At 37.3% G+C, this 233,324-nt stretch overlaps 16 protein-coding genes and 5 long non-coding RNA genes across 23 annotated transcripts; 11 read left to right on the plus strand and 10 right to left on the minus strand.

Annotated features, from left to right (window-relative positions):
- Positions 1-22,644: 22,644 nt before the first annotated feature.
- On the minus strand, positions 22,645-23,412 carry LOC113773694 (uncharacterized mitochondrial protein AtMg00310-like). The gene has a single exon (XM_027318318.1). It carries the CDS (start codon positions 23,410-23,412, stop codon positions 22,645-22,647), a length of 768 nt encoding a protein of 255 aa, XP_027174119.1.
- A 2,435-nt stretch (positions 23,413-25,847) lies between these two features.
- LOC113773071 lies at positions 25,848-32,446 on the plus strand. The gene is made up of 9 exons (XM_027317599.1): positions 25,848-26,027; positions 26,108-26,158; positions 27,125-27,146; positions 27,274-27,388; positions 28,731-28,763; positions 29,988-30,113; positions 31,375-31,481; positions 31,558-31,629; positions 31,816-32,446. Exons 1-9 carry the CDS (start codon positions 25,887-25,889, stop codon positions 32,220-32,222), a joined length of 1,074 nt encoding a protein of 357 aa, XP_027173400.1. The 5' UTR covers positions 25,848-25,886; the 3' UTR covers positions 32,223-32,446.
- Positions 32,447-37,197: 4,751 nt separating this feature from the next.
- On the plus strand, positions 37,198-44,349 carry LOC113775634 (alpha/beta hydrolase domain-containing protein 17C-like). Of its 2 annotated transcripts, XR_003468910.1 has the most exons (6): positions 37,198-37,730; positions 38,496-38,532; positions 38,621-38,857; positions 38,989-39,036; positions 43,639-43,974; positions 44,056-44,349. XR_003468910.1 is itself a non-coding variant. In XM_027320586.1 (5 exons), the coding sequence occupies exons 1-5, from the start codon at positions 37,432-37,434 to the stop codon at positions 43,894-43,896; spliced, it is 879 nt and encodes a 292-aa protein (XP_027176387.1). In that variant the 5' UTR covers positions 37,198-37,431; the 3' UTR covers positions 43,897-44,349. The 2 variants fall into 2 exon arrangements, 1 of the variants encoding a protein (XP_027176387.1); XM_027320586.1 differs by having other exon boundaries at positions 43,639-44,349.
- An 11,676-nt stretch (positions 44,350-56,025) lies between these two features.
- LOC113773207 (two-component response regulator ARR12) lies at positions 56,026-60,966 on the plus strand. Its single transcript, XM_027317792.1, has 6 exons — positions 56,026-56,574; positions 57,501-57,653; positions 57,910-58,302; positions 58,391-58,467; positions 58,960-60,204; positions 60,783-60,966. The coding sequence occupies exons 1-6, from the start codon at positions 56,427-56,429 to the stop codon at positions 60,849-60,851; spliced, it is 2,085 nt and encodes a 694-aa protein (XP_027173593.1). The 5' UTR covers positions 56,026-56,426; the 3' UTR covers positions 60,852-60,966.
- Positions 60,967-61,546: 580 nt separating this feature from the next.
- On the minus strand, positions 61,547-67,093 carry LOC113774771. Of its 2 annotated transcripts, XM_027319387.1 has the most exons (4): positions 66,738-67,093; positions 62,986-63,009; positions 62,103-62,409; positions 61,547-61,900 (listed from the first exon to the last, which is right to left on the minus strand). In XM_027319387.1, the coding sequence occupies exons 1-3, from the start codon at positions 66,931-66,933 to the stop codon at positions 62,108-62,110; spliced, it is 522 nt and encodes a 173-aa protein (XP_027175188.1). In that variant the 5' UTR covers positions 66,934-67,093; the 3' UTR covers positions 61,547-61,900; positions 62,103-62,107. The 2 variants fall into 2 exon arrangements, with proteins under 2 accessions (XP_027175188.1, XP_027175187.1); XM_027319386.1 differs by having other exon boundaries at positions 61,547-62,409; positions 66,738-67,087.
- A 2,056-nt stretch (positions 67,094-69,149) lies between these two features.
- LOC113773695 lies at positions 69,150-70,586 on the plus strand. Its single transcript, XM_027318319.1, has one exon. The coding sequence runs from the start codon at positions 69,150-69,152 to the stop codon at positions 70,584-70,586; it is 1,437 nt and encodes a 478-aa protein (XP_027174120.1).
- Positions 70,587-70,724: 138 nt separating this feature from the next.
- Positions 70,725-73,887, plus strand: LOC113773696. The gene is made up of 3 exons (XM_027318320.1): positions 70,725-72,887; positions 73,014-73,151; positions 73,270-73,887. The coding sequence occupies exons 1-3, from the start codon at positions 70,725-70,727 to the stop codon at positions 73,885-73,887; spliced, it is 2,919 nt and encodes a 972-aa protein (XP_027174121.1).
- A 17,380-nt stretch (positions 73,888-91,267) lies between these two features.
- LOC113773239 (actin-related protein 4-like) lies at positions 91,268-101,748 on the plus strand. The gene is made up of 20 exons (XM_027317839.1): positions 91,268-91,334; positions 91,475-91,566; positions 92,455-92,601; positions 92,690-92,763; positions 93,367-93,447; positions 94,046-94,106; positions 94,337-94,386; positions 95,114-95,168; positions 96,332-96,409; positions 96,520-96,573; positions 97,340-97,393; positions 97,477-97,537; positions 98,034-98,085; positions 98,336-98,402; positions 99,561-99,623; positions 99,722-99,784; positions 100,375-100,437; positions 100,741-100,805; positions 101,254-101,322; positions 101,412-101,748. Exons 1-20 carry the CDS (start codon positions 91,322-91,324, stop codon positions 101,455-101,457), a joined length of 1,308 nt encoding a protein of 435 aa, XP_027173640.1. The 5' UTR covers positions 91,268-91,321; the 3' UTR covers positions 101,458-101,748.
- Positions 101,749-103,397: 1,649 nt separating this feature from the next.
- Positions 103,398-105,811, minus strand: LOC113773241. The gene is made up of 2 exons (XR_003468782.1): positions 105,256-105,811; positions 103,398-103,568 (listed from the first exon to the last, which is right to left on the minus strand). It is a non-coding gene; the product is annotated as an uncharacterized LOC113773241 (long non-coding RNA).
- A 1,623-nt stretch (positions 105,812-107,434) lies between these two features.
- LOC113773238 (lysosomal Pro-X carboxypeptidase) lies at positions 107,435-111,881 on the minus strand. The gene is made up of 10 exons (XM_027317838.1): positions 111,302-111,881; positions 110,799-110,979; positions 110,210-110,343; positions 109,973-110,085; positions 109,297-109,420; positions 109,048-109,203; positions 108,537-108,689; positions 108,158-108,237; positions 107,876-107,925; positions 107,435-107,790 (listed from the first exon to the last, which is right to left on the minus strand). Exons 1-10 carry the CDS (start codon positions 111,668-111,670, stop codon positions 107,660-107,662), a joined length of 1,491 nt encoding a protein of 496 aa, XP_027173639.1. The 5' UTR covers positions 111,671-111,881; the 3' UTR covers positions 107,435-107,659.
- A 6,292-nt stretch (positions 111,882-118,173) lies between these two features.
- LOC113775601 (VAMP-like protein YKT61) lies at positions 118,174-122,879 on the plus strand. Its single transcript, XM_027320554.1, has 6 exons — positions 118,174-118,585; positions 119,632-119,729; positions 119,818-119,922; positions 120,099-120,164; positions 121,661-121,747; positions 122,533-122,879. Exons 1-6 carry the CDS (start codon positions 118,390-118,392, stop codon positions 122,581-122,583), a joined length of 603 nt encoding a protein of 200 aa, XP_027176355.1. The 5' UTR covers positions 118,174-118,389; the 3' UTR covers positions 122,584-122,879.
- A 1,343-nt stretch (positions 122,880-124,222) lies between these two features.
- Positions 124,223-125,734, minus strand: LOC113773223 (temperature-induced lipocalin-1-like). The gene is made up of 2 exons (XM_027317824.1): positions 125,222-125,734; positions 124,223-124,601 (listed from the first exon to the last, which is right to left on the minus strand). Exons 1-2 carry the CDS (start codon positions 125,594-125,596, stop codon positions 124,416-124,418), a joined length of 561 nt encoding a protein of 186 aa, XP_027173625.1. The 5' UTR covers positions 125,597-125,734; the 3' UTR covers positions 124,223-124,415.
- Positions 125,735-126,814: 1,080 nt separating this feature from the next.
- Positions 126,815-127,355, minus strand: LOC113773698 (temperature-induced lipocalin-1-like). Its single transcript, XM_027318321.1, has 2 exons — positions 126,987-127,355; positions 126,815-126,853 (listed from the first exon to the last, which is right to left on the minus strand). Exons 1-2 carry the CDS (start codon positions 127,353-127,355, stop codon positions 126,815-126,817), a joined length of 408 nt encoding a protein of 135 aa, XP_027174122.1.
- A 1,185-nt stretch (positions 127,356-128,540) lies between these two features.
- LOC113773699 (glycerophosphodiester phosphodiesterase GDPDL7-like) lies at positions 128,541-134,737 on the plus strand. Its single transcript, XM_027318322.1, has 10 exons — positions 128,541-128,720; positions 128,899-128,995; positions 131,319-131,459; positions 131,576-131,875; positions 132,259-132,374; positions 132,555-133,050; positions 133,232-133,273; positions 133,389-133,664; positions 133,749-133,885; positions 134,051-134,737. Exons 1-10 carry the CDS (start codon positions 128,541-128,543, stop codon positions 134,735-134,737), a joined length of 2,472 nt encoding a protein of 823 aa, XP_027174123.1.
- An 11,816-nt stretch (positions 134,738-146,553) lies between these two features.
- LOC113775780 lies at positions 146,554-147,737 on the plus strand. Its single transcript, XR_003468934.1, has 2 exons — positions 146,554-146,645; positions 146,758-147,737. It is a non-coding gene; the product is annotated as an uncharacterized LOC113775780 (long non-coding RNA).
- A 20,035-nt stretch (positions 147,738-167,772) lies between these two features.
- LOC113773262 lies at positions 167,773-171,486 on the minus strand. Its single transcript, XR_003468794.1, has 2 exons — positions 168,392-171,486; positions 167,773-168,116 (listed from the first exon to the last, which is right to left on the minus strand). It is a non-coding gene; the product is annotated as an uncharacterized LOC113773262 (long non-coding RNA).
- A 12,470-nt stretch (positions 171,487-183,956) lies between these two features.
- LOC113773700 (protein FAR1-RELATED SEQUENCE 5-like) lies at positions 183,957-185,016 on the minus strand. The gene is made up of 3 exons (XM_027318323.1): positions 184,718-185,016; positions 184,441-184,632; positions 183,957-184,356 (listed from the first exon to the last, which is right to left on the minus strand). The coding sequence occupies exons 1-3, from the start codon at positions 185,014-185,016 to the stop codon at positions 183,957-183,959; spliced, it is 891 nt and encodes a 296-aa protein (XP_027174124.1).
- A 2,520-nt stretch (positions 185,017-187,536) lies between these two features.
- LOC113775637 (11-beta-hydroxysteroid dehydrogenase 1B-like) lies at positions 187,537-189,438 on the plus strand. The gene is made up of 6 exons (XM_027320590.1): positions 187,537-187,859; positions 187,981-188,173; positions 188,256-188,341; positions 188,425-188,556; positions 188,656-188,820; positions 188,962-189,438. Exons 1-6 carry the CDS (start codon positions 187,689-187,691, stop codon positions 189,205-189,207), a joined length of 993 nt encoding a protein of 330 aa, XP_027176391.1. The 5' UTR covers positions 187,537-187,688; the 3' UTR covers positions 189,208-189,438.
- A 9,187-nt stretch (positions 189,439-198,625) lies between these two features.
- Positions 198,626-199,207, plus strand: LOC113775536 (11-beta-hydroxysteroid dehydrogenase-like 6). Its single transcript, XM_027320465.1, has 2 exons — positions 198,626-198,832; positions 198,915-199,207. Exons 1-2 carry the CDS (start codon positions 198,692-198,694, stop codon positions 199,122-199,124), a joined length of 351 nt encoding a protein of 116 aa, XP_027176266.1. The 5' UTR covers positions 198,626-198,691; the 3' UTR covers positions 199,125-199,207.
- A 7,663-nt stretch (positions 199,208-206,870) lies between these two features.
- On the minus strand, positions 206,871-211,035 carry LOC113773232. The gene is made up of 2 exons (XR_003468780.1): positions 207,603-211,035; positions 206,871-207,463 (listed from the first exon to the last, which is right to left on the minus strand). It is a non-coding gene; the product is annotated as an uncharacterized LOC113773232 (long non-coding RNA).
- A 6,353-nt stretch (positions 211,036-217,388) lies between these two features.
- On the minus strand, positions 217,389-222,948 carry LOC113775396. Its single transcript, XR_003468875.1, has 2 exons — positions 222,665-222,948; positions 217,389-220,126 (listed from the first exon to the last, which is right to left on the minus strand). It is a non-coding gene; the product is annotated as an uncharacterized LOC113775396 (long non-coding RNA).
- Between the last annotated feature and the right edge of the window lie 10,376 nt (positions 222,949-233,324).

A 233,324-nucleotide genomic window follows, 5' to 3' on the forward strand; every position in this document is an offset into this window, starting at 1 on the left:
AAAACCCCTTATATAACCTTAATTACAACATATATGAATCATACATCAAGTTTGGCAGCAAGCCCTCAAACCCTAGTTCATATAATAAAAAGGGGAAAAACCCTCAAAACATGATAGCATCCATGATTCACCATAAATTTGAGTTACCAAGCTAATTTACACAAGATTGAAAGTAAAAATTAGGAAACTCATCATCCTTACCTTGATTAGTGTCCATCAAGTGTAGCCTTAGCTTTCCCCTTCACAATCTCACCAACACTTCACTAACTAAACACTCAAAGAGGAGTTTAATCGGTTTATTTCCTTTGATTTCTCACTTGTGGTTGGATTCAAGAAGAAATGGAGAAATCTTCCCTTGGTGTTTTTCCCTTCTTTCTCTCGGCCAAGGAGTGCAGAAATGAAGAGGAAAGTGCTAAATTTTGGAGATAAATAGAAAGACTAACTCTTGGTCAAGAAACTACCACCTTTCATTTTTCTCTTTCTTTTCCTTGCTATTCTAGCCTTAGAATTCGGTCAAAGCAGCTGCCAATTAAGAAGATATTTTGCTCAAAAGTCAATAAGCTTGTATGGTAAAAAAAAAATGGTGGTCCAGTGGTGCGTTCAATCGGTAGTGCGCGGGACCCGCCGGTTCGCGCCGTTTTTCTTAAAAACACACTCATTAGGGTTTTTACTTCCCATTCACTAACCTTATATCATTGCTACTAATCACATATTATTTCTCACTTAAAAGTCACTTTTAATCTCCAAATTTAATCCTTACTCTGTACCGAAAATTCATCCGGCGAAAAATCGTGAAAACCCTAATTTTGCTCCGATCTTGAAACCCAAAAGTAAAACCCTACTTTCTAGGTTTATTTGCAATTATTGTGGAAAGATTGGGTGGTAGGGCTTTAATAAATAATAATTTCCAAATAAAAGGGTGTTTTTGAGAAAAATACAAGAAATTTGCGAGTCCTCACACTCTCTCCCCCTTAAAAGAATTTCGACCTCGAAATTCATACCTTTTGTCGTGAACAGGTCGGGATATTTCTCTTGCATGTCCTTTTCTAGCTCCCAAGTTGCTTCTTCCACTTCATGATGCTTCCATAGAACCTTTACTAAAGGAATCTGCTTGGTTCTCAGGTCCTTCACCTTTCGATCCAGTATTTGAATAGGTCGTTCTTCATAAGTTAAGGACTCGTCAAGTTCAACATCTTCAGGTGGCAAAATGTGAGTTGGATCCGGATGGTATTTCTTAAGCAAAGAAACATGGAAAACGTCATGGATCCTAGACAAACTAGCTGGTAGCTCAAGTCGATAAGCCACCTTTCTTATTCGCTGAAGTATATTGAAAGGTCCTATATATCGTGGTTGCAACTTTTTCCCTTTTCCTGCTCTGATCTTTCCTTTTAATAGTGTAATCCGAAGAAACACCTTATCCCCTATTTCAAACTCCAAGTCCTTTCTCCTATGATCGGCATAGCTTTTCTGACGGCTTTGGGCTGTTTGAAGCCTCTGGCTGGCGGATTATTTTTACTTTCTCATACGCTTCCTCAACCCATGGTATTGTGGTCGGATCTATAATTTTTCTCTCTCCTACTTCCTCCCAATGGATTGGAGATCGACATCTTCGTCCATACAATGCTTCATATGGAGCCATTTGAATAGAGGAATGATAACTATTGTTATACGCGAACTCAACCAAGGTTAAATATTGGCTCCAACTTCCTCTAAAATCCACAATACAGGCTCTCAGCATATCCTCAAGAGTTTGGATGGTTCTCTCAGATTGTCCATCAGTTTGCGGATGATACGCTGTACTATAGCTCAACTTAGTCCCTAGAGCCTCTTGTAATTTCTGCCAAAATCGGGATACAAACCTGGGGTCTCTATCCGATACAATACTCACTGGTACTCCATGTAGTCTTACTACCTCATCCATATAGAGTTTAGCAAGTTTCTCCAAAGGATATTTCATGTTCACTGGCAGAAAATGTGCAGTCTTAGTTAATCTATCCACTATCACCCAAATTGCATCATGCCCCTTTTGTGTTCGTGGCAACCCTGACACAAAATCTATCGTTATGTGCTCCCATTTCCATTCAGGGATCTCTAAAGACTGTAACAAACCTGATGGCTTTTGATGCTCAGCTTTTACTTGTTGGCACGTAAAACATTTTTGCACAAATTGGGCAATCTCCGCCTTCATATTTTCCCACCAATACAGACGTCTAAGATCTCGGTACATCTTATTATTCCCTGGGTGCACCGTATACCTAGAGCAATGTGATTCCTCCAAAATCTCCTTCTTCAATTCCTCATCCCTAGGTACCACGACACGATTTCGAAATTTCAGGATTCCATCAGGACTTAGATTGAAATTAGATAACTCCCCTTTTTCCACCTTTTCTACCCACTTTTGTACTATTGGGTCCTTTACTTGGCCCTCTTTGATTCGCTCCATCAGTGCCGACTTCACCTCAATATTTCCAAAAATCACCCTCTTCGGTTCCAAACGAGGTTTCCACTCACAGACATCCTCCAACAGGCTCCACTCTCTCACTAAGGAACTTGCTAATTGAGTTTTCCGGCTTAAAGCATCTGCTACAACGTTGGCCTTTCCAGGATGGTAGTTAATTGTACAGTCATAATCCTCTAAGAACTCTACCCACCGACGTTGTCTTAGATTTAACTCTTTCTGAGAAAACAAATACTTAAGGCTCTTATGATCCGTATAAACCTCAAAAGTTACACCATAAAGATAATGCCGCCATTTCTTCAAAGCGAATACTACAGCTGCAAGCTCCAAATCATGGGTCGGATAATTCTGTTCATGAGGTTTTAATTTCCGAGACGCATAGGCAATCACATTCCTATTCTGCATCAACACACACCCTAGCCCTTCTTTTGAAGCATCGGTATAAACCGTATAACTATCACTCCCACTGGGCAAAGCTAAAACTGGAGCCTTAGTTAATTGTTTCTTAAGCTCTTGGAAACTACTTTCACACTTAACATCCCAAATATACTTTCCCTGTTTCTTAGTCAAGTTAGTCAAGGGTCCTGCAATTCTCGAGAAATTCTTTATAAATCTGCGGTAGTACCCTGCTAAGCCTAGAAAACTTCGCACCTCTGTAGGATTTTCTGGCTGCTTCCACTTAGCCACAGCTTCCACTTTCGCCGGGTCTACAGCAAGGCCATCTTTTGAAATTATGTGACCTAGAAACGCCACACTTTCCAACCAAAATTCACACTTACTGAACTTAGCGAACAGTTGGTGCTCTCTTAGGGTTTGTAGCACTATCCGCAAATGTTGTTCATGCTCCTCCCTTGACCTCGAATACACTAAGATATCATCAATGAACACCACTACAAACCTATCCAAATAAGGTTTGAACACTCGATGCATCAGATCCATGAATGCCGCTGGGGCATTGGTTAAACCAAAAGGCATCACTGCGAACTCAAAATGCCCATATCGAGTGTTGAATGCCGTTTTTGGCACATCCTCCTTTCTAATTCTCAACTGATAGTACCCTTGTCGCAGATCCAACTTAGAAAACACTACAGCCCCTTGTAACTGATCAAACAACTCATCGATGTGGGGCAAAGGATATTTATTCTTAATGGTTACTGCATTCAATCCTCGATAGTCAATGCACAACCTTAAACTCCCGTCCTTCTTCTTAACAAATAGCACTGGAGCTCCCCACGGAGACTCGCTCTCATGAATAAACCCTCGTTCTAGCAAGTCCTGTAATTGCACCTTCAACTCCTTAAGCTCAGCAGGTGCCATACGATAAGGTTTTTCGAAATAGGAGTGGTTCCGGGCACTAAGTCAATCTAAATTCAATCTCCCTTTCGGGCGGCAGAGACTCCAACTCCTCCGGAAATACGTCCGGGAATTCACTGATTACTGGCATGTTTTCCAACTTAATCTTTTCTCCCGGAGTGTTAATTAGAAAAGCTAGGTAACCACGTGCCCCACGACTAAGCATTTTCCTAGCCCTTATACCTGAAATAAGCGCAGAAGAGGCTATCATACCTCTCACATCAAGCTTTAGTGTTGCCTCCCCCGATATACAAAATTCAACCACTTTCATCCTACACTCTACCCGAGCATGATAATGTGCTAGCCAATCCATACCTAGGATAACATCGTACCCCTTAATGGCTAAACCAATAAGGTCCACTACCAATTTGGCCTTCCCTCTGGGCACCTCCTCTCTGAGTACCTCCTCTCGAGCACCTCCCCTAGACGCACTCGAAAACCGTCCACCCCAGCCCCACGACTGGACTTGGCAGGTGGTGCGTTTTGATCACTCCGCACAGACCCTTGGGCTCCACTAAATCCCCCTTTTCGTTTGGCGTGAAAATTCCTCACGTGTGTCCTAGCAGTTTCTATCCTTTGGGCCTTCTCCAGGACCTCCGTAAATGTATTAATCTGAGCTGCCGCTAAGGCTTCTTGTAATTCCACATTTAGCCCTTGCACAAACCTCCGTACTTTCCTTGGTTCCGTAGCAATCAGCTCAGGGGCAAATTTTGACAATTTCGTAAACTGGGTCTCATACTCAGTTACACTCATCATTCCCTGACGGAGTTTAATGAAATCGTCCTCTCGCTTTTCCTGGACAATAGGAGGAAGATATTTCTCGTTAAAATCTCGTACAAAGTTTAGCCAAGTCCATGCAGTTCCCCCTCTCTCCTATTTGGCCCTCACTACGTTCCACCAGGCCCTAGCTGGCCCCTCGAACTGGAACACAGCAAATTGAACCTGCCTCTCCTCTGTATAGTTCAGGGCAGCAAAAATATTTATCATGGCCTCCAGCCATTTCTCAGCCCCATCCGGGTCTGGCCCTCCTAAGAATTTGGGTGGAGAGAACTTCTGGAATCTCTTCAAGGCTCTATCCTGCCCCAAATCGGGGTCCCTAGGTTGATTTACAGGGCCTTGACCCTGTTGTTCCACCAACCGGGCTAAAATATTAGTCATCTGTTGGATGGCAGTGGCCACCTGATCTCCCCCGGCAGTCTGGGGTTCAGGTTGCTGCTCAACCGCTGCGTCCCTCTCCTCTCTCGGTTCTGGCACCGGTTCCTGTACTTGTTCACCCTCACGGCCTCGCCTAGAACCGCGTTCTCGGTTAGCTTTCTTGGTCCGACTTCTCTTATCTTCCATGTTGAGAGTTAACCAACTAGAAACATATAAACAGGGTAAGGTACGACTCATATATCGCGTTGCCACAAGATAATTAGAGGCAAACAAACACGTAAGAAACAAGCACTTTATTTACATAACAAACAAGTCGTATATACAGGCCAACAAGTCACATAGTCAGAGGCTATCACAGCCAAGGAACATAGAACAAAAGGTATTTACATCCACCAAGACACGTCTAAATCAAAAACAAAAGGAGACATGTCGTCCCACTATGTTCCTACTATCCCACAAAAACTCCTCAAACCCTGATCCTAACAAGTGGTCTGGCTAGACGCCGACCCAACTGACTCCGAGGATGCACTCAGCTCCTCCTCAGGATCCTCCTCTGGATCCTCCTCAGGAGCACCGGGAACGCCAGGAGCTACAGGCACTTGGCCCTCTCCGGCCAAGTCCTGGAGCACATCGTCCACTAACGCCTCGCACTCGGTCAGAATATAGCCAGTCCGATCTCGTATATCTCCAACTACTCGCACAAGACGTCCAGAAATCGCCTGGGCCTGCTCGCGAAAAGCATCGGTCCGCTGCTGCTCCTCCAGAATCGAGGCCTCCAACTCTCGGATCCGGGCTCCCTGGTCTCGGAGTGTAGCTCGAAGACGCTCTATCTCCGTATAGCACCTACGATTGGTGCTACCCAATCGTCTCCGCTCGTCATCCACTGCGAGCACCACTCGGTCAGGATAGGAGTAGGTCTTCCAGCAATCGCATTATCGGATCTTGCGCGCTGGGGACCACCGCTGCACCGGCCCACCGGGAATATCCTGGTATGTAATCACGCGAGAGACGGGCCCCTCCAGATAGGGCTCGCCAGCAGGAGCTTCAGAAGGTATATCAGTAGGTACGGGCTGAGACGGCCCCGCACCCCCAGAAGCGTCAGCGTCTGCCATCACCTAAGTTTGCAAATAACATTGCAAAAGTAAGTACGCAACACGTAGAAAACAAGGCTAAAGGCTAAGCTCAAGGATAAAACCCTAGCCTATCGTATCAAGCACTCATTCTACCTAGATCAATTCATAACCTAGGCTCTGATACCACCTGTGACGACCCCACCTCTCTCTAAGGCGTACCAAAGGGTTTGGCGGACCGCCTGCCCAGCTCTCGCCAGGACTCACTCACTAACTCACGCGAATCACGAACATACACATCCACCATGAACCATAAATAACATTCCCAATTCAAGCTTATAATACACATGGATAGGAATCTGGGTACAAAGTCTCGATATACTTAAACTAGTTCAAAACGTATACAGTCCAAGTACAAAACAATCTATTCGAGGAATAGCGCGAGTACAAGTCAAAATTCAAAAACAAAGTCTAAAGTAACTAGTCTACGCTAGCCTTTACACTTCTCACGCTTCGCTCAAACCCCTGTAAGGAAAACAAACTAATAGGGTGAGCCAAAGTTCAGTGAAGTTCCAAATATCAAATTGGCCAACAAAGCAAGGAATAACATAGTAATAGTGAAATAGCGAGCAAACAAGTCAAATCAGAGAAATAGTACTTCAACTAGCCAAGTAATATCAGGTTTGCAGTCATATATAAGGATACGGTAATCATATGTCGGCACCATTCCAGCATGATCAATGGGTAGTTGACACTCCGTCAACTTTCAAGTAATAACAAGTCCAAAATAAAACTCCACTACATGCCAATCCCCATCCACCGATCAACCCCCTTTTCCGGGCCCGTACGCCACACGAAACACGGGTGGTAATACTCGAGTATACTGGATTGCCGAGGAGATAACACTCCACTCGACCTTACTAATGACCCAGGGTTTGTTATCTAATCGACCAGGCCCTTGCCGGCTCGACTCGATTAACTAGCCACAGGGTTTCTGGAATTCCAGGCAAGACATATCTCAAGTACATGTAGAGCAAGTCAAGTATAATTACTAGCAAGAACAAGTCATATTAGGGCAAGTGCGGTAAAGTACACCCTTGCCCTATCATTCATTTTCATGTAATCATACAAGTCAAGTAAGGAACACATGTATCAAGTACAATCGGATATTTGGAAGCACTCACCAAAATATAGTGCTTCAAGTATTCACGTTCAATTATACTCCAGGCTTGGAGTCCAGATCTGCGATAAAAATTCAGTTTAAGAACTTTGAAACACGAGTAGGATTCGAAACTTAAACGTTCCGTTCATTAAGAATCGACCAATTGAAATTCATTTGAAAGACACTCGTGAAACACTTGCTCGCTTTTCAAATCGTAAGGTTTTTGTAGCATAGATACTTGGAAATAACACTTGAGTTGAAAGTACAAGGAAATACAAGTTTACATTGGCCATTATGTCTTTTCCTCAAGGTACAAGTTCGGCCAAGTCCTAACGTATAACCCTCGATAAACATAGTAGCAAAGGTTCTCGCTAGTTCAAGTGATAATCACTTAACCTTTACTCAAGTTGCAAATATAGTTTTCTAATCCTCGAGCGTAAATTCGGGCAGCATGCCCTTTGTGTTTACCTAATTTTCCAGCCATTTAGGCTTCATTATTTTTCCTCAGCCAAATCCCATAGTCACACATATCAGAAATTCAAGTCAAAAGCCGTTCCATAGGCTCATAATATCATAAGAATAAGAATCAAAGTAATAACAAGTGCGGAAATACAATCTAGCAAAAGACAGATTTGACGTGTGGTTGCGGAAATAACACATCCGAGGCTACGCTTATCGGATTGAGGCACAACTTATGCCTTTTCGAAGCTAAGACACAGGGCTACAATGTTCATGAAGATCACTTAGTCCAGTTTCCAATACAACCTAGTCAAATCCTCAATTTACAGAATCAAAATCTAACTAGTCGGCTACTTAAGCGCTCTGCACTGGAATGGTCATATCTCAGATTACAAAGGTCCAATTAAGGTGTTCTTAGAGGCGTTTAAAAGCTAAGTCAGAATACTAAAACTTTCATGTTTTGGAAAAAAGCTAAATCATTACGGATCCTAGTGAATAAACGTGATAAACTGGATAAACTGACCAAACGGACTACTGGGAAAAATCTTAAAACAGTAAGGGTATTTTGGTCTTTTCACGACCTACGTTGCTCCGATTGAGCTGAAATTTTGTAGGAACCTATAAAATACCATTATATACAACTTTTATGTTTTACCCTAAGGCCAATTCGGCCTCTAACATGCAGTAACAAAACCGGGCAGAAAGGAAGAACAATTTTCCAGAAATCTGGAATTTTCAGTTTTCAATGCAACCTTCCTTGATTTCTTACTTCCAACACTACCAAAACCCCTTATATAACCTTAATTACAACATATATGAATCATACATCAAGTTTGGCAGCAAGCCCTCAAACCCTAGTTCATATAATCAAAAGGGGAAAAACCCTCAAAACATGATAGCATCCATGATTCACCATAAATTTGAGTTACCAAGCTAATTTACACAAGATTGAAAGTAAAAATTAGGAAACTCATCATCCTTACCTTGATTAGTGTCCACCAAGTGTAGCCTTAGCTTTCCCCTTCACAATCTCACCAACACTTCACTAACTAAACACTCAAAGATGAGTTTAATCGGTTTATTTCCTTTGATTTCTCACTTTGTGGTTGGATTCAAGAAGAAATGGAGAAATCTTCCCTTGGTGTTTTTCCCTTCTTTCTCTCAGCCAAGGAGTGCAGAAATGAAGAGGAAAGTGCTAAATTTTGGAGATAAATAGAAAGACTAACTCTTGGTCAAGAAACTCTAGGTTGTTGCCACCACCACCTTTCATTTTTCTCTTTCTTTTCCTTGCTATTCTAGCCTTAGAATTCGGTCAAAGCAGCTGCCAATTAAGAAGATATTTTGCTCAAAAGTCAATAAGCTTGTATGGTAAAAAAAATGGTGGTCCAGTGGTGCGTTCAATCGGTAGTGCGCGGGACCCGCCGGTTCGCGCCGTTTTTCTTAAAAACACACGTATTAGGGTTTTTACTTCCCATTCACTAACCTTATATCATTGCTACTAATCACATATTATTTCTCACTTAAAAGTCACTTTTAATCTCCAAATTTAATCCTTACTCTGTACCGAAAATTCATCCGGCGAAAAATCGCGAAAACCCTAATTTTGCTCCGATCTTGAAACCCAAAAGTAAAACCCTACTTTCTAGGTTTATTTGCACTTATTGTGGAAAGATTGGGTGGTAGGGCTTTAATAAAAAAAAATTTCCAAATAAAAGGGTATTTTTGAGAAAAATACAAGAAATTTGCGAGTCCTCACATCTATAATGCACTTCAAATTTAACGTACACTAACTTATACTAGGAAAATGATTTAAAATTGTACTTACTTATAAAAATGCATAGAAACTTTAATATTTTAAAGGACAGTGTAAAAATGTAGGCAAGAAAATAAAATAATATTTAGAAAATGTGAAAATTTTTGGATTCTCACAACACCAAAATTTAAGACAACATTTATAAAGTATGAAATATTTGAGATATATTAATAATTTTTAACAACCTATGGATCAAAATATAATATTAAAAATATTTTGACCTTTCAAAAAAAAGTTTAAAAAAAAAAGTCTGACAAACCATACTGCCCAGCTCCAATAATTTTTTCTGTAGTCAACAGTCAAACTGATGGGCTTAGTCAACGGAATCTTTGGTTGCGGTCAATCAATCTATTGTCAGGCTTGGGCGTTTGGTTAGTTGGCTGGTTGCACTTATAAATCCGGTTCTTATTTTTCCGGTCAAATCGGGTCAAACCGGTTGTTGACCTAGTTTGACCGAGTTTTTGATATTCCGATTTTTAGGGTTAACTCGGACCGGACAATTAGCCGGTTCCCCGGTTCGACTGGTCGGACCAGCCGGTCCGGTCCAAGTTTAAAAACAGAGGTTTCAACTTTCCTTTCATCACCAGCTGCCAAACGAAAGAACAGCCCTATCTCTAGTGGTGACCATAGTTGATCTGGTCAAAATTTTTTTTTTTTAAAGAAAAAGGGGTAAAATACAAGAAACCCCCTTGTGGTTTCGTGAAAAGACACCTTACCCCCTATTATTTAAAAACCACCACATAAACACCCTAACTTTCATAACTAAAGTGAAAATTACCTTTTGAATCGGCTGAGTTACCGGCAGCAGGTCAAATACTCTCGTCTAACTCGTGGCCTGCTAAATTAGTAGGAATTGACAATCCAATGTATATCCAGAAACGTAAGCTTGAAAGCTTTGCCTTGGAACTTTGAATCAGATGCCAATGCAAGTATTAAACACACACACACTCACGGTGGCAATTGTTTTGCTCTTCTCAGTTCTCCCCTGCCCCCAACCCCACCCCTAACCCAGAAATGATAAAAGGAAACCCATTTTTTCCAGCTTCCCACCTCAAACATAACTCCACTGGATTACAAGTGGTATAATTCCCTTTCCCCCACTGCCGTTACTCGTCATCAGATTACTGACAGCCCTGACTAGAGCATTCATTCTAAATCTATGGAGCCATCTCAAGTTGTTGGCCATGGGAGCACTCGCCCATCTGGGAGTCGACAATCCACCCCTTGACCACCAACATTATTCTGCCAACGATTCCAACAATTACATCTTCATTTTCGATGAGGGCACCTGTCCATCCCTCATCCCTATTCCCGTTCATGTCGTCCTCGTTGCCATCAAGACTAAAGTCCCTGTACTCCAATTTCAAGATTTTCTGCTTTTACAAGAAGGGCAAGAGCCAGAAGCAGAGGAAGAAGCGGAATCGTCAACCTCATCATCATCATCATCACTCTCACCCTCACCCTTACACGACTGGGACAGAAAAGGTGATGATGATATTTTTCCGCAGAAGATGTGCACCATCTGCTTTTCTTACCATCATTTCTTCGTGGAAACGAATAAGTTCCTGGGCAATCTCCTCAGCTGTAGCTTTAATCTCGAGGCAGAAGGCTATATTCTTCTCCTCATCTGTAGCGGCATGACCACTCCCCTTATGAGTGGATTCCCAATTTTTTTCCAAAAATCCCCAATCAATAATTGAGTGGGCACTCAATTCTGTTTTTACTACTACTACTACTGAAGAAAATTGCTGAAGAAAATTGATCCCTTGTTCTCTGAGATCCGATTCAGCAAATTGCTGAAGAAAATTGATCCATTGTTCTCTGAGATCCGATTTTAGAGTATTAAAATTGCCATTTTAGAGTTTGTCTACCATTTTGCCATCTCTGAGGAAGAAAATCGTGGGAGTGGCTTTGATTTCCCACAAATTACTGAGCCCCTGTTCCAAACTAATCTCGCATACCCATCGTCACTAGGTCGCACACCCGGTTACAGGTCAATTTCCGCTTTAGTTATGAAGTTTAGGGTGTTTATGTGGAGGTTTCTAAATGATAGGGGGTAAGATGTCTTTTCGCGAAACCACAAGAGAGTTTCGTGTATTTTACCCAAGAAAAAAAGGTTAAATTTGATGCAAACACAAGTTGGTTGCATAGACCATAATCTTACAAAAAGTCTTGTGCACGAATCTTATTGTCGATCCAAAAAATGTATTAGTAGACAATTTGTAAGAATCTTCTTAAGTGATTTAGGATTTCAGAGACATGTCCTGACCCACAACATACTTGTATAAGGCTCAAGTAGGACAAACCTATTCCAAGTCCTCAACTTACTATACCACCAAGTTTGATTACAATTCTACTTCCAAACTAATCTCTGAACTGATTAAGTGTCTAACTCGGGGGGGGGGGGGGGAATAAATCCCTCAAACAGATAACTACTAATCCAAATATAAAACACTCTAATACCAATTTAATTAAAATGTATTCCCAATAAAATCCTAATTAGCTTGATTTAATGATTCCAACAGTAATTTAGCAACAAGCAAGATGATACATCATTCAAGAACTGTAATTTAGCAATAAGCGAGATGATAAATCATTCAAGAGAAGGGAAAGGAGAAACGGAGAAAAATAAGCTAGGAATCATCTTTTCACTATCAAAAGCTCCAACAGCTGCACCCTGGCTATCTTCTCTCTGGAAATGTAAGAACAACACTGTATGTCTGTATTTATATAATCAATCTCTCTTTTTCTCTCTTCATTTTTTTAATTTTTGAAGGGATGGAATTAAAGAGGCTTGGAGAGATTAAACATTTTATCAAAAAAATGTTACAGTGATTAAGAAATGTAATGTACATTAAGGAAATCATCAATGATGGTTCCAAATTATACATACTTAAGACGTGCAAAAACTGTTACACTGAGTATTGCACATGACATACAAATATGTCCGAATTGAGCACACAGAAATACTATAATTCTGCTTGATTAAGAAAAATAATGTACACTAAGGAATGGCTCATAATTGCGTGCAATCAAAAGAATCAGATTGAAAGTATAAGATGACAACATAAAACTAGTTAGGCAATCACGAAAAATGCACGTAGATGTTAACCCGTCATCCTCCTATATACATAATCAACTTCATCTTTAGATATCAACGAAATTGGATAATGATTTTGGTTCTATTTGTTTTTTTTGTCGAAACATCATAAATTCATTTCATTTTGTAAACTTGATATTACAAGACTTAGGTACATCAGATTCGCTTTCTCTGAAGTCATTTTGGGCTTCCTCTTGGAGTCACATGGGAAAACATACATCCCATTCAACATTTGTTGTTAGCTTTACAGCAAACTTTGCTACACTATGTGCACATCTATTCCCATCTCTATGCACAAAAGAGAAAGTACATTGTTCAAACAAACATCTCATATTTGTTGTTCAATGATTTTGGTTCTATTGGAGGAGTAATGATCATGATCTTTGTCATCATTAGTCTTGTTGATTATTTCCGACAATAAGATCATGATCATTATTACCGTTTTTAATCTAGTATGGTTCCAAGTATGATTGATCACCTCATGATCACTCTGAAGATTTATTGAAGAAGTCTTCAAAATAATGGAAGAAAAAGACTAAAAAAAATAGATTTTTTCAAGAAGGGTTATTATATCTTTAACTTACTGTGATGTGAATGTCGCCATAATTGTTGAACATACCAAAGGAAAATGATTAAACACTGTGCCCGTTGTGAATATTATTAGTTCCTGGACTAAAAGGGTGGAACAATTTTGCAATATGGAATTGTGGATTGTGACTTAAAAAAAATAAGTAAAGCTTACCAAAAGAACTACTAAAATTTTGCTACACCGACTTATTTTATTTCCAAATTTGGCTCAAATTTTGAAGTAACACAGCCTCACAAGTCACAAAGTATACATCCTGCTGATTCAACCCAGGTGCATTTGATAAAATTAAAGTTTGAAAACTAAATTTTAAAATTTAAAATTAGAAAAAATTTAAATAGGATCCTAAAGAAACATTAAAATACCTAATTTTTTTGAAGGGCTCAAACTTAGTAAAGGTAAGGTTAATTAGATTTGCCAACGGTTCATGAGAGAGAAGCAATCACAAGAATGAAGGGGAAACGGGACGTAATGAACCATAAGAAGAAAATGAAAAAAGAGCAGTTACTAAGAAATCAAATTTCATACTTTATCAAGAAAACATAGAAGAAAAATAACCTAATTTCATTCCAATACAAAAGTGAGAATCTAAAACTACAGATTAATATTTTTGACTCTGTTCATGTGTCTATATATATACATACACACACATTGAGCTAGTGAGACTGAATGCAATAATGTGACCACGTGCGAGGTGAGTGTCGCACAATTTTGGGGATCTTAATCTTTCTCTTGTCTAGTCTGGAAATGAGATGTTATGTCCACAATTTATTTCTATAGTTAAAAAATAAAAATAAATAAGCAAGTAAACTAATTATTGGTCACAAAAAATTGAGAGACGGTTTGCCACGATCATGAAACAAAGCTATCTTTTCTTTTGTTTTTGTTCTAATGCAATGGAGTGGGATGATTTAATTTTTGTGGTAAATAAATCGCCTTCCAAGTTGAATCTCCCTAGCCTAATCCAGATTATGCTCACTAATGTCCTCTGAATTTTGCGACACAAACAAGAGGACAAGTCAGTATTAATTTCTAAAGAGAATCTAAATTTAATTGTTTAAGAAAGAATAAAACCAAAAAAAAAAGGGTGAAAAATTAATTAACTAGGTGCTTAGTTTAACACGATCTATTCTGTTAGTCTGCTGTTAATTATTTCATGTCTCTTTTCTTCTATTTCATTTTCTTTTGTTTTTCCTTCAGAAAAAGCCACCTTATGTATAAGAGTGGGGATTCGTTTGCTCTTATATAAGCTCACAGGCAAAAATAATATCCTCGGAATTCATCTCGTAAAATTTTAGTGAAATAATTTTGCAATTTCTACAATTGAACAAACGATTCAAATTATGTACTAATTAACTGCAAAAAGATATTAGAAAAAAGAAGGAACCAATTAAATCATATCAACTGAAATGTTAGCGTGCAAGTGATCACTTGTTTTTTTTTTTTTTTTGTAAGTAAGAATAAAAAAGTGATCACTCGTTAAGGACAGGTTTGCTATACAAAGTCAGAACCTCGTTAGCTTTCTCAAGTTTTTCCATCTTAGTAATAATTAAACTTCTTAAGAGAGTTTACCCACTAAAAATTGATGTTCGTATTTTTTAACTTTTGGATGATTCATATGAAATTGCATGCATCAAGAAATTAGCAGTAAAGCGAATTTGGCAAGCATACGACATTGACAACATACATCACGTAGTTGTAGACTCGATCGTGCGGCCTCAGTGCTGGGCGACATTTAACTGGCTAAAGCCTGAGTAATATCGCCTCATATATGCCCTTGAATGTTGTCGATCGTCCCAAACTGGTTAGGTTTGGGAGAAAGGACGGAAAAAGGAGCTGTACTATAGACAATGATGGTGATGGCCAGATAAGACTATAAGACTGAATGGTTTTAATTTACAGAAAGGAAAAAAAATGACTGAATGGTTTCAACTCTCCTTCCATCACCAGTTTCAAAACAACAATTTTGGCAAGTGATTTAAGGTTCCAGAAGTATGTCTACACCCGTCACAGTAATCGAGTTCCGGAAGTATGTCTACACCTTACCAAGAAACTAGGCCGCTGCAACCTTCTGTACTTGAAGTAGAATAAAACATGCAGATTTAGTTTTTTTCCAAATTCGTCTATTTGTTGTTTTCTTTGCTGCCTTGTTCTCCGCAAAGTCCCAATCTTTTTATTTTCTTTTTTTCTTAAAAAAAAATCTTTTTATTGCCATGGGAAGCCTTTGGCTTTGTCAGTAAGTGATAATGAAGAAAAAACTACAAGCAAAATGACAATAAATCTGCAAAATGCATACCTGTGCGGTCTCCGTGGTTGGCAGCAGCTAAGACTTTAAAAATATAATATAATATATCAGTATACAAAGTCCTGAAATCTTGTAGATTTTGCAAGATATAAAATGTAGGAAAGTGAGCGAAAGTGCAAGAAATGTTTTTTATTTTCCTAGTAAACAAGCGTATATGAAAGAAAAAATAACTAATTTTTCTTTACTTTCTCACACTTTTCCCTGCAACAAACACTACTCCAGCGATCAAGATAGGCACTATGGCGAAAATTTTTTCCTGTGTGTCTAACCTACTCAATCGGAGAGTAGGAAAACTTTAAAAGCGTGAATAGAAGTCCTCCGAAAAGGTACCCAAAAAAATAAACGTTGGAAGGTAATCTTAGGCTGGGAAGTTTAATAATCAAGAATGAAGTTGGATCCAATTTGTCAATGGTTCAGAAAGAGATAGGGAAAAGAAAAAAAATCACAAGTACGAAGGTGAAATGGGAAGTAATGAAGAAAAACATCTGCCAAGAAATCAATTTCCAGAATTCTATATTGTTAATGTAAAAAATGGGGTTTTCCCAGCTCAATTGGTTTTTTTTTTCAGAATATTTAACTAAGGCAAATTGTTCGGTTGTCCATATAAATTCGAAATTTGATTTGAGGTGCTTTTAGGGAACAAAACTTTCTTCATCCTAACATATCTTGGTTGAACTTCAGGGCTTTTATAAATCTTTTTGAGTTTTTTTACCCTTCATTTTTTCTGTCCGAACAAGTAGCATGCAGATTGAGGAAGTGATCGAACTAGGAAATCTAAATGTGCTTCCAAGAACCAGTACTCTAATCGACTAAAAGACCTTCATTTAACAGCTATCCGTTCCTCGGGTTGCTGTCAGGGTCTTCTATAAGCGAAGTAAATCAAAATCAATAGCCTAAAATGCTCCTCTTTTGGTGCTTCTCTTCATTTTTCTAATTTTTGAAGGAATGGAATTAAAGGGGCTTGCTGAGTTTGAACATTTTATCAAAAAAAAAAAAATGTTAGAATGATTAAGACAAATAATGTATACTAAGGAAATCATCAATGATGGTTTAAACGTGTAAAAACTGTTACACTGAGTACCGCAAATGACATACAGATATGTCCGAATTGAACACACAGAAATACTATAATTTTACCTTTGGAATTCTGGCACCCTGTTTAATTTAGAAGTTAGTAATGAAGCATTTGGGGGACAATATTGACGACAAGAAATAAATCGACGTATATTTCATTTACGTGCAATATGTGCACGCACGCCATGATTATGTACACCATAATTTTTAATAAAGTGTTAGTTGTGCACCAAATTTTTAATAATATTGGGAAGTGAATAGCAATGGGAACTGAGGGATCAAAGAGTAAGGTTGAAAGTAACATACCCATGCATGCATGCGATGTTAATTTCATATCTTACCTTTTATTTTTTTTTTCTTTTTCCTGAAGAAAAGTTTGCTCTTATTCCCCAGTGTATGTTGTTTGAAAATTAACCATATATAGTAATGCTTTGAGATTTTCTTAGGGATAATTTCATAAACTCCCTTAAGGTTTTTGACAATTTCACTAAATTTTCTCGAGATTCAAAAAATGATACCTACCTTCCCTGATTCGACAATTTTAGTAACCAATCCTTATAATAGGGTCAAATTTTAAATAAATAACCTAAAATGCCCTCATTTTTATAAAGTTAATTTACTTTTCCAAACAATTATATATTAATCTAGAATAAATATAAGGAACAAGTGTCAAGCTTTTCATACGCATATTTATTATTTGAAAACCAATTATGGTAATAAACCTACCACCAATGATAAGTTAATTTTGATGGTGCATTTCTGGGGACATGGATTATTTCTAAAATGGAGAAGAATGTGTCCTTGTAATTTTTTAGCATGGATTTTTTAGAGTTGGTGCATTTTTTTTTAAAGAGTTTGTGGATTTTTGGAGTGGTAGAAATACCACAACTTGGTAGTGGTCTAAAGCCATTTTTATTTTGAGTTATAGTAGATTTTGACACCAAAATAAAAATAAACAAACAAAAAAGGCTTGCGAAAAAATTGGATCACATTCATTACCGAAAAAAAAAAATGTTTCTAGTTTGACATCTAGTCATAATAGAAGTTAGGGACAAGATTGATAATTCTATGATTTTGCTAACAAAATATAAAATAGAGAAAAAGAGGAGATAGGAAACAAATAATTATAAAACCCATTCTCTATATAAGCATGTTAGCATCTTCTTTTTAAATGGGCAAGGGAGGTAGGTGAAATTTTTAAAACTGCAATGATACTCAATGTAACCAAGTTTCTGAAATTATCCCATTTTCTCAGTCACATATATATTTGACGATTTCATGGTCAACTCCGCTTCATAGCGATATATGCTTGAGGGCAGTTGGATGTGTGTTACAGAGTTGTGACTGGAGGATTTTTTTTTTTTCTTTTTAAATTGTGTAGGTATGCTTTTCAATTATGGGTTCTGTTTCTCTCTACCAATGTATATATATGCATACATAGGTCTAGTCTGTCAACCACCTCACAAGATCTGCGCATCTGGCTTATCAAATTGAATGTAATCGGCCGAATTTCTTCTTGGTATTCTAGTTGCTGTGTAATTTTTTGCAATTTGGTTCTCTTGGTTCTTGATACTCTTGCTATGTAAGTTAATCTTTGGCAGTTTGGTTCTCTTTCCTTTTAAGGTTAGAAACTGATCTCGTAGGGTTGTAATTTGCTCATTTTAGATAGAATATAGCCTTTTCAACCTGTTGTGCATGGGAGAGAAAAAGAGAGATTTTTACACTTTACCTGCCATATTGCAACTCTTTTTCAAACATTTAGCAGTAATCAGTGAAAGATTATCTTATCTTTAGCAATGATCTTTATCAAGCCAAGATAGCACAAAAAATGTAATTAGAAATCTCACTTTATCTTATCAAACTAAACGTCCAATGTTCTTATCTTTTGTTCTCAAGTTACCAAGAAATTATACAAGGAAAATAGCCTAAACATCCCCACACAAAAGTGAATAGATTAAAACTACATATTACTACCTCCTACAAAGTATTGGTTTCAATATTTTTTTATACTAGTGAATTTGAACATATGAAATATAAGATTCATTTAAATATCTTCTTTCAATTTTCGCACGTTATGATGTATCCAATATGTTGCTATAAAGACAAATTTTACACCGATGATGTATTGACCAAATGATTTTTCAAGGCATGATCGTGCGGAATATGTGGTTGGCAACTAGAAAGGCACTTCCATTCTTTAAAGTGTTTCAAAAATTTCTGCCATGGAGAGCGTTAAGATGAAAGAAAAAAGCCAAATGGCCTCATCAACCTTAATGTTACTAGCTCTTTGCAGGATGTGTCTGCCAAAATACTGTCATTTTCTCAGCATGGCCCTAGAGCCATCTGTATTTTGTCTGCAAATGTGACACTTCGTCAAGCAGCAAGATCCTGTGCAACTGCAACTTACGCGGTTTTCAGTGCTTAAATGTTTTATTCATATTGCCAAATCGATGGTATCAATGGTGGAAAAGTTTTGATTCTGAGGATGATAATGCTGGTCAATTTAAACTAAATTCAATATCACCTCATCTCTTAACTAGTATACGAACTTAATTTCCAGGTCAAGACGGAGGCGGAGCTTAGAACTGTAGCAGTATGGTCAAAGGCTCCAAGTGAGCTAACTTCTTGAACCTAAATGCCTCCTGACTGAGTAATCGTGCGGAGTACGTGCGTGGGATTACAGGGTTTGTAAGATGGTCAATTCTTATTGAATTGATTTCGCCTTTAGTTTATTGAGATTTAGAAATTCAAGACTTTTTTATGATCAATTTGAAATTGCAATCCTATGTCACAACTCAGAAGAATGGACTATACAAATTTAAGACTTTTTAGGACAGCAAGAAATCACAGTATCCATGTGATTTTTTTTTCCTGAGAATCAGGTTTAATGGGCTGTCTTTGGCAGCCATTAGCACGATCAAACGTCTAGGAACTTCACCTCTCTTTGGATCACTGGCAATTCCAAAATCAGTTCTTGCCATGGAATTGAATCACATCACATGCTGAGGTATCTCGCCTTAAGAAGTTGATTGATGTACAATCGTGCGTGCAGGAAATGATTATGTTGGTGAGATTCCTGCCCCCATCAAAGCCATGTGCTGAAAACATCAAGAAACTGATCAAAGAGTACGATTATCATTGAGAATTTGGAGAATTCTGAGCCTGGAGCAGGGCACCCATCTTTTCCTTTGCCCACTCTATCTAGAATGGTCAGTACTTTCTTTACCAAAAGGTATCGACTACTTTCAATATTCCTTAATCATGCAACAAGGGAAAGAAGAAGAAAGTCAGGATGATGAGCTGTCTCTATATGGAACGTGTCATAATTGCGTGCAATCAAAGGAATCAGATTGCAAGCATAAGAAGACTTGTAATTCAGTTCTATAACAGTTCAAAGGGATGCTGAAATGGTTCCATCTGCCCTTACCAGCATCATATGGCTGGACTGTGGAGGTCTGACATTGTGTTGGAGGCGCCTTTAGGTAATAGAATATGGGGCTGGTCTTCGATGAATCATGAAAGGGTTTACCGATTTGAGAGAGGAGAGGAGAGGAAGGAGAAACCTAGCGGCGGGGGAGAGATCAAATAATCATACTTAGAAATTTCATTCTTCTTATTGTTTTTTTCTAAAGTAAATGGGATATGATGCTTAGACCATCAACCTTTTTTCGTTCTCTGATTTGAACCATTGATCTACCTTCAGTCTGTTGGTCATCTAATTTGCTGATTGAAAAAATGCCAAAACAAAACCAACAAAGCACATTTTGAAAAAAATTAAAGAAAAAAATAAACCAACAAAGCACATTCACATAAACTGCTGAAGCAATCACGAGAACTGCACGTAGAGATTAACCCCACTGTTCTGCTATAAACTGAACCAATTTCATCCTCAGATTTCAAGTTAGACAATTTTTTTCATTATTGAGAGTTTTCCCTGCCGTTAATCTCATTGCTCATTTTCCATGAAAAGATCGCCACCAGTACTAGCAACTATTTTCAATCTATCATTGGTTGATGTATTAGTTATTGTCTCATAATTTTTTTTTGAAGAAGTCTTCTTAATAATCAAATAGTAGTTAAGAGCTAAAATGACAAAGCTTGTTCAGGAAATGTTAACCTTCTGTGATGTGAATGTGTGGCTCTAATCAGCGGCGGAGTCAAATAGGAGTGAGGGTAGACAATTGTCCCTCGATCAAATTTGATGAAATTGAATGATGTTGAAACTTTTCAAAAAGTTTTTAAGCTTGTACTATACTTGCATCCCCCGATTGTATAATGGCATCAATATGTAATGGTGAAAACCTAGGTGTATAATGGCAGGCATTGCCAATTATAATGTCAACAGCATCCAGCAGTAGCAGCGGGATTTGGTGCTTTGAACTCCCTGCGCTGTTTGTCCCCATCATGTATATAGTCCAAGATACCTGCCAATAACAAACCTGTCAAACATGGCTTTCTCAGGATCATAAGCATAAGCTAAGATTGGTGCCAATAACCCAGAACCTTTGCTCCTAATCTGGTGTTGACAAATATTAACTGGCCAATAGGGAGGTTCCCAACATGAATGGTATTATTACTTGCAAAAAAACCTCCATACCTTGGGGGACAGGGAACACATGCCTGCTCCAGGAATAACCTTCATTGTCCACTTTAACACCTGCAAGACAAAGTGATAAGATCGAACACAAGGAGCCAAAATAGCCACGCGTCCCCTGAATTCAAAGAGTTTAAGGTCAGGTGACTCGAGCAAATTAACCCAATACAGAGCGCCATCCAAAGATAAGAATTCCCCGCCAAACTTTGAAGGGATGCTGCCAATATCCACAGGCACCTTTCTCCAGGAAGAATCAAGGCCACCGCCTGAAGTGAGAATCTCACATTCAATTTGACTATCGTCTTGATAATCCAGTGCAACATGAAGATCATAACAAGCTGATTTCCAACAATTCTCACTGCATTTGATTGCTTCCTGATAAGCTTCTTCTTTTCTTGCTGACTTGTCTCGTTGCTGATAATTATAATACATTCCAATATGCTGCCGACAATGTTGCGCGGATTTGCTTCTTGGTAAGAGTAATCTACATTCTTCTTTTTTTTTTCTCGGAAACGATAGAAATTTTATTATAATAAGGAAGTAAAATTACATAGATTGAGCAAGGGCTCAAATTGATCTTTACAAAAGTGGACTAGGCCACTGATGAACTGAAATTTCATCATCAAAGTATAATCATAGCTAATCTACTCAGTTTAGTACTGAGTCTATCCATAGCAACAGGCAAACTATCAAATGAGCATTTCCTAAACATTGAGCAAAGATCTTTTATGTCGTTCAAGTGAGTTGCCAGCCTTAAGTTACCAGAAACTTGATAGCGTATCATATTAAGAACCTGACTGCATGGAGTTCGAATATTGACATGCTGGCAACCTTTGTCCTTGAGCTTCTGAAGTGTCAGTTTTATGGCCAAGAGATTGTCCAAAACTGTTGAACCAGTGTTTCTCTCGCTCAGTATCCAAGCTTCACGTCTTTGGCTCAGATTGTTTTCTGCTGTCACTCCAATTCCCATATTTTGGCCCTCGACATGTTGACCCACCTCAACACTAATGTTCAGCAAGCACTCCTCATCCCCCATCCGTTCCTCCTCATCTTATGCTGTTTCTGTTTCGAGGATGCTCAACTGATGTTGTTTCTGTTGTGATTGTTGATACTCCTCCCAATCCTTCATGGCTTTCCTAATGACTTGCATAGAATGTCTATCCTTCCCTTCAAATTCAGCTTCATTTCTAGCTTTCCAGATCTGCCAAAGTATTTTCACTGTTAAGTTTATGTGCTCCCTTCCCTCCTTTCGCACCTGCACTTCCATTAACATACTCCACCATCTGCTGAAGTCGGTTGTGTGCTCTTTAAGTCCATCCCACTGGAGGGGCGCCATCCGCCATATCATTTGTGCTTGTTTGCACTGAAAGAAAATATGTTCCACAGTTTCAGTATTTTCCCCACACAGCTTGCAGATTAAATCATCTTTGCCCGTTCGTTTATGTACTACCTCCCTACATGGCAAGGCTCGGTTCAGAATTTTCCATACAAACAGCTTTTGTTTGTGTTTGATCTTCATCTTCCAGAGCTGTTTCCAAGCTTTCCCACTCCCTCCTTCCCAACTTGTCTCTCCCTTATCTCTGCCGTTGCCTTCCAACCAATTTTCCTTCTTGTTATTGCGTCATAAGCTAAACTCACTGTGTACTGTCCATTCTCACTATGGCTCCAAAAGTAGGAGTCTGGTCTGCTAGTTAGACTAATAGGAATTTTGAGAATCTGTCTGGCTTCTCTCGGATTGAAAGTTCTAAACACAAGAGGTGCATTCCATCTGAAGTTACAAATCAGGTCACTCACTTTACTAATCGTACAAGTTGGGGGCTTTGTGGACACCATTTTACCTTCTTTGCCATCCTGGATCCAAGCATCCTCCCAAATTCTAGTGCCTTTGCCATTACCTATCTTCCTCCTTGCTCCTCTTCTTACCTCCTCTCTTGCGCTCATCATGCTTTTCCATATCCAAGAGGAGTTGGCTTTGGCTTCGCAGCTTAGGGGTGACTCATGTTGGTAATACTTGGCTTTCATCACCTTACTCATCAGCAGGTTTGGGCAGGTGAGAAGCCTCCAGATTTGTTTACCCAACAATGCTTTATTAAAGCCTTGTAAGTCTTTAAAGCCTAAGCCACCATTATGCTTTCCCCTTGCCAGCTTTTGCCATGAACACCAATGCACTTTCCTTTTGTCATTTTCCTCTCCCCACCAGAACCTTGCCATAAGAGCTTGAATGTGTTTACATAGTTTGACTGGAAGCTTAAAACATGACATGGCATAGGTTGGCATTGCCATGGTTATAGCTTTCATTAAAACCTAAAACCTCTTTGCCTGCTTGGGAGAGCTGCTTATTGCACCAACTAGCAACCGTTTTCTGACATTTATCTCTGATAAAACCAAAGATCTGGTCCTTTGTTTTGGTAATGACCATAGGCAGCCCCAAATACTTCCCTTGATGTACCACCTGGATATGTCCTAGTCTACTGCATATTTCCTTTTGTTCCTTAGGTTCCACATTCTTGCTAAAAAAGACCGATGATTTTTCCATATTTATCAATTGTCCTGAGCCTTGTTCATACATTGCCAATATCTTCATCACTTCTTCAGCTTGATCCTTGTCAGCTTTGCAAAAAATGAGAGAATCGTCTGCGAAAAAAAGGTGACTGATTGATGGTTCAGCTCTACTTATCTTCAATCATGATAGCTTGTGATTGCTCTCTGCTTGAGTCAACAAATTGGAGAAGCCTTCGGATACTAATAAGAAAAGGTAAGGTGACAGCGGATCACCTTGCCTAATTCCCCTTGAAGGTGTTAAGTAACCTTTAGACTCCCCATTTATATTGAAAGAAAAAGTAGTTGTAGTAATGCACTCCATTATCCAACTAATCCAAATCTCACTGAAACCCATTTTGTTCATCACAGCCTTCAAATAGCTCCACTCCACCCTGTCATAGGCCTTAGACATGTCTAACTTTAAAGCCATAAATCCTTGAGACCCTTGCCTTTTGTTTTTAAGGTAGTGCAAGTACTCGTGAGAAACAATAATGTTGTCCAAAATTTGTCTTCCAGACACAAAGGCTGCCTGGTTTTTACTGATGCATTTGTCCAGTACTTTTTTCAATCTATTAGCAAGAATTTTGGAAATGATTTTGTACAAAACATTGCAAAGACTTATAGGCCTGAAATGCTTGATCTCAATGGGATTTTCTACCTTAGGAATCAGGGAAATGAGTGTATGATTGACTGCCTTTAGCATATGGCTAGAATGAAAGAAGCTTTTGATAGCTTGAATGATGTCTGTTTTGAGGAAATGCCAAAATTTCTGAAAGAAAATTGGTGTCATGCCATCCGGACCAGGGGATTTTGTTGGGTTTATAGAGAATAAGGCTTGTTTAATTTCTCTCTCCCTAACAGGTGCAATAAGTCCTACGTTCATTTGGTCAGTGATGGTCAATGATATTCCTTCTAGGACCTTATCTATTTGCCCAGCCCCCTTACTGCCGAAGAGATCTTGATAATGCTTCAAAACTTCCTTTCCTATCTCCTCTTCAGTTTTTGCCCAAGATTTATCCTCTCTTTGTAATCTTGTTATCCTATTTCTCTTGCGTCTTCCTTTTACACTTGAGTGAAAGAAATGTGTATTTCTATCTCCCTCCTTGAGCCATTGAACTCTAGCCTTCTGGCTCCAGAAAGTCTCTTCCTCATCATAAGCCTCCTTCAATTTCATTTTCAGCATCTGTTTTCTCCCTTTTTTGTCTTGGCAGTCACTATTTCTGAGATCCTCCAGCTGTTTCTTACATGTTTCAATGCTCTTCCTAGCATTTCCTTGGAAGTTATTTCTCCACTTGAGTAATCTACATTCAGCCTCAGCAATTTGTAGACCCTGTTAACTTAAAAGGGTCATAGCCAAAGTAACATGAACAATTTGTAGTAGTGGATGATGGATCAGGAAGCCCAGAATCTCTCAATTTATAATGTATCTGTTTAAAGAAATGCAGTCAATAAGGTATTTGATTTCAATTTTCAACCCCACTGGTTCTGGTCCTAGTGTTGCATAAATACTGAAGAAGATGCATTAGAAAGTTGTATTAAAAGTACATAAAAAGGTTATGAAAAAATTTGTGGAAATGTATAACTATCTACCGAACAGTTGGATGATGCATTACTTTGTTACATTAAAGGTCAAGAAAAAAATTTAGAAAGAAATGTACAAATGTACAAGTATCTACCCAAACATTTTGATGGATTACTTTGTACCAAAAAAAAAAAAATTAACATCTAATGTATATCTTTAATGGATCAAGAGCAGGTATGGTTGGAATTTTCGTACAATCATTCGACAGTTATACATAATATGATGTAAATTTGCTATATTCATAAATTTTACGAGTACACACTAATTTACTGCATAGATTCAACTGCTACGAGTTGGTCAAAAAAAAATACAACTGGAGCAATATTTGGAATGTCATTTTTCCTCAATAAATTTCTACGTTTCTTTTGAACTTTTTATCTTACATATATCAAATCGCTACGGTATATTTTTTTTTTTTACAAAAGCTTCAATAAATAGCAATCCAAACGTGACTGAAGTACAATAATCGTACCGAAGTGTACCCGATCCAACCATACTGCCCCGCTTTACAATTTTTTTCAATGGTCCCTTTTTTTTTTTGGATAGAAAGTAAAAAGAACAAAATTTATATTTGGAGGCAAATACGTGACTTGGAACTCGAAACAGTTGAAGCTCTATCGAAAGAGATACTTTTATGCTCAGCTGCACTACGTGGCTACACGCGCCGGCTCTGCGTCTTGGCATTCCCACTCCTTCAGCGGCGTCAAAGCCGGGCAGCTGGTCCTCCACCATGGCCACGCCGTCCTCTGCTCGAATCGCCATCGTCGGCGACGTCGTGAGCTTTCTATCTCTCAGCCCCGCAATTCACGATGTCATTTTCTATGGTTTTAATTCCATTTTATTGAAATTTTGAAGCATGATGATTGGAGTCTGGAAGAAGATACAAAAGCACTTCAATTCCTCGAGGTCTTTCTTGTTAACCTTGCAAAGCTGTAATTATTACTCAATTTTGCCTGTGGACCTCCTAATTTCTTTATTTTAATATTCGCCGCAGCAGTGAACAGTCTAATTTTGACTAACAGGTGTAGATGCATGATACATTGATAAAAAGAGAATTTCAATCTTGAATAAAGGTTATGTGCTCGTTAGCAATATGTTTATACAGTCAATATAGAAAAAATGATTAATCCAAAATTTTTTTAGCTACTAAGTTTTAGTTTTATTTCGTTGGATAAAGTTGTTTTTGGAGGAAAATGCTTGCATAAGGGGTTTTTTTTTTGATACGTTGAGGCCTGGAATTGAACCGTGGTTGCTGGAACTAAGAGTCGAGTTACTCTAACACAGGATGAAGTGGCTGATAGCAAATGTTTGCATTAGTGTTTGGTTTATGCTTTTTGAAGTTATATCATGTGAAGTAAATAGTACGTCAAACCAGTGGACACTTGATTGAATGGATTAGCTATTTGTATGGACTCTTTTTGAGGCATTTAACTTAAGTGAGTTGAATGGAAAGATAATTAAAGATGAAAGATTTGCTAATTATTTTCAAGGAAAGAGACATTTTTTACAACTGAAACTGTTTGATGGCCAGAACCTAATACTCAAAAGGTGAAATAATTTTAGCAAATGTTTGATTCCATGACAAAGGTTTAGTGGAACTGTTTATTGTGCGCTTACATGAATAGGAGAATTGATTTGTCAGGGTGATAAGTTATCACACAGTCAGAAGGAAAAAAAGTTAGCACGGAGCTAAGGGAGGAATAACACGTAGATGATGAATCAATTTTTTCTTTTTTGGTTTTCGCACAAGTTAGATAAAGAATAAAGCTCACTTGAAAGTTTTATATCAAATTCAGCTGTACGTTGAGCATAATATCCTTTCTATTCCTTGGAATTCTTCTCTAATCTGATGTCCTTTTTTCTGAAATGCAGCCGGATTTGGTGCTTTTCACAGGCACGATCTCTTGCTTTGAACTCACTATTTGGGATATCCACAAATAACAACAGCTATTTCCAGCTGTAACCCAAATCCTGAAATTTTACAAGCGTCACACAATGCATATTCTGCTGATTTACTCCAGGTGATTTTGGCAATGAGAATGTTGATCTTGTAAGAAGTATTGCAGAGGTTGACATTGCGAAAGCAGTTATTTTGGGGAATCACGACGCATGGGGTACTCAAAAGTTTTCTGCAAGGTAGGATACTTTGTACCTATGTCTAACTATATGCCCAGAAGTTTGACAAACTTGTTGCTGTACTATTGCTTGTCTAGATATGTTAGGTTGGGTTCCTGATTGGCCCAATCCTTTACTTATCTTTGTCCAGATTTCTGTTTGATGTTTCATTATACATAGTAGAATTTGTTAAGATATACAAACAATATTCTCTTTGCTTCGGATATCCACCCTCACCGTAGTACTATAGTGGTATTGTAAGTGTTATAGTTTATGTTTTTTCAATTTTTTGTTGTCTTCCAATTAGATTTCTTGCTAAATCTTCTGACACATTTCTTTATTTTCTTGTTTCGAGTAATTCTTTTCCTAGATGTGATATCATACAAGGACATAAATTCTGCATTGTTAGAAATTGCTGGTTTAGGGGAAGGCTCCTTCAGGCTGTAATTGCTCAAATGTAGCTTTTGGTCTTTCATGAACAAAACAATGGATCTGTCACAAATCCAATGTACTTTCTGTGGATTGTTTTAATTCCAAGTTTCTGCCAACTGGACAAAATTATCAGTTGGATTACATGCTTTTTTAATACTTTTTCTAGCTTCCAAAGATGACTGTTAAACCCGTAGGAGATTTGAATTGAACTAAAATGATGTCTTCATTCAGTCGTGTTCCAGAATCCTGTTCAGGTTTTTGCTGGAGAAAACGGATTCTTGGTTTGCAAACCAAGTTTGCTGTAATTAGGTAACCAAGTTAGAGTTGCATGATAACTCTGGATAATAGGGAGAAAAATTAGGTAGAATGCTGTGAGAAAAGCCTTTGATAGTAACCAGTAATGAGCTTACAAGCATATGGAACTACTTTTAATTCCCTCCCATAACGTTCCATTAGGTCTGCATCCCAGTTATCTCCTTTAGAAAGCATTAATAAGACTTCAGAACAAGTTAGAGGCAACATCGACACCAACGGATTTACATCTAACTTGTTCCATCCAATGAGGCTGAGAATGCTCTTTTACTTGGCTTTGATTTATGTGTTGTCTTGTTACATTTTATAGCCCTTGTTTTCAAGTTTTGACATAAGTATTTCAGTTATTATAGGAAGAATGGTTTCTTGCTTTATTTCTGTCGAGATCTAAAATTTTACCTGTGAGTTATTAAGCCATGGGTTGAATGTTAATGTTTCTCCTACTTCTTAATTTATCACATTATGTACATCTATAAACTTTTTTCGGCTTCTATTTAGCTTCCCAAGACCACGTGGATAGTTTTTTGACTGCTGAATATTAAATTTTGTGATTAATATCTCATAGGCTTCATACCTTTTTCCCTTTACATTCTGATTTTTGCATCAATTTACTTTTCAGGGAGAAGGATCCTGTCCAACTTCAACTAGAATGGTAAGTTATTGAGTTGCTCTATTTAAATTTTAGGAAGTTTGAGAATTGAAGCAGATGAGAGTCGGGTACCACTCACTCAATATATTCTGTAACAAGAGCTTCCAGTTTATACTTCAGCATATTCAGTGTCTGCTTTTTAAGTTCAGATCAGTAGGATAGGAGCTGGTATTCTTTTCTTAGTGGTCTTACTAGTTCAGTCGTCATTTAATGAGCTTAGATATGAATTAAAGCTAGAGGTTTGATGTCAAAGCATTTCATTATGTTCTTCTGATTCTCTTGGATCATTAGAAGAAAAATATGAGGAGGCTGCTGTTCAGGTCAAAGTGGAAATCCCTCAAAATTGGTTCGAGAACCTTATGGCGTATCCATCTTTAGTGATCATTAGAATTAGAGACATGAAACCCAATTTTATTTTAAAAAAAAACATGTTAATGCGCAAAGAACATTTCTTCGTTTGAGTTGCTAAGATGCCTTTTCCGTGTCCATATGTCGAATTCACTTAATTAGATAATGAGCAAAAGTCTTTCTTACTGATATCATATGGTTGTGTAATCTCTAAAATGGGTTATTGCTTCCATCTTGTTTCTTTATTCTCCTTTCCATGCTCGGATACTGTCTTTGCTTGCAATTGGGACAATTTTATATGATCAAAATGCTTGATTGCTATTGGAACTATTCAATATATGATCAAAATGAACTATGGGTTATTGACTTCATAACTGTCTATAGTCAATGGGTTCAAAAAGTTTTTTCCATGAAGAGTAGTATGATACCTTGAGTCACTTTGGACTGGTAGATGATTTTCATCACATCTCTATGGAGTGTTAAAGCTTTGTACACATGAAACCCACTATGGCAAGAGCTTTTTGACTTGTTGAGCCCTATTTCATAGCATGTGTAAGTTGGTCTTTTGAAATTCCTGCTCTACACCACTTATAAAAGACTGAATGGAAGTCCTTTGGCCTGTATGTATAAGGTCTTGAAATTTGAATAGAGTTCTAGGGAAGGCTTAAATTCCGTCATAACTGGGGAAAAAAAATGTTGGGCCTTGTTGTTTTGTGGTGCTATAGCTGCTGTTGCATTAACATCTGTAATTTCATTACTGCATTGTCAACTAATGAACCAAACTTGAACATTAAAAGAGAACAACATAGAACATTTATTCGTTTTTCAATATTTATAAATGGACTGCAATTTCAAACTTTTGCCATTTATAATGGTTAGTCTAGGTGATGAGCATGTTGGCTACAGACGCATTGATTTTCCATCAGTGAAACTGAGTATTGTCGGTGGACGACCATTCTCTTGTGGTGGTAGCTCTCTCTTCAGGAAAAAGCTACTGGTTGCTAGGTATGATTTAGTCAAGTTCTTCACTCGTTCTGTCCTATTTTTTGTTTGTTCCTGTTTCTGGAATGAAATCTACATGACGGAGGAGAATTGCAAAGACTTCTTCATTGGCTGGGCAATAATGAACATGAGACTGCATTCTTCCAATCTTTTTTTTTTTAAATTTGACAGTATTCAGATGTTGACTCTAAAATTCCTCAACAATCTCCAAATTTTGTTGACTGATTATCTTATAGTAGACTGAATGGGCATCCTTCATCTTTCCTGTTGCTCAGCATTGTGGTTGCTGTTGAAAAGTCCTTGCACTACTGCATTAACACTTTTTCTCCCCTTTGCAGTTCCACCTTCATTCCTCTGAGACTTGTAGTTGCTGTAGTTTTTGGGTTTTCTGGAATTATGTGTTTTCTGAATTAAATATAAGTTGATCTTTATATGGAAAGTATGCATAAGGCTTGGCATCGAAATTGCATATGGAACCTTAGGTGCAATCCATTAAAGGCATACGCAAATCGAACAATAAAGAATTGGGTTAAGGGCTTTTATGGTTCTTCTAATAGAGACATGGGAGGAATGGAAAATGTGTTGACCTTCTACCACAACACTTCTTGGCAGTTAAGTAAAATCTTTAGCTCCTTTTACCACAGTCTGAGTCACCCTAACTCCAAAAACAATTGAGTGGAGATTTGGAGAGCTGTCCTGTAGTAGTCCTATGGCATATGTATGTGATATATATCATGTATAGAGAATGTCTTTTCAAGAAGAATAAGGGAAATATGACAGAACAATCTTTCCTCATGTGCTCCTGTTCTGTTATGAACCCCAATTTGAGAAAGTAAGTTCCCTTTCTGAAGAATCCAAATATTGTTGTCCAGTTTCTGTTCTTCCTTTATAAGACCTCCTTCCACAATACCTATTAATTTCAAGCAATTGCTAATGGAAACCCTTCTTCTTTGCTTGAATTTGGTGCCCTGCATCTTATTACTCTTATTTCTTTATGCCTTTTGTATGCTTCTATGTATGTATTATGGCCTCATAAGTTTTATCATAACATAGCTTTGAGATTGTTCATCGTTTTGAACAAAGAAGTTGAGATTTTAGTGATTGTAATCTCACATTCATCTATTCGTCTTCAATTTTGATTCAAGAACTAGGTAAATATGTTCTTCATATGCAAGTTTGATCTGCTTTGCCACAAATGCTTTTTCCATGCCTTCTACTGCCGTCTAGGTTGCACCTCATATCCCATTGCGATTTTTGTGCTCAGATATGCGGTTCACGACATGGGTGAAAGTGCCAAGAGGATCTATCAATCTGCTTTAGGGACTCCTGAAGATCATTCAATCATCTTACTGGCTCATAATGGACCTACTGGTATATCACCTTTGCTATTTGGCCATGTTTTCAAGTGCTAGCTGCAGGATAAACTTCAGTGGTCAACATCATGCAGGCCTTGGGTCTAACATGAATGATATCTGTGGAAGAGATTGGTTCTTTGGAGGTGGTGACCATGGTGATCCAGGTAATTTTTGTCAGGTTTCCTTGTTTGATATGTAGCCAGCCTGTGAACTGGAGTACTTACTAATATGCTGTAGCTCATGGCTCCAACGATTACAACAGGAATATACAAGTTTATGCAGTAAGAGTAATCCTTTTTCATCTCACTAAAATGGCATTTGATAACTAGATGACAAATGTTATTCTACAGATTTAGCAGAAGCAATATCCCATTTAAAAGAGACCACCAAATTATCTATCCCTTTGGTGGTATTTGGTCACATGCATAAACAGCTGGCACATGGAGCTGGTCTTCGGAAAATGATTGTTTTTGGAGAGGATAACACTGTATATTTGAATGGGGCCATTGTCCCTAGGGTAAAAAGATTGGGAAATGAACAGGAAAGCCATAAGAGGAGCTCCACGTTTAATGAGACACCAGGTACAGCGTCAGAATCAGGAGGCACAGCGCGGGCCTTCACTATAGCAGAGATCTTGGACGGACGAGTGGAGAAAGTTACGGAAACTTGGGTTTCAGTGGTGGGAGAAAATATATCCTTAGAAGAAGAACACATAATGTTCCGTAGGACAACTGCAGGTAACAGGCGGGCATTGTAAGTAATGCGGTCTGTCATGACAACAAATATCACATTCCTGTGAGGACAAACTTGTGGTCATGTACATAAAGGACATAAGCTTGGTCAGTCCGTAATTTCATATTCCCTTTCTTTCTTTGGTTAAAAATTGTGTACTTCTCCTTGAATTTCAGATTCACATGAGCTGTGACTGTGTTCATACATTTGACTTGAATCATGTTGCCTACCAGCCTCCTTTGCTCCTTCTGTGACGTGTGTTTTTAGAAAGAGGCCACCATGGTGCATCAGTAGTTTTTATGCAATTTTAGACTTGTAGGGTATTTTCTTTCCTTAAATGTGGTTTTTAATGTTAGATATGAGCTTTGTTATTATCCGTGTGCCAACAGGTTTCTATGTGATTGCCAAGGTTTTAGTGTACTAAATTCCATGTCCAATCTGGCTTTCTGGGACGTACTACAATCTACCTCTCAAGAGTTAATGGTCTTTTCCCTCTAAACTGCAAATATTACCCAGTGGCAGGCTGGAGCCTGGAGGCCGAGATTCGAACCCTTTTGCCAAGTGAGCATAGAGTAATTTATTTATTGAATAAAAGGAAAGGGGTACTTCATATGGTAGTGATGATCCATCACCTAGATTTCTTCAAAAGTATGCAAAACTAAAGTAGATAGTCAGCAATGAAGTGAAGTTAACAACGTGTTGGTTTTGACCCAATTCCTTTTCAATCAAATCATGGTTGAAACCCCTTTTAAGAGCTCCATTTTTTCACCTTTAGTTCTCTTTAGGACCAAACTTTTGCAAATGCACCAACTTCCAAGCATTCAATGGCTTTGTTGACCCATTCTCCACCTTTAAATCGAAGCTTTCTTTCTAATGGTTTGCCTTTTTCTTTGGGTGGAAAGTTTATACACCCGGCTCTCTTATAAAAGTTTACAAAAGAAAGAAGTATGGAAAAGAACGTTGGTTGCAAGATCTCTTACGTTGTTGCTAGGTGATGTTAGGACGTTTATCAAAGAAAAATCCTACTCTAAGCAATACACGATCATAGAAAAAAAAAATTAAAAGATGGCTCGACTCTGAATTTTAGAATTTTCATATTTATCTATCGTTTACATATCGTATTTCTAAAATCACTTGTTGCTGGTGAATCCTTCCTAAAAAAACTAAAAAAGCATATATAATGAAAGTTTTGGTGGGCTGGCAACATTTATACACGAGAAATTCTAGCCAGTTAACTCTTAGCCTCAAAACAGATGTTGGATTCTTTTGGGATTTTTTTTTTTTTAAGGTTGTGAAAAGCCGGGAGGTGGCGTGGTTGGATCTTACTCTAGAACTGAGCTGGTTATCCAATATTGGTTCCCTTGCTTCTCTTTCTCTATGTTTCAATTCTTTTGAAGAGCACGCAATTGAATTGTCATCATCAATTCCTCAAAGGAAAAAAATAGTCATTATCAATATGTCATGACTTCTTTCTCATAAAACATTAACTTGCTTCTTTACTTTCTTGCATTTTGCTTTGCAACCTTAAAAATTAGGATTACCAAGAAATTTGCGTGGCTTATTGGGAGATTCAGGAGCCAGGAATTGGAACAAGTGAAACGCTGCTCTTTTTTTTTTTTTTTTTTTATTCTTCCCTTCTTACCATCTAATCCAATCCTCCCCAAATGAAATGCTGTGTTAGATAACTTTGAATAAAAAAAATATTTGTTAAATCGCCAAGTATGAATCATGATCTGGTTTTCAATGTTATTCATTCTTTGAGTGACTCAAATTTTGCTTGAATTGCCTGCATGTTTCATTACTTTTGAAAATACAAAGTATGGATCAGAGGAATGATCTCTCCAATACGAAAGCAAAAAAGCATCGCGAAAATATGCGATGGTATCATTGTATGTATGACTTTTTGCTTCTTCTTCAATTCTAAAAAACGTGAATGACCTTTGATTTATGTCCTTTTTGTAGAAATCATTTCGATTAACTCTCGATCCTAAGAAAAAGCTTCACTTGTTCGTATCTATATCCTCATAATATATAGTCCACCAAGCAAAGTTGTTCCCTTTTTGACAAAAAAAAAAAAAGCAAAGTTGTTCCCTAGTTTTATATCTCTTTTCTACTAATGCACATTGATCACATGGGCAGCCTTGTGCTGTCTACGTCTGTTGCCATGACCTCTTGGTCATAGCCACCATGCTATTCTTTTTGTTCATAGATTATTCGTAGAGGATGCCTTCTTGCGTGGTTACTTTTGTGGTCCCTAATAAAACTCGAGGCTCTTTAATAGGGCTGTAATTACGAGCAGCTCAGCTCGATCAAAAACTTAACTCAGACTCAGGCTGATCGAGTTCGAATCAAATTCGAATAGCTCGATAAGACTAATAAATCGAGTTCGAGTATCTAAAAATAATGCTCGAAAACTCATCGAGTCTTATCGAGTTTTTTAATTTTAATTCTTTAATATATTATTATTATTATGCCTAAAAGAGTGATTGAATTTATAAAATGTTTCAAGTCGTAGGAAATTTTTTAAAGGGTGATACTGTTTTTTTGTTCAAAAATTGTCAAGAAAATGAAATTTTCTAACTCGAACTCGATAAGGCTAGCATTGACTCGATCACATGCGAGTCAAACTCAAGTTCTGTGAGCGATGCATCGAACTCGAGTTCGAGTTCCAATAATACTACTCGCTCGAGCTCGAGCGTCCTTTCTGCAGTATCGCCATACTCGAACTCGACTCGACTCAATAACAACCCTACTCTTTAGTTTCTACAAAAATTAATATTTGCAATTAATCTATTATTTTTCTTCCAATATCACACGAAAGTTTGCAATTAAGCTCCAAATTTTGGTTAAAAAAAATGTTCCTAAAGAAGTGAGTTAAAACAATGTAAACTGTTAATTCCTATTTAGGTAGTTGGTTTGGGACTGCAAGTTCATTAAAATGATGAAAATGCAAAATGCTGTCTCGATGAATCTTAAAGAAGAGCATTCTGATGAAGCGTCAACCTTTTGTAATCTGCAAAGCAACACAAAAAAAAAAAACAATGAGGGAATGTCTGATTCTGACATTGTCTGCCTGACAGACAGACTTATTCATTTCACCCCAAATCTGCACTTCACTTTCCTTCCTTCTTTCCCTCTTTCTCCTGTATAGATCAACAGCAGCCTTTGACCGAATCTTGGCCGTCCGCCATTCTCCTAAATACAACCTTTTTGGCCTTTCTTTATTTACACATTTGGCATCCCACAGATTTCTTAGATCCATCTTACTAGCAATTGGAAGTATAGTTTATCTCATCTCAAATGTCTATGTTTTGTTGTCAGTGGCCATTTGGTCCAATGGTCATCCCCTTTTTGGTGATGCTGGAGGTCGAACCCCTGACCTCCCACAAACTTGTCACTTTACGTGGCTGGTCTTCTGCCTCCACGAGATAGCTCGAGCGGTCCGCTCCCCCTCCTTAAGGTATGGTGAACTTCCTGGCTTGTCCAAGGTTCGAGTCCCGCTGTTAACGTGCTTAGTGTGAAGTGAGGCCTCCTTTTCCGGGCCGCAGGGGATTAGTCGGACTCCGTAAAAAAAAAAAAAAAAACAATGTCTATGTTTTGTTATCTGTGATTTCTCCTTGTTCTAGATTAAGGCTATCATCATTATGGGGGCACCACCGACCTTTGATTCTTTCTACTCATGGGAAGAGTCAAAACTACCCCTTCTTATGGCAAAATTTTGCTGTAAATTGATCACTGTTCATACCATCTCACTTAAAATTCTTATAGTCTGTTAAACCTGTAAATGCACATAATACAATCACGTGAAACTCTAGCTTGTGTAAGCAAGCCCTTCTTATAGTCAATAAACTTGATCATTAGCATGATTATTCTTTAACCGTTGCCTGCAATCATGAGTCTACAAAATCTTAGGGGGCTGGCTATGTACCAAAATCCAGTGTACAAGATTTGAAAACAACGGAAAAGAGAAACCTTGATGAGAGACTTCTGTCCTATATTCTGCCATCATTCTTGATACACTCTTAAGTTCATGACTAGGCATACAGGATAGCTAATTTCCATGGTTTCTTGTTGAAACTTGTTCAAAATTGGCTAGCATAAGCATGTATTCAAAATTTGGTCCTGAAATGCTTGAGCTGTACAAATTGTTACTAATCTGCCATTTTGCATAATTTTATTACTTATAGAACGGTATAAGGAATAAAAGAAACTGTCAAACAAAGTTGGTATGGCTTCCATCACCAAAGTTATTTATTTTTTGAGAAGACTTCATTTTTTTTTTGTTTGAGAAAGTGTTTATGTGCATCTTTTTGTATTCAATTTTGACAAAAGCATGAAAATCAATCCTAGTTGGATAAGTTAGATTGGTCTTTTATTACCTAAATTATGTTGGTAGATTTTCCAAAAATATAAACATATAATAAAAAAGTTACATGTGATGCATTAACTAGCATGATACGAATTTCAGCTATAAACGTACGACGAAAATGATAACACAAAATGATATAAAAAACGTACTAGATTAGATAATTAATCGAAATAAAAAAACTCTATCATGTTAATTCCTATATGGTAATTGCTTATAATTTTAAAATATCAAAGATTGCTGCATAATGTCATATCAAAACAAACATGAGAAAAGTTTTCCCAGAAGATCATCATTGATTTGGAGATTTATGGGTCTTTTGGTCTATGACAAACACATACTACTAGACTAGTGGATAAGCTTCGCATTCCCACAGCCCAATTAATCAAGTGTAGCTACCAATCAGTGCCAAAAGTTAATATATACTGTCACCTTTTCTGTATGGTCCTAACTCCTAATCAACTACGACAATAATTAAGGCCAAACTTGACTTTTCTACTTTTTCTTCTTGATAATGGCTGTCCATTCTTCCCAAAAACAGCCAAAAGAAAATAAAAAGCAGTTGGTGTAGACAGTTCATCCCAACCAACATGCAACAGTTGATTTTATACTTGCTTTAATTCTTCTGGGGCTTTGGTCTTTTTTTTTTTTTAGCTCATCCCGCTTAGATCGGATCTTTCTTCGTTTTCCTACCAACAAACCACCAAAAACAAAAGGAACAAATAAAAAATAGAGAAAAGAGAATGACAATTGTCCAGGCAGAATAACAAGAAAAGTCAGGGATTGTCTTCATTATTGACTCATTTTCATGGCCTGAAGCAATACTGGCTGTTTTTGAAGGTGATTTTTCTTTAAAGGGTTGGTTTTAATGGGCAATGTAACATCAAACGTGGCTGCAAAGTTTGCATTTTTCCCTCCAGACCCTCCAACATATGATGTTTACAAAGATGAAGATGGCAAGTATATTTGCAGCGGATTAACAGCTGATAAGAATGTAGATGTTCACGTATTGGAAACAAAAGTTGGTAATAAAATTGTGGCTACCTTCTGGAAACATCCTTTTGGGAGGTTTACGCTTTTGTATTCCCATGGTAATGCTGCTGATTTGGGCCAAATGCAAGAACTTTTCATTGAGCTCAGAGCTCACCTTCGTGTTAATATCATGGGGTCCGTCTTTTCCTCTTGATCATTGTATTTGCCTTATCCAACATGCCTTCTTGTCTATGAGTTGTTTAGAGTAATTGCTTTTGTGGGTATGATTCCTTTCTTTTCTGATGTCAGCTTTGGGTGCTATAAAGTTTTGATTTTGATGCATTTTCTTGGTTGTGTAAACTTTCTTCCTGATACATGTACACAGGTCCTCTCGAACGTGTTCATTTTACTGGGGAAATTACATTGGGACATTTCATTTTTCTACCTTGATTTCTGCTGAACTGAACTTCTACAAGTAGTTTGCTATATTTTGCTATTTTGGGTTCAAATCTTTTCAATTAGTGGGCCTGTGAGTTTTATATATTAGGTGACATTTGTGTTGGTGATTATAATCATCAGACAAGCCTAGCTTATATACTTGCAAGAATTTAGTTTCAAGACATTATTTGCACTGCTGTTTCTGCATTTAGTATGACAGTTTTATTTGTCTATTTCCGCAGTTCATTGAGGTTGTGGATTTTTTTTTTTTGGGTTTAGCAATTGAAATTCTACTTGTTTTCCTCCATTTACTGCCAAAAGCTTTTTGAAAGTTATTTTGGTCTGATGCTCGGTTAAACATAGCTAAGTTAAATTTTTTGAATATCTTGTATCATTTTTTTTTTTTTTGGAAACTATCCTATAGATTTTCAATCTAGCATCATTTCCTTTTACTAAGATGAAAGTTTTATACTAGTCCTCTTCCTCAAGTTACTGAATTTTCATTTCTTTCTATTATGGCAGCTATGATTATTCAGGATATGGAGCTTCCTCTGGTAAGGTGAGAAAACATGAGACTGTTTGTATTGAATTCCTGCCGTACAGAAACTATGTATTTTATTCCTAATAGTTGACCTTTGCTTGGGCAGCCATCTGAGTTCAACACATACTATGACATAGAGGCTGTATTCGATTGTTTGAAGAATGAATATGGAATAAAGCAGGAGGATATCATCTTATATGGCCAATCTGTTGGGAGTGGTCCAACACTACATTTGGCTTCTCGTCAGCATAGGTTGCGAGCGGTTGTTCTGCATAGTGCTATCCTTTCAGGAATTCGAGTATTGTACAACGTAAAGATGACATTTTGGTTTGACATATTCAAAGTAAGTATTCTCCTCTTGCAGTTATCATGTTTCTCCTCTTTTCCCAAATTTACATTACTCTGTCTTTTAGTCAGTTTGATGCTGATGGTATTCACCCTTTGTTCTTTTGCTTTTCATTTGTTTTCTCGCAGAATATAGACAAGATAAGGAATGTCAGCTGCCCAGTCTTAGTTATACATGTAAGAAGTGCCTCCTCTTTTGTCTCTTCATTCCTTCTCTTAGATATAATTTGAGTGCATCAATTATTATGGATTGTTTGTTGCTCCCTTGCTGGTAAGTTGTAGCAAAATCTTCAGGAAATGTTGTGCAGAAATCAAATTGCCAAACCATATGTAATCTTACCTTTTTTTTAACAAACTAACAGAGTTTCTATAGTAAATAATATGTTATGTCAATCAAGATTTGCATTCTCAAACTATTCTATTGCTGTCATCGTTGTATAATCTTTTAGAGGAAAAGAGCTCATTGACAACATGGACTAAATTAGGATATGTGACAGATAGTACGTAATTAGTTTGGCTGATAAACATCTCTGCCTTGTGCAAAGTTAGCATGCAATAATCTTCTGGTAGATACAAAGCATTGCAATTACTTAGAAGATCTGAAACAGAGGTAGACTCCACTCCACTGGTATTTCTGTCTGTTTTACTTTGTACTTATTCAAAGTCAAGGAGCTCAAGAATTGTTCTTGGAACTTATATAGATATAATGTTGGATGAAGACCATTTGCATTTAGTGATTTGATTAGTAGTTGCCTGTGATTGTGGTTGGTTTCGATATAATCACATCACATGAAACTTATATTACTTTCTTGAGACATCTTTGAAGCATTGCTAATGTATTGGGCAAGAATACCAATATTTTGCACATTGTAACTGCAAATAGTGCTAACCTTGCTTTTTCTTATTAAAATTATTATCTTTATTAGATCACAAATACATTGATGCCCTGACAAAAGAAAAGGCTGTTTGTTAGGCTCTCAGCTTATAAATGCTTTTATGTTTTCTCTAGCTTAATATTGTATTTTGCATTGTTACAACACAATGATATATCCACTCATATGCTGCAGTACATACAAATGGAGAATCCATGTTGATAGAATCTTCAAAGTGGTTTATCGTGTTAATTGAATTCTACATGCAAAAACAATAAATGAAATGCTTGAGGTGGATGATTTAAATCTTTCACTTGCATTCTGCTCTAGTGGCTTTGCTTGCATGTTGTTAATGTGCTTCTTACGTGAAAAAAGCATCATACCATTTTTCAATTACTATTCCTTCCTACTTGCACTTCTGAGAAATGATCATAAATCTCTTTGACTGCGTGCTTGTTTGCCTGAGATTACAGTTGGAAATTATGCTAAGACCGTCATAGAGAATCCTTTAACAGAATGAATTTAGAAACTAGCTTTATGTTTTGTGTCAATGGTTGAATCTTTTCTTTCATTTACTTTGTTTGGTGTTTACTTATGGAAACCGTATACAAAAGCACAGTATAGGAAAAGGTTCAATGGAGTTGCTTACTACAGTATTGTGTTTCTGTGAGTTCGAAAAGTGCGGCGGGGGGGGGGAGGTCTTTGGAGCATTCTGTACTTCAATTTCTGTTTCTTCCTTTTGAACGAGGAAGGGGTAGATTTAAAAATCTATCTTCTGTTCCTGTTGAAATTGAAGAAGAGTAATTGATTACAGATTCCCAAATTTTGGATAAAGAGCAGTAAACATAGGCTACATCTTCCTTTCTTGTACAGACCGTGCGGTTAGATTATATCCAAGCTGCAATAGTTGGTCCTAAGAATGTCGAGTGAGATTGCATCTCATCCCTAAATACTGGAGCTCAGGCAACTAAAGTTAACAGCTGGCTGTGGCTAAGATGATCTTAGATTTCACAGGTAGAGAGATGCTATATGAGCCTAAGGTGCATATCTTGCAGAATTTTTTTCTTTCTATCCTTTATGATACTCTATAATAGTTCCCTCTATATGTCCCCTGGTGCTTCAATCAAAATGGTTTTCCTGGTGAATGAGATGGTTTACTTTTTTTCCTTGTATTTGAAATCCTGGTCTCCTGTAGATTAGGGCGTTCAGCTTTTGCTCATAGTTCTGGGTAATTTGGGTTTGAGTGAAAGAACACAAATTAATTTGGGTTTGAGTCCATCCCTCAAAGTAAGCATCCTGAAAACAGGAAAAAAGCCTTGATAGAGTTTTCTGGTATTCCATTGCCTACAAATTGGGAAATATAGTTCCCTTCTTTTAGGAGAATACTGATGTGAATTATACATAGGCGTTTTGTTAAGCTGGATTGCCTTTAGTTTTCAGAAAACTAATTCAAGGCACCTCAATACCTACTTATCATTTACTGTGAGTTTAAAGTACTTGTGTAATCTGGGAAAGGAAACTATTTGAAAAAAGAGGACAGGGAACAACTGTTTTTAAAGCAGGTAAAAACTGGAAACAAAGAGCAAGGATCTCTTTGTTCCTTTTAACATGTAATGCCAATAGTACGACATTGTGAAAGAGCATTTCAAGGTATGCTTGCAGCAAAAGAAAGCATATGGAGAGCAAAGTCTTCTAGTCTGGTAAGAAAAATCAGTGCTATGAAGTTAACAGAACCTCTTGGGATATTTACTCAAACAAACATTTACATTTTATTTAAAAATGTCATTAGCCATAATAGGTTTCCGAAAGTATAGAAGTAAACTACTTAGAAGTCTGACATCAGCTATCAGGAACCCAAACATATGTTTGTTCTTGCCTTCACAAAAATTCATCTAACTCTCAGTCTACTCAACCTTGGGATGATGCTCCTGAGTCCTGACAGTCAGAGCACTAGCAGCATAACTTGTAGGCACCTCCGGCTTTGATAGAGTCTTTGCATGTCCAAATTCCAGAGTCTTTGCCAGAGTCTTTGCTGAGTCTTTGCATGTCCAAATTCCAGCAGCCTTCCATTTTACACATACCTGCCACAGAAAATTTGAATAGATATTTTCTATGCAGACTGATCTCCAACTTCTTAATCCGCTTTCACCGACTTGCACCATTATGGGCATTAGATTTCCCATCAATGGTCACCTTCCTAATTCTCTTAATCATGTTGAATAGCCGGAAAATTCATTGCAGGCATGAGGGGTTGAAGGATGGAGCTGTAAAAATCCCAGACTTCCTTTGTAGACATAGGGAAATTGTTGTGTAAAGAGAGGCAACATGCAGTATGTGTTCTTTGTTTTTGGGAAAATAAGAGAAGTAAAGGGAAGGAGAAAAATATTTAGAGATAGGAAGTCGACTTCTGTGTTTCTGAAGTACATTAATATTAACAACATTTTCTTAAGTTCCAAATAAACAAATGAAATATTTGAGTATCCCAGAACCTAAGTCTAGAAAGAGCTGCATGACTAATAAAGAGAGACACTACTTTAACCCAAAGCCAGATGTCAGCAAAGGAATACAATGCATGGGATAGAAGGTCCTTCTTAGGCCATGATTAGTTTGTTTAACATTTCCAATCAAGAACTTTAACCAAAAGGATCAGATTGTCACAATGCCATCATGTTTCCTTGACTGCAGAATCGCTAACAAGTTGCCATATCTAGCTTCTGATTAAATCCTTATTTCATGTTTGACATGGATCATTCAACAGTTCTCCAAGGAAATATTCTGGGATGAAAAGGCTGTTTTTTTATCCCAATAGAGAATGACGCAAAAGGCACGTTGTGATTCTGAAAGTTTATTCATCAGAACTCCAGAACAAAGATTTATCCTTTTTGCTATTTTTTTCCTTTGTCAGTGTCTTAGAAGGAAATTAATGCCGTTACCAACTCCTTAAGGATTTCAACATCATGAATCTATCTTTCTGAGCTTTGTCAAACAGTTTATTTTGCAATTTGATGTAAACTTAAGAGGTCTTTTTTCTTAAATTGCCTACCTACCACTGACTTTCTTTATTAGCTATTAGAATTTATATCCCTTGCTTCTTCACTAGTAAATGCTATTTGTTCTCTATTAAGGACATCCTGTGCCTTCTTGAAATAAGCCTGGTAGCTTCTCTATTTATTCTTCTGAATTTGTGTAAATTGTCAGTCATTGGCATCACTAACTGCCATTTACCTGGCATGCACATATGGTCATTCTTAGCTGAATAGGCAAAAATGAGGGTTAAATTTGGCTGCAAGTATCATTCCAGTTTTTTTCATATCATTTGTTTCGAAAGATGACTGATATCCAGATATATTAGCACATTATTTCTGGACAAGGAAAAAGTTAAGCTTGTCATTATATTTTCTGGATTGTTTGGTTTGCGAAATTTCTCTGTTCTTATATTTCTTTGATAAGCAAGTGATCTCAATCAGTAGGTATCCTTCTTAAACCTAGTGTAGGGCATGCCCTCCAGAGAAGTTTTATTTGAACAATGGCTTGCTATACAAGTTAAGCGTTGTGCAGAAACTCTGAAATAGAAAGTAAAACTTTTATTTGGACAGTGATGCGTTTTACATTCTTTGATTAGACTGTAGTTCTGCTGATTTTCAACGAGATACCTATTACTAAGTGGAATATTGCTGCAATTTCTCAAATGTTGATCTTTGATCTTGTTGCCATCAAGCGTCTTGGATAACATTACTTCCTCTAACCATTTTACTAGCACTAGAATTATTTCATGTATCAATATGATAGCAAACTCCTATTTCTTAATCAGATTTAGCTTCTTTGGTACGAGTGTTTTCCATGATTTCGATTTACAGTTCTGCTTCTTTGACTACCTTCTTTGTGTTTGTTGGTCAAATATTTTCAGGGCACAAGCGATGACATTGTTGACTGGTCCCATGGCAAGAGATTGTGGGAACTATCCAGAGAAAAATATGATCCATTATGGGTCCAAGGAGGAGGTCATTGTAACCTTGAGACTTTCCCTGAATACATAAAGCACCTGCGCAAGTTCATGAAAGCGATGGAAAAACACTCATTTTCAAAACGAAGCAAGGCTAACCTGTCTCCAACTTCAAGTATAACTGAAGGAAAATATAAATGCTTGAGACTTGCTAGAAAATAAATGAAGCACTTTCAACATGTGAAAAGTACTGCTCAGACATAGCTCTTTGTTGCCTCATGAGCCACCATGGGAAAAAAGGTGGGATTACTTGCTTCTGTTTAGTCGAGTAGCAGTTTATTCAGCAATATTAAGCAGTGTGTTGTGATCCGTGTGGGGCAGCTGAGCGTCCAGACTGTTGCATCCAGATCTTGCTCGCTTAAAAGATTGTTATGGAGGAGAGAGCTGCAGGTGACCTTTATTTGATGTGGCAATGTTTCCAATTGACAAAGTTTGAGTTGTTCTGATCTCATGTACACGAGGAATGTCTAGGCTAGACAAAGACTGCTCTTGCTAATAGAAAAGGGAATGCAAATATCGCTCATTTTTTTGTCTCAAAAGTATCTGTTTAGTTTGTTGATTCTGTATTTTTCTTCTTTTCTTGATGTGCTAGATTCAGAGTACCATATCCCTTCCCATTTGATTCCTCAACACATATGATCATGCAATATTCCTTCTGCTTTCTGGTTGCAGAAATATAGAAAGCATAATAAATGAGATGCAAACTCATGAGTAAACATGCCTAATTAAGATTATTTTCTCATCAAGACTGCAACCATTCTCCTTTCTTGACCCTCTTACCAGGAAAAATAGAACAGAGCACAACTTGGGGAGATGCCCATTATACATACGTCTGCATTTCTTTTCTGATCCTCCTTTATTTCTTTGTCCATAAAATCTTAAACCCTCTTTGATTATCGTACAGGGCTAAAAGTGCAAAGCTTTCATGTTTAGTTGTAATTCTAATCCAGTATACATACAAGGTTTGATCATAGTTAACTATGACAAAAACTCAATCAAGTTAAGGGAGAAAGCCAACCTACACAACTAAAAAATTCCAGTTTTCCGGATTCTAAGGGATTGATCCTCTTTTTTATTCTACAGGTTATTAAATAGGACCCTGTTATGTCATGACTTAGAATATGCTACTGCATGTGCTTAAGATTTAGATGATGTCTCTTTGTGTATCATTAATTAATTTCCTATGCTTAATTAGAGATTTTTATGTAAATTCTGAGTAAAGTATCATTTAGCTTAGTTTGACTGCCCCCTTTTCCGATTGATGACTCCGGATGGAACAAATACAACAGACTCCAAAGTCAGTTTCGTCAATCCAAAGAATATATTTAAGCCTTTTATTGTCAAGTTCGAGGCCTCATGATTTAAAGGTTTTGGGTTCAATTTCTTTCCCGTTTTCTACTTATTAAATCCTATCCCTCGCCTATCATAGTAATAATAATAATGTCCTCAGGAATTAAAGTAATATAGTGATACTAAAATCATCTATGTAGTTCTAGGATCAACTATAAATTCGGGCAGCAGTAAAATTTTTTTTAAAAAAATTAATGGAAGAAAAGCCGTTATCAGATATAAGCAGGTTAATATGCTTTAGATTGTCAATACTTCGTCTCATTTTCAAGTCACAAGACTGGATTGCCTAACAGGTCAAATACTTCCTCCTCCACTTTTTTGTTTTGGCTGTTTCTTGTAAAGCTTAATCTCCAGATTTACGGGATTAGTCTCCCAAAGCAGGGAAAGGCTCTTGAAGTCCACAATCACATGTTAACATTTGCATTAAAATAGAAGCTATAAGTTAAAAGTTGACTATTTTAAGACACTTGTAGGATATCAAAGAAAATTGTGCTTTCTGATTTCGAAGTTCGAAATGTGCATAATCCCTTTTCATAACAGTATGTTTATCCAATTAACAATCACTGCTAAAGAAAAAAAATTTGAAAAATACTATGTTAGTCACAGCTTCATCTGTCATGATTAATGGGAAAGAGCCTGTAGTATGAGAAGGTTCACTGCACTGAGAACCAACAATTCCTTCATTTGATTCGTCCAATGATCCCTAGAGATGAGAAGGTGGGATTAGCATAAAAAGTTAAATATTTGGTCTTCTCCAATGCAAAATTTCTTCTTCTATTTAATGAGTTTGACATGGTCAGCTCCATTGGAAGGAACTAAAAGCCAATGATTAAATTACACCCGTTACTTCCAATGAGGTATAATCTTTGGATTCTTCAACCTTGGATGTCTTGCATCCTCTTCCATTTAATTTAACATGGGATAAAACCTTGTATTCAGCATCATTGAATCCTTCCCCCTCTTTCATGTAGAAACTACAAGTTGCCACCTAACCAAGGCCTTGAACTTAATAAAAAACCAAGAAACATATATATATATACCTTGACTGAACAGGTAGAAGATTCCAAGAATTCTACTGCATGCTAGAAGGAATCTCGCGCGATGCTAGTATGGGAGGAGAATTGTAGTAGACCTGATGACGTAAAAGCCATGATGCCTCTTTTTGTCCTCTGCTGCTTGAAAGCTTGTGCTTGAGTTTGTCTGAATCTACTGCAACTAAAGTTTAGGGTGTTAATTTGTCACATTTCCTCTTGGCTTTTATCCAACAAAATCCCTGTCTCTGTTAACATTTCATTTTCAAACGAACATGTCAAAGACTCAAGGGCCTCGGATAGTGGATATGGACATTAGGTTAAGTCAAAATATCCCATAACTTATCATTACACCATCTTTCCTTTTTCATTTTTCAAATTTTTGATGTATCCTATGTGCGAAAATGTGACTTGTCAATTGCTCGCATAGAGAATTTCTCTAGAATCCAAATTTTGCTAAGTGCCACAGGATGACATATTGAAGAGCAATTTCCCACTTCAACTCATAAGGTTAGTGGTATAATACTCAATATGGTTTCCCCTCAAACCATTAAATGAGACACCCACCAGAATGGGTGAAAAATATCCTCTAAATAGAGTTGAAACAGAAAGAAGTTATGAGGAACTCAAGCTCAAGATCCATTTTCTTCTAAACAAGCAAAACCTTCAAGTTACTTGAAAGACGAACTGTATTAGAGTTCTGCTTGGTTAGTAAACAGCACAAGTACGCTAACTGAAACTGATGAAAACCACACCAAGTCGCTCAATCCACTTGTGTTCATCAGACCTAAATAACTAAGTCTTTTCATTTTTTTTGTCTTTCCATTTTTTTCTTCTTCTTCTTCTTTTTTTTTTTTTTGGTGTCATTTTTAACATTATCCTAAAATGGTTAGTATCTTGAAAGAGACAATGATACTAGACAATAAAATCATGTGGTAACTTCAGGAACAGGTACTATTTCTGCAGGGTCTGAAGTAGACAACAAAACGAGTAATGGATTCCAAATTAGCACATACATACATACATACATACGTACATATATATTTATGGCTGGAGGGTTTATGGTAGCTGTGCTTAATATACTCAGCGCTATACCCTCCTTTCACTAGTCTCATAAAATTAAGGTTCTAAAAGACAAAATCAACATGAAGCATCATTTACTCCGCCCCAACCACAAAAACCAAAAGAGAAGGAGCAAGTTTAATAACTAAAGAAACAACAGAAAAGGAGAGCAAAGAAGAAGAGGACAAGGTATTGCATTGGCAGAGAATATAATCTGATCTTTAAGATCTTGAATGAGATTCATGCTCTGAACTAAATACAAGTCAGAATGTTACATCCTGGTCATGTGAAGAGTGTCAATTAAATCGCCAGCTTATTTTTCAGAGAGCCAGTAAGGCTTCTTGGGACAGTGGATATTATAAGAAACTTCTAATATAAGTGGCAGTTGAATATAAATTGGTTGCCTTCGTATATCACGCACTAGAAATTTGTAATCAATTGATGTATAGCTACAAATGAGCTCTCAATTTGGAGCAGCCATTTATGCAATCAAATTATTGTATGCTATTTTAGGAAGATCGATTTATCTTACACACGGGATGAGTATAGAATTAGTTACACAACTGTAACATTTTCTATATATAAGTGGAAAGTTTTAAATCCGGAACTTTCTGTTTATAATTTCTCCCACCTTACTATCCCACTCAGCCCTTGTCGACTGTATGATAAAATCAATGTTACATAGTCATTGAATGCATCTTAGGAGTATAAGACATATAATAAACATAAGGACTCGTCGGTGCAAAGAAAATTTTGGATTGAAAGTACGTGTATAAAGAATTGAAATAAAAAAAACTTGTAAGTGGTTAGTGAAATCAATCTAGACATACACATAAAAGTAAGAAAACACATTTTGGTGTTAAACAATTAGTCTTATATGAACCTCAGGCACTCTTTTTTATGCTATCCAGATCAGCCACCCAAATTTGTCATTGACGATGTACAACTTTAGCCGACTAAGATTTAGATCTTGTTATAAAGATGGATGGATGGATGGGTAACAGAATAATGCTGATTAGTAAACGCCAATGGAGAAAACAATGTTGTAAAACTTCTCCCGTCAAGCTGAGTGGGATGCAAATTGACCCTTTGCTGTCAATTAAACAAGATTAAAAAAAAAAGGATTATTAATTAGGTCCCTTAAGATTAATTAATTAGGTTTTGCTTAATTCATGATCCCCACGTATTGTCCAACAAGTAGCTTTCATTGCATCATTATGCGTAGCTTCTTGACGCACATACTGGTCCGTTTGGCATTGAGCATATTTTGTAGACAAGCTGTAGGACCCTGCAGTGTTATACCCTGGCTTGTTTTCACAGTTTCCAAACAAAGACAATGGGATCATGTGGTTGGATAAGTGAAATCATTGGTGGAGGTAAAGCACATTTCTTTTGAGCTAGGGATATATATCAGATTCGCTCCCTTCCTCTATAGTGGGAATTTAATCTTATTTAAGATAGTCTTTGACTAATGGTTGTGCTTAAAACTCAAATGGGGTAGCAGATTTTGGGTTCTGTGGAAGAATAAGTGATAATTTGTGGGGCAAATGGTGATTAATGAATCCTTGAAGAATATCTGCTAAAGGGGAAGAGATGGTATATATGTGGTGATCTTTAATTCTACCAAAGTCATAGTGGATTGGAAAGAAGCACACTTTTAGCTTTCAAGGGATGAACATGCACAGAAGTTGATTGGATTGCTTTGCCTCTATAATATGTTTGATCAGTTGAAGCATTAAAGTTTCAGATAATTCATTGAATTGAGGGATCTATTGCTAATGGATTAAATAATTCTCCACATAAAACAAGCTTTGATCATTATTCTAATCATGCAGGGATGAACCAATTAAGGTTTTCTTTTTCTCACTTGAAGTAAAAAGGGGGTTGACATGATGTCACTTTTGAAAACATGATGATTGTTCTTCCACTATGGATTAGCTCCAAAGTGATCCAATTCAGTTATTAGCTTCACTAAGATGATCGAGTGGGACTCCATTAGAATTAACTGCATGCATGTTTCTACCCTCCCAAAAAAAAAAAAAAAAAGAATTTTTTCTACATTTTATTTGTTATTTACTTCTAACTTTTACCTCTATCCCAAAGCATAAGACTGCTGCCCTTTTCTTTTCTACTTCTCCAGTTCTCATTATTGGCTTTTACCAGCTGATCAGGAAATTTGTTCTGGGAAGTGTGAACTTTATTCTTTCACAGATTGGGGAATACGACAATTAATAGCCAACTGCTACAAGAATCTTGCCTGCTTCATCTGAACGGATGCATTTATCATTTTTCTTTTTTTTTTTTCCTTTTTTTTTTTTTTTTTTTTTTGAGAATGAAGGAAGGTGAAATATAATTGTATCCGCATTTTGACTTTTGAAGTCATTTGTGTAATCTATATATTATACTTCAAAAGTGCTACTTAACCAAAAAAGAAGTTACGTAAATGTCAAGTAAATACATGCTAAGGGATAATTATATCATTTTTTTTTTTGGTTTACAAAAAAGGAAGAGAAAACAAGGAAAGAAAAAATAGAAATGGTTGCGACGGTGTTGTGCTCAATGAAAAAGATTTTTTTTTTTTTTTTCCAAAACAACTTGGATAGGTAAGTGAGTATGAACACTAAAAATCATGAGTTATTAAATTTTTGCCACATCTTTAATACTCCAAGGAAAACCTCTTGACCTAATAAAAGATTGAAAACACAGATAAAGGCAAAATATAAGGTAGGAACTCAAAATGATTTTGAGCAATACCACTTTGATAGTAGCTTAATCGATTACTTTAACTTAAGATCTGAATTCTTTTTTGTATTTTATTGTGAGATTTGAAAATTAAGTTGTTCGCCCACTGTATATGTTAAAGAGTGTTTTTTTTTTTTTACCCCAAAGAATCGCCAATATTAGGTTGAACTACTTACACATTAGAGTAATCTTTCTTTTCACCTTAATTATCTTATGAAGTTAATTTACCTCGCTCTTTTTGTTTTCTTTGATGTTTGAGAAAAGTCTGCAAAAGTTTCATTAGCTTTGGTGTTTTTTTTTTTTTTTTTGTCTTTTAAGTCTCTTACAAAAAATTTTCAGGACTTGCACCAAATAAGAAAGAAGCAATTTTAAAATCCAAAGCATTAATTATCTTCCATTGTTGTTTCCTATAATTTCAATTAAAAAATATTATAATTTATTAAATTTTAAAAGTTTAGATAAGTTCAACTCCGATCACCGCCACGAATCAGAACGTATCCTCGAAATCATACTTGTTACAAATTGCCTACTTACGGACAGAGGTCTTAATTTTTTTTTTTTATTGCGAGGAAGTGAGCCATCCTTATTTACATGATCAACTTGTGTTGGGAGTTATGATTGATCCTCTACGAGGATGCACACGCTGCAAGATGTACACGCCCCACAATACCCTCATTGCAGTTCGATTTTGAGAGAGTTCTCCCACCACAATGCGGATCCCACGTGGCCCCACACTGGCCAATGTCATTTTGTCCTGATTCCCAAGATGGGACCCACATCATCTGACTACCTGCGACTAATGTGTCTTTATCGAACAAAAGGCTGCGTTTTCCCTAAGAATCTCGAAGTGGGACCCGTTACGGGTTCAGTTCAGCCTATGATTCACTGAAACGTGGCAATCTCAAATTTCCTTTGCAGGATGGGGCCTTACAGTTTGTACTTTTGGTACTTGCGTTTGTACCCAACCACTGAACTGAAATGAAACAAAACAACGGCGAGTTGGTGACCGTGAAATTTCTGCTGCCAGGCTTGTACAAAGCAAAGTTGACACCCTCCATCAGAACCAGATTAAACCTGATTTTCTCCTTGAACTAGTGGAAATTTATATCCCATTGGATTGCCTTTTTTTTTTTTTAAGAAATTTTTGTTAAAAATAATGTATTACAGTAAACTTGATACGTATAAAGTAAAAAGTTGATTGAAAAAATGTATTAACAAAAACGTAAAAATTTTTCTATAAAAAATCAATGCAATGATGATGTTTGCATGGAACTTTAATGCATTCTTACTGGTAATCAATCTTTTGATGAATTTATAATTATAATCTTGAATTGGGATTGTGTCCAAAATTTTAAATTTCTTCGGTGGAGCTCGACGGGAAGAAAGTTTGCAGGTGCATATATGTTCTAACATCTTCTCTTGGCCCCTAGGTTGATGCAAAAAGCAGTACTCGTGCCTTTCAAATTTTGCAATTGTAGCCAAAAGGGCCAAAACTCTAAACTACGAGGAAAATAGCTAGCCATGATTGGCTTGGCTCAGTTTGCTTCATAAATTGACATAAAAAAACTACAAACACATAGATGAAATCAAAGCGTGTTATTTTCAAGACCAAAACTAAAATACAAGCCTTGTTCGAGGACACGGGGCAAACGGTTGTTAGGAAAACTGTTCCGGTCAGTTTTGTTCAAATGCATAAGATATAATTCATTTTGCATACGGTGTAACTCACTTTCAACAACATGTAATTTTAAAATAAAATTTTGTGAACTCGCACATGATATGAAAAATGATGTATATAATCAATTTGGGTCTTAATTTTTTTTGGCCAAATCTCCTCTGTGAACTTTCAGGAACGGTTGCTTCCTGCAACCCTTCCTGCCTCTCTGCTCTTGTTCAAGAGAATGTATAGGATACTATGTAGTAGTTTTTTGAATCTCCAAGATTTGATGAGTAGAAAGTCGATAAAGCTTTGAACCAAGTTAATTTGCATTGTTTGATAGTCTAAGTATTCTTCCATATTCAACTTGCATTGTTATTGACTAGTGTAAGAAGGATAAAGAAAATGCATTGGTAGCCAGCCAATACTTGGAGCTTGAATCAATATTTTGCTAGAGAAGAATATAGACTATTCCAACAAAACTTTTGTCTTATTTATGGAGTAATTTTTTGTGAAAAGAATTGTTTGCAATCCAACACAATTTGCCTTTAGCCATCAATTTAGCTTTTTTAGTTGCCTAATTTTCATATGCAAATACAAGAAATTTCTGATTTTCGGCTTTGATTCTAGTATGAAAGACAATGTAGAAAAAATTCTCTGCTTCTGTTTTTCCTTCACACATTCCAGATCCAAACAGGACTCTAGAAAGAAGAAACCATGTGAATGCGTAACATATTTTTGGATATGACCTCACCTAAACACTTCCATGTAAGGAAAGCAACAAATAATTGATGGAGTAATTCAGAATGGACGGAGCAAAAATTTGACGAGGGAATTGTGTGGATAAATGTAGTAATGACTAACAAGTAACAACTAATGGCACCCGTTCTTGTCCATGGCTCCTTGCTAGATCCACGAGGAAAGATCATCCTCCCATGAGGAAAGTCATTTTCAAAGGCCAAACAAGGATAGGCAAATGGAAGAGCGTGGAGGGCTCAACTCTTATAGCTAGTTTGGGGATTTAGATTCCCACGGAATCGAAAAGAAAGGTGGATTTTCCTACGTTTGGGATTTTCAAGTGAGATGGAAAAGAAAAGAAATGAACGGATTTTGAAGGATGCCAAGCGCTACTACAATGCAAAATTTTTTCTAACCAAAACAGTCGGAAAGCGAAGGAAAACTGATGGAAGCTTACAAAACTTTTTCAAATTGCCCATTTTATCCTCACAAAATTATTGAATGAAATTTTATTGATATACATATCCAAAATCATTCAATTTCTTTCCAAAACTCCCAACAATATTAGAATTACTTCTCTTCTTTTCTCTCATAATTTAAGTTTCTCATCCTTTCCTTTTCTGTCCTAAACTCACAAACTAGCTATTAGAGTTCTTCCGCATTGTCAGATTCAATATTTGAACTTTAAGTCTAGCAATTGAGGGAGAGAACGGCGTAGGGAGAAAATTGAGAGGGTAAAAATAAAAATAAAAATAAAGAAGAATAGACGAGTGGAAGAGGTATGATGTAAACAAGTATATGTCTAGTGAATGTAATTATGTTTTGGTAAAGATGTTAATCATTTCAACACAAAATTAATTAGCAATGAGTGAAATGATCTAATTGATTTATATAGGAGAGATTGTTTAAGAAACAAATGAACATAATAAATACTTGTATGAATAGATTCAATGTATTGTATATAAATTCATGTACTTTAATTCATGCATCATATGAGTCTATGATAAAAAAAAATATATGAGTCTATCTTTACATTCAAGAATCCCCATATACATGAATAAATATACATTTATCACAATGTATGTACGTCTTAAAATCATTTGATTCACAATACAACACATGTATGTACATCTTAGAATCACTAAATACAATTTTTGAAAATTTCCAACAACAAATGTCATCCTAGCTAATACCTCCTCACATTTGGCTGTGAATTAATTAGAAACGAGTTGAGTGGCCCAAGCATATATTTTAAACTTGTTTATGAACTTTTCAACTACTCCTTTGTCATTAGTTAAATTTCCTACAAGATGGCAACCACGAGCTCAAATTGAAGATGCTAGACTTGTTTCTGTTTTCAAAACTAGGAAAGGAAGCAAGATCAAACCCTCATTTTGGAAAAAAACGAATGGAACCCAAATGTGCCTAGTTTGATAGTCCAAAATTTCCATATTTAACTTGCATTGTTAAAGTCCTTGAAAGAAAGAACCCTTATGCACAAAGATTTGTTTGACCTGTGTTTGTTTATTTAAAAGGTGTAAGTGAAATCAGGAACAAGAAAAAAGTGTTGAAATGCCAGGAGGAAAATAAATATGACTATATGAGTGTGTAGGTTTAGATAGTAAATTGGATGTTTATTAGACATGCAAACCAAAATATATTGGCTACCTTAATTCTAACCTTGAAGAATTTCAGTCAACAATTTCTTTAGATCCCGAGGAAAAGAACTAGATTGATTCAAAATATATGAAGTACATTCTATAGTTGGATTAGGAAAGTACCATTAGAGTGGAAATAATATAACTACACAGTTACACAGATTTTTACTTAGTTGGATTGATCCAAAGGTTTGATACCATTGCCACAAAAAAGGTCTAGTAACGATTAAGAAACGATTTTTTTTCCAAATTGATTTTCTCTTCTTTAACTTCCTTTGAGATTAAATGCGACAATGAATACTAGAAACTAGAATCTCGTGTTTCCTAAATCAAGCATGACTAACATATTGGTGGTTTTAATAGGAAAAGATTTTTTGCACATAGTTACTTAATTAGATTTAACTATATATTCTCTAATTTTTCACTTCTTTGTAGCAAAAATTAAGGTCTAATTCACGAAGGGAAAAGGAAAATTGAAGAAGAAAGGCTGGTTAAAAGAATCTTCTTTTAGGTATTGCCATTGTTAATTTCCATAGAGAAATGCAAAGTACAATTTTGCATTTGCTGGCCATTGACCTATAGACAGTGCTCCTATACATGTTCTCTCTCTCTTTTTTTTTTTTAAAAAAATAATAATTGATCTTACACACATTTCTCTTACACTTTTTCTTCCTCTTCTTTAGTTTCCATATAATTTGTTTCATTTCTTTGAGTTACATGCCCAATTTTTATCAGAAGCAGGAGTGATCATCAGTTTTAAGAGACAAAAAGTAAACCCTCTTTTTCTTTCACCATCCTATTGCCCAAAAGGACACAAATGTGGTGCCACACCAAGATATGATGCACTATAGAACGTAATATGTCATCTTGAATTTTTGCTAAATTGGAATGTCACTTTCTCGACAATGAGCCTAACAGAATTATGGATTAAATTGATGCACCATTTTTCGAATTTGAATAACATAATTTCATGAAAAAAATTACACCAGTTTGAGAAAAAGTTGGAATAATCAAATTATGAAATCAATAAGCTATTTTAAAGAAGCATTCCAAACTTGAACCAACCAACCTTTGTATCTAAACTTCTCTGTCAATCAACACTGAAAAAAAAGGGATTATTTTGCTGGAGTTGAGGGCTTTGAATGACTTGCATAAAAGGGAAAATCTTAAGAGTATCATTAGCATTTAATTCCTAAATAATTACCTGGATTCCCAAACAGATTTCCATTGCAATCCAACCACTAAGTTGCCTCAGTTGACCATAAATCAAAACCCCAAAAGATTCACATCTTTTTAGCTCTTTCCACTTACCAAATTTAACTGCAAATGACTAGTAGTATAATGTAGTGAACCCTATGTCCATGTACATCATTCTTGAATAATAATATCAACAGCATTTTTCACACCAAAAGCAAAAAAGAAAAAAAAAAAAAAGCCACATACTTCTTCTGCTTATCATTCAACTATATATGCCAAAATGATTAATGCAAATGGTGGGCCAGCACTGATCCACACCTTGATCTTTCAAGTTAAAAGAAGGTCAACTACGCAAGCATCATCCTTCACTAAATCCCAACCGTCCGATTACTCTACAATCACCACTTGTGTACCAGATGGAAGTACCAAAGGCAAAAAGTTGAATAAAATTCCTGTCCGGGATCTAGTACATTATTCGAGATCAAGGGGGCGTATTTCTGCTAGTAGAATCTTCACAAATGGAGGGTCCAGATTAAACAAGGGACTAGTGCAGCACTGAAGTACTGGTGGACATCAGCAGCAGCTTATCATTTCTAAAGTCCTCCCCACTTGAATTTGCAGAATGTGCATGCCTCTGGCTTCATATGAGTTAAGAGAGAGAGTGTGAAAAAGCTCTTGGAAGCAGACTCTCTATTATTCAGACTAGACTGTACAGATATGTTATATAGTTAATTGTTAAATACCATTTTTGTATTTTTGATTGCATTATATTCCACTATTTTATTGATAAAGTTCTTGAGAACAAGGAAAAGGCAAAAGAGAAAAACAGAGGAGTGAGAGAAAGGGAAGGGAGGGTGGGGGGAAAGAGGAAGAGTTTGTGATGACTTAAAAACTCCCTATGATTTGTTGTATTGTTGGGTTGAAACCATTCAGTCTCTTCTGGCTATCACCATCATTGTCTGTAGTACAGATTTTTTCCCCTCCTTTCTCCAGACAACCAAAGTTTCCTTCTACGTTTATACACCAAAACCAGAGGAAGACGCGAACAAAAGCAGGCTAAAGCCTCAACTTTTACTGCTTCTTTGGAGCTTTTTTTTCTCAATAGTTGGTGGTTTTCGAGCAATTTGGTTCGTGGGTTCTTGAGGAACACTCAAGAAAGTGAGGTTTCAGTGTTAAAGATTCAAACTTTATCTCTGTGATCTCTGATTTGTTGCCCTGTTTCCTCATCTTGGATTTTGATGCTTTTTGGATTTAAAGATGACTGTTGAGGAAGTCAGAGGAAATTCAGAAGGTGGAGATAGGAATTATGACAATTTCCCCGTTGGTATGCGAGTTCTTGCTGTAGATGATGACCCAATTTGTCTTAAGTTATTAGACGGTCTGCTCAGGAAATGTCAGTATCATGGTACGTTATGCCTTGGCCTTGTCTGAATTTGAGTTTGAATTCTATAATTTAGATGTTTACTGGGTGGTTTCATGTTTATTATCTGACTTGTGTGCTTTTCGTGTTATGCTATGCCTTAGATTGGTCAAATTTCCATTTTCCATTGGATTCATGGCAATTGTTTCAGTTATGGCTTCTTGAAACTTCGTTAACACCTGCATCCCTCTAATTATTTTGTCGCTTGTGGGGCACGATTAGATTTTGAAGTAAGATTGTTGAATCTGCATTTGATATGATTCTAGGATGTATCATACTATCTGTTGTTTTAAAGACTCTGGACTTTGTTGTGTTTTAAGTGTAGCTTGGATGTGTAATGGCTGTTGTTCATAATGATTTGGTTGTTAGTTTTAAATTATTAGTTTTTCGAAACTTGAAACATTTAAGAGTTTATGATTTTCAAATCTTTTTCTTTCATAGTGCTGCCTTTGTCGTTTTACCTTTTTCTTCTTTCTTTTTTTGTTTATATTTAATGAAAGACAAGCAATTTTTGGTTCTGAATCTCTTTGTGAGTTCAAAGTTGTTGTGATTGTAGAGCAGCCCCTTAAACTCACTTCGCTGTGGTTGAGGTTCATTTTGCTGATGCACATATACTAACTTATTCTATCGTTCATGGATCACTAACTTATTACTTTGGCTCATTCTCTGAAAGTGATCAATTGGAATGCTAGAGCAAGATAAGTTGTATCAGAGATTTCTTTTTGTTTCTGGCTTGACAAATACTGTTTTATATCCTGTAAATGCTGTTCTTCTGTATTTGGTTCTTTCTGCAAGATGTTACTTTTGCTTGGGTGCATTGTGTACGAAGGCATCTTCATAAGTTGTGTGAGTGCTGTTTTGAATGATTGCACTTATTCTTCTTACTGACCATGGGGTGATGACTCTTATAGTTACAACAAGTAGTCAAGCAAGAGCCGCATTGAAGATGCTGAGGGAAAATAAGGACCGATTTGACTTAGTAATTAGTGATGTTCATATGCCTGACATGGATGGCTTTAAGCTTTTGGAGCTTGTTGGACTTGAAATGGACCTTCCTGTCATCAGTAAGCAAACAAACTTTCTCTTCTATGTCATTCGGGAATGTTATGACTACTCCTTTCTGGAGTGCGTTTGGGAACAGGAAGCATGTCATTTGACTTATCTGCATTGTTTTGGCATTATTTGCTCTGATGAGTAAAGTAAAAACGTTTTACTATTTTGTCTCTCAAAATATATGCATATTGAGCGTTTAGGCATTATGTTATAGAAAGCCTTAGATCATTCTATATGAATTTCTAATAATACCTTGAATTCTGCCAGTGTTGTCAGCAAATAGTGATCCCAAGCTTGTAATGAAGGGGGTCACGCATGGTGCATGTGACTATTTGGTGAAACCTGTCCGAATTGAGGAGCTGAGGAACATTTGGCAACATGTTATCAGGAGAAAGAAGTTTGATACCAACAAGCAAGGCAAGTCTACTTATGAAGACAAGGCTCTTCAGGGACATGGGGATGTCTGTCAAGGGCATCAGAACACAGGTACCACAGATCAGAATGGAAAACTTAATAAAAAGAGGAAGGATGAAGAAGACGAGAGTGAAGATACCGGAAATGACCATGAAGATCCATCAACACAGAAGAAGCCTCGAGTTGTTTGGTCCATTGAGCTACACAGGAAGTTTGTTGCCGCTGTTAATCAGCTTGGAATAGAAAGTGAGTACTCCAGCACCAATAATTCTGGCCTTTCTTCATGTTTCATTTATATCTTTAACTACATTTTCCACTTTTTTTTCCTATGCAGAAGCTGTTCCTAAAAGAATTCTTGACTTGATGAATGTTGAAGGGCTCACTAGGGAAAATGTAGCCAGCCATCTCCAGGTATGAATTTATCCTCATGGGATTGTAAATTCTTTCCTCAATACCGAACAACCGTTTGCTTGTGATTGCTAGACATTTAGACATTTTTGGGATATGTATAGCACGAACAAGTAAAATGGCATACGATCATTACAGAATTGATGGTTTTTAAAAGAGTAGAAAAATGTAATATAAGTACTGTTTACCTGTGGCCTGAATGTCCCATAGCGTAATCCTTCTTAAGCAGAAAGCAGATTCCATGTGCTAAATGACAGGAATGACCATTATAACATCAATGGACGCCAGTAATGGTTGCCATTTCAATCTCAATTAGGAAATTTGCAAAGAAAAGGAGTGAAGGAAGGTGGTATGCTCCACATTAGTTGCAGTTAACTGTTTTCTTTATGAAGAACTTGATGCCTAAAATTTTAGAACTCTAAAATTTGCATACTTTCATAGTCCACTTTTTGGCTTTTTGGATTCTAATAGTGCAAAAGTCCAATTGTAATGCAGAAGTATAGACTTTACCTGAAAAGGATAAGTTCAGTTGCAACCCAGCAAGCCAACATGGTTGCTGCATTAGGTGGTAAGGATGCTGCTTATATGAGGATGAGTACATTAGATGGATTTGGAGATTTTCGGACCTTGACTGGGTCAGGAAGGCTCTCAAATCCTGCATTTGCTTCATACACACAAGGTGGCATGCTTGGTAGACTGAATAGTCCAGCAGGCATCAACCTCCGTAACCTTGCTTCACCTACAGTAGTGCATCCAAGTCATGCTCAAACTTTAAACAACTCCACTGGTACTCTTGGGAAATTGCATCCAGCTGTTTCTCCAGCAAGTCATACTGCAACTGTGTTTCAAGGAGTTCCATCATCATTGGAGCTTGATCAGTTGCAACAGAATAAGTCAGCCATGCATATTGGTGACTTTAATCCCATGGACGACTCAAGGATTTTTGGTGCTCCTAGTGCTTTTACAGACGCTAGAGCTCTAGCAATCAACTCAAATAGCAATTTAACTGGTGTTCCAAATAACAGTTTGATGCTACAGGGGAATTCCCAGCAAATACTAGCTGGGGGAGGTTTTGTAGATCAATCTTCTTTTCCCTCTGAATCATTCAACAGGGATGTTGGTGTTTCTTCCAAGTTTGTGGATCATGGTAGAACTAATGAGAACTGGCAGAGTGCAGTTCAGTTATCAAAATTCCCTTCGAATGCTTTGGCACCAAATGACTCTTTCAGCCAAGGACAATTGCTTCTCTCCAATGTGAGAGACAATAATTCTTCAGCTGGACCTCATCAACAGAACAGCCCTCTTGGATTTTCTTCTACTGCGACCACTGCAGCTCCTCTTGAAGATTCAAGAGGAGAAATACAGTGTCAAGAAGGCTTGGTTAGTGGTAGTGTTCAAAATTTGAGCCAAGCATCAGCCCAGCGGTGGGGGGTTTCTAAGCAGAGTTATTCACTCAACTCGAATAATAGTTTCAGCACCTTAAATCCTCAGGCTTCTCCTCCTTTAAGTCAGAGCATGGGACAAACTGGAATCACGGACAGAAGGATGGATATATGTTTAACTGGCCAATCAGGTGTGGGCATTTCATCTTTCTTGCAGCACAGTCAAGTTGAGAACCCAACAACGGGGTCAAGAACAAGGTCCAGTGAAGACTACATGCTGGAACAAATAAGACCACAAGGAGGTTTTGTTCCTAATAGCTATGACTCCTTGGATGATTTAATGTCTGCAATCAAACGGGTAAGGGTGCTCTCCAGTTATCCTGCCTTGCTCATCTAGTTTCTGGATGCAGTATGCAATTATTGTTATTAATTTTACCTACATGAAGTGATTAAAAGGATGTTCAAATTAATTCGCCACAGATGAAATCTTTTATTCCATCTGCTCCGGGATTACTTATTTATTAATTATTTAACTTCTGATTTCACTAGCAAATATATGTCTATGTTTTGGGAGATTACTAACAGAATTCATAATCATTGTCTGCCCTTTTTCCCTGAAAGACTCGTATTGCTTTTATATTTGCGGTACATTCTCAAAGACATGCTAAAGATTATATTAGGACCAGCAGTGTAGAGCACTCTAAACTCAAAATCATCTAACTTTAATTCGTTTACCTTTTTTGGCTGGTGGAGGTGTTGGAGTAGATTATATGCATGATGTCCAATTTTGTGTCCCCCAAAAGTCATTGCCTTTCAAATTTGTAGGGAGAAGATGCATTTAAAATCAGTAACATCATATTCATCAATAGCCTTACTTTTCCAACATCGCCATCTTTGTATTAGGATATCATTCTGATATTTTGATGTTTGATGCAGGAACCAAATGGAAGCATGTTTGACGGTGACATGGGTTTTGATGCTTACCAATTTGGGTCATGCATATGAGGATTGTGGGTAGTGGCTCGTCCAGAAAGACCAGTGGAACCAACTTCTTAGAACTCACTCTTTAGGAGCTGTATCATTATGTAATCTCCTCTCTCTCTCTCTCTCTCTCTCTCTCTCTCTCTCCCTCCAAACAACCCCTCTTTTTCCCCCCTTTACACCCTTTTTCTCTTTATTCTTAAACTTCTAGTATGACATTGGCCAATCATAAGAGTTAGTATTATATGATCTACTATAATTCCTCGTATAACAAGCTAGTTTTAATGGTTTCCTTTTCGCTGTTCTGTGACTTGTCAGCACATTCAACAACATAAAAGCATTCTACATATCAAAATGCATTAAACTAATCATTCTTGAATACTTAAGTATTCCTGAGAATCACTATTAGGACTTGATAAGTAAATATGAATGGCTACTGAATTGTCAGAAATGCAACATACAACGGACTCTCTACGCTTTAAGTATTTCCCGTGATGCCGTTTGATCTAGCCCGAGTTTTAGTTATTTAAAAAAGAAAAAAAAAAGTTCTGACCTGAGTTTTATGTTCAAGTTCACAAGGAATTACAGAAAGTCTTTGTACCTTCTAATACCACAGAGCTTCCAAATCTCAGAAGTTAAAAGTGCACAGCAAGCAATGAGAACTCTTTTGTAGACTCTGCCTAGAAGAGATTTTGTTATCACACTAATGAGCATTCTCATCACAGGAAGTTTTTAAGTATTAGAAGCACATTCTGACACTGAAAGAAATTTCAGGAAAAGATGTTAAATCATGTAAAAATAGTTCCCAACTGCCAATGCTGCAATTTGACTCAAAAGGATGAAGTAGAATGAAAGCAAGCTGCCCCTCAAAAGAAATGGCACAGAAAATAGCACTAAATCATTAGCCCATCTTGAATGTCCAGTCAAATGTTGAGAATACGGTAAAACCATCTTATGCTGCCCTTCCTGCTTCCATTAAAAGCGACCATTAAGACAATGCAATAAACAAGCTGGCTGGTGCTGGCTTAAAATGGACTGCCGAGCTCTATCACACTTGGGTGATCACGAAGGACCTGTAAAAATTCTATCCCTGATGAATGCAGAAGAGTTTTCAGCAACATAGCAGCATGTACATTTGTTTTTAATGTGAGCCATCTTAATTACTGGTGGATACAGAGGTCAAAGGTAAGATTGAAAGCGGCAGAGAGCAAAATTCTTTCGCAATCTTGTATCAACCGAGCCAGCGAATCTTTTCGCCATCATACAAAAGCTCACCTCTTCTATTCCCCTTCCCAACCTAGTTGACGGGCTCTATGTTCCCACATGGAAGTTATTTTCTTTTCCTTAGTAAGTAGTGCCTGAGCTCGTTCTCTAGCTTCCTCACAAGTTTCTGTGGCAGCATTGCATTTTTCAGCTTCCCTTTGATATTGAGAAGCCAACCTTTTTGCTTCTCCTAAGGTGATATTCATATGATGCATGTGCTCCTCACCAACAGTCTCTTGCAGCTTTAGCTCCTCTGTCAGTAAATCCACGAATTGTTTCTCCATCTCTTCCTTCAGATCAGGGTCATCCTTTCCACAATCTGTCATTGCAAAGGAAGTATTCAGAATTGGGTCTTTTAATGCACACATAAATTGTGTGATGCACAAACAACATTCACAAGGGCCTATAAGATTATCCGCAATTCTCATCTTTATGGTGTCAAGTTTCTCACTAAAAGAAAGCTACTTAAGAATATTACTAATCAGCCTTGAAATATTCTATCAACCAAAATTATACAGAAATACTTCCACAGCTTCTCATTTCGGCTGCATTCATAGCTGAGGCTCCTAGATATGTACAAAAAGCTGGATTTAAAATGAATGACTACTCATTTAATGAAAAAAAAAACAAATGGTATCCTCTTCATTTCATTTATTTTGAGTAAAGGAGTGCTGCATTTTCTTGAGTTGTAGGTTAAGGGAAAAAAAATGAATAACCACTCAAAACCATTATACTTTTCCTGCCATCATTTTTCTTTTTCAACTTCTGGCAAACGGAAGACATGACAATTCTCTAATCCAAGAATCGGAGAGTAGAATAAGAAATCTGAAGCATAAAAAAAAGGCCCTGAAATTCTGATTTGCAAAAAAGAACATAGTTCAAGGAAGAAGCTCACCTGTAACAGAAAGATTTGCCAAGCCTGCCAAAAGATAACATACAAGTGTTTAGTTCAGGTAAATTCAAGATTTTTAAAAAAAAAAAGTACTACATGCAAGCTCCTATGCAGTTTGTAAACAAAGCCTGGGAAACACAAGATTAGGAATGACACTCCACTTGCTCCTGGTAGGATGGGAATTGGGAGTAGAATAACATAATGGAACTGTTCAGACCTACAAATCATATCTTTCAATAAAGAGCACAACAAACTTGTATAAGAAAAATGGAAAAGAGCATCCTTTCTTCCATATATTAGACGTGACTTTTGAGCTGCATCGATAAGGTTGGATATAGACCCTCCATGACTACCTGACTTATCATACCATGCAGTTCACTATCCAAGTCAACCACAAGTTTTTCTTGAATACAATGGTTTTCAGTAAAAGCAGATGGAATGAACACAAACTATCTGATGTAGAATGCATTAATAAGTGTGAAGAAACTATCTGGAATGAACACTTCTAGTGATCATTGAGGCCCCTCTTCCAGAAAGTTTCGCCAATGAAAAAGGGCCCTGGAAGAGCACATTTCATTTCACAAATCAAGTAAATACTCAATTGTTTCTTGGTCAATGTAAATGGTAAGTGTGTCCAATTCTACTCCAAGAAAGGGGCTACAAATATTAGCAACTTCAAAATGCTAAAGCAACAAATCTACCAAGATATAAGGACTTATCCGGAGTTAATCACATGTTCTCTAAAGCATGCATCCAAATAATGTCATCTTCATGGCAAGTAGAAGAGAAGCAATCTGCTTCAGACATAATAGGCATGATTATGGAATGTCTTGAGCCAGAAATTAAAAATTACCAATAACGAAACAAAAACTTCCATGAACTTAAATGCGACTCCAATTTTAGTATCTCTGATGAATACAGATATACTGGTCCAAAGTATGCCCTTGTACCTGTAAAATTATCACACTAGTTCTGACATGCTGTTTGACTCTTACATTGACATGCAGACAATCAACCACAATAAGTTGGCCATGGGTTTGAAATTATCTTAATTCCATACATGGATAAACAGTGGACAAGTGAAAAGAGCCCACAGCCAAAGAATGGACTGTCACAGAATATCATAAGAGATACCACCGCTGGGTGTTTTCGTCTCTATCACAGTTCCTCCATTCAATTAAGCCTCATTGTTCCATCAATAACAGCATGTATTGTTTCCCATCTCCATTGAGTTGTTTACCAGTCGACAGTAAGCTTTTCATAAGGAGTTACTTCAAACTACAAGAACGCTCCAGTAGGTTAGCATTGTATTTTGTCTATTGCCTTAATTTGTAACAAACCCTCGACCTTTACTCACACGCCCACCTCTACCCTGGCGTGAACTGGTCAAAGAGATGGCAGCAACAAAAATATGCTGCAAAAGGTTAAATTTTTGGATTGATGAGCATCTGACCGGAATTGTACTGTGAGCAGAAATTTTGATCAAGAGTTTCAGCAGGTAAGCTCCCTTCCCCACACAAATACAAATATACCACTGCAAATTAAAGAAGGCTGAGACAGTTGAAGGCAAAGGGCAAGGTGAAAGTCAGCAGAGGAAGTTTAGGTTAATGGAGGATAATGCCAACGAAATACAAATGCTCATTTAACTCAGGATCTACTGAGTCACATTTTCTTGGCCCTTTCCATTTAGATACTTTATACTCGAGATTAGTATATGGAGATAAGTTGGAAAGCAAAGAGCTGGAGGAAACACCAATATAGTGAGAGGAGTCATATTTGGTTTTGATCACTTATTGTGTTGCTTAGACACCAGTGACAACTCTCGTCCACTAAAAATGCATGGAAAACTACCTCTGATAGCCATATAAGCATGTAATAGACAAATCCCTTAATTTCTTATAATTCAAAGTAGTCAAGTTGTTCAACGAAATCAAGCGAGAGCGACAGACAAGAATAAGGAGAAGCTTATAAAAGGTTTGACTAACCTGCAAGTACACCATGAAGGAAACATAAATGGAAGCTTCTCGTTGCAACCACTTTCAAGAATTGAGGTAGGCTTTACCTTTGGATAATCAAATTTATGATACAAACAATCATGGCATCATAACTCAGAAGTTTTCTTGTGTTTTATTTGGTTTACCACACTGGACCAATTTACTTTCTGGTAGATTAAACTCTAACCCACAAGGGGAATGGATAATCAATTGCAACAGGTGAATCACTTTCCTGTAATTGACTGAATGTGCTCAATATCTATTGCATCACAACCTAAGGTCCCAATATCATCTTGAGATTTAGTGAGGCTTCCAATCTTTTCCTTCATGGTATTAGAGCTGGTCAATCAAGCATCAAACTAACTTTTGTAAACCAGACTTCCTCTGACTTCTTTTTCCTCAATTTCATATATTATATAACTGCCCCATTAATGAAGTACCTCAACAAAGAAACTTAGATACATCTTCACTATTATACAGCTTTCAACAGCTAATAACATACTTTCAATTCTCCATCAAGCTTAAACATGAAGATGTTATCCTGAATAAAAAAGAGACAAACAGAAAGAACTCTAGTATGTCGCGGCATTCTTTTCAAAAGAGAAGCAGCATAATTATATCTATTTCCCTAATCACTCGAGCCATGTAGAAAATCTATTTCTCATGCAGAAAAATAGGATCTTTACCTGCAACTAATGCTGAACAAAATACTAAACCCCACAAACCCAAACTGATCTTATACTCTGGAATAAAAAGGGTAAAGCAAGACACAAAAGGGTGCATTCCATTCAAAGTATGACCTTAGCAACTGGATTTGCATGTGATGGATAATAGTTTTGAGCTCCAGAGTCACGATACATAAATATGCCATTTTACAAACATGTTTGCTTCCTGCATAAAGCATGCAACTACATACAGCAAGTAAAGGTCCTGCATAGGGACTCCTCAAGATAGTTGCATGTGTACCAAAAGCATGGGACTATGCCGCTATGGTACCAAAAGTAAGGAGTCCCCACCTTTTTGGTGCAAATGGCAGCCATCTAGGTGGGACTCCTAAGTAAGAATCTCCCCCATTGCATAAGGCAAGATATGGTCAGGCTGCTCAATTCCAGAATGAGTGTGGATTTTTGGCTAACGCAAGCAGAGAAGGGATGCATCTGCATTCTGCCAATGTAGATGGATACTGCTTGGAAGCAGCCAGAAAGCATCATATAGGGCAATATAAAAACCATGCACCAAACTCCTAGATTCCCACGGAAAAGCCTAATACACCCTCCCCCTCCCCCCTCCCCAAAACAAAAATACAAAAACAAAACAAAAAAAGTGGTTTTTTTTGTTTTATTGTTGGGGGTTGGGGGGCATGAACTGCACCGACATTACATTATGAACCCAAACTACCCCTGCAAATATCGATCTCAACCCGCAAAAAATATGCAGGCATTAAGAAACCTAGAACAAATTTTAAAGCCCTCTAATTTTCAGCACGAATAAACATGCAAGATTTGCATTCAATTCGAATAAACATGCAAGATTTGCATTCAATTCGAATAAACACAAGATTATCCCGAATAAAGACAAAAAGAAAATCAAAAGCGATCTAAGGTGTCCCAATTCCACAGTTCTTCAGATATTTAAAAAAATGTTACAAATGCTAGCTCAAATCCACAAAATATCAAATTTGGTCATGAAATCACACAGGCGTGACGAACAAAAAGGAACAATTATTCCAAAGCTTGAAACTTTGACCAATAAATAGCATACCAGGAGCAATCTTGAGAAGGGAAAGAGGAGGGGCGCAATCACAAACACAAGGACTGCAAGAATTAAACGATGTAGCTTTCAAGCTGAGACTTTTCTTGAATTTCCAGTAAATTGCAGGCCCAGATACACAGAGAGCTGAAACCACTGCAAATACAACCAAACAGCACCTTACACAGTTCCCAGATCGCCTTGACATCTTCCTAATTGCCAATAGCAAAGGAGCAGTAGTAACTAATTTGAGTGGGAAGGATTATGAATATTGGATCTACTGCTTTGTTTTGATTCGAGGTTTTGAGGTGGAAATGGGAAATGGGGCTGCTGCCTGTCTGGCACACCTCCATTTAATAGCTGTAAGTAGTGGTTAGTTACGCTAGTGTACTTTCCATTAACTTCAGTCAAAGGTGGTTTTCTCTGGTTATGATGATTGCTTTTACTTATGCAAATTGCAGTTTTGGTCCCCTCACCTATCAATTCTGTGAATTGATTCGCTCCCACATTTTGAAGGAATGGAGAAATACAAACGATGAAGGGATAAAAACACCAGAGACTCGTATGTTAGGTGTGGTTAACTGTTTTGTTCAATGGACTATACAATTGCAGACCAATTGCTCGGTGCATCCATGGAAAAGATGTGTGTAAGTTGATTTTTTTTTGTCAACCCACAACATCTACAATATTTTTATTTTAATTTATATTACAAGAGAGTTTTAGTGTCTAACTGAATCAATAGAAATTAGAAGTAAAGCAACCTATTTTCAAACTAAAAGGGTACACTACTATTCACCCTCTACCTCCAGATTTTACTGCAGATGCAAAAAATTAAACGTCAACAGTTTTTAATGAGTACCAAACTTTGTCATGTTCTTACATGGTAGTGTTTTAATATCTGCATTTGTTAAATTAATGCATACATGAGATGGTATTACGGTATTGTCAAAATGGGTAACTGTTTTGGATCCCCCTCCCTCCCTAAAATAATTAGCGACCATATTAGCTTGAGCGACATCCTTTCTTTTCGTATGATAAGCTGCAAGATTAGCTTGAGTAATAGCAAGGGGACTGAGGAGGGTATTTCCAGCTCGGCTAGAGCTGGGGTCCCGCCCTGTGTCTTCTCGGTTACGACCGCCTCGGCCTCTCACCATCGGAAATTGACTTCGGCTTAGTTACCGCTTCGGCCAAGGCTTTCCCTCATTAGCCGAAGTGAGGTATAATGACCTGGCAACCGGAGTTGTGGAGCGTGATCCCTGACATCTCTGACACTTCTGATAAAGCTGCTCTGACATGCGCCGCCTGACACCTGACTGTTCCGGCGCACCTTTCTGCAGGGCCCATCAAGTCATCTTGATACGCTGACCCTGCCAGATCTCTAGGGACCTGTGCAAGCAGTCCTTTTCTCCTGTCCATCCTCTATAAATACTCAAGACTTCTACTGAGAAGGACACGGCTAAATTTCTGGTAAAAGCATACTAGACTTCTCTATACTTATTACTCTTTCACTCCCGAACTGACTTAAGTTTCGGAGTTACACCGGGGACTTTAGTCCCTCCTACAACCTAAGCAGGTGACCTCGTCTGAGATAACCACCCAGGATCAGAGGTCTTCCCCAGCTCGGGTGACCCACTCCAGCCGGACAAAAATGACCTCTTCAATTGGCGCCGTCTGTGGGAACGCAAAGACATCAGAGAATGAAGCCTACGCATTCTAGGAGCAGGAAAGCTCTCACTATTGGGGATGAGCAGAGTAATGTAGCTCAGCAAGAAGGTATCTCTGAAGGGCAGGAATCCCCAAGGACCCAGCCCGCAAACGAAGAAGTCATAACCCGTATGGCCGAGTTTGTAACCGAGAACCCTAACATTTTCGAGGAGTTAGGGAGGTATCTCAAGAGACAAGGCAAGCAAAAGGCCGAGTCCTCTAAAAGGAAGTCGGATGGATCCCCTGAAGGTTCGTCCGAAGAAGAGTCCGATGGGAGACGCTTGAGCCGAAGTGCTTCGAAGAAAGCATTCTCCAAGGCCACCTCTAAGGTAGCCTCCCTGACCAGGTCTTTATCAAGAGGGCTTTTGGGCCGACGACCTGAGGAACCTCGGCCCATGGAGAGAGCCGGGGTGGATTACCAGAGGGCTCCACCCTTCACCGATGACATCAACGAGGAGAGACTTCCTCCCAACTTCAAGCTTCCCTCGATACCGTCTTACGACGGCCGAGGTGATTCGGAAGACCACATTCATGCCTTCATCTCTCCCTGACCCCGTCATATGCCAGACTTTTCCAGTATTCCTCCAGGGGACAGCTCGAAAATGGTTCTGGGGTCTAGAACCTAGGAGCATTCCAACCCTGGGGGAATTAGTGGAGAAATTTCTTCACCGTTTTGTTTCCTCCCGACCGACGACCCGGACCTCGGCTTATCTGTTGAATATGCAGCAGAACCCGGGGGAATCACTTCGGTCGTATGTCCAGAGGTTCCACGAAGAAAGCGTGCAGATACCTAACCCTAATGAGCAGGTCACCATCGCCGCTTTAACCCATGGGCTCGTTGCCGGGGTATTCAACACGGGGATCCACAAGAAATATCCCCGTTCACTCCACGAATTATGGTTGAAGGTCGAGAAGGGCATACAGGCCGATGACCTCAACCGCATGAAAAAAGAAGTCCAAGCTGCTCGCCCGAGGGCTGACCCCCGAAAGGGCAAAGAACTTGGCCGAACTGAAACGGGGACAGGAAGCGGCTTCCAAAGTCCCGGCCGGGATCGGCGCAGTGTGTTCGATAGGATCTCCAAGGGGAAGTCACCCATCCCAGAGTCCGAACTGACTCCCCTTAACACCACCCGATCTCGGGTGTTATCCGTAATGGAACAAAACAACCTTGGAAAAGCTCCTCCCAAGATGTTCGGCAGCAGAGACAAGAGAAACTCAAACCTCTACTGTCTGTATCACCGGGATATAAGGCATGAAACCGAGGATTGTAACGATCTCAAGAAGGAGATCGAGAACCTCATCCGACAAGGACACTTGAAGCAGTTCATCCGCCGAGGTGGAGGTCATCAGCGTGACGAAAACCGACTTGATAGACGGGGTGATCAACGCCGAGACGAGAGGCGGACGTCGAGAAGCAGCTGCAGGCCTCCTGAGGATCCTAGGGAGACAAAAAGGCCTCCCCGAGACGAATCATCGGGCCATGGGTTGGGGTACGGGCCAAATATCGCCGGAGTCATTAACACTATTGCCGGAGGTCCGACGGGAGGAGATAGCCAGAACTCCCAGAAGAGGACCTACAGGCAAGCCAATCCGGATCAGGCAGAGTCACGTTCTCGCCTATCCGAAGTCATTTCCTATGGCCCTGTCGATCCTGTCCCAGCTGCCTCGAGTAGCCACGAAGCTTTGGTGATTGAAGTCCTCACCAATAACTATATCGTGAAAAAGGTTTACATTGACCCGGGGAGCTCAGTTGACGTCATGTACCTCCGTAACTTTGAGAGTCTTAAACTGGCCAAGGAGAGCATGACCCCGGTAAGAACCCCTCTTGTCGGGTTCGGGGGACACATTGTGCACCCCGAAGGGATGGTGACTTTGACAGTGACTGTAGGGCGTCACCCCCGCTGCAGAACCATCCCCGTCAACTTCGCAGTAGTCAAGGCTGACTCCCCATACAACTTACTACTCGGCCGACCTACGCTCAATGCTTTGCGGGCAGTGTACTCCACCTACCACTTAAGCTTCAAGTTTCCTACTCCTGCGGGAGTGGCCGAGGTCAGCAGCGACGTCTGCGCTGCCCGAGAATGCTACCTCCCTCTACAAGCAAGCTCCCATCAACCTCCGGAGCGGCTCGAGAAGAGGTCAATATCCTCACCATAGATAGCATAGATCTCAGCGAGCTGAGAAGATCCGAGGCTGGAGACTGGGGATGAGGTGGAAGAATTCCCTCTGGACCCCACGAAGCCTGATCAGACAGTTCGCGTTGGTACCCGACTGCCCGGTCCTGTTAAAAGAGGTATGGTAGACCTCCTCAGAGAATACCGGGACGTCTTCGCTTGGGCCGCGGAAGAGGTTCAAGGAATTCCGCATCACCTCATGATACATGAGTTGAACGTCGATCCCCAAGTCCGCCGGGTCAAACAAAAACGAAGGCACCTCGGCCCCGAACGTAGCCGAGCTGTGGGCGAAGAGGTAGATAAGCTCCTCCCTGCAAAGATCATCCGGGAGGTCCAGTATCCGACCTGGTTATCTAACCCGGTCATGGTAAAGAAGGACACCGGGGCCTGGCGAATGTGTGTCGACTTCACCGACCTCAACAAGGCTTGTCCCAAGGATTGCTACCCATTGTCCAAGGTCGATACCTTGGTAGACTCGGCAATGGGTTATGAAGTCCTCTGCTTTTTTGATGCCTTCAAAGGGTACCACCAGATCGGGATGAGCCCGGAGGATCAGGAGAAGACCGCCTTCTACACCGACAGAGGCACGTACTGTTACACCACCATGCCTTTTAGACTGAAGAATGCCGGGGCCACGTATCAGCGCTTGATTAACCAAGCTTTTAAATCTCAAATCGGCCGGACTGTCGAGGCTTACGTAGATGATGTCCTCTTGAAGAGCCAGACAACATCCACATTCCTTGCCGACCTGAAAGAAGTCCTGGAAGTCCTTCGGGGGACACGAATGATGCTGAACCCCAAGAAATGTGTTCTCGGGGTCACTTCGGGAAAGTTCCTGGGCTACCTCGTCTCTAGGCGGGGTATTGAAGCTAATCCGGACAAGGTGAGGGCCATCCAAGAAATGTCCTCACCACGGTGTGTCCGCGACGTCCAGAGACTGACGGGGCGGTTGGCCGCCCTTAATCGGTTCTTATCGCAGTCAGCCTCCAAGGCACTGCCATTTTTCAAAGTCCTCAAGAAAGCTGACAAATTTTCCTGGACGGAAGAGTGTCAACAGGCGTTTGAGCAGTTAAAGGATTACCTCAACCACCTCCCGACACTCACCTCACCTCGCCCAGGGGACAAGTTATTCTTGTACCTGTCTGCTGCAGCAGACGCCGTAAGTGCCGTACTGACAAGGGAGGAAGGTGTCCAAACACCTGTTTATTATGTCAGCCGAGTCCTCCGAGGCCCGGAGACCAGGTACACTCAGGCGGAGAAACTTGTGCTGGCCTTAATCCATGCAGCCCGAAGACTTAAGCCCTACTTCTTGGCCCATCACGTCTGCCTAAGGACAGACCAACCACTTCGGCAGGTCCTATCGAGGCCGGAGGCCTCTGGACGCCTCACCAAGTGGATCGAGCTGGGAGAGTATGACTTATCCTATGAGCCTCGCACGGCCATTAAAGCCCAGGCTCTCTCGGATTTCCTTGCCGAGCTCACTTTTGAAGAAGTAAATGAGACCATCCCGGCTACTACCCAGACTGTCACCTCGGCCACCGCCGAATCTCAACGATGGACCTTGCACGTGGATGGCTCATCCAATAGTGAGGGTAGTGGAGCCGGATTGCTCCTTGAAGACCCCCAAGGAGAAATATGCTCCTACGCATTGAGGTTCGATTTTGCCGCATCAAATAATGAAGCTGAATACGAGGCTGTTATTGCCGGCTTGCAGCTAGCTCAAAAGCTGGGGGCCGCACACATTTTGGTCTATAGTGACTCCCAACTCGTTGTGTGCCAAATACTAGGCGAATACGAGGCCAGGGAAGAGGTGATGCATCGTTACCTCTCCAAGGTTCTCCAGTTGACCACACACTTCGAGTCTTTTGAAATCCAAAGAATACCGCGGTCACAAAACAGAAGGGCTGACGCCCTCTCCCGGCTTGCTTCTACCTCTTTCTCCGATCTGAACAAGACGGTTCTCGTAGAAGTTCTAGCTGAGCCGGGATATTTAGCTGAGGTCGTGTACCCTATCTACCCTGGGGACACCTGGATGGGGCCCCTGACTCGATATCTCAGCCGGGGTGAGCTCCAAGAAGACCGAACTGAATCACGGAAGCTTCAACGGAAGGCAGCTCGATACACCCTCCGGCAAGGCCTCTTGTACAAGAGGTCATACCTCGGCCCCTGGTTACGGTGTATCACCCCGGAAGAAGGTGAGAGAATCCTCGAGGACATTCATGAGGGACTCTGTGGTGCCCACGTCGGCTTCAAGGATGCTCGTGAAGAAAGCTTTGCTTCTCGGGTACTTTTGGCCCACCATGAGGGTAGATGCCCAGGTCATGGTTCTTTGTTGCCCTTCTTTCACACACCATGCCCCTGAGACACCACTAACCAACCCAATCTTATGATTCCCATCACTTCGCCATAGGCCGTTCGAGCAGTGGGGGACAGACATAATCGGTCCATTCCCCAGAGCCCCAGGCAAACTATGCTACGTGGTGGTGGACAGTGGACTATTTCACTAAATGGGTCGAAGCAGAGCCCTGAGAAGCATCACGGAATGGCTGTTCAAAAAATTTTTCTGAAAAAAACGTGGTCTGTCGCTTCGGACTACCTCGAGTTGTCATGTCGGATAACGGAAGGCAGTTTCGCTGATAACCCTTTCAAGGCATAACCCTTTCAAGGCATGGTGCGAGAACTTGGGGATCAAGCAACACTTCACCTCGGTGGGGCACCCTCAGGCGAATGGACAAGTCGAAAACTTCAACCGAACTCTCCTCCATGGCCTCAAGACCAGGCTTCACCAGGCTGGATCATCGTGGATGGAAGAGCTCCCCAGCGTGCTGTGGTCCTACCGGACTACGCCGAGGTCATCGACTCAGGAAACGCCGTTTTCCCTAACTTATGGGTCTGAGGCCGTCGTTCCAGCCGAGTTCATCACACCCAACCCGCGAATGGCTGCGTACGCTGCCGAAATCAATGAAGAGGAGCGGCGAGTTGACCTCGACCTCGCCGAAGAGAAGCGTGATATGGCCGCGGCCAAAGTTGCGATCTACAAAAATATCCTAGCTAGCTATTTCAATGCTCGGGTCAAACACTTAAGGTTCAGTCCGGGAGACCTTGTGCTCCGGAAGAACTCTGTCAGCCGAGCTGAGCCTCAGGGAAAACTTAACCCCAAATGGGAGGGACCCTACCGTGTTATTGAGTCCAGCCAAAATGGATATTGTAAACTAGCTTACCGAGATGGTTCGCGGGTGCCCCGAACCTGGCATGCTGAGAACCTTAAGTTGTATTACCCTTGAGAGGTACGTGTTTTTATCTCACTTCTTTAAGTTATTTCTCACTTATTCTCATTCTATCCTAAGTGAAAATAAGGGGACAGAACGTGTATATTAGCTGAGATTGAGCAAAAGGAAAGTGAAAATTTAAAGTCATTGTATTAATAAAGCAAGTTACATAGTACCGAGGTCAGGTACGAACCCGTTACCTCGGTGACTTAGCAAAGATAAGCCTAAGCCTACGCCTCGCCGCCTCCGCCATCAGCGCCGTCGTCATCTCCGCCATCACTGCCAACGTCGTCGCCTTGGAGTTATGCCCCGTCCAGATCAAACTCGGCCAGCCATTTGTTGAACTCCTCTTTCACCTCGGCCAGATCTCTTCCAGTCCGGATGCCTTCGGCCATGCGGTCGAATAGTTCCTTGGCATCCTCGTTAAAATTGTCCTTGTCGTGAAGGGACTCTAGCTGTTCCGAACTGAGGAAGGGAGCCGCATCATGAACGGCCGAGGTGTATCCGAACATGAAGCTCGGCAGGGTTAGCTCTCCAAGATCCTTGAGGAAACCCTCCGATTTCCGGAAGGCCTCCAGAGCCGAGGTCCCCGCCTCTTCAATGGCCGCCTTGGTTGATTCTTCCTCCTGAGCCCGTCTATCTTTTTCTTCGGCAAGGGCAGTCATTAAGGAGTTCTTGGTAGCCTCGGCCTGTTCTCGGGCTGCCTCGGCCTTATCACGTTCCTACTCGGTCGCTTTCAGTTTCTCCTCCAGTTCGGCCACCTTCTTCTCCAGCTCAGACGAAGGCTGATGGTTCTCGATCAGCCTAGTGTAGCGCTGAGTCAGTTCGGCGAGGAAAGCCGTGGTGGATGCCCAGGAGACGGAAGCACTCTGCATCAGTTCGCCCGGAGTGAGCTTCCTGGCATAGGTGTTATCCCTGGGCAGAACTGAATGGACCAGAAGCTCCTGAGCGACCAAGGGATTCTTGCAGCGTTCGTTCACATTGAGCTCCCACTCCGGACACCATTGAGCGCCGGAGTGCCTCTTGTCCTCCCCGGCCTCTTGTGAAGGCACGTTGTGAAGATTGAAAAGAGAGGACCCCGTCACTGGAACTAAGGGAAATACAGTTGTCCCTCTGCCCCGAGGTGGAGAGGCTATGGTTACCCCTCTGATAGGCACTCCAACTGGAATGACCGAAACACGGCCCACTCCGGCCGGAGTTGCAGAGGTGCGAGAGCCCTCCCCGGTGATTATCACGGGAGACCTTTGGCTCGTCGTGCCCGTATTGGTTTGGGCCGGGGTCGACTTCTTTTTCGGCCAAGTTGACGGTTCGGCCGTGTCCTTGCGCTTGGACGGCCTCTTGTTTACCCCGGAAGGCCCCGCATTGATCAGATCTGAAACCTTCATCACTGCGAAGTATATAGAGGGAGAGTTAGTTAGAATCAAGGAAAAATAAACGAAGTAAGGAGTAAGGAAGTACAATATTTTTCAAGCCTATTAGAATAGAAAGGCGGACGATCCGGACTGATGAGAGCTCGGCTGATACCGCCGTCAACAAGAACTGCCTCGGGAAAATCCCAACAGTTGATCCAAAGGCCCGACCCCGTCAGCTTTCTGAAGTTGCCCTCTTCCAATTTACCCGGAGAGGTCTCTTTGACCGGGGTAGGGGGCCTCCACCAGAAACCTCTGGGGAAGTCACCAGCCGGGACAAAAATGAAGTTCCTCTTCCACTCCTTGATGGAAGAGGGTGCGCCAACTACTAACTTCGGGACCTTGTTCCCGAAGTAGTACCATCCCTTTTCAGTCCCACTATTCTTGAGTGAGTAGCAGCGACGGAAGAGGTTGACTGTGGGAGTTATCTCCTGATGTCGGCACAACACCTGGAAGTCGACCAGGACCCGGATCGCATTAGGGGTGAGCTGAGTGATTCTCACTCCCCAATATCTCAGACAGCCCCGGAGAAACCTTGTGGTCGGTATTCTTAGCCCGGCCTCCAACTGGTCGAGGTATATGGCCACTCTACCTCGGGGAGGGAGCTCGGCTGACTGGTTCGGCTGAGGGGTGTAAATGCTGTAGTCCCTCCTCCAGGGATACTGGCGAACCACCTCGGCGATCATAGCTTGAGTCATCACACTGCCGAACTGAGGAACAATGCCGTAGTCAATTGCCGACAAGTTCGGAGGGGAGGTAGGTTCTTGCACTCCCACGTCCCTAGGAACTTCGTCGCCGAGGTTATCGTTGAAGAGGACCTCCGCTTCGACTTCGGTTCCCTCGCTTTCTTCCTGGGGTGTCCCGACCTGATGAGACTCTTCGGCCCCCCCTTCCCCGGCCTCAGAAACCATTCTCTCTTCGGAAGGCTCAGGCCTCTCTGCTTCGGTGAAGTCGGGCCTCACCGTCTCTCTATGAGTACGGGCTGTCCTAGCCATTGCTATAAAGGGAGAAATGAAGAGGAAGAAGTGAACTTACTCAGATGATGTGGTTTAGGATATTGCCGAAGTGAAAAGACGAAGAAACAGAGCTCTGGCGTGATTTTTGATTTCTGGTAAAGAGTGAAACGGTAAAAGGGGACCCCTATTTATAAGCTAACAGGGAGAAGATGAAAGGACAGAACCTTTGGGATTCTCGAGGGCATACCCTCTCTCCTCATTTAATGAGAACACTGTTCATCTGACCGTTGATTTCGCGTCCACCCATGGAGTCATCATTAAAGCTGACAGCCGTCCCTTCACCCCTCATCCAGTTTCATCCGCGCGTCGTGACGTGTCCCAACACTCCGTGTCTTACACCCTTATCAGCCCCGGGAAGTAGCCAACTCGGGATACCCCGACCTCGCCCTTCCAAGACTTGGGGGGCTTAGTGAGGAGGGTATTTCCAACTCGGCTAGAGCTGGGGTCCCGCCCTGTGTCTCCTCGGTTACGACCGCCTCGGCCTCTCACCATCGGAAATTGACTTCGGCCTAGTTACCGCTTCGGCCAAGGCTTTCCCTCATTAGCCGAAGTGAGGTATAATGACCTGGCAACCGGAGTTGTGGAGCGTGATCCCTGACATCTCTGACACTTCTGATAAAGCTGCTCTGACATGCGCCGCCTGACACCTGACTGTTCCGGCGCACCTTTCTGCAGGGCCCATCAAGTCATCTTGATACGCTGACCCTGCCAGATCTCTAGGGACCTGTGCAAGCAGTCCTTTTCTCCTGTCCATCCTCTATAAATACTCAAGACTTCTACTGAGAAGGACACGGCTAAATTTCTGGTAAAAGCATACTAGACTTCTCTATACTTATTACTCTTTCACTCCCGAACTGACTTAAGTTTCGGAGTTACACCGGGGACTTTAGTCCCTCCTACAACCTAAGCAGGTGACCTCGTCTGAAATAACCACCCAGGATCAGAGGTCTTCCCCAGCTCGGGTGACCCACTCCAGCCGGACAAAAACGACCTCTTCAGGGACCAAAATAAGACCAGCTAAATGTGAAAATTACAGAATTGGGGCTTTTCCCTTTATGTGTCATGATTCGTTGGAACTTCGCATGATCCCTTCTGTCTCATCGGCCCTAATGAACACAGAAGTCAAGAATTCCCACTTAGCAGCCTAGGTGACAGAAGGAGGGAGTGAAGTGGATTAGCCTCATACCTCAATTCAAAACAAGTGAGAGACATTTATTTACCAAATTTTAGGCTAGCAGCATAATTTTTTCCTTAAAATACAATGACATGGTTAAATTAACTTTAGAATAGAAATGTGTGCAATCCTAAATTTGGAAAAATGGTTACCCCTAACAATTGTTCTTGCCTTGTACCATGAGAGTAAATGAAGATATTAAGTGGTAAATTCAAATTTCTCTTCTTGCATGTGGTGGTAGGGGCAGAAAAAGAGAAGGATTGCAAGAATGCATGAGACCTTGATTCTAAGGCCTACCAGTGCATGTATTGGTAGGTCGTGTCATGGTTACAAGCATGGTTTGCCGTACTATTCTCACAAGGATCCACAACTTGAAAAAGTCACAAAGGGGATTAAAAGGTTGATTTTTCCTAGGATGACAATCGATACATTCCCAAACAACAAAAGACATTCTTAATTTCCTTTTAAAGCTAAGATCATTAACTACTAGCAAGTGGGTTGTGTCTCTTTGTGCTTTTCTTCTTCTTCTTTTTTTAATACAAAAAATGTTTGAATAAGTTTGGTTTGATTATCACCACGAATCAGGCATGTACCAGATCATAGATCGCTTATAGGGGTGCTTATAAATTATCCATCAACATAGTTTTCGCATCGATAGCAGAATTCAAATATCAACAGTGAGATTCAAATACATAATCTTTTATGAGGGAGTAAGGGGACTCTACAATTGCCATTGTGGAGTCTGGTTTGTTACCTAGATATGGTCATGCTCAATTAGTTCAACCTCAACTATTCGTATAAATATTTAAAAGAAAATTTTCTTTTCAAAATTCATAGCTTGGATTTAAGCCACGTTTAAATCACCTTTATTTGGGCATGAATTGTTCTCTATTATTGGCAAATCACCAGCAATTAATGATACTGGATTGGAGTTGCTGCCCTCAAAATAAGTCAACAAAATTCCAAGATCCAACATGTATTGCATATGTACTTTAATCCCTTGATACTTTCAATTTCCCGCAGACAATACTTCAGATATACATAATATTTCCTACACGTCCGACAGCTTAAATTTAGAATGTACCACCAAAATCATATCCAATAAAAGGATATCATGAACACCTATAGTACCATTTCCAACTTAAATCACACATGCAACTTTTTCAAGCTGATTTATTCAGTCACAATTGATCATTTCCTAGTGTGTATTTCTTCTACAGAGTAAATCGTACCCCAGGCTCATAACTAGAACTCTGATAACATTAAAAATCATGAAAATATCTTATTTCCTTTAATCCTGTATTTTTTTTATCTCATTTCAATACTTAAAATCCCTAATATCTCCAACACTATTTCACATATTTTTAGATCATATAACCTGAGCTCTGGTACTGCTAAAAAGTCAAAGCAATCTCTTATTTCTTTTGATCTGTTTTTCCATCTCCTTTCAATTTTTAAAATCATTAATATCCAAACATCATTTCTCACACTTCCAGATCATAAAACCTAAGCTCTGATACCACTAAAAATGTCACGCCCCGAGCCCGCACGCGCCCATCACGTGGCATCCGCCGTATCCTCAAGTATCGCTCAAGAATACAAGGCAACATCATACTATACTAAACTTTAAAAGTACTAAATAATATAACTAGGTAAAGTGCGGTACAAATGTCTAAAAAGGTAATCTACGAATATCCAATAAGTTCGTACAATTATCCTCGGATCGAAACAACAGAAAACAGATGTAAATAAACTAACAACTAGAAGTAGCTAGCCTGCCAACTTCTATTCATTTAAAGCTAATAAAAGTCGTCCTCAGGGTCTTCTACGTAAACCAACTCATATTCTTCAATATCTGCAAGGATGGTAAAAAGTGGGTTGAGCGACACTCGCTCAACCCATGCACTCATAACTTTATAGATACATATATATAGATATAAATCAAATCATTGGCACATCGTTCACATCCGTAAACATGAAAGCAACGTTGTTTGTAAAACAATCAGGAGTAACGAGTGACAAGCAATTTAAAAGCATCTTATTAATAACTATATATGAAAAATCATAAAATCATAAAACATTTCGTAACAATTCATAAGTCTCTTCATATCAGTTTGTAAATCATTTCATATCATCTCATAACTCATTTCATATTAGCTCATAACAAGTAGATGTAATGATCGGTTACTGAGTACTCAGCCTAGAGATTAAACCCCTTCTAGGTGGGCGACCAATAGATTTCATGACAACCAATTGGTCTCATTTCATATATGGATCAATCGGCCGGATTTTATACCAGGCTACCATGACCTTGTCAATCGGCTGAACTTTATACCAGGCTACCATGACTTTGTCAATCGGCCGGACTCTATACCAGGTTACCATGACCTTGTCAATCGGCCGAACTTTATACCAGACTACCATGACGATTAGATAGGACTATAGCCCCTACTGTCTATTCCATGACCATTTTGAGTTTTACTTGTAAAAAATTCATTTCATATGTCACATATATAGATCTTTGATTTCATAAAAGATTCAGCTCCTTTGGTATACAATAACGTATCAAAACATTTCAAATAAGTCACATGGTCCATTTTTGTATAGGAAAATATAACTTTCATAAATATTCAAACAAAGCATTTAATCAAATACATTCCTTGTCCACACAACAAAATAGTATTGAAAACAAAAAAAAATTCATTTTGCACATTTGAAATCTTAAAAGGGTAAATACCACCTACCTCAAACTCCTCTCTTGAAGAGATTCTTAATGCGCCCTTAAACTTGTTTCAAACCTATAGTCAATAACATATATACCTTAATTAGTTCTCATGTCTTACTCTCAAAGCACTTATTTCTTTTTTAAGCAACCCTATAAAATATGTTTCGACTTTCTATAAAATATTCTTGAATAGCTTCCTAAAAAAAAGAATGTTTGCCCCTTCTAGAAAATTTTCTGATTTATAAGGTTTTCCTTTATAGAAAATTTTCTGTTTAGCCCTGAGTTAAGTCCATCCATGAAAGAGTCTTGTTTATTGGGTTTACAATTTGATTAGGCTCTTAAAAGCATCATTGGTTCATTTAGTCAAACCTGATTCTTGTAAAATAAATTCTTAGGGATGTCTAGTTAAAATTGGGTCATTGTTATAAATTTGGACTTGTCTTTACATTATTGTTTTCGATTAAACTTTGCACCTTTTGTAAAGACTTGGAGATGCTCAACAGTTCCTCTCTCTAGTAGAGGCTGTTTCTCTCTCTAAAACAGAGAGCTCTTCTTCCCGGTGTGGGAGCCTCAGACAAATCCAAAAGTTGCCTTTTCCTTTTGATTCCTCAATCTCACCTGTTAACCATTGTTCATTGGAGCATTTATTTCCAGGACCACTTTGACTTTATGTGTAGAATTTATTATCCAGTAAGCACAACATTGTCGGAAAAACACCAACATTTGGGTGCGTTTGCACCCTAGGTTAACTCAGTACTTTTCAAAAAAGACGGAGAGAGAGAGGGATATCTGTCAAAAGCTTCTTCAAACTAGTAACCAGCTGCGTAAGTTTATAGCTCAGGAGGTTGGAAAGTGCTGCTCCAGATGTTGTTCTGATCTCTAGACAAAAAGCTCTAGTCATCTCTTTCAAGCTAAGGCAGGTAAGGTCACGGTCATTTCTTTTTGCACTAGCCTTGTGTTTTGTTTTGTTTGCATTAGTCTTCTTCATATAGGTGTTTCTGGTTGATAGTGTAGATCTGGTCTCTCTTGGGTTGAGTAGTGAGTTTTCGAGTCTTTAAGGTTAGTGTGTGGTATACCAACAGTCACTGGTGTTACAATGGCGGATGAACTTGCTGAGATCATGCAGAGTTTTGATCTTACCAGCACAGAACTTCAAGCAACTAGCTTGGATACAGAGGAGATAGGGGGAGGAGTCCAAGAGTGTAAAATCAGCTTGATTGGAAAGGTGCTGGGTGAGAAAGTCTCAAACTATACGGGTGTGAAGAATTTTGTGACCACTGCATGGGGGTACCCAAAACATTTGAGAGTGGTGGAATTAGGACTGAACATGTTCCAGTTTGTTGTGCCTTCTGAAAGTGACAGAGAGAGGATCCTGCAGGGAGGACCTTGGATAATGGATAATCAATTGCTTGTTCTGAATAGTTGGTATGAAGGGATAGAGGATGATGAAAAGGCTTTTTGTTTGGCACCACTTTGGATCCAAGTTTGGAATTTACCGGTTCACTGGATGTCCAAAGAGGCAGGTAAGAAAATTGGCTCAGTCTTTCATCAGGTTAGAGAAGTTATAATTCCCCAGACTGGGGGGAAGGAAGGTCGACATTTGAAGCTTTTAGCTATGGTGAACACACATCTCCCTCTGTTGAGAGGAACAATTATAAAGGCGGGGGAGGTTACTAAGTGGGCTAGTTTCAAGTATGAGCGATGCCCAGACTTTTGCTATAACTGTGGAATCATAGGCCATAGTGAAAGGACCTGCTCGAAGTCAGGCTCGTTGAGTGGAGGAAAAAAGGACAACCAGTACGGTCCATGGCTGCGAAGTGGAAATTCGAGGGTATCTTCACAAGAGAAACAAACAAATATAGTGTTTAACCCACAGAAACAGCAATGGAGGCTCCAAGATGGACTGTGGAAGGAGAAAGAAAGTAATGAGGGTCAACAGGGTGAAAAGAAGGACCACTCACAGGGGACTAGTAATTGCTCCAGACAGCAAGGAGAATCTAGTAACATTAACGACCAAGAAGGTCAATGTCAGGGAGAACAGATGAGAGGTTTAACTGAGCATCTTAGTAATCTAGTTTGTAAGCCAACTGTTAACGCTGAGAATGCTAGAAGTGATGGGATGGATGGCCAGATCCAGAGGGAACACTTAAGTGAACATACTAGTTTCCCTGCTATTCAAAAGACTGCTCTGGAACCGAGTGGTAGTGGTGAAGGTTTAGGAAGTCAGATTCAGCATAATCTCAGTGAAAGATGTAGGTTATCAAATGCACAAGATGGGAGGCTAGGGGATAAGAAGCAGCCCGGGAATGAAGATAAGGAAGTGGAGAGTTCAGATGTCTTGATGATGGCAGTAGGATGTGGTACTATGACAGTTCAGCTTCCCAAACTTGGGCATGCAGAAGGTAGCAACCAAGGTTTGGAGACAGTGAGTTTATCACCTCTGCTGGAACAAAAGAGGTCCGAGGCTATAGGTAAACAAAACAGAAGGATTCTAAGAGCCTTGAAATCCCCCAAGAAACCAAAACAGTCTTTTCAAGAGCCCACATCAGCTTATCTTAGGGGGAGAAAAACAGGAAAAAGAAAAGGTGGAGTGGATGAGATGGAGATAGAAACTGATGAAGTTAGTATTCAATGTGGCAAGAGGAACAAAACTGAGTTAAGTGGACTAGCAATAAGATCGGATACTGAGGGGGAGGGTTCCAACCCATTTGGGACCCCAAAGTTTAGATGAGAGTGCTGGTGTGGAATTGTCAAGGAGTGGGGAGCCCCTTGACAATTCCCCAGTTGAGAGAGGTGAACAACCTCTCCTCTCCAAGTATGGTGTTTTTGTCTGAAACTAAGAATAGGAGTAATTATATGGGAAAAGTTAAAAACATTTTGAAGTTTGATGAGATGCAAGTTGTCGAGTCTATGAATAAGGCTGGAGGTATGGCACTAATGTGGAAGGCGGAGGTAAGGATCAAGCAAGTTTTGTGTTCAGCTTTTACCATTGAAGCTCACATTGCGGATGATGAGAATAGGAGTGAATGGTGGTTTATAGGGATATACGCAAGCTGTGATGATCAAATTCGGAAACAACAATGGAAATTAATCCAATCCAGGAAGCATCTTTGGGGTGATAAATGGCTAATAGCAGGGGACTTTAATGATATTGTTTCAAATGCTGAAAAGTGGGGAGGCAACAGGAGGGAAGAAGGTAGTTTCAAGCCCTTTAAGGACTTCATCAACGATAATCAGCTCCTGGAGATTGGATTCGAGGGACACCCATGGACTTGGTGCAACAATTGGGAAGGGGAAGGTGAGATCAAACAGCGGCTGGATAGAGGTTTGTGTAGCTTTCCGTGGTATCAACTCTTTCAGCAAGCTAGCTGCCAACATTGTGATTCCTATGCTTCAGATCACAGCATACTGCTATTTGATACTAAACCTATCCAAGCTAGGAGGAAGAAAAGATTCTACTTTGATAAAAGATGGTTGCAACACCAAGAGATTTATGAGGTTGTGGAACAGGCTTGGAGGCAAGGAAATGATGGTTCCAGGATGTATAAAGTAACACAGAAAATTAAATCGTGTAGATCAGCTTTATTAAAGTGGAGAAGTAAGGTTCAAGGAAATTCAAAGCTTAAGATTGATAGGATCAAGGGTCAGTTGCAGGAGCTCAAAGAATGTGATATAAGTGACAAGAAGGATCGGGGGAAAATTCTCAAAAGCAGATTAAGTGAGGCTTACAGACAGGAAGAATTATATTGGAGCCAAAAAGCTAGGCTGCAATGGCTGAAGGAAGGGGATAAAAATACCAAGTTTTTCCATGCGTGTGTCAAAGATAGAAGGAGGTTGAACAAGATGAAACATATCCAGAGGGAGAATGGGAGCTGGATTACAAATGAAGAGGACCTAAGCACGGAAATTGCAGCTTATTACACTAAGCTTTTTGAAGCTTCAGAAGAAGGTGATATGCAGGAAATGTTAAATGGTATACCACACACTATCACAGGGACTATGAATGACAAACTTACGGAACCTGTAGGTGAGGTAGAAATCAAAGCTGCACTTTTCTCCATGTGTCCTGATAAAGCTCCTGGAATAGACGGGATGCCTCCTATTTTTTTTCAAAAGTTTTGGAAAATTATTAAAGAGGATCTGGTCAAGGCTATTCAAACTTTTTTTCATACAGGGCATCTCATTAAGTCAATCAATCACACAATCATATCCCTCATTCCCAAAGTCAAAAATCCTACATCTCTTAAGCAGTACAGACCAATCAGCCTCTGCTCTACGGTGTATAAAATCATAGCCAAAATTCTTGCTAATAGACTCAAGCAGGTTCTCCACCACTGCATTAGTAAAAATCAGTCAGCTTTCATTCCTCGAAGACAAATTCTTGATAATATCATGCTCTCTCATGAATTCATTCATTATCTTAATAACAAAAGGCTAGGCAAAGATGGGTTTATGGCTGTGAAATTAGATATGTCTAAGGCTTATGACAGAGTTGAATGGAGGTTTTTGGATGCTGTGATGAACAAAATGGGTTTCAATGACCGTTGGAGGTGGTGGATCATGGAGTGCATGTCAACAGTCAATTACTCTTTCACGATCAATGGTCAAATCAGAGAATATGTGACTCCCCAGAGAGGAATTAGGCAAGGAGATCCGTTGTCACCATACCTGTTTCTCTTATGTTCAGAAGGACTTTCTAGCTTACTCCACACAGCTACGGAGGAAAAAAGGATAATGGGTTTAAAAATCAGTAGACTTGGTCCTACTGTGTCCCATTTATTTTTTGCTGATGACTCGTTGATATTTTGCAAAGCCGACCCAAAGAATGCAGCTGAATTGAGAAGGATTCTCCAGGTGTATGAGAAGGGCACTGGACAGATGGTTAATTTGGAGAAGTCTTCAGTTTTATTTAGCAAAAATGTGGATCAGCAACTACAACTGGCTACTTCTCAAGCTCTAGGGGACATTCAGATTGTTAATAAAGGGAGATATCTGGGGCTTCCAATGGTAGTTACTCGATCTAAACATCAGTTATTTGGGTACATTAAGGATAATATCCAACACAGGCTACAAAGGTGGAAAAATAAGTTGTTGAGTGCGGCTGGGAAAGAGGTAATGCTTAAGGCAGTTGTTTATGCACTACCAACTTACACTATGTCATGCTTCAAGATTCCAAAAAGGATGTGTAAGGATATCAACTCCATCGTGGCAAATTATTGGTGGGGAGAGGCTAATGGAAGAAACAAAATGCATTGGAGCTCTTGGGGTAACATCTCGCGAGATAGGAAATCTGGAGGACTAGGATTCAAAGATTTAGAGGCCTTTAACATAGCTTTACTAGGGAAGCAAGTATGGAGATTACTCACTCAACCAAACTTGCTTGTTAGTAAAGTTCTTAAGGCTCGATATTTTTCTAAGGAGTCCATTTTCAACTGCAAGGTTCCTGCTAATGCTTCGTGGATCTGGAAAGGATTGATGGGGGCAAGGAAGTTTATGGAGGGAGGAATTCGGAGGAGGATTGGGAATGGGAAAAGTACCAATATATGGGATGATTCCTGGATTCCAGATGTTCATTTGGGCAAGGTGTCTTCACCTAAACCAGAGGAAACCGTGCTTCACAAGGTTCATGACTTGATACATCAGCGAAAATGGATCCGGCCCCTAATATTTGCGACTTTCAGCAAGCAGGATGCAGAAAACATTTTGAATATCCCCATCAGTTTAGGGGACAGAGAGGATTGTTACTACTGGATCCACGGAACTAATGGCATCTATACTGTGGGGTCTGCATATAGGAAGCTAACTCAGGAAAAAATGCACCACAATAACCAAGGGGGAAGGGAGGAAGCTAGTACAAGCTGGAGCAACCAGAGCCAAGGAATCTGGAAGTATCTGTGGAAGCTCAAAGTTAAACATAAAGTCAAGATCTTCCTATGGAAATGCCTTAGCCAAGCCCTGCCAGTGAGACAATTAATAGCGAGCAGGACAAAGCAGGGGGATCCAATCTGCAGAGGGTGTGGTGAACATAGTGAAACAATTGAACATGTTTTATTCCATTGCAGCTATGCCACACAGGTCTGGAAGTTAGCTCCCATCCAATGGGATGTAACTCTGGACCATCAAAGTTGCTTCAAGAAGTGGTGGACCACTGTGACAGAAGCCAAAGCTAGAGCAGAAGGAAATGATCACCTATCTTTAACAGCCAACATCCTCTGGCACATATGGAAAAGCAGAAATGCAAGAGAGTTTGATGGTAAGCAAAGGCAGCCATGGAAAACGGTTCAGAAAGCTCAGGAAGAGTGGTTTGAATTTAAGGAAGCTAATGAAATACCATCAACACGGAGTACAGAAGAAACAACAACTCGGCAGTCACAAGTGCAGCTACAAGAGCAAGGCCATAATTCAGTGACACTGAGATTAGCAATACAGGAGCGAAAGGTCACTTCTCAACTCGGAATTGGGATCATATGCATTGGGAATCTTCAACACCAGGCTCAAGGGTGGGCGCTACATGAGAGAAGTTCCGGGAATCATCTCATTGATGAATTACAAGCAGTCAAATTACTGCTTAGTAAAGCTGCTGTATACCAGTTCGAGAATATTCAGGTGCAGTTGGACAACAAGCGAGTCTTTCATCTAATTCAGAATGCCAAAACGCTGGACATGCGCGTCACAACACTGCTAGAGGATATTCTCACTTTGAAGGCCTTGTTTCGAATGTGCTCTTTTTGTCTAGTTGATGGAGATAATAATCATTTAACTAATAGGATTAGCGCTTATGCGTTGAATATCATTCAAGATGAGGAATTTGTGATTCCTTAGTGCCATTGTGCACTAGTTGTATTTAGTTATCAAGCCTTTGCTTGAATTGTATAGTTTATTTCATGATATAAAATCACTTATCGTTTCGACAAAAAAAAAAGTAAAGACTTGGAATTATTCAAAGAAAAGAAATGATTTAGTTAATATTCATTCCTATTATCAAACCTCAGGCCATACTTAATTGTACTAAACTTTAGAAGCTATTCTGTAATTTACCCAAAGAAAAAAGTAAACTTTGAAAACTAAAACCAATTCTACAATGTTCTCCTTCCTCCCATCAACTTCTATGATTAATGACCCGCCACCGAGCTGTGATTCAATCATGAGCAGGCCAAAGAAATTTAGTCATGTTTTAGGCGGTTTATCAAAGATGGTTTCTTCTTCTTCTTCTTCCATTTTTTTTTCCCTTATCTATGCTTCTATTCTTCGTCAATCCTCCAGCTCTTTTTTTTTCCCCTCAGAGTTACAATTCCAATAGTCATCATCATGAACAGTCAAATTAAAAGTCGTTAACCATGCATAGCCAAATTTACAAGATTTTGTAGTCCGTGTGGTCTTATCTATGCTTTGAACTTGCTGATCGAATATGTTAGTAGTTCCCCTACTTCGGTCAAACATCCTAGCCTCTCTCTTTTTTTCTTTTCTTTTTAGACAGAAAAAGCAAAGTAAAATCCAGTGGTTATACTTAACTTGTCCAAACCCGAGGCCTGACTTGAGTAAATGTTAAGCCTTAAAATTTCTTATTTTTCCAGCAAGCAACACAAGATAAATATTGATACCCAACACTAATTAAAACATGATGGACGGTGAACTAAAATGCCTTAGTGGCAGACACAATTCTAGGTAATAATGTACAATATATTATTTTAGTATTTGTTAATTGTTATATGACTATAATAATACAAATATATAGTAATACATAACAATATAAGATAACTATAATACTTATTATTTTATACATGAGTAACATAACTAGAATTAGATAATAATTAATACATATATGTATAATACTAAATATTAAACAATAAACATAATTAGTAATTAGAATTTAGATGTTGGTAATTTGATACATCATTCATGTTTGAATTATTGAATATTTGAATGCGTAATCTGTAATTTGCAAGCATTAGTGTGCTCTAAATTTACATTACATATTTAACATAAAAATTCATATTATCTATTCACTAATCTTAAGGTTTTAAGTATAGATGAGACAACTAAGCAGTGTAAGTGAATGCATATGAATTGCAAATCAATGTATTAGTGTATTGACTTTCACAATAACATATGTAAGTAAATAAGTTTTCTTTTGATTTGAAATAAATTATAAGTTCGTAACTAATATAACTTATCACTAATCATTGTAATTTGTAAGTTTGTAACTAATATTACTTATTATTAATCATTGTAAATTATAAATTCATAAATTATCACTAATCATTGTACAGTCTAAGATTTATTCTAATTTAAATTAATCACTTTTTATGTGTTCCTTAAATCATAGACTAAGGATTCTAGGTATAAGTGATCAAATAAGTTAAAATTCATATTATCTATTTACTAATCTTAAGACTTTAAATATAGACAAGACAATTAAGCATTATAAGTGAATGCATGTGAATTGCAAATTAATGTATTAGTGTATTGACTTTCACAATAACATATGTAAGTAAATAAGTTTTATTTTGATTTGAAATAAATTATAAGTTTGTAACTAATATAACTTATCACTAATCATTGTAATTTGTAAGTTTGTAATTAATATTATTTATTATTAATCATTGTAAATTATAAATTCATTGTAACTACTAACTAATATTACTTATTATTAATTATTGTAAGTTATAAATTTATTAATTACTAAATCATTGTACAGTCTAAGGTTTATTCAAGTTTAAATTAATCACTTTTTTTGTGTTTCTTAAAAAAATAATAATAAATAAAAGATATTAGGGATACAATTGATATTATATATGCATCAGGGGAGGAAAATGAAATTATCCATTTTCAGAAACAGGCGCCTTAGGTAAAGCCCTTCGCTATCACTGAACCCACCTGGTCGTCACTTTTGTCTAAGCTTTCACCACCGTTACTCCCAGCACCTCCCTCCCGACAGCTCCACCGCAAGAAAACGTAATCGGCCTCTCTGAAATCATCAATAGGACTCCACTTGAGGTAAAGCTTAAATTTTTTCCGTTTTCTTTAATATGCCTGTATATATATGTCACCGGTGCTTCGAAATATTAATTCTTTTTGCAAGCTTTAAGTCGATATACTTGTTATTGAGCTCTGCAATCGGAAAATCATTACGTTGAATTATAATTTTGTCTACTACTAGGTTATCTTGTTGCATTTTCACTGGATTTTGAAAATATACTGCTTGATTTCGTCGGCATTATGAACAATATACTGGAAATCTTGACCTTGACACAATTGAGATGCATATCATCCTTATGTGGTAGAGATTTTACTTCACTTTTGTGTGGTTCATATGGAGCAGACTCGGAAGGTGTTCTATCAAATGTTTCATTAATCTTTTCTTTTCTAAGAAGAATTCGGTTAGACCGAATTCATTACCGTTTTCGAATTTGAAATCGAATAACCGAATTCACCGAATTCATTGCACCGAATTACCGATTTTGCACCGAATGCACACCCCTATTGAGGATAAGAAGAGCAATTCTTGCATAACAGATTTACAAAGTTCTTTTATTTTCCACTAAATTGCTAATTTCCAAATGTGTAGAAGTTAAATTTGGGGATTTTAACTTTTTATACCCTGGATGCAGAATTTCTTTCGAAATGAGAATTTGTTGCCTGAGAGCGAGCTAGAATATTCCGCTGAGGGAGCTAGAATGAAGTTGCTAAACCTTATAGAGGGATACCTGTTGGAAAATTCTGTTACTCTCTGCAACTCTGCTCATTTAGTTTTCCTTTATTGTGCAGAGAATAGGACTATATGCTGCACTTCACTGTATAAGGTCTTGTGTCTGGTGAGATAAGAGCCCTAATAAGACTAGATCTAATGACAAAAGTGAAATCTCGCACCATTTGGAGGATTTTTCTTAACAGGCTGTTGATGAGACCGGGGCTTTTGAATCATGACATCACTGAAATATATTTTATTTTCCTAAATGAAAGAATGTCTAAATTAGGCTCACAATTCTTACTGAATAAACATATTGTTGGTTTTTCCAAGCTGATATATCCACGCAACGCCCTATTTTGGAATTCCTAAAATGATACATTCTGATGTGTTGTGCTGATTCTTGATGAATAAAGTATCAAGTGGTTATTTTGCCTGTCATATGTTTAACTCCGCTTGACCTGATTGGAATTATGACTTGTCTGGAAATTTAGGATTATAAATGAATTCAAGTACCATTTTGCTACTGAACTACTATGAGCCATCTGAACTTCAACTTCTATTTGTTTTTTGGTGGTGCAAACAAGTGTAGAGTTCCCTTTTCTCCTTCTAATATTAGATCAATAGCTGTCCTGCCTTCATTAACATGACAGATGAAATCCATACAAAAATCTACAGTAACATGACAGATGAAAGTTTTCAAAATTTTAACCTTGTCAAGTTGATCAACTTCTGTTTTCCCATTGAATAGAGGCTGCTTCGCTGAGCCAGATAAAAGATTTTAATTATCTCAACTAAAAAATACAATAGTGCATAAAACTACGCTCACCTGTACCACAAAGTAACCACCAAGTTAGTATATGGTTTCAAAGGGCTTCCATATTGACGTGCTAATCCAAAGTCACAGATCTTCAACTCACCACAATTATTTAAAAGTATATTTGATGTCTTTAAATCTCTGTGCAAAACCCAGTTATCGTGAAGATACTTAACACCCTCAAGAAATGTACAAGGCTTAGGGAATTAACTTCACTCTAGCTAAACGGTTGTTTCATTGTCTCCATTAACCCCTTTAGATCTTTTGGTGACAGTTTCAGTTCCCAAATACGAATAGTTTAGACAATTGGACATGTAAGTTTGATAACTATGTTAACTGTGTGTGTGTTAATTGTTGGATATTGCTCTTATGTTAATTGTGGTTTAGCATTTATATCTTATTCTGTGCATAGGTGCGTGTGTCTTCTATATATACATACATGTATATATATATATTTATTTATTGAATCGGGGTTGAACCAGTCCGACCGGTTGAACCTCGACCCTTTCACTTCACCGGTTCAATTGACGGTCCGGGTTTTAAAACATTGACGAAGCTCCGAAAGCAAAGACCAAACTCCCCAATCAAATCGGAACTCCGCCCAATTTAGCCCTGCAACCATGTACGGCGGAGGTAGTATCGTTCTATCTTTCTCTCTCACGTAGAACACACACTTACAGGCTCAGGCACGCGCTAGCACTGACTTCACTATGTACCAGTTTAAATTTGTTTAATTTATGTGCGTTTTTCTGTGCTATGTATAAAAAAAATAGATGAGGTATCAGCTATAGTGGTGGACTTAGGCTCACACACTTGCAAAGCTGGTTATGCTGGCGAAGATGCTCCCAAAGCCGTCTTTCCTTCGGTAAGCCATTGCTAGTAGTCTATTTCAGCTCAATATATTCGCGAATTTACTGCATTTATTATCATGATTTTGCAATGTGGCTAGAATTTTACTGTTCTGGAGCTGAATTTTTCACCAAGTTTGAATTTTTTGTTTTACCTTCTTTTGCACCTGATTTATGTTAATCTCATTCGAGTTTCTTCTCAATTTAATTATTAAAGTTTGATTTTGATAGTCGTCGTTCTTCTTTTTCTTTTGGTCCTCGTTTGTTGGATGTGAACTTCTTACACTGGGAGATTTTAAAGGTTGGAACGTGGAATCATGGTTACAAGGAACTGAACCTACAGTTTAAGAAAAAAGAACTAACTATAGGACAGACCAACCTAAGAAGTTGATTGTGAACATATACAGGGGGATTAAGTTGTTGTGTTGTTTTACTTTTGCCATTGTGGATAGTGCTAATTTTTCTTCAATTTACTTTCTTTTGCCTCTTTAAGGAGAATTTTTTTTGACAAGGCAGTCGAATAAAATGGATTTTATGCATGGAAGGAAAATTGAAGTGCCAACTTGCTATAGATTGCAAGGGGATCTATGCTAAAGATTGAAGCTTTAAATGCCGCCCATATGGCAGAATTATGGACTTCACTTTTCTGATATTCACCATATTGCTACACGAGGGGTCTTTGAAGGATAAGGGTCTTGTTTTGGTAAAATGATGCATCAACTATTTGATCATTTATCAGGTTGTTACATTGGTTCTAGAATCTTAATGAAGACTTCTCTTTATCGTGAATGTGAAGCTTGATGTAGATTAAATACAGGATAACTGATGCTTCTAAAACATACTGGTGAATGTGGCGTCTAATGGATGCACAGTAAACAGCTGACATAAGATTTGTATTGTTTAAGGTTGTTGGATCAATTGATCAAATGGAAGTTGATGAGCCGGATAATCCAGACAAGAATTCTGGATCTGTTCCAGATTCTAAATCCAAGGCTAAGCGAAAGTTATACGTAGGATCCCAAGCCTTGGGATTCCGCCGGGATCACATGGAGGTCAGTCAGAAGAACATCTTTTAGATAGGTTTTGGCTTGCACATTCAACCTCTTTTCTTATTGAGCTTGTGATATTCTATTTTCTCAGGTCCTATCTCCAATTAAGGATGGGATAGTTGCTGATTGGGAAATTGTTGAAAGCATATGGGATCATGCCTTCAAGTAATCAAATTTGCATATTCATTTTGGTTCAAATTGTATACTAAGCATATGGAATCTCTGTGCTGCATCACCTGCTTAGTAGTTACAAGGGATGCAACAATGGTTTGCTTACTAAATGGATCAGACCTTAGCAATAGGGAAAATTCATGAATATCATGTTGGCAGGGAGTAATAGCCAATTCAACTTAAATAATTTCAACGCATCCAGCTCTGTTCAAATCTTTAATAGTTTGGTTCTCATCTTGCAGGTCATAGATAACATATGTAACTAATCTTGTACTTCTTCTCATCGTCAGAGTGTCAGACTGATACCACTTTAGTGCAATAATTGTGCAATAATTGTTTTCCGATTCTAGAATTCTTTTAGATTTACTAGAAGACAGGAGAAAAGGGGAGCTTTTATGTGCTGGTGTATTGTCTTCAGCTATGGATAAATACATCCCATCCTTTCCATTGTCATGCACTGTTTGTGGAAAAATGTGTTTTTCCTTTTTTCCCTTAATTGTGCATCTCCGCATTGTTTTTGAATGGTACAGCCATCTCTACCATTCAATGAATATTATAATTCATAATTCATACTATTACTTGCTTCGTCATTTGTAGGGAATGCCTCTTGATTGATCCTAAGGAGCATCCCATGCTGCTTGCTGAGCCATGTGCTAATTCTCAACAACAGAGAGAAAAGTGAGATGATAATCAGAAATTCAGAATCCCTTTATGGATCCTTCTTTAGTCCTTTATATGCCTATATGTTTTATTACTTGCATGACATCTCTCATACATATGACCTGGAAGGTCCTTTTGCTTCTTGCTCCAAAAGATTAGTGTTACTAATTTTCTAATATAGGGGTGATGCTTGATTTATAAGTTAAAATTTTCTCATATAATTTTGGGGGTTATGGGTGGATAAGTCTGTCTTTGCAAGGTAAGCTCCGGTTATTTTTGTCTCTCTTCTTTTGAGATTTCAGTTATTTGAGATGTAAGTACTTTTCTTCCATTTCCCATAATTTTGAAAGACATAAGAAAGGAGGTGGTGGTATTCCATGTGGCTGTCTAAACAAGAATGCTCTTCTTCTTGGGTTTGTAGCACCTATGTAGAATGCTCTTCTAAACAAGAATGCTCTCCTTTTTCCATGTTCTTGTATGCAATACTATGTTTTGTGTTTTTTTTTTAAAAGTGATTTTAGATTATTTGGTGTCCCTGTGTTACTTCTATGAGTTAGCTTTTGGAAAAGTTATGTCTAATCTCCGGCACTAAAGAAACTGACTAGGCATCTGATAGGTCAGCAGAGATTATGTTTGAAAAGTACCAGGTTCCGGCATTGTTCTTGGCTAAAAATGCAGTGAGTTCCTCTATTCAGTTTTCAACTAGTGCTTGTAGCTATTTATGTCAATCTGTGATGAAGTATGCTACAGCCAGTGTTTCCCTTCATATACTTCCAAGAAATAAATTTGTCTATGTTTTGCTAATTATTGGCTGCTATTTTCAAATGCCTGGTTTCCCTTCATATGCTTTTAAAAAATCATTTTGTCTGTGTTTTGCTAGTTATTCACTGCAATTTTCAAATGCCAGGTTCTTACGTCCTTTGCATCTGGACGTGCAACCTCTTTAGTTGTTGATAGGTAAGAGTTTTCTTATGCATGCCAACTACTATTACTGTCCGTTCAATGCAGTATTTTAAATTCTAGTTTGTGTTATAACCGCACTATCCTACTATGTTCCAAGTTAAATTTGTTTACCCATTTCCAAGACGTTGCTTCTATATTTTGGCATGCATACTTCTTTCACCTTATTCTCGTCCTTTTCTATGGCTCCTGGAGTTCGTAAAAAGATGCAGACATCAGATATTGGTGTGACAAGTAGTGGTATCTCAGGTGGTTTTGTTAGAAATTGTCTTCGACAAGCACAACGTCTTGATCTATAAATCATTCTTGTCTAGTATTTAGGATCATTTTGAGAAGCGTCATGCAGAGTTTGCTTGAAAAGAATAAGATGTGAACCTTCACTTTCTCTGTCAAATGTTTGCCGGGGAAGCACAAATACCAGAAAAACAGTCCCATGGTAATTTCAGCATGCAATTCAATCCTAGCTCTGTAAAACTCCTGAGGAATAATTTCTTACTTTAATTTTTTCATGCGTTTGTAGTCCTTAGAGTGTTTTGCGGAAAACAAAAGAACAATCCCTCGATCTTGTGGTTTCTTTTCTCTTTACTACTGTGCTGGATCATATTTTGTTTTCTACCATAATGAAGTTGCTTTTTGTCTTATTTTTTCTTGTCGATCAATTAAATTTTATGCTTATTTGACCTTGATTAAAATGGGCACTTATTGGTTGTGCTAATTGATTCAGTGGCGGAGGATCAACTACAGTTGCTCCCGTACATGATGGATATGTACTTCAAAAGGTACTGCTGTTGATCTATGTAGAAACTGCAGATGGATACTAGCACTGACTTTGACCTTACTATGTTGGAGGTTTTTGGTAGTGAGATCATTGTATATCCAACTCCAGTGATACTCTTTTAATTTTGTTAATGTGTTAATCCATGTCTTTTGTAGCTTTTTTTTGAGCTACTTCTTGTGGAATAACTTGGATTTTTAATTGACTAATACCTTTTTGTCCTGAGTTTCATATTCTGTTGTCCAGTTGTTGTCTAGAAAATTCCCAAAAGGTGTGATGTTTTAAAATTAATTCCCAAAAGGTGGTGTTTTTCAAACCTCTTCCCAAAGGGTGAAAAACATACTTAGTGAATGTGTTGTTTCCTTAAAAGATGCATTCGCATAATACACTCTTTTATTTGTTTATGCATTTTTTCCCTGGAAGAATACATTTATTGAATGCATTGTTCAAAAGACGCATTCAGTGAATGCGTTGCTTCAGAACTCTCACTATTTGAGAAATCTTCTTCAAAACTACCACAATTTGGAAATTTACTTGGTCGTTGTCTAGTTGTACTGTTGATTGATATGCACATAGTGACCATTGCAAATGTGAAGGATCCCGCTGGTATTGCAACAAATTTAGTTTTTTTGATGCTTGAAGCATTATTGCAGTACATGGTTTGATTTCTGAGTTCCAAAGGTGAAATAGCATTAATACAGGTGGAGCTCTGAGATGAGATATATTGTAGTCAAAGAACTACTGGTCAGTAAAAAGTGGAGAATTGAAGTTCATTTTTGGGGGGTTGTTTGTAGGCAAAGTCTGAAGAATTGAAATTTTGTGATTCACGTAGCAATAGGGGCATATCTTGCATGCTAGTGGGCATAAGACGTACACATTAATATGTTTCTGCTGTTTGAATAAACCTGTAAAGCCTTCCCTACACTGTTTGCTCAAGGCTTGTCTGCTTTCAATTTGTTTCTAGTGGATGTTCAATGGTTGTACTGAATGAAGTACACATCTGGATATCTAAATTCATTAGACTATTGCAAACAATTAATATGAGCATTTATTTGGATGGAGTATTCCTTTCTAATTTACACCTTCCCAATTCTTGTGAAGATAGCCCAGTTTATAGTTTTCTTCGTCTTTTAGAGATATTTTCTAAGTTTCTATTTTTTTGCATAGGCCGTGGCAACATCTCCTATTGGCGGAGAATTCCTTACTGATTGCTTGATGAAAAGTTTGGAAAGCAAAGGCATTACTGTGAGTTCTTTCACTGAATGAATAATACTTTACGCTCTTAAATATCTGATCATGATTATCTGACTATTCTTTCCTTGTACAATCTCTTGGTTCTCCTATTTTCATTTCAGATAAAACCTCGCTACGCATTCAAAAGAAAGGACATTCGGCCTGGAGAATTTCAGGTGATTTTTCCTGTTATATTATGAATGTTTTTTAATATTTTACCTCCCTATTTTAAGAATTCATTCTTTTTTGTATATCACTACCACAATTGTAGTCATTATTCTGGTCCTGGAGAAATTGTTTGGAAATTTCTCTTTCTAACCATCTCTTCAAGCCCCTTCCACCTTCTGCAGTAGGTAACTAAATAAGTTGATAGTCTGTACCTAAAATTAACAATAATGTTGCTTTACGTGCTCTCTCTTCCCCTTTCTTTGAAGTGATCATCACAATGAACTCCACCTCAAGCCATACTAAATGTTGTCTTATAGTGTCTTTATTTCATTGTACAGCCTTGCAAAATGCTAATCTGGTCTCCAGTGAACGATCTGCTTTATTTTTATCTTTAAAAAGCTCCACAAATGTGGCCTTTATTTTAGTTTTAACAGGTGTATGAAGTGCAAGCATGCGGTGGCTGTACCTTTAACCTACGCTTATGATGTTAAATAGCAAGTCTTCTTAAAAGCTTAAACAATGGAAAAGCTTACTGGTTATATTTTTGACATTTCCAGTGTGGAATCAAGTGATTACAGATATTTACTATTTTACAAGCTCATGTATTTCATAGGCAATGCTGTTAAAGTAAATACTAAACAAGGTTGTAAACTGAAGCTAATGTAATTACTTTCTACTTTCTTTTCTCTGAAGGCTTAATATTGTACTGATTTTACTGATTACTATGCTTGTGGTTCTTATTACATTGTATGGATTGTTCATTGAGTCATACAGACAGTAGATCTTGATTTTCCAAATACAACTGAGAGTTACAAACTCTATTGCCAGGTTACTGACTGACCAAAATCTACATTTATTCTGTACTTGTACCCTTTTTTCTTCTGCTACTAATTGTGACTTTCTTTTAACAGAGAGTAATTGCTAGTGATATCAAAGAATGTGTATGTCGAGCTCCTGATACTCCATATGATGGTTAGTACTGCTTTGGTGCATTGTTTGAACTTCATTTGATCTTGCATTTATTGACTCATTATTGGGAATATATATAACCTAGGATAGAAGAGTATAGAAAGTGTACATACTATTTTTCAGGGGAGAGCCTGGACACAGTAAGAGCCAAGTCTGAGCACTTAGAAAGTCTACATGAACAAGGGCAGCTACCAATAATATCACTTGTGAAAATTTGGCAGGGATAGAGCAAACTTAAACATTCCTGTATTACAAGTCGTCATGATCCAACAAAAAGCCTAATGCTTCTCTTTAGCACATGCCATAATCTTTTGCTTTATTATTTAATCCGGCAGACCCACTGCCGACTTCCTTCCTATCTTTGTTCAGGAATCTTGCTAATGCATTATAATTAGTTGATCATGTAAGATGTGCTCCTATTTATAGTGGTTTCATCATGTTAATTGTAGTGCAATAACAAAAACACTTACAAATAATCTTGGTCTTTTATTCTTTTCAGATAGTTCATACTCGAACATACCAATGACATCTTATGAGCTTCCTGATGGACAGTAAGTTTTGTAATTAAAGCCTTGTTTCTATCTTGAAAGTTTTTTACAGGATACAGACATTTTTAGAATCTGTAAGTGACACATCTTAATGAGTTGTTCTTGTTCCATTAACTTTTTCATGATTTACCTGGGGTGATATATAACAAGGCCATTGATAATCTAGGTCTTACCGCATCTCATAGCTTTCTCTGTACTTCTATTTTCTTACTGGCACTTCCTTTTCATCTAAGTTCATTGTTTATTAATCCAGGACAATAGAAATTGGAGCCGACAGATTCAAGGCACCTGATATTCTTTTCAACCCATCCTTGGCTCAGGTGGTTTTGAAACTTTTTCCTATGCCGCTTTTCCATTTATAATCATGAGTGCAAATTTGACTCTTCAGGTTTACATAATCTGCAAGCCTTTTGGAGTATTTTTTTTTTTACGTGCTATTATTTTGAGCTTAGTATTAAGAGATTTTTGTGCTTTTGCTCAAGGGGGAAGTATAGCGTACATGTATCCCAGATTGAAAGAAAAAAATGTATTTTTCTTTGCATTATGCTTCACCTCTCGACTCTCCCTTCTCCCCTATGATTTTCATCATGTTTGTCTTTCACTGACTTGACAAATAGTTTAAGTATCTACATCACATAAAATTAGTAGAGTATCCTGAACTTATATATATTGCACAGCACGAGCTTACTAAGATAATCTAATCCTTGAATGATATGCATGTTAAAAATTATAAATTTGTTTGACCAATTCTCCGCCCTAAGAGTTGAAGCTTATAGTTAGATTTGTAATTTTATATTTTTCAGCCTTAAAAGTTCTTCCAATTGGATTTAGTTATTTTCATGTTCTCAGAACATGTGGAGCTTGTCGTAACGTATGCAGGTTAAACTTTTACCTTTCTTCTCTGCTTTGAAATTTAAGCGTCATTAGAATATTCTTAAGTATGCAGATCTCGTAAACCATGCACGGTTGGAGAATCATAGCTCAAATTGTTTGGCTCAACATGGATATCCTTTTCTTGGCTAGGCTTTTAGGACTTTATTAATTGCCATTGGAAAATGAAGATGGTCTGAAAATGCACATCTAGCAAAGAATTAAGTAAGGGCTTGTGGCAGTTTCCTGCTCTGGCCTTTAGGAGGTCTTTCTCATCATTTGTTGGGACATTCATTGTCCAATAAATCTTGCTTATAAAGACAAGAGGCGATGAGGTTTGCTGCTATATTAGACTTGTTTAGCACTGGCCGGAATTGCCTAAACATATGCCTCATTGCATGGGCTACTTTTAGAGACCTTTATACTGATGAGTTTAGATTAACTAATCTACTGTCTTGGTTCAAATTATCAAATAACTAGAGAAACAAATGATGGATTTTGACAAATGATGCTGATGAGTTTTTTTGACATATGATGCATTTTGAATTCTCTTGATTGCTTTTGGTTTGATTTGAAATTCCATTTACTGACATGATCTAATCTGTCAGACTATTCCTGGTATGGAGAATTTTGCCGAGACTGCTTCTTCTGTTCGTGGCCTGCCACAAATGGTAATTCCTGTCATTTTGCACTTTTATCCATGAGCTGGGGATCTAGCTACCATTATTCTCTTTTTACTTTTACAATATATCCTTCTAAAATTCTTCAGGTCTTGGAGAGCATAAATAAGTGTGATGTGGATATTAGGAGAGAACTCTTCAGCAGTATACTGGTAAATTTTCAACCCTTCAATGTGAATAAGTACCTTAATTACACCAAAATGTATAAGGCTGTTATCTAGACTTTTTTTTTTCTGTCGACAGTAAATTATTTTTTCCCCTGTTGATTAGCTAAAATCTCTGCAATTTTAGTGAGGTAAACCTTGTATGTAGTGCTTCATGTTGCAGCTGTTCCCCTTTTTCCTTGGATTTCCAGCTTCCCATATATTCTCTTCATAGTATTTATGCATAAATTGGCTGTGTCCCAATAAATTTGCCCCTCTCCACAAACTCAGACATCTCACTTAATTTCTACTTTTTCACTCTGATGATATTCCTATAGTAGCAGGATATTATTTTTTGTCCTTTTTCCAGTGCAGATGCACATCAAGGATTCCTGCTGTTATATTTAGCTTTTGCTAACTTCTTTTTAAGCTTGTTTAGCTCAATGACTCTTAAAGATGATGCCTTCCACTCAAGTTTCTGTTCTGTCCCCCAGATCATCGTATTTGCATAGTTTCCTTTTGTGTTGTCTTTAGGAAACATATCTTGTACTTAGAAGAGTGGATCATATAGTATCTGATTTGATTTCAACCTTACACAGCTTGCTGGTGGCACTGCATCCATGCAACAGTTAAAGGAACGTCTGGAGAAAGATTTGCTAGAGGTAGGTTTTTTTCAGTCAGATTTCTGTATTTAAAAGAAAAAGAAGTCCTTGTTCTGGTACTCTCCCTAAAAGAGGAGAGGGAAAATAAAAAGGAAACTCAGAAGCCCAAAGTTGTGTGATGAAGGAAAAGATGAAAGAAAGGGAAGGAAGAAAGATCAGACATGCGGCTATTTGGTTATTTCTGATATCAAATGCTTAATGTTGAGAGAATACACAGCTTATTGCAACGTGAAAATTCAAGTTTGTCCAGTGGTTTTAGTTAATGCTTGAGATTTTTCTTATGTCTGGGTCTACCGTTTGCAGGAATCTCCTCAAGCAGCTAGAGTGAAAGTTTTGGCAAGTGGAAATGCAACGGAAAGGAGATTCAGGTAGACTAACTTGCTTGATGGGAAAAAAATTAAAAAAAATGAAAAAAGGAAATCAATGTGTTCTATCTTCTGCTTGTGTTGATGGGTGGATGTAGATTGCTGTTGTCCTTTCCTTCCCATGTTATTTTCATTTCTTCAAGCACCAAATTTTCTGGTTGAACATTGTGAATTCTTACATAAATCGGCATCTCTTTGGGAGGTGGCTCAATAGAAAAGCCATTAGGTTACAGCATTGATGTTACGTGTCACTTAGGAATTCGCCATATGGAGAGGGTAAATCATGGTGGTAACTGGCAGATATGCTTTTGTTTCATTCCTGCATTCCTTGCCTCAGTGCTTCCTCCGAAGTTGCATGTTTGGACCAAATTGCTTCTGCTTTATGATTGAAGAGGATATTTCTTTGCATTCATGTTAGCATACCAAGCGTTGACTAACTTGTCGCATTCAGTGTTTGGATAGGTGGGAGTATATTGGCGTCACTTGGTTCCTTTCAGCAAATGTGGTTTTCAAAATCTGAGTAAGCTTTTGCATCCACTCTACCTCTCAATACTCAAACTTTTCTCCTTTTTTCTCCCCATATTAAGTCTTTTGTCTCTTGATTAACAGGTTCGAGGAACATGGAGCTTCTTATGTTCAAAGAAAATGCCCGTAAGGAACTTTACTGGTGCGGTCAATTATCACATTAGATAGACAGAAATTCATGGAGCTGACTTCACTTCGATTAGTTTGCTGACGGTATGGGTTGTTCGGTTTTAATATCCTGCTCTATAGGAGTCCAAACAACAATGTACTATATATGTATTGTACCTATCGTTGCTAATGTTGTACAATTACGTTACGTACTGGGGATTGTAATATACTCCGTACTAGGCTCGTGTAGCAACATTATTGACTTGCTATCTAAGTCACCGTGAAGAATTTTACGGTCGCTGACATTTTAAAACTTGGGTGATTTGTTGCTGTCTTCCAGGAGTACTTAGTGAAAGAGGGATTAAATTTCTGCGTGTTAAATTTAATAAAAGTCTGAAATGATTTGGTGCAAGTGCAGCCTTGGAAAAAAGCTAAAGCCTATTTCTCCCAACAACTAAAAATGTACTAATGGTCATGCTCTGGTTCCAACGTCTAAGCAACTGCCATTTTATTTCCAATGCAAGCCAATGTTCTTAAAAGTTAAAGCCCCTTCCGTCGGACAAGGGTGCAACCGTTTGTGCCGGTTGTATTCATTTTTTACTGCGCGTAACTTTCATTGCACACGATGTAACTTTTTGCACACGATGTAATTTTACAACACTTTTTTGTGGGTCCCACACATGGCGTGAAAATCGAGTTACATGCTGTAATCTGAGCCGTACAAATTTTTGAGGCCACACCGTAGCCGTGAACCTTCAGGAACGGTTGCCCCATTTCCCCTTCCGTCTTCTTCTGCTTGCTTTTTGGCTCTGGTCGAAGACAAACAAGAACACGTGGCTCTTTCTTAGATTGGCAAGTGTGGTAAAGAGGAACAGAAAAATGCAACATATATATATATATATCTATATATACAAGGCAAGGACATGGTTGGATAATAAAAGGAAAAAAGAACTAACTTTTTTTTTTTGTTTTTTGGATTATATTAATGTATGGATAATCCCTTTCTTGGCTATGGCCGAAGCTGGACAAATAAGAACACGTGGCTCTTCCTTTAGATAGGTAAGTGTTGTAAGAGAAACATAAAAAAAAAACATCTTCCCAAAAAAATATATACACACGCACACAAGGACATGGCTTTGATAATAATATGTTAGGTTAATATTTTTTTGGAGAAAAATATAAAAAGAATTAACTCTTTTTCATTTTTTTCAGATTCTATTGTTGATATGAACAATCACTTTTTTTACTATGGCGAAGCAGGACATATAAGAATGCGTGACTCTTCCTTAGATAGACAAGTATTGCAAGAGAAATCTTCCCCAAAATATGCATATATATATATATATATATGATGACTTGACAATAATCTCTTAGGTTAATATCTTTTCTGGAGAAAAAATAAAATGGATTAACTCTTTTTTGCTTTTTCTTTTTTGGATTATATTGTTCATACGGATAATGACTTTCTTGCCTGCGTATAAGGTTTTCCCTTCGTTTCAATTTACTTCGCAGCAATGCTCTGAACATGTCAGCCAACTGCCCTGCCATACTGCATTATTTGCCGATTGCCAATGATAGTCCATCCTTCAGGCAACTTGAGATCTCACTAAACTTAGTACTTATTGGTCTCCGCAAATGCAAGGTTAACCTTACCCCGACGTAATTTTTTTCAGGAATAAATTCAGAAACTTCCCTTGAGTTTGTGATAATTTCACTTAGCACCTTTAAACTTTAAAAATCACTTGCCTTCACTTGCATAACACTCAATTGTAGATAGAGAATATAATTTCATTTCAGTGTTTTGCCCTTCTCTTGTGAACCATTTTGTTGACATAACAAAACTAGTTAATCTCTTAACTTTTGAACACTTGGCCAATGTGATTTTTTAATTAGGAATTGCAAAGTGTTAACAAGGTTGAAAGACCTATTAATAATTTTTGCGTCATTAGTTTGCACAAGAAATTTACTAAAAATTTGAAAATCTAAGTAATTTGGAAAATTCACAAAAGTTGCCTAAGAATTGTACAATGAAAATAATAGCATTTTTCACCTTCAAAACACCTCAAATAAGGATAAATTAAAGATAGACAGAGGCAAGAGAGATCACTTGCACCAACCATCTTTGCACTCAACCTGCAAGAAAAAAGATAAAAGCATGAAGTAGAAAGATTGTGAATAAAACAACAGTTTCGACTCTGGAGTTTCTCTGCAATACAAATAAAAAAACCAGGCAAACAAAGAGAAGGGCTTGACAAGAAATCACGAAAGAACAAGAAGACAAGTTTTGCACGATGCTTCATTAACAAATCACAGTTAGATCTCGGATCTGTTACTGTTCGTACTAGCCACACATTAAAATCAACAAGGATATTTCCTAATCAACCATCCAAACTCAGAAAGCTAAAATACCTCCGTCCCATTTTGATAGTTCTGTTTTCTTTTTTCGTTTGTTCTAAATTATAATCCACTTTCTAATTGAAAGATATAATTATCTTTTAATTTCTCTAAAATATCCTTATTCAATATAGGTTGTTATTAGTATAAATTACCTAATTTAATATAGATTGTTATTAGATATAACCTACTCCATTTAATGTAAAATGAGAATTGATTCTTTTTTGATCATTAATTCAAGGGAAAATGACATGTTTCATCCCTCACATTTTACAAAAATATTCTTTTCGTCCCTTACTTTTAAAATGAAGCAATTTCGCTCCTGGCATTTAAAAATTAAACCTATTACATCCCTGAACCTAATTTTCAATCTGAATCAAACCATCCAATAACCCAGTAATAAATTTCGGAGATAGAATTGATAGGTCACTCGATCAATTTCATCATATTCACATGACATTTATCAAACCAAAAATATAAAAATTATAACATAAAGACCATTATTTGTCTTGGAATAATAGGATTTTTTTTGGATAAATCTTTTCATGCACCATTAATATATTCGCTTGCGAGTCTAGATGTGTATCATAAATACAAAATTTGGTGTTTAAATTTAAATTGAAATGATATGGTAGGTACATAAAACCATCAGTGTAACCAAGTGATAATTTTTCTTTTATATGTTATAATTTTTTCTTTTTTTTTTTTAGGTTCATTAAATTTTACATGAATATCACTTTGAGTTAACCAAGTGATCTACCAATTACACCTCCAAAATTTGTAATCAGGTTAGATAGGTGGTTTGATTCATATTGAAAATTAGGTTCAGGTTATATGAAACCCGCCTCAACCGGAGCTCTGGTACTCTCAATCGGAGCTTCGTTCTCAACCAAGTGATACTAACCCGCCTCTGCTCCATGGATCTTGCATCCCATTGGAAAATATGATATTACTGCCAAATCTTTTCAGCACCAGGTTAATCCTCTGTACCAAGAACATGTGGGGTGGTGGGGGGGGGGGGTTGGGGTTGGGGTTGGAATGGGCATGAACTGCACCGACATTACATTATGAACGCTCAACGAGGGTAAACTGTTCTTGCAAATATCGATCTCAACCCACAAAAAATATTGCGGGCATTAAGAAATCTAGAACAAATTTTAAAGCCCTCTAATTTTCAGCCCAGATAAACATGCAAGATTTCCATTCAATTCGAATAAACTCAAGACTATCCCGAATAAAGACAAAAAGAAAATCAGAAGCGATCTAAGGTATCCCATTCCACAGTTCTTCAGATATTAAAAAAAATGTGACAAATGCTAGCTCAAATCCACAAAATATCAAATTTGGTCATGAAATCACACAGGCGTGACGAACAAAAAGGAAAAATTATTCCAAAGCTTGAAACTTTGACCAATAAATAGCATACCAGGAGCAATCTTGAGAAGGGAAAGAGGAGGGGCGCAATCACAAACACAAGGACTGCAAGAATTAAACGATGTAGCTTTCAAGCTGAGACTTTTCTTGAATTTCCAGTAAATTGCAGGCCCAGATACACAGAGAGCTGAAACCACTGCAAATACAACCAAACAGCACCTTACACGGTTCCCAGATCGCCTTGACATCTTCCTAATTGCCAATAGCAAAGGAGCAGTAGTAACTAATTTGAGTGGGAAGGATTATGAATATTGGATCTACTGCTTTGTTTTGATTTGAGGTTTTGAGGTGGAAATGGGAAGTGGGGCTGCTGCCTTTCTGGTAGCTGTGAGCAGTAGTTGGTTACGCTAGTGTACTTTCCATTAACTTCAGTCAAAGGTGGTTTTCTCCAGTTATGATGATTGCTTTTACTTATGGTGCAAATTGCAGTTTCGGTCCCCTCACCTATCAATTCTGTAAATTGATTCGCTCACACATTTTGAAGGAATAGAGAAATACAAACGATAAAGGGATACAAACACGAGAGACTCGTATGTTAGATGTGGCTAACTGTTTTGTTGAATGGACTATACAATTGCAGACCAATTGCTCGGTGCATCCATGGTGAAGATGTGTGTAAGTTGATTTTTTTTTTGTCAACCGACAATATCTACAATATTTTTATTTTAATTTATATTATAAGAGAGTTTTAGTGTCTAACTGAATCAATAGAAATTAGATGCAGAGAAACCTACTTTTAGACTAAAAAGGTACACTACTATTCACCCTCTACCTCTAGATTTTACTGTAAATGCAAAAAATTAAACCTCGACAGTTTTTTAATGAGTACCAAATTTTATCATGTTTTTACATGGTAGTGTTTTAATATCTGCATTTGTTAAATTAATGCATACATGAGATGGTATTACGGACCGGCATTGTCAAAATTGGTAACTGCATTGGATCCCCCCTCCCCCCTAAAATAATTAGCTACCATATTAGCTTGAGTGACATCCTTTCTTTTCGTTTGATAAGCTGCAAGATTAGCTTGATTAATAGCAAGGGGACCAAAATAAGACCAGCTAAATGTAGAATTGGGGTTTTTCCCTTTATGTGTCATGATTCGTTGGAACTTCGCATGATCCCTTCTGTCTCGTCGGCCCTAATGAACTTAGAAGTCAAGAATTCCCACTTAGCAGTCTAGGTGACAGAAGGAGGGAGTGAAGTGGATTAGCCTCATACCTCAATTCAAAACAAGTGAAAGACATTTATTTACCAAATTTTAGGCTAGCAGCATAACTTTTCCCTTAAAATACAATAACATGGTTAAATTAACTTTAGAATAGAAATGTGTGCAATCCTAAATTTGGAAAAATGGTTACCCCTAACAATTGTTCTTGCCTTGTACCATGAGAGTAAATAAAGATATTAGGTGGTAAATGCAAATTTCTCTTCTTACATGGGGTGGTACTGGTAGGGGCAGAAAAAGGGAAGGATTGCAAGAATGCATGAGATCTTGATTTTAAGGCCTACCAGTGCATGTGTAGCACTATTACTCTCATTAATTGGTAGGTCGTGTCATGGTTACAAGAATAGTTTACCGTACTACTCTCACAAGGATCCAAAACTTGAAAAGGTCAAAAGGAAGGGGATTAAAAAGGTTGATTTTTCCTAGGATGACAATTGATACATTCCCAAACAACTAAAGACATTCTTAATTTCTTTTTAAAGCTAAGATCATTAACTACTAGCAAGTAGGCTGTGTCTCTTTGTGCTTTTCTTTTTTTTTTTTTTTGAAACAAAAGAGGTTTGAATAATTTTGGATTCGATTATCACCACGAATCAAGCGTGTACCAAGATCATAGGTCGCTTATAGCAGTGCTTACAAATTACTCACCAATACAATTTTCAACATCGGCAACGAAATTCAAATATTGACAGTGAGATTCGAGAAAATAAGGGGCTTCTACAATTGCCATTGTGGAGTCTAGTTTGTGACCTAGATATGGCCATGCTAAATTAGTTCGACCTCAACTATTCTCATAAACATTTAAACTAAAACTTTCTTTTCAAAATTTACAGCTCAGATTTGAGGCACGTTTAAATCACCTTTATTTGGGCATGAATTGTTCTCTACTATTGGCAAATCACCAGCAATTAATGATACTGGATAGGAGTTACTACCCTCACAATTATAAAAACAAGTTCAATTCATTCCAAAAAAAAAAGGTTCAATTCATTCTGGTGCCTCATTCTCATTCAAGAACATCCAATTAACGTTGTATGGTCCTTCTGCCGAACAAATCACTCCTTTGGAGTATTTCTTTTGAGCCAAACATCTTTAGGATGAAGTGCATCTTTCCAATAACCAAAATTTAGACATGACAATATGTTGCTTTATCCCCAGAACTCTATATCTAGTCTTGCTTGCTGTCTGCATAATACTCCTGTAACCACTTTTGGATAATCTCCACTTCTTGCCTCCTTTGGTCGATGAGCCACTCTGGATCTTTGTTTGTTGCAGACCTAAAATCAACATGGTGTGCTCCTGATTTCAAGATACAATGGCAACAGTCAAGCGATCAGTCATGGCTAGAAGTTAGAACCCTTTAAGTAACAGGTTCTTGATTTACCTTTCTCAGTTACTAATGCCACAATGCTGGATGATATGTTCTTCAGCACGCTGAAAAAGTAATCGCAATCAAATTGCATTCAGCAGATGTCCTCAGGTACTAATATTAACAACAAGATGGCAAAGGAGTCGTCGAACAGTTTGTCTTACACATTTGAGAGTTTAAAATATCATTTTACCAGGAACAAAAAAAACAGTAAGGTGCTTTGTCTATTTGATTATTCTCAGGATGTAGAATTCATAAAATTTCCAGATACTGGGCAGTAAACCAAGTGATACTAACCCGCCTCTGCTCCATGGATCTTGCATCCCATTGGAAAATATGATATTACTGCCAAATCTTTTCAGCACCAGGTTAATCCTCTGTACCAAGAACATGATGAGTGAGAAAATGCTCGAATTTTTTTTTTTTGTAAAAAAAAAAAAAAACTTGAAGATTTCTTAGTTCTTACCGGCAGCAAGAATTTTTTAACAGAACATCAATCATTCACTTGCTTAAGTAATGGGACAAAGTTATTATCTAGTGATGACTCACCATGGTAAAAAAAAAAAAAAACTTGAAGATTTCTTAGTTCTTACCGGCAGCAAGAATTTTTTAACAGAACATCAATCATTCACTTGCTTAAGTAATGGGACAAAGTTATTATCTAGTGATGACTCACCATGCCACCGAATTCAGTAGTGATCCAATGTTCCCGAGGCCATACTCCAAATTGTCTGCTGCAATCATCAGCAAACTCCTTGTAGCTGTAGGGAGATGGGGGAAACATGCTTCCATTGGAGCATGTCATTGGCATAACCATTTCTGTACATGCCTGAAGATAATTTTTGTCAGTTCAAATCAATAACTAGCATTCACTTAGCAGAATCCAGAAGTGTGTAATTCACTGATTCAATTTTTACACTGTTGCTGCACAGTTGCAATTTTAAGATTGTAATGCATGTCTTTGCAAAACCAGTTTTTAAAGTCCTGTGTTAGTACTCCATTAAGCATTTTCCAACCCAAAACATGTAACAGCTGGTCCAACCTTCACATGCACAGCTTTTGTCTGGCGAGTTTAGCTTCTTTGAAACAGAACAATAGAAAACCATGCTAACTAAAGCTGACAAATTTGGTCTGGCATGCATGAGGACTAATATTACTTCTTCTGTGCGATGAGTCGAGCTTGTTACCTGCCAATTCCAGCCTTGCAGGCCATGATCATTATCCTCGTCTTCCAACTTGAAGCATTTTTCTGTCTTGGAGTAGTTGTAATACAAACTTGCTGCTGCAACAGCCCTGCTAAGCTTTGTTGCTCTAGGGGAATGTCCATCAATAATCTTGCACATCTTCAACAACCAAACCAAGATACGTATTGTTAGAAACTGGAAAAACCCTTTACGATCAAATTTCAATTAGCGCGTTTTCTATGTAAACTGCACCTCCTCCACAGGATAGGCAGGCAAGTGCTTCATGAAATTGGCTTCCATCGGATAATTCACCATTGCTGTGTACGTAAAAGCTGACCATAACCAGTTCCGAGCATAATCTACTGAACTCAACTTCCTGAGGTTTAATCAGAAAATTGAACTAGATTAGCAAAGTTGGCTGCAAAAATATTAGAGTCATGATCAAGGGGCAATTTAAGGGAATAGTGTACTTTATGGTCGTGTGTTTTAAGCAATTCTTTGGGAATTTTGGCTAGGCTACCATGATTACTATTGGACTTCCTTGCATGATTGTCATCAATGCTCCTCCATAGGATTAAGAGAGCTTTTTCAATGGCTGCCTGTAACCTTGTTTGGGGAGAAATTACTTGCTGGCTAGATATGGAGGGGGGGAAGAGCAGTGGAGAACTTTGGCGAGGAAAATGGAGGAGGAGCAGGGGAAGTTGAGAAAAGAAGAGAGGAGGAAACCAAGAAGAAGTCCCTATATTTGGCGTCCAAATTAAAACATCAATGCAATGCTTATTGTTTTTAAAAACAATAAGTAAAATTTATGTTACATAACCCCATGATCAAGACTGAAAATATCAGACAATTTCACTAACTATTGCCTATAGGTCATGATTATGATCCAATCCAAACTGTGATCCCTTCCTAATTTCTTACAACTTACTTGCAAGCTCTGAACATCTTGCTGAGCTTTTCCAGTCCGTCTTTTCTTTTACCAAAAGCATCCAATTCTGTCCAAGCACCTTTTATAACCTCATAGCAGTTTAAGCTAGCCTCCTGTATGCTTATGATCAGATGATTAAAAGTTGCATATATGCTGGAAGATTATGGATGAAAAGGAGAGAAAATTTTAGCTTTTCCTAATCAGGTTGAGGTCTGATTTCTACTATGAACCACAGACCTTGAAATCCTGGGAAACAGCATCATAGAAGCTAGACCAAGGAGTTATGTCATCAAACTGCAATATAGGGGCTGAAGATGCCAAAGCTCCAATAGCAACGTGTGGGTATTTAAGTCTAAACCAAGCAGCCAGCACTGTAATCAAGTGTTAAGAATCACGTTAAAATTTTGAAAATAACTTGATAATCATCTATTATTAGGAGTAGTTATTCATTAGTCTGATACTATCAGCCCCCTTCTTTTTCTTTTTCTGGCAATGTGGAATACCAGAGATTTAGAAATCTGCTACTGCAGACAGAAAACTGAGGGAAAAATCCAGTTTCTACGGGTCACAATCCTCAAGAATTTCAATAATTGCCACGAAATTTCTGCGTAAAGAATGCCCAATGGTCACTAAATTATTGCCACAAAGACTGCTGGCAAAAGGTCCAGTCAACTGGCAAGTGGCAATACTGATATTTTCAAGTCCAAACAATTGATTCACGTGCAGGCGTAGACAAAAATGATCCATTCTCATGCCTGTCTCATTCAGTTACACAGCATCAATAATGTATATTCAAAGGGAATAGGAAGGAAAATCTTGAACTTACTTCCTCCATAGGATCCGCCAAAGACCACAACAGGAGATGCCTCTGAAGACAGATTCCTCTTCAAACTCCTTATCAGAACTGCATAATCGGCCAGTGCTTGCTGTGAACTCAAGTACCCTAATGTCTTTGCAGAGTTGAGATCTTTCTTGTGAAAGGGCAAAGATTCCCCATAAAACCTATGCTGAAAATGGTAACAAACAAATCCCATTGTTCACATCCTTCAATAAGCATTTCCTTATCAGAATTTTTTTTCTTAAGCCTCTTCTCTATGAAGGCAATCCAAATAGAGAACAGTAAAGCAGATACTGTTACACAGATTAGGATATAATGACTTAACTAAATTTGGAAGAACAAAATTCATGAAAATGCAGTATTATCTATAGAGGTTCCTTCTTGATTGTTTATCATGCATCACAAATTTGAGTAAATTTAAAGCGGAAGAAAAAGAGAGCTTTCAGGATCATTAACGTAAAAAATTTGAGAATTTAGCAGGCAGATTATACTTCAATAAAGACGAGGAGAGCTCGAAACTTTGGAGCAATATCCAGCATGAAACCAGTATTTGCTGCAAACCATTCAATATCTCCTTCATTTCCCGTATAAACAAAGATGGGCGCTCCTTCGTGCCAGTACTGGCTGTTCATAAGATACTTCTGGTAGAAGATTTTGTAGCTCCTGGGTCGGAAAGTGAAGTGGTCAAGAACCTGAGGGAAATAGTGGGCTTCGTATGGTATCTCTGGTTTTGCACTCTTGACTTGTTTCTTCAGAAGAGAAGATTTGTATGCCCCAGGTACAAAAACAGGGATTGACTCTACTGCGGCTAATGCAACAGCAAATAAAAGTAGCCACAAAAAGAATGAAGATGAAGCCATACAGATATGTCCTTTTCAGTTCTCGAGGGTGAGAATTGAGCCGAAAAGAGTACTTGATAGTCAAGAGATTGCTATACTTTAGTTTTAGATAGTAGTGGTGGCCAATTTCTTGTCAGCTGGACTGAGGTTTGTTCTTACAAAAGCTGCAGAGGATTTTTGGAGGATACAGAGGATTGGAGGTCTAGCTTCAAATAGTGAAGCATCAACACTATACCTGTCTTGAGCTATAGTGGCATCAAATGCCAGCTCATTTGTATGTAGTAGGCTGTGAAGTCATTTTCATTTATGAAAATGAGCTGTTTAATCTTTCAGTATACATTACAGACGGTAACCAAAGCCAAATCCATATCGTTTTCTTGGCAGAAAGAAAATTTACATCCATCATTAATATATCAAAGGACGTTGGTGGAATCATTTCATCTCTTAAAAGTATCGGCCAGCCAATTTCCTTCTCCCTCTTGTTTTTACAGTAAATATTTGGTAGGATGAAGAATAGAACTTTCTACTGCATAAACAGAGTGTACATGTATGATATACACTGGGGATCTGATGCCACTCAAGCTGATCTTTTGTTTATGTAATTTTCAAAATGTTTGGTGTAAATTTAAAGTTGTTGAACTCGTATAATTAAATTGATGTAAAAATCATGATTATACTAAAATAAATTATATATGCACCAAAAGTTGTAAAAATTATACCAACCGGATTGAATTGGACAAAATTCAATGCAAGGACCCATAATCTACATGGTCTTGTCAATCCTTCGTAGAACTGTCTACTTGCAACCCGCGTTACTTCTTTTACCGTTCTTGACCAAAGCAGAAAGAGTTGCGTGCCAATAAGGATTGTTAAATCTCAGGCTAATAATAGATGAGAGAATCATCATATTTACATGCAAATGCGATTGGAAATCCAGCTACCTCTGTACCTTTGTTTATTTATTTCTTTGGTAAGTAAGAGATGTTGAAACTCAGAATATACTATTTACAATTACTCTCATTGTACCATCCAATCCAACCTTCCTCTCGCATCGCACAACCCAACCTTCCCTCGCAGCGACCTCTGTGTCTTCACCGATCCTATAGTGGATGAGTGACTGTCTTGTTTTCTTTAATAAGGCTAAACACAAGCCCTTTCTTCTCTTCATTTACCATATTGACGGGATTCATTTTGGTACATTAAGCTAACATTATTGTCCAGTCTTAGAATACATGCTCCGAAGTAGAGTTGCAAACGAATCGAATCAAGTCAAAATTTTGACCTAATCGAATTGAGTCTCGATTTAACTATATCAAACTCAAATTCGACGAGGTCTCAATGTAAAGCTTGGAGTCGAGCTTGAGCTCGAATTTGAACTTGACAAAATAAAAAATAACTATTTTATTTTTTTAAAAAAGAATAAAATAATAATTTTTCTTAATAAATAATAAAATATTAGATATATATATATATATATGTAATTTCATTTCTAAAATAATATATATAAAATCGAGTCGGTTCGTGAATTAATAAGTTGAGTATTTTTTTAACTCAAGTTTGAATTCGAACTCGATTCGATCAGCTTGAACTCGACTCGAGTTTGGTGTTCATCAAATTCAAGTCGAGTTTTGAGTCGAACTACTCACGAGCAGTTCGAATCGTATGCAGCCATACTCCGAAGCATCATGCATGAATTGTTTCGTCAAAATATAGAACTTTGAGTGGTATTAAAACATGCTAATCTTAGGGTCCGTTTGGTTGGACTGAAAATATTTTCCCTAGGAAAATATTTTCCATCGAAATCATTTTCTTAGAAAATCACTTCCTTCCCCATAATTTTCCAGTGTTTGGTTATTAAGTGAAAATATTTTCCGAATTCCTTTTTTCATAATTTTCAGGTGTTTGGTTTGTCAATGAAAATATTTTCTGATATGTTTGTTGATAGATTGCAAATATTTTTCTACTCTCAAAACATTCATTTCATTACAAGTTAATTTTAGTTTTTATCAATTATAATCATATTATCATTTTTATAAAATATTTATTCATATTACACCATGAATTCTTAAATTTCCCAACTCGAATACAGGGTGGAATTAGGATAGATCTCGATCAAACTAACAATATTGGATATTTTGATATTTGAAAAAAAAATGAATTCTTTCGTCTCAAAATTTAATTAATATTCATTACTTAAATTAAAGTAGTTCTTTCGATCATTCATAGAAAAAAGACATTTGTAATCCTAAAAGAACTAAATTGTCAAATCCCACCACCACCACCTGACACAAATGCAATCTTTCACATTAGACTTGATTATCACATAAAACATATTAGCAATTGAATTAGAATAGTGTAGGACAGTTTGATACTCTTGCAGCGTTGTTTACTTGCCTTAAGTTACTTCTAATTAGTAGAAAGGAGAAAGGAAAATGTCTGGAATATTTTTGAGATGAATGCAAATCCGACTAGAGCTGTTGATTTTATTCTTGTTGTCTGATCTTTCATGGGTTCAAGGGAGAAGAGCAGATAGGTCGCTATGTGTTATAGCACGAGGTTTGATGTCATAATTCAGTACTTCTACAGCAATACTTTAGTTTGCAGGTTGAGTGCAGATACTTGTTATTTATCAATTCAAATTGCTTGGCAAATTATGTGCAACCAAAGTTTTTAAGAATTCCAGTGGAATACCCACTGATATTGTGACTAATATGATTCTGCTGTTGGTGATTCTCTAGCACTGGGAGCGGGTTATCTGGTTATCGGAAATTAACTTCAGGAAAGTTGTTGTGGAAGTTATTTTCCACTCGGTGGCATGAAAACATTTTCCAGCTGAAATCATTTTCCAACCTCTTTTGCTTCCAAACACCAGAAATTCTGGAAAACTTTTTCGGGAAAATATTTTCAGTCTAAACAAACATACCCTTAATGTAACTAAACTCCTGACTCTGTAATCTCAAGTTTGCCATATGTACCAGTGCATCTTGGGATGGGATGATATACAACTTTGTAGCCTTGCTAGCTTTTATTCACGAAATAAAAAATAAAAAATAAAAAGGGAAAAGGTTCTTACTAGCTCAAAGTGACAGAACAGTGGAGTTTGCTGTCGAAAGTGAAACATCTGAATTTGTAATAAGACCTATTCTCTAGGATTAACTAAACCATGAAGAGTTGTCAGAGAACCGCTCAGTGGCCACCGCCTCTCCCGGTGGGTGGGAGGTGAGGGTTCAACCCTTGCCTCCCACCAAATTGTCTGCCCCTCATGGGCAACCCGGTTGGTCTCAACAAGCTTCCTTAGGAGTTGATGTCCAGTGTCCGCAATGGTCCGAGTCCCGTGGTTATCGTGTTCGGGGGGATGGGGCCTCTCCTCCCGGGCTGGAGTGGGATTAGTCAGGCCCCGCAAGAATTGATCCGGACACCCACTCCGTCAACAAAAAAAAAAAATGAAGAGTTGTCAGAGACAACATTGTCAACTTATAGAGACAGTCTTACAAGATCAAAGGAAAACTCGAGATTTTTCAAACTTCATTTTTTAAATTACGGATAAATGATAAATGCAAATATCCCAGAATATTACCTTATTCATCTCATCTCTCTCATTTAAAAAAGAATGCGTTTAGCTATATTAATAATTACTAAGTGATATGACTACAATGTGATAGTAAAATCTGAAATAGTTCCTTCAAAAAAACAAAATCTCAAATAGTTAAAAAAAAAAAAAAAACAAAGAACAAGTACGTACTCTGACTTGGCTAATATCAACAATATAAAATCTCCATCGGTTTGTTAAAAAAATTGGTAAACTCTTGTTGATTATATATATACTTTAACTGCTTTAAGAATTTCCCCAATTATGCATGAATTCTCCGAGAGACTTTCTTAGAAAGACAACCAAGATTGAGGATATTCACCACAAAATTATGGTATTACTCGGTAAAACTTAAAACATCCGCTCCATAAGGCTTTTAACAACTTAAAATAGACATGGAGGTATAGTTTAGTGGGAGGGGAACGAAAAAGGGTTGCCTGTTCAAATAGTTTAACCTTTTTAATTCATTACAAATTAATTATACAATCTTATATTACATGTAATATTAAGCTACTGTTCACATACATGTCAGATTTTATGGGAATCATGTGATAATTTCTCAACTTTGAAACTTTTTTGGTGGCTTCTATTTTCAAAAGTTTTTATCGAAAAATATACTGTAACGATTTTGTGTATCTAAAATAAAAAAAATAATTAACAAATGTATTCACAAAAAGTAAAATGCATAACTTTTTTTTTTTTTTACAAAAAATAACAATTCAAATCCTAAACAATCACCCTTACCGGTCATAGCGAGCGACCGGCTTTTGGTATTACTGTGGGTTTAGGTTAGAAATTACTCTTTAGCTTCTGGCAAAAAGGAAAAAAAGATCAGTGGTAGGGTTAAAACTCGATTGGCATAGTCCCCTGTTCCCTTCCCTGTATCCCACATCGTTTGAGTTGGGTGTGTGAGTGTAGTTTATAATCTCCTCAGTGGTACCAGAAGTTACCGGCTTTTGGTATTACTGTGGGTTTAGGTTAGAAATTACTCTTTAGCTTCTGGCAAAAAGGAAAAAAAGATCAGTGGTAGGGTTAAAACTCGATTGGCATAGTCCCCTGTTCCCTTCCCCGTATCCCACATCGTTTGAGTTGGGTGTGTGAGTGTAGTTTATAGTCTCCTCAGTGGTACCAGAAGTTACCGGCTTTTGGTATTACTGTGGGTTTAGGTTAGAAATTACTCTTTAGCTTCTGGCAAAAAAGGTCATAGCGAGCGAGGAATGCAAAAATGTGTTCACGGAAGAAAGTTATTTTTCCTCAAAAGATTTATACGCTTTTTATAAACATATTTTTTATTCACTTTTTTTATCTCATATGTATCAAATCTTTATAATATGTTTTTTTTTTAAAAATTCAAAAAAATAACAATCCAAACGAGAGATTTTTCGAGTTTTTTGCCAAAATAACACTCTTTCTAAAAAATATTCCCAATATGATTCACTTTCAAATTTTATTCCCAAATCGATGTTATTGTTGCCACCTAATTACCCTGATTGCCATGTAGTATAACAATAAAGGAAAGTTTTAATCTAGTCTATACTTTCCAATAAAAACTAAAAATTTAAACTTTTTTATTATAGAGGCACAAGCAGATTGCATAACTTTAATAATTTCCTTATAATTATTTAAAATAAATTCTACCATTATTGACCTTGCTATTATTGCTCTTTGTAATTTTTTTAAATGTATCAAACTTATTGCATATATTTTTCAAAAATAAATTTGTAAAATACAAAAGTTGCAATGAAAATTGTAAGCAATAACAAGAAAAAGTTACAAAAACTTCAAGACTATCATATTTGTTTTATGTTATGCTTCCGACTCCTTGAAAAGAACTTTTACAAAAAGTAATCAAACTATTGCAATTGAGATAATGCTAAAGTTTCTTGAAAGTAACACAAGCCATTAATTGATCTTGAATAAATGTGCAAAAATACTTCAAGTATATGAGATTATTTGATCATGTGATAGAGAGGCGCTACAAATGAACATGCTTATATATGTGGCGGAAATCAAACATATTGAGTATGAATCTATGTTGTTACGTAGTTTTCCTATTAACATTTTATCAAACACACGATGTGAGAAATCATTTGTTAAAACAATTAGTATTCAAAATTTTTGAAGGCCATAGGAATGTTCAAAAAATTGCACAATAAAAAAGATAAGAGAATAACCTTCGTTTATCTTGAGATTATCAAATTGAGAAGAATATTTTCATCCACAGATATAATATCAGGAATGACAATGAAGTTTTAGATGTTGTTAATATAAATATTGGCTTCTGGCAATTACATTTGACAAGAAAAAATAATGAAAAAACGAAAAATAACTAACCGAAAAAAAAAGGTGGGAAGGTTCAAAGAGAGAATCGAGAAAAAAATTAGTTGGGAAAAAGAGATGGAATGTACCTCTATCTCTATCCTGTCACATATGCAACCTATGTGACAAAAAAAGAATTATAAAGATAATAAATTTTAAAACTATGTTACTTTGGATATATGTTTCGGAAGAAGAGTTATTTTGGCAATAAACTCAAATTTTTCTGCAAAAATGACAATTCAAATCCTAGGAGGCTATCACCATTGCCGGTGATAGTGGACGAGGAATACAAAAATCGGTGCGCGTCGGCTGGATCCTGTTATTCTATTCCCACTATCACTGCAATTGGGGGTTATTCTCATCTCATCACGGCCGTGGATGCAAGCTCAAATGCCATCACCCGCGTTCACCGTTTAATAGATCGCAACCGTCAAATAGAACTGTCCGCACAAGTCATTCAATTGATCAGCCCAGTCAACATTATACACCTGGTTGAAAGTCCACTCAATCCGACGTGGCAGAGATCCAAGGACCAGCTGTAAAACAAGTTAAATTCCGGTTTACAGCCTCCTACAACTATAATTAAATTAACACATTTCTAACAGACAGATAACAATAAAGTAGTCACAGCAAAAACGAATATAAACTTCAATTTTCTTCCAGACGAAGAATTTAGACGAGAGAACGGAGAAGGGTGGGAGGAAAAAAGGAGATTTATTCATTAATTGGGATTTTTTCTTTTGTCGATAAATTTGTATTACTGAGCTAGAATTGATATTATTTGCAGAGAGAATTTTTATTTATTTATTTTTGGTCGGGGAGAGAAAGAAGGATGAAGATCACGGCGCTGTTGGTGCTGAAGGTCGGACCGGACGAGTCGAAGGATCCGGTGATATTAGCCAACGCAACTGACGTCAGCAGTTTCGGATTCTTCCAGAAATCCAGCGTCAGAGAATTCATCGTCTTCGTCGGTCGGACCGTCGCCAAACGGACGCCTCCTGGCCAACGTCAATCCGTCCAGCACGAAGGTAGGAATTAGCCTAATATTAATCCTAACAGGAGTCCAATCTGTTGAAATTATGCGGATTTATGTGGGAACTAATTTTGCGGGGAGAATATATCGTTCGGTTTTTGGGAATTTAGGTTTAGATTAGGGAAGATTGTTGGAACTAATACAGGTAATTGTAGGAATTTTGTAGTTTTATGCTAGGGATTAGAATCTGATGAGTTAACGTGTCTTTCTTAATTTGACGAATTTTGTATTTTTGTTTCTGAATTAGAAATGAGAGTAAGAAAATGAGGATTATGCGAGTTATGGAATTTTAACTGGGACGAGGCCCTTGAACATGAAAATTTACGTTTTTTAGCTGAAGTTGTTAGGCATTTTTTGATTGAATATTTCTGTCAAAGATTTACTTTTTGACTGGAAGAAAAAATGACGACTTGTGCATTTCATAGTCTGTTTTGATAAACTGTCATTTCCCTGAGAGTTGGTGATCCTAGATGGCACATTGGAAAGAAGTATTAAATTCAAGTTCTCCCATTTTAGCTGGAAAGTAGGCAAAATCCCTTGTATTGATTCTTGATAGTCAGGCACATTTGGCAAAACTTTGCAACATTTTGATCTGTTCTAGGTTTTCTTCATTTTGGAGGCTGAAACCAATACATATCCTTTGAATACTGTAAGATAGACTGAGTTTTATACCAACGCTGGTTGATTTGTAGGGTATTAAATTTTTTAAGTGCCTATTGTATGACCTTTCTTTCAGTGCCTTGCAAAAGATCCTTTGATGCGACCAACCTTAGATGCAGGGAAAAGGAAGAAGTAAACCACATATATTGCTGTTGTTTGGGCAATTCTTCCATGAGTTAGACTTAAGGTCTACACCATAAGATTAATGCTTAACGAGTTATACTAACTCATGCTTGTTCTATGTGTATCATCTCTTTAAGTTGGTTCTACCCCTCATATCATCTTTTATCTATTTACTCATCCCCCTTATGCATGAGATCATATTACTGGATGGTATCGTATAATTGCTTAAAGCTGAATTTTTTTTTTTTGTTGCTCTAGAGTACAAGGTGCATGCATACAATCGAAATGGCTTATGCGCACTGGGTTTTATGGATGATCATTATCCTGTCCGAAGTTCCTTTTCACTGCTAAACCAGGTTAGCTTTCCTGTTCTGGAACTTGTACTAACATGGAGGTCAGCTTGGATTTCTGGATATAACAAGTTGATGACTTTGACTTGGTCAGGTCTTGGATGAGTATCAGAAAAATTTTGGTGATGCATGGAGAGCGGCGCAAGCTGATAACACTCAATCATGGCCTTATCTTGATGGAGCTTTGTCCAAATTCCAGGTACATGAAGCATTATGTCTCTGTTCTACTTTGTTTGGAAGTTGTCTTTAGGACTTCCATGCTACTGCATTGTACAATTTAGAAGTTATATATATATATAAAGAATTGCTGATGGAATGAGCTGAAGCTTTGTTCTCTTTTTACCTTCACTGATCTTTTGCCATTCCACTCTATAGGATCCTGCCGAGGCTGACAAATTGTTGAAAATTCAGAGGGAGCTGGATGAGACAAAAATTATCCTTGTAAGTACTTTATCCTAATGGGTCTATACACCTTTCAACTTGGTTTGTATCTTAGCAAGATCCTAGAAGTCAATGGTTAGTGAATGTTGCTGAATTTTTTAACTCCATATACATGTCACACTGTGTGTGTGTGTGTGTGCGATTAAAATGTTAGTTGACTGAGTAGACTTATTAAGTGATGCTTCTAGTTAAAGTTCATAAGTCAAAAGTCAAGGACTTTAATATTCAGTAGTTGTTTTATAGCTTGGTGTATCGCATGATGCACATTCTAACATCTGAATTTTACCTTACATGTTTGGACTTGTATATGTAAGAAGTAGCCATTCTTCTACACCTTTTTTTCTTTCTGCTTCTACTGCAGTTATTAATACTGCTATAATTGAGACAAGTTTACAATGAGAGTTATTTGGTTGGATCTGAATTATGAACTTTGCATTGTTTCTCAATGAGTATAATGTGTTCGAGGTAGTTTAAGAGATAGGAATCTCTCTTTTCCATTACTTGTTTGACTTTGTTAATAGTGGAGATACTATAAATTGATTGAGTTATTGAACCTCAAAATTGGCCTTTGAGATTATGTAATTGGTGGATCTTGCAATTTAATCTGTTCGGAGTATTTTCATATTTGGCCTTTATCAACAATTGAAAAATGACAAAAGATGTCTATGCATCGATTTTCTTTCTACTTCCTTCCGTTCTTCTAATCATTGACGAGAGTGTTCCAAGTAGATAACTGCAGGTTGATAGAATTGCTGCTGTTTTATTTTAGTGTATGCTGCTTCATGTTTGTGACTCTGATAGCTTCCATACAAGGACCCAGAAACTGGGTTCTTTTAGGTTGGAGGTTTAATGAGATCTATATGTATCTTGCTTCTTGAACCGTCGTCACTAGTTTTATTAAGTTCGTTCATCAATGGAAAAAATGTGTTCCAAAAGCATTCTGCAGCGAGCTTTTCAACTCAGGATTTGGCGATTTTCCCTTAATTAAGTGACTGTATAGCTGTGATTGGTGTTTTGATATCTGCTTTTAGAGGTTTTAGTTTTTTATAATAATCTATACCCGTGGTTTACACAATTTCTTTAGGTGGTTTGCTTCTTTGAAACTTAATCACAAACAAATTGAATAGGTCCGTTTTTGTGTTGCTACAAGCCTATTTCATTTTTCAAGTTGCTACAAGCCTACTTTTTTATTGTGATTCAACTGGCCCATCATTAGTTCAAAGACTTTAAAAACCTTTTGCCTTGTCAGTAACAATCTTGATTTAGCAAGTTTTCTCTATAAATTAGTTTGTCCTCTTTAACAAGATGCATCAGTTTTTGACATTATTTTTGCAGTTCTACTCATTTTGGAAGAGCTTTTTGACTAGTTAATATTGTGTGTGGATTTGCTGTAGTGACTCATATCGTATACTTCTATTTCAGTGTCTCAATTTGATCTTTTATTTTGTTCTTTTTATCAGTTAAAATCTAATATATCTTTTCTGTATTTAATGCAGCACAAAACTATTGACAGTGTCCTAGAACGTGGTGAGAAGCTGGATAGTTTGGTTGAGAAGAGCTCAGATCTCAGTGCAGCTTCACAGGTGCGTGATAAAGAGCTCAATTTCAGTTTATGTAAAAGCTGGCTGCATGTTTGAATGGGCCTGGATTAACCCCCTCAGGTCACCATCTGGGGCCAAAAAAATTAAAATGGTAGTGCAGATTACAGAAACAAAAAATCTCTCTGATGATTAGCTTTTCCAAGTGAACATTTGGCAACTCTATGTCTTAGGCTATGTATGCATAATTCTTTTCATGTTACAAATTTTGTTCTCTTACTCAGTGCATGTGCATTTGGTAGGGAGGGATTGAAAGCTTTTGCAGTTTCTTTCTTTCTTTTCTTTTGGGAGGTGGTTTTGGCTGCTCCCCTAGTGGTGTTATTATCTTCATTCTTGTGTTTTAGTGCCCTGTCATGTTTTGTCTTGTAACTTAGCATAGGGCTAATGGGTATCTGGAAGCTTAGGTGCATGCAGTTAACCACTTGGCTTTTCTTGGTATTTTATTGCTGAACCAAGAGGTATTTGTGTTTGACGTAGTGTTTCATTGGAAGTCAATATAGCTTCTGCTATAGTTTGACGAGTCTGTCTGCATGGTTTGAGAAGTGATGGGGCAATTTTGAGATGTATGGGGTTGTCTGCTTGTACTTGCATTTCCTAAAATGGGATTGCAAATTTCCAAAAATGGGACGCGTGGTTTTTGAAAGTAAGAAACTGATTTTTAAGTTGGAAAAGGTCTTGGATATCTACTGATTTTGATTGGTCGAGCTTTTAATTCATTAATCAATTCTCTCATTACTGAAGTTTTTGCTTATTTGTCTCTTGTTAAACAGATGTTCTACAAGCAGGCAAAGAAAACTAATCAGTGCTGTACGATGTTGTAAATCTTCTGAAGATGAAGGGGCTGCTCAACCATGTATTTCACGCGCGTCTGATATTATACATATAAGAAGTTGATTGTTGTTTATATCATTCATCAGTCGTGGTCAAATTGAATGCCTTTTGTGCTTCCCCTTTGTTCCTTGGTTTTATGGTTGATGAAGAGGAAATGATTTGGATTCTTATAGGCCTATTATCGTCGTTCTTATTACAGGATGTCTTCTCAATTACAAGTCAGGGTTTCTTTCATGACCGACTATTTCTAATGCTGCCCGTCTATTAATACATGAATTTCAGTATATATATATGCAAGAGTCCCTAGTTGAAGATGTTCTATGCTAATGCCCGTTCATCAGCGAACTTTTAATCACGAACGGAAATGCGCACGTTCTCTAATCTAACTTATCTATTATTGTTATCAAGCAATTGGGCAAAATTACTAGTGAGAGTTGGACTGTAGTTTTACAGACTAATCTAACTTAACAAGTCATGTTGTGTAGTTTTTCTAGAGGTTTAACTTAAATAATTTTCTATTTAAAAAGAGTTCTGAGTGTATTAGTTTTTTCCACGGGTCCAGGACCAGGAGGCAACCATTTGTTTTCTGGGGCATTTAGTTAGGCAAAGTTGACGCCCAGATTTCTGTTGAGAACAACATTTTTGTGGATTGCTTGAGCAGTTGTTCTCGAGATAAAGAGTAGAGCTTGTCGAAACCCCATATTCAAACGGCCTAGCACTTGAAAATGTTCCCTCGCTTCTTAGAAGGGCTAATTCCTTTTTTTTTAAAAAAAAATTTTTTGGGAGTATAACGTTTTCACAGTTGGTCCTATACTAGGGGTGCAGAGCAGGGAAGGGTGATGGATCCAACTAAGCTGTTTATAATCTTCTTGGTTGGTTGTTTTGAGATAAACTTGACAGTGTCCAAATCATTTAGCCTCCTTTAATAGTCACGTCTCCCTGTCCCCCAAGCTTCCCTCAAATTCTTTTCTTTTCTTGGCATTTCTTTCCACCCAACCTAGGCCGTGGATTTATCGAATTGGTCGATAACGATGGATGCTTCGCAATACTGCTAAGATCGCTACAGCTCATGGCATATCTCCTCCGCGAAACTTAGCCGTTGCATCAGAAATCAATCGCAACAGTTTCCTGGGCTCCAAGAAAATAGATGGACCTCACTTGTGGGCACCAAGATTCATCTCCATATTCCAAGTGGACCTTCCTATAATCCCTTAACGCTTAAGTCTAGCATTGACATTGAAAGGCCCCATTGGACGTGGAGGTATCCAAAGAAACTTGATCCCAAAGATAAGGGTTAATTCCACTTTGTCCCCCCAAACTTTGGACGATTATCCACTTAAGTCCCTAAACTTCAAAATGGGACACTTAAGTCCCTAAACTTATAAATACCTCCCACTTAAGTCCCTGAACTTATAAATAGGGACACTTTAATCCCTAAACCCTCATAAAATGGGACACTTCGACCACCAACGGCATTCATGATTTGTTAACAATTTTCCTTAAGTGGGAGGTATTTATAAATTTAGGGACTTAAGTGTCCCATTTTGAAGTTTAGGGACTTAAGTGGGTAATCGTCCAAAGTTTGGGGGGACAAAGTGAAATTAACCCCAAAGATAAAGCAACAAACAGTTTTAGGCAAAGACTCAAATTGCATTCGAGATCAAACCACACTATTCTCAAACATTACAGCAAGGACACAGCAGAAATAATAATTACATTACCAAAGATGGGACTCTAAGGCCCTTTTATTCAACACCACTACTATTTCTTTTACTGATTGCATCACTAACGCCGCAATTTTCGAAAAGGGGTCTATTACTAACTACTTCCCAAATAAAGATTTGATCCACCAAATCCCTTTGTTATCGGTGGAAGCACCATCACTCTCTGGAGGAGGGTCATGCTGTGGTGTCTTGTGCAGCTTACTAACATCATAGCCTTCCTCAGCAGCCTTTTGAACAAGCTGGTTGTAGATCTCATCCTCCAAGTGGGTTTTCCTGCTCAGTATCTGTTAAACAACACCACCACCTCTGAATTATGCTCGTAAAAAGCTAAAGATTCAATTCAAGAATCCTTCGATGGGACAAAAAAGAAGAGAAGATCACAAATAAGGAGAGCTCGAAATTTTGAGTTGAGAGCATTTCTATTTTCAATGAGGAATCCGAATAAGTAATCTAAAGGTTGCATGATTATCATTTTAAATTTTACATCCATAATTACTCCATCTATTCTAGTCTATATTTGGGTTAATTAAAGAAATTAACCAACCTTGGTGGAGTTGATATTTTTATAAAGCCAAAACGACATTTATGGGCATCTAATACATCCCATAATTCACATTCTGCTAAAATGCTAATCAATATAATTGACAATGGAAGGATATAATTTCTGTTTCTGTTCTTCTTTCTTTCTTCCTTCCCTGGCTTCAAATGTGTTATTCTAGTCTTATTTGTATGACCAGAACTTAAGGTAAGAAAATCACATTAAACCAATTTTGCTAGCAAATTTTTCCCTTTTGTATCAGATTCTCAGAATCAAGCATCACAGAAAAGCAATCAATTGTCACACGATTTAGTTATACCTAGAGAAGCATGATGCTGTTATCAAAAAGGGACAAGGACAACGTACCCAAAGATACTTCCTACTAGGCTGGCCAATCAAGGCATACTGGTAATCATCATCAATATACAAAACCCAGTAATCCCCAGTAACAGGAATGATAGGCAAGAAGGGGGGGACATAGAACTTGACTTTGAGCTTTGCCTCATCACTTTTGGGGTCAGCCTTATAGGCAGTGCCTTCAATAGAATCCCTTTTGCCATCAGACCAGGTTTCATTCAGAACATGGATAGTTCCATCAGAGTTCAAAGTGTAGGTGGCCCTTGTGTCAACCCCATTTTTTGGTTGGAAGAACGAAGGAAATGAAGCAATTTCATACCATCTACCCATATACCTCTCCACGTCCAGGCCTTTTACCACTTCCATCTCTTTCTTTGGTGCCATTTTTTTTTTTTTTTTTGCAGATTTTGAATCAAATAGAGGCTAAGCAGATAGATAGATAATGAAGGTTTGCGCCCAAACTACCAGATGGGACCTGATTTTTCTGTTTTCTGGATTAATACTAGTACTTGATAAGGATCTAAGATAAAGGAGGAGAGGTTTAACATGTATATATAGAGTTTGGAGACGTGGAAACTTAAGGTCCATAGAATTTGTAGAGGTTCCAGAGAGGCTCCGGGTTATTTCCATTGCTTTACAGGTCATTCTAGAACGTCTTTAATACGTAAGAAAATACGACTAGTGTATTATAGTAGTATTTCACACTAAGCAAATGACCCAAATACTCTCCTACAATTGGATTCTTTCCATTTAGGGAGGGATAAATGGAGATATTCCGTTCGCCCTCCTATAATAATTCTTCAAATTGTTTTCAAGATTTGAAAATTTTCATGATTCATATCAAGGTTGTATTATTATTCGGAAAAAAAAAATATGTATATGAACTGATTTTGGAAATGATGTGAGAAGAAGATAACATTTGGTTTCGAAAATTTTATTTATTAAGATTCAGTTTCATAATAAAATTACTGCATAGGAATACTCATTCACATTTATTGCCCTTACCTGTATTTAAATAATTTTTTTCCATTTCATTCAAATTGACCAAAAAAAAAACCTCTTAACTATGTCAAAAATTGAACACCTCTACTATAGATAAATATAGAGGAATAGAAATAAAGACAATCCCTCAAAAGCAATAATATTTTGAGAATATTTTGCTTTATGGGCCATTGTAAAATGTGTTTGGTAAAAAAAATATATTCAAACTGTCATACTTCAAATAAAAATTCTGTAAATTTTGGCTTATTAGACAATTTATACTAACAAATAATTTTCATTTATTGTTGGAAAATGAATATGTCTAGGCGATATCTCATATTATCACCTTTTTTCTGATCAATTAAAATACTATTTTGGACAAACAAACAAACAAAATTCGTAGTATTACACTTGAAATTTCAAAGTCACAAGTATGATCAAGAAATACAATTGATTTGGAACCAACTGCAGTTTTTTTTTTCTTCCCTAATCCTTTCACATATTGACTATCCCTTCGACAAATTATGCAGCGCCAGTTTTCTCATTAATGCCATGCATGTATGGACAACCTGCTAATATCAGTATCTAAACAAAATGTGTTATTCTAGTTTTATCGTATCATCAGAATCTAAGGTAAGAAAATCCCATTAGCCACTTGTCCTTGAACCCACATCAACATAATACAGATACACCCAGTCTAAATTTTTACCACCATTTTCACTGGCAGCTTGATTTTGACCATTTTCATGAATTGATCAATTGTACAGAGAGACTAGATGAGAAAAAAACATACCCATAGAAATCTCCTAGTAGGATGGCCAACCACAGCATTCTGGTAACCATCATCAACGTATAAAACCCAATAATCCCCAACAACAGGAACGAAGGGAAGGTCTGGAGGAATGCGGAACTTGACTTTCAATTCTGCTTCATCACTTCTGGGATCGGCCTTATATGCAATGCCACTGATGGATTTTCTTCGGCCATTAACCCAGACCTCATTCAGAACACTGATATTGCCATCAGGGCGCAAAGTGTAGGTGGCCCTTGTGTCAACACCACCTTTTGGTTGGAAGAATGAAGGAAATAAAGCAGTTTCATACCATCTTCCCATGTACTTCTCCACGTTTAGGCCTCTTACCACTTCTTGATGGGATGCCATTGATTTGCAGATTAAGAGTGAAAAAAGGGCTAAGAGAACGGGAGACATTTTGTTATGAAATGGAATTGTTTCTTGAATATTTCTTGTAGGTATAGCTTGAGGAAGAAAGCAAAGCAAGGTTCAACAAGTATATATATATATGGCGTGGAGACGTGGAAAATAAGGAAGGATGGTCTCCTTAAGTGCGTACCTGTTTCACTACGAGTGGCAATTGCAATCGTTTAGTAAATAGATCTAAATGCTTGTGATTCAAATGGATAAAGATTATCCATCCACTAAGGAAACTTTTTCCTAAACATCTACTAGCTGGTTTCACTATTTCACTCTGTGTGTGTGTGTGTGTGTTGGTATTCAATTTTTCAGTTAAATGCACAGGTTACAAGGAGAGAATATGGTAAGAGTTATTAGTATTTGATTAATACTCATGAATTCAACATTATTGATAGCAATTAAAGATTTTCAATTATAAAAGAATTACTATAACCTATGCCTCTAATTTAAATACCTATAATTCCTACATTATTGAGCATATTGTTACTAGTATAACTAATGCTTTTGACTAACTATTATCACTTGTATATGTGTGTGGACTACGAGAGAGAAAATACTTATGGGCTACCAATGCTACAGAAGTCTGACAGCTATAAGTAACAAGAGAAAAATAACATATTTTCTATATATTCCTATCTCATATTTTAGCAAGAAAATTCGGTATTAATAGAGCTATACTCTCTTAGTTATATAGACTAAAGAGAATAACAGCAAATGTGACTGAACTGCTGTATCCTAAGATGATAAGTTGGACATCTTGCTACACCGTAATTTATTTTTCTGCAGACGATTGAATCATTTTAAAAAAAACAAGATATCTGTTCTTCAAACCACCGCATTTGTGCACTCTTATATCTTTATTATTATTGTTGTTTTATTATTCCTATATAGTATTAACTCTTTTTATTCTAGCGGAACAACAGTGTGTATGTATGTGTATATAAATATACATATACAGGTACATATTCTTGGTTGGGCAATTCAATCTTGCTGTTAACCTTTTGGCCATAATCCACCAAGGAAACTATTAGCTGGTTTCAATATTTTTCTTGGGGTCTATCTACGTCTCCAAAAAAAAAAAGAATATATATTGCAAGTAAAATCAATAAAGAGTAGTTTGTTTATCATTATTCGATGAATTGCAAAGAATCTCCATTGACAATCATACCACAGCGACTGTTACTTGTAGTCTGGAACATTCGGACAAGAAGCAAGAGGAGAAAGAAGGATAATGATAAAGACGGGTTTGTAAAAAAGGGCTCTTTGCCACACAACTATCTCTGTTGGAGAAATTACAGAGTCAAGAAACTAGAGGTATAACAAGACCATCATAATTAAGATTTTGCTCAGAATTGTCAAAGTTTTATTAATTTAGTATATAGCTTCACGAATATATGCAAAGTAGCAGGGTTATATTCTGAGCTTGTAAATAGTTTAGATTCTATCAATTGTTTGTCATCGATATCTCTGCAAACTATTCTAAATATTACAGGTTTTAGGAGATGGAAACTTATATCCGTTTATGGCTTTCTTGTTAGATGCTTTTTTGCTTCCACCTAGCAGTGAAAGGATTTCAGAGAAGAAAATTGGTGCATTTTTAATTAGGAAAGATGGTCACATTATTAATTTACATTTATATGTGTGTGTACGTATATAAGGATGATGCAACTTCTGACTCGGTGGAGACAGAAGCAACTAAAGGATGATAGATGTCGCAGACAAGAAGACTTGAATATGATGATGATAATGCAGCTGAGGATAATATAATTTGAATTGGAAAAAATAAATGACTTTTGCAACAAAAACAAATTATGTATATAGTATTATAAAATGCAATTTAACCATTGCACGGACCATTTTAGGTTCAAATCTTTACTTGCATGCAGACCATAAATAATCCAATGTTGAACGTTCTATCAATGGTTGAGATTGATAAATGTACTAACTATTCTTCCTAGTGCTTGTGTCAAAAGATAAGAGCTTATATGATAAATTTTTGTCATGGTCAAGAGCCAATAAAAAAGTTTCACGCGAATATATAAAAATTTCACTTGATAATTCACATGCTAAGTGGGGTTCACTTGGCAAGTTAAATGGAATCGTGTTAAAAGCAGAGTTAAATTTTTTAATTAATAGAAATTTTAAAGGGAAGGAATAGAGATGAATGTAACAAACGACACGACCAAAAACCACTATGTGGTGGATGCATAAATCATATTAAATCAATCTTGATGCACAACACATGACAATTCCATAAATTGAACAACTTTCTTATTTGCAAATATAGGTTTTTTTAAAAAAAATTTATTTGCTATTGTAGGTTATCACTTCTTATGTAAATTAAGCTTACTCTAAATGTTGTCCAAAAATGCATTCATGTCTAGAGCACTTTTAGCTTGCCTACTTTGTTTCCTTTGACCTACAAAAATTAGCGTCACTCATCAAAACAATAATATATGAGACGTTTATTAGCAACAGTGAAAGCAAACAAAATTGACCAACCCCCCTATGTATAGAATTCAGCATATGCTAATACCTCTGCTCTTCTTATACGTAATATCCATTCGACTTTCCCTGAATACCACACAATAAGAACTTGGTAATTTCCCCAACTCCAGATCATGACAAAGTTCAAAGTTTGAGTACACTCATAAAATGATCTCAAAATTAAATAGTTTCAAGGGGGCGTGATGTGTAGAAATGATTTGAAACCTCTGGGCACATATGTAATCGTGTAGAACATGTGGGATTTCGTCTATAACTTGAAAAAGTAATGAACTATATGTAAACTTATCATGCAGGACAGAAGCAATTTTAACCGTAAAACTGGTATCATTCATTGTAGCAATGTACTCTACCATAAATATTACTACCACATTAATTTGCTTACAACTGTTTCAATGGTTATGAATTTGTCTGTTGTCAGTTGTTGCCGTATATGAAGGTGTTGGAAACCAGCCAGACTTTCCTCGAATTTAGGAGGACAAAACACAGGACCGTGGCAGTAATAAAGGGGAAAATATTGCAAAACCAGGGCTTTTTTTCTTTTTTTTTTTTGACGTTTGAATGGATTCAAAGACCAGAAATTAACGCGACAAATGTGTGGGAGCTAGTGACCTTAAATATGTGCCTAGTTTTCATCTCTCAAATTTCTGAAGCTCCCCTTTTCCCCATTCCTTCCCTTTGGGAGTTTCGGTATCATTTTTTTCTCCTTCGGGAAATGATTGTTTCTTCCATCTGAAGCTCAGAATTCAAGTAAATTTTCGCACAATCTTTCTTTTTCTTTCCTTCCTTTTTGTTGCATGTTGTTTTCTCTTTGATCTTTGACATTAATAATAGAAATGTTCTTTGATTTATTTGTCACGTTCATCGTTTTTGTCGAATGTTAATATTACTTGAACATAGGACCAATGCGATGTGAATTTACTGTTGTCCTCGAAATCCCTGTTTTGTGGACACTGTTTATCTTGATTTAGCCATCTTACGTTATGCAAATATTTAATGCAACTCCAAAACCATAAGTAGAAGAAAGGGGGCGTTTAAATTTTCTTGATCTTTATTGTTCTGGAGAGACAGAAATTAATACTGTTATCTTCTAAATCAAAAGGAAACATCCATGAAATGTTTTGGCAACACGCATTCGACATTTAAAAAATAATTGCAACAGAGTCGGCCATTATCTGAACCGGGAGAAAATCAGAACATAGTTAAATAAGGAAAAAGGCTAAAGCAGGATCAAATCTGAAGGCAATTTGGTTTCACAACTTCTGGTAAATTCATCTTTGAAAGCCAGTATTCTGTTTTCCAAAGTTTTTGCTGGTACATAAATCTGTGCTTGTACGTGTTTCTGTGTCTGTTCTGCATGCCCGTGCGAAAATCTGATAGTTTGCCATTTATGAAATCAACCAGGCTGACAGGATTGGAAGAAAATGATCAGGCAACTGTTATTGTCTTTCTTGTTGATCCAAACCACTCTAGTGGCTGCCAGAGGCAGGGGAAGACGCCACCCTGCTGTTGTTCCCCCTCCTGCAAAAAAGTGGCTAACTCTAAATGGTAATGTATTATAACATTGAGTTGTATTCAATTTCCTGCTTAAAGGAAGCGAATGATCTCAATGCTTTAGTCCAATTATAAGTTTGTATGCCCTTTTCTGATTTGACTCTTTGCAGGAGGTGAGCCTGTGGTAGTAGCCAGGGGTGGATTCTCTGGAATTGCACCAGAGTCCAGTTTACCCGCTTATTCTACGGCACAGCAGACGAGCTTGGCTAGCACGATCTTACTCTGTGATCTCCAACTTACAAAGGATGCACAGGGCTTTTGCCAGTCTAGTCTGAACCTTCAAAATGCAACAACTATTGCTACAGCTTTTCCAGACTTGAAACCAAGAACCTACAACATAAACGGAAAGAATGTGGAAGGATTCTATGGGGTGGATTTTTTGGCAGATGATCTACTCAAAAACGTTTTCTGTAAGTTGTCAGACGGTTATACAGAGCTTCAGTTTCCTTTCTCAGTTTGTAGAGTACTATCATCTGGTTACAATTAAGAACAGAGAAAGTTACAAGAAGGGTTGAACTCAAACGCATTAGAAGATTAGGAAGCAATGCTAGTGCCCTTTCAAACAGTAGAAAATAATGAATTCCATGCTACTGCATAGTTTCTTTTGCTATCCTTCTTCATTCTCCTTCTGTTCTCTCTTAGAAAGCTGCATTTCGTATTGTTTAATCTGCACAAAGAAGTAATTTCTTGAGTTAGTAATGCTCTTCTGCTTAACAATTAAGTTGCTACCAGATAGACACAAAGATTGTGAATTGCCATTGAATTGATCTAACTCACATGCTTTCTCTGGCAGTGGTGCAAAGCATTTACTCAAGATCCCCTGGTATGGATGGTTCATACCCTCTGTTGACACCCTATGATGTTGTGGGCATGCAAGGTCCTCCTCCAGTACTATGGATGAACGTCGAGGTCCTTTCCTTGCTCTTTTATTTTCATTTAACTGACACTAATTAATGGTAATTTAACACAAGCAGAATTCAAAATACACCAAGAATCAATCACGAATTTTAGAGGAGTCGTCCATAAATTTTTGGGATTTCTTTGTTTTTCACAATTTGGATTTGATGTTGTTGCAATTTTGTGCTGCAGTATCCTAGTTTCTACGACGGACTGAAACTCAGCGCATCAGCATTTATTATAGATACCATGAGAGACTTGAATCCTGCATACATTTCATCACCAGAGATTGGATTCTTGAAGGGCTTAGTAGGAAAGGTGAACCCGGCAAAGCTCATTTTTAAGATTCCGGACATAAACGAAGTTGAACCTACAACGAAGAAGACATATGTTACACTGCTGTCAGACATAAATATGATCAAGACATTTGCATCCGGGATTATTCTTCCAAAAGAAAGCATATGGCCCGTAGATAGTGGAAGGCTATTGCTGCCTGCTACGAGTTCTGTATCTGATTTCCACAAAGCAGGTGTTGAAGTGTATGCTTCTGGCTTTGCAAATGATGACTACTTAAGTTATAATTATAGCTATGATCCAACCAAGGAGTATCTGCAGTTTATAGACAATTCTCAGTTTTCGGTTGACGGGGTAATTACGGATTTCCCTGCCACCGCATCAGAGTCCATTGGTGAGATTATGCTTTTTCTCTCCTCCATTCCTATAATATATTTCTCAATGAGTCAAAAGGAAGAGTACTGTAAAACCTATCAAAAAGTCAAACTGACTGAAACTGTCTCAAAATTTTACATTAGCTTTCTTCCTTGGTTTTACATGATCTAGTTCTGACCTGAGAACTGCTCATGTTGCAGCATGCCTAGCCCAGAACAAGAATGCTCCCAAAATTGTAAAAGGTAAGACTTTGTATCGTTTCATAGTGTTACACTTTGTATCGTTTCATAGTCTTGGAAAACAAAATTATGCAATCTATTGCTACATGGAATAACTCGTTGTCTTCTTGCATTAAAGCACTGATAATATCTGACGACGGAGCAAGTGGAGATTACCCTGGGTCGACTGATCTTGCATACCAGAAAGCCATAGATGATGGAACCGAGATAATCGATTGTTCTGTTCAACTGTCCAAGGATGGAACCGCCTTCTGCTTGCCTTCTGCTGATCTTATAGGGACAACCACTGCAGCATCTCTTTTCATGGACCGATCTACCAGGATACCTGAAATTCAAGATAAGAATGGAATATTCTCCTTTGATCTCACTTGGACTGAAATTCAATCACTCAAACGTAAGCAAAACGCTTTATTTAATAGTAAAATGGTTATAACACCTTTTCAAGCTTTTGACATATGATGCTTTTCTCCCTTTTCAGCTCAACTTGCAAGCGTTTTTGATGGCCCTCTTGCTCGAAACCCTGCAAACAAGAATGCAGGAAAGTTCGTTACTCTTAATGAATTCTTGGATCTTGCTAAGAAAAGGGCAGTTACAGGAGTTCTAATTAACATTGAAGTAAGATTCACTTCACTTCAAACTCTTTCATGGACTCCATTTGTCAAGATATATTTTGACTTCCGGGTTCCTTGTAAAACTTTTACATATCCCACGTCTCATGTAACATCATGATTATACTCTTCAACCGTGCACAAGTTAATTAACACTTGATCTTTTAATCAGAATGCTGCCTATCTAGCATCAAACAAGGGTCTTGACATTGTTGGTGCTGTCACCACTGCCTTGAGCAACGCCACATTGGATAAGCAATCTACTCAGAAAGTTTTGATTCAGTCAGATGACAGTTCAGTGCTTTCGAAGTTCCAGGACATCAAGACTTACCTAAGAGTCTTGGCCATCGACAAAGATATAAGTGGTTCAACCCAAGAAACAGCACAGGAAGTCAAAAAATATGCTGATGCTGTTAAAGTGTTCAGAAATTCTATTGTTCTGGACTATCCAAACCCCGTCTTCATGTCCTTGAATTACAGCAACCTTGTTGAAGTCATGCATGCTGCCAACATCTCGGTGTATGTGGGAATTCTGAGAAATGAGTTCCAAAACTTTTTATTTGATTACTACGCTGATCCTTATGTCGAACTCGCCACTCTTACTCAGAAAGGAGTGGATGGAATCGTAACTGACTACCCTGCCACAGCAAATGCATACATGAGTAAGCATTTTTATTTATCAATTTACATGAGCAAGTTTTACTACCACTTCAGCATTTTTAGGAATTTATCAAGGCCACCATATGGTTTCTTTTCTTCTATTTTTTGGCCTAACCTGGAAATCATCTCTATCATGATACATCTATTACTGAAGTATGGAAGAGAAATTTCCTCTGATCTCTACAATGAAATTAAATGAGCAACCAGAAGAACTGTTTTGAGGGGAAAAAATGTTTGTTGAATTTTCATGGAGAATTGTTAGAAATAGAGACATTACCACTAGCCAGACAACGAAAAAAAATAAAACAATGACCACTCTATGACAAATACGTGATTGCAGCACTACAGAAGAGCTCTAGATGAGCATAAAGAAGACACATGTTATTATTTTCTTCAACACAATACATGCCTAGCTTACAAACGGTAACTTGCTGTCCTTTGCTGCTGCAGGGTCCCCATGTTCCAATCCAAATGCCAATCTTCCATATACAATACTACCCATCAATCCAGGTGACATGTTTAACAATCTGGTTACAGCAAAACCTCCAGAGGCTGCACCCGCTGTACCTCTCCTTCAAAATGCAGATGTCGATGATCCTGCACTGCCTCCTGTAGCCAAGATTTCAGCTCCCCCACCCGCATCCCCTTCTGAATCTGGCTCTAACTCTCTTCCTGCTCCAGCACCCAAAAAATCAAGAAGCACGAAAACTGCTAGCAACACAGGTCTCATGGTTGCAGCAATGGTTGCAGTACTTACCATTCTCAGCTATAATAGCAAAGTTTATTAATAGGCATATCCACATTTACAAACACCAGTGTTCACCCTGTCACCGGGAAATATTGCAGGTTTTTTTTTTAGGTGGATGTATTAGTCCTGTTTGCTAAACGTTTTAGTAGGAATTTTTCGTGCTAATGATCATTGATTCCACTGACAAGAATAAGTTGCAGATTCTGACTTATTTGTTACTATATTGGTGCTCAACTGTAGAAGCTAATACTGAAGATTCAAGTAATTTGTTACTGGTAATTAATTTAACCAGAAATTTTTCTTCCCCCAAAAAAAAAAAAAGAAATTTTGGAGCGTTTAAGCTGGTAACCTGGAAATCAAAGGCAAGTTAGATATCTTGATTAAAAGCATATTCTAATTCATGGAGTAATTTTTATCCTCAGACTCTGCTACAATCTTCTTGCGACGCTCAAGTTAGCCAGCAATTAATTACAAAATATCAGTCTAAAGAATGCAGTTTTGCAGAACAGACAAGTAACTACAGAAAATTAATACCTTCCAGTAGTATTAAATTTCTTTTCACATCATATTTTTGGCAATCCTCGATGCCAACGGTTTCCATCTGGCAAAACTTTAATCCTTAAGAATACACAAATTGCAATCAAAAGCCACAAAGTATTGTAAACTAAATCGTAAAAGAACATATATTCCGTCAACAGATTTTCTAACCAAAAGACAGAAAATGGGGATAAAAGGAAAAAAGCAATTTTGCTTGCTTCTGTTTCAAAAGGAAGGTTCCCAGCTACAGATCCAGAATATAGCTGAAAATTGAACGAAAAGAATAAGAAAAATTCTATGAGGTTGTGGGTTCATTATTAAAGCTTGAAGAGTGAAAAAAGGAGGCTCAGATTGGAGTCTGACATCAAGACAGGCTAAAACCGCCATGGCTGCAAACAACAGTTGCCGCATGAGAGAGATCAGATAAAGAACCCAAAAGGAAAAATGAACCAAAAGTGCCCAATTTTCCTTTTGAGCCCTCTGCATATCCCTCACAGACCCTCCAGAGTTCACCAAGCCAAGCTACGGAAAAGCTCAAAATCTTGATTTCTATTTAGTTTCGTATTGATAACAAACAAAAAAAAAATCATCACAGCCTCAGATAAGCAGTTGGGAAAGAGGAGGAAAGGGAATGAAACCATGATACCACCAGTCTCTCTCTATCCATCCATCTATATATACATATATACATATATTTGTGTATACACTGTTTGTATGTGTGTATGTTTGGATTTGAAGGGTGGTTTTTTTTTCCTTCATTTTTAGTTGAAATCATTGGCTGATTTACAGAGAGGGGTAACCACCCTTGACAAACTCCATGCCTCTCTGAGTTTAGCCTCATTCTTAAACTAATAATGAGATGCTGATTCTAGGGTCTGCTCTCTTGCTTCAATGCCAACTTTATAGTAGTGTCTCCGCGGGCTACAGAGTCCGTCCTGTTATGTCCTTTCCAACCCTTTGTCTTGGAGGACACAGACGGTAATTCAGTCATCATGAAAACTTAAAAAGGAAAGAAAAGAAAATTAAAAATAAATAGTCTCGACCTCAATGAAAACCCTAAAAATGGAGGCTCAGATTCGCCTTTGATCGGACAAATTGGTAAAAATTGCTAAAACCACCAATAGACCATGGCTGCAAAGCAACAGTTGCCATTTTTTTTTGCCAGAAACTCAACAAAATTTGACCATCTGAGCTGTGCCCTGCCAAGTTATGGTATTAGCTCTTTTCAAAGTCTGAGACTTCTTTCCAAGTCCACAAACCTATTCATCACAGCCTCGTCCGTATCGAACTACTGAGAGAGAGAGAGAGAGACGTAAACAATAGCTAAAATGTTCAAGGACCATTTTGCAGCCTGCATTTTCCGAAGGGCGGTTGTGAAAATAGGAGCTTCATTGCTTTTTTTGAGATCATCGGCGGAGATCCGCGGGAAAGAGAGGGGCAACCACCCTCAGGAACTCCATTTACCTCTCTTCCGGCGAGATTGGTCTCCGCCTCAGTCTTAAACTAATGAGATTTTTGCCTTTTTTTTGAGATCCGGTATGCTTGTTTCTTTTATAGCACTAGTTTCAGGCCTTTCGTGGGCCTTTGCTCATTTCACCGATGAAGCCCTAAACAAATTATACCATTATAACCCAGCAAATGAAGCCCAAGTATCTGCCAAATGAAAGCCTAAAGTTTGTAACTAATTAAATTAAATATTATACATATAATTAATTATAATTATATAAATGTTATAATATAAATATATAATTATAATTATATAATATATAAATATTAATTGTACTAATATTTTATATAAATATAATGCATATTAATATTAGATATAGTTATTATTATATTTAAAATAATAAATGTAGTTATAATTATATAATTTATTAATATTATATACATGTATATATTATAATTATATGCACATATAATATACATTTATAAATATACATATATATTATAAATATATTATTATATAATATTAATAAATTTATAATATATATTATATAATTATAATTATATTTAACTAAATAATTATAATATATATTTATATATTCTACTGATATTATAATAAAATATTATAATTATAAAATATTATATATATGTATATATTGTATTATAAATATAAATATATAATATGTATAATATATATAAATATTAATTATACTAAATATTATGTAATTATAAGATTTTGGAATCACACTTAATTTTTGGATAAAACCCACCCTTTTACTAAGGAATAGAGAGATGCCAAATTTTTAGAAATCATTCCAAAATTTCAATTCCCATACCAGTGAACCAAACACCAATTATGGAGTTTATTCCTTTACTTCATTCCGATACCCTTTTACCAAACGCCCTCTAAGATGCAATTTGGGGTTTGAGGTCCTCGAGGAGGAAACAAAAGAACAGGTTAATTAGTTATGAGAGAAAAAAATTTATTCTTTTTCTTTTTGAGAGGTTCTGAACCAAGTAAAATGATTTGACCTCGTTGGTTATTTCGAGATTAAGGATTCCTTTGATAAAACTGAAGTCTGAAATTTGAAATTTGAAATCTAAATCTATTAAATTATTAAATTGTTAAATACTAAATCTGATACATTTGAATGCATATCGTATTAAATAATAAGTTGTCATCACTTATTTTTTAAAAAAAATTATTATCACTTATTTTTTAAAGCAAATTTTGCCTAGAAAATTCAATGTCACTTAATTAATTCAGATATTCAATTTTTAATTATCAAACGAGTTTGAACATATTAAAATCTGAATTCATTAAAATAAAATATTGAATTGAATTATCAAATAGGACCTAAGTTCTCTTAAATTAATCAAACTATTGCTCCTCTTGTTCTTTATTATAATTTTGGCCTTACTTACAATAAGAAGAAAGATCCAACACTATTTAAGTTGCTAATCCGTCCATTTAAAGGTTTATGGGCCAATTCTAGTGTTTTCCACTTCCATGGAGAGCCGGATGAATTTTGGCATTATTTTTTTTTTCTTGTAAGTTACAGAAATAGAAATACACCGCCTCGGAATGAAAATCAAAACAAATAGTAAGTACAAAAATTGAACTTTCATTATGCTGAAAAGTTGTTCTTCATCGTCTTGAGCAACTTTCTCTTAATTGCGTGTAAGAAGTGAAACGTCGAGGAACATTTTGGATGTTTTGTGTTTTTGCTGCAGGGCTTCTTGGTGGTAGGTATTGATTCTTTTTCTTTTTCAATTTTTTCTTTTTGATAAATTACTGATTCGATTGACATTGTACTCGATAAAGCCAAATTAATAGCTCATAGACGTGAGAAAGACAACTATGTTTATTTCCCCTTATTCTTATCTCTTTTTTTTGTCAGCAACGATACATTTGTATAACCTATTCTATCATAATCTAGGGGGAAGGAAAGCCTAAAGAGGCTGTGATAAGGAGCTAATGGGTATACAGACTCAACTAGATCAAGAGAATACTATGACATAACGCTTAGATTTTTTTCACTGCAGGTGAAGATTCAGCTCAAGGAGAAACTTAAGTCCCTCCCAGGTGGCTGTATATAATTTAGTTGTCTTTTTTTTTTTTTTGCAACCGCATCTAATAACATGACCAGAAAATTAGTAGTATATCTAGCTGATATAAAGCTTCGGAAATGAAAACAGAATTTTGACACATAATACCATAACGAGGAAACTGTACAAGAAAACAGAGCAAATAAGGGAAAAATAAAATCAGCAAAGTAAAGAAAAAAGAAAAAGGAGGCTCAGATTTGCCTTTAATCAGACAGAAAATGGCTCAGCCCGCCATGGCTGCAAAAATCAGTAGTAGTACTTGTGATTCTTGCCCAGCCAAAATACGGGCTTAGCTCAAAAATCTGACTTGCATTTGACGCAGGATTAAATCATCACAGCCTTTGATTTTGGGGGTTTTGAGGGCTTAAGAAGCTGGAAATGGAAACAGCAGTAGAATGATTGCGCTCTTTGGGATGCAGCATAAAGGGTTGTTTGGTGGGTAGCGATGAAATCACCGGCGGCGTAATTGCAGAGAGGGGCAACAACCCTCCACAAAACTCCCTACCTCCCCCACAATTACACTGCCTCATTCTAGGGGTCCTCATTCTATCGACGCCTCTCGATCTGAAAAAGCTGATAAAGCATGTAGAGACCAAGGCTAGTTTGTGAGTTTAGGATAGAAAGGAAAAGAAAGAAAACTCTAATGAGGACTGAGGTGAGAAGCGAGCTTGTTGAATATGGATTCTCAACAACAAAAAGAATCGAACTTAGTTGAGGCTCAGATCCGTCGTATCAGTAAGGCAATGAGGAAGTAAACCGCCATGGCTGCAAAAACCGGTTGCATGTCGGAGAGAACCCAAATCAGATTCTCCTTCTTCTGCCATCCGGGTTGCCCAACCAAGATACGGGCCACTTTGTCTCAGTGCCAAAATTTCATTTGCTCAGAGAAATTATCATCATGGCCTCAAATTCAGTCCTCCGTGATCTTTCTTTCTTTTCTTTTTTTTTTTTTTTTTTTTTTTGGGAGTGTTTGGAAGAGCATGTGATGAATATTGTGGATTGATGATGAGGAACCAGAAACAGACCTCGCACTTCAATTCGTCCATGGATCCATGACTAGAAAGCATCTTCAGTTTCTGCAGCTGAAGGGTTGTTGGCTTTGTGGAGACTTGGGTGCAAAAAACAGAAGAAAATCACTGGCTCAGGAGAGGGGCAACCACCCTTAAGAAAATCCCATCTCTTTCTACAGCCTCATTTCTTTGCTCTGAGTCTGAGGACAAGTTCTTTTGCCCATTTTTTGTTTTATACTTTTATGTTAGTCCTTAGTATTGTTTCCTAGTTACCTTTTCTGGCCTTCTTTTCACTAGCTTTCGCGTCTTTGACATAATAGTCCATGGTCCCTAGTTACCTTTTCTGGCCTTCTTTTCAGTTTTCACTAGTTTTCGCATCTTTGACATAGTAGTCCATGGCCAAGATTCTTGTCCAAATTGCCTGAAAATTTCACCAGTGAGTGCCTTTGACTGTTCAGTCCTCCAACTTTTCCATTGATTCCATTGAATTCACCTCTTTCGTTTAGTATAAAATAGAAAGAGGTTTAAAATAAAATTTATCGTGTCTAGAAGAAAAGTCCATGGGAATGCCCATTTCATTTTTTGGATTTACACATTGGATTTAATTTTGTTAATAATACAGTAACCATTGTTGAGAGAATTAATTAACCAAGTCTAATCACCATATACGGTGAAGAAACAAAAGATATATAACTACATAGCTTAACTAAACTTTCACGGCCAAGAACATGAAAGTGCTTGGCTTGGCCTTCGCTCAGCTCTTGATTATCATTTTTTTTTTTTTTGCTTATTTTTCAGTTGGCTTCCTTTTTTTTTTCCCTTTTTAATGAATGCCTACTGAAAATTATCCCTACAAAGGTCAGGGGTGCAATTGTCAGAAACTTAAGGGGATATTTTTGAAATTATCTCTAAGCCCAGTTGGTTTTTTTTTTTTTTTTTTTGGTGGGTAGAACTAAGCCCAGTTGGTGCAATTGAATGCCGTCTACTACAAAGTACAGACAACCAAGGCAATAAAGAAACAAAAGAAGAAAAATACCTTTTGAAGGTTAACAGGAAATATCTCAGTTAAAATAAGAAATGTAACTTGAAACTGAAAAACAAAAAAGTTAAAAATTTGCTAATAAGCAGTAAATAGAAAAAATAGCAAAATGACAACTCTGTTTTGCATTAAAATCTTTGAGGGTTCGTATGTTGGGGTGAAGATTAACTTCAGATGCTAACCATCTCGTTTTTAAGTAGTTTTTTGGTCACAAGCAAAGCACCTTTACATCATAGAATCCGAGCCAAGAATCGGCAGAGAGCAAAACAAGGAAAATCAAAGGTGAAAACCAAATTATCCCTAGGGTACAAAAAAGTGAGTAATCACATATTTCTTTCAAGAAATTAAGCGGAATAAAAAAAAGTATGAGGCTCAGATCTGCTATAACAGTTGGACAAGGAGAAAGTGAACAGCCATGGCTGCAAAATCCGGTTGCATGAACGGAAAAACCATATCAGCTTTTTCCCAATTCTGCCTTCCGGGTTGCCCAACCAAGATACAGGCCACTTTTTCTCAATGCCCCAAAATTCATTGCCCAGAGAAATCATCAGTCATCACAGCCTCAAATTCAATCCCATTTTTCTTTTCTTGGTTGGCTTAGCGCGTTAATCCTCAAGGCTAAATATACAGAAACAGAAAGACGACAGACATTAATCCTCAACATACGAAATATGTGAAAGCAGAAAGGTCATGCAATCCATTACTTCCGTTGGAGTATCCTCCAGTAGAAGGGCTGTTGGTATCGTGCGGGGACTGGAAAAGAAAATCATTGGCTCTGCAGAGAGGAGCAACCACCCTCACGAAAATCCCATCTCTCTGACCAGCCTCATTTTCTCCTCTGCTCTAAGCTCTGAGTTGACGAGAATTAGACAGGTTTTTGTCTATCAAGTCCTCTTTTATGTTACGACATGCTAGGAGTCAAGGCGTAGTTACTTTTGACCGTTCTGTTGATCATCCTTTTCCGGGTTTTTTTTTATAAATTATTTATTTGTATTGGGTTGTTTATTGACAACTTTTACACAGGGATAAAAGCGATACTGGACCAAGTAACTCAATTCAAATTTACGAATTACTTGCTTAAGAGTTTGACTCGAGTTTGCTTTCACCAAATTCGAGATCGAATTCAAGCTACTCGTTTAAGGTTGGGTTGAGTTCGAGTTCTAAATTCTTGTAATTAAAGGCTCGACGAGTTTAATTAAATTTTTTTTTAATAATATATATATTTTAAAATTTTTATGTTGTTGTTGTGAAATATTGCATATTAATTTTTATTAGGTGAGTCCGATTAGATTTGAATAGGCTCGATTGAACTTGATTATAGTCATTAAATTTAATTAAATTCAAGTTCGAGTAAAATAAACTAAAATTGAACTTGATTTCAAGTTCGAGTTCAATCTCAACTTTTAAAAGTTTGACGAGCACGAACTCAATTATTTTATCTCAAGTCAAGCGCAGTAGTGGCCCGACTCAATTGCACCCTTGCTAGTCATTTTTAGGACTTGCACGTTAGATTTCATTTCCGAGAACCACTCCTGGTACAATTCCATTATAAAAATTTTAGGGAAAATTATAGTTTGCTCCCTAAACTTGATGCCTTTTAACACTTTATTCCCTCAACTTTAAATATATACACTTTACCCCCTATATTGATTATTTGAATATTAATGATCAACTTTCCATCTAAATTTTTAATAAAAGACATTAATGCCAGAGCAGTTGGATGGTGCTAGCTAGAATATATAGCACTTTAATAGGAAAAAAAAACACTACATCATGTGATACTAAAAAAATTAAAGAATAAAAGATGATGAAATTCAAAATAAAAATTGTATTGTAGAGTAAAAAAAATTTAGAAAATCCTCAAAATTATATGTTGTGTTGCTTCTCTTTTTCCTTTAAATTATAAACAAATTATCTTTGATAAATTTCGATTATCTTGCAGCTCTCACAAGATTTTACAAGTCAATAAGATGTGAATTGCTTTTCCTATGTCACATTTGCATCTTACCTTACATTTTGGTTGAGTTCTACATTATTTAGGAAATAATTGAGATTTTTAAAATACATTTCCACTACATGTTTATTTATGTCAATCAATATTTTATCCCTAATAAATTATACAAAAAATTTTGCAATAAAAAAATTTAATGCATTGGTCAATTTTATTAAGCAAAAATAAGCACTAATATCAGTATTAAGATAAAACACTTTGAATTGGTGTGGTTGTGTTTAAACCAATTTAACAATTGTTGAAAAATAGTTATTTATTAGGTTATAATTGTTATGTGTTCAAGAATTAGCCAATGATATTTTGGTCTTGTAAAATATAACTTCACCTTAACCATATTAATAATACTCCCTCCCTTTTTTTATAACTGACGTTTAAGATTTTGCACACCAATTAAGAAAAGTTTTTCATTGCTTAAATCTATACACTACTTTCCTTTTGTACCCTCATTAATTGTCCAATTCACCCATATTTTCTCTCACTAGAGTACTAAATGGTGCTGTTTTACTAGGCCAAAAGTAGTAATTAAGAACCCTGTATTGAAAAAGAGAGATAAAAGGGTAAAATTGTGAAAAAATAATTAATACTGTATGGGGATAATAAAACGACAGATAAAAGTACACTAGAACAAATTTCTTAAACGTCAGTTATAAAAAAAAGGAGGGAGTATAACTTTAAGGGGTAAAGTGAATATATTTGGAATTTAGGGAGCAAAATATTACTTAGAGTCTAGTATAGAGGAACATAGTGTAAGTAACCCAAAATTTTTTTACCAAGTCTAAATTCACTATCAAAATTTAAAACATCTGAGTATTATGTATCAAAGATTTTCTCGGTAATAACGAAAAGGCAGCGTAATAAATCGCGGGAAACTCGTAAAGAAATAAAGACAAGGAAAAACGTTGGCCGAGGCGTTTTGCTAAATTGTTTGGGAAGCGTGATAGACTACTTGCAAATTAATGTCTTAAATGTTTTGCATCTTGTAAGCGAGGACAATTGGAACGTTACGAAATTTAAAACATGGAAAAATTATTATAATTTTCAAAGGGACAATAAATTTGTTAAAATTTCTACAACTTATTAGTTTTACATGCATAAATTTATAGTAATATATTTTTTAAAAAAATCATACATGTGTATGGAGATATGCTATATGAGTATAATACCAATTTTACTCAAAATATGACTTTTAGAGGTATCATACCATTTTTTTAAAAAAATTATATAGCGCATTTTTTTAAAATTTTTTGAAAATCCTTTAGTTACTAATAGTCAATGCAGAGAAGGGCTGAGATAAAAGGTTAATTCAGTGAGAAGAAAATACTTAGTTTATACTTCATAGACCTTAATAGCTAGTTTGGGAGGAAGGAAATGAATAGAAAAGAAAGACTTTGTAAGGATTATAAATTCTTTCCATCGTTTGAGAGCCAAAAAGAGAAGGAAAAGAAAGGATTTGGACTTCCTTCACTTCTCTTTGTGTATTGGAAAACTTTCCGCCCAAAGTTGGGCGGAAAAGGATGGACGGTGCTTTAAGTGAATTTTTCAATATGACAATATTACCCTCAAAATCATGATACAAAAATTTTTAATTCCAGTTAAGTCCCTCAGCTTACTTGATTCACATTTATTTTCAAAAAGGGCAATTTTGTAAAATAACCTATTTGAGCATCTTTTCTTTTCATCTGTTTTCAACTCCCAAACAAAAGAAAACCACTTATCTTCTTTTATTTTTTAAAACTCCCAAACAACTTAGATAGAAACTTAAATCCTTTCCCATCCTTTCTTTTCTTTTCTATTCTAAACTCCCAAACTAGCTATAAGATATACATAAAGCTAAAAGGATTGTACAACGACTCTCTAATTTTTCTAAATTTTTTCGTAAAGTTTATACTTAAGATTCGTTACCTTTAGTAGGACTGAAATTTTTCAGAGGGATAGTCAAGTCATTTTAGGGACCAAGAGTTTTTTTTTTTTTTTTTTTTTTTTTGGGGGACAGTCAAGTAGGTGGTAAAGGAGGTTTATCTTATCTCTAGGCGGAGGAAGTTCCATTTCCCCAGGGGGGGTTTTCTGAAATGAACCCTAAATGCCTAAATTGCTAATCCCTTGGGGGAGTAGGGAAGATCCTTGGATTGAGGCCAGTGTAATTTGGGGCAGGGAGGTTGGGAGTTTTTGGGAATGGGTTGTTGCCCCTCTCTGCAATTACGCTGCTGCCGATGATTTCATTTCAATGCAAACAAACAACCCTGAACCCCTCTTGAGGTTTCTGAAATTATCCCTTTATACTACTCTGTACAGCTTCCATAGCAGATCGGCAATATATCTGATCAAAGCAACCGAAGGACCTGCGCTTAACTTCGACCATCCTTAGCCATCTGCCTTTCATTCTGGTTACCTCACTCTCCTCTCCAAATTTCACCACCACCACACGTTGCATATGATATGAAAGCCTTCTCGTCTTCTTTGCCCTTTTTATTTTTTCCTTCTCCTTCTCTTGAATCTCTGCCACCCACTTGCCGAGTCTTTGAACCATGGGGAGAATCTTTCGATTGAGGCAGTGTAATTTGGGGCAGGGAGGTTGGGAGTTTTTGGGAACGGGTTGTTGCCCCTCTCTGCAATTACGCTGCTGCCGATGATTTCAATGCTAAAAACAAACAACCCTTCATGATGCATGATGCTGCGAGAAAAAGGTCAGACATCTCTCATGATTTCACAGGCCAGTCCATCCTAAATTCTGTATCCCACTGGTAATTGGAGGCTTTGATGATATCTTCCTTTCTTAGATTGTGTCAGATTTGGAGCTAGCTCGTATCTTGGCTGGGCGAAAATCACGGAAGAGTGGTTTTTGCAGCCATGGCGGGCTTAGCCTTTTCTCTGATGATGATAAGGAGATCTGAGCCACCACCCCCCTTGCATATGATATTAAAGCCGCCTCGTCTTCTTCACCCTTTATTTTCCTGCTCCTCCTCTTGAACCTCTGCCATGGCGGGCTTAGCCTTTTCTCTGATGATGATAAGGAGATCTGAGCCACCACCCCCCTTGCATATGATATTAAAGCCGCCTCGTCTTCTTCACCCTTTATTTTCCTGCTCCTCCTCTTGAACCTCTGCCACCCACTTGCTGTATAGTGAAGAGTCTTCAAAGAGAGAATTTTGGGTTAAAGATTGATTTGTTATTGGCTGTCTTTCTGCGCAATTTCTCATACATTGGATACCGGTGAGTTTTTTTTTTCTTTTTTTAATTTTTGATACCCTAATGTGTCTCTGAAAATCATGGTGAAAGCCTCATTCATGGATATCTGATGGGTCAATGCGGTTTGACTCGGTAGACTCGGCCGCTCTTTTGAGTCCCGGAGTTGACTGAGCCGGAATTTTCCGAGTCTGAACGAGTTTCCACCGGGTCTACCTTCTCCAGGATATGGCGGAACGGAAGCTGAAGTTCTGACGACTCAGACTCGGCCGAGTCTTTGAACGCCCTTTGGATGAGGCAGTGTATTTTGGGGCAGGGAGGTTGGGAGTTTTGGGTGGGTTGTTGTCCCTCTCTGCAACTACGCTGCCGATGATTTCAATACAAGCAAACAGCCCCTGTTGATGCTTGCCAGATGTAGTACAAACTTCTCTAATGATTCCACAAAAACCCTAAATCCTAAATCCTTGTAATCAGAAGCTTCGATGATATCCGCCTCTTCCAAATTAAGTCAAATTCTGAGCTAGCTCGTATCTTGGCTCGGCAAAATCTCCCAATGGCGGTTTTTGCAGCCACGGCGGGCTTAGCCTTTTCTCTGATGATTATACAGCTCAGAAAGAAGAACGAATGAGGCAGCAGCAGAGGAGTACGGGATTTCTTTAAGGGTGGTTGCCCATCTCTGGTTTGCCTATGATTTCGCCATTGGTTACTAAAAAACCAACAGCCCTTCGAACAGAGCCAGGGAAATATATGTATATATATATGTACACAAACACACGTATGCATATCAACATGTGTGTGTGTGTGTGTGTTTAACAATAACAGGGAAGAAGCCCTCGTTGCGAGTTTTCTTTTTTTTCTTTTCTTTCTTTTTGGCGACGGTGTTATATGAGATGAAGGTGGTGGTGGAGGGATTCGGCGATTATGGAAAAGAGGCGGTGATGATATTTGTTGGGCATTATTTCTGAGCGAATCAAATCGGACATTGGAGACGAACCGACCCGTAACTTGGCTGGGCAAACTCAGCAGTTGGTCTCGTCTCATGCATGAGCAGCTGCAGATTTTGCAGCCATGGCGCGGTCAATGTCTCTGTCCGATTCATAAAAGAAATCTGAGCCTCATCTTTCTGTTGTTTTTTTCTTAAAAAAAGAAACATTTTTTAGTATATCATTTTGATACCCCTTTTGGTCCCTGATTGAAAAATATATATTTGAGTCCTCAATCCTTTTATGTTGATGTGTGTCTCAAGAATGTGTCAAGGCTACAAGCCAGGCCTTGTTATGGACCATTAGCTATCAAGTGTTTCAAAGAGCGCTTTCGAGGCCCGTCTCATGACGGAGCGTTTTGTTATTTATACAGTCTATTTACTTTCAAATTTGTACGGTTCGTATTTCTGTGAAAAATTTTAATTGTACTTTTAAAAATTTATATAGTATATAATCTCTCTACGATCAAGCGCGTCATTTTTTTTCTACAAAGAATGCCCATCTCTTATTTTACTAATTATGCCTAGAACAAACAAAAGAAAAGAGAAACATCCGTTTGGACAGTTATTTTTCGCCGAAAATTTGTATCGTTTTTTGTGATCATATTTTTTTTATTATCTTTTTTTTTTCACATACATCAAATCGTTATAGTAATTTTTTTACAAAAAATTTAAAAAAATGCAACAATCCAAACAAGGCCTTAAGATCGTAATCTAATGGGTCTTTTTTTTAAAAATTATATAAATAAAATGATTCGAATTTGAAATTTCTCATTTAATATTTTTTACATTCAAACCATTCAATCTATTCTTCCCTTCCAATCCATCTGGGTAATGTGTTACTTGAGCTTTCAATTATTGTCAATTTTTATTTTATTATTTTAAAGAAAAATTAAGAAAATAGACTGACATAATTACATCACAATTCAAAACAGACTATAACCAAAGAAAAGAAAAAGGTAAATAACTAAAATGTTTAAAAAAAATTCGCCACGGACAAATGTTACGGCAGTCAAAACGCTGTTCATAGTAAACTGCGCGAATGGGTTTTTCCCGGAAGGGTTTGAGAAAAGGCTCTCTTGCCTGATTACACGCTCGTCTTAGCAGTGCTTGACTACTTTCTACTTGCTTTTTGGGCCAACATCTTTGGTATGGTCGATGCCTCGATGGGGATGCCCATTTCATTTATGGACTTGCGCAGGGGATTTAATTCCATTAATAGTACAATAACTGTGAACAAATCAATCAACCAAGTCTAATTCGTATAAAGTGAGAAAATAATATTTTATACTTTTATTGTTCTACTTTGATAGTGCTGTTTTCCTTTTTTATCCATCCCAAATTATAGTCCATCTACACCTTCCAATTGAATACTCTAGTTAACTTTTAATTTATTTAAAATACTCTTTTTAATGTAAATTCATTATCAATAGATATGGCATATCTTATTTAATACAATCAAGTTTTCTACCAATAATTGTTTTGATATATGTGTGTGTATGTGTATATATCTTGAATGGTGCAAAATACCATCATTATTGCTCTTGTAATTAATGTAATAGTGATTAGTGATAATATTAATTGACGGGTATTTTAGAAAAAAATTAGGCTAGATTTACTTTTCCAACAAAGTTAACTTATTTTTTTTAAACTGTGTGAGGGAAAAAACGATACTATTAAAGTGGGATGCAAGGAGTAATTACATAGCTTAACTTTCTTAAGAACATGAAGGTACTCGATGTTGACCTTTTTTTTTTTTTTTTTTTTCTGTGGTCTATGGGAAATCAGCATATACTAGTGGCACATTGAATATGATTTTATTGATGACCCTTAAATTTGGTAACGCACAATTCAAATCATGACCAAAATTAGTTCTAAAAAATCTGCTCAATGGAAATATGGACACTACAAAGGGGGAGAGGTGGGTTGGATGGTAGAAGGGAGTGCAAGTGAGAGGTCCGTTTTGAGACCTTCCACTTACACTATAAAAAGAAAAAATGACACTAAAAAGAATTCCAAATTATTGTACTAAGAGATTTCCTTTCCATTAAGCAAGTAATTTTCATTTCTACTTTGTAAGGGTTAAGAGAAGGACAATCTGCTTACTTTGTGTCTCAGCAAGGAAGACAACCGAGAAGAAATTTGATCAGGGTCCTGGTCTTCTGCCAATAAAAATACTTCACATAAGATTGCAAAGTCCATTAATTTTACATTAAGTACAATCCAAATAAGATTATAGGGTCTTTATTAAGAACAATCCAAAGAAGTACAATCCCAGTAGCTGTTCTGCACCGGATGAAATTTCTCACAGACATTGGAAAGCCCCATCATCGTATATGTGACAATTCGTATGGCCTGCACTAATTTCATAGTACAGCATTGAATGGATTCTTCTACCTTTTGAGCAAACCAATTACTAACATTGAATGGATCGGATCGTTCTACTTTTGAGCAAACCAAAATCAAGCCTAGTTGGTGCAATTTCAATGCAGTCCTCCACAAAGTACAGACCATTTAGGCAATAAAACTATGCGTTAATTCATGGCACCGGTCACCGGTTTAGGGGGGCAAAGAAAAAAAGAAGAAATACCCTTGAAAGTAAACAGGAAATATCACTTTTGTGTGTTCCGTTAGAATAAGATAAAAGGTAAAATTTTACTAAGAAGCAGTAAAAAGGAAATCCCGAAAACAACATGAGAGTTTATATGATTGGCTGCAGAATAAAATGATATACTGACCATAGTATGTCTTTTAAGGAAGAAACTATTTTGTTTTGTTTAGTGCTTAGTCGGGCCTAATAAATTTTTTCCATCAAATGATGATGCATCATCCGTAATTAGTCGCTCACATTCATGTCCAACATTTTAATGACAGCAACCTTTGAATTTGAAAATGTTGGTTCTAGATTTGCATAATTAATTCTCTTTACAATAATTACTCGGATGAATTAACCATCATTTTGTTTTTCTAATTTGGCCATCTTTTGCCACTTAATTACTTTCCGTGGAGATTTTTGCAGATCCGCAGTGGCTTTTAGAGTGAACTTTTTGCATACGCTATAGTACTATACAACAATAGATGTTACTATTCATATTAATAATTAGAATCTCACTTTCGTTCCTTTTTTTTTCATCTTTTTTGGCCAAAATGGAGGGAAAAAATGAAGGCGAAGAAAGCAAATAAATTAAATGTCATTAGCTCCATCCAAAATCCAGAGGATTTTTCCAATCAGATAGAATCGTAATACCCAAAAAAATAAAGAACAATAATATAAATTTTAGAAATAATCGAAAAAAAAATAATTGAGGGCTCAGATTTGTTAGTTTTAACCAGACAGAGACATCGACCACGCCATGGCTGCAAATCACCAGTTGCATAGGAGACAATAATGATGTCCCAAATACCGTACCGGGTTTGCCCAGCCAAGATACGGGTCGGTTAATCTCGACTGCCCCGATTTGATTTGCTCAGAAAGGATGCCCAGAATTATCATCACAGCCCCTTTTCATTATAGACAACCTCCACCATCACCGTCACCGCCGTATCACAGTCCGGCGTCAACAGAAAAAAAAAAGAAAAAGAAAAAGAAAAAGCGCAAGAAGGGTATGAACCCTGTCAAGAACACACACACACACATACAAACACAGATATTGACATGTATAGATATATACATACATCTCTCTGTTTCTCTGTCTCTGTTGTTCTGTTTTAAAGGGCTGTTGGTTTTTCAGTAATCAATGGCGAAATCATAGGCAAAGCAGAGGGGGGCAACCACCCTTGAAGAAATCCCCTACTCCTCTGCTGCCTCATTCGTTCTTCCTCCTGAGCTTTCACGAAACCCTGGCGGTTGGGTCTTTGGCCCCTTTTATTTATAGTGCCCTGCCCTTGTTTTTTCGCCCTTCTTCAGTACTTTTTTTACCGTTACAACACCTGTACTACCATCTCATGGTGGGAATGGTAGAAGGGTATCATTGTAATTATACTTTCCTACTTTTTATTTTTCCGGGATACCATTTTGCACTTTTGCAGGTTGAATAGCTTTCTCTTAATTTTTATGACAGGAAGCACAGTAAAGAATGAACCTTTCCTTTGAATATACTTTCAGTATATGGAGCTAAAATAGCTCCTCCAAAATTACTCTTCTAGATCTCTTTAGTAATCTGCTGCAAATTGTAGTCACAATACTTGATACATTGAATTAAAATATGTTATGTTTGACTTTTTTGTTTTAAATTCTTTTGGCCAAGCTGATGTCGCTTAATAATGTGTCTGATCGCCAAGTCACAATTCACAAGAACTCATTTGAGTGGCACTAGAAATACTCCTGCTTGATTGTCCGGTTCACGGACGATTTGAGAATTTACCTTCACTCTTGACTCTACTAACTTCTTTATTTTCTTTTGGAAAAATTATACTAATCGTTCCTCACATATTAGCGATATGAAAATGTAGTCTCTCAAAATGAAAATGAGCATTTTTAATCCATAAAAAGAAAAATCAATTTTAGTTCTGGCTAACTTTTTCATTCGAATTCTTGATAGATCCAGTTATAGGAATATCACGTGACTAACTTTTTAAGGTTAACAAGGACAAGTGACTCAGGTTTTGACCAAAATGTAGAGGACTAAGTGCTTTCTTCTTCAACTATTCATTGAATCCCTAATTTTTTTTGAAGTTTTCATGGGAGAACCACCAACATGTGGAGACTTTATGGACGACTGAGAACCCAGAAAAAAAGTTCTATGGATATGCCTATTATGAAGTAAGTCTTTGCTTCAGAATAATTTATTTTCTTTTTTTTTTTGGAGAATCTGAGCTTCTAGGAGACAATAAGTGTTTCACCATGAATAGCATAATAATGGTGGAGGCGGCTGTGGGTACTTCAAATGGTATGAAACAAGCAGCTGTAAGAGGTGCGATAAACTGGTGAGGCACACGTGTAAGTTAACAAAGAAGGTGAAAGATTTGAAGAATGATGTGCAGGAAAGAAAGCGCAAAGAGTGCAGAATGAATTTGATGCTGTTTTTGGCCATTGTTATCGTAATCTATCAATGGCTTTGGAAAGAGCAATTTGGCACTGGTTGTATATGTTTGTCTGGGTTGTGAATTAGGGGCCTCTAATGTAATGGCTATTAGGTAATGTATGAAGATAATGTAAGAGACTTAGATAAACGTTAGTTGTATGGTTTTGAATGTACTCTTGCAGCAGCATTGGAATGAAATGCTCTGTTTAACAATTTGCAAATTACTTAAGAGTTTGCAATCTTGCATGTGTTGTCCAAATTAATCATGAATTAATTGGAAATCTGAGCATGAACATTAAAAAAGAAGCAATAGATATTGACATAGATGAGAGTAAAAATAACTTTTCGGATCAATTCCATTACTGCAACAAAAATTGAACCATCAAAACAGGTCACATAATTACTTCCCATTAGTCCATGTTTTTCACAAAATACAAGTCAAAAACTGATCAAAGTTTGCTAAGATCAATCATAGTCAAAAGGCACTAATTGTTCCCAAAAACAAAAAAGTGAAAGACACAAAAGCCATAACAGGTTTGATTATGCAGCAGTAGTTTTCTTTCTTTGTAGTAGAACCATTCGAGCCTTCTTTGTAGTAGTAGTGGTCTTTGTTGTAGTAGTAGCTTTTGCATTCTTATGTCTCTGAACATTAGGCTATACATAACTTATATATGATTAAGTTCGTAACACGAGCATAATATGTCAAGTTGTAAAACAAAAATACTTGTCAAGTTGAATTTTGGAGAAAAATAAGTCTAAGCTGACATTTGTTACATAAATCAAAAATTTTGATTTTACAGAATTTATTTCCACAGTATCTATAGCAAAAGAACAAGGAAAAAAACAAGTTGCAATTGTAATTTTAATTAGTTAATCCAATTGGTTGATCACGTAGAGAGCATTGGCTCTTAAATTTCCCAAACATGATTTCTCGAACTAATGCTACTTCTTGTAATTCCTTCAGGGTGCAAGAGCATGAATGTTGCCTGTGTTGTTAGCCATGCCATCTTGATCTATTAGTAACAGATAAAAATGTTATGCAGGTCATTGATGGTTTCTTGATTCTTTTAATACATTGGTCGGACTAGGAAAAGGGTGAGGGATTGAGAAGGTATCAAACAGAAAATCCCAGTAAAGCAAACAGCAAAAGTTCCTTAAAGCAACATCATTTATCACAAAACAAAAACCATGAAAGTTCAACCTCTGTCCCCCTAAACGAGGAAAAGGAAGACATAATGTGGACAAAAAAATTACGCAAATATTATTGGCTGTGGCCAATGGCAGTTAAAGAATTGTGTCAGCGTATCACTGGTAGGTTCAGTATATAATTTCTTGGATGAAAGGTGTTGGCGAGTAAATTATTTCACTATTTTACACATCTTTTTGTCTCATGACTTCAAGCCAAGTTGAAAATTTTGACAAATTTGTATGTGTGGTTGCACGTACAATGACAGGTCTTTGTCTTTCTGACTCCCTAGTCCCTACCAAGTCATCTTGAATAATTTACCTTTGTTCCATTCAACCTCAATTGATGCCATTCATTGATCTCTTTCTTGATTTTTTTGTTCATGTTTTGGCCCTTTTCTTCGACCTAAGGTGCTTGGATTTGTCGGTGCTTGGTGGATGTTTTAGTGTAGCACCAGAAAGTATATTATATGCCAGCTATAGATGTGCTAACGAGGCTTACCAATTAGAGATTCTTCAAATTAAATGCAAGTGTCACACTTCTTTTATCATAGCTACAATGTCGGATTGGTCAGATTTTAAGTGCATACTTGATCATATGCCAAAAATGAAGGGTGATATACCACCCTAATGGCCCAACCGTGGTAGCTTAAGTGGTTTCATTGCTTCTCTTTAGGATATGGCGATCACGGTTTGAATCTCGGGGATATCATGTTCGAAGGGATTGGGCCTCTCCTCTCGAGCCACAGGGAGAGTAGTTGGACCGAAGGTTTGGATACCCCTTGTGTCAAAAAAAGAAGAAGAAGAAGATATACCACCCTAATGTACCACAATGACAGTCTTAGTATGTTTGGAAAAGTGGTGTGTTTTGGAGAGATTTTCTCTTCTCAATGTTGCCGCATTTGGTCATTAGAGATTTTCTCTTCTCAACGTCTGCTGATTTACCAAATATAGCGACTACTTTTTTAAAAATTTTTTTTTAATATGTCAGATTGATTTTTTTTAAATATTTGTGATTTTTTTTTAATATTTGTGTCCCTGCAAACAAAATATTTCTTTTAAAAGAGAGCCAATGGCACAAATATTTATTTCATAGATCCAGTTGCCACATTTGGTTTAGATAGGACAACTGACATAGATTTAAATTTAGTAGGGTCATTGCATATGAGAAATGTGACTAATTTTTTTTCGAGAATGCTTCGAAAATTTTTTTTTTTGTGTTTTTTTTAACTCTATTCTAATTATTGATCAATAGCTAGATTGCTTCGATACTCACGAGGATGCTCCGAAATTTTTTTCTTTTGGTGTTTTTTTTAAGTCGCTGATGCTAGCCGTTTATCAACATTGATAAAAAAAAAAAAATGCTCAAAAGATACTCATAAAGAAATTGTCGACAGTAGAAACCAACCGGCCAACACATGAAAAGCTTAAAAAGGATGCTGAAATAAATGATCAGAAAATAATTTTTTTTTACAAAAAAAAAGGCAATTGTCAATTCCAACTTTGTAAAAAACCAGAAGAAGGCAACAAAATTGCAAAAAGGAAAAACAATCGTTTCCCAAAAAGGCGAACTAGATATCATTTTGTAGTTGTAGCACAAAAACTGGAAAATAATCGGGTGAGGGTTTTACAAATCAGGTTTTGCACACTCCGGTAATCAAACCGAGAACTCATTTAAAATTACAGTATCAGTTATCCGAAAACACAGCGAAAAGATGGTAATGAAAAAAAAAAAATTTTTTTACAAAAAACAAAAGGTTAAACAATTTAATAAGAATAAATTAGTAGAAAAAATTAAAAATATGAGGCTCAGATCTTTAACAGTACAAGCTAGGCAAAGAGAAGGTGAAATCGTCATGGCTGCAAAAACCGGTTGCATGTTAGGGAAAAACCCATATGAATTTTCCCACTACTTCTGCCATCCGGATTTGCCCAACCAAGATACGGTCACATTCATCTCAGTGCCCCAAATTCGTTAGCCCAGAGGAATTATCATCACAGCCTCAAATTCCTTCCCGGCTGAAACCACTTTCCCCTCCCCCCCGGCTCTCATCTTTCTGGTGGATTGTTGTATGTTGTAACTAGTAAACTGTCAATCTCAGAAACCATCCTCTCTTAAATATTGAAAGATACACAGATCAGAAGCAACACTTTAGGCTAAAGAAGTTCAGTTGCAGTCGTTGCGATCGAAGATGATTATGCTTCAGAATACAGAAGGGCTGTTGCTTTTATATATATATATATATATATTCTTTTTAATTTGTGAGAATGAAATCATCGGCTCAGCAGAGAGGGGCAACCGCCCTTGAGAAATTCCCATCTCTCTGCAAAGCCTCATTCTCTTCTTCACTCTGAGCTCAAGCTAGAATTGACTCTGCTTCTTGCTTTCCGAGACCCTTTTATAGGCCACCATTTCCTATAACTTTTTTTTTTTTCTTTTCCTACCATTTTTTTATTTGGGTGAAAAGGTCATTTCACAGTACCTTTCTTGTTGCTCCCGAGTTGTCCAAAGTTCCAAATTGATGTTGAAAATACATGTACTTCCAAGTTTTTTTTTTTTTTTTTTGCTTTTTAAAAAAATGTGCAATAAGCTTTTTTTTCGAGACTGTGAAAGGGTGGCTAATTTCTTCGTATATTGTTGAAAAAAAAAAAGTCGGGAAAGCGCTGCTCTTACAAGCGAGATTTCTCCTTATATGCCCGTCGTGTCTAAATACTTTTTTATTTTTATTTAATGAGAAACGTCGACGGACAAAATTTTTATTTTTATTTAACAAAAATCGCCGGTCATGTCCACTAAATTTTAAAGAAATTGATACCAAGCAGCAGGTCAGTTATGATACAAACACAAAGCTTTAATTGCACGCACCCGATAATTAAAGAAAATTTATATTAGCACTAATCTTGGCATGCTCTTCCAATAGACTAATAAGATAGGCCAAATAGATATTTCAGAATGATATCTTTCCCTAGGTTTCTATATAAGATTTTTATTTAATCATAAGGTAGAAACGTATGTATAGAAAAGGAGTTAAATTGCTTCCTGAATTTGCATAGAAGCTGAGACTGAAAGGATATCAAATTAAATGCAAACCCACATCAATATCATGCTGTGAAACATTTCAGAGAAAGTAAACAAAAAGACAAGTACACAACCTGAAGTATATTCCAAGATTAAGAAGTAGAATCCAGAATATCCCGTTCATACTTTTTTTTTTTTTTTTGGTCGATACGATAGCTTCCTATACTATGGGAATGAGGAGGATCTGGAGTAACCCGAAAGAGATTAAACCACAACTGAACCAGACGGATGCGGCCACATTTAATTGTGGCAAATTGGTGAGAGACAAGGTTTGAAGTTTGAAGTTTGAACCCTTGCCACCCATTCCACCAAATCTTAATGCATTGGTGGTGGCCAACAGCTCAAAGGCTGGTAGTTCAGAATATCCCGTTCATACACTTCTCTGGTTTCTGCCTCTCTTCAAGGAAAATTTCTCAAAATAATCATAAAAAAAACAAAGGTATTATTGTAGCCACACATATGATAAGATGTGCATCTACACTTTGATTTTCTTTTTTCACTTTGGTTTGCATCATCGTGCTGCATATATGATGTAGTTTGTTTTACGCTTTGAATTTTTTTTAAAATTAAGTACCAAATAAGTTTATTAAAACCAAATAAGTTTGTTAATGTAGTTGGAATTTTTTTAAAAAAAATCTTAGAATGAGTAGTAAAGAAAAGAACAAAGAAATGCATACAGACATATATAAACAGCTCATACAAGAGCAGAGGAACCAGATTAGTCTCAAGAAGCAGATGCAACATGGTATATTTGCAATCTAATCACAGAAAAATGTGCTAAAAATTATTGGACACAAAAGACATATACGGAGAAATCCCGCTTGTGAGAATCACACTTTCCCGATTTCTTCTTTTTTTTTTAACAATATATGAAGAAATTAGCCATGAAAGGGTTGGGTTTATGGCATCCAAGACGTGTAATTTTCTTTTTAACTTTCACTTTTACTATTGATAAAAAATCATGGGATGTACAATGAGAAAAATGACGGCAAGCAGTATCTATTTGGAATGGGCTAAATCTACGTATTTAATGTATTAATAACTTGTACCACGAGCGTTAATAACCTGTGATATTAGTTTTAAAAATTATTTCACATGTGAATTTAAACTGTCGAGGTATCGATTTAACATCACCCTATTTATTTTTTAGATACTTGTTAGTATATAACATGGGATTATTAAAAGAAAATGTCACCGTCTAAGTTCTAACCTATGCTTCACCAAATTTTCACTTCGAAGTTTTTCCTGTTCATTTTTCAACATTGAGATTCAACGCGTTGGCATGTTGATATGACAGCATTAGTGAACGAGAGATAGGCATTTGTTAATTAAAGAATATAGCAGAAAACGCAGAAGACCTGGAATTTTATTGGTTTCGAAATGAACTCTATACCTCTTTGCTACAATTAATCTATCATTGGTAAAATACAACTTCCGTGAATCACAAATATTACCTAATTACGGTCTCAATTGATGTTGACTGAATTACCAACGTCCTCTGAACTGTTGGTTATCATCAAAGACTTATCTTTAAATCTCGGTGAGACGAGAGGTCAATAATTTAATCCTTACCTCTTATTAGCGTGGTAGTGTATCTATCTACTTACCTCTTATTAACGTGGCAGTGTACCTATCTAGTTCGATGGTGATTCGGTCCTTTTGAACCAGAAACGTGGTTCGGTCTCATTAACGTGGTTTGGGCCTATCGATTAGATACAAGAAACAGAAAGATGAAAGAGAAATTGATCAACAAGTAAATAATTTTTTTGAAAAATAATTCCTATCCGTTCACTATGAATTGATGAGCTTAAAAAAAAAGGGAAAATATTCTGTGGTGCAAAAATCATAATAATACTCGTAGGAAGGTTTGAAGGGACATGAGCTAAGAGCATATATATAAATATATATATATATATGTGAGGCTCAGATCAGTAATCCATAAGTCAAGCAGTGAGAGACGTGAACCGCCATGGCTGCAAAAAAACCGGTTGCAGATGCAGATCAGGAAAAACCCGCAGTGAGATTTCCGACCGCTGCCATCCGGGTTGCCCAACCAAGATACGGCCCACTTTTACCTCAGATGCCTAACGTTTATTTGCTCAGAGAAATCAAATCATCGTCACAGCCTCAAAATTCGAGATCCAAAATGGTTGTTGTTTAACCTGGAAGTTTAGTATACACTGAATGCAGGAGGTACCAAATTAAGATACGTACAGAAACAGAAAACATACGTTCTGGTTGAAACCCAGAAGATTGTACTCCTCTGCATCCATGGAAGATACATCATCCTCAGGGTTTCAGAAAGACGAAAGGGCTGTTGGGTTTTTTTTTTTTTTTTTCCTTTTGGGTTCGTTGTGGAGATTGAAGATCGCTAAGAAAATCATCGGCTAAACAGAGAGGGGCAACCACCCTTTAAGAAAATCCCATCTCTCTATGCAGCCTCATTTTCTTTATTATGGTTCTCTGAGCTGATCAGCTAAAGCAAGTTAGCTAATTGATCTTGGCTCTTGGGGTTCCAAGCCTTTTTCCTGACCATCGTAGGTGGATTGGTCAACAGCTATTCATTGAGTTATGTCCCTTTCAATCTTGGTAATTGTGAAGACTGACGACATATTTATTTATCGGGTGAACATCGGGTGAAGACTTAACAATTTATTTACATTTACCCATCCTTTTCTGAATTAACTTTATTCTTATAAAAAAAAATTAACACATGAGATCTCTCTTAATTGGTGTAGAGTGAATATCCATTGGCTAAACTCTATATCAAATTCTAATTTCAAAGATTATATGTATACAATACACATCATAAGAATGTATTAGACATGTTGCATCTCGTTATATATGTATAATAACATAAAAGTCTCTTCCTGGATTGCGATTTTAGAAATAATAAAATGTGTTTTATGAAATAGGAATTTTCTAACGAATATATAATGGGCACTTGTTAAAATACTAAAATTACATCTAAGTTTTATATAAATATGCACACTCATATTTATGACACCCTGAATTGGGGTACATTTTTTAATTAACTACACCTTTTAAAAAAATTAACACCTGATCCTCTCTTGATGAATATTGGGTGTCTATTAGGCACCTGTTAGCTAAATTATATGAAATGTTCCAAAAATGTTTTTCTAAACAGTGACTTTCCTAACAATAATTTTATTTTTAATTGTTTGGTCCGTCATATAGTACAGCCACGTTAAATTGAGTATTTGCATCAATTTACTTTAGCATAATTATATTGTCACATAAGGCAACGTCCACGAGATATATATCTCTCTCTTTCTTGTTTAGTTTACAGTAGTATTTGACAGACCGAGTCCGATATGGTCTTCTGATTATTATTTTGTTTGGGGTTTGGCACCACCTAATATTTTGTTTGGGGTTTGGCACCACCTAATTATATAGCTGGGGTGGGCAAAATTATTCGCTAATCCGGAAATCCGTCATATTTGATCCGATCCGATTCGAAAATTATATCACCCCATTTATGTTATTTGATCGGGTAAAAAAAACCAGATACCCGCTAAGATGCGGGACTGATTAGAGTCACATAACTAAAAATCCGCGAATACCAGACCCGCCCCGCATATATATATTTTTTATTTTTATATATCTGCTATAAAATAATAATTTAGAGCTTAATAAGTAATTTCATGAACAAATTACATTATAAATAGGAAAGACTATAGTTTATTTATAAGATTCATTTGTAGATGTCATAATCTTATATTTTATAGAAAAGAGCTTAATTAATGTTAAACATATATTTTAAAAACTGTGCTACTTATTTCAAACTTTTATTGATTTTGAATTCTTTTAATTATTATTTTTTATCTTATATTCTCTTCGCATGCTTGTTTTTTGGTGGGAGACTTTTTTTGAGAAAAAATCTTTATTAAATCTTACATGAATGCGTAAAATATAAAACTAAATTAGTATAAATTATTTTTTAAAAAAATTAAATGATAAATAGAGCGAAACGGGTACCCGTTGACCCGACTCTATCTCAGCGAGTACTCTGTAACATGGTACCCGCTGATATGCAGGGGGCATAAGAATCAGAAAATGGCTGACCCGCGAAGTACGGGTCGAATCAGCCAAATGGTAGATGGGACGGATATCTAACCCGTGCCCTCCTCTAAGTACACGGAATAAACAGTAGTTTGCTATTTTCCATGGTTGTTGTAATTGGAATTTTCCCAGTTGCCATCGGCACTTAAATTACTCTATTCTTCTTTTTTTTTTTTACATTAATAGACAAATTATTTCTGCCAGTGAACTTTTGCCTGTAGCCAGTTAGGTTGATATTCCCTTTCTAATTAGTTTCCCAAGAAAGCAAAAACAATTGAAATAATAAAAAGAAAAGAAATTACTAGTATCTTTAACGGATTCCTAAAAACTGAAGTCAAACCAGAACTACTTGATTCAGACTGCGTCATTGGGAAGATATTTTTTATTGTAGAATGTGAAAGTGTCTTTTTTACGCAAAATGCAAAGTCTTGTAGTTCTAACTTTCTAATACTAATTCAATTAACCTGGGGGCACTAAAAATGGATTAAAACCTACTGGGTTGGTGGAAAAACAACAAATGAAACAGGGAAATAAAAAAAAAGAGTGAAAAACCAGAAAGTAGAAATTTTTTTTGGCATCTTTTTCTTATGAATACAAGGGAAAGATACATGCCTCAGAAAATTGACAGATTGACAGATACATGCCTCAGAAAATCTCAGTCGCGGATGTACAGAAAGAAAATCCCAGTCCAAAAATATATTCATAATTCATCAGAGGTGTGGTTCTCTTGCCTTTCAAGAATCAAACCCACACAATTTTCACATATATTAGATGCAGGAATGAGGCTCAGATCTGTGGTAATTAGGCAATGAGAGAGTGAACCGCCATGGCTGCAAAACCGGTTGCATTATCAAGGAAATCCCATCTCTGAGTTTCCCAGTTTTGCCATCCTGGTTGCCCAGCCAAGATACGGCCCACTTCGTCCCACCGCCCCAAGTTCTTTTGCTCAGAGAAATCATCATCACAGCCTCTAATTCAACCTTTTTTTGTTACTAATATCTTTCTTCTACTTCTTCTGTGGTTGGGAAAAAAAAACAAGGAATCATAATTGACATCAACAAGAACCATACAGAAACAACGTCAAGAATGAAGCAGATAATCATTTGATGAAAGAACAGCCAGCAGTCAAAAGTATTATCCTCCATGGAAACAATGGTAGTATAATATTTGCTAAGCTTCAGAAACCAGCAAAATCCAAGGGCTGTTGGTTATCTTTTTGGATGATGAAAAGAAAATCACAGGCTTAGCAGGGAGGGGCAACCACCCTTAAGAAAATCCCATCTCCCTGTAGAGCCTCATTGTCTTTTCTCCGAGCTAAAAAGATAATTGCCACTGCTGCTTGTGTTTCTAGCCTTCCTTTTATGCAATTTCCTTCTACTTTTTGACCCCACTTCGATCACTTTTTACACCTTGGTCATACGGGTGAAAGTTAAAAAAGGAGTTTGACTGTTCTTGGTACTACACATCTTCTGTTTCTGTCTTTTTAAGAGGCTTCAGTTTACTAGTAGTGACTTTCCTCCATTTTAGTCCTACAATAATTAATCTAACTGTAGAACAATAATGATGACTTGCTTTAACTCCGGGGATTAAGGACACTAAGGCTGAGGGTGGTTGAGGATTTGGCTTCGATCAAAACAAGCATACACAAATCAAAGCAAGTCCGGAGACTCTTTACCAAAAACACTTTTTCTGTAGTTTAGCATTTCACCCTCCTTGTGACATTTCACAAAAAAAAAAAAAAAAAAAATCTTCTGTAACATTTATACATGGCAGTTTTACATTATTTAGTGTCAGTAACGTTAGCAAAGGCCAAAGTTCTAATTCCATTCTTGAAAAAGCTGTTGATTAGCTCGTGAGAGTGAAGCCAAAGGTTTCGTTGTCGTAATTGTATCATGCAAAATTGAGCGGATGTTGATTCAACGCAATTGGACCTGATAGTTTATTCCAATCGGACTTTTTATCCTCATATTCATTCAATCACATGGTGTGGAGAGTACGATAAGCATTGCAAATAGGGTACAAGAATCCTCCATTTCTTCCAGAACGGAAGGTAATAATTAACCCCGAGAAACCCTTCTCTTTTAAAGGGTTGCATCTCCATGATCAGCCAAAAAGAAAAGGGCAGAAGTTCGTGAATTTTGCAGAGCAGAATGATCTTGGGCTTGCAGCTCACCAGTCACAGTTGCTAATTATAATTGTTCAAAATCGAGTTTCAATACTTTCCCTTACTATCCAAGGTTTGACGTGCAGCCATATTGCAGTAGAAAACGTTTGGATAGATTGATCTTTGAACATAGAAACATCCTCGATCTTTGACGTGCAGTGTTGCTACATGGCGTAAAACAAAACGTTCGGATAGATATTTTTCAGTGCAGTAGAAAATTGAAAGGCATTATATACAGAATATATTTTGATTTGCTTCCGAAATCCATAAAGAGACTAATCTGCCTTAGATTTATGAAAATCATAAAAAGGCCACTAAAAGTTTTCATTCCGTATACAATTCTGACAAAGCTCCGACCTGACAAAAACATCCTTAAAGAAGTGGCTCAAGACATGCAAGAGCTATCTGTTTATAATAATGCCTTCTAGCCTGACAAAAGCAAAGCAAAGCATTCACAAAGCTCTTTGCTGATTTCCAAAAGATTTTATTGTATAGCACAACTTGAACCTTCCACTGACAAAAATCTTGATGAGAAAATACTGCTCGTTTAGGGTAATTGCCCACAGAAGTTGCAAAAGAGTTCAGAAGACCAACAGAATAAAACTCGAACACCTCATACAACTGCTTCAAATCATACCTCACCGGAACTTGGATGGTGATCTCTTTCAGTGTTGTTGCACCTCATATATAAGCTTCCTAGCGTGAGAATACCACTGGTGCAGGATAATTGCACAAAGAAGTTGCCGCCAAAGAGTTTAGGGAAACCAACAGAACGAAATTCAGCCACCTCGTAAAACTACTTTCAACCACACCTCAAGGAATAGCAATCTCTTTCCCTGTTGTTGCAACTCTTCCACCATTGAAGAAGAGGGGACGCAACTGATTGGTTATAGTAGCGAGGTCACGAAATCACCATGGCTGAAAACATCCAGTTGCAACTAAAAAGGGAACATAAAAAGCATTTCATAACAACCCAAATTTGCTGTCTAGGTTGCCCTGCCAAGTTCCAAGCTGGATTGTACCATCCACAAGCGATTCAGTTCATCTCACAATATATCACACCAGTGTTTCATTTTTTATCAAACCGTTTGCGTTTAAATCACCATAATCACAATCATCATCCTCACCATATATATATATATATATATATCATTGAACCATCAAAGGCAAACTTTTGAAACTGACCAGAGAATAAGGCTCAGATCTAAATGGACCTGGCATTGGTGTTGTGACACTGCCATGGCTGCACATTACCAGTTGCAACCAAAAAGGGAGTGTGAAAGCATTCATCACGACCCAAATGTGCCATCTAGTTGCCTCGCCAAGATATGGGACAGCTTATAAACATCAATGCCTGATCCACTAGCTCTCAAGAAACATCATCACAGCCTTCCCTTTTCTTTGAACCAATTGCAACGATATCAACCTGATCATCATCATCACCACCACCACCACTATCATCATCATAAAGGACACTAAAACAACAGAAGAAAGGTTTTCATACAGAGATACTCCCTGCTTTAAAGCTTTCCAACTTCAAGTGCCCGGTAGGGTCCAAGGGTTTTAAAATCAGATTCTAGAAAGAATCGTTCTTGAGTTCATAGAATTGGACCTAAGGATCTCAATCCTATGAAAACGTAATTAACTTATTAATTCAATTTAGGCTAATGGTTAATGAAGAATTATATGATCAATTCAGAAAGGTCAAAGTCCTTTGACCTGAGCTTATAATTTTCAACTCACAATGTAGCTTTGTCATAAGTTTATCGACTAGCTAATGCATCAGTTTACCTTTTGGCATTGGCTAATTAAAAAGATGGATCAACTACTTTGATGGTTAGGATGGTAATCCATGATTACATCATGAAATGTAAAAGCATTTATCCAAGACATGCATGTGCACAGCTTATTATAGAAAAGAATAGTGAACCTATCTACAACCTGGATAGGTCTTGTAGACTAGTGGAGTTTGTTTGGATAGGAGTTTATTTGGATGATTTATTGAGATAATTACTATAGCACTTTTTATGATGTGATATATGTGAGATAAAAAGATGATTGGGAAGATAAAAAGGTGATCGGAATTTGTGAAACAAATTATTTTATTTCAAATCTTCTCAATCCAAAGGATCCTGAGATCCGGACTGGGATTCTAACAACTGTAGTCTGAACAAAACAAGGCTGTTTAAGGGCTGTTCTAGAACAACGAAATCATAGGCCAAACAGAGAGGAGCAAGCACCCTTAAGAAATTCCATATCTCTGCAGGCTCATTCTTCTGAGAGCTGAAATTTCAACGATGGCAAAGCTAAAGATGAGAGATTTACCCTCATCTAATCAAGAACTTAGATAAAAACAGCTCAAAACCATTAATTACCGCCATTGCAGCAAAGACCTGCGTTTCTAAACTTGGACTGGGGAGGCGACTCAGCTAAGCTAAGAATCTACAATCAAAGAACCCGTACCATCACATCCCCAATGGTTTCTCTTCGCGGAACAGGATCCATTCCTCAAAGTCCGTAAAGGCTGTGGTTTTTTCTTCCATCTTTAACAGGTGGTGAAGGGTAAAATCATTGGCATTCAGAGAGGGGCAACCACCCTCATTTACATACTCTTTTTTTAAAAAAATAAAAAATAAAAAAATTAAACAAACAGGGAATCCAAGAAAGACACGAACCCTATACAATTTCCAAACTCAAAGCGTTTAACAAGGTCTAAAAGGCAGCAAACAAATCCAGAGGAGGCTCAGATATTACCAATATCAAGGTCAGGCAAAAGACTTTGACACCGCCATGGCTGCAGCACCGGTTGCATGTCAGGGTTGGTACCAACAATTCTGCCATCCGGGGTTGCCCCGCCAAGATACGGGTCAATTTTGCTGAATTGCCTGACCCAACTCGGCTCTGCGAATAAATAAAATCATCACAGCCTCTTTTCATGGTAAATACAGGACAGCCATTTAGCATGATCCACAGCAGGAGGAGGTAGTAAGCGTTCAGCATGTTGGGGGTGCAAAGTGAAATTGTCAGAAACCTCAATGGAAGTACAAGAATTATTTCTGCAGTCTGCTAAATCAAAGGGCTGTTGGTTTGCTTGCGTTTGAAATCATAGGCTTAAAACAGAGAGGGGGCAACCACCCTTTACAGAAATCCCACTCTCTCCCTGTTTGCCTCATTCTTTCAGCTTTTGAGCCGATAATTTTCAAGAAAGACGCACTAATGAAGAAGCATTTGAGAGCTTTAACCCAGAAATTATTTTTTCAGGTTTAATTGTAAGATACACCCTCAACTTTCTTCAGGTTGCAAAGCGCCCCTTAAACTATCATTTTCCTATCTATCTTTTTCTTTTTTCTTTTTTTAACACGATGAACTCCGAGTGCAGTTTTTGCTACTACGTTCTAGTGCTTGCAAAATTAACGGAATTGTGTTTTCATCTAGGTGTTAACAACAGTTTAAATTTGAAGCAATGGTTTTTCTAGAGTGAAGAGGAATATGAAAGCTGGAATTTTCTTTCAGCATATACCACTCGATAATTCCCTCTTTTTTTTATATATATCTTATTGAAAAATATATGAAATTGTGGTGATAAAGGGCGCCCAAGTTCCATCCTTGATATAAAGAAAAAGAACCAGTGATTGGATTTGTAGCAGCTGAACACTGGAAACTCATATATATATATATTGTTAGGATCACTGACTTGTCCCCTTCTCTCGACCCACAAACTAACAGAGAGTTTTGCCCCCAAAGAAAACTATCAAAATCATCTCTCTCCCGCTCTTCCCCTTCTCCTTTATTTTTTCTAGTATCAAGTGAAGAAAAACACATTAAAATTACCAAGACAAAACATGGTGAGACAAAACATGGTTATAAACCTTGAGCGAAAAGTTTGCAACGTGTTTATGGAAAATGCTCGTGCACGACCAATTAAGGAAAAAAAAAAAAAAATCTGATCTTTCCCACTCGCTCAGTAGCCAATTCCTGCATAAGTCCTACGTACTTCTTTGAGCCCCAGTGGAGCAGAGTTATGAGGATAGAAGTGCACGGTCATCCTAGGTTCGAGAATCTTGAGCAGTGTACAAACACGGAAGTTGCAAAAAAGAGAAGATTCGAACCTCCAACAGGCAGCCTTTATCCTCTTTAGCAAATAAAATTACATAACAGCTAATACAGAAGTGCCAGGGAGGGGGTTTGGGGTTAGATAGGTACGAGAGAGAGCAACCTGAAACTTAACATGAGTGGTAGCTGCTGATGCTATAGATGGAAAAGGAATTACTCTTTTTACAGAATTACCATATGTGCATGCATATATCCTTATACAGAGAAGACATCACCATTTTCTGAGCTTTTGGGCTTTAAACAAGACGTAAAGATCCCGGCTAAAACCTGATTTCAGGCATTAGATAAAGGAGGAAATACCGTCTGGGGTAGATAGAGAACTTATCACGTACCACCAAAATAATACAAAATAGTATCAAAACACGGCAGCTCCCACTGCCAACCAAGAACTAGCAAAATCATTGAGAGAAGAAAATCTTAAAAACTTTGTATTGACATGTTAGATCAAACACAATGGCATTAATTGAAATCACTCCCACAAGTTTTTCACAGCTACTGATTTTACTAAAATAAAACAGCACTAATGTTCCATATAGATGTTTTTCTGGTAAATATAAAAAGATGATTCCAATTTACATTGGTAAAAATTGTTCTCTTTTTACCAATCAAACTCATCAGTCATCAAACCAGAGAATTGAACTCGAAACCTAATGAAATTAAGTATCCAAACACAGCCGCTGCAATATACAAGTAGAGCAGAAGACGCATGCGTATCAAGACAAGACACTGTGTGGACAATGAGGCTCAGATTCGTATTTGACCAGGCATTGACGCTGTGAGACCAGCATGGCAGCAAATCACCAGTTGCATGTCATAAAGGGCGTATAAAAAGCAATTCATCACGACCCAAAATGCCATCCAGGTTGCGCTGCCAAGAAACGGGTTCCATACATCCATAAATCCTGAATTACTTGTTCTCACAAAATATCATCACAGCCTTTTATTTTTTCAAAAACAAAATGCCAAAAATCATCATCAACATATTAATATCCTCACCAGAGAAAACAACAAATATAGAGAAAAAAAAAAAAAGATCTTATACAGACACTTTCCAACTCCCATTACTCGTTAAGGAACCAAATAAAGGCCTACGGGATTTGACAAGAAAGAAATCACAGGTGTAAACAGATAGGGAAAACCAACCTTCAAAAAAATCCCATCTCTTCGATGCCTCATTCTTCATAGAGCTGAAATTTCAACGAATCCATAATAGCAGGCAGTACTAGCAAGCCAAAAATAAGCAACAGTAAAGAAAGTTGGCTCAGATCTATTCTTTTGATCAGAGGAAGGAGGACACCACAATGGCTGCAAAAACCTAATTACATGCAAGTGAGAAAGAACCCATTTTCGAATCCTTCTCATCTCACACATGATTCAGGTTGCCCTGCCAAGACATGGGTCAGCTTTACCTTGATGTCACAGATAAAGAAAACATCATCATCATAGCCAATTATTTGAACAGGAGAAGACACACTGTTGCTTTATAAGGCATCCCCTTATTTTCTACCAGGGCTGTTAGTTCCGTCCATCTTTAACTGATGGTGAATAATGAAATTGTTGGCATCCAGATGGGCCACCTCCTTAACAAATTCCCATCCTCTGCTGCCTCATTCTTCTTTATCCTGAAGACCATTGATATCCATCTTGAGGCATGTTTTTATTGCTGGCATATATTAAGAAAGGCCTAGTTTGGTGTTGTTTAGGAGTGGAGAAAAATAAGGAGTACAGGGAGAATTGGGGCAAGTTTTTCTTGCTTCAACAATGAGTAAATGCATAATCCTACAATAACGGTTGCATTTGAGAGAGGGAAGAGAATGAACCTCATCCCCCCACCCCAATTCTGCCATCCAGGTTGCCAAAAATATATAGGGGTCACTGGTCAGCACCTCAATGCCTGACCATACTGGCTTTGGAAACATTTCACCACAGCTTATTTTGAAGTGGAAGGATACTGTAAGAAATTGAAATGATACAGAGAAAGGATTAGCATGATCCTGCTACAACAAGGGCTGTTGGTTTATTTGGGTGAGGAAATCATTGGCTAAAATAGAGAGTGGGCAACCACCCTTACAAAAATCCCAATCTCTCTCTGTTGCCTCATTCATTTTTTGAGCAGAAAATTTGAGAAGAAGGCTGATACTTTCAGACTTCGCAGCAAATAAGCAGGTTAGAACAAGCAACAGCTCTAGAAGCAATAGCTATCACCACATCTAAGAAAATCTTATATGTGATTAACATTTTCGTCCTAAATAAAAAAAACATTGAAGCAAATGGCTCAGATCTTTACTTTGACATCAAGGCAACATTGGAGAGGTTCAAATCAAGTTTGGGTCAAAATTCTTACTTCGTATGTATGTAGCAACCAAGTAAAAGCTAATCGCGTAACATCACAGCAGCAGCTACAATCAACCATAGGAATGCAAACTCCTTCACGTAAGATTACTTCAAAAAATTGAATGTTAGTACATGAGATGTAATTAATTAACTAAACGCACTCCACATACAAAACAAGCGTGCTTTCAAAAAGTTATCATGTTTGTCCATTGAATATTGGAAGATAATTACAAGTTACGGTGCTGAAATAGTGAAGTATTTTTTGACAATCAGAGTCATCAATCATCAGACTTGTGAATCAAACTTCAGACGTCCTGGAATAACTATCCAACTACAGCTAGCAGTAAAACGAGAAAAGCCAAAAGATGTATAGCAGTAAATATGGCTTAAACAGGTAGACATCACAAACAAGGCTCAGATCCATACTTAACCTGGCATTGGTGCCATGACACCGCCATGGCTGCAAATCACCAGTTGCATGTTAGAAAGGGAGTTTTCGCCCAAAATGCCATCTAGGTTGCCCAGCCAAGATACGGGTCAGATTCCACCGTCAATGCCTATATCACTTGCTCTCACAAGAAATATCATCACAGCCTTTCATTTTCTTTAAATAAACACTACCTTCAATGCATCATCATCATCATTGTCATTGTCATAACATATGAAACAAAAAAAGAACGCATGGGAAGTTGTGATAGAGACACTTTCCCTATATAAATGCATTCCCTTTCCAGTTCCCATTCCACAGTCCCAACCAAACGAGGCTGTAAAAGGGCTGTTGGTTTTCATACGAAACAAATCACAGGCTAAACAGAGAGGACAACCACCCTTTAAAAAATCCCATCTTTCTGGTGCCTCATTCTTCAGAGAGCTAAAATTTCAAGGTTTTTGAATGCTCACAAACACTGGCAGAGCATAAACCTTAGAAGGCTCAGATGTTTAATTTTGATCAGGGAAAAATGAAAGGAAAGACGCCGCCGTAGCGCACAAGCCCAGTTGCATGAAAGAGAAGAAAGAACCCATCTTTAAATTCTTCTCATCTCACATGCCATCAGGGCTGCACCACCAAGATACGGGTCCACGATTTCCTCCATGCTCAAATCACAACTAAGAAAAATCATCATTGCATCCAAGAGAATACAGAACAATGGTGACAGAAAGGGAAACGGGGCCTCACAAGTTCCATTTCAGACCAATTCACGGCAACAATTAAAGGCATCAGAAAGAGAAAATGACACCGTCATGGCTGCAAAACCGGTTGCAATGTGACGTGAGGAAAACATTGACATAGAAAACAGAGAGAGACCCAACCCCAGAAAGATGGATGGATCCCCTCAAAATGTTAAAATCATCATCACAGCCTTCAGATAAGCGGGCTTATCGAGAAAGTGAGCAAACTCAATAATAGTAGTAGCAGTAGTGCTAGGCCGTTTTGCCGATCCGATTTTTCTGAGAGCAGAAGCTCAGGGAAATTTGAGATGCTTTACCTGTCAAAGGCTTGGAGCCATGGTGCGAAGCTTATTAGACAGAGTTGGGTATTTTATTGCACTAATTTTTTCAGCTTATGAGCGAATTTTGAGTGAGTAAGATGAAGCTTCAAGGACTGCGTGCCTTACATTGCATGATTTGGGCTTTCAAGGATTTGTGAACAATCCGGATTCAACCGTTCAATGTACCCCTTTTTTTTTCTTCTGTCTAAATGAGAGGTATCGAACCCGGGTTCAATAACCAGAACTGAATGTTGTTGCTGAAAGATGAAGGGCTGTTGGATTTTAGTTTACTGATGGCAAAACAGAAATCATAGGCTAAGAAGAAACAGAGAGGGGCAACCACCCTTGAAGAAATCCCAACCTCTCTGATAGCCTCATTCTTCACAGAGCTCAGATCTTAAGGCACCGTTTGGATTGAAGACAACAGCGAGGGAAGGAAAGGACTTAAAAGAACTTACAGAAGTCAACTAAACAAAAAGTTGGGAAAGAATGGAAAGTGCTTCGGTTCAGCTGTGAACTGGTCTGAAATGGAAAGTGCCAGAAATTGCGAGGCCCCATGCCATTGCTGTCCTGCACTCTGTGGCCCAGGCATCAACCCTTTGAATTGGGTTTGAGACGTGTTTTTTTTTTTTTGTTTCTTAGGCGGTCTTGGAACTTGGGGTGCGGTTAACCACGAGGGCAAATGAGCTTCCAAGAAGCCCGACCCAGTTTCTTGTGTAATTATCCAGTCTGAAAGTTCAATCACACTAGTAAGAAGACAATTAGCAACCTAGCACAGAGTTACGCTAGCAAGCAAAATGTACAAGTATTTGAATAGTGAACAAATTTCATGCAGATTTATTATGTTCTTTTTGATTCTTAATGATAGTGCAGCATAAGCCAAAGCTGTGAGTTTGGATGTAATATTAATTAATTCAACTGATTCCCAGACAAGGGAAACGACACATTTTCTTGTGAACTTATTTTTCATTTTTACCCTCCTCCTATGTCTCCTTTCACAGTCCAGCAACACTTTATATAATTCTATATATTTCCCAGAACTGAGCATGGGTTAAAATGGTTGAGGTTATACCATATTTTCAAACAGCTTAATAAAGTGGAGCCAAAATATTACTGCTTGACAAGAATCCACTTTGCCCCCAGGCAGATCGACTGGTTTCCGACTTTCCGTAATCCCGTCTTTAGGGGCAGGTCACTGGATCGACCCCGGGAGAGCTAACGGGCTGTGAACATTGGGACGGGGCTCTCACAGCCGCAGGGGATTAGTCGGGCCCAATGGTTCCGAACACTCTGTGTCGACAAAAAAAAAAAGAAAAAAAAGGACAAGAATCCACTTTGACCTGATACATCATTCAAAGCCAAATCCGGAGACAGAAGCAACATCGACATTAACGAGTACAAGCATTTGGTAATAAATCTTCCTTGTTCAAATATGCGTGTGCAGCTGCATGACAATAATGATGCTAAAAAACAGGAAAAAAAGGGATAAATAGTAACTTCAATGGTACCGAATGCTAAAGCGTAAACCATCTTACTTTTAGAATTACCTAACCAGAACTAACGAATTCATGCAGAGTAAACTGCAATTTTGCATTAATTTAACTTCATTCCTCAGTGTACCCAACCCAAAAAAAAAAGAGCCCAATTTCTTGAAAGTAACAAAAACACTTGCTTTTGTTTTCAGAAAAAAATGACGCCATCAAGGGGGAAAAATGATCAAGGTTCAGGCTCAGATGTATCTAATGAGGTCAGGCAAAGAGAAAGTGACACCGCCATGGCTGCAACACCGGTTGCAATGTGATAGATCATGTTCTTCTCCTCCATATCATATATGCCATCCGGGTCGCCCAGCCAAGATACGGGTCGGATTTGCCTCAAGCCACTGACCCATTTGCTTTGAAAGTTAAAGAATCATCACAGCCTTCAGACAAGCAGGCTTCTCGAGAAGATGAGCAGAATCAATACTAGTAGTAGTAATGCTGCTATTCATGAAAGGTCTGGGTATCAAAACTTTAAGGGGGGTTTTTGTGATTAATCATAAGTAGAAAATTGCATCTGAAGGGCTGTTGGTTTCAGATGGTCGATGATGAAAAAAAGAAATCATAGGCTAAAAATCAGAGAGGGGCAACCACCCTTGAAGAAATCCCCAGTCTCTCTGATAGCCTCATTCTTCACAGAGCTAAAATCTTAAGGTACCGTTTGGATCAAAGCAAAAGGAAGGTTGGAAAGGAAAGGACTTGCAGAGGCCCCATCTCCCTCTCAACTTGATCCTCTCAGGATAGGCATACAATCCAGAAAGAGAGAAAAAGAATGAAGGCAATAAGTTGGGCAGACCGAGCCATTTGCCAAGAAAGAATCCTACTCAATTCTGTATGGCCTCGAAGGCTCGAACTGGTTGGAAATGGATAAGTGTTGCAAATTGCGAGGCCCCTTCCCTTCTGTTCTGGGCCTCTGTAGCCGTCTGCGCTCAAACCGTTTCTTTTCTTTGACTGAGGTTTCTACAATTGCAGGCCACCTCCCCTGACGTTTGAAAAATAACACTTGCCTTCTTTGATGCTGGAAAAAAAATGATACTTACCTCTTTTGATGCTGAAAAAAAAAATGATGCTGGAAAAAATGATAGTCTTCACAAAATCTTTACAAATTGTAAGTGAAAATGAGTTTAAAAGAGAAAAATGAAAATTTTCTTGATAATATTTCTTTTTTCTAAAATTCTAGGACGCCTCTACAGTCTAGTATCAAAAGTGTACCAGTGGTGTGGGAATTAATAAAATATAGAGAAGTAAAACTTATCAACTAATACAACCAAAAATTGAGCAATAGGCCACCAGGTTAAAAGGTAAAAGAAGAGTACTCACTGTTCAATAAAATAAAGTGTACCTCGGGGATATCAAGAGCACTTTAGCTTTAATTGAGCGGTTCTTTTTGACAAACTCCAGAGACTTCAGCAGAGGAAATATATCAACAACACTCCGTGTGGGCATTATCAAGAATTAACAAAACAAAACACATCACAGTTTAGGCGACAATTGAAGAAGAGCCTCGATCTTGAGGAGTATTAAACATTGAGGGTACAAGAATGTTAGTAAACAATCTTGCTTTCTTACTGATAGTAAAGATTCTGCTTTCTCAGTGATTGTTGAAGAAAGGTTTTCGGTGTCTAATATTATCTTGCATCTCATACAAGTCATTTGCAAATGATAAAAAAATGAAGCAGAAGCAAGTGATGGCATGCTGCGGCTGGCAGAGCTCAAACAAACAAAAATGCACACCAGCTATTGGAAGATTGGTCGATGAAGAAAGTGAAGACCATGTTGGTGGATGTAAATCGCAGGAGGATGCCGAGCAAGTTGAGGTTATCCTAAAAAAACATACCAGCCGATATGAATGTTGCTCACTAGATTCTTTGGTTTTGGATAGAATTATAGAGCGACTAGACTCTATAGAGGAACAAATTAATCGGATGGATAATAACTGTAAGAATCCTATGGCTGATGTGCCTATCGGAGAAGCTAGCCACAAGTACAAATGGGCTAACATCATTCGTAGTGGGGGTATAACTAGGAAGAAGGTAATCTCTCCTTAAACACCACCTCTGCGAATAAAGGAAGCAGAGGTCCGAAAATTGAAAAAGATATGTAAAGCTCGTGCATCACAAAAATAGGGGAATGGGTATGCTCTTCATCTGATGAAAAATTGTGCCATTGCTGTGGAAAAGAAGACACCAAAGAGGATATAAAAAAGGCAAGATTCACAGCGGCAATGCAAAACCAGGACGTGTTTGGGCTTGGTGAATGCGGAGGATGAGGTCTGCTCGAACCTGATACCTGTTCAAATAACTAGCAGCAGTAGTAATCTTAAGATATTAGGGTCACAGTTGAATACCATATCCAAACCAACAACCAAGGGCGACAACCAAAACATTGATTTGGAGATACTATATGGCAAGGTTTGATAGCTATGTAATTGTCAGTTATTATTTGGTTATTTATGAATAACACATGATTGGCTGTAATTTGTGTGAGCAGGATAAGAAAGAAATTGATCCGTGTAGCCTCCCATTTCGGTCGAAGAACTTGCTTCTTGATTATCTGCTAGATGCTAAACTACCTTCAAGGTATAATGTCATACTTGTTTTGAACTTCAACTATTGATGGTAACGGTTGATAATAGAATACAACTAACACTTTTTGGGCTGTTGAGTAATATCTATAGTACTTTGCTAATATCGACTCTAGGACAAGATGCTAATAGGAAAGAGTTTAGGTCTCTAGCCCCTTGTGAATGGCTTCAATGTGAGGTAATTATCTTCTCATTTTCATATAATTTTATACATTTTTTTGTTGGTGAGAAAAGAGTCCCCTGTGCTGCTGGTATACAAGGTACTCAATTGTTATGCTACTTTATTGACTATAAACACAAGAAAGAATAATCCAACTGAACACAGTCAGATATGGTACATGCCAACACGGTTTCAGGTGAGGGATTTTGTTAGAACCTACTATACTAATAATCCCATACCTAAATCTGCTTACTAATACAAAAATTAAATGTATATCCCAGCAATATAGTGAATCATCTCCACCACGACTGGAAGTATTGTACAATAGGTACTTAAGAAAGGAGAACTTTGGTGGTTACATAGATGCAGTTGCAAAGGTTTAAAAGATTTTACTTCATCTTCTTGATTTTTGTTTATGGAGGGAGACATTTGTTTAACCATAACTGGTCTTGTGTAGATATGCATTCATATGAATTGGAAGAACATGCACTGGTATCTATTTGTGATTGATATGAAAAATGAAACAATCCACATATATGATAGCTTACCAGTTAAGGAGTTCAATTTCAATAGACTATATCCAATGATGCATGTGGTGAGAACTATTAACTTTCCTAATTGTTTTAGAAGTTGGGTATGCAAATGCTTGTTTTACTGTTAATGTTAGTGTATGTACAGAGAAACATGCTCCATGAGGCATTGGCTTATGGTCTTGGGAAAGCTTATCAAAAAGACATATCCAAATTTCCGTGCATTAGGCCTCAGTGGTGTCCACGACAGCCAGATGGGTATAAACCTATTTAGTATCCTATAAGATTTGCATTGGTCTCCTATAGTTTTATTTGTCATTTTTGTAGGTATTAATTTTCTTCAATTTTGCAGAAATGATTGTGGCATATATGTTATGTATTTCATGAAACATGTCTCGGAAATGGAAGCCGAAATGGTTGTCAGTTTTGTGTCGGATAAAGAACGATGTTCATTGGCTTTGGAATTGTTTGTCCATCCTTCTAATTTAGTCCGTGAAGATAACCTTGGCGTTCTACCATGCATGAAGTAATCTACATACTTGACGGAAAATGATTGGTTTTTTTTGGATAAGTTTTAATGTAATTGGCATGGAATTTTATTTTTATTTTGAGGGCAATGGCCTGTATTGATCGGAATGTTAGTCCGTGAAGATAACCTTGGCATTCTACCATGCATGAAGTAGTCTACATACTTGACGGAAAATGATTGGATGTTTTTTTGGATAAGTTTTAATGTAATTGGCATGAAATTTTATTTTTATTTTGAGGGCAATGGTCTGCATTGATCGGAATGTTTTGTTCACTGAGAGCCTTACCAAGAAAATTCTGTTGTTGTGTTTTTATTGGATTGATTCTTGTTTTGTCTTAAATGGAAAAAGCGAAAGATGGAGGTGATTTTGTATTGATCAAGATGATTAACTATAACTAATATAAAATAAAGAGTAACGTATTTATTTTCTCTACTCAAATAAATGGGTCAAATGTTCCTAAGTCTTACGTTTGTGTGTAAATTAATATTAATGTATTTAGTTAGCGAAAAACGAGATGTTTGAATATTGATAATATTTACTTAATCTTACCGACACTCAAAGAGGTCTATTTATTATGATTTCATGAAATTTTGTTTAACACTATCATAATAAAAGATGATCCTTTACTTGTGTTAAAAATGATATTTGTCTACATTGAGATTAACATTATCATAATCATAAATGATTCATTAATTTGTAAATATGGTATTTGTATACATAAGATTAGTATTATTATAATCAAAGCTGGCCCATCAAATCTGAGATGCTAAGAAAGAATGGGCAACGACTCGGATAATGGGGCCATATCACATGTAGACACTGCAACCAGATACATTAGGACATATGTGGGCTACCTCACAGGAATTCATATAAAACAAGCGAAGTATTTCCTGCTTCTTATTAAACCCAACTCCATAGTCTTGGTTCCAAAGTCTACCTCCACACTTCTTGCTATGACCTCCACAAGCTCTGAAGCATCAGTAACTTTTGTGAACTGGCCAAGCCGAAGATGCAATTGCGGAATGGGATTGTGTAAGAGAAAAATAGCTAGAACCAATCCAGCGAATCGCGGCAGACATTACTACGATTGCCCCAACGCACAGGTACAGAGTTGTTAGAAGTTTTTTCTGGTATTGTGAAGTGAGTTTAGCTTGCTTATGCTGATAACAATGCAGAGAAAATGCTCTCCATTCATCGGTTGGTGTGATGAGTATGCAAATGCTCTGAAAATGGTTGCTGAAGGTGGAATGGTGGTGCCTGAAGATAGCATAGTTATGTCGGAGCAGCCCTTTATCAACACACTTGAGTGTATGGAGGTTGTTGACGGTGTCCGGAAAGATATGGCTGCAATGAAGAAACAAATTTGGATCCTTAAGTGTATCATTTGTTGTATGGGGATCTTTATTTATTCGATGTGGGTTAATTAAGTTATGATGAGATATTAAGCTAACCACCGGTTTGGATTAAAATAAATAAATATTTTGTGAGGTGTTATTTTTTATGATAATTAAATTTTCGTTGCATAACCGCGGTTTATCTTCAGCATATTAACACCTGCTATGACGTATTCTTAACCTTTTTTTTTTCGAGGAACAACCACCAATTAGTAAACGATACCTGAAAGTCACAGCTCAAGGCACAAGAATGACAAAACATTGAAATTTAATTTGTTTACTGACTAAGGAGTAAAAACTCATCATATGTTTAAACCTATAGAAATCAAAAGAATAGACAGCTTCGAAATGGACTCCACCACTGTCATCAAGCAAACCAGATTCAAACCCAGATTGCTTGATATCTCCACTATCCTCACAAATAAGGCTAGAGAACTGCTAGGATGTCCAAAACAAAATAAAAAAAAACTAAAGCAAATAACAGCAACTAGTTCATCAAAGCGTAATCTCATAAACACATTTCATTTGGCTCTGTTCTTGGCTACAGCGTTGGTGACCTTGGAACCAGTTGGATCCTTCTTGTCAACATTCTTGACCACAACAATAGCAATAGTTTGACGCATGTCCCTCACAGCAAAACGTCCAAGAGGTGGGTACTCAGAGAAAGTCTCCACAACCGTGGGCTTGGTAGGAATCATCTTAACCATACCAGCATCACCATTCTTATGCATTTCCTATCCATATGCTTGGTGGGGAGTGTCCATTTCCTATCTGGCCAAGATGGTTTATGACGATAACCTGAGAGGTAAAGCTGGAAGTTTCCTTGGCAGAGTCATCCTTAGGGTTGAAGGCAACATAGCCAGGCTTAAGATCCTTGACAGCAACATTCTCAACGTTGAACCCAACATTGCCACCAGGAAGAGCCTCCTGAAAGGCTTCATGTTACATCTCAGGAGACTTAACTTCAGTTGGCAATCCTATTGGACCAAAAGTAACCACCATACCAGGCTTGAGGATACCAGTTTGCACACGACATATTCTTAATCCAATTGCTAATCAAGATAATGTCACTGTTTAACGTTTACATGGACTTCATTACCAACAACCCAAGATTCAAAATATCTGTATTGAATGCACATGGTCATGTGAACTCCTGCAGTCCAGCGTTTGCAAAGCAGACTATGACAAGCACAGTAGTTTATGATTGTGACAATTTATTCGTGGTCTTTGCATGTACGAGGAATTGCTAGGTCTTTAAATTTCTTGGCCAATGAAAACTTTCTGTCTTTTCTTTGCCAACATGCGTTTCCAACAGATCTCGATATTTTCCCTTACACCTTGGACACACCAAATAGCTAGCAAATCCAATCTGGCTTGGATAACTGATAGACATTGCTTGATACCTGAGATGATGGACATATCATATGATGTCTTCCCTTATACCTTGGACACAACAAATAGCCAGCAAAGACAATCTGCTTGGATAACCGATGGACATTGCTTGATACCTGAGATGATGGATAGATCATATGATGTCTTCCCTTATACCTTGGACACAACAAATAGCCAACAAAGACAATCTACTTGGATAACCGATGGACATTGCTTGATTCCTTTCACAAATTAGACTACTCCTCCAAGACTCCTCGTGTTATGCTCCATTTGTGAAATGTAGTGACTAACAAGATTTAGTTTCTTGTTTGGTTAGTTGAGGCACAAAATATCCTCGTCATAAACAACTAGATCCATTAGAGTTTCATTGAATAGGGTGTTCTATTGTTTCTTTACAATCGCTAAGCTTTGGAATTGAACTCCTTTCTTAATCATTGTCACTACTAGAATTTACTTTATATTAGGACTTTAACAGTTTATTTTGTTTGGATCAGGATTGTCCAAAATAAATAAAAAGACGGTTGTTTGGAATCCTACTACCTTATATGATGGATAAAAAATTTATATTTACTAATCTTTAATGATCTCAAACTTCAGCACAATATTAAAGGATAATTGTATGAGATTGACACATGTTTTTAATGTCGGGATTAAATTTCAGTTACGTAATAACCATTCCATTAAGTGTTCAAAAGTACAAATTCTTATCATAATGGAACCTGTACTTCAAAAACAATTAACACGTATTACTACTTCAAGCATGCACCTTATACATAGCCCATTCCAAGTGAGTGGTTAACAAAACAAACTAGTGAAGCCCAATATTTTAGAATAAACTACCACCCATCATCACCCCAAACAAAAGGAACCAGCAATTAGAATATTTGCATCAGTTTCTTATTCCTGTGTCCATTTCTAATTGCATGCATAGCTATCCACCGTGTATGGTCATGCCTTCTTTGTCCCAGTTGAAGTCTTCTGCCTCTTCACACCGTTTTTGATGACAGAATGGCTTGTATTTGAGGGACTAATTTTAAACAATAATTTGTTAAAGCCAACTTCGTTGGAGGATGGTGTCCTTGCATTTCCTTCCAATGAAGCAGAACAATCTGATTCTGCACCATGGCCGCTGCTTCTACCCGGATCACCCACAGTATGCGAAGAGTGGCAAGGCCCGAAGGAATGGATATTACTATATAACTTGTAAATCTCTGTACCTTTCTCCACAACCTTTTGCCGAAGACCCATGTTTTGCCTTAACAAAGTCTCACACCACTCTACTGGGACCTGCAAGAATGTTAACAATAACAAATTTGAGAAACTAATATCTTTTTTATCCTAATCAATATGAAAACCACTTTATCAAGACAGCATTAGAACCTCAGACCTTTCCTTTGTGGCCAATATGGACGGGCAGACCAAGAACATTTTCGGTGATATTGTGAATAGTCTCCTGCCTCATTACACCATCTTCTTGAACACATGCCACACTCCAAGCAGGAAAGTTATCAGGGAGAGTTTCCATGAAGGGGACCCTTTTTGGCCTGCCATTTGAATCGCCAACCATTTGGGTAGACCTTGAATTGTGCTGAAGATATAAGTCTCTTAAGGTGGATTTTATGCGGTTACTACTTAGTGGCAACCACTATGTGCACTTGAGGTCTTTATATACTGCACTTCCGAGTGAATTTTTTGATACAATAGAAATCTTTATAATGATTAGATTTTTTATATTTTTTGCAAAAAAAATTCACTATACTTTACTTTGTTCTGTTAACTATGATACTTCAAATTAAAGCAGCAAATACAAAGTAGCCGTAATATATTATATTTTTGCCAGATTCTTTTTTGTTCATTTTTTGTTTACCTATATTAATATTACATTAACAAAAAAATTGCCGCAAAATGAGCTGAATCAACTCAATTTTCTCGACTTTCAGTATGATTAAGGGTGGCAATCAGGTCCAAATCGGGGTGACGGGTCGGGTTGAGACCTGAGTGTAACAAAAAAATCCACTGACCTGATCTTGACCCACCAAATCGAAACAGGTCAAGATACTTGACACACACTCGAAAATTTCTGGTTGGCGAGGCGATCCGAAATGACCCGAAACTTAATTTTATTAATTTCTCATTGTAATTTCCAATAAAGCCAATTTCGCACAAAACTAATTACACAATCAAGTAATAAAAATATAAATAGATATCCCAAGCCAAATCTAAAATAAATCAAACACCGTAAAGGTATTTTATCCCAAACGAAATATAAAATAAATTAAAACAGTATAAAAGTTAAAAATAATATAATACATTATTTGTCCAAATATAATAACTTTAATTTCACACAAGTTAAATAAATTCATTTAGAATTAAGTGATTAATGCCTTTGAAAAAAAATATAACTTAGTTTAGTTAGATAAAATAATTTTTATATTTATTAAATTATTATTAATTCGTAAACGGGTTATCGAATCATATCGGATTACAAGACTCTAATTTTTTATTCATTTTTTATTAATGTATTAATGTTGAATTTACAAAAAATAGCATGAGATGTATTAATGTTGAATTTTTTGATTAATGTATTAATTTTTTATTCATTTTTAAATTATTGTTGAATCTTGAGCTCCATCAGCTTTCATTCTAAAGCTCGAGTTCAACATTAATCTCGAGCTTGAGCTTAAGAAAAGTAATAACTAGTGATCATTATATTATTTGTGTAAAAAAGGACATTTATAACATAAATGAGTAGTCATTTACAACAAGCAATAGAAGTAAATAACTTCAAATTATCATACGATCAATATTTATTCTATCAATAATATAGCATGAGATGGAGTGCAAAATTTCTTTTTGGTACAATGCAAATCTTGACAACGATCTTGAGCTCTATCAGCTTTCATGTTAAAACTCGAATTCAACATTAATCTCGAGTTTGAGCCTAGTTGAGCTCGAGAAAAATAATAGCAAGTGATCAAATAGCTATTTGTTTTAAAAAAAAAACTGTTATTTACTTCTATTATTTTAATATGGGTGACTATTCATTTATAACATAAATGAATAGTCATTTATAACTAGGAATAAATTAGTCCAAAAAAGTAGGAGTAAATTAGTCCAAAAAATTAATTTTCCAAATTACTCCAATACATAAATTTTGTACAAGTTGGGGTGGGTTTGCTAATTGTATGATTAATTTAGACAAATTATTTCGTCAAATTAATTTTTTATTAGCTATCATAAATAAAGCCAAAATGTTGCAATTTTATTAATATGTAGTTGACATAAACTATGTCAACTACATATTAATTATACGATATTGTCCTAATGTTTGTAGATTGTAATTAAAGTAATATAAGACGGCACAAATTGATGAAATGGATGGAATCCAAACGTGTACAATTCATTAGCGGAAAAAATTGGCGCAAATGCACGAGATGGAATTCTATTTCAAACAAGGAAAGTTTTCACAATTGCTATGAATTTCACTTCCCGCCAGCATGCTGATGTGTGGTGGGAACCGTGAATTTGAGGGACAGTAGCAAATCTCCTATAGGCTTGTGCTTGATGCGGCCTCCGTTTTCAATGCTGATTCCACCATCCCTATACTCAAAGTCTATGATATTAGACAAAATTAAACAAGTAACAAACACTATAAAAATTCATTTTGCTTGGACTGATGTTTTAAAAGCATGCCATTACAGTCAACTAACCTCTATTTCTGATGCACGAGAATGCTCCATAAAAATGCTATTAGGCGTGTCACCCATTACACTAGAGTTCCCATTTCTATATTCATTCTGCAAAAGATATCAATATAACAGTGCATCTTATCACAATGGAAATCATTAATGTAAAAGCTCAATGCATGTTCATTTACGATAATTAGGCTCCTAACATGTGTATTCTTAACTTGATATGCTAAAAAACCATCACACAATTTGGTAAGTTATTAATTTAATCCTGTTCCAATATTACCTGTAAGCTTAGATTTATCCAATCATCCATTCCCTTGCTTACTTCTGCTTGCTGATCTTGACGGTCGAAATCGAAACCATAGAACTGTTGACTTGAGTTATTTATGCCGCCAGTTCTAATTGCATAATTTGGTGGTGGCTCATCCATCCGCATCCATTTTTTCGTGCATGTTCTTGAATTATGCCCGTCCCTCGATCTATAATACATACATGGGATTAGTCAACATATGTATTATAAGTCAAAGAAAACTAGTTTCGAAAAATTCCTCACTATGCTATTTAGATGGACATACCCGCAATTGCCGCACTTATTGTGAATTTGTGCATTTTTTCCTTTGCTAATATGATCACCCTTGGCCCAACCAGCGGATCTTTGATCCCAAGTAGCCTTTGCTGCCCATCTACTTGTACACTAGTTGCATCACTAATATTGCGGTCCCTGGACAACACCAATTCTTTTAGATGGTTTGTCTCTCTATGAACAAATTCTCTAATCCGGGCGACCGATCTGTCATCCACTTGTGATGCATAGTAACACATCACATTGCACTCAGAAGCTAGATTCCCATATGTTGCCATTTGAGTAACACTATCTATGATAGTTTCCCCTAAACTTTCTTTTTCAAATTCTGCATTAGATCGTCTACCCCATCTTTTCAACAAGTGGCAATCCGGTATTCGGCTCATGTGATCATAGACCATGATTCGAAACATGTGAGCACATGGGATGCCAATATCATCAAATGACATACATGAGCACTTCATTTCTAGTGTCTCTCTATTCAACTCCACTCGCCAAGTAGAACTGGTGATCCATATTTATTCAAGAGGTAAACTGTGTGGTTGCCAAATGAACCAGCCCTCTCAGGATTATACATGCTGCACTTGATCATTTCATCACGAACTTTGAAAAGCATAGTACGGGTGTAGAACTCCATTGCGTGTTTTTCCAAATTCGGAAAGGTAGTGGTCATTACAATGGTACTATTTTCGGTGTCACTGTGTTCTTTGCACTTTTGATGCCTCAGCCATGCAATTCCCATTTCGTGTCCATTCACAAACTCGAACAATTTCATGCCATGATCCAAATACATTTTCATCACATCATTCATTTTTTCACTTCTTTGGGTACTTCTCATTCCCGTGAAGAAATTTTCCCATAAGTATGCATGTGCCCACAACCTTCTCCGACGATAAGCTATTTTCACTCATTCATTGTCATGTAGTGCACAATTCTTGACTAATTTCCTCCATTCCAGTTCAAACCGCTCCTCAGTGTAGTTTGAATACACACATCTATGAAGGCCCTCAAAAAAGTCATCATAGTTTTTCACACCTGTTTTGGCATTTTGTTGAAAGTGCCAGGAATATAATCGGTGGTGTGCTTCTGGAATAACAGTTTTAATTGCTTTCCTAATCGATTTGTCACCATCTGTTAGAACTGATACAGGCTTCTTCCTGAACATTGCCGATATGAATGTCTAAATTATCCAAATGTAGTTATCAGCATTTTCCTCTGACATCAGTGCACAAGCAAAGACACAGGTTCGGAAATGATTGTTTACCCTCAGCAAGAATAACCAATGGCTTGTGATATTCATTCATCTTGTATGTTGAATCAAATATCAATACATCTCCAAAATAACGGTAATCATCTCGAGACCGTGAATCCGCCCAAAAAAGAGTGCGCAGTCTACTGTCGTCATCCAATTGGTACAAATAATAAAACATCGGATCATTAGCTTGCTTTCCAGCCAAGAATGCAACTACACATTCTGCATCGCCATCAGCAATTTCTTTCTTCCTCTCAGCATCTATCTTGTTGTATAGATCTTTCAACATGAATCTCAAATTGCTTTACCCACCGGCTTGCAACATAAAAAATTTCATGATCTGACTAGTTCTGGCACCCATCCTTCGCAAGCTTCTGGCTAGAGCATAATCTGCATCATTCACAGCTCTATGTGATCGCAAGAATTGGACACTTGATTTGCTTGCTAATGGGTGATTGTGTTCTTTCCAAAAGTTGGTTACAACATAAACTTCATCACTGGGCTTGTACTTTATCCGAAAACAAGCTTTGCAATTTGTTCTAAAGTCGGGTTTTGCCTCCCTCTGTCTATTTTGAAGATTTCTCCATTTTGGATTGCGCTCTCCTTCACACGAGCACACCCATTTTTTGTATTTCACAATCTCACTGTCAAACATCTTGAAATCACTTTTACGGATGCTAAACCCAATTGCTCTTGCGTATGTGTTGTAAAATAGCTCGGCATGTGACTCGGACGGAAATGTCATTTTCATCACTTCATCACTCTCAATGTCATCCACGCAAAATTGATCGAAGGCGATATCAATTGCAGTGCTCTTGACATTTTCTTCACCCCCAGTCTCTCTACTGCCATTTCCTTCCACATCTACATATGGGTCTTCTGGATATTCATTTAAATTTAACATTGATTGTCTTCCACACATGCCTCCACCATCTTCCATTTTTTTTCCTACAAAACAAAAGATTGCTTAGTATATAGCATTCACGTACTGCCAGAATTGGTATTCAATGCTCAAATCCTTTTTACTACATTTTATTCCCACGTAAACAGACTTAGTACTTCAACTTCACATGATATATGAATTCAAAAATATAAACACGCCGCTTTTAAACTTCACTTCTTCCACAAAATTCATAATTAAATTAATTATACAAAAAAATGTAATACATGTCATTCCTTTTTTTTTCTTTTAAAAAAAAATTAGTTAAATCTTTAAATTTAGTCCTACCAAAGAAAAAACAATGGAGTAGCAGGAAAAAAACATTGACTAATTTACGACTCCAGACTTAGTAATAGGATTTAAAGTCTTAAAAGAGGTTTTTATGTTAATTATCCACCATTTTCTCCCACTACCTTACTTACAATAAAAGTCATAAATGGACGAAAATAGTTTACTCTTTCATCTGGACACAAACTCATTCATAATTTGGTTGGTTGTTTTCTTCCAATACTTTCTCGCTGATAATTTATTCCGATTCTTTCTTCCAAATTTACATACATGAAAACTATGTCCTTACATAGTTTTTATTGTCTATCACATTCCTCTATTAATATTTTAAATTATTATTATGACATCAAATCCATGTCCTTGACGGAACCAATAGTCAAATAGTGACCCAAAACTTAGTGAAAATAATTAAACACAAAATTAGTTGCATAAAAATTGACTATTTTGTACTTCGTAAAAATTAATCAGACAAAGAGATGCATATCCCACCGCATAATGCAAGACCCACAGATAACATTTTCCTCTAACATTAGTGATTTATCTAATTATTTAAAAAACACAAACGTGGTCTTTATCAAAATTTAATAAATATTACTTACCTTCTTTTCAATTTTGGGAGGTTTTCTTTGTTGATTTTCCGCCTACTTTTCTTCCATATACATTGTGATGGATCCTTGCCATTCTTGAACAATTTATAGTATAGGTTCAAAGTAATGCCATTTATTATTCACAACAACCATTTTCATTCATTAAATTTTTAATAACTCATTTCCAAAAGCTTGAGTGGCTGTTGGTGAAGGCATTGAATGCAACTTGGACAGCATACCTTGGCACTAATCCTCGGATAATCTAGTTGCTGTACAACTAGATTGAATTTTGTCTGATACAAATTCGTTGGGAAGACCATAAATTTTAAAGACGTGGACGGTACAATACAAGAATATGCACTTTTGTTTCTGTAAGCCAGGCCCCACTTCTTTCATTTTTTAATACACATGTTCCCGGTTATGCATCTACAACAACCGGTCATAACCCAAGGCAGAAATAGGACATTTTATATGAATATTTATTTCATCAATCATTGCACTTATCATTTGTTGAGTTGTCACTCCCACATTGAACAAAGATAAATACTACACGTCTAGTATTGAGACAAATACTAGATTGCAGATGGATCCAAAATTCTAATGTCATCTAATGTAGTACAATACACTTCATTCCCAATTTTTCTGACCACATTTATTAATCAATTTACAAAAAGTAGACTAACTAATTGAGGAGGCATTTGTTAAAATAAGTATTTTCAAAACATACTTAATCGAAAAAAAGTTCAAAATACCAAAAAAGAATACGTTCAAAACATGACTTATACTATTTTCTAGCCAAAAAAAAAAAACTTGAAATGTTCACCTAACAGATAATGAGGCGCATAGTTTGTTTATCACACTATGTTCATATTTAATGTGCATCTTTTTTTAATAAATATTTACTAATAAGAGTAATCAATACAGCACTAAAATTAGTATTAATTGAGGGATACATGAAGAAAGTATTAAGTAAAAATAATTGCATTAACTACACAAACTTACCCTTCTTAATCTGCGTCAAGATGGAAATGGCCTATTTTTACGTCGCTGAATGCGTATTTAACTAGACAACATCTGCACACCTAACCAACTCTTTAGAAAATAAATTACATTCTTAATCACATAGGCCACAGCAGCTGGTCAACTATGGCTCTCTCACGAACGATTCGTATGATCGTCATCCAGACCATTCTCTGGATCCTGTTACCATTCTTCTGCATCTACAAGTTCCTGATGTTTTTCTACAGATACTTTTCAACCGAAGACATCAAGGGAAAAGTAGTTCTAATCACAGGTGCATCATCAGGAATTGGAGAGGTACGTTCAAATCCATGATTTTGTTCTCACGGTTCCATTTCGGTCGCTCTTGATCATTTGTGATTACCATTTACCATCCCATCAAGTTCTAGAAGAATGATGAATATTCATATGGATGCAGCACTTGACATATGAATATGCCAAAAGAGGAGCTTGTCTAGTTATTGTTGCCAGGAGGGAGAATCTCCTCAAGGAGGTGGCAGAAAATGCCCGGAAACTTGGCTCGCCGGACGTTGTCCCCATATGTGCAGATGTACTCAAGGTCGATGACTGCAAGAGATTTGTTGAGGAAACAGTTGACCATTTTGGCAGATGTAAGTATTTCCATCACCAACTTTTGCAAGAAGCGTATAGAGTTTTACAAAAGAGCCTAATCACTAATCAGTTTATTTGCAGTGGATCATGTTGTCAATAATGCCGGAATTGTCTCCATGTGCTTAATTGAAGATGCAGCTGACATTACAAACCTCCAACCTGTTATGGTAATTAACCGTCATGAGTTGACTGTTTAGAGAGTGTAGGAATCAATCTATTAAACCAAGTTCCATGTACTTCGAATTTTCAGGATGTGAACTTCTGGGGATCAGTTTATCCGACTTACTTTGCAATTCCTCACCTGAAAAGGTCCAAGGGATCCATCTTGGTTAATGCATCATCAGCTGCAGTTTTGAGCCCACCAGGATTGAGCATCTATTCTGTAAGATACTTTGCATGAGCTTATTCTGTTCTGGACGTATTTGGCTTTCTTTTCAGGTAAACTGTTCGAAAATGTCGTAGTATATAATTGATTTTTCAGGCAAGTAAAGCGGCTTTGGTCAGCTTCTACGAGACGATGAGAGTTGAACTAGCTTCTGAAATCTCTATAACAATTGCAACTCTTGGTCCTGTAGAGTCAGAGATTACCAAAGGGAAACACATGACCAAGCATGGAACTACAGAATTTGACTCAGAGTTGGTAAATGTAAGACATCTGATCATATAGTTTATAAAAAGTTTGAAAGTTCTCTTGGGTAATTAGGTACTTCAACAATATAATCAAAAAGAGAAGTTCATCTAAAATGAGCAATTCATTGAATATTGTGGTGATTATGTTTTTGTGCAGGTTTTTTTAGATGCTGATCAGCTGCCAGCCATGAGCTCCCCTGATTGTGCAAAAGCAATGGTGGACTCGGTATGCCGGAAAGAAAGATATGTGACAGTACCCAAATGGTGCAAGGTCCTATTCCTGCTGAAGATATTATGTCCTGAACTAATTGAATGGGCTAGCTACCAACACTGCTTGAAGATAAAATCCTGGGGAGCAAAGGCTACTCCAGTGCCTCCTCGTTCACAAAGTAAATCAGACTAGCTGCAGTTTTTGGCTGTAGCGTGCAAACTCTAGATAATCTTTTTCCTAATGAAGTCATCATCCCAGCACAAGCCATGAAAAGCCGGTGATCATTGTCGTTGGAGTCGGCAATTGGTTCTATTTTTGCGTGACGAAACATGCAAATTAAGTGTCTGTTTTGGGACATTGTTTTTCATGGAGAAGCAAAAATTCTTGGTTATATTCATCAGTGTAACAGCTTATATTAGATCATATAGAGAGAACAGAGGTGGAAGATTCATAACACGAAAGCTGACATCTTTAAACAGTTCACAGACACTAACCATTCCGTTGTTCAAATCAGGTCATCATGCTTCATTCTAAAACTACAATTTGATAAAAATGGTTTCAAGTTAGATGATTTACTTTGTTTGGATTCTTCATTTGGGAATTGAATTTCAATTATATAGACGCCAAGAAGGAGAAGACTTGGGCGAGCGTGAGGTGCAGTGGCTGCTAGTCTTTTTTTTTCTGGGATGAGATGGCTGCTAGAATTTTTGTTTCATCTTTCACTGAAAAATAGTCAGGTGATAGGACAAAGGAAGGAAACTTGAAACATCGCACAAAGGGGAACTACCACTAATTATCATAAACCCCAGGAAACGCCTGTTAACTTGTTCCTGATAAGATTCTCCTATTTTTCTGACAATCTCCCTCTGCTCTTTTAAAAAATGGCAACCAGTCAAACCAGAGAGATTCAAAATAACAGCAGCAATATTTTTTTTACTACAAAGTAACCAACCTCAAAATGGTATCAAAACACTTAAAAATCTTACCAAAGCAACTTTATACTAGCGCATCGGGTGAATAGCAACAACTTTAGCTACTTAGCATGATGTCAATCAAGGGAATGGTACACTTTCGAAACATTCCAGAAGGGTATTCCACAAATTAGATTCAAGGCCAAAGTAGTGGTAATATTTTGCAGTGGTATCCAATTGCTCATCAGCACCTGATTTTGCAAGAATACTCTTCAATGGATCAGAACTTTCATATTACTATCTTGACCTGACAATGACATGTTGAATAGTGGATCGTTGCTTAACATGGCCAGTGTAAGTATTCCTTCTTACCAGTTACTACTACCTAGCTAGTAAAAGCTGAGACCTCTAACTCCACATTAACCTGACTCTAATATATCCAAAGCTTAAAGGGAGAGGCGAAACAACCTAAAAATGCAAAATCAACCAATAACAAAAACCAACGTTTTATACAGCATTTTCCTAAGCTGGTACCGGACACTTTTGAAGTTTTAAGGCTCAGATATGTCTAAATTAGGTCAGGGAAACAGAAAGTGACGCCGCCATGGCTGCAACACCGGTTGCAACGTGACGTGAGGGAAACACTGAAAATTAAAACAGACAGAGGACCCAACCCCAGAAAGAGGGATGGATCCTCTCAAACCCCTCCTCTCCCCCTCTCCCTCACATTTGCCATCCGGGTTGCCCAGCCAAGATACGGGTCGGATTTGCCTCAAACACACTGACCATTTGCTCTACAAGTTAAATCATCACAGCCCTCTTGTTGCCTTAGAAGCAGATGAAGAAGAAGAAGAAGAAGGACAAGGGTCAGTCATGTCAAGAAGAAGCAAGACGTTAGAGATCATTAAGGCTCCGTTTGGTTCGCAGGAAAGTCACATGGGAGTATTAAAGTCATTAGCTGAGAAAAGAACTGTTCCACGAAGAAGGGCTGTTGGTTTTCAAAAGAGCGAGAAGAAATCACAGGCAGAGAAAAGGAGATGGGCAACCACCCTCACAGAAATCCCAATCCCTCTGTTCGCCTCATTTTCTTAGAGAGCTGAAAATGTTAAAGCATCGTTGGATGAGGGGTTAGATATATAGGGAAAAATGCACTTTTCATCCTCAAAGTTTGGGGCCTTGACCAATTTTATCCTCAATGTTTAACCCCAAACACATTTCATCCTCAATGTTCCGTAATTTTGACCAATTAAGGACAATTGACGGGAATTGGAGGACAAATCAAAAATTGGGACGGAACTTTGCACGTGAGAAGCACAATTCGTTAGATCCAACTTTATACCCAATATAACCGGGTCAAACCGAATGGATCCATTTTTTCTAACGGACAAAAATGCACAAAATAGCAAAACGAAAGGAAAAAAGCTTCTGTCTTCTCCTTCTTTCTTCTCCGTTGTCAGCCCTAAAAATTTTTGTGCCAATCTTTCCATCCACTTTTCGAGCATCTGCTAGCAAGAAGGAGGGCATAGACGGCATCCGTGGAGCATTTTAGGTGAAGAAAAATATGACATTGCGGAAGAAAGAGCTCCACATTTGTCCACCCCCAAATTACGGTATTTATATCCAAAATCAACAACTACATTGCATAAAGATATGTGTTTTTTTGGAGAAGGAAACCTGATATGTGGTCCCTTGTGTTTGTACTGTTTCCCCACTACAATTTACGGCTATTTTTTTTCCAGATTTGGCCATTTGCATGAGGTATAAATAAATCAAAAAATTTGTCTTGGTTTGATTATTATAGTGTGAATGTGGTCCCTTATGTCTGATGATAGTTGCCGATTGACTATAAATTTGTGGTGAGAGTGACTAATAAACAATAATACTTGGTATATTTTGCCGGCCATGTGTATCTGGCCATGTGTATGGAAAAAGTGAAAGTGGTCCTTGTTTGGTAGTTTTTGTGTGGGTCAACAATTTGTTATGCTGAAATGATGAAGCATTTTTTTTTCCTGAAGAGTCTGATCTATATTATTTTCTTTTCTTTAACCAGAAACGGGCAGCACATTTATTACATTAAGATGTCACCATGGAGGCCTCATTTCATATACTCCTGATCCCCATTACGAAGGTGGAGATTTGTGTGTGTTTGACTATGTTGAGAGTATAGGTCTAAGTGTTTTTGAAGTGGATAGATTAACTGAGAGTGCTGGTGTATATGGTCATAAGGTGTACTATGGTTGGGAAAATAACACCTTTAGGAGGATAGACAGCAGTAGGGAGTTAAATGGTTATGTTAAGGGGGAGGTTGGACCAACTAAGGAAGTTAACTTATATCTTGAAGTATCTTTTCATGAAATTCTAGTGCAACAACTTGGTTATGATCCGTATGAGGTAGATGAGACAGAAAATGAACTCCAAAATGGTGATGGTAACAATAATATTAGGGATGAAGGTCAAGGAAGGTGTGCTGCTAATAATTGTGATAATGATTCTGACGCAAGTGATGAGACTTTTTTTTCAGCTATTGATTCAGATTATGAAATAGGTGATGATGCTGATGATGGTATATTTCATGATAATGTTGACAAAAATGCTGAATGGTTGGGAGTAGATAATCACAGGAAAGAAAATGTGGTTCCTGATCCTTTGAATGAAGCAGAGGTGGTTCCTGATTCTGATGAAACAGAACAGGTTCCTGATTCTGAATCTGATTTTGAAAGCATTCATGAGTCTGATGATGAAGAGTCTAAATTGAGGTCTCGTACTTTTGATCCTAAGCATATTGACAATCCAAAATTAGAGCTGTATATGTCCTTCACAAGTCTGAAACTTTTCAAGACTGCTGTACATAATTATAGTGTGAAACAAGGCAGGCCTTGTAAGTTTGTGAAACAAGATAGAGTGAGGGTGAGGGCTAGATGCAGAAATAGTGAATGTAATTGGGTTATATATGCTAGAAAATTAAGTGGGGATGGAACTATTCAAATAAGAACATTTGAAGATAATCACACATGTGGTTTTACATATGATAATCCTCTTGTGCATTCTGGATGGGTAGCTAAGAAGTACTGTGAAGAGTTTAGGTGTAATCCTAAATTAGATTTGGAGCATTTTAGGAAGACAGTAATGAAAGAAAATAGGTGCTCCTTCACAAAAAATCAAACATATAGGACAAGGAGAAAAGCAATGAAAATTGTTCAGGGCAGTGAAAAGGACCAGTACAGCAAATTAGGAGTTTATATGCATGAAATTCTAAGATCCAACCCTGGTAGCACTGTTATAATGAAAACTGTTGATGGCTTTAGAGACTCAAAAACAGGGAAAGGCAGATTTGAGAGGCTGTACATTTGTTTTGCTGGAGTGAAGCATGGTTTCCTAACTGGATGTAGGCAATTTATTGGAGTAGATGGTACTTTTTTGAAAGGATCAGTAGGAGGAGTTTTGCTAGCAGCTGTTGGAGTTGATGCTAATAATGGCATTTTTCCAATAGCATATGCTGCAGCAGAGGGTGAAAGTAAGGACTCATGGTGCTGGTTCTTCAAACTATTGAAAGAAGATTTGAAGATTGAAAAGGATTATGAGTGGACAATAATGAGTGACAAACAAAAAGGTCTAATTGAAGCATGTGATATGATTTTTCCAAATGCAGCCCACAGATTTTGTGTGAAACACTTGCACAATAACTTTTCATCTGCTGGTTTCAAAGGAGAAGGTTTGAGGAGAGCGTTATGGACTGTTGCCAAAGCAACAACACCAGCTCAATTCAGTAGCAGAATGGAAGCAATGGCTGAAATTGATATAGAGGCAGCCAGGTGGTTTGATGGCAAACCACCAAGTCAATGGAGCAGAGCTTATTTTAGCACTCATCCTAAATGTGCTATGTTATTGAATAATATCTGTGAGTGCTTCAACAGCAAAATTCTTGATGCTAGGGAGAAGCCAATAATTGAAATGTTTGAAACAATACGGTTGTACATGATGCAGAGAATGCAAAAAAATAGGGATCTGGCCAAAGAGAAGTGGCAGACTTATCCTTATTGCCCCAGAATTCTTCACATTATGCAGAAAAATGTAGATAGAGCACCTGACTGTTTTCCATTCAAGTCAAATGATGATCTTTATGAAGTCAGTTGCCCATATGGTGACCAATATGCAGTGAACATCAAGGAGCAAACATGCTCTTGCAGAAAATGGGAATTAACAGGTATTCCCTGTCCCCATGCCATTGCTGCATTGTGGATGGCTAAAAAGGATCCTCTGCTATATGTTTCAAAATGGTATACAGTGGAGACATATATGAAGTGCTATGAAGGATCAGTGTGTCCCATGAATGGAGAAAGTGAATGGGGGCTTACTGATGTTGGTGAAGGTCCTTTACCACCCTTATATGGGAGAGCACCTGGAAGGCCTAAAAAGCTGAGAAGGAGAAGTGCAGAGGAGGTTCAACAAGCCAAGGAAAAAACTAAGAAGAAGGTGACAAGAGTGGGACAGATTAACAAGTGTAGATACTGTCATCAAAGGGGACATAATATGAGGTCCTGCAAGCTTCTCAAAGATGCTCAAGATCCTGCAGTTGCAGAAACTGATATTAGTTCAAGCCAAGTTGCTGCTTCTACCAACAATCCAGCTAGCCAAGATGGAAAAAAAGTTGTAAGTTGTTTTGATGACTTGTTACAGCTATCTTTGCTATTTGGTATATAAATGACATGTTTTCCTTTTAAACTGTAGGGAACAAAGAAAACCAAGAAGCCTGCTGCTGAGTCTTCAAATAAAAGGGTAGAAAAACCTGCTACATCTTTTGATTTTTCTGTCTTTATGCAATTTGATTTTTGCTATCTCACTGTTTTGTGCAGAAGAGACATAGACATACAAGAAGAGTTGCAGCTGCAGTTTGTAATGATGATTCAAACATTGAACATCAACAGGATGCTGAGCCACTGGTTGAGATTGACATAACATCCTCTGCCCCAGATCAAGTAGACCAGGATATGTTCGAAGTGTTTGGGCTGTCAAGGTCTCAAGTGAAATATAGCACCAAGGAACCCAGAACACAAACTAAAGAACAAGTACAGATGCCCTTCAGGATTAGAGATGTTCATATGCATGTTGCTGCTGCTGGCAAGGCAGATTTAAGTGTTCCTAGTTCATCTAGATCGAAGGGAAAGGAGAAAGTACTGTGATAGGAGAAACAACATGCTGAATTTTCTTCAAGCCAAGCTGCTTTTGTTCAAGCCAAGTTGCTGCTTTTGTAATTAGTGAATGACTTTTGTTGTTTCAACTTTTGCTTTGCCTAGTAATTATGGAAGTGCAAGCTGTAATGTGATAGCTGGCTTTATTTCATTTATGGACCCATGTTCAACAACAGATCATGTAGTTTGCTTTATTTCATTGAGAATGCACTTTAATTGTATTGAAGTTATGATATACATATATGGCAGCTGTTTTCATGTTCATCTGTTTGTATTATTTGCATTTATATTCCAACTTGGTTTATCAGTACATGTGGGACAATCTTGGTTTATCAGCTTAGTTGCCAGTTTGGTTTATTTGCATTTGTTTTCTAGCGTGGTTTATTTGCATCTGTTTGTATTATCAGTACATGTGGTTTATCAGTTCATGGCCATTTTATATTTATGATATGAACAACACTTTGACAAGGACCATTTTCTTACACTCAACGCATAGCTTTACAAACAAAATAAATTACAGAGTTCATAAATTGCATTGTTGCCAAATACATTTCCCTTCCTAAATCCCACCTTTTACATAAATTGCAGAGTTCATTTGGAACCTTTGTACAAACAAAATAAGTCCCTTTCTATACCCTGCAATTGGATATTACTTCATAGGAAAAAATGCAACTCTCGTTCCAACAACAAACACAGCCAGCTTCAAAATGTTCTTTCTTCTGCAATTTTACCAAAATCACTCCAGTCTTAGCAGCAACTTGCCTCCCTTTACTTTTTCCTCGCCTTTACTGCTCCAACTCAGTACTAGCAAAACCACCAAAAGCACAATTATTATAATAAAAAATTTCTCCCTCTTACGCATTCTTTCAACTTGTTCTTCCATTTTGTTAGTCTTTTTCAGCAAACCAGGAATGAGAACTCTCCCTCTTGGACAAATTGGCTCATCAACCCATTCAAAGTACCTGCATCTCTCGGGTCTCTACCATAACAATAATGACATTTCTCAGAAATTAGTTAGCTAAATTAACACATTGAAGGACCAACATTTTTAGACAAATATTTCTTACCGGCCACAGAGAGCAACCAAGGAATCTTCTTCCCGAATTCTCGCCGCGCCAACAGGTGCTCATTTTTGTTCTTAACCCACACTTGCAGAATGGAGTTGATGAACCACTGGAGACTTCAGAACTTCTGCTCCTCATTTAGGCAAAAATGAGAGCACAGGGAGCTCCACTGCCAGATGCTCTGAGGATGAATGTTTAAAGCTGCAAAGATTGGCAAGAAAATTTTGGGGTTGAAGGGCAGAGGGAAAAAGGACAACAATGGAGCTTTTCGTCCGTCCGTTGCATTTTGTTCCTTTAAAGTTAGCTCCATTCGGTTTTACCCATTTTTTGTTGGGTAAAACCGTTGGTTGTAACAGTCAATTGGATATTTCCCGTCAATTGTCCTTAATTGGTCAAAATTACGGAACATTGAGGATGAAATGTGTTTGGGGTTAAACATTGAGGATAAAATTGGTCAAGGCCCCAAACTTTGAGGATGAAAAGTGCATTTTTCCCTAGATATATAATACTCCATAAGGATACTCTTCCCTGTCAAACCCCATTCTTGATTGTTGGATGGGTCAAGGGCTCAAAGCCTGGAGCCCTTTTACTGTTTCTCTTACCACGAGTTCGAGGCAACCCTAATTTTGGGCCTCCCCGAACCCAAATCCAATTCGGGCCGCTGGGGATTAGTCGGGCCGCCTTCGGGTCTTGATCCGGACACCCCAGTGTCGACAAAAAAAAAAAAAAAAAGAACCCAAATCCAATTGATGGGATATCATATAATATTTTATATAATGTCCAAAAAGACTATACATAATTTAATCTCTAACATAATACTAATTAATAAGCATATGGTAATAAGCTAGCTAGAGTGATTGGCATGAATAGAGAGTAGTATTTCCGGTATTAATATTATATTCTGGTTTTTGTTTGTAATGTCTTCCTTTTTACGTGTAGAAGTATGGAACAAGCCTAATCAATCTCTGTTTAGCTGTGGATCATCTCGTCTATAATGCAGGAATTGGTTCCATATGCCTGATTGAAGATGCTACTGATATTACAAAATTTTGGGGATCAGTTTATCCGACTTACTTTGGTATGCCTTACCTGAAAGGTAAGGACAAAGGGGTTAATTTTTTGTGAATGCATCAGCTAGTCCAATTATGAACACAACAGGATTCAGTATCTACTCCATGAGAAACGTAATGCGTGCAGATGCAGGTTCTCTTGTAAAAAAAAAAAAAAACTCCGTGAGAAACCTAGATGTATGTATTTAATGCCTGATCTTTTTCTTTTTTTTTTTTTTTTGTCGACACAGGGGGTGTCCGAGTCAATCCTTACGGGACCCGACTAATTCCCCTGCGCTCCGGGAGAGGAGACCCCACTCCACACCGAAGACGTAAGCCACGGGACTCGAACCCTGGTTGCCAGGTAAGTGGCCATACCCTAAAGAGGGGGCACACCGTCCGAGCTACCCGTGGGAGCTATTTAATGCCTGATCAAGATGTTGCTACATCTTGCTAACAGAAGTTTTATTATCATAGTACCCCTCTAGCTCAAAAAGTTCAGTAGCCTTCAAATTAGGTAGTGCATCCTTTCGTCCCATCTCCTTCATTCATTCAATTAGACAAGAGTTCGATAGATTCCCACACTAGGACTCAATTAATAATGCCGTCTCCAAGATGCTGGCACATGAAGCTATATTGATACAGAATCATCCCCTCATAACTGATATTCATCAGTGCGAAAGGACCATCATTAATCGTTGAACTGATTACAATCACTTGAACTCTAATACATAATAACTTACCTGCTAGGTTTCTCTGCCATGATGCCTTCCATTTTTCTGTTATCCATTTCTGTTTTCCTCCTAAAACCAATGGAGCAATTTGTTTGTCAACTTTTGTAAGCAATACAAAGGTATAAAGACAAAGGTATAAGAGTAACAAGTGGGAGATCAGTTCAGCTTTGAATCCAATACCTAAGAGGCACACAAGCCAGCCACAGTCTCATTGCTCCTTCCTCAGCTATGGTTTTTCTATTTTGATGATTCGTCTGATTCCTCGTCCTAATGTTCCTTTGGACTCTCCTACCTTTTTTCCTACATCTAAAAAATCCTGACGATTTTTATGATTATTTTTCAGTTGAAAGCATCCAAGGGAACTACTGTCACAGGTGAATCATCAGGAATTGGGGAGGTACTGTACATTCCAATCTCCAACAATTTCAGTTTGATACATGCATTTTCCATGTCTTCGGCACCTTTCTCTTCGGCCTTCCTTGCTGTATATTATTGCATTTTCCATCTGGTTTTGAGTCTTTCAACGTCTACCTTTTATGATACAAATACGAGTAGAAATCCAATCAGTCTCTTTGTAGTGGACCATCTCGTCAACAATGCAGGAATTGCTTCTATGTGCCTGATTGAAACTGCTATTGATATTACAGAATTTGAGCCGGTTATCGTAATTTTCAAGATTCTGGTATATATGCCCACATACACGCACAACCAAGTTTGACATTAATTCAAATGGTACAGGATGTGAACTTTTGGGAATCAGTCTGTCCGATTTACTTTGCAATGCCTTACCTGAAAAGAATGAAGGGGTCGATTTTTGTGAGTGCATCAGCTGGTTCACATTTGAATCCACCAGGAGTTAGCATCTATGCTGTTAGAAACACAAATGCACTCAATGCCTGATAACACTTTCGCTACCAGTAAATACTTTTAAACTGCACTAATGATTTTTTAGGCAAGCAAAGCAGCATTGCTCAGCATCTACGAGACAATGAGAGCTGAACTGGCTCCAGAAATCTCCATAACTACTGCAACTCTTGGTGTTATAGAGCCAGAGATGTCCAAAGGGAAGTACCTCGACAGAGAAGGAATCACTCAAGTAAACTCAGATTCGGCAAGTGTAAGATACCTGGACCTAATAAAGATGTCAAATTTCTTTTATTAAGCACAAGAATGCAATCTTAAATGACATCAAATGTAAACGGTGGTTGCGGATGTTTGCAGACTTTTATTAATCAGCTGCCAGTCATGAGTACTAGTGCTTGTGCAAAATCAATTGTGGTTGCAATATGCAGGAAAGAAAGATATGTGACAGAACCAAAATGGCAGCGAGTTTTCTTCCTCTTGAAAACCTTCTGTCCTGAACTAGTTGAGTTTGCTAACCACATGTACTGCTTGCAAATGAAAGCCTGGTTAGCTAAAAAATCTTCCTTGCCACCGTCAGAACATAAAACAGACAAGCTGCAGAATTATTAAAAAAAAAAAAAAGAGGGCTGCAACATCTGGCTGTAGTCCACAATGACTAAATTTCTGATGGTACTTTAAGGTCATTTCCATCTCGGAAAGGTGAAGACTGAGTCGTGTTCTGAAACTCTAACCTCCAACACTACCAAGCTCCAAATTAGAACATGTAATAATACCAGTGATTCTAGATGGTATTCACCTAATATTGAATAATTGACTGTGTGTGTAAGACACATCAATTCTCTTTCCTGCGAAATGTAAGTCAAAAAACTGTTTGGCCAGTGACAAACAAAACCATTCTGATATTTGAGGTTTGTGTAATAGTGATGAGATTAAGCAAGAGACAAAAAAAATATGGAACTGTGTGATGACACAAAACCTATTGTATGGCTTAGAACTTCATGAGGTGAAAATTCTAAAGAGAAAAATACCATTAGTACTTCAGTATGGGTCATTACCCTATCCTGAAACTGCCAAGTTTTTAAATATGATGTATATGTTTACATGTTGCATTGGTACTTCAAGATTGATTGTTTTAGGCACCAAAGTTTCATATTCCACTCATATTATTTAACCCTCCTATTTGTCTGAGCTTGAACATAAACAGCACGCATCTCTAAGCAACAATTGTGCAACTTATGCGAAATTTCTGGTACTGAAGCCATGATTCAGCTCATGACATCATAAAGATACAAAATTCAATGAAAAAGATACAGTACTAAGTAAAAGATTTTTTTTTTTTTTAAAACCCAACTGCAAGTAAATACACAAACCTGTGCTGAAGAAATGAAAACTCTCCAAGTACAAACTTTGCAAAGAGCTAATTTCCAACAATGAACCATTCACAAAAAAACTGAAATACAAAAAAAAATTGGGAAGGACCACGACAACAGCAAATTTAGAGCAACATTAATGGAGATAAAATTTGCTAACATGCAAAACCACAATCTCAACACAGAAAAGCCTGATTTTGCAAAAGGATAGGTTTAAGCTAGAAGCCCACAAATGTAGAAGGTCTAACTTCACTAATCACCAAAAGAAGTGGTTTACCAAAACACATCCAACCGGAGGGACTGAAGCTTTGACCACGTATAAAAATCAGGAAATCCCAAATCAAGGTTGAATTTTGTTCATGTCGTATTTGACGACATGCCAAAAGGAATCTTAACGACAGTTATCTCAACCCAAAAATCAAAAAATTGACTGACAATTAAATCATCTGAAGCAAAACTTTAGCTCCCAATTGAACACACTCAACGAATGAACAGATAAAATGAGTGAAAAAACAGAGTGGAAGGCTCAGATTTGTGTAATTGAATCAGGCAAAGAAAATGTGACACCGCCATGGCTGCAAACTCCGGTTGCTGCGTGTAAGGAAGAAAAGCCAACCTCTGGCACCCTTACCACAACGCCATCCGGGTTGCCCCGCCAAGATACGGGTCAGCATGCCTCAAAGCCTGACTTGCTCCGAGAATTTAACAAGACGAAGATCGTCACAGCCTTATTCTTCTACTCAGGATCTTCCAAAGGATTAGGGGGCGCTTGATAAAGGTATGGAGTAGAACTAGAATCATCAGAATCAGTAGTAGTACTCCACAGAAACAGCTCAGGGGAGGTTTATGAAATTATCCCAGAAAACAGCAAAAGAAAGACTAAAGATTAAAGGGTTGTTGGTTATTATCATTTTCTTTCAAGAAAATGAAAAAAAAGAAGTCATGGGCAGAACGGAGAGGGGCAACCACCCTTACGGAATTCCCATCTTTCTCCATTGCCTCGTTCTTAGCCTCCCGGAGCAGCACCTTGGCGTCAAATTAACTCTTTCTTTGGGTGAGTACTTGGGTTTTAAAGGGTTTTTCCTTTTTGGGTCAAATTAACCCCTAATTACCTGGCACGGTTTGTTACCCGAGTTGGTTTGACTTTGATGGACCAAGAGCGTAATTTAGAAGGTGATGCATGGGTCGCACGGGAGTGACGGGACGGGGTTTACTAATTTGGAAACAAAGTATGGTTTTTTTTTTTCTGAGGAAAATAAAGTATTGTTCATCAGCAATAGTTAATGAATAATGATGAATGATCGGTCCAATATCGAATAACACGTATAAGTCCCTCCTGGACAGTTCGATTGATCACGGGAAGCCTCCTAAGATCCCGTTGTCCATTCTCCCCCATCAGGAATCGAGTCCCAGTGGTTACCGGTTCGAGGGGATGGAACCTCTCCTTTCGGACCTCAGGGGAATTAGTCGGGTCCGGCATACCCAAAGCCCGGATACCCCCTGAGTAAAAAAAAAAAAAAAAAAAGAATAGCACGTATAAAGTAGGGAGATTTTACTCTTTTTTTTTGGATATTATAGTTACAAATAAAATTCACTGTTAAATGATAAATGAAGTGTTATTGACAATTAAATTAAATATTATTAAATATTTAAAATTTAAAGTATTTATCTTTAGTGTGATATTTAAGTTGAGGGGACGGTGATAAAACAGGACCATAGAATTTTCCCATTTACATGCCTAAAATTGGAATGATTATTTTTGACAGATGTTATTTGCACTCATTAAAAAGCGTCCAGCACTCCATGCTTTAGGAAATATTATTGATTAATTGATCCTGTGTATCGTAAGATGCATAAATTTTCTTTTTCTTTTTTAGATTATTGCGATATTTTGGCCTACACAGATAAACAGATAATATTTGGTTATAGCAAAAATACGAAAAAACTATGGAGTTGGTACTTCAACTTGGGTCAATACCCTATATTTAAACTGCCAAGTTTTTAAACATTGGATGTGATTTTTTTTTTTTTACATTTTGCATTTGTTATTTAAGAATACTTGTTTTCAGCATCATATTACTGCCATAATCAATTAACACTATTCAGCCTGTAATCTGTGATTTTGAGCATAAACAGCAAGCATCTCTAAGTAAACAACTCTGCAATCTACGTCTAATGTGAAGCTCTGCAACTGAAGCTATGATTTAGTCCATGAGATCACAGATATCATAATCTACGGCAATCTATGCGCCACTACCAAAACAAATTAATACCATAATGTTAAGGGGGCTGTAAATCCAATTACAAGCAAATTCACAAACCTGTACCATAAAAAAGAAGCAAATATAGGTACAACCTTTGCTTGGAGCTATTTTTCTAACTACGGACTATTCAAAGTCATAGTCCAAGAATATTAGTAGATGCATACCACGCCTAAAACAACGCGAGGACGATCAGGGCATAAGATCCAACAAATGCATCCCTCAAACTCCTAGCAAAAGTAGCAGCAGAAGCCCCCTCTAGACCACACAGACAAAGAAGCTCATGCAGCACCTGCCAAGGAAGCTCATGCAGCGTTGGCAGCTGATGCTAGAAATAGCCAAAGACATTGCATCTTTTTTGGGATTGATACTCTGTTTTCCCAAAGGCACAATACTAGTGTGGATTTCAGTCCTGTCCTATTATCCAATGGCCTTTTCTTTGTGCTGCTTCAGATTTTTCCCTTACTTTTCTTTCCAAGGTATCTTTCCCATCCCCTTTCTTAAAAAGGTACGGTTTTCATAACTGGCAATGTTGTTGCAATTCATATCCAGAAGGAATCCATCTCAAAAGGTTAAAAAAAAGTAGGGTACGTTTGGAAAGATAGACTAAAGTGATGAGCACCAAAGCTCACACAACGATAGAACTAAAGAAAAAGCAGTACCAGAACAAAATTTTGCTCTTTCTTTGCTCTTTTTTATTTAAAGATGGATTATATTCAGAACAAAGTTGAGACACAAAGCATATGAGATACCCAATACAATACCAACATGGCTGATAATTCAATATCCTATGAACCACCAAACATCAAAATACTTCTAGAAAAGAGTTTCCCAGCCAAGACCAATATTTGATCTTCTGAATCAATACTAGCTATTAGCAGTGCATAATTACAACCTCATTTTTGGGGATCAGATACTTCCTAGTGGACCATCCCTTTACATTTTGCCAGCAATAGTAGTAACCTGATTTTCACTACTGCTGTTTAAGGCAACAACAGGAATGGGTAATGAGGATCTAACTGAGGTTCACCCAACTTAGGTTGATAAACAACTAGTAGCTGAGTAACCCCGTCAGCTCCACCCAAATCTGTACAAGAATAAAGTTCGTCTAGATAAAGAGAGATACATATCAGGAAAGATAAATGAATTTTGGTCACTACGAGGACAGACTAGCGTTGGTCTGTGATCAGGCAATGAGACCAAGAGATGCTCCCGCAGCTGCAAATCTGAGATACTTACCAGACTCTTCTGTTGGAATCATTCTGGTTTCCCAGCCAAGATATGTTCTGGATCACCTCAAAATGCCTGCAAAAGAAAAACTTGCTCCATTTGGAGAGTAAATAATCATCACAGCTTTTTTGATGTTTTCATTTCTTTTTCAAACTGGAAAACTAGAGGCTTGGAAGTTTTCCATGATGTATGAATAAAGAGGGCCTTTTGGTTCACATCAGTAACAAAAGGGCGGTAAGTGCAATTAACCCTTGCTTTAAACTCTCAATGGCTGTTGGCTTCTTTGTGATGAAGAAAGAGATCATAGGCTAAAAACAGAGAGAGGCAACCACCCTTAAGAAGTCCCATCTCTTTGGTGCATCAAGGGTTACCATAATTCCAGAGCAAAATTAACAATTCAAGGGTTACCCAAGGGTTACCCTAAATTAACAATTCAAGGGTTACCATAATTCCAGAGCAATATTTGTCCTGCCAGGGCAACTTTGAACAGAAAAGAAGTTGCAACAAACACCTTTCTTGGACAAAACTCACACATACACGCATGTATCAAAACAAAGGCTCAGATGTAGAGCAGCAAAATCAGGCAAAGAGGAAGGGGAACAGCCATGGCTGCAAACGCTGTTGCATATGGGGAAAATCCCATATCATCAGGGTTGCCCTTGCCAAGATACGGTCCCATTAGCATCATGCCTGATCTGCAGCTCAAGAGAAGATGTACCATCACAGCCAATATTAACAGAGGAAAAGAAAAGATGACGGACGAATGGTGATGATCAGACAACCATCCAAAGTGTACTAGGGCATTTGTCATGCCTTTCCTTTTTATTTATTTATTTTTTTTTTTTTGGCTTTTGCTTGATAAGGGCTGTTATATTTTTCTTCAAATTAATCATCAGGAAATAGCAGAGATAGGGGCAACCACCCTTAGAAACTCCCCAAAACTCTCTCTGCGCCCTCATTTCTTTCATTCTTTGAGATGAAAGAGGAATTCCCATAGAACCCTCTGATCATGAAAGATTAACGAAGTAAAGTTAATTACTTAAGGTCGTGTATTCGAACCCACTTTGTGTAGTGAATGGTTATTTCCATATAGATTGGAATACAACACCATACTTGCACATTCCATTCACAAGTATAAAATAACCAACTCAAGAAGTAGAAATGCATATAATAGCATAGACAAGGCTCAGAACTTGCATTTCATCAAGCATTGATGACGTTGTGAACTGTGACACCGCCATGGCTGCAAAACCAAAAGTTGCATCCAGTTGCCCCGCCAGGACACGGGTCAGGTTATACCATCAATGCTAGTTCATTTCCTCGCAAGAAACATTACTACGATAGCATCATCATAGCCTCTTTTTCCATCTCTCATTTTCTTTGCTCATTTCGTTGTAGTGTTACCACTTACTACCACCACCACCACCACTACCACTAACAACAACAACAACAACTATGAGTTCATCATCATCATCATCATCAAAAGCACACTGGCTCAGAACTTTTACACGAAAGCGCTCGCTTGAACAAAAAAACACAAAGGGCTGTTTACTTATGCAACTAAGATATCATAGACTACAAAACAGAGAGGGGCAACCACCCTTAATTCAAGAAAATCCCAATCTCTCTGATTACCTCATTTCGCCTCAAAGAAAATGGCTCAGATCTTTCATCAGAGCAAAAGAGGGAGAGAAACACCGCCATGGCTGCAAAAACCCAGTTGCATGCAAAAGGGAGACGGGAAAGAATCCCCCATTTTCAGGCCATCAGGGTTGCCCTGCCAAGATACGGGTCGGTTCACCTCAAATTACCCTGCAAAAGAAAAACTTGCTCCGATTCTGAGAATGAAAAGTAATCATCACAGCCTTTTTGATGCTTTCTTTTCTTTTCTTTCCTAAACTCGCAAACTAAAGCTCCTGGGAAGTTTTCCAGGGAATATGAATACAAGGGCCCGTTTGGTTCGACTCAGTCGAAAAAAAAAGGGGCGCTAAGTGTAATTAACCCTTCTCTCAAACGATGAAGGGATGTTGGTTTTGCTGTAACGTGATAGAGAAAGAAATCACAGGCTAAGAAGCAGAGAGGGGCAACCACCCTTGAAGAAATCCCGTCTCCCTGCTCGCCTCATTCCAGTCTCGGAGCTCCCAGTTTTCACTTTTTCCAGTCATTCCTGCGTAATATTTGTTTGGGTGACAATGATGTTAATGGGCTCTGGAAACACGTTTAATACTTTCCCAATTAACTCGTCGGATTTGGGTCGGAGCTTCAGCTAGTCGCTGTTGCCCGGTTTCATGAGCTTTGGGCAAGTCGTATTTATCTATTGGTGCAGCCCATCTCAGTTACTGGATTGGAATAACACTTTGCTTTTCAGGGATTAAAAGGCAAAAAAGAACATTTGCCTTGCACATTGATTAGTTAAAAGTATAATACAATGATTTAAATTTTTATGAGTATATGCCTTTTATGTGCATTTTGATAAAAAAAAAAAAAAAATTTCGCCTATGCTTCTAATTAGTGCTTGGCTGGGCTTGGACTTGAGAAACCAGAATCACAAAGGAAACAAGTTCCGGGCGAAGTTTGTAATAAATTTTTGGCCGGGTTGGTTAGTTTTTGCAACTGGGCCAATGCTTCCTTTCTATTTTCTTTCTCGACAGAATTCATTTTCATTTTCATGGTTCTGGGAACTGGGAAGCTGTGGTAGCATTTTTGCATGATGTTGAAGAGAAGTTGTTGCTGCCAAAGAGAGGGGCATCCAAGGTCGCTTCAGTATCGTCCCAAGATCCATGTAGTATAAGCTTTGCCTATCCAAAGAAAGTGGACAAATGGAAATGGGATATATGATTCCTTGCGATGTCAGAAATCGGAAACTTGGGTAACTCCAGGAAGTTGGGAAGAGAGAAACTGATCTCCTTGAAGATGTACATGGAGAGACTAAAACTGATCCGATTCTAGATAATTTTACCTAGCCATAAATAACAAGAATATGATCAGAAGAGTGCGGTGCAGCAACAGTAGCCCTACATATTTGCACTAGAAATTTCAATAAGAAATACACCAGTTTTAGAAAGAACAATTCTACAGACACTTAACACAGATACCTGCAATAAGACGACAGAAATAAGAAAACCCAAAATGAAAATATCAACTACAGTTGAAGTATTTAGCACAGCAGAAACTAGAAAACTCTAACAGAACACAAAATCACAAGAGCCATGAATAGCATCATACACATGCAAGGACAAGTTGAATTGCGCAGAACTGCAGAATTGTAAAACCTTAGTTCGAGTAACAAGAATTTCTGGTTCACTAGACTGACCAGCGAAAGCTGAGGCCTAAATACAGGTTGGCAAATAATTTCAGTTTTAATTTCACCTCCGATCATCAATAGCTTCTCCAATGACGCTTATGATACGGCCAAGAGCAGCTCTACCAACAGGCACCGTAATACGGGAGTAGTTGTTGGGCACCTGCTGCCTACAAACAAGACCTGGAGTAGCCCATAGATACACCTAACAAATTCTCCCTTGTATGCTGAGCCAACTCAAATACAAGTTGGATCTGATTATCAAACCACCTCCGGCGCCATCAAATTGGCACCCCTCCTTCCTTGAATCTAATATCAAGGACAGCATCAATCACTTGACAAACTTGCAGAATAGCACCCTTTCCAGTAAAATCTCGGTGTTGGTGTATAGAAACAAAAAGCCAATGGAGCCATGGTGGTGATTCATATTGGGCCATGCAGTTATGAGAAAAGCCGGCAGAGAAATGAGAAAAACCTAAAAGCATATACAATAAAAGAAAAGATCAGAAAATCCTTCAAAATAAAATGAGCAACCTATAAATGCTAGAAGACTAAACAGGGAAAAAAAAAACTCTATTTCCAATAAGACCAGTAATGTGAAAAAGGAATCCTACAAGATGAATATGAGGCTCAGATTTGTACATCAGGCATTGAGTATGTGACACCGCCATGGCTGCAAATCACCGGTTACATGAAAGGGAACATAATCAGTCATCAACCACTCCCATAGAAACAGTATGCCATCCGAGTTGCCCTACCAAGATGCGGGTCAACTTCTCATCAATCAATGCCTGATTCCATTGCTCATAAGAAACATCATCACAGCCTTTACTTTCTTCTACCCTCTTTCTGTTTTGGATTCATCAAAGAGCAAAAACAACAACACCAGCAGCAGCAGAAACAACAGGCTTGTTCTCAGTCTATTATTTCACCTGATCATAGATTCTAATTTTGGATAATCATTTTTTATAATTTTTTTTGCATCTGCATTTTACATTTGTTAATGGCCAAAAAATCTGAAATCCAAATCCACCAATGAGTAGCCTCAGCTGATTATGATTATTCTCTAGTGCCACTTTCCATAATCAGCTTTTACAAAATCTAAAGCATACAAGAACAAGCTCAATATCAGCTGCATTCTGAAGTCTGATTATTATTATTATTACTACTACTACTAGATACTAGTAATGAAGGGCCGTTGGTTTTGCATTGGGTAATGAAGAAATCACAGGCGAAACAGAGAGGGGCAACGACCCTTCTAAGAAATCCCATCTCCCTGATGCCTCATTCTTAGAGCTAAAAATTACCAGTGACAGGTACCACTATTCAAGGAGGATTTCTACAAGATTCGAACACACACAAAAAACGAGGCTCAGTTTTATAAAAGAAATGGGTAAAGGGGGAAAGGTTCCGCAATGGCTGCAAATCGAGTTGCATGTGAGAAGGGATAACCCATAAAAACATACCATCCGGATTGCATCACAAAGCACGTGTGAATTGCATCACAGCTACAGTACCAGAACCAGAACAAATAATACGATATTTGTGAATTCCTTTCTTTTTCGTTTTCCAAGGGTGGTTTATCTTTCTTCCTTGTTTGAGGACTGAGAAATCATTGGGGGAAATGCAGAGAGGGGCAGCCACCCTTAGAAACTCGCCCCAACAGTACACTCTCTCTGCCCCATCATTCTTTCGATCTTTCAGTTGAAAGAAGTATAATGCCTCATCCCTTAGAGGCTACATGAGTAAAGGGACAATTTCAGAAAGGCATGCTAACGATGTGAACCTTGAGAAAAATGGGCTCAGATCTTTTAAAAACTTTAGGCTTTGGGCAAAGAAGTAGAGAAACACCGCCATGGCTGCAAAACCCTGTTGCATGCAGGCCATCAGGGTTGCCCTGCCAAGATACGGGTCGGTTCACCTCAATTGCCCTGAGGGAGAAAAAAACAACTCAGCTCCCATTCAGAGATGTAAAATCATCACAGCCATTTTTTATGGGACCATACAAAATCTCTCTCTCTCTATCTCTCTCTCTCAAACTCCCAAACTAGGCCCAAGAAACTTTGCAAAGTTGTCGGACGCCATGTTTGGTTCCAGTGAATGCTAGCAGTAGTAGTACAAAAGGGTGATCTGTGAAATTAAACCCTGAGAAGGATGGACACTAAATTAAACAGAAGGGTTGTTGGCTTTTGAAGAAGAAGAAGAAGAAGACATCATTGGCTAAAAACGGAGAGGGGCAACACTCCTTGAAGAAATCCCACATCTCTCTGATGCCTCAATCAGTCTTGGAGCTCCTAGTTTTCAGTCCTCTGGTTGTTTTATCATGGAGGTTCAAACCCGATCATAACCCTCATTCATTCCTTAGATTAGAAGGAAGTGAGCAACACCACAGCCTCTGAAAAATCTGATTAGGGAGAAATTGACCACCATTGAAAATCCCTATTTCTCTTGCGCCTGAGTCTTCAACTTTTGATTATGAAAGAATGCAGATTGTGCTACAACAGCTTGGGTGGAGTGACAGAAGCCTTGGAAAATACACTTCAAAATTCCAAAAATTGAATAATTACAGCTTAAAAAATGTATGTTCATATCCAATGCAAGTAGCACTAGAGAGCAACCAAAACACAACAAATCATCTACAATGAATGCAGACTTGTAAATAATTACATTGAAAACGACAGAGGTAGAAAAATCTATATTGAACCAAAATCACCACTTCTTTTATTTTTTAATTTTTTTCCAGCAGGGAAGGGATGGGACTTAAGAAGCATGAGGGGCAGGGGGATTTGAACCCAGGACTTCTAATTCCGAAGGCCTCAACCTTAGCCACTAGACCAAGGCCTCATTGGCACCAAAACAAGGAGACTATCAACCCAGGGACTAAAAGACCCAATTCACCAAAACAATGAGCTATCCACTTTTACAGAACTGGTAAAAGGCTAAACAAGCGCAAATAGCAGTATTTAGCACATCAGAAATGAGAAAAACGCCTGAAGAAAACCCAGAATCATAAGTCGCAAAGAGATCTTATTTGAACAAGGATAAGCAGAAATGCACAAGCTGCATAAATGCATGGCCACTCTATGCCTGTGACTTCAACACAAGAATACTGCAAACAACAAGAACACAAGGCTCAGATCTGAATTTGACCAAGTATTAAGTTTGTGACACCGCCATGGCTGCAAATCACTAGTTGCGCTATAGTGAAAGAAACTAATACACAGAAACACCCAAGTAATAACTGTGCCATCCAGGTTGCCTACCAAGATATGGGTCAATTTATAAAATCAATGCCTTTTTTTCCTAGCTCACTACAAATATCATCCTAGCCGTCAACACTTTAGTCTTTTCTTTCCTATACTTCTCCAAGGCCTTTGGTCAAAGAGCAAACCAAATAACATAGAATTATAACTACAGTCTAAGTTTCAATTAGTAGTAGTAGCAGCAGCAGCAGCAGCACTGATTACTGGAAATCAAGGACGGTTTTTAAATTTGGTTAATTAACGAAGAAATCATAGGCATAAAACAATGAGGGAATCCCATCTCTCTATTTGCGTCATTCTCTGAGCTAAATTTACTAGCTAAAGATTCCCACCATGGCAGAGCCACTTGTTGCTACTGCCAACTAAATCACAACAAATCTCTCTCTCTCTCTCTCTCTCTCTCTCTCTCTCACACACACACTAACTAGAGAAAGGCCCAGATATGTACAGTAAAAATCAGACTAAGAGGAATGGGAACCAACATGGCTGCACACCCAATTGCATGTCATGGACTCTGGAAAATCCATCTCAAAAAATGCCATCACGGTTGCCCCCACCCCCAAACCCCACAAAAAGATACAAGTCCAATTAGCTCCCTTCCTGATATTCACAACTCAAAAACAAATAGTGAAGCACCATCACAGCCTAGAAATGCATATAATAGCACACAGGAAAAGAGGGCAGAGTGATTAAGGGTTTTGTGCTGTTACTATGAGGTACTGCTGCTGCTGCTGATAACAGCTGATTATTTTCCCAAATATATTTGTTTACATCATCATTACAATTTCCAATACACCTTTTTATTTTTCCAATTACCTTTTTATCTCACATACATCACATCACAAAAAGTGCTACAGTAAAAATATCTCAAATAACTTACAATCCAAACAAACCCATTAATGATGCTATAGCATATAGAATAACTCCATTTTCTTCTGTTTCTAAGAAGGGCTATTTTTCATTTTTATTTTTGTTCAAAGACTGAGAAATCATTGGGAAAATAGCAGAGAGAGAGAGGGGCAACCACCCTTGGAAACTCCACCAGAATCTCTCCCTGCACCCTCATTCTTCATTCTTTCTGTCGAGAGAGAAATGCCTCCTGATGCCCACTTATATTCATGGTTCAAAGACTCGGGCAAATAGGAGTCAACATGGAAGCCCCTAAAATTTGCAGAATCCAGAATTGATGGCAACTTGCTCGAACTCAGACTATTTATATTGAGTCCACTGAGTGAGTAAAAAAAGAAGCTAAATATCCAAGTCTACCCATTGCAACAGAGGCCAAAAAAAAAACAAAAAACTTTCTGCTTTTCTAAAATTTATGGAAAGGTAACAATAATCCTCCAAGAACATCCGAAAAACAATCAGTTTGTTTGGATACAACAGTATTTGGAAAACATTACTAATTGCATCATCAACACAATTTCCAATCAGCTTTTCATCTTTTCAATCACCTTTTTTCTCACATACATCACATCATAAAATGTGCTAGACTGTTACAATATAAAATTTTCCAAACAGTTCTCCATCCAGAAACACCTAATTTATAAAACAAAAATCCCCAAAAAAATAAGAAACTAATCTCCATGCTCATCTTCAGGCCAAACTTGTCTCCTCAAATACCCTAAAAAGAGCAGTAAGTGGGTGGGAGAGAAGGGGAACGGGAACGGGAACGTCAAGTGCAACTGAAGCTTCATTGAGCAAGGAGAAGGTCATTGCGGGGAGGGAGTGGGCAGTGTGATGGAGAGGAGAGGGGAAGTGACCCTTGGGTTGGAGTGGAGTAGGTACTGGCAACACGCTAGTAGGCTTAAGTTGTTTAGTGAATGCTGTTGTTGAAAAGGCATTTAAGGTGGAACGAATAAGGGATCCTTTTTGCATGCGTTTACAACAAGAAAAACATCAGGCTCAGATCTGTAATTGATCAGGCATTGAGTTTGTGACACTGCCATGGCTGCAAAACACCGGTTGCATCAAAGAAAAGTTTGTGATTCATCAAAACACCCCCCAAAATGATACCGTCCGGGTTGCCCAACCAAGATACAGGTCACTTTATATCACCAATCCCTTAGTGCCTAGCTTATCTAGAAATATCATCACGGCCTTTAACATCTTAGCAAAGCAAACAATGGAAAAATACATCCGCAGTCTTTGGTTCAGCTAGAAGTAGTAATAGTAGAAGCTGAAAACTAAGTACCAGAAATTAAGGGCTGTTGGTATTTATTTTTGGGTAATTAATGAAGAAATCATTGGCTCAAACAGAGAGGGGCAACCACCCTTCTAAAATAAATCCCATCCCTCTGTTTGCCTCATTCTCTGAGCTATCGACCAGTAATAGATAAACCACCATTTTGAAGATTTCCATAATGCCAGAGCAATATGCTTCCTTCCAGATAAAAATTGCAAAAATGTCTATCTCAAACAACACACACTAACGATGGAGTTAGAGTACTTCTAGAGTAAGGCCCAGATAATATAGAAAAAAATAAATAAATTAGGAAAAGGAGGAAGGAGACAGCCATGGCTGCAAAGCCCAGTTGCATGTGACGAGGAGGAAAAGAACCCATTTTGAAATAATGCCATCTGGGTTTTGCCCAGCCAACATACGGGTCCGGTTGCCTCCATTCACAGATTCCAACACAACAAAATTTTCTAGTACCATCACAGCCTTATGAGTAGTGACCACTGCTGATGCTGATGACGGCCGATGAGGATGAGGAGGATAACCATAACGAGGACGATGACTAGGTGTATAAACCGCGCAATAGCTTTTCTATTTTTATTGCCTTTTCTTTTCAGTCAAGGGCTGTTGATTTTTTTTTTTTTGGCGAAAAATTGCTGAGAATCATCGGCATTGTAGAAAGAGGGGTAACCACCCTTAGAAACTCCCTCAAACTCTCTCTACAACCTCATCCTTTCTGTCTAATATCCCTTCTTCTTCTTCAGGGCTCGCAGTTCAGAACATAGTCAATAAAAAAGCCGACCCGGATATCAACCCGGTGGAACCTCGAACCGGGTAATGAAGAAATCATAAGCTTAGCAGAGAGGAGGGGCAAAAACCCATCTCTCGGCTGCTTCGCTTTCTCAAGCTAAAACTAGACGAGCAAAACCAGACAAAAAGAAAGGCTCAGATCTGTCAAAAGGTCAGGCAAAGAGGGAGGAGCACCGCCATGGCTGCAAACCCAGGTGCATTTTAGCATGGAGAACCCATCTCAAATAATGCCATCAGGAGTTTGCCCAGCCAAGTTACGGGACCCGTAAACTCCATGCCCGATTTATAACTCAGAAAGAAAGAGAAATATCATCACAGCCTTATATCAAACAAGAAGAAGATGATGATGACGACGAAGATGACGGTGATGATCTTGATGCAGAGAAAGAGTGAAATGATGATAATAATAATAATAATAATAACAATGCATTCTTTCGTCTTCTCTCCGAAGGGCTGTTGATTTTTACTTTAGCGGGTCTGATAGAAATCATCGGGGAAATGCAGAGAGAGGGGCAACCACCCTTACAAACTCCCCAGCTCTCTCCCAGCGCCCTCATTCTTCTGAGTTGATTCCTCCAGTAGTATTATTCTTACTGAGTTGTGAATTGCGGGCGGACCATATACAAGCAGAGTGAAAAGGGTTGCGCGGTTTCCTCGAACGGGCTTGCTTGTTTAACCAAAGGGATAATATCAGAAACCTCCCCTGAGGTTTCTTGAAATATCACTAAGCTCCCCCCACATTTTAAAAATCTCTCTTACCACCCCTCAAGTGATTGTGGGGTCAGAAGTCACTAGTTGACTTCATCAGTTGCCAATAATACCCTTGTTTCTGCTGTTACCTTATAAAAGGGAAAAAAATTTAAAGTAAAGAAATTAAAACAATTAAATATTTTACTCTTAAAGCTTTTTGTGGACATTTTACTCTCAAACATTCAATTTATAATAAATATATAAACGTTTTTAAGTAAAATTCAAAAAGTGTTACAGTAATTTCTTACAAAAAAAAACTAGTAGGTTATCTAATTAATATAAATTAAATATTTTTTAAAAAATAAATATCCCATAAAGTACCAACTCTTTATGGCTTTTCTCTATTACATGAACCAAGTACCAGGTTTTATGAGCATTTTATTCTGAATCATTTAATTTATGTTAAATACATAAATATTTACAAATAAAATTCAAAAGCCATTACACAAATATTTTTACAGAAATAGCAGTAACCTCCCTTAAATATAAATGAAGTATTTGAAAGTAAAAAAAAATTTTCCATCACATACCAGTTCTTTACGAGTTTTTTCCATTATATGAATAAAGTACTAGCTATTTATGAGTATTTTACTTTGAATCATTTAATTTATATTAAATACATAAATGTTTATAAGTGAAATTCAAAAAGTGTTATACTAATATTATTACGAAAGGGAAACTATAAGGTTTTGTATTTAACATAAATTAAATATGTGAAAGTAAAAAAAGAAATTACCCACTTTTTACTAGCTCTTTACGAGTTTCTTCTATTATATGAATAAAGTACTAACTATTTATAGGAATTTTACTTGAAATCATATAATTTATGTTAAATACATAAATGTTTGTAAGTAAAATTTAAAAAGTGATATACTACTATTTTTACGAAAGGAAAACTAGTAGGTTTTGTATTTAACATAAATTAAATACGTGAAGGTAAAAAAAAAAAAAAGAAATTGCCCATAACATATCAGCTCTTTATGGGTTTCCTCCATTACAAGAATAAAGTAATAGCTATTTATAAGTATTTTACTCTGAATCATTTAATTTATATTAAATATACAAATGGTTGTAAGTAAAATTCAAAAAGTATTACACTCAAATTTTTACGAAAGAGAAACTGGTAGGTTTTGTATTTAACATAAATTAATTATGTGAAAGTAATACTCACAGGTAATTTAATTAGTGACTTAATTAAATGCATCCATTTCATAAACCCTAAAGGATGAGTTTAATTAGTTTAATTGTGTGAGTGTCCTAATTAAAGGATGAATTAGCCATTTCTTTGCCCAGTTACCTCTCCATCTACGCAGCTATTTCAAGCAGTAGTTTCACCTTTTAAAGGAGAAACTAGAAGCACTCAACATAGCCATTGTATGTCCAATGGTCATGCAACAGTGCTCATGCCAGAAAAATACTCTCAAATTCACATTTTCCACCTACCGCAACTTTCTTATGTCACTGTATCAATCAACCTAAGGGTATGAAGGGAACTAAAATACTCTCCCTCCTCCAAAATGCATTTTCTATTGTTACTTTTACTTAAAGGGACTGACATTGTTAAGAAAATGTCAATTCAAAGGGTGGTAAAAGAGATTTCCAAAATGTGGGGAGAGCTTAGTGATATTTTAAGAAACCTCAGGGGAGGTTTCTGATATTATCCCTTAACCAAAAAAGACTGCATTATTTACTTTTAGTACACCTTATTCAGACTTTGAATTTGAGATTATACTCCAATCCAAATATGGAGTTAACAAAGACCCAAGCCACCATTCTAGCATTTTGTTCCATTTAGATTAACGTAAATATTTGTAGTAGCTAATATTTGGTGTTATGAAACTATTGGACTGTATAACACACCACCAGCCCCAGCGGATAGCTCGGTTGGTTGAGACAGATCGTCTGTAGTTACAACAAGATCTCAAATTCGACCCCACGTGTTACCATTGTTGAGTATCTTTGTTGGATATTTTTTGGACAAAGCTCTGCCCAACCCAACCTGAAAGGATTAGCCTCCAGACCCGAATATATATATATATATATATATATAACACACCATCAGCTTTTCTTGAACTACGCAGGCCTCAAAAGAAACAAAATGTACATTGGGGAAAATCGTCCAAAACGTCCCTCACATTTTGTAAAATGACTTTTTTCGTCCCTCACTTTTAAAAGTGTGATTTTATATCCCTTACATATTCACATCGGACAAATTTAGTCCCTAATTAGGTTTCCGATCATTTTTTGACCGGAATCCATCATGTACAAGGCATGTGATCATTTTTTAAGGGTAAATTTGTCAAATTATATTTTACATAATCTGATTTATAGTCCTCCACATTTTATAAAATAAATTTTTTCGTCCCTTACATTTTATAAAATGATTTTTTCATCCCTCATATTTCACAAAATGAATTTCTCCATCCCTCACATTTCAAAAAATGAATATTTCCATCCCTCACTAATTATGTATGTAAGGGAAACCCTAAAAAAATGTGTGTGAATACATTTTGTTTAAACACATGTATATGTCTATTTGATTTTGCTTAATAATACGAATAGCATAAATATATGTATGTGTCTATTTGATTTCACTTAACAATACGAATACCATATATTATACGTGATCATTTGATTTCATCTAGTATTAGCTAGTAAATAATCTTGCATTCATTGTTAAGTTGGCCAATAAAGCTATTTTTGGTCAAAATACAATAAGAATATGCAAATTAAGGTTCTATTGGTAAATATTAGTCATAATTATACAAAAAGAGAAGATAGCCCACAAGTTGGGGCCCAATTACATACATGTGTTTATGCTATTATTATTAAGCAAAATCAAATAAACATATACATGTGTTTAAAAAAATGTATTCACACACATAATTAGTGAGAAATGAAAAATTCATTTTTTGAAATGTGAGGGATGAAGAAATTCATTTTGTAAAATGTGAGGGATAAAAAAAATTATTTTATAAAATGTGAGGGACGAAAACATTTATTTTATAAAATGTGGAGGACTATAAATCAGATTATGTAAAATATAATTTGACAAATTTACCCTTAAAAAATGATCACATGCCTTGCACATGATGGATTCCGGTCAGAAAATGATCGGAAACCTAGTTAGGGACTAAATTTGTCCGATGTGAATATGTAAGGGATATAAAATTACACTTTTAAAAGTGAGGGACGAAAAAAGTTATTTTACAAAATGTGCGGGACGTTTTGGACAATTTTCCCTTAAATTTTCTCCAAATTGACTTGCATTACTTGTTAAGATGGATGGTGCTCCTCCAAAGACCCAGGAGATCTCGATTCTTTATAACCATATTCTTTTCTTTTTTTTGTAGGAAAAAGGGTAAATTAACTACTAATAAAACGTAACACAGGAAGTCTGATGCAATAGTAACTTCACATTTTACCACTGTCCATTGCAATGGTAACTTCAGAGCCATATTCAATGCAATAGCAACCAAATGTTAAGTAGACTGAAGAGTGAAAACCAGACACTGATTGCCCCACAAACCTAGCCTTTTTTCCAGTATACAAACTCCTGATTGGTTAATCTCCATGAACCATGATATATGGAAAACGAACAAATAAACTTGGGATTTACAAAATGCACTTCGTGTTGAAGCCTGGTTTGAAATGAGATAAATGGTACATCCTTCAGAGGGATGGAGTCAGTCAGTCCTCAGCTTACAAAAAATGACTTCCTTCATCTTGCCTCAGCAATGCACAACATTGTCACGTCTCTATTCCCCCTATGAGCAGTAGTCGATACACTCTTCTGCATCTTAAAAACAAAACCTGAACGAACATACATACGGCAGCAACAAAAGAGGCTCTCACATTGGAAGGGCTGCTTCAGCAAGAAAATACGCCACAAAAGTAATCAGAAATCTACTCATTACCCTCTGGCTACTACAATCATATCCTTTTGTACCACAGTGAACATGCTATGAATGACGTATACATTGATGATCCATCATGAAAATGTAAATGCTGCAAATCCTGGATTTAACCGAAGCTGAATTGTATTGCCCTCGCTTCTTATACCTGGTAGATGCTATAAGATCCTGTAAGGAATCTGTTTCAAACGCATCCCAAAAGCAGCTTGAAAGAGTAATAAAACTCACCCATGATATTCAAATCAAGTGTATCCATTCAAACCAACATTAGAGCAGCAGGCAGGACATGTAAAACACATAATTTCGCTCAACATCCTCCAACTATAAAACTATTTTAAAATCCTACAAGTGCAAAACGATTGCTCGTGCAGATCCAATGATGTCTGACAGCTAACTGTCACTAACTGCAACTTTTAATCCAATAAACTCAACTGAAGGACCAAGGTATAATTCACAGCTACACACATTTTCCACGTACCAAACATTTAGCAAAACACAGTCCATATTACTTCTCTACCAAAATGAAATTAATTGTCAGATAATGCATGACTGAAAGCAAATTCAATTCCGTTAACCCTGCATAAATGTGGAATTTGAAAATCAATGGAGCTCAAAACAAACTTTTAGCAAGCTTTTGTCCCCTAAATTGCCAAAACAGTGAACTGGTGGTTTAAATTCTCCCAATGTAAAGATCCATCTGATTATTAACTAGAATGGAAAACCCAGACGTTCCCACAATAATGTGATTTAAAGCCTAAATTTAAATAAAATCAATCATCACAACAGTGGACTTGGTTAAAATTCTCATTCACGTAAAGGTCCATCTGATTCTTAACTAGCATGGAAAAAGCAAAACTCCTCCAATAATGTATCTAAACTTCAACTTAAACAAATATAAGGCTAAATCTCTTTCTAATTAAACCCCATTTAGAGGGGAGTTTACAAGACTTCCATAACAATAAAATCACAAAGGAGGTTTTACTTTAGAAATCATCCCGGCTCATGAGTGTAATAAGTTCCAAAATGTGCAATTTCTTTTTCATTTTCTCTTTTTTCAGAAGGATTGTTTTCCATTGATAGGCACAAAATATCTTAAGATTTATCGATCCTAGCTAAGGCATGTTTTCAATAAAAGCCAACTATTACTCGGAATTCCTACATGCATAAAAAATAGTTTGTGATTAATAATAGAGTTATGAGGACCTTTAGGCCCTCATCTACAATTTGAAGTACTAAATGAGATGAAATATGCATTGCTTAACACAAAGTTGGTTGCTTAAGATACATAGCTCAACCCTTGGGAAAATTGACACTACCAAGATTAATTTTTCTTCTTTATTTTCCTTGTTAGGCGACCATTGCCATGATTATCAGCAAAGAACCATAATTCATCAAACATTTAACAAGACAGAACAATCAACATTCCAAATTTTCAATGACCTCAAGTAGAAATAGATGATGCTTCCAGCCAAGAGTATAGCAAAGAAAGAATTCAACCACACAATTACATGTGTGGTACATGCTCATCAACAGAACTCAACTTTCACTGGTCTAAGGACGATAACAGAAAGAGAAAGATTGAGAAAAATGTAGAAAACTCTTAAGGCCTCAAGAGAAGCTCTTTCTTCTTTTTACTTACGGGCACCCTTTTGCTAAGCTGGTAAAACCATGTTGGTTGATACTGGCACACCAGAAAAAGACTAACTCCTCGAGGTAGGTAATCAACTGGAAGGGTCTTTTGAAGGCTTTCAGCAGAAGATCTGCTAAACAAGTATGTATGACCACCAGAATCAATGTCTGGATGTTCATGAGCAAGTTCAGAATTATTCATTCAAAAGCAGGGTCTCTTTCCCACTTTAGGTCAAGATTACTGAAAGAAAATGCGACCTTGAAAGTAAATCAAGCATATCCAGTATAACTACAAATCCAATAGACAAACTATATACTAAAGAGTTTAGACAAGGTAATAAACCATCGTATGCACGGTTTAACCAGGCTCAGATCTTGTAATAAGAAGAGGCAAAATGTAGAGCCAGTACCACCATGGCTACAAAATTCCAGTTGCATATGTGAATTTAGACAAATAGAACCAACCCATCTCAGCTCAGTTGCAATCCGGTTTGCCGGCCAAGATATGGGTCAGATTGAACTCCAGGCCCCATTACAAGCACCAGAATAGATTTTTATCATTAAATCCTCAAGCATTTTCAGAAACCTAAAACCTGATCAAGCAAAAGAAAGCTTGTCAATTAATACAAGGGATTATCAAATACATATACCACCATGCCGTTTCAAAATTCTTCGCAAAGAAGAATATGGCATAAGCATCAGCATTACAAAACAGACTGCTGTCTCAGTCATCCAAAGGGCTGTTAATTTTTTTAAAGAAAAAATTGAAAATCATTGGCAGAAACAGAGGGAAGCAACAAGCATTTAAAAACTCTCCCAGCACTCTGGCAACCTCATTCATTTCTCTTAAGTTTTGAATGTCTTATCAAAGTTGGATTTCTTTCAGCGCCACATGTACTCTTTCCACCTTTTTCTTCCTGGTCCAATATTTATTCTCAAGGTGTTCATTTCCATGTAAAAGTAAACTCTCAAAATTTATGACCAAATTTTCCTTCACTAATCTTACAAAGAACAGTAGTGGTTTTTCCATTAAATTCTTACAAAGCAATCAACAAATTCCACAAACTCGAAGATCTATGTAATATTTATCATGAATAGACCTCATTTTTATTCTTGGAGTTTATTTCGCTTCTGAGGAAGAATGCATTCCCTCCTGCATAAATTCATATAAGATAACAAAACCAGCCAAGAATGCCTCAAGAAACTGGCGATAATGGTATTGCTTTTCACATTTTGCGATGGTAGGCAAATGGGTCAGCAGTCTCTCATTACTAAAAAGTGATTCACCATTCAATGGTAGGCAAATAAGTCCAAAAGTTCTAACAAATGATTTTTATCAATAACCCAACAAACTACATTAACTCTGTCACATGGCATGGCATAACTCAAGTGGACTTGTCTAAGCTCCGTTCAGAAAGGTGACATGGGGAAGCAACTAATAGTCACTTAATCTTCTATAGGATGTTCTCCAACAATAAGATTCAACCACAACAAAAACTAATTATGATCTTAAGAACTTTTCCATGCATGAAATTCTCCAATAAACAAGCTCAATAGCAAAACCAATAGAAACTAACACTCCCTTCTCCAATACACGCTAGTTTTTTGTTTTTCTTGATTCATGATTAGTTGAGGTACATTCAAAAGTAGTCAAAAGTACAAAAAGAAATGTTATACCTAGGCATCTAGCAATGATATAATTTGGACAGACAACCCTTTCATCGGAGAATTTTAAAAAGACACCAAGGCATCACTTCCATAGATAGTTTAACTAGGCTCAGATATGTAGTGGGATGAGGCAAAATGGAGCAACAACACCGCCATGGCTGCAAAATCCCAGTTGCAAAAGTCAATGAGAAAGAACACATGCCCCCGTTTCAGCTCAGATGCCATCCGGGTTGCCCAGCCAAGATACGGGTTGGATTTAAACTCCACATGCCCCACCACCAACAAACTCAAGAAAAGATTTTTATCATCACGGCCAAAAACCATATCCAACACGACCTTAAACCCTAAACCGAAACACCAGAAGGCTTTCGTAAACTGCTGATAATTAAGCCATTTGCCGAGAACGATCAAAGAAGATTGCATCGAGTAACAGAAACAGAAGCAGAAACCAAAAAGGCAATAATTCAAGCTTCCAAGAACATCCTCAATCTCAACGAATATCAAGATTATCAAATGCTTCCAGAAGAAATTGGGAAATGTTTTTCTTTTCGTTCTGCAAAGGGTTGTTCATATTTTCCCCCCTTCTCTTTTTGGAAGGAAATCATTGGCCAAAAAAGAACAGAGGGGGGCAACAACCCTTTAAAAACTCCCCGGCCCTCTGCTGCCTCATTCGCTTCTCTTGAGTTTTTTCAGTCTTTGTGGGCCGAAGCCCTGACTTGCATTGCTTCCGCCTGCCGTGGACAGAAAAGTGAACTTTCCACCGTAGATGTAACCGACCAATTTCTGTGAGGGGTGAGCATTCGGTGCAAATGCGGTAAATCGGTGCGCTGAATTCGGTTTTTTCGGTTATTGCACCTATAGAAATCTAAACCGTTTTCAATTTCGAATTGGGCATTACCGAATTCATGCGGTACCCGATTTCAAATTCGAAAACGGTAATGAATTCGGTCTAACCGAATTCATCTATTATTTAAAAAAAAACCTGAAGCAAATTAAGAGAATATATAAACCAATCTTTATAGTTCAGCAACTACCAACCCCCGCAAGCCATTAGATGTTTCTCTTTTACACATTGCAGAAAATTCATATCCAGAATCCTAGGTACAACTTCTGGAGCCGTACTTTCACTAGATGTGCACCAGAGATTGAGAATCTCCACGGACAAGGAGGTAAAATTTTCATTTTAGCAAGTTTTTTCCTTTTTAATTTTTCTAACGGGTAAAAGGTGGAATTTTTCCCCAAGGCCTTAACTTTTAAAGGCTGCACAACTGGAGAGAGCTTCTTGTGTATAAACTACAAAGCTTATGTTATATAACACCTAATCTAAACTACTACAACAGTTAGAGTTTGCAATTGGAAGCTCAGATTTCGTCCCCTTATCAATTCAGGATAACAAATTTCCTAGTCGATCTTGGCCCATTTTAATGCCAGAGACACAGAGCCAAAAACAGAGGAGCACTTACCTAAGTGAGCCAGAGATAAGCAGTGATGAACCAGCGATGAACTAGTGAGATCTTGGTGCTTCGTCTTCGACACTCGGCAGCGATGAACCAGCACGGCAGGACACAGCCGACAGGAGACGTAGAGCGCGGCGGACTGGCAGAGGCCGGAGAGGCAGAGAGCAGCTTCGATTTGGGAATTGGGACTTGGGACTTGGGACTTGGGACTTGGGAGTGTTAGTGCTGTGAAAGCCCTAGGTGACGGCAGTCACGGCACTATGCAATATTGCAAATTTGCAATGGTTGTTTTCTCATTTTCAATTTTCATCAGCTGAAGATGAAATCCGACTTTTTCCAAATGAAGTGATATTGTAATTTTTAATTTACAAATTGGGACTCCTAAATTATAATACATTCATTATGCTCCTCAATGATTTATAAATTATTACTAAATTGATCCCCAAATTTATTTATAATTGAACACATTACTTATGTTCAAATCATTTTGTGGTTTAATTGGCATTTATTTGATCACTTATACCTAAAATCCTTGGTATATGATTTAAGAAACACATAAAAAGTGATTAATTTAAACTAATTTAGTTAGTAGTTACAATGAATTTATAATTTACAATGATTAATAATAAGTAATATTAGTTACAAACTTACAAATTACAATGAATCAATGATTAGTGATAAGTTACATTAGTTACAAACTTATAATTTATTTCAAATCAAAATAAAACTTATTTATTTTATTTGCAACTCACATGTATTCACTTACACTGGTTAGTTATTTTGTCTATACTTAAAGCCTTAAGATTAGTAAATAGATAATATGAACTTTTAACTTATTTGATCACTTATACCTACAATCCTTAGTCTATGATTTAAGGAACACATAAAAAGTGATTAATTTAAACTAGAATAAACCTTAGACTGTACAATGGTTAGTAATAATTTATGAATTTATAATTTACAATGATTAATAATAAGTAATATTAGTTACAAACTTACAAATTACAATGATTAGTGATAAGTTATGTTAGTTACAAACTTATAATTTATTTCAAATCAAAATTAAACTTATTTATTTACATATGTTATTGTGAAAGTCAATACACTAATACATTGATTTGCAATTCATATACATTCACTTACACTGCTTAGTTGTCTTATCTATACTTAAAGCCTTAAAATTAGTGAATATGTAATATAAATTTAGAGTACACTAATACTTGCAAGTTATAGATTACGCATTCAAATATTCAATAATTCAAACATGAATGATGTATCAAATTATCAATATCTAAATTCTAATTACTAATTATGTTTATTGTTTAATATTTAGTATTATACATATATGTATTAATTATTATCTAATTCTAGTCATGTTACTCATGTATAAAATAATAAGTATTATAGTTATCTTATATTGTAATGTATTACTATGCATTATTGTAGTCATATAACAATTAACAAATACTAAAATAATATAAATATATTGTACATTATTATATATTATTATTATTATAAATACATGATATGATGATAATATCATATACTAATTATTATTAATAGCATTTACCTATATAATATAATAAAGTATTAGTAGTATATACTAATACTAAATAGCATTTATCTATATATTATATAATTTTATATACCAATTTGGTAATTCGAATGCGGTAATGCGGTACCCGATTTCAATTACCGAATTTGAATGCGAAATCGGTTATTACCTAATTCATAATCTCATTACCTATTTCATACCATATTAGAATTCGGTGAATTTGGTACGTACCGAATTTGTACCAAATTACCAAATACCCGATTTCAAATTACCGAATTGAATTTGAAATCGGTTATGAATTCGGTAAGAACCGAATTTGCTCACCCCCCTTATATATTCCCGTGGCGCGAAACCCAAAGACACTAATCGAAACGGAACAGGACCGACGTGAGTGGCTCCAGAAACGGTAACGTTTGGCCTAAAATGTTCGTGTTAGACTAATTGATTTCTTCTCATATTCTTTTCTTCGCGGGTAAATGGCAAATTAGTAGCCTTTTGGTACATTACCCACCGTTTGGATTGGACTACTTTTTACAAGCTAGTTTTTTTGCCTAGGGGTGTCAATCGGGTTTTTCTGAATCGGATCCAGCAAGTCCAAACTCATTTCACAAGTTATATGAACTTTTGAATTTCTAACTTTTGGAATTTGAACTCAAATTAAAAAGGTTCAATCTCAATTCACATGATCATATGAAGTTTGGGTTCAAATCGGGTTTGATCCAAACTCATAGTTAAATACATAATTATATATAATCTATAATTTATAATTATAAATTAATACAAATTTGCATATAAATTATTAATATTTTATGTCGTAATATATACTAATATTCAAGGCACATACTAATGTGTGTGCGACTAATAGAAAAAATATTTTTGAAATATTTTGAGTATATTAATTGAAATCATTTTCAAGAAAATTGGTTTTATATTTTGAAAATACATATGTAAAAAATTCACCAAAATAAAATTTATAAAAAGTAGTTATGTGGTAGTTATTCATAACCATAATTGGTAGTTGCTAATTAAAATTAAGATTTACTAAATGAGTTAAAAATAAAATATGAAAAAAATACATATTACTTGGTAAAAAATCATATTGTTAATGGGTAGTTATCAAAGATAAATAGACTTTTGTTTATACCAAAAATTCCCTCATCATCAAGGATAGTTTAGGAAGTATATAAAGTGACAAATTTTTGTTTACCCAACCCCTCCTCCCCTCCCTTTATATATAGTATAGATAATTATAAAATATAAATATTGTTATATATATTTTTACATATATAATTATACTCATATATGAGTCGGGTTTTAATCAAACCTAAGTCTAGTATGACCTAAGGTCGGCTCACATTTAGTTCGAGTCTAATATTTAGATCCAAATTCTATCCACGCCAACTAAAGCTTAAATTTACTGAGCTTTTTCGAATTGAACAGGCCGAATTCGGACATACCCAACCCTATTGATAATCCTAATTTTCCCAAACAATACACAAACAAAAAATAACTCCAAAAATACCCTAATATCTCAAAAACAACTTACAAATACACAAATTTTTTTTTTTTTTAAAAATCAATCATACCACCTTTTTTCCTTCCACGCATTACCACCACCCACCACAGTTGTCGCCACCCCTATCCTCTCTCTTTTTTCTTTATCTCCCTCCTACCTTCTCCTCCTCCCCCCCTCTCCTTGCCCCATCTTCCTTCCCTCCTTTTCCCCTTGCCCCTGTAGTCCATCCCTTTCTTCCCCAGTCCACCCTAGATCACAAACCAGATCGCGACCTTCTAGTTGTGATTCGTGACTTGGTTGCAATCAAATTAGGTGGGAGAAAGGGAGGGGCAGGGTGGTTGGGGGAGGGAGGGGAGGAGAAAAGAGGAGGAGGGAGGAGGACGAAGAGGGAAAGGGAAAAAAGAAGAGAAGGAAGTGGTAACGATGGCAGGAGATGGTGATGTTATTTTTTATTTTTAAAAAATATCCTAAAAAATTATAAATTCTAAAAATGTCCTAAAGTGCATCTCCAAAACACCTTTAAAAACACCCCTAAAAACACTTAATACTTATAATAAAAAAAATTTCACATAGATTGGTACTTTAAAATATTTAAAAAACACCCCCAAAGATTGAGTGTTTTTGCAAGGGCAGAATGAACACAATCCCAGTCCCAGTAGGGCGGCACTGTCAGTACTAGTAACAATTTCTAAGTCCTAAGACAAAAGATAAATCTAAGCAATTATTTAATGACATAACTAATCATCCTCCTATTAACTAAAAGAACACACAAATTATTCGAAGAACTCGAGCGCGTCGATTTCTCTCCCAGTGAGACATGACAATAATAACAACACCATCATCGTCGGCGCCATTATTATCATCGCCATCATCATATTCCACGGACACCGGCCTTGCTGATGGATGCTGAAGCCGAGCATGCTTCCTTAATTCAGCATAATTCCCTGAAAAATCACGAGAAATTTCTAAGTTTGTGATGGATTTTAAAAAAATTCTACAAAAGGGGTGGTTGTGGCGAGGAATTCTGTCGGGGGGTCTTCGCATTCGTGTGAAATGCGAGTTCAGGAGAGTTCGCATTTCACGAATGCGAGCTCTCAACAGAGCTCGCATTACAGAGATGCAAATTTTTTTTCTTTTTTTTTTTTGGAGGCAGAGATTTATATTTTTGTACTAAAACAAAATGTTTTAAGATGTCACATGCGCGTTTGCATTCCTTAAAAAAAATTTATGAAATACGTTATTTTATTATAATACATTTAAATGGTGGAAATAAATTAGATCAATGTAAAAATAGAATGAAATTATTAACATGTAAGGTGTTGACTATATTTTATGAATAAAATACTAACTTTTGATCCTTTTTTGTGAAATAAATTTATTTATCAAATTCTAATTTTCCTTTGTTATTAATGAATCGTATTTATTTGTTGACAACGATGAATATTAGTTATAAGAATCTAATAATTAATAGTCATTAATATCTGTTACAATTTTTTTATTGTAATTTTAGAAATTCCATAACGCAATGCTAATTAAAAATTATATAAGTTATTTTTATGAGGTGCATGTTATTTGTTTGGTAGTTGAAAAGGAAAAGAAATCAAATATCTAGCGATTAAATCTTGCGTGTTTTACCTTTTACAATTGATGCGAATGTAGATATTTTTAGATAAAAATCACCGATTACACAACATTTGACATACTGAAATTGAAATGGGGTCTTGGCGCTGGGTAGTGGGAGCTCAGTGAGCTCGCATTCTGAAAATGCGAGCTCCGAAATGCGAGCTCCAATTGAGCTCGAATGCGAGCTCAGTGAGCTCGCATTCTCAAAATGCGAAGACCCCCCATTTACAGAAACCCCTCCAGGAAACGCCCTCGTTGTAGAATTCTTTTTTTTTTTCATCACAAACTAAGAATTCACCCGAAAAATCACACGATTCCAGAGCACAACTTCGTATCTTCGAGTTCATGTACGCACGAGCACCTTGTACCACAGTCCATCCGCTAACGTTCCCCCGACAAAGAGGGCAGAGAAGTTCCCGAACCTGCCTGTTTTCAAGGGGTGAAAACCCGTTTGGCTGATGATCAGAAGTTGGTTTTGATGGGGTTAGTCCATGCACCTTACAGAACTGATAGAAGCAATTTGAATGGCGGTAGCTTGTGTCACAGATGAAGGGTTTACAGCCTTTTTCATGGGATGAACAAATTAACTGCACAGCGTTATGCGGATGATCCATGCATATGGGGCATCTTGCTTCTTTCCACTCTGAGTCTTCCTCTCACTTTTCCTCAGAACTAGTACTGTTTATTAACTTGTTCTAGCAACTTCTGCGATGATTATTGCTTGAGTTGACATCGTAAGGAGATGCCCTTTTGTCGATGAGAATAAGTTAAGGAATTCGGGTTCCTGTGAGATCCTTTCGGCATCCTTGATGCTGATCGATGCTATGCTGCTAAAAGGCTTTGTTGAGCACGATTTTCTTTTTCAGGACTGACAAAATGCTCTACGGCTTTTCTCAGTTTCTTGAGTCGAGGATTACCTCCCAGGTTTTGAAAAACGAAGTAGTGGAAATTATTTATAGGACAGGAGGCAGTGAAGCTAAAGGGTGTTTATTTATAGGACAAACGATGCGATACCGATATAGGAATGGATTTTGTTTTCACTAGGAAACGTTTGCAGACAATTATGACGGTTATAATCTCTAAAATTAATCTATGGAATTTAGTTCCATAATCCTAAGTGGACTACAGCGCACATCACTGAACAGTAGGTCTTTAATCTAATCTTGAGGATTCTAATTCTAAGTGGACAACTAATTACTTGACCCAAAAATTTAGGACAACTACAATTTTTGTCGTGCCAGCAATTTAGGAAATTACTATAGTGAAACTAATTACTATAATTTCGTTCATCGTGCTTTCAACTTTCCGCAAAGTTTTGGCCCAAGAGGAAATGTAGAACGGACAGTTTCTTTTTTTTTTTTTTTAAAGAAAAAATTTAGGTAACTTCGGCTTCGGTCACCACCGCAGATCGGAGCATGTTTTTTGACACCATAAGCTGTTTATAGAGGTAGAATGGACAGTACCAAGTAGGGCACAACTATTTTATAGTTTGCCAAAGAGGGCCGAGGCTACTATTCACTTAATGATACTTAATTGCGCAATCGAAACTTACCACAAAGCGCTTAATGAAGTAGCTATCACTTGGCGCAAAAACTTTCATGCAATTTTTGATTATGTCATATAGATGGTGGTTCTTTTCCAATAGATGTGATGCAAGTCATTCAATGTCACTTTGGTACTTTAGTATTCAATTTATAGCTTAGTAGTTTAACAAAATTAATTACATTATACATATATTTTTTTAATCACTTTTCATTGTACAAGTTACTTTTTCAATTTCACAACCCAACAACAAATTGGTGATGGATTTGGCCTGCCTTGAGGGTTTCTTTAAGAAAATGGGTGAGAAAATGGGGCAGGTATTCTGAAAGGTTAATAGTCATGATTTGGTAAAAAAGAAAAATGTAAGACCCAAATTACATTTTTTTACATGAATTTTAACATCATGTACGAGCCCCACGACATTTTGTTGTTTTACATTTACACGTTACTGAAACTGAATTACATTTTGAACAAAGGAGATTACGTCCCATGTCTAGACTTGAACCCCATACTTCTCTAGCTAAGAATGCAAACGCTAATTCTTTAGCTAAGAATGCAAAGCTGATGTGAATCAATCAATAAATAGAAACAGGAAATGAGATGGGTGACATTGGAGAAGTATAAATGAATGGTCCCAAATTTAAGACCTTTGTTTACACCCAAAAAAAAAAAAAAATCAATCAATAGAAAGTAGCAAAGACAAACTCACACATTAACCACTCCGGAATCGATTGGGAAGTGACATAGAAATAAAAACAAGTTGTTATCTTGCACGCTAGGAAACAAGACTCGAAAATTTCATAAAAAATTTACACAATCAAATTTTAGCTTGATAATAAGCAAGTCAGGGAAATATGGTTCGAATTTTGTGGCCAATAGTTTAGGGTGGAAAAAATATTGAATTCGAATCCTGTGTCTGATAATTACGGATGAAAAGGGTGGGAGGGTAGAAGGGAAAAAAAAAATCAAGAAGATATTTATAGCATGAAAATTCAGGATCACATAAATGAGACATGCCAATAGCCCGGGTTGAACAAAAAATTTCTGCAATCGATGCCCGAGCAACTAACTTGGATATTTCAGTCAGGGAAGCAGTAAGGCTCAGAATTCAGATCTGTGAAAGAATCAGGCAGAGGGGGACAGACACCGCCATGGCTGCAAAACCACATTGGTCCATGAGCAATCTACTAGGCGCCCATGTTGCCCCGCCAAGATACGGGTCGTGTCACCCCAATGCCCACAAGAAGTAAGAACTCAAGAATTAAAGAATCTGATCTTCACAGCCTATAACAATGGAGGGGACCCGAAAACCAGCTGAAAGACTGGACCCATTCACGCTGGTGGTGACGGTGGAGACACGTTTTTACACGCGCGGGCACAAACAAATAGTAGATACCTTTCTCTGCCGGAGTATTCAGAATCTCAGAAACCAGAGCTGAAAAAAAGGGCTGTTAATTTTTTTCTTTCTTTGTTCTTTGATGAAATCATTGGCATGCAGAAAGAGGGCAACAACCCTTTAGAAAATTCCCCATTTTTCTCTCTGCAGCCTCAATTCATCCTTGAGTTCATTCTGGTCAAAAAAAAAAAGAGGCTTTTTGGTGGAGCCATTCTCTTCTACACAGACGATGAGGTCCACTTTCGTCCTCCTATTTACCAAGTTTAATGGGGACTAGTACAGTAAAATGTTTTTGGTAGTTTATGAGGAAAAAAGGAAACCATAAAAAGAACAAAAAATTAATGCACGGGTAATTATAATGCCACAATGTCTAGAATGGAGCAACCTCAGTAGCCTACCATCTTAAAAAGAGATTAAGGGACCATTCCAATTGATGTCATTTGTAGTTCACCTTTTTTCTGTAAAGACAAAAGATTTTAGCTGAGTTAATATAAGTCATTTATATTTCTTTTTAATATAATAATCTCAAAGCCAAGGGGATTATTCTAAATAATTCACCTTTATTGAGGGCAATTACTGAAAGACTTTCTAAGGTTACAGCAACCTAAAATGTAGATCACAAAATATACAAAAATACCAGTGATTTAGTTCTAGAATTGTCGAACTTTTGTTACAAAAACTGAAATATTGGCGCAGAAGGCAATTATCATTTTTACACCAAAACAAAGAAAGTAACATGAGATACCAAAGGGTTAGAAAATTTAACATGAAAAATTTAAAGAACGAGGCTAAAGCATCATCATCATACACTGGGTGAGTACTGACGTAGGCTCAGATCTGTAACAAGACGAGGCAAAAGAGAAGGCGACAGCGCCATGGCCTGCAATTTCCCAGTTGCATATGTGAAGGAGAAAGGAGGAGCTAATTGAAGCCCACCCGCTCTCAGGTCACATGCCATCAGGGTTGCCCAGCCAAGATACGGGTCGGATTCAACTCCACGCCAACAACTCAAGAAAATAACTCTATCATCACAGCCTGAAACCTTCACTAAGCAACAAAGCCCTGATGAAGAAAAATGCTTTGTCGAAGGTGATCACATCAACAATGAAAAGTTTTCATGAAATGTGATGACTTCTTGACAAGCACTTTCAGAGATAATCAAACGAAGTCCCCAGTTCACATTCCATTTCCAAACGCAGAATTCAAGAAATAATACTACTGTATCTGTCTGTCTGCTTGGAAAGGGCTGTTGATTTTCTATGTTCTTTCTGTATATACAAGAAAAATTGGAAATCATCGGCAAAACAGAGAGGGGCAACAACCCTTTGAAAAACTCCCCGGCCCTCTGGCTGCCTCATCCATTCATTTTTCTTGAGTTTCGACTCTTTTAAGGTCTCAAGCCCCCCCAAGAGGCTGAGACTTCATCATAACACTGAACCTTATTTATGCTAGTGGTGTCTCTTCCCCAAGGAGAAGGGCACGAACACCGATACAGTGCGGATGATACAACAGCAAAATTGACCAGGCAAGTCCTTAGAGCATCGAGAAAGAATAGGGTGTAACACACTCTATTACACCCATGTATTGAATCCACTCCCATTGTTGGAGCTAATTCCTTTTATTATTGTCAAAGAAGAAAAAATCGCAACAATAATATTATTCTAACAATGGTCTAGTATAGAACTATACCTACTAGACTAATTAAACCCGATAGGTAAGAGAAATTTTTTTTTGTTTTAAAGGTAGGCTATCGGACTGTCAGTTCAACAGTCCGCAACAATTTTTTTTTTAAATGTTTGGCTGCCGAGCTGACTAAACCCGATAACCATCGAAAATTTTCAAAGAAGGTGAGGCCTAACTGACAGCTTGCAGCTTAACTTTTTTTTAAAAAAGAAAAAAAGAAAAAACTTGTAGGCTGCCGAACTTTATTTTTTATTTTTTTTAATGTTCAAACATAAGAAAAAAGTTCAAGCAGATTTGCTAAATCAATTATTTTTATTTTATATTCAACCCTAAGAAAAGGTTTTAGATAAAAAAATCTCATTCAATTTATACGAAGATGCATTCCCCAAATCTTAATGTGCAACAGTCAATGCATATTTAAAAATCTTTGAAAGATAATCATTGAAATTATTATGTATAAGATTTGGTTTTATATTTTTATAAAACATATAGAAAATTGATATTTACCTAAATAAAATATACAAAGAAATTATTATTTGATAGTGGGTAGTTACAAGAATAGAGGTAGAAGCAAATATGATATTGGGTAATTAAACATAAAAAGTAATTATTAATCTAAACTATAATTTGACAAATATAACATTATTGTGCAATATAAAAATGGTGAAATGGTGAAGTTATTGTGCAATATAAGAATAGATCTCCAGGGCCTGGCTAAAGATGCAGCTCGGTGAGAAGAAATCATTTCTAAGAAAAAGAGTGCTTCTGAAGAATGGGGGTTCTTCCAGATTGTCAATGATGGGATTCCAGCGTTTTAAACAATAATCATTGAGGGTACCCATCAGTTTCATGAACAAGATACTGAGGTAAAGAAATAGTAATATACCCATGACTTAGCAAGAAAAATGTCATATAATAGCAATTTTGATCTATATCAAGCATCAGCAGCTAGCTGGAGAGACTCAATGCTTGAATTGTTATACGAGGGACTCAATGCTTAAAAAGTTAGCCCAAAAGCCCAACAGCCTCCAAGTTTTTCTTTTTTTTTTTTGAAGTGAGGCTACAGGCCGTCGGGCTGATAGCCCATAGTTTTTCTGAATTCCAATGGCTGCCAGGATTAATTAGCCCAGCAGCCAAACATTCAAAAAAAAAAAAAAAAATTGTTGTGGGCTATCGAGCTAACAGTCCGGTAGCCTAACTTCTTTTTAAAAATTCGCTTGCTTATCGGATTTAGTCAGTCCAATAGACATATTTCTACACCAGGACATTGTCAAGACTAGAGCTGGCAAAAAAGCCCAAAACCCAACAACCCGCCCAACCCGCCCATTAATTTTAAGGGATGGGTTGGGTC

Source organism: Coffea eugenioides, chromosome 6 (genome assembly GCF_003713205.1).
Source record: "Coffea eugenioides isolate CCC68of chromosome 6, Ceug_1.0, whole genome shotgun sequence".
In the NCBI taxonomy this organism is placed as follows: domain Eukaryota; kingdom Viridiplantae; phylum Streptophyta; class Magnoliopsida; order Gentianales; family Rubiaceae; genus Coffea; species Coffea eugenioides.

What these genes read in the sequence shown, in the direction of transcription:
- LOC113773694 (XM_027318318.1), bottom strand. Translation starts at nt 23,412, where the DNA reads ATGGCAATGCCAACCTATGCCATGTCATGTTTTAAGCTTCCAGTCAAA.
- LOC113773071 (XM_027317599.1), top strand. Translation starts at nt 25,887, where the DNA reads ATGCTCAGCTGCACTACGTGGCTACACGCGCCGGCTCTGCGTCTTGGC. An exon ending in GGATTTGGTGCTTTTCACAG is followed by an intron (nt 27,147 to 27,273) that starts GCACGATCTCTT and finishes GATTTACTCCAG; the next exon opens with GTGATTTTGGCAATGAGAAT. An exon ending in TGGTGACCATGGTGATCCAG is followed by an intron (nt 31,630 to 31,815) that starts GTAATTTTTGTC and finishes GTTATTCTACAG; the next exon opens with ATTTAGCAGAAGCAATATCC.
- LOC113775634 (XM_027320586.1), top strand. Translation starts at nt 37,432, where the DNA reads ATGGGCAATGTAACATCAAACGTGGCTGCAAAGTTTGCATTTTTCCCT. An exon ending in TTTGGTTTGACATATTCAAA is followed by an intron (nt 38,858 to 38,988) that starts GTAAGTATTCTC and finishes GTTTTCTCGCAG; the next exon opens with AATATAGACAAGATAAGGAA. An exon ending in GCCCAGTCTTAGTTATACAT is followed by an intron (nt 39,037 to 43,638) that starts GTAAGAAGTGCC and finishes AAATATTTTCAG; the next exon opens with GGCACAAGCGATGACATTGT.
- LOC113773207 (XM_027317792.1), top strand. Translation starts at nt 56,427, where the DNA reads ATGACTGTTGAGGAAGTCAGAGGAAATTCAGAAGGTGGAGATAGGAAT. An exon ending in TAATCAGCTTGGAATAGAAA is followed by an intron (nt 58,303 to 58,390) that starts GTGAGTACTCCA and finishes TTTCCTATGCAG; the next exon opens with AAGCTGTTCCTAAAAGAATT. An exon ending in TAATGTCTGCAATCAAACGG is followed by an intron (nt 60,205 to 60,782) that starts GTAAGGGTGCTC and finishes TGTTTGATGCAG; the next exon opens with GAACCAAATGGAAGCATGTT.
- LOC113774771 (XM_027319387.1), bottom strand. Translation starts at nt 66,933, where the DNA reads ATGTCAAGGCGATCTGGGAACTGTGTAAGGTGCTGTTTGGTTGTATTT. An exon ending in CCTTCTCAAGATTGCTCCTG is followed by an intron (nt 63,010 to 66,737) that starts GTATGCTATTTA and finishes ATCTTTTGGCAG; the next exon opens with GCTTGGCAAATCTTTCTGTT. An exon ending in GGCAAATCTTTCTGTTACAG is followed by an intron (nt 62,410 to 62,985) that starts GTGAGCTTCTTC and finishes TTGCAATGACAG; the next exon opens with ATTGTGGAAAGGATGACCCT.
- LOC113773695 (XM_027318319.1), top strand. Translation starts at nt 69,150, where the DNA reads ATGCAGCAGAACCCGGGGGAATCACTTCGGTCGTATGTCCAGAGGTTC.
- LOC113773696 (XM_027318320.1), top strand. Translation starts at nt 70,725, where the DNA reads ATGGTAGACCTCCTCAGAGAATACCGGGACGTCTTCGCTTGGGCCGCG. An exon ending in AAGAAAGCTTTGCTTCTCGG is followed by an intron (nt 72,888 to 73,013) that starts GTACTTTTGGCC and finishes ACTTCGCCATAG; the next exon opens with GCCGTTCGAGCAGTGGGGGA. An exon ending in AGAAGCATCACGGAATGGCT is followed by an intron (nt 73,152 to 73,269) that starts GTTCAAAAAATT and finishes AACCCTTTCAAG; the next exon opens with GCATGGTGCGAGAACTTGGG.
- LOC113773239 (XM_027317839.1), top strand. An exon ending in TATGAGCTTCCTGATGGACA is followed by an intron (nt 98,086 to 98,335) that starts GTAAGTTTTGTA and finishes TTATTAATCCAG; the next exon opens with GACAATAGAAATTGGAGCCG. An exon ending in TTCGTGGCCTGCCACAAATG is followed by an intron (nt 99,624 to 99,721) that starts GTAATTCCTGTC and finishes AAAATTCTTCAG; the next exon opens with GTCTTGGAGAGCATAAATAA.
- LOC113773238 (XM_027317838.1), bottom strand. Translation starts at nt 111,670, where the DNA reads ATGGCTTCATCTTCATTCTTTTTGTGGCTACTTTTATTTGCTGTTGCA. An exon ending in CTGTTTCCCAGGATTTCAAG is followed by an intron (nt 110,086 to 110,209) that starts GTCTGTGGTTCA and finishes ATAAGCATACAG; the next exon opens with GAGGCTAGCTTAAACTGCTA. An exon ending in GGCATTAGTAACTGAGAAAG is followed by an intron (nt 107,791 to 107,875) that starts GTAAATCAAGAA and finishes TCTTGAAATCAG; the next exon opens with GAGCACACCATGTTGATTTT.
- LOC113775601 (XM_027320554.1), top strand. Translation starts at nt 118,390, where the DNA reads ATGAAGATCACGGCGCTGTTGGTGCTGAAGGTCGGACCGGACGAGTCG. An exon ending in CCTTTTCACTGCTAAACCAG is followed by an intron (nt 119,730 to 119,817) that starts GTTAGCTTTCCT and finishes TGACTTGGTCAG; the next exon opens with GTCTTGGATGAGTATCAGAA. An exon ending in GAGCTTTGTCCAAATTCCAG is followed by an intron (nt 119,923 to 120,098) that starts GTACATGAAGCA and finishes TCCACTCTATAG; the next exon opens with GATCCTGCCGAGGCTGACAA.
- LOC113773223 (XM_027317824.1), bottom strand. Translation starts at nt 125,596, where the DNA reads ATGGCACCAAAGAAAGAGATGGAAGTGGTAAAAGGCCTGGACGTGGAG. An exon ending in CTAGTAGGAAGTATCTTTGG is followed by an intron (nt 124,602 to 125,221) that starts GTACGTTGTCCT and finishes GTTGTTTAACAG; the next exon opens with ATACTGAGCAGGAAAACCCA.
- LOC113773698 (XM_027318321.1), bottom strand. Translation starts at nt 127,355, where the DNA reads ATGGCATCCCATCAAGAAGTGGTAAGAGGCCTAAACGTGGAGAAGTAC. An exon ending in CTACTAGGAGATTTCTATGG is followed by an intron (nt 126,854 to 126,986) that starts GTATGTTTTTTT and finishes TGTGGGTTCAAG; the next exon opens with GACAAGTGGCTAATGGGATT.
- LOC113773699 (XM_027318322.1), top strand. Translation starts at nt 128,541, where the DNA reads ATGAATTGCAAAGAATCTCCATTGACAATCATACCACAGCGACTGTTA. An exon ending in AAAGTGGCTAACTCTAAATG is followed by an intron (nt 131,460 to 131,575) that starts GTAATGTATTAT and finishes GACTCTTTGCAG; the next exon opens with GAGGTGAGCCTGTGGTAGTA. An exon ending in TGAAATTCAATCACTCAAAC is followed by an intron (nt 133,665 to 133,748) that starts GTAAGCAAAACG and finishes CTCCCTTTTCAG; the next exon opens with CTCAACTTGCAAGCGTTTTT.
- LOC113773700 (XM_027318323.1), bottom strand. Translation starts at nt 185,016, where the DNA reads ATGTTGAAAGATCTATACAACAAGATAGATGCTGAGAGGAAGAAAGAA. An exon ending in AAACAATCATTTCCGAACCT is followed by an intron (nt 184,633 to 184,717) that starts GTGTCTTTGCTT and finishes GGCAATGTTCAG; the next exon opens with GAAGAAGCCTGTATCAGTTC. An exon ending in TCAAACTACACTGAGGAGCG is followed by an intron (nt 184,357 to 184,440) that starts GTTTGAACTGGA and finishes TCGTCGGAGAAG; the next exon opens with GTTGTGGGCACATGCATACT.
- LOC113775637 (XM_027320590.1), top strand. Translation starts at nt 187,689, where the DNA reads ATGGCTCTCTCACGAACGATTCGTATGATCGTCATCCAGACCATTCTC. An exon ending in AGTTGACCATTTTGGCAGAT is followed by an intron (nt 188,174 to 188,255) that starts GTAAGTATTTCC and finishes GTTTATTTGCAG; the next exon opens with TGGATCATGTTGTCAATAAT. An exon ending in TTGACTCAGAGTTGGTAAAT is followed by an intron (nt 188,821 to 188,961) that starts GTAAGACATCTG and finishes GTTTTTGTGCAG; the next exon opens with GTTTTTTTAGATGCTGATCA.
- LOC113775536 (XM_027320465.1), top strand. Translation starts at nt 198,692, where the DNA reads ATGGTACAGGATGTGAACTTTTGGGAATCAGTCTGTCCGATTTACTTT. An exon ending in CAGGAGTTAGCATCTATGCT is followed by an intron (nt 198,833 to 198,914) that starts GTTAGAAACACA and finishes ATGATTTTTTAG; the next exon opens with GCAAGCAAAGCAGCATTGCT.